At 51.0% G+C, this 267,204-nt stretch overlaps 12 protein-coding genes, 4 long non-coding RNA genes and 1 other non-coding gene across 58 annotated transcripts; 10 read left to right on the top strand and 7 right to left on the bottom strand.

The window, feature by feature from the left end:
- The first annotated feature begins 26,123 nt into the window (after nt 1-26,123).
- LOC131516013 (uncharacterized) lies at nt 26,124-29,902 on the top strand. Its single transcript, XR_009263805.1, has 2 exons — nt 26,124-27,255; nt 29,226-29,902. It is a non-coding gene; the product is annotated as an uncharacterized LOC131516013 (long non-coding RNA).
- A 4,553-nt stretch (nt 29,903-34,455) lies between these two features.
- LOC131516012 (uncharacterized) lies at nt 34,456-45,929 on the top strand. 3 transcript variants are annotated; one of them, XR_009263802.1, is made up of 5 exons: nt 34,456-38,307; nt 38,797-38,953; nt 41,003-41,121; nt 45,118-45,220; nt 45,350-45,929. It is a non-coding gene; the product is annotated as an uncharacterized LOC131516012 (long non-coding RNA). The 3 variants fall into 3 exon arrangements; XR_009263804.1 differs by lacking the exon at nt 45,118-45,220 and having other exon boundaries at nt 34,461-38,307; XR_009263803.1 differs by lacking the exon at nt 45,118-45,220 and having other exon boundaries at nt 34,463-38,307; nt 45,366-45,929.
- Nucleotides 45,930-59,457: 13,528 nt separating this feature from the next.
- Nucleotides 59,458-100,107, top strand: SEMA4B (semaphorin 4B). 2 transcript variants are annotated; one of them, XM_058736536.1, is made up of 15 exons: nt 59,458-59,554; nt 73,497-73,747; nt 88,492-88,655; nt 88,826-88,888; nt 91,434-91,532; nt 92,116-92,227; nt 92,539-92,652; nt 92,788-92,939; nt 94,021-94,202; nt 94,323-94,473; nt 95,384-95,594; nt 95,676-95,791; nt 96,054-96,220; nt 98,109-98,194; nt 98,422-100,107. In XM_058736536.1, the coding sequence occupies exons 2-15, from the start codon at nt 73,612-73,614 to the stop codon at nt 99,162-99,164; spliced, it is 2,496 nt and encodes an 831-aa protein (XP_058592519.1). In that variant the 5' UTR covers nt 59,458-59,554; nt 73,497-73,611; the 3' UTR covers nt 99,165-100,107. The 2 variants fall into 2 exon arrangements, with proteins under 2 accessions (XP_058592519.1, XP_058592518.1); XM_058736535.1 differs by lacking the exon at nt 59,458-59,554 and adding an exon at nt 72,898-72,915.
- On the bottom strand, nt 60,285-60,357 carry TRNAR-CCU (transfer RNA arginine (anticodon CCU)). Its single transcript has one exon. It is a non-coding gene; the product is annotated as a tRNA-Arg (tRNA).
- A 1,475-nt stretch (nt 100,108-101,582) lies between the features above and the next one.
- On the bottom strand, nt 101,583-105,366 carry CIB1 (calcium and integrin binding 1). The gene is made up of 7 exons (XM_058736563.1): nt 105,114-105,366; nt 104,950-104,984; nt 103,815-103,923; nt 102,534-102,684; nt 102,268-102,386; nt 102,103-102,191; nt 101,583-101,836 (listed from the first exon to the last, which is right to left on the bottom strand). Exons 1-7 carry the CDS (start codon nt 105,162-105,164, stop codon nt 101,815-101,817), a joined length of 576 nt encoding a protein of 191 aa, XP_058592546.1. The 5' UTR covers nt 105,165-105,366; the 3' UTR covers nt 101,583-101,814.
- A 110-nt stretch (nt 105,367-105,476) lies between these two features.
- Nucleotides 105,477-115,095, top strand: GDPGP1 (GDP-D-glucose phosphorylase 1). Of its 15 annotated transcripts, XM_058736550.1 has the most exons (8): nt 105,477-105,850; nt 106,089-106,218; nt 108,792-109,007; nt 109,122-109,232; nt 110,582-110,753; nt 112,537-112,593; nt 112,963-113,013; nt 113,742-115,095. In XM_058736550.1, exons 7-8 carry the CDS (start codon nt 112,975-112,977, stop codon nt 114,909-114,911), a joined length of 1,209 nt encoding a protein of 402 aa, XP_058592533.1. In that variant the 5' UTR covers nt 105,477-105,850; nt 106,089-106,218; nt 108,792-109,007; nt 109,122-109,232; nt 110,582-110,753; nt 112,537-112,593; nt 112,963-112,974; the 3' UTR covers nt 114,912-115,095. The 15 variants fall into 15 exon arrangements, with proteins under 15 accessions (XP_058592533.1, XP_058592537.1, XP_058592531.1 ...); XM_058736554.1 differs by lacking the exon at nt 108,792-109,007 and having other exon boundaries at nt 106,089-106,164; XM_058736548.1 differs by having other exon boundaries at nt 106,089-106,164; nt 108,792-109,232.
- Nucleotides 115,096-117,813: 2,718 nt separating this feature from the next.
- TTLL13 (tubulin tyrosine ligase like 13) lies at nt 117,814-130,135 on the top strand. 7 transcript variants are annotated; one of them, XM_058736541.1, is made up of 16 exons: nt 118,157-118,341; nt 118,959-119,229; nt 119,586-119,626; nt 120,338-120,456; nt 122,180-122,310; nt 122,541-122,697; nt 123,538-123,681; nt 124,053-124,138; nt 124,439-124,670; nt 125,155-125,339; nt 126,974-127,159; nt 127,464-127,644; nt 127,919-128,098; nt 128,681-128,725; nt 128,888-128,999; nt 129,360-130,135. In XM_058736541.1, the coding sequence occupies exons 2-16, from the start codon at nt 118,970-118,972 to the stop codon at nt 129,614-129,616; spliced, it is 2,316 nt and encodes a 771-aa protein (XP_058592524.1). In that variant the 5' UTR covers nt 118,157-118,341; nt 118,959-118,969; the 3' UTR covers nt 129,617-130,135. The 7 variants fall into 7 exon arrangements, with proteins under 7 accessions (XP_058592523.1, XP_058592524.1, XP_058592521.1 ...); XM_058736540.1 differs by lacking the exon at nt 118,157-118,341 and adding an exon at nt 117,814-117,834 and having other exon boundaries at nt 128,681-128,999; XM_058736538.1 differs by having other exon boundaries at nt 128,681-128,999.
- A 174-nt stretch (nt 130,136-130,309) lies between these two features.
- NGRN (neugrin, neurite outgrowth associated) lies at nt 130,310-136,140 on the top strand. The gene is made up of 3 exons (XM_058736561.1): nt 130,310-130,530; nt 130,895-131,005; nt 135,066-136,140. The coding sequence occupies exons 1-3, from the start codon at nt 130,367-130,369 to the stop codon at nt 135,667-135,669; spliced, it is 879 nt and encodes a 292-aa protein (XP_058592544.1). The 5' UTR covers nt 130,310-130,366; the 3' UTR covers nt 135,670-136,140.
- Nucleotides 136,141-139,932: 3,792 nt separating this feature from the next.
- Nucleotides 139,933-157,699, top strand: VPS33B (VPS33B late endosome and lysosome associated). 5 transcript variants are annotated; one of them, XM_058736531.1, is made up of 24 exons: nt 139,933-140,450; nt 140,579-140,821; nt 142,131-142,211; nt 142,572-142,633; nt 143,729-143,778; nt 144,209-144,276; nt 148,584-148,629; nt 149,638-149,732; nt 150,012-150,116; nt 150,524-150,620; nt 150,842-150,919; nt 151,122-151,195; nt 151,477-151,563; nt 151,754-151,844; nt 152,479-152,553; nt 152,840-152,904; nt 153,027-153,081; nt 154,313-154,359; nt 154,903-155,035; nt 155,630-155,703; nt 156,467-156,568; nt 156,763-156,838; nt 156,933-157,049; nt 157,324-157,699. In XM_058736531.1, the coding sequence occupies exons 2-24, from the start codon at nt 140,726-140,728 to the stop codon at nt 157,401-157,403; spliced, it is 1,854 nt and encodes a 617-aa protein (XP_058592514.1). In that variant the 5' UTR covers nt 139,933-140,450; nt 140,579-140,725; the 3' UTR covers nt 157,404-157,699. The 5 variants fall into 5 exon arrangements, with proteins under 5 accessions (XP_058592514.1, XP_058592513.1, XP_058592515.1 ...); XM_058736530.1 differs by lacking the exon at nt 139,933-140,450 and having other exon boundaries at nt 140,458-140,821; XM_058736534.1 differs by lacking the exon at nt 139,933-140,450 and having other exon boundaries at nt 140,460-140,821; nt 142,057-142,211.
- Nucleotides 157,700-162,038: 4,339 nt separating this feature from the next.
- On the top strand, nt 162,039-188,777 carry PRC1 (protein regulator of cytokinesis 1). 10 transcript variants are annotated; one of them, XM_058736515.1, is made up of 15 exons: nt 162,039-162,203; nt 171,250-171,382; nt 171,854-171,976; nt 173,735-173,968; nt 174,046-174,216; nt 174,661-174,810; nt 175,617-175,764; nt 176,522-176,658; nt 178,593-178,688; nt 180,873-181,019; nt 181,233-181,343; nt 184,867-184,977; nt 185,556-185,732; nt 186,054-186,092; nt 187,637-188,777. In XM_058736515.1, exons 1-15 carry the CDS (start codon nt 162,193-162,195, stop codon nt 187,706-187,708), a joined length of 1,860 nt encoding a protein of 619 aa, XP_058592498.1. In that variant the 5' UTR covers nt 162,039-162,192; the 3' UTR covers nt 187,709-188,777. The 10 variants fall into 10 exon arrangements, with proteins under 10 accessions (XP_058592498.1, XP_058592500.1, XP_058592499.1 ...); XM_058736517.1 differs by having other exon boundaries at nt 162,040-162,203; nt 188,209-188,777; XM_058736516.1 differs by having other exon boundaries at nt 162,040-162,203; nt 186,051-186,092; nt 188,209-188,777.
- Nucleotides 186,363-216,017, bottom strand: RCCD1 (RCC1 domain containing 1). Of its 3 annotated transcripts, none has more exons than XM_058736526.1 (8): nt 214,808-216,017; nt 213,626-214,320; nt 213,346-213,467; nt 211,078-211,176; nt 210,572-210,739; nt 210,029-210,058; nt 209,352-209,437; nt 186,363-188,714 (listed from the first exon to the last, which is right to left on the bottom strand). In XM_058736526.1, the coding sequence occupies exons 1-8, from the start codon at nt 214,853-214,855 to the stop codon at nt 188,661-188,663; spliced, it is 1,302 nt and encodes a 433-aa protein (XP_058592509.1). In that variant the 5' UTR covers nt 214,856-216,017; the 3' UTR covers nt 186,363-188,660. The 3 variants fall into 3 exon arrangements, with proteins under 3 accessions (XP_058592509.1, XP_058592510.1, XP_058592507.1); XM_058736527.1 differs by lacking the exon at nt 186,363-188,714 and having other exon boundaries at nt 205,711-209,437; nt 213,626-214,022; nt 214,116-214,320; XM_058736524.1 differs by lacking the exon at nt 186,363-188,714 and having other exon boundaries at nt 205,711-209,437.
- On the top strand, nt 197,401-198,799 carry LOC131516003 (uncharacterized). Its single transcript, XR_009263801.1, has 2 exons — nt 197,401-197,686; nt 197,927-198,799. It is a non-coding gene; the product is annotated as an uncharacterized LOC131516003 (long non-coding RNA).
- A 114-nt stretch (nt 216,018-216,131) lies between the features above and the next one.
- On the bottom strand, nt 216,132-230,414 carry UNC45A (unc-45 myosin chaperone A). 2 transcript variants are annotated; one of them, XM_058736512.1, is made up of 20 exons: nt 230,323-230,414; nt 229,935-230,096; nt 229,665-229,701; nt 229,187-229,362; nt 226,282-226,374; nt 225,656-225,823; nt 224,268-224,436; nt 223,807-223,977; nt 222,491-222,662; nt 221,591-221,891; nt 220,693-220,787; nt 220,321-220,462; nt 219,777-219,917; nt 219,447-219,574; nt 219,194-219,260; nt 218,667-218,780; nt 218,334-218,449; nt 217,369-217,486; nt 217,107-217,262; nt 216,132-216,955 (listed from the first exon to the last, which is right to left on the bottom strand). In XM_058736512.1, exons 1-20 carry the CDS (start codon nt 230,326-230,328, stop codon nt 216,698-216,700), a joined length of 2,790 nt encoding a protein of 929 aa, XP_058592495.1. In that variant the 5' UTR covers nt 230,329-230,414; the 3' UTR covers nt 216,132-216,697. The 2 variants fall into 2 exon arrangements, with proteins under 2 accessions (XP_058592495.1, XP_058592494.1); XM_058736511.1 differs by having other exon boundaries at nt 230,278-230,371.
- A 111-nt stretch (nt 230,415-230,525) lies between these two features.
- Nucleotides 230,526-232,461, bottom strand: LOC131516001 (protein shisa-like-1). The gene is made up of 5 exons (XM_058736529.1): nt 232,307-232,461; nt 232,078-232,199; nt 231,617-231,783; nt 231,196-231,406; nt 230,526-230,703 (listed from the first exon to the last, which is right to left on the bottom strand). The coding sequence occupies exons 3-5, from the start codon at nt 231,717-231,719 to the stop codon at nt 230,526-230,528; spliced, it is 492 nt and encodes a 163-aa protein (XP_058592512.1). The 5' UTR covers nt 231,720-231,783; nt 232,078-232,199; nt 232,307-232,461.
- Nucleotides 232,462-233,180: 719 nt separating this feature from the next.
- HDDC3 (HD domain containing 3) lies at nt 233,181-234,825 on the top strand. The gene is made up of 4 exons (XM_058736528.1): nt 233,181-233,335; nt 233,647-233,702; nt 233,813-234,053; nt 234,360-234,825. The coding sequence occupies exons 1-4, from the start codon at nt 233,224-233,226 to the stop codon at nt 234,488-234,490; spliced, it is 540 nt and encodes a 179-aa protein (XP_058592511.1). The 5' UTR covers nt 233,181-233,223; the 3' UTR covers nt 234,491-234,825.
- Nucleotides 234,826-236,159: 1,334 nt separating this feature from the next.
- LOC131516002 (uncharacterized) lies at nt 236,160-236,601 on the bottom strand. The gene is made up of 2 exons (XR_009263800.1): nt 236,237-236,601; nt 236,160-236,192 (listed from the first exon to the last, which is right to left on the bottom strand). It is a non-coding gene; the product is annotated as an uncharacterized LOC131516002 (long non-coding RNA).
- A 4,938-nt stretch (nt 236,602-241,539) lies between these two features.
- Nucleotides 241,540-260,469, bottom strand: MAN2A2 (mannosidase alpha class 2A member 2). Of its 3 annotated transcripts, XM_058736508.1 has the most exons (25): nt 260,328-260,469; nt 259,870-260,071; nt 258,873-259,022; nt 258,067-258,324; nt 257,852-257,996; nt 257,564-257,735; nt 256,992-257,119; nt 256,620-256,793; nt 256,029-256,215; nt 253,592-253,769; nt 253,071-253,273; nt 252,680-252,862; nt 252,410-252,524; nt 252,115-252,182; nt 251,800-251,965; nt 251,043-251,279; nt 250,697-250,819; nt 250,263-250,377; nt 249,885-250,018; nt 249,574-249,715; nt 247,879-248,012; nt 247,510-247,584; nt 245,286-245,480; nt 245,009-245,119; nt 241,540-244,183 (listed from the first exon to the last, which is right to left on the bottom strand). In XM_058736508.1, the coding sequence occupies exons 3-25, from the start codon at nt 259,002-259,004 to the stop codon at nt 244,031-244,033; spliced, it is 3,528 nt and encodes a 1,175-aa protein (XP_058592491.1). In that variant the 5' UTR covers nt 259,005-259,022; nt 259,870-260,071; nt 260,328-260,469; the 3' UTR covers nt 241,540-244,030. The 3 variants fall into 3 exon arrangements, with proteins under 3 accessions (XP_058592491.1, XP_058592493.1, XP_058592492.1); XM_058736510.1 differs by lacking the exon at nt 247,510-247,584 and having other exon boundaries at nt 260,328-260,467; XM_058736509.1 differs by lacking the exon at nt 259,870-260,071 and having other exon boundaries at nt 260,328-260,464.
- Nucleotides 260,470-267,204: the final 6,735 nt, after the last annotated feature.

Below are 267,204 nucleotides of genomic sequence, written 5' to 3'. Positions count from 1 at the left end.
AGGTTGCTTCAATTAATCCCTAAGAAAACTGGAGATCCAAAAGATGGGGCAAGGAGAAATGATTAAAAGGGCATCAAAAAGGAACCGGAGGCATCATTACTGGAGGGTAATCATTCCTGGAGGGTAAAGGTTTCTGCCTGTTTGCGGAAGTCGACTGGCTCATTGCCTGGGCAAGCCACTCAAGTTCCCAGCCTCAGTTTCTTCATCTACCAATGGGGATAATAACAGCACCCACTCCTAGTAGTTATGAGGATTAAAGAAATTTGTGCAGATTGAATGCTTAAAGTGGTGCCTGACGCACAGGCAAGAAACCTGTTGGCGGTCTTGACATTCACCTGAGTAAAATTTAAAGGTTGTATTGGCTTTATTCAGCATTTCATGAACTGGGCAGCATCCTGTCTAGCAGATAGAAAGGAGCTCCAAAGACCTGTACAAAATGAAAGGCTTTTGGAGCGCCCGGATGGCTCAGTCAGTTGGTCATCCAACTCTCAGTTTCAGCTCAGGTCACGATCCCAGGGTCGTGGGATTGAGCCCATTGCCAGGCTCTCTCTCTCCCTCTCTTTCTGCCCCTCTCCCCCACTTCCTCTCTCCAAAATATAGTAATAATATCATATCACATCATATCATATCGTATCATATCATATATCATATCATAATGGCTTTTATAGGGGGCGCCTGGGGGGCTCAGTCATTTAAGCACCGACTTTGGCTCAGGTCATGAACTCACAGTTCATGAGTTTGAACCCCGTGTCAGGCTCTGTGCTGACAGCTCAGAGCCTGGAGCCTGCTTTGGATTCTGTGTTTCCCTCTCTCTCTGTTCCTCCCCTGCTCACACTCTGGCTCGTGCTCGCTCTCTCTCTCCCTCTCTCTCTCTCTCTCTCTCTCTCTCTCTCTCTCAAAAATAAATAAAGATTAAAAAAAAAAAAGTAAAAAGCAAAGAAATAAAATGGCTTTAATAGGCAGAAGGGAGCAGGACAAGGAAGTTGCTAGCAAAGAGTGGATTATTTCCAGACAAGGTTACCTTCCTATGGAGGACACAAGAGGTCTATCAGGTGGATTACCTTACCAGTACTGAACAGGTAATTCCAGATTGACTGGTTAAAGTTCACATCCCTGGGAGACGCTGAAACAGCCATTAGGTTAGGTATTAAGTGTTGGTTTACTGACACCAGATTTAGCACAAGTAACTCCATTTTTGGCATTTGGGGGGCCTGTTGTCTTTTTTCTTTTCTTTCCTTTTTTTTTTTTTTTTTTTTTTTTGAGAGAGAGCACAAGTTGGGGAGAAGGAGAGAGAGAGAGAGAGAGAGGGAGGGAGAGAATCTTAAGCAGGCTGCACACTCAGCATGGAGCCACATACAGCTCCATCCCAGGATCCTGGGATTATGACCTGAACCAAAATCAAGAGTCAGACATTCAACCAACTGAGCCACATGGGTGTCCCTGTTGTCTCTCTCTCTCTCTCTCTCTCTCTCTTTTTTTTTTTTTTAACAGTGGTGTTGTTCATATTGTCCATTCATTCATTCACATCCATTCATTCACATGAATGAGCTCCTGTGACATGACAGTTGTGACCCAGGGATAGAAAAGAGGGCACATTCCAATTCCTGAAGGGACCTCAGCTCACTGGGGGTGTCAGAGAAATGGATGTATAAAGAGGTCATTTCAAAATACAGTGGATGTAGTTGGAGGGAGTGTTAGCTAGTATAATCTCTTTGGAGGGCAGTTGGGTAGCACACATCCTTTTATAAAACGGGCACACCCTTTCATCCAGAAATTTCACGTTGAGTGACTGGATACCATAGAAATACTCACCGTAAGATGCTCAGGGGTATAAGAGGAGGTTTTCACTGCAGCACTGTTTATAGTCTCTTGGGGCACCAAGGTGGCTCGGTTAAGTGTCCAACTCTTGATTTTGGCTCTGGTCATGATCTCACGTGGGATCGAACCCTGCATAGGGCACCTCACTGAGCACAGAACCTGCTTAGGATTCTCTCTCCCTCTCTCTCTGCTCCCCCCACCCCCAAGATTAAGTAAAATAAACTTTAAAAAAATGAAGTAGATCTTTAATTTGCTGATTTTTTATTTATTATTATTTATTTTTTATTGCTGTATTACAATACATTAAGTGAAAATAGAAAGTTGCAGAGAAATATCCCATTGTCATATACATACATATGTATGAAAAATACATATATGTGAAAATTTGAAGGTTCCTAAACCAGAGAGAGCATGGGGGGAGGGGGATTAGGGGAGACTCTCAATTTCTACTGTATACAATTCTGGGTGGTTTGAATATTACGCAACAAGCATCTATTACTTTTATAACCAGAAAAAGAACAATCAAGATATATACTTTTTTCATTTCTAAAAGAAACTGCCACAGTAACGTGGGTGGTCTACAGTGTCCCAAGTCCTGGCACGACTCACTCTGGCTGTGTCCTTGCCACCTGCTGGAGCAGAGCGAGCGAGCAGGGAAGGGAAGGGGGGGGGGGGGGGAGGCAGTGGGAAGGGTGGGGGTGGAGCTGCCCTGTTCCTGGGAGCAAGAAGCACGAAAGATAAGAACTTAATGTAAAGTCCGGTGGAGAGGAGAGGAGGATGTGGTTCGGTTTTCAAAGTGTGGCCCTCAGACCCAGAAGGGGGAAGGATGGGGTTATCCTGGAGGGCAAAACTGTTATCGTAACAATACTGAGAAGTTACTTTCTCAGTGTTAATGTTTGCGCACCTGGGGAAAACGGCTGGCAGTTTACCAGGAATCGCGACACAGGCACCAAACTCTGGTAGCAGTGATTTGACTGCACACCGCATGCATTCTTTGGGTTTAAGAGACAGTATGAAGGTATCCTTAATAAAGCAGTAAAAATTAATACCTATATTAAATATTTACTCATGGGTATACCTCTTTCAAATAGCCTAGATAATAAAAGTGGGAAGTGCGTAGAAAGGGCTGCTGGTGGAGACCCAGGTAAGATGGCTGGCTGTCTTCTGGAAAGGCATTTAAAGGCTTATTTGAGTTGCTTTTTTCGTAGAACACCATTTTTAAAAAATATTTATTTATTTTTGAAAGGAGGAAGGGACAAAGGGAGAGAGGGAGAGAGAGAATGCCAAGCAAGCTCCACAATGTCAGCACAGAGCCCCATATGGGGCTCAATCTCACGAAGCGTGAGATTATGACCTGAGCCAAAATCGAAAGTCGGAAGCTTAACTGACTGAGCCACCCAGGCACCCCCATAGATCACTATTTTATTTTATTTTATTTTATCTTATTTTATTTAAAAAAAATTTTTTTTAATGTTTATTTATTTTTGAAACAGAGAGACAGAACATGAAGAGGGGAGGGTCAGAGAGAGGGAGACACAGAATCCGAAACAGGCTCCAGGCTCTGAGCTGTTAGCACAGAGCCCGACGCGGGGCTCGAACTCACGGACCACGAGATCATGACCTGAGCCTAAGTCGGCCGCCTAACCGACTAAGCCATCCAGGCGCCCCTAGATCACTATTTTAACTGGAAAGAACAACTGATAGAGAAACTATAGTTTTTCAGACTTGAATATCTGGTAGATATTATCTCAAAAATGAATGAAATTAGTCATTTCAAGGAAGTAATGGACAGTATTTGTTGTCAATGATAACATATGAGCTTTTTTTTTTTTTTTTTTTTTTTTGAGAGAGAGACAGAGCGTTAGCAGGGGAGGAGCAGAGAGAGAGACACACAGAATCCGAAGCAGGCTCCAGGCTCCGAGCTGTCAGCACAGAGCCCAATGTGGGGCTCGAACCCACAACCAGCAAGACCATGACCTGAGCTGAAGTGGGGTGCTCAACTAACTGAGCCACCCAGGTGCCCAACATTTAAGCTTTCAAGGGAAACTAAAATTTTGTAAAACTTGTACATATCCCCTGAACTTGAGAGCTTCCCGATTCTTAACGATGTTGCTAATGAGATTGGTGGCATTTCCAAATGTGATTTTTTTCATATTGTGTAGTGAAATGTATCAGTTTTTAGAAGATTTGTATAACTCAGCAATCCAGTATTTTCCAGGTGACCAGTACTGATGTTAAAATGTTATGCACGGGTTAAAAAATCTGTCCAAGAATATATTTGAGGGGCACCTAGGTGGTTCAGTCAGTTAAGCGCCCGACTCTTGGTTTCTGCTCAGGTCATGATCTCACGGTTCGTGAGTTCCAGCCCCACATCGGGCTCCACTCTGATAGCGCAAAGCGTGCTTGGGATTGTCTCTCTCCCTGTCTCTCTGCCCCTCCCCTGCTTGCTCTTTTTCTCTCTCTCAAAATAAATAAATAAGCTTAAAAATCTTTTTTAAATGAATGCATTTGAATGTAACAGATACGAACGTAACAGAGTAGGAGAGGCACATTGACGTTGTTCTGGAGTCCACGTTACAGTTAACCTTTAAGAAACTATCACTTGTACGTTTTGTTACAATAAAAGAATCCCCAGGTGGGGTCTCACCCAGTCTCAGGAACCAGGAAACACAGGAAACCAAGGCTGGGCAGTGGAGCGCCCAGATACGCAAAGCAGAAAGGCCACCTGGGCCTTTCTGGATCAAGGAGCCGGGTTGGCCATGCAAGTTGGGGTGACCCTGATGCTTGCCGTACCCACCCCCGGGGAAGGACTGTGGTGCAGGCCTCGCACAGAGGTGAGTCCCAGGATGACCCAGGGTGGCCTCACCGCCCAAGAGCCCGGCTGCTGGGTCAGTCTGGAGCTGCCACGCCAGCTCCGCGTCCTTTACTGGAAAGCTGCCAAATGTGTGCGTGACCCAGAATGAGAAAGGGTCCAATAAGAGAAACTACTCTTAGATGCACGTGATAACCATACGCAAAGATAAACTGGAAGAAACAAAGAAAAGATGAAGGCCCGTGGTAAGGAGCCGTTGGGCTTGGATGGAAGATTCACCGCCCCTCTGCTGTCAGTGGATACTTTGATGTAAGAGGTAAAGAGGACGAGGGGATCCAGGCTTTCATAGAAAATGACGACACTCCAATAACTCCTCCTGCAGGAATCTATCACCGCTTCACACCGGATGAAAACAGGCATGTGACAGTCACGAGGCTCTTGGTGGGAGGACCAGTGCGGACTCTATACAACCGGCCAGTTGACTGTTTTTCACGCTCAAGGACAGTACATAAAATTTTTGGCACAGACAACATAGCGGTGTTTCTGGGAACACTTCTAAAAAAGATCCTAAACCTGATTAACTGGGCAGAAAATCTATCATCTTCTCTCTGCTTTCACGTCACAGCCTTGAAGCTAGGTTATCTTTCCTCTGCAAGATTATTTGATCAGAATGTGTTCTGGGGCACCTGGATGGCTCAGGCCACTTCGACTGAGGTCATGATCTCACAGTTCATGAGTTCGAGCCCTACATCTGGCTCTGTGCTGACGGCTCAGAGCCTGGAGCCTGCTTCAAATTCTGTGTCTCCCTCTCTCTCTGCCCCTCCCCTGCTTGCGTTTTCTCTCTCTCTCTCTCTCTCTCTCTCTCTCTCTCAAGAATAAATAAACATTTTTTAAAAACATGTTTTAACGAAAGAAGCTATAAAGCTAATTTTTGGCACAGAAGCAATTGGAAATTTGGAAAATCACAATCATTTTTCTCTAACCCAGTCAAGATCAGCTGTTGAGACACGCATTCAACTTTAACTCAAGTGAGTCTTATGTCCTGAAATGTAACTTCTTAGATGTTCTGTTCATGATTCTTCAACTCTAAGCCAGATGTATCCATCAATGCCTTGCCTTATAAGAAAGTTGTGGTATAGAAATATTTTTGGTCTTTGTCCCCAGTCCCTGGCACAGAACTCCTAAACCCCTTGGAATTTGCTGAGTGACAGGAGTGTCCTTCATTATTTATAAACTGGGACAGAATCTCCTTTGCTCAGGACCTTCTAGACCTCACTCTAATGTACCTCTTCATCTGACTGTCCATTGGAATCCTTTAGATATCGCGTATAATAAGTCGATACATGTGAATCGATATTTCCCTGAGATTTGTGGGCTATTCCAGCAGATGATGGGACCCGAGGAGAGGGTCCTGGGAATCCCCAACTTATAGCCGATTGGTCCAAAGTGCAAGTGTCCCAGATCTGCAGCTGGGATCAGTCTGACGGGAAAGAGCCCTTCCCCTGTGGGATCTGATGCTGTCTCCAGGCAGGTGGTGTCAGAATTGAGTTAAATTGTAGGACATTCAGTCCTGCGAGGATTGGAGAATTGCTTGTGTGAAAACCAACTAGAAAGGTGTACTAGTAGATACCATAACTAACTAGGTATAGCACACTTTTTTTTTCTCCCCAAATTGTACCTTCCGGTATGGAGCGGCAAGGGGGGAAGAGCTGTCATATTAGAGGCACGCTCTCGGCTGCTGATGCCTCTTGCTGCTTTCTTGTTCAATATCAAGGACCTGCAACTGACTTAATTTAAAAAAAAAAAAAAAAAGCCACCTGTGTCTGGTCTCCTTCCTGGTGCAGGGAAACCTGGGGAGCCTCAGACGGCATGCTGGCTCCTCTGACCTGTGTGTGCATGGCCCTGCTGTCTCATCTGTTAATTTTTTCAAACTCATGTTTTGCTTTCTTCCACTCCATTGTCTGCTTTTGGTATTGCGGATCCTTAAAAATTGAATAGTTGGGGGGCACCCGGGTGGCTCAGTCGGTTGAGTGTCCGACTTCGGCTCAGGTCATGATCTCTCAGTTCCATGAGTTCGAGCCCTGCATCAGACTCTGTGCTGACAGCTGAGAGCCTGGAGCCTGCTTCAGATCCTGTGTCTCCCTCTCTCTCTGCCCCAACCCACTCACATTCTGTCTCTGCCTCTCTCAAAAATAAATAAACATTAAAAAAAAAAAAAAAATTAAACGGTTGGGGGATAAGTCACTGGACTCTACTCCTGAAATCATTGTTGCACTATATGCTAACTAACTTGGATGTAAATTTAAAAATAAATAAAATTAATTTTTAAAAAATTAAAAATTAAATTAAAAATTAAACATTTGGGGTGCCTGGCTGGCTCAGTCGGAAGAGCATGTGATTCTTGATCTCTCGGTCATGAGTTCAAGACCCGTGTTGGGTGCAGTTTACTTAAAAAAATAAAATGATTTTTTAAAAATAAAGTAAGTTTAAAAAATAAAAATTAAGTGGTCTTTTATAATCGGAGGGGAGAGATTATCTGCAATATTCGAAAGCTGTTAAAATCCTCCTTCGTGACGTGCCTGGGTGGCTCAGTCGGTTAAGCAGGCAACTTCGGCTCAGGATATAATCTCAGGTTCATTATAATCTCAGGGCCCTGCATAGGGCTCTGTGCTGACAGCTCAGAGCCTGGAGCCTCCTTTGGATTCTGTGTCTCCCTCTCTCTCTGCCCCTCCCCTGCTGGTGCTCTTTCTCTCCAAAATAAGTAAACATTAAAAAAAATTTTTTTTAATCCTCCTTCATTTTCCTTTTTCCAAATATAAATCTGTGTGTGGCCGGATCTCCTTCATATTCCTCAGGCAAAACAACATGCACAACAGACTGAATGCAGAAGCAGAGATGAGAATCCAGCTATTTCCATCAACTCAGCCAGGAAGAGATTTGCAAAAATGAAAACAAACAACCCTCCCCACTAAATTTTTTTTGGGGGGGGGGGAGAATGTAGTGTTTTGTTTTTGGTTTTTTGTTTTTTGTTTTTTAGGGAGAGAGCATGAGCAGGGGAGAGGGGGAGAGGAAGAGAGAGAGAGAATCTCAGACAGACTCTATGCCCAGTGTGCAGAGTCTGACACAGGGCTCAATCCCACGACCCTGAGATTATGACCTGAGCTGAAATCCAGAGTCAGACACCCAACCGGCAGCCACCCAGGTGCCCCTGAATAAATAAACCTAAAAAAAAAAAAAATCTGCTTTAACTTTTAACTCAGTAAATGTAGTTTTGTATAACTCCTATAAACAAAGCTTTTTGGAGTCCTCAACAACTCCCAAGAGTGTACAGGGGTCCTAAATCCCAAAAGTTTGAGAATTATGCTAGAGGAAAGCACCAGTGAGGCAACAAAAACGGGCACCACATCATCATACACAAAAAATTTAACATTGATGCAATAATGCTATGTAACAGGTAGTCCATATTCCTTGTTCCAAGTTGTCTCAATTTCGTGAAATTTAGGGAGTAAGTCAGGGATCCAGAATCCAATAAAGATCATGCCTTGCTGTGGTTATCATGCCTCATTAGTTTTCTCTAACCCAAAGCACTACCCTGTCCTTTTGTGTGTGGATGGGTGGGAGGTGTTTATAACCTTGCTATTTTTGAAAAAGCCATGTCAGCTGTTTGGTAGAATATCCTAACAGTTACATTGTTTCTTTTGTCTGATGGTTTCCTTATCGCTGGATTCAAGTTAAACACCTTGAACAGGAATTTTACATAAATTGTGTCACTCCCAATGCACCCCATCAGGAAGCCCGATGTTCATGCGTCCTATTTTAGTTATGACTAACTCTATGTTTGAGAATTTTTTGATTGTGATTTTATATATTTACTTTAACAGTTAATTTTTGTGAGGTTTATTTATTTTGAGAGGAAGATCATTGGGGGAGGGGCAGAGAGAGAGCCCCAAGCAGGTTCCACACTGTCAGCACAGAGCCCAATGTGGGGCTCAAACTCACAAACCATGAGATCATGACCCTAGCTGAAGTTGGGCGCCTAACTAACTGAGCCACCCAGGTGCCCCTTCAGATTTTATTTTTAAGAGAGAGAGTGAGAAGGGGAGAGGCAGAGAGAGAATCCCAAGCAGGCTCCACACTCAGTGCAAAGCCGGACATGGGGCTCGAACTGATGAACCATGAGATCATGACCTAAACTGAAATCAAGAGTTGGACGCTTAACCGATTGAGCCACCCAGGTGCCCCTAAAAATTAAATTCTTTTTTTTTTTAAGTTTATTATTTATTTTTGAGAGAGAGAGCATGAGCATGAGCAGGGGAGGAGCAGAGAGAGAGGGAGACACACAGAATCCGAAGCAGGCTCCAGGCTCTGAGCTGTCAGCACAGAGCCCGATGTGGGGCTTGAACTCATGAACTGTGAGATCATGAACTGAGCCGTAGTCGGACGCTCAACCGACTGAGCCACCCAGACGCCCCTAGAAATTAAATTCTTAACTTGACTTTACAAAGTTTAAAACTGATAATTTTTCTTTCTGGGTCTTACAAATAGGAGAAACGTCTATGATTTCTCTCCAATTTCTTCTCTGCTCTATTCCATGTTGTTATTCCATAGTATTTTAGTTCCAGTGAGTTTTCTAAGTTCCCTCATGTTTTTCCAGTAGATTCGTCAGCATGTTTTGCCAGTTTCTTAGCTCAGGGTAGTGTCTTGTATTCCATCGTTGGACAGGCATCATTGAACGGGTCTTTCAACAAAGGTCTGTGAGTAATTAATATCCTCTGTCCAACTCTCTCTCTATCCTCCCTCCTTTTTTTTTTTTTTTTTTTAACTTTTTACCGGAGCATAATATATGTATTCACATATGCAGAAAAGTACACAAACTACTGATGTATAACTTATGAATGTTCCCCCAGTCACTGCCCAGCTCAGGAAACATAACATCACCAGCACCCCAAAAACCCTCCTCATGCACCTCCTGGCACTGTTTGTCCCAACTTCTCCCAAAGTAACTTCCATCCTCAATCCTACTAAAATGGACTGGTTTTTGCCCATTTTTGTTTTGATGGAAATGGAATCAGATGCATGTATTCTGCTGTGTCTTACTTCTCAACATTGCGTCTGTGAAATTCATCCATGCTTTTGCTTAAAATAGTTATAATTTATTCTGTTGCTGTCTGACACTCCATTTTATGAATCTGCCACAATTTATGGATCTATTCTACTGGATTTTTTAAAAAAATTTTTTAATGTTTATTTATTTTTCACAGAGAGAGAGAGAGAGAGAGAGAGAGAGACAGAGCATGAGTGGGGGAGGGGCAGAGAGCGAGGGAGACACAGAATCCGAAGCAGGCTCCAGGCTCTGAGCTGTCCACACAGAGCCCCACACGGGGCTCGGACTCACGAACCGTGAGATCATGACCTGAGCTGAAGTCGGTTGCTCAACCAACTGAGCCACCCAGGCGCCCTGGATCTGTTCTACTGTTGATGGACATTAGGGGTTTTTCTGGTTTGGGGCTATTGTTAATGAGGCATGGTGAATGTTCTAACCCTTGTCTTTTACTCCATGTATGTATGAAATTCCGTTGGACGACACTTAGGAGTGAATTAATGGCTCACAAGTTACTGTGTAAGTGTTCATCTTTCACGAACACTGCCAAATGGTCTTCTAAGGGATTGGTTAATTTCTTTTCCACCAGCAGCCTATGGGACCTTCAGTCTCTCATGTCAGTCTCGCCACATTTTCGCTAACCCTCAGCACTGTCGTTCTTTTCGATTTTGGTCATTCTTCTGGGTGTGCAGTGGTAACTTATGGAAGTTTTACCTTATTATTTTTTTTAATGTTTATTTATTTATTTTTGAGAGAGAGAGAGAGCATGAGCAGGGGAGGGACACAGAGAGACAGAATCTCGAGCAGGCCCCACACTGTCAGCACAGAGCCCCATGCAGGACTCAAACCCACAAACTGTGAGATCATGACCTGAGTCAAAATCAGGAGTTGACATTTAACAGCCTGAGTCACCCAGGCGCCCCTTGTGGTGGTTGTACATTTCATTTCCCTGGAAACTGAGGGGACTGCGCTCCTTTTCATATGCTTAATATTCATTTGATTATTCTCTTTTATGAAGTGCCTGTCTCAAGTCTTGTGCATTTTTTTTTTCCATTGGATTCTGCCCGTTTGTGACTTGTAGGAGTTTGATATATATTCTGGTATGAGTTCCCTTTTTTGGATACATACACTGTAAAAGTTTTCTCCTATTCAGTGGCTTTACTTTAATATTTATTTATTTATTTACTTACTTACTTACTTACTTATTTATTAATAGGCTTCATGCCCAGTGTGGAGTCCAGTTCGAGGCTTGAACTCTGGAACCTGAGATCAAAACCTGAGCTGAGATCAAGATACGGATGCTTAACTGAGTGAGCCACCCACATGCCCCAGGGGCTTACCTTCTTATTTTCTTAATACGTCTTTTGATGCACAAAAATTCCTTAATTTTAATGTAGTCCAACTTACTGGCCTTTTATGGGTATGCTTTGTTTCCTGTTTCATTAGTCTTACCCCAAGACTATGAAGATATTCTCCTATAGTATCTTCTAGAAGCTTTATTGTTTCACCTTTCACATGAATATCTATAATTCACCTGGAATTGGTTTTTGATGCACCCTGTTTCAGATGTTAAGAGGTGAAAAGCAACACGTATCCAAAACTGATAAAATACAGTAATGTGTTCACCTCCATTTTTTAACCAAATCCTTTATGGGCGTTTTTCTCTGTGATTAAGTATTCTTCTATAAGAATTTCTTTCTTTCTTTCTTTTGAGGAGCAGGGAGAGAAGGAGAGATTGAATCCCAATCAGGCTGTGCACCATCAGCACAGAGACCAATGTGGGGCTCGATCCCATAAACCGTGAGATCATGACCTAAGCCAAAATCAAGAATCAGACACTAAACTGACCAGCCACCCAGGAGCCCCTACAAGAGTTTGCTATGTGTGTGTGTGTGTTGGTTTGTGGGTTTTTTTGCCCTTTATTTATTTCTTTTTAAATTTTTTTTTTATTTATATCCAAGTTAGTTATAGTTGTTGTATATAGTGCAACAGTGATTTCAGGAATAGATTTCTTGATGCCCCTTCCCCATTTAGCCCATCGCCCCTCCCACAACCCCTCCAGCAACCCTCTGTTTGTTCTCCATATTTATGAGTCTATGTTTGTCCCCCTCCCTGTTTTTATATTATTTTTGTTTCCCTTCCCTATGTTCACCTGTTTTGTCTCTTAAAGTCCTCATATGAGCGAAGTCATATGATTTTTGTCTCTCTCTGACTAATTTCACTTAGCACGATACCCTCCAGTTCCATCCACGTAGTTGCAAATGGCAAGATTTCGTTCTTTTCGATTGCCGAGTAATACTCCATTGTATAAATATACCACATCTTCTTTAGCCATTCATCCCTCGATGGGCATTTGGGCTCTTTCCATACTTTGGCTATTGTGGATAGTGCTGCTATAAACATTGGGGTGCGTGTGCTCCTTCGAAAAACATGCCTATATCCCGTGGATAAATGCCTAGTAGTACAATTCCTGGGTCGTAGGGTAGTTCTAGTTTTAGTTTTTTGAGGAACCTCCATCCTGTTTTCCGGAGTGGCTGCGCCAGCTTGCATTCCCACCAGCAATGCAAAAGAGATCTTCTTTCTCCGCATCCTCGCCAACACCTGTTGTTGCCTGAGTTGTTAATGTTGTTATGTGTTTTTTTAATGTTTATTTATTTATTTTTGGGAGAGAGATAGAGCGTGAGTGGAGGAGGGGCAGAGAGAGAGACGGAGAGAATCCCAAGCAGGCCCCGAGCCATCAGCTCAGAGCCCGACGTGGGGCTCCAACTCATGAACCATGAAGTCATGACCTGAGCTGAAATCAAGGCTGCTTAACCCACTGAGCCACCCAGGCGCCCCAAGAGGTGTTTTTAAATAGCTGCTGAATACTCATCACATGGCTCTCCCTGGCACAGGAGCTCTGGAATCAGACAAGTGTGGTGAATATCCTGTCCTAATCTCTTCCAAACTATGTAACTTTCAACAAGCTATTTACACGCTCTGGGCTTTAGCTCTCATGGGAAGCATCCAGATCTTGAACTGAGTTGGGTATGTAGTCAGGTCTAATTAATTAATTCCTAATTAATAATTGATTGACTTAGAAGCACACCATCAACCGAAACAATAGATCATTAACTCTAGAACAGTCTTATTTACTCATTAAAGTCTCCTAAAGACCTGGGATGGGCCGAATTTTGTAAGTCCACTGTTTTATTGGATGTGACTAAGGACAGTACAAGTACATCAGAATCAATGCCCCGTGGTAGCTGGAAACTAAAGCCAGCATTGGCAGCTGAGAAGGAATGGTAACTGAGCCACTTAATTGCATCCCCTTATCGGCTCATCGGATTATTGTTCTTTATCTGTAGAGCTAGTGGTTGTGAGAGGGTTCCAACTTTTCTTGGCTGACGGCCTCAGGAGAGAGTTGCTTAACTTCTCTGTGGCTCACTTTGTCATCTATAAAATGGGTCAAGTCAAAGTTCAATACCAACCCGGCAGTGTTGTCAGAGTCAAGTGAGCACTTAGCTGAGGGAGGACGCAGCGAGGGCCAGGGTCCAGAGTAGCCACCAATGGTCACACCCCTGGTGGGGGATGGGTGAGACGCGGCCCTCTGGGGTGGCTGCCTCCAAACCTGGAGTCCGGAAACCCAAAAGGCTGGACTGTGTTTATCTGGCGCAGATCGAGAATGTTGGAACTGATGAGAAGACAGAATTCCTGACCCCGGTTTGTCCGGCGAGGTGCTGGCACATGTTACTGACGACCAGCGCTATGGCGGGGGCAGTGTGTGTACGTGCCCTGATTTCCTGACGTGAATACTTCAGCCCCGGCCAATTTCAAATTCTAGATATGACAGCACTGATCAGAGTCGAATAGTGTTTCTGTTACATGGTGTTTCTATCATACAGATGCAACAGGTGTGAATGTCCTCAAGGGAATGGATACTAGTAAAATATAGGAAATCAAATAAGAAGCTATGAGTTTTGGTTTTTTTAACATAATTTTTTAAATCTTTTACGTTTATTTTTTGAGAGAGAGAGTGAGAGAGAGAGAGAGAGAGAGAGAGTGCGAGCTAGGGAGGGGCAGAGAGAGGGAGAGAGAAATCCCAAGCAGGCTGTCAGCGCAGAGCCCTGATGCGGGGCTCAAACTCACAAACTGTGAGACCGTGACCGAAGCCCCAAACAAGCGTCGGACGTTTAACTGACTAAGCCACCCAGGCGCTCCCTAAATACAATTTATTTAATTATAAGTTTATATAACTTCTTTTTTTTTAATGAAGTTCTTTTTTTTTTTTTTTTTTTTTTTTGAGAGAGAGAGAAATCACGAGTGAGCACAAGGCAGAGAGAGAGAGAGAATCTCACGAAGGGCAAAGAGAGAGAGAAGGAAAGAGAGAGAATCCCACTCTGAAAGCATGGAGCCTGAATCGGGGCTCGAGCTCACCCGATGTGGGCTCGAACTCATGAACCTTGAAATTGTCACCTGAGCTGAAGTTGGTTGCTTAACTAACTGAACCACCCAGGCACACCTATAACTTAATTTTATTTAAGTTTATTTGAGGAATCTCTACACCCAATATAGGACTCGAACCCATGACCCTGAGATCAAGAGTCTCTCACTCCTCCAACTGAACCAGCCAGGCGCCCCTGTGTAACTTAGTTTTTAACAATGGCTGTGTTTAACAACTGGCTTGCAAAATTCCTGCACATTTAATAATTGACTCTCACGGGTCCGTGTAAACTGGGTCCAGCCACCACTGAGTTAGTCCCCAGGGCTGGAGCCTATAATTATGGACAAAAAACATTCATGTTTAGTTCAGAACCTGGCCCTGGACAAGTGTTAAGAACAGGCTCAGTGTACTTCTTAAATACCAGTGTTCGTTCCCCTGGGAACTGTGTTCCCTCCCCCACGACACAGCCCAGTAGGTGACCTTTTCCTTCCCTGGCTCTAAGCTGTTTATCATCCCAAACCACCAGCAGCCCCCACACACACTTCAGGACAGACCATCTCAGGAATGCCTGGGACGTGCACATAGGGCGCGATGGCCAGCCATTCACCGAACCCAGGTCAGGTGCTCACAAGGTCATCCGGACGGCCGGAAGGAAAACAACAGCCTGCTCCTCGGCTCTCAGCCCATGACGTGGGTTAGGAATGCCCTCGACAAATAGACCTCACCAGTCCACTGCCCTTGTACGTTCCCAAACCTGGATCTAAACTACCATTTCTCATTTGACTCCTCTTCTCTCCATGGTGCCTCTACCCCTGCAAGTCACAGAGACCGTTGCAATGTTGACAAGTATGTGCTCTGGGAGCGTGCTCTTGAATTATCCCACGTAAGCCTCATAGCAACGCTATGAAGTAGGTACTATTCTTGTCCCAAGTCCTGTGGATGAGAAGTCAGAGCTTGGGGTGGTGTGCTAACTTGCCCACGGTAGTCTGGAAAGGACCCGGTATTTTTCCTTTCTCCCTCAAATGTCTTCCTTCACATGGTATCCTCCTCAGTTCATGCACGATTATTTTACATTCTTTCACATATTGCTTACTACCAAGGATTCTCAGGCGTAGAGACAGTAGTAGGCGCCATGGGTCTGAAAAGATTGCTCAGGAGAGTGAGCTGCGGAAGGGGGTGGGGGTGGGACCGTGATGAGACCCTGGGGGCCACCAACACTTACGAGCCTCTGAGGAAGAGAGGACCCAGAAGGGCTGTCACAGATGTCCAGGCGATGGTCCGCGGTGGGGACCTACAAAGTGGAGGAGTAAATAGGCACCAAAATTCTGGATTTAGCGATCCAGAAACCATCGCTGATCTTGGCAGGGGACTTTTCTGTATTTCCATACCAGACGGTGAAGAGGCGGGACCAGGACAAGCAAGAACCCATCACACTGGGTTGAAGAAAGGCTGGGAGGTAGCAGTGAGGTCAGCCAGTATAGGCCTCTCTTCCAGCAAGAACACACGAGAGAGATGCTAGATGGAAGGAGGGCTTTTGGGGTGTGGCTTTTAGTTTGTTGTTTTTTAATGTTTATTTATTTTTGAGAGCAAGAGAGAGCAGGGGAGGGGCAGAGAATCCCAAGCAGGTTCTGCACTGTCAGCGCAGGACCCGACACGGGGCTCAAACCCACAAACTGCGAGATCATGACCTGAGCCCAAGTCAGACGCTTAACCGACTGAGCCACCCAGGCGCCCCTGTTGTTGTTGTTGTTGTTGTTGTTGTTGTTCTAAACTGGGAATATCCTTAGCAAATTTATATGCTGAAGAAAAGGAGCTGGCAGAGGCGAGGCCGAAGTTGCCAGCGAGAGAAGAGGGTGATGGCGGGAGATAGCTGAGACCTCGCACTGCGGGGTCCAGGCTGCAGATGGGGGAACATCCACCCCGGCGCCTGGGGAGGAGCAAGCTGTAGTGGGTGCTGCCTGGTGGCCTCTAGTCCTTCTGATAAGTGAGGGGGATGAATAGTTGGGGGCATCGAGGGGAGTGTTGGGGAGCACGGCGCAGGGAGGCTGCCGGGAGAGGCAGCTGAAGTAGGAAGTAATGCACATATGGTCTCTAAGCTCATCAAACTCATTCTTTGCCTCCTTTCTGACTGTTTTCGCCCCCAGGAGGTGACATTTTCTCCAGGTTCTAAGGACAGCTCACCACAGCCCCTCTGCAAGAATTCTTGGGGCTCCTGGGTGGCCCAGTCATCTGAGCATCCAACTTGCGACTTCTGCTCACGTCACGATCTCCCGGTTCATGAGTTCGAGCCCCGCGTGGGGCTCTGGGCTGTCAGCGCAAAGCCTGCTTCGGATCCTCTGTCTCCCTCTCTCTCTCTCTCTCTCTCTCTCTCTCTGCCTCTCGCCACTCATGCTCTCTCTCTCTCAAAAGTAAATAAACATTACAAAAAGTTAAAGAAGAAGTGAGGATTTCTTTCCACCACGTGAGGTTACAAGAAGTCGGTGGGAGCTACCAGTGTGCAGCCTGGAAAAGGGCCCTCGCTAGACACAGGATCCGTCTGTGGACCTCCCTGCCTTCAGAACTGTGAGAAATCAGTCTGTTGTTGCCGTCACCCAGTCTACGGTAACCCGCTGCAGCAGCCTGACCTGTAGCCCCGTGTGCACAATGAGGAAGTTAGTCGTTTTGCCCAGAACAGGGCAGGACTTCCAGCTCAAGGTCAGTGATTTTTCCACTGTGTCACGGGATGGACCACAAGGTGGTACTTGATCAAACAGAAAATACGTCCTTGGAACTGGCCTCCTGGTCTCAACCTAGATTCGGGACTTCACTTCATGGCAAGCACCGGCCCTTTTCCTCTGGAACAGATTTACCGCTTCGATAATTTAGACCTGACTTTCAGGAAGAGGCCAAATAGGTTTCCCCACTGATCTGTGGGGAGTGGCTACACAGGGGCCCATCTGGAAAGAGTTCTGGGATCAATTAGCCAGGTCTGCCAAGGGCAAGGCAGGGGGAGAGTTAATCCTATATCCTAAATATTTGCCCAAACTAGTAAAGAGGTGGGGTAGGTGACAAACTGTAAAGATTAACTTTGCAGAAAAGCTTGGGAGGGGAAGAGATTCCAGAGAAGTCTGGTTTCTGTCTCCTGGCTGAGCAGTCTGGAGGAGTGTGGCTGCCGATTGAGAATAGTTATGCCTATTCAGGGAGTCAAGGTGGGGGTGGGGGTGGGGGGGTCCAGAAGGGAGAAGGACATTCGGCAGCAGCTCTTGGGGTTTTATATCCCCCACCCTGTTGAGCCCAGGGCCCAGTGAGCAGGGCAGTTACCAAGATTTCTGGGCAAGGCTTACTCTTGGCACCCAGGCCTGAGGAGATGGGGGGGGGGGGGGGGCGGGGGGCAAGGGTTTGTCAAAATAGCTTGGCAGGAGGAATGCTGAGTTTGTCTTCCAGCCAGAGGTAGGCACAGGGCGTCCCCAGTGCAGCCTAGTCCTTCGCTCTGGCTACAAAACGGATTTAGATTCCGTGAGACCTGAAGCTCGCACAGTTGGGTCAGCCAGGCAGAGGGCTCCTTTTAAGAAAAGAATACAAAATTAGGTACTGACCCTTGGAGGGGGCCCTGAAGCTTAAGCTTCAAAAAGGGGTGTGCGTGGAAAAGAGAAAAAAATGGGATGTGGCAGGGCAGCGGGGATGGGGGTGGGATACCTGGACGGCTCAGTCAGTTGAACGTCCAGTTCTTGATTTCAGGCTCAAGTCATGATCTCACGGTTCGTGAGTTCGAGCCCCGCATCTGGCTTTGTGCTGACAGCTGGGAGCCTGGAGCCTGCTTCAGATTCTGTGTCTCCCTCTTTCTCTGCCTCTCCCCCGCTCATGCTCTCTCTCTCTCTCTCTCTCTCTCAAAACTAAATAAATATTTTAAAATTTTAATAAATCAATAAACTTGAAAGAAAAAACTAGGATGAGGGGATAGAGAACAAGGGAAACGAGAGTGCTCTAGACGGGGGTTGTCAGGGAAAGTGGACAAGCGACCAGCCATGGGGAGAGCTGTGTGAAGAGCATGCTGAGCTGAAGGAACAGCAGTGCATAGGCCTCAGAGGCTGAGACAGGCTTGGGATGCGCCCGGCGCGGGAAGATCAGTGCACCTGGAGTGCAGTGAAGCCAGAGGAAAGGGAGACGTGGTGCCTCCAGTGGAATGGGCAGGGTTCACGCTGGGCCTGGAAGACCAGGTAAGGACACCATTACTCCAGGATCTGTAGGAAGTCCTCAAGGGCTTTTCCGTGAGGCTAACTATGAAAAGAGCAGTATGGTGGCATCTGGAGAATGGCTTGCACAAACTTCCAGAAAGAGCGGCAGGCGGAGGTGGGGGTGTGTCGACAGAACCTGGTCCTGAATGAAGGACAGTCATCAGGGAAGGGCGGTGTCCTCCCGTGTCCCACAGAGCCTCCCTCGCATAAGCCTCCCGGTGTCACCCGCGCTCACCCCCTAGAGCACTTTGGGAACTAAAGGGCCAGTCCCTACTTGCGTCGCTGGACCCCACGCGTCTGGGCAGCTTCAGGAGCCCCAGGTCACTGGGGCGCCTGCGTGGCTCAGTTGGTTATCAGCTAAGTGTCCAATTTCGGTTCGGGTCATGATCTCATGGTTCGTGAGTTCGAGCCCCACATCGGGCTCTCTGCTGTCAGCGCAGAGTCCCCTTTGGGTCCTAGGTCCCCCTCTCTCTGCCCCTCCCCCACCCTTGTGCATGCCTGCTCTCTTTCTCTCTCACTCTCAAAAATAAACATTAAAAGAAGGAGGAGGAGGAGTCTTCCCAGATCAAACCAACTAGAGGATGTAGGGAACAAAGGCAGGAGGAAATGTAGATAAAATTAAATTTCTTTACAACCTGCAGCCCATTGACAAATACTTGAGGCAGGCAGAGTAGGATTTTCCTCCAGGAACTGCCAGCTGTCTTAATGTTAATGCTTGGCTGGAGGGAAAAACCACCTCAGCTGGACCAGAGCTAGGCCTCCAGGATCCTCTTTGTCTTGTTAACATGTGGAACCTTTTGTTCTTTGTCTTGCCTCCCCAACTCCAAAGTGGATAACCAGTGTCTCTTCACAGCCCCAGGGCAGCTTGTGTCCAGGATCCTGTCCCTGTGCTACAATAAAAACACCTTGGGGCGTGGGCATCTGGGTGCCTCAGTCCATTACGTATCTGGCTCAGATCATGGTCTCACCTTTCTGTTCCTGAGATTGAGCCCTGCATCTCCTTGGGATTCTCTCTCTCCCTCTCTGTCTGCCTCTCCCCTGCTTGTGCATGTGCTCTCTCTCAAAACAAAACGAAACACCTGCCTTTTTGCCCCGTAAACATCTCAAGAACGTTTTCTTCCTTCCTTCCTTCCTTCCTTCCTTCCTTCCTTCCTTCCTTCCTTCCTTCCTTCCTTCCTTCCTTGAGAGAGAGTGTGTGAAGGTGAGCGGAGCAGGGTCAGAGAGAGAGGGAGAGAGAGAATCCCAAGCAGACTTCACGCCCAGCATGGAACCCAACTTGGGGCTCGATCTCATGACCGTGACAACCATGACCTGAGCCAAAATCAAGAGTCGGATGCTTAACCTGATGTGGGAAACAGAGGCAGAAGGAAGTGGCAGATAAGATTCCATTTCCTTATAACCTGCTGCCAATTAACAACTACTTGAGGCAGGCAGAGTAGAACGTCCCTACTGTCCCTACTGTCCAGGTTAATGCTTCGCTAGAGGGAAAAACAACCTTAGCTTGACAATAGCTGGGCCTCCAGGATCCTGGGAGTCCTCTTCAGTATATGAAAATCTCTTTGGAAACTTCTTGCCTTTACTTCCCCCACCTCCCAAGTGTATAACCAGTCACTCCTCACAGCCCCAGCGCAGCTCTTTCTGCCCACGGGTCCTGTCCCTGTGCTTTCATAAACCCACTTTCCTGCACCAAGAATTCTTTTGTGGCCGTCAGCTCCAAACCCCCATCACCCCCCCCAAAAAAACTCATCATTTGTGGCACCCCAACGTGAGGCGATGAGTCTTTTCATCTGGACTCTGAGCTTCGGCGCAAACTTGGTGAGTACTTTCTCTTTTCTTCCTTAACTCTCATTTCAGGGGCCTTCTGAGAAGTATGGTCTTACAGGAACACTTTCGTGTCTATCGCTCAGGCTGCAATCCTCTAGCCCGTGGCTCCTCTTCTGGGGAGGAGAAAGCCTGCCTTTTGGCTGGAAGGTAGGACCCTGGCCAGACCGGTAATAGGACCCAGAAACTTGATGCCCTCTCTTTGTTCTGTCCTTATACCAAGCTGTCTGTCTTGGGCCTGGTAGCGGCACGGCTGCCAAATCTGACTCCCATGTGAGGGGCGCCCGGGTGGCTCGCTCGGTTAGGGGTCACACTTGGACTCAGGTCATGGCCTCGCGGTTCATGGGTTCAAGCCCCATGTGGCGCCTGCTTGGGGTTCTGTGTCTCCCTCTCTCTCTGTCCCTCCCCTGCTTGTGCTCTGTCTCTCTCTCAAAAATAAATAAACATTTGAAAGAAGGAAAGGAAGGAAGGAAGGAAGGAAGGAAGGAAGGAAGGAAGGAAGGAAGGAAGGAAGGAAAAGAAAAGAAAGGAAGGAAGGAAGGAAGGAAGGAAGGAAGGAAGGAAGGAAGGAAGAAAGAAAGAAAGAAAGAAAGAAAGAAAGAAAGAAAGAAAGACAGACTTGTGAGGTTTCTTCCTGATTCGTCTGCCGCGATCCCCTCCACATCTCTGGTCTAGCCACTTGTGGCCGCTCAGAGCCGCCCAAGACCAGTACCAGATTGAATTAAAACTCAACTGGGGACCGTTTCCTAGGAAGGCAGCTGTAAGGACTACATGTGTTGGAATGTTGCTTAGATCATGATGGATTTCTAGCTTTACTGTTTTCTGTCCTTGTCCTCAACTGCAGAATTGGGTAATTTTGTAAAACGTCTCCAGTGTTTTCCATGGATTAAAAACAATGGATTTTTCGTGGCCTTCTCCGCAAGGCAAGCCACAGTGTGGCACAGCATGGCCGCCAATGGCACAGCACAGCTTCGAACCCCACCATCACCCCAAAACTTCACACCTGCTGAGCCACCCCAGGGCCCCTCAAGAATTCTTTCTTGGCCATTGGCTCCGAACCCCAACACTTCAAACCACATCAAAACCCATGGAATAGAGACAACCTCAAGATGCCCTAGCAACCCATAGGGACCTCAGGAATGAGCACTCTTGTTTCCAGAATAGCTGACAGCCACACCTGGAGTGGAAAGAAAGGTGAGTCCTCTCTGCGCCTTTCTGTGGTGTCCTTCCTCCTCAGGCTGTTAAGTCCTGGGCATCCGGAAGGCCGATCTCCGTGGGAACCTTGGAGGTGCCCAGTGAATAGGTCCGCCCTGTGAGGAAGGGGGGCAGGGCGGAGGGAGGTATGGAATGGTTAAGAGGGTCTTCAAGCCCAGGGAAAGGGGAGGAGGTGGGGGCCTGTGAGGGATGAGCCCCTCCACCACTCCCCACTCCCTATCCCCCCATCTCTTGCTGAATCTGAGGGAACTAAGGGCCTTCCCCGGGACAAGGCCAGGACAATAACTCTGTAGCCCCCTGGGATCCTGTCTAAGGCAAGAAACCAATCAATACGGTGACCCACGTTCACTTCCCTGTCTGGGACCAGGGAATGGGAAGCCGGCAGATCCAGAGCTGGGTCTCCCGACAGTGCCTCCTGGTGGAGAGTTTGAGCTTTAGCACTGAATTTGAGACATCAAAACAAAGGGCTTTGGGCCAAGTCATAGAAATTCTCAGGGAGGGGGAGGGGCAGGAGGAAAGAGCCCACAGTTGAGGTAAGAGAGAGAGAGAGAGGGAGGTAACGAACTGTAGAAGGGGAGGGAGAAAAACACCTTGACAAACTCCAGAGCCTGGTTAACTGGTCACGGGGATCCCAGCAAGCCTGCCTAGGAAGGAACAATAATTGGGAGGTGCTGGGGATTTCTAGCAAAAACAACCCACCATCCAACAGAGAAACAATGGAGAAGGGCCTCAGCAGTGTTGTGACCCGGAGGCCTCCCAGCCCAGCGGTCCCAGCCCCCCCACAGTGAGGCCCTGCCCCTAATCAACTGAAAATTAAGGCAGATAAACCATCTGTGGAGAGGTAGTGAGGATTGTGTTAAGCCACCGATGGGAAGAGACCAAGGGATGACGCTTGAGACCAGCCAGACTCTAACGCAGGTGACCTGGGTGCGGCCCCAGGAGAAAAGGATTGTTAGCACGTGAAGGCAACCTCGGTCCATCTTTTGTTTCTTGTTCAGGAGAAAGCTCTTCTTGGGATGGGGTGGGGCAGTGGGTCAACAAAGAGCCAGAAGGTGGCAGTGTCTGCTCAGGGAGGGGCATGGGGGCGGGTGTACCTCACCCAACTGCAGCCAGACTCACCCGGGTACGCAGCCTCATGTGGCCTCTTGCCAAGATCCACGCTGCCATGCCTTCCTCCCTGGGCCCGGGCCCCTGTGGTAAGGCCAGCTGGGGTGGCCCTGGCCTTTTGAGATCTAAATAGAATCTCCTCCCACTCCTGTCCCACGGGCAGTGGGACTCCCAGCTTCCTCCTTGCTGTTCCCAGGGTTCAGGAGGCCTTGTTTTCCAGTACCTCTGGCCAGAGCCGTGCGCCCCTGACCCCCTAAGACCCTGCCTCTCGCGTCCAGGTCCCTTCTCCTCCTTTCGCTGTGCACCATCCTAGATTCGGCGTGAGTCTCAAGTTTGAGATCCCTCCTCACGCTAGATACAGCTTGGGGCAATAAAGGAGTACACCTAGTGGTACCAGTACAACCCGTTCGAAATGGAACCTTACAGACCCTGGCCTAAAAGTCCTGGAGTGCCTCATGTGGCCTCTTGCCAAGATCCACGCTGCCATGCCTTCCTCCCGGGCCCATGTGGTAAGGCCAGCTGGGCCATGCCTGGTAAGGCCAGCTGGGCCATGCCTGGGCCCCTCAGTTGGTTAAGCATCCAACTCTTGATTTTGGCTCAGGTCATGATCTCACGGTTCATGAGCTTGAGCCTGAGGCCCACATTGGGCTCTGTGCTGACAGCATGGAACCTGCTTGGAATTCTCTCTCTCTCTCTCTCTCTCTCTCTCTCTCTCTCTTTCCCTTTCCCCCGCTGGCGCATGAGCTCACTCTTGCTCTCTCTCTCTCTCTCTCTCAAAATAAATAAACATTAAAAAAAGAAAGAAAAAAAAGCTCATCCTGGGGGGCACCTGGCTGGCTCAGTTAGTAGAGCATGTGACTCTTGATCTCAGGTTTGTAAGCTTGAGCCCTACAATGGGTATAAAGTTTACTTGAAAAAAAAAATATTTAAAAAAAAGTAAATAAAAGGGCTGCCTGGGTGGTTAAGTTGGTTAAGTGTCTGACTTTTTTTTTTTTTAATGTTTATTTATTTTGGGGGCACCTGGGTGGCTCAGTTGGTTAAGTGTACAACTTCGGTCATGGTCTCACAGTTCATGGGTTCGAGCCCCACGTCGAACAGCTGACAGCTGTTCTGTGCTGACAGCTCGGAGCCTGGAGCCTCCTTCGGATTCTGTGCCAACCTCTCTCTCTGCCCCTCCCCTGCTCACGCTCTGTCTCCCTCTCTCTCAAAAATAAGTAAACATTAAAAAATAAATAAATAAATAAATAAATAAATAAATAAATAAATAAACGTTTATTTTTGAGAGAGAGAGAGCACACACATGTGCATGCTCAAGAGCAGGGGAGGGGCAGAGAGAGAGGGGGACGGAGGATCCAAAGTGGGCTCCATCATGGAGGGCTCAAACTCATGAATCAGGAGATCATGACCTGAGCTGATGTTGGTAAGCATCTGACTCTTGATTTTGGCTCAGCGTTCGTGAGAATGGTTCTTTCTCTCCCTCTTTCTGTCCCTTTCCTGCTCATGCTCTCTCTCTCAAAATAAATAAAAACACGTTTAAAAAAGTAAAGAAAAGAAAAATCCATCCTAAAATTCATATGAAGTCTCAAAGGACACTGAATAACCAAAATAATCTCGACAAAGAACAAAGTTGGAGTCTCACACTTCCTGATTTCAAAGTTACTACAAAGCTATAGTAATCAAAACAACGTGTTACTGGCATAAAGACAGACATGTAGGCCGATGGATTAGAATAGAAAGCCTACAAATAACCCCTTGTGTGTGTGGTCAAATTATCTTCAGCAGGGGTGCCAAGACCATGCAATGGGGAAAGGACTGGATTTTCAACAAATGGTGTCAGGAAAACTGGATATCCACATGCAAAAGAATGAAGTTGGACCCTTACCTCACACCATATACATAAATTAACTCAAAATGGATCAAAGACCTAAACATGAGAAGTAAAACTAAAAAACTCTTTTTTTTTTATTTTAATGTGTATTTACTTTTTGAGAGAGAGAGAGACAGAGTGCAAGCAAGAGTGGGGCAGAGAGAGGGAGACACAGAATCCAAAGCAGGCTCCAGGCTCTGAGCTGTCAGCACAGAGCCCGATGGGGGGCTCGAACCCACGAACCCTGAGATCATGACCGGAGCCGAAGTTAGACACTTAACCAACTGAGCCGCCCAGGCACCCAAAACTACTATAAAACTCGTAAAACAAACATAGCAGAGAAGGTTCATGACATTGGATTTGGTAGTGATTTCTTGGACATGACAGGACACAAAAGGAGAAATAGATAAATCAGATTACATCACAATTAAAATCTGTGCACTAAAGGAAACAATTAACAGAATGAAAAGGCACCTCACAGAATGGAATAAAATATTTAGAGATCAGAGATCTGATATGGGGTTAATAACCAGGGAACAGAAATAACTTCTACAATTCAACAGTGGGACAACAAACAACGGGTTAAAAAATGGGCAAAGGACTTGAATAGACAGTTCTCCAAAGACGATTTTTGTTCCTTGTTGAAATTGAAGTATAGACACACAACGTAACAATATTACATTAGTTTCAGGTGTACGACATAGTGATTCAGTGGCTCCATGCATGATGTCGTGCTACCACAAGTGTAGCTGTCACCCGTCCCCACACAGCACTGCTACAATACCACTGACAGTATTCCCTGTGCTGTATCTTCCCTCCCGTGACCAGCTCATCCTGTAAGTGGAAGCCTGTACCTCCCGCTCCCCTTCACCCTTTAAAGATGATCTATAAGTGGCTAATAAGCAAAGAAAAAGTTGATCAACGTAAGTAGTCCCTGGGGAAATGCCACCGTGAGATAGCACTTCAGTCATTAGAGTGGCTACAATTAGAAGAAGAAGACAGGGGTGCCTGGGGGGCTCAGTCGGTTAATCGTCCAGCTCTTGATTTCAGCTCAGGTCATGATCTCAATGTTCATGAGTTCAAGTGCCACGTCGGGCTCTTCCGGCTCTGCACTGACGGTGCCTTCTTGGGATTCCCTCTCATTCTCTCTCTCTCTGCCCCTCCCCTGCCCCTGCTCACACTTGCTCTTTCTCTCTCTCTCTCTCTCTCTCTCTCTCTCTCTCTCTCTCTCTCTCTCAAAATAAGTAAACTTAAAAAAAAAAGAAAATTACCAAAAAAAAAAAAAAAAAAAGGAAGACAAAAACCAGAAAATAACAAATGTTGGCAAGGATGTACAGAAACTAGTCTTCGTGTCCTGTTGGTGGGAATGTAAAACGGTGAATTATCATATGACTGAGCAGTTGCACTTTTGGCTGAATACCTAAAAGAGTTGAAGCAGGGTTTCAAAGAGATGTTCGGACACCGTTCACAGTAGCATTGTTCCCAATAGCCGAAAGGTGGAAGCATCCAGTGTCTACCAACGGATGAACAGATAAACAGAAGGTGGTATAAACATACAATGGAATATCATTCAGCCTTAAAAAGGAAGGCAACGTGGGCATCTGCTACGATACAGATGAACCTTCAGGACATTATGCTAAGTGAAATGAACCAGATACCAAGGGACAAATACCGTATAATTCCACTTACATGACGTGCCCAGCGTTGTCAAATTCATAGAGACAGAAAGTAGACAGAAAGTAGTTGTCAGCAGCTGGGGTTGGGGCGGGGAGAAAATGAGGAGTTAGTGTTTAATGCATACAGAGTTTCAATTTGGGAGATGAAGAAAGTTCTAGAGAAGGATGGTGGTAATGGATACACAATAAGGAGAATGTATCTAATGTCCCTGAAGTACACACCTAGAAATTTTTAAGATGGTAAATTTTGTTATGTGTATTTTACCACAATTTTTTGAGGTTTATTTAGGAGAGGGAGAGAGAGAGAGCCTGAGCAGGGGAGGGATAGAGAGAGAGAAAGAGAGAGAGAGCATCCCCAGCCAACTTGGGGCTCGAACCTATGAACCATGAGATCACGACCTGAGTGGAAACTAAGAGCCGGATGCTTAACCGATTGAGCCACCCAGGTACCCCTACCACAATTAAAAAAAAAAAAAAAATCCTTTGGGGATTCCCAGCTGGCTCGGTCGATAAGCATGTGACTCTTGAGCTCAGCGTCCTGAGCTCAGTCTCCACATTGGGTGTGGAACCTGCTGAAAAATAAACAAATAAGGAAGTCCATCTGTCCTTTGGTGTCCCTGCCACTGGAAATTTCTCACTGGAATTCATGCCAGGCTGTGGCTCCTGCCATCTTGTTTTGTGCCCCCACCCACTTCATTTCATTTCTCTGACCTTCCCTGTCTTCTCTCTTCTTGGGGTCCCTTTTCCCTAAGCTCCCGTTATGACGCTGGTAAAGCCGTTGAGTCCCTCATGTATTTATTTAACCACGTCCCTTCAACCATGTCCCGGGCACCGCCCTCCCCTTCCTCGACCAAAGTGGCTCATCAAGATGTTTTCCTAAACAAAACTGTTCTCACCCTGCTAAATGCATTGAAAACATGCCATCTGCTGTATACGCTGGTCCCCTGAGAAATTGAGGAGTCCAAGCCCGCAGCTGAGACTCAGAGCTCCTCTCCACCAGCTGCCAGGCTGAGGCTAGACCCCGGGGTCCCAGGAGTGAATTTGTCAGAGTAAAGGCCGCTTTGGGCAGCCTCTTGGCAGCCTGCCGACAGCCCCTTCCCGCGCCACTCTGTCTGCCTGAGCACCACGTAGATCAAGCCTCAGATGTGCGGGCCCGAGGAGAAAACGGAGGATGACAGCAAGGACCGCTCGCCAAGCCGAGGTATGGTGACCTCAGTGGAACGGAGGTGCTTGGGGTCCAGAGCCACCGGGAGACAGGAGGGGATGGAGGACTGGATGTTGAGAAACTTTGCCTCTGCACAGAAACCCTGCGTGTGTGTGTGTGCACGCGTGCGTGTATGCGTAGGTATACATGTGTGTGATGCCTCTAGAGAGGTCTCAGAGCTGGGGAAGATGAAAGGCAAGGTCAGGAGCTCTTACTGTGGGTGAATAAGAATGACAAGGCAGGCGGGGAAACAGACGATGCTTTCTAGGCATAGATCTGCGTGCAGAGCCCAGAGAGGGCACAGCCAGGAGCCTTCGGGACAAAAACTGCCACCAGATAAGCACTTCCCGTGTGCCAGGCACTCGATGCTGATAGTAGTTAGTTACTCTTCCTACATGCCAGCACCCTCTAGTAAACACACAGTGCCAGCCACATAAATAATTGTGAATATTCTAGGAACTGCGCTGTATTTTATTTGCTTATTAAAATACAGAATATTTATTAAAATACAGATATTAACAAACAGAATGGTGCCTGGGTGCTCAGTTGGTCGACTGTCCAACTCTTGATTTCGGCTCAGGTCATGATCCCAGAGTGGTGGGATTCAGCCCCACCTCAGGCTCCGTGCTAAGCACTGAGCATGGAACCTGCTTGAGATCCTGTCTCTCTCTCTCTCTCTCTCTTTCTCTCTCTCTCTCTCTGCTCCCAACCCCACACCACACACACTCGTGTATGCTCTCTCCCAAATTAACGATGGAGGGGGAGGAGGAGGAGGAGGAGAAGAAGAGAAAGAAGAAGGAAATAAGATACCAACAAACACAAGTACATTACATGTATACCTAATGTAACATGGGAGATAGTCCAGGGAGAAATGAGTAACTCCTGCATTTTAAAAAGTAAAAAAAATAGGGCCACCTGGGTGGCTCAGTCGGTTGAGCGTCTGACTCTTGACTTCGGTTCAGGTCATGATCTTGGGGTTCGTGAGTTCAAGCCCCGCGTCGGGCTCTGTGCTGACAGTGCAGAGCCTGCTTGGGATTTTCTGTCGCAAAATAAATAAATAAAATAAAAACCTATTAAGTAAAGTAAAAAATATACATATGTAGTGAAATTAATTATAAAATATATTCTATTTAACCTAACAGATGCAAATTTTTATTTCAACATGTAACCCATATAATTATTGGTGAGATACTTTACATTCTCCTTCCATATTAAGACTTCACAATCTGCCGTGAATTTACACTTAATGCACACCTCAGTTTGGATGAGCCACATTTCAGATGCACACTAGGTACATGTGCCTGATGGCAATTCTATTAGAGTAGTTTAGACACATTAATTCTAAATGTAAGCACTTTAGGGGAGCCTGGGTGGTTCAGTCAGTTGAGCGTCTGACTTCAGCTCAGGTCATGATCTCACCGTCTGTGAGTTCCAGCCCCGCATCGGGCTCTCTGCCGTCAGCACAGAACCCGCTTCCGATCTTCTGTCCCCCTCTCTCTGCCCCTCCTCCACTTGTTCTCTCTCTCTCCCTCAAATATAAACATTGAAGAAAAAGGACTGAAAACAATGTTGCACTGTATGTTAACTAGAATTTGAATAAAAATTTAAAAAATAAGGTAAATATAAGCACTTTAGATATGTTAATTCAATATGCTTTTGGGTTTTTTTTTAATGTTTATTTTGAGAGAGAGAGCGAGAGAGAGAGAGAGCTTGTTTGCCCATGCTTCAGCAGGGGAGGGAGGGAGGGAGGGAGGGAGGGAGAGAGAGAGAGAGAGAGAGAGAGAGAGAGAGAGAGAGAGAGAGAGAGAGAGAGAATCCCAAGCAGGGTCAGCACAACACGGGACTCAAACCCACAAACTGTAAGATCATGACCCGAGCTGAAATCAAGAGTCAGACGCCTAACCGACTGAGCCCCGCCCCCCCCCCGGGCGCCCCATAACCATGCTTTTGTTATCCTCATTTTACAGATGAGAAAAATTAAACACGGAAAGAAAATGTCTGAGCTGGGGTCTGAACCACCGAGCGCAGCCAAGCGTGGGTCCGGAATCTGGTCTCCTAACCACCACTCCATGCTGCCACCACTATAGGGCTCCGCTCCCTTGAAAAATTCCACCTGCTATAGCTAACCTCTGTTTGACACCAGAGAAACTCAAGGTAAGAGAAGCTAAAAAGAACTTGCCCGGTAGATGGTCCCGCTGGGATTTGAACCCACGTGGAGTGAAAACTGGGTGGCCATCTCATACTTCAGTGAGTGCCAGGAAGGGCTGGGCACGGCTACCTGCATCCCACACTCAAGGTTAGGTCCCCTTTGAAGAGTTCAAAGGAACAATGACCCCAAAGCTCGAACTGGGAGGGGAAAGAGGTGTTTGCACTATCTTCTACAACCAGCATCTTATTTTATTTTATTTTTTTTTTTTTAAGTAGACTCTATGCCCAACGTGAGGCTTGAACTCACAACCCTGAGATCAAGAGTTGTGTGCTTTACCGGCTGAGCCAGCCCGGAGCCTCTATAGTCTCTGAAACAACACATCGTAATTCATTTCAGCAGTCCCAATGCAAGGACAATGTTTCGCTATTATAAATAGCCCTGCAGTGACCATTCTTGCAAATTATTGTTTCCAGTAATTCAATGTACAGCCAAGAAGTTTTCATTCTCTGCCACTTTATTGTCTGGCGTTCAAAGAGTGTAGGAGAGGGGCGCCTGCGCGGCTCAGTCGGTTGAGCGTCTGACTTCGGCTCAGGTCACGATCTCACGGTTCGTGAGTTCCAGCCCCATGTCGGCTCTGTGCGGACAGCTCGGAGCCTGGAGGCTGCTTCGGATTCTGTGTCTCCCTCTCTGTCTGCCCCTTTCCTGCTCCTTCTCTCTCTCAATAAATAAATAAACATAAAAAAAAACAAAACCCAGAGTGTAGGAGAGAGGAGGCAAATACCCCAAGCCTGACATGTTGCAATTGCAACTGCAGAGAAGGGTCCCTGAACGGGTCCCCCTAAACCCTGGTGCTTTAGGTTCATATGTTCACTTTCTTGTCATACGGGCCAAGTTCATCTGCACCCAACACTCGGGTCCACCTATCTTTCTGCCCTCTGATGAGCCTCTGCTCAGGAAGAAACACTTCTGGGGCCACACCAGTTGGTTGGGGCTGACCCTCCTGGGCACGATTATGCAACAAGATTTTTTTTTTTAAGTTTATTTATCTATTTGGAGAGAGACAAGAGAGCACGGGAGGGATAGAGGGAGAGAGAGAGAGAATCCCAAGCAGCCTCAGCACTGTCAGCACAGAGCCCGATGAGGGGCTTGAACTCAAACCCTGAGGTCATGACCCGAGCCTAAACCAAGAGTCAGGTGCCCAACCGACTGAGCCACCCAGTCGCCCCAACAAGATGCTTCAGCTCCTCCGTCTGGCCTCTGCTCTCAGCAAAGTCCCGTTTATTGCCCCGTGGAGCCTTCACCCTTCTGCTTCGTGAAAATGTTTGTGCAGGTTCCTGGCTTCTTCCCAGGTTATATCTGACTGTCCTTTACCTTCCGTTCGGTCTTCTCTCTTACTGGGGGCGCCGTGTTTGCCCTGCAAGAGTCCTACCGACACAGTCCCGTAAATTAATTTTTTACGTTTTCAACTGGAGCAGAGGTTTTTAATTTAGGGTCCGCAAATGTTGGGAGTGGCGAGGACACAAAGCCCCGAAGGAGCATGCGAAATCTATGCGTGTGCATCTTTGCAGGGAGAGGTTGCTTATTTTCATTCCGTTTGCAAAAGGGCCAGGGACCCACCTAGAGCACGGGCTGGGCCCGCATGGCCACCCGATTGGACACTGCACTGTCTGCTCCCTTGCAGACGTTTCTGGCCAAGAACCACCCCTTGTGACTCCTCCCCTCGTTCTTCCCTCGTGTAAGCGGTGGCTGGTGGCAGCCTAGGGCAGAGAGGCCTGGCCTTGGCTCGTATCCTCTGCTCACCCCCTGCCCCACAGGCTGGCGCTCAAGCTCTAGCTCCAAAGAGCAGAGGAGGGGGGTTACAAATTCCTTCCCGAACCCCTGGGTTTCTCGGGGCCAGCAAAAAGTTTCAGTGTGAAAACTTGAAATACCAAGAGCGTGTATCTGCTTGCCTTGTGTCTTTTTAATTACATGGTGTTTTAGTTTGCCAGGCTGCCTAACAAAGAACCGTAGATTGGGTGGTTTAAACAGCAGGCATTTATTTCCTTACAGTTCTGGGCTCCGGAAGTCCAAGATCAAGGTGTCCACAGGGTCCTTCTTAGCTTGCACATGGTTGTCTTCTTTCTGGGTGTCTGTGTGTCCTAATCTCCTCTTATAAGGACATCAGACATACTGGATTAGCACAGACCCTAATGTCCTCAGGTTAATCGAATCACCTCTTTTTTTTTTTTTTTTTTTTTTTTTTATTAATGTTTTTTATTTATTTTTGGGACAGAGAGAGACAGAGCATGAACGGGGGAGGGGCAGAGAGAGAGGGAGACACAGAATCGGAAACAGGCTCCAGGCTCCGAGCCATCAGCCCAGAGCCCGACGCGGGGCTCGAACTCACGGACCGCGAGATCGTGACCTGGCTGAAGTCGGACGCTTAACCGACTGCGCCACCCAGGCGCCCCGCGAATCACCTCTTTAAAAACCCCGTCTCCAAATACAGTCACATTGAGGTATTGGGGGTCAGAATTTCAACATATGAATTTTGGGGGCACACAGTTTATCCCATAACACATATGTTAACATTTTTGTGATTATAAAAGTAACACACGAGGGGCACCTGGGTGGCTCAGGCTGTTGAGCGACCGACTTGAGCTCAGTTCACGATCTCGCGGTTTGTGGGTTCAAGCCCCGCGTCGGGCTCTGTGCTGATGGCTCAGAGCCTGGAGTCTGCCTCGGATTCTGTGTCTCCCTCTCTCTCTGCCCCTCCGCTGTTCATGCTCTGTCTCCCTCTTTCTCTCAAAAATAAATAAACGTTAAAAAAATTTTAATAACACACGTTTCCTATAGAAAATTTAGAAACTTCAGAAATGGAGAAATTAATGAAAGAATCTCTGTAAAAATCAAAAATCATTCTCTTTCTCTAAGTGTGTACAGTAAAAAAAAAAGTGAAAACTTTCCTCTCTTTCTGCACTTCCACTGCCTCCTCCCCAAAGAACACCTATAATGATGTTTCATAATAATAGGGTCATGTCCATTCAAACATTTTCTGTGCTTGCACAAGCTGCTTCCAGGAACATCCTTGTCCCCACACCCCTCTACATGTTCATGCTGGCTTCCTAGGGAGCACACCTCTTGTGCTGTGAATTAAGTCCTTGTGCACCTTCGCACTGACTCAATTGTTTTCTTGAAGGCTCCACAAAATGTGAACAATTAGAGCTCAGATTTAAGAGGAAATTCTAGGGACGCCTGGTAGGCTTAGTCGGTTAAGCGTCCAACTTCTGCTCAGGTCATGAGCTCGCGGTCCGTGAGTTCAAGCCCCGCGTCGGGCTCTGGGCTGACAGCTCTGTGCTGACTTCCGATTCTGTGTCTTCCCCCCCCCCTCCCCTCTCTCTGTGTCTCCCCCACTTGCACTCTGTCTCTCTCTCAAAAATAAATAGACATTAAAAAAAAATTTCTTTAGGGGTGCCTGGGTGGCTCAGTCGGTTGAGCGTCCGACTTCGGCTCAGGTCATGATCTCACAGTTTGTGGGTTCAAGCCCCACATCAGGCTCTGTGCTGACTGCTTGCTCAGAGCCTGGAGCCTGCTTCAGATTCTGTCTCCTTCTCTCTCAGCCCTTCCCCCGCTCACGCTTTGTCTGACTCTGTTTCTCAAAAATAAATAAAATGTAAAAAAAAAATTTTTTTTAATTTTTTTTAAATAAGAGGAAATTCTATAGTGATGTATTTAATGCCATTTTGTTACTTGTTTTATGGTTGTTTTTGCAGTTCTCCGTTTCTCTCTTCTTTTGCTCTCTTCTCGCACCCTTAGTTGTGTTAGGAAATTCTAAAAAGGAGGCGCTTTTAAGGAAACGAGACCCGTCAGAGTGGCTTCTGACACGTTAACCAGGCTTGAGCATAGGCAATGGGGCAGAAAGTTATTTTTCTCACTTCATCTTCTTACTTAGTTGGATTTTCTACATTTTCTCTAATGAGCTTATATTACTTTTTAGAACGGGGGAAATAAAGAACTGTAATAGAACACTGCCAAAGGGGACGATCAAAAGGAACCTTGAGCTCCTTTCAGAGCCAGAGGAGGAAAGAAAGAGGGAGCCAGCTGCCACAGGGGCTGAGGGAGGGACGCTGGCGGGGGCCACAGGGGAAGACGGAAGCGCTCCGGGTCGCTGGCCCTGTGCCTCTCGGACGTGGCAGAGAAGAGTGCACGCGTGACAGGGAGAAGCCAGCTCTGAGCCCGTGCAAGGTGGCTGGCGAGTGTGCAAATGAGCTCCTGGCTACTTAAAATAAAGTCCTTTGGTCTGGACTAATTATATCCCAGCTGCTGAGAAGTAGATGCTGAGTCACTGCCCGTGGTCTTTGGAAACTTGCGGTGGAAACAAGCTGGAAGGTGGACGAGGGTCAAAAGGCCATTCTCGTTTTTTTGAAGGGGAAGGACGTGGAGACTTCAGACATTGGGCCAGAGAGCTGAACAAGGATGAAGGCGCGGGGGGTGGTGGCGGGGAGGACTGGGGACGCTCTGGAAAGAAAGTGATGACTCCTGGGAATCAGAATGGGTTCACCGGCTCCAGATGAGGGTCGGCTGTGACCCTGGAGTCGAGATGGGGAAATATGGAGCCGCCGTTAGCACAATTAGGTCAGATGGTAGCAGACTGAGTTATCGTGACCACACAACCAGGGGATCAGTGTCAAACGGGAGGCAGGTCCGTAGGTCTGCGTGGAAAGTTTCTGTCCTGCTCAAGGTTCCTTATCAATCGCTAAGGATTAGGGATGAAGTGGAAAGCAAGAAAAATATACGCCTGCCTTCATGGAGTTGATACTCTAGTGTCATCTATTCACTCATTAAAGCAAGTTTATTTCTATCTTAAAGGGAAAAAAACCTATCCCCTGGACCTGATCGAGAGAGGAGTAGCTCTTGTCACCGTCCATTAGTGGTTTTGATGACCTTGTTGGCCCACAGGGTGGGCACTCGGTCACTGCGGGGCTCCCTGCTGGCTGTCTCCCTAGCAGCCATTTCTCACCTCGTCCTTTCTTTATTTTATTTTGTTATTAGTTTATTTTATTGTTTCATTAGTTTTTTAATGTTTATTTATTTGTTTTTGAGACAGAGAGATAGAGTGTGAGCAGGGGAGAGGAAGAGACAGAGGGAGACAGAGACTCCCAAGCAGGATCCGCACTGTTAGCACGGAGCCCTACGCAGGGCTGGGACTCACGATTTGTGAGATCCTGACCTGAGCCAAAACCCAGAGTTGGACGCTCAACCGACTGAGCCACCCAGGCGCCCCCCACCTTTTAAAATGTTATATATAGAGAGAGTGCAAGTGGGGGAGAGGGGCTCTTAAGCAGGTTTCATGCACAGTGTGGAGCCCGATGTGGGGCTCAATCCCTGGGATCATGACCTGAGCCTAATTCAAGAGTCTGATGCTCAACCAATGGAGCCACTCAGGCGCCCCTCACCTCTTCCTTTCTGCAAGTACCACATCTCCCCCCTACACCGAGCACTTTTCTTCCTTGCATCCATTTGTCTCAGGGAGAGTTGACCCCCATACCTCAAGAGTCACCCCATTGGCCTGAGGGGAATTCTGTTCCCCTTGAGGGCAGTTGGTTCAGGCAAAGGCATATGACCCAGTCTGACAAATACCCTGAGAAGTCCAGGGAGGACTGGGGAGTTTTCTCCCTCTTGAGAGAAAGCCATAGTATATCAGTTAGAAATGTTTTTATCAGCAAGTAACGGAACCACCCCCCCATACACACACACACACACACACACACACACACACACACACACTGACAAATAACGGTTTAAGAGTGAAGATATTTAACGAGCTCAGTATAAAAGTCTGGAGGTAGGTGGTTCCTGGCATTGGTGTCTCAAATAATATTAGGATCAACATCTCTGTGATTCTCTTTTTCTTTCATTAATGGTGTTTAAAAGGCTGCCACTCCAGCCGTTATGTCCATGTTGAGGCCTGGGAAGAAAGGAACTTTGTCAGGGACTGAAACCTGTCCCTTTTCTAATCAACGATTTCCCAGAAATGCCCTGGTTTTCTTTCACTTTCATCTCATTGGACAGCACTGTCACCTGGCCACTTCTAGCTGCAAGGCAGACTGGGAAGGTGAGTTTTTGGCTCTTCTTGTCTATAGAAGAAACGGGAAATGAAGAAGACATTGGGTTGAGAAGTGGGACTAGGTTAGCTACACCCAGGAAGCAAGCCTCCGGTGTCTGGGATCACTGCTGCCATCTTGGTTCTGGCCGGAGCAGAGAGATAGAAGGAACCTACCTACAGCCCAGATGAAAAGTGAGCAAAGTAGGTCAAGATACCATTCACGGAGAAAGGAAAAAGTAACCCTCAAGCATGTGAAAAGATGCCCAACTTCACTCATAAGAGCAATTAAAATCGAAATAACACCACGATACTACCTTTTTACCTATCAGATTGGCAAAAATCCAAATGTTTGACAACACATTCTGTTCATAAGGTTGTGGGGAAACAGGCATTCTCCTGCGTGAAGGGCAAAATAGCACGATCTCCTGTGGTGGTGAAAGAGTGGATAAAGGAACGCATGAACTAGGGTCTTGATGTCCTCATCAAGATGCCACATCAACTGACCTGTGGCACAGGGCCCAGCCTCCTGTGGGACTTCTGGTAAATGACACAATCAGTGTCCTCACTGATTAAGCCCGTTTGAGGAGAGTTTTTGTTACCCAGAACCCACGATATCCCAAATGATGCCCCTGCCTCCCACCTGAAGCCCAGGAGCAAAGGTATTCTGGCCAGAAGCCAGATCATGGAATCTCATTGGGTCACCCGGTGACTAGCCAAACCCAAGCAGGTACGGATCCAAAAGCTGAGCTCATTGCTGACAGAAGAATTCCTCCCAGAGAATGGGCCGTGAGCCTATTCCCAAATCAGTGGGTGGGTAACTGCCTAAGGTGATATCTAACCCGTGTGGTCATGAGAGGGGGCTGCGTCTTGAGTGGTTGAAAGGCCTGTTGGAATCCAAATTGTAAGGACTGCCCTAAGGACTTAGACCTTGAGGTGGTGAGAGGGCTGCCTCGGTCTTGCTTGACCGGATGTCCTAGCTTGCTATTTGGTTTCTTGGATTGCCTTTATTTGCATTTCTTATTCACGGGGCAACCTCCTGGTTCCTGAGTATTCCCAAATTGTGTGGCAAGTGAAGAAATTAGGCTTCTGTTTGTCTTTTGAAAAATTGCTCGTGAAGAATGGACAGGCCCAGTGGAATCCCTTCATCCTCCCATCCAACATTCCTCACTAATGACCTTCCTAGTCTGAGATGCGGTTAAAGACGGATGGCTCGTGCCCTCGGGCTACACCGCTTCATATGCTGCATTTCAAAATCCATGCCCTCTGTACTGAACACCAATGACTGGGACAAACTTCCAGGATATTCAGAGTAGCTGGTAGCCACTCGTGAAACCCTATCCATGTGTAGGCCTGCACCAATTCTGCCCAGGTGTCAGGCAGGCGAGAGCCAGGATACCTGGCTTCTGAGGATGGGAGCCTTCATGGCCCTGGGGATCCAAAGGACTTGGTTTGTTCCCTTCTAAGGCGGAGTCGAGGCCAGAACAAAGGCATAAGCAAGAAAAACCTCATTGAGGTCATACTGCCAACGGACATTCTGATGCCCACAGCCAGGGGCAGTAAGAGGTGTGTAAGTGGGCCAGTGTGATCCCTGGTGGGGTTCCTGTGTGATCACGTGGCAGCCCGACAGGAGCAGGAAGGTGGGTGGGAATGCAGGGTCTTCCGCAAGGACAGAACAGAAAGCAGGTGCCAAGAGCGCCACCGTACCTTGGGGGCGTGATGGCTGTATCTCCAAAGTGGGTAGATGCTGGCCTCTTCCTTGGCATCCTTCTAGCCCCCAGAAGGGCTCAGTCTGTGGGCGTGGCAATCGTCCAGACTCCCCTCCAGCCGTATTTCCGGCAACCGTCCCGCCACCAGCGTCATACGCACTCTGATCACTGCTCTGAGCACATGTATATTTAGTTTGTCCCCTGCTGTTCATTTGTGATTGTTTGCAGGTTGTGTCATGTGTGTATGTTATGTCTACGCTGGATACAGGCCCCTGAGACCAAGGTCTGTCTTCTAGTTTTTGTGAATCACCATCCCCCTCCTCCACAAACCACACCCCCACCCCCCCCACCAGGAAGAACTAGCACCTACTACGGGGCATTGCATAACACAGACAAAAATGCTTGTAAATAAGTTACCATTACTGACAGTCCGAGGTTCACCCCCACTGTGAACCAACACTGTGGAGGGAAAAGCTGAGGTTCAGAGCCGAGGAACACGTAGAGAGGGGCTCTTTGTTAAGAACAGACCAGGCATCTATTTGCCCGAGAGGGCTGTCAGAATTACCAAAAAAAATTGGGAGGCGTGTCCCATAGCCTCATGGGACACATGCACCTGGGAAGATTCTTCACAGACCTGGCAGATAGCGGGAACGACAATTGCCAGCCATCACATCACCCTGCCATAGCAGATCAGTGCACAAGAAATTAGAATCCGAACATTTTGCTATGGCTTGGCGAAATCTAAGACAGCTTTTTTCCAGAAGTCTTTTACTATGAGATTCCTTGACATGGCGACCCGTCCAACTTAAAGGATTTATTCGTGTTGTCAGCTTTTCAGAAAGGTATTTCTTGAAACAAAACAACGAAAAACACCGACTTCGAAGGGAGGGCGCACATTGTAGAGGTCGCGGGAAGACCAAGGTGCGGGGTGGCTCCTGGCCACCAGGGGGCGTGGTCTCCCCGGTCCTCGGCTGCAAAGCCAACCGTGGCGACCGCAGCCCGCCCCGCACTACCTGTCACAAGGCCCGCAGCCCCCTCCGCGAAGCCCGGGCCCGGGGATCCAGGTGGGCACCAGGCCTCTTCTCCCACTTGGGCATTTCCTGCAGCGGGTATGTCTGGGGTGCAGAAGGCCGGGAGCGGCCAGGCCGGGAGGAGGTCAGGTTAAATTACAGGCTGGGCGGGAGTGCTGTGCTGGCGGCTTCGCCCAGGAGCCAGGAAGGCGGTGGTGTCTGGGGCATGACCTCGGGTGGCTGTGGTGCTGGATGGGCCGCTGGGCAGAGTCCCACCGGCGAGGCCACGGAGAGCGTGGGTGTGGCAACCACAACAGAGACGCGGGGGTGGGGGTGGGGGGCATCGTGTGGTGCGACCCGGGCGAAGTCCATGCTTTGCGGCGAGGTCCGCCCTGGTCTGGTCTGGTCTCCCTTCCTCAGCATTACCTTCTCTGGGAGGAGCTCTTCTCCCGCCCGGTGACCCGCTCCTCCCTCGGGGGACTTCCTTCCCTCTCCCATCCACGCACCCAACACTGGTGAGCGCCCGCTGTAGCCGCTAGTCTTGCGCCTCCGTGGCTTTACTCGTGCTTTTCTCCCCGCCCTTCTCAGCCCGTCCAGGTTTCACCATGTCAGTGAGGCCCTGGAGCCTCACCAGCTCCAGGAAGCCCCCTCTGATTACTCCAGAGTGAGGAAAAGGGTCTAGTCGGCCCCATATACAGTTATATCCCCAGCGCCTAAAACTATGCCTGGCACAAGTGGGGGCTCGGTAAGTATGTATTCGCTTGAAGGAATGAGGTGATCTTGTGTGACTTCACAGCTTTTTTTTAAAGATTTTATTTTTTTAAGTTTACTTATTTATTTTGAGAGAGAGAGAGAGAGAGAATGCATGTGCACAAGCAGGGGAGGGGCAGAGAGAGAGGAGGACACAGAAACCGAAACAGGCTCCAGGCTCTGAGCCGTCAGCACAGAGCCTGATGAGGGGCTCCAATCCATGAACCACGAGATCATGACCTGAGCCAAAGTCAGACACTTAACCGACTGAGCCACCCAGGCGCCCCATTTTATTGTTTTTTTACGTTTATTTATTTTGAGAGAGAGAGAAAGAGAGCACAAGCAGGGGAGGGGCAGAGAGAGAGGGAGAGAGAAGATCCCAAGCAGGCTCCACGACGAGAAGACTCAGGGCTCCGTCCCACAAACTGCAAAACTGTGACCTGAGCCAAAATCAAGAGTCCCACACTCCACCAACTGAGCTAGCCAGGCACCCCTGATTTGACAGCTACGATTGCCCAAAACTTTCACTTGGCACATCGTCAAGTCCCGCCTGTGACATCTGTCCTACTGAACTGTTGTGTTTATTACCACTGGATGCTTGCTGGTTGGATTAGGCAGGGCTCTCGAGCTGGAAGGGCCAGAAAGGAATTTATTGGCTCATTGAACCACACCATCAGGGGATAGGCAGGAAGGGTTGATCCTGCTTCAGGGACTACAGGAACCTGGGATTATGTCAGGACGCCCTGCCGCTCATCATGGCTTCTCTCTTTGATGTCTTTATCCCTGCTTCTGCAAACTGGCTTTCTCCACCCAAAAAATGACTGTCAGCTAGCCCAGATTCACATCCTTTGCGCTCGCCAGTCCAAGAGGAATAGGATTTTCCTCCCTGGCTCCAATTTTATTTTATTTTATTTTATTTTATTTTATTTTATTTTATTTTATTTTATTTCTTTTGTTAATGTTCTTTTTTTTTAATTTTTTTTTAACGTTTATTTATTTTTGAGACAGAGAGAGACAGAGCATGAACGGGGGAGGGTCAGAGAGAGGGAGACACAGAATCCGAAACAGGCTCCAGGCTCTGAGCTGTTAGCACAGAGCCTGACGCGGGGCTCGAACTCACGGACTGTGAGATCATGACCTGAGCCGAAGTCGGCTGCTTAACCGACTGAGCCATCCAGGCGCCCCTAATGTTTGTTCATTTTTGAGACAGAGTGTGAGCGGGGGAGGGGCAGAGAGAGGGAGACACAGAATCCAAAGCAGGCTCCGGGCTCCGCGCTGTCAGCGCAGAGCCTGACCCAGGGCTTGAACTCACGAACCGTGAGATCATGACCAGAGCCGAAGTCGGACGCTCAACTCACTGAGCCACCCAGGCACCCCTCCAGCTCCGATTTTAAAATCCTGACAAAAACTTCAATAGGGCTTGGTTTTTCTGGATCTCATGCCTTTTTCTTGCACCAACCACCGTGGCCAGAGGCAGACACGGAGAATAATAGGCAGCTCGTACCTGAATGGCAGAGTTGGACGAGAGAAGGAGCAGTTGAGCCCCAAAATGTGGATGAGAGAAACAGACGTGGCCACTCAGAAGAGCTGGGGCCACCACCCTGATGTGTGTTGATGACAGTGGCTGCACATACATTTTGTGATTATTCCCTGTTATTGAGGAAAAGGACGGTACATGCCCATGGTGCCCTTGCTGAAGACAAGAACTTGATGAATACAGGCTGATTTATAGGAGAGGAAGGTGTGTGTGTGTGTGTGTGTGTGTGTGTGTGTGTGTGTGTGTGTCTGGGTGGTGGAATCTCGGGTGGATCTCCCCTGCACTTTGCATGGACCTGCAACTGTCCTTCTTGTCCCGGCTGCTGTGGGTGAGGCCGTCTGTTCAGGGTGTGGATCTAGAGAGAATTATGGCTTAAGCTGTCGCTTCTGGATTTCCTCCTGAGAAAATCTTCTGAGCCCAGCAGCGTAATACTGGCTTTTTGTTTCACAGGGGGAATGGCTCTAAGGCTGGTTTTTCTATTTGCGTTGTTGTTGTTTATTTCGGTAGAGAGCAAGAGGGAAGTTTTGGACGATGGCGTCTTCCTCGGACGGTCTCAGGAGTGTGGCTGTTTTGAAAAATCAGGCGTTGCTGCCCGAGGCGCTTCAGGCTTTCAACAGCCCTCTTAGGTAACACTATTCACCTAGTTTCTCTGATGAGGAAACTGAGGCTCAGCAGTACACGCCCAGGTCACGTAGCTATAGGAAGTAGGGAGGACAGAAAGACGCGTCTAGATTAGGAAGCGTGCACCAGCGGCTTTGCCTGCCTCCGATCATTTCATCTACACAGCAGGTGATAGGCTTGCTGAAGTGTAAATGCCTTGCCCAAGGTCATAGAGGCCAGTGAGCCCTGGGATTTGTTGATTCCAAGTCCCTACTATTTTTTTTTTTTTTTTTTTTTAGTGTTTATTTATATTTGAGAGAGAGAGGGAGACAGAGTGTGAGCGGGGGAGGGGCAGAGAGAGACAGAGACACGGAATCCGAAACGGGCTCCCGGCTCCAAGCTGTCAGCGCAGAGCCCGACTCGGGGCTCGAACTCACAAGCCGTGAGATCATGACCTGAGCTGAAGCCAGACGCTCAAGTGACTGGGCCACCCCAGCGTCCCTCTACTATTGTCACTTCCTTACACTTGTGGCTTTGGTCTGTGTTGTGCCTCCATTGGCGAATCTGTAAAATGGGGGTGATGACAGTACGTACCTCATGGTGTTGGGGGGGGTGGGTAAGTAAAATGACACCCGGCCTGCAGTAAGAGCTCTGTACGTGGACGCTACTGTCACTGTTTTTGTTATCGCACTGCAAGACCTCCCTCAGGATCACGAGTCGGACCACTCCCTGTGGCGGGAGAACCAGATCCCGTGGGAGCCCCCTCCGGGCCCAGGTGCTCCTGAGGCCCAGCCGCAGGTGCCTGGGAAAGTCTGCGACAGGAATAAAGGGAACAAAGGCTCCAGGTGCTCGGCTGAAGCTTTGTCTGGCTCAAGGCCTGTTTCCTGCTCGATCAGGTTGCTCTTGGCTGGCTGGGCTCCGGGAGCTGACCCCTCCCCCCTGCCCCTGCCCCTGCCGCTGCCCCTGCCAGCCGAGGGCTGAGGGCCGGGCCTGGTGATGCGGGACGGGGCCCAGCTGGGCAAAGCACTTCCTTTTTAGAGCCCAGCCTTGGAGTTTGGCTGGCTGAAGCAGGAAGCCTTGAGACACCAGGCCCTCCCTCCAGCTCTGTGGTTTCAGTGAGCCCCCCTCCCATCCTCCTTAGGTGGGGTGGCCTTGGGGGGTAGAGCCCGGGGCTTGAATGCCAGCCCAAGAATGGAGCCGCAACCCGAGGCAAACTGTCTTTCTCTCTGCCTCTCGGTTTTCCTGGCAAGGATGTTCAGAAGGTTGTGCTGGTTCATGGAGAAAGCCCTTGCAAGCCCTAACAATCCCCTGGGGCCCCCAACACTGCCTGCAGGAGACGGAGCTTCAGACCCGGTGGAGGGTGATCCTAGTATAACACAAACTGGGGCCTGTCTCCCTCTGCTTCACCCCTACAGCAACCCCGGGCTGCCCACCCCCCTCCCTGCGCGGCAGCTCTCGGTCAGGACCTTAAAGAAAGGTCCTTGACCGGGAGTTTATTCCTGCCTCAGGGCTTTTGCACTTGCTGTCCTGTTGCCCCGGAACACAGTGTGCTCCCGGTGTCCATGTGGCTGTCCTTGTCGCTCAGGTTTGAGCCCTTAGATGTTGCCTCCTTAGAGAGGCCTTCCTTGTCACCCTCTGAACTAGCCCCTGCCTTGTCCCTCACTTTCAACCTCATCCTGTTTTCTAACCCTCAGAGGACTCACCTCCGTCCCTCAGAGTTTCTTTTTTTCTTTTTTTTAATGTTTATTTATTTGAGAGAGAGAGAGCACACGATGAGAGAGGGGCAGAGAGAGAGAGGGAGACACAGAATCGGAAGCAGGCTCCGGGCTCTGAGCTGTCAGCTCAGAGCCCGACACGAGGCTCGAGCCCATGAACCGTGAGATCGTGACCTGAGCCAAAGTGAGACGCTCAACTGACTGAGCCACCCAAGCGCCCTTCTCAAAGTTTCTTGTTCTGATTTATCTCCCTTTTTTTTTTTGTATTTTCTTTAACTTATTTTTTTAATTTACATCCAAGTTAGTTAGCATATAGTGCAACAATGATTTCAGGAGTAGATTCCTTGGTGCCCCTTTACCCATTTAGCCCATCCCCCCTCCCACAACCCCTCCAGTAACCCTCTGTTTGTTCTCTGTATTTAAAAATCCCTTATGTTTTGTCCCACTCCCTGTTTTTATATAATTTTTGCTTCCCTTCCCTTATGTTCATCTGTTTTGTCTCTTAAAGTCCTCATATGAGTGAAGTCATATGACACTTGTCTTTCTCTGACTAATGTCACTTAGCATAATACCCTCCAGTTCCATCCACGTAGTTGCAAATGGCCTCTTTTTTTTTTTTTAATTTTTTAATGTTTGTTTTATTTTTGAGAGAGAGAACGTGTGTGCACAAGCAGGGGAGGGGCAGAGAAAGGGAGACAGAGGATCCGAAGCAGGCTCCGTGCTGACAGCAGAGGAGCCCAATGCAGGGCTCGAACTCATGGACCGCGAGATCATGACCTGAGCCCAAGCTGGGTGCCTAACCCTGACTGAGACACCCGGGCGCCCCAATCTCCCTTTTTCTCGTCTGCCTCTCCGCTGGAATCTACGCCCCCTGAGGGGAGGGCCTCCCTGTCTTTCCTTCCACCGTCTCCCCAGCCCCAGAGCTGGGCCTAGCACTGGACAGTCGGGTACTCCCTGTAGCTGTCACCAACCGTGAGGCCCGCCTTGGGATGAAGGTCTTGGTGTCTGTTCCCGTCTGCACTTCTGTGGAGGCAGCTTTGCGGGTATGAACGCACTTCAGATTCCCAAAGCACTTTCAAATAAATGCACTGCCTCGTTGGTACCTCATCTCACAACTCAAACCCATTGTTCCACTGGGTCATGTTACAGATGTGCGTATATTCAGACTCACTGCATTGGGGTGTGGGGCGGTAGCACTCTAATCTCCGAGATTCTCGTAGGCTCTGGGTTGTTCTAGGACTCTGTTGATGCAGGTGTTACCTTTAGGTCTCAGCCAGGGAAACTCTAAAACGCTTGCTCTCTTCCATGGCTGGGACATCCCACTTTCTCTTCTGCTCTCGGGCCTTGGAATTAGAGCAGGACCTCTAAATAGCACAGAGTACTTAGTACTTAGCATTCTGCCCTCTCAGGTGCACAGAGTACTTAGTACTTAGCATTCTGCCCTCTCAGGTTCACGGATATTCGGCGGCAAGTGAGGCTTGGAGGCGAAGGGACCCAGCCTCCAGGAAAGTGGCGAAGGCGGGTCTAGAACTCCGCTGCAGAACCCTCCGCTCGGACTCCAAGCCGAGGGCCGGCTCACCACGCGCATCTGTATGTGGATTCACTTCCAGCTGCCTGGGGGGTGGAGCTCTTCATGGTCTAAATTGTTAAAATCGTAATGGCATCTTCAGGTGCCTTTATTAAGCTCATTAAGGGCTTATGAGGTCTTGCCCTGGCTTTCCGCTGGATCCTGCAGCCGGAGAGGGAGGCGAGGCTCCCAGCTGTGCCCATGTGATGGCGTGCATGGAAACTCCTCAAAGGACAGCAGAGATCCATACTGACTGGGAACTTGGCAAAGATAAGCCTGCGTGGGTGTGCAGGGACACATAGGCACCGTCTGGAAGGATGCGCTTCAGAATGCCAGCAGGGACATGGGGCGCCTGGGTGGCTCAGGAGGTTAAGCATCTGACCCTTGGTTTCGGCTGGGGTCATGATCTCACGGCTTCGTGGTTTCGAGCCCCACATCGGGTTCCTCCGCGCTGAGGGTGCAGAGCCTGCCCGGGAGTCTCTGCCTCCTTCTCTCTCTGCCCCTCCCCCATTCACATTGTCTCTGTCTCTCTCAAAATAAATAAATAAACTTAAAAAAAAAAAACAAAAAGAAGAAGAATGCCAATAGTGGCGTCCCTGGGGATGGCCTTCTGAGTGATCTTTCAGTCTCTTCTTTATGTTTTTTGGAACTGTCTGAATTTTTTTTTTTTTTTATAATGAGCAAGCATTTCCTTTATAATCAGCAAAAGAAATAAATAGAGTCATTTTCATCTTGAAAAGGAATTGAAGACAGCCCCTGAATAGAAATAAAGGAAGGGGAAGAGTGCTTATGAAGTGCGTGATCGGTGTTTTCAGTCGGATCACTCAGGGGGACGTCCCGCAGGTACAATCGGAGTCAGCAGCTGGGGGGGGGGGGGGGCGTTCAAAATATTAACGTAACAAGGGCTGATTGGACTTCTTCTATGAATGAGGCCCATCGTTATCATCCCCTCGGCCCCCTCTCTCTGGGCAGCGCTCCTCTTTCTCAGGATCCCGGTGATTGACGTCACAAGCCCTTCCCGGAGACTGTGCAGCGAGACGCTGGAGGAGAACCGAGAAGTGAGACGTCAGTGAGTCAGAACTCATTCAAAGCCCCGGAGTTTCCCGGCCGTTACCTTCCACGCCTGGGCCTATGAGTCAGGGTCATCTCGCCCCCGTTGTGTGTGGTGCCTACATGCTTCCCTGCCCTGCTCTTCCGGGGGCCCCATCCCAGCCTTCACGCGTGCACACACACCGGCCCCGGCCGGCCGCGCGTCCCCTGCCGCGTGTCCCGGCGAGGGTGCGGGTGCAGGCGCGCCCGGCTTATTCACTCACCCCCCGGGGGGTGTGCACGGGCCCCTTGGGTGCTGAGCTCAGGCTCCGCACGGCCAGAGACGAACCGAAAAAAGAAAAATAAATATTAGTACTTCCTTTCCCATAAATGTTGCAACAGTCTAGCTGTAGCTTAGAGCGTCTATTTTTTTAAGTCCATTTATTTATTTGGGGGGTGGGAGGGGCAGAGCAGGAGAGAGAAAGAATCCTAAGCAGGCTCCATGCTCAGTGTGGAGCCCGGGGGGGGGGGGGGGGGGGGGGGGGCTCCTATCCCACCACCCTGGGATCGTGACCTGGGCCGAAAGCAAGAGTTGGACACTCAACTGACTGAGCCACCCAAGTGCCCCTTATGGCAGGTATTTTGTGAATAATCAGAATTAACCCACATGTCTGGCGTTAGTGGTCTGTATCCAGAGAACAGAATACTATGGAGGTACTAAAAAGAGTGAAGTAGATTATGTAAAGTGACATAGAAAATGGTCATTTTGGGGGTGTCTGGCTGGCTCAGTCAGGAGAGCATGCGACTCTTGATCTCGGGGTTGTGAGTTTGAGCCTCATGTTGGGTGGAGAGATTAGAGATTACTTAAAAGTAAAATTAGACATTTTTTTTTTTAATGTTTTTATTTATCTTTTCTTTTAGTTCTTTTTTTTTTTTTCAACGTTTTATTTATTTTTGGGACAGAGAGAGACAGAGCATGAACGGGGGAGGGACAGAGAGAGAGGGAGACACAGAATCGGAAACAGGCTCCAGGCTCCGAGCCATCAGCCCAGAGCCCGACGCGGGGCTCGAACTCACGGACCGTGAGATCGTGACCTGGCTGAAGTCGGATGCTCAACCGACTGAGCCACCCAGGCGCCCCTCACAAGTGTCTTTAAAGAAATACATAGTCATTTCACAAAAATGAAATGTCATATATGGTAGGACAAAATTAACTATTATAAACCAGAAAAATTGTTTATGGTTCTGCATAGATATAAAAATATTATCAAAACATTCATATTATCCCTTCAAATAAAAAAATAAAATTAAACATTCTTTAAAAAATAATTTAAGAAAAAGAAAATGGTCAGTTTTAAGGCACAGCCATGTGTACGTGATGTTCTTGGTTGTGTGAATCTGTATTATGACTTTTTTTAAAAAAAATTTTAATGTTTTTATTTATTTTTGAGACAGAGAGAGAGAAAGAGCATGAGCGGGGGAGGGGCAGAGAGAGAGGGGGACACGGAATCCAAAGCAGGCTCCAGGCTCCGAACTGTCAGTGCAGAGCCTGACGCGGGGCTCGAACTCACAGACCATGAGATCATGACCTGAACTGAAGTCAGACGCTTCACCGACTGAGCCACCCAGGCGCCCTGTATTATGACTCATTTTAAAAAGTGGATATCTTCCCATTGTAAAAAGATAAAACCTCCAGAAAAATTTAGACAAAGACCCGAAAAGCCCCCATCAGGACCCGCATCCCTCAGGACAGGCCAGGTTATGCTCTAGTAACAAATACCTCTGAGCATCTCAGTGACTTAAAGTAACAAAGATTTATTTCTTGCCCACGCTTCATTCCCAGCAAGGCTCTCAAAGGCTCGTCTCTTTGTAGTCATCAGAGCCCCACTGTCATTGTATGATGTCACTGTCCCCATGTGAGACTTCAGGGTTCACCACTGCAGGGGAAGAAAGCCTAAGAACCACACACGGGTTCTCCAATGCCTCCCCCAGAAGGGGCACATGTCACCCTTCCTCACATTTCATTGGCCAAAGCAACTCACATGGCCACCTAACTTCCGGAGGAAGTATGATCCTCGGAAGTATACTCGGAAGGGAAGAGAGCTGGAGGAGTCCATGAGCCCTGGTGACGTCTACCGCCCATGCCTAACCAACTGCACCCTTCCAGGCCTTGTTCACACTGATACACAGAGTAGTTGTGCAGTAATTTCAAAATATAACCCAGATTCTGTAGTCAGACAGACCTAGGTTTGAATCCTAAGTAAGCTATCTACCTGCTGTGTTCCCTGAGATAAGATGCTTGATCCACCCAAAACTCAGGTTTCTCATTGGCACCTGCTTCCTGGATGAATGTAGCAATGAAATGCCCTAGTGTGAATCAAACCCTTAATCAGCGGTGGCTTACAGAAGTAGTCATGTCTAACGAAGCACTAAGGAGTGCTGCAGGGTGGTTGTTTAGAAGACTGGAGATATCAATATGCACAAATCAATATGGAAAAAAAAAAAAAAAAGCCCTTATCCCTCCATCAGAGTTTTCTAGGGCGGTATCTGGAGGTTCTCTTGTATCCACAGCCCCAGCTGTGGATATGAGTAGTAGTTATTAACTCTAGGGAATGCAGACTGAGGGGGGGGGGGGGCATCTTTATAGCCGGGCAGAGGCTGCCAGTGAGAGAGCCGTGGGTCAGGTGCAAAACAGCCGCCCTGCGTCAACTGATCTGGGCTCTGCTCCTTTCTACTCTGTCTTTCCGAGCTGAGTGTCCTGTTAAAGAGAACGGTTTTCTTTTCTTTTCTTTTTTAAAATTTTTTAAATTTATGTTTATTTATTTTTGAGAGAGAGAGAGAGACAGAGCGTGAGCGAGGGAGGTGCAGAGAGAAAAGGAGACACAGAATCCGAAGCAGGCTCCAGGCTCTGAGCTGTCAGCACAGAGCCTGACGTGGGGCTCGAACCCATGAACCGTGAGATCATGACCTGAGCTGAAGTCGAATGCTTAACTGACTGAGCCGCCCAGGCCCCCTAAAGAGAACAGTTTTCTAGTGAAAAGAGCAGTCTTCATATATAAATATGTTGTTTTAAGATACAACAATCGTGACATTTCTAGAGGACAATCTGGCAGCATGCGTCTGAAGCCTTAAAAATAGGGGCGCCTGGTGGCTCAGTGGGTTAAGCGTCCGACTTTGGCTCAGATCACAATCTCGTGGTCTGTGAGTCTGAGCCCCGCGTCAGGTTCTGTGCTGACAGCTCGGAGCCTGGAGCCTGCTTCCGATTCTGTGTCTCCCTCTCTCTCTGCCCCTCCCCTGTTTGCACTCTGTCTCTCTCTCTAAAAATAAAAGCATAAAAAAAAATCTTTTTAAAGAAAGAAAAAAGAAAATCTTGGGGCACCTGGGTGGCTCAGTCAGTTAAGCATCCGATTTCAGCACAGTCATGATCTCACGGTTCGTGGGTTCGAGCCCCATCAGGCTCTGTGCTGACAGCTCAGAGCCTGGAGCCTGCTTTGGATTCTGTGCCTCCCTCTATCTCTGCTCCTCCCCTGCTCATGCTCTGTCGCTCTTTCAAAAATAAATAAACGTTAAAAAAATAAAAATATATAGATCTTTCAGGGGCACCTGGCCAGCTCAGTTGGAGGTGCATGGGGCTCATGATGTTGGGGTCTTGAGTTCAAGCCCCACACTGGGGGTAGAGATTACTTTTTTTTTTTTTTTTTTAATTTTTTTTTTTTAACGTTTATTTATTTTTGAGACAGAGAGAGACCGAGCATGAATGGGGGAGGGTCAGAGAGAGGGAAACACAGAATCTGAAACAGGCTCCAGGCTCCGAGCTATCAGCACAGAGCCCGACGCGGGGCTTGAACTCACCAACCGCGAGATCATGACCTGAGCCGAAGTCGGCCGCCCAACCGACTGAGCCACCCAGGTGCCCCTACTTTTTTTTTTAAGTTTATTTATTTATTGGGGGGAGGGGCAGAGAGAGAGAGAGGGAGGGAGAGAGAATTTCCAGCAGGCTTTGCACTGTCAGCAGAGCCTGACTCAGGGCTCAAATCCACAAACCGTGAGATCATGACCTGAGCCCAAATCAAGAGTCAGACACTTAACCAACTGAGCCACCCAGGTGTCCCAGGGGTGGAGATGACTTAAAGAAAAAAAAAAAAAAAATAGACCTTTTGATTCCACTGTCCACTGAGACGAATTTATCTTGAGAAAATAAAACAAGTGAATAAAGGTAGAATTTTGTTGCTCATGACGAAAAATTTAAAACAGCCTACATGTCTAGCTAGAGGGGATTAAACAAATCATAGAATTCTTTGTTTATCTCACTATGTCTAGACAAAAAATGGTATAAATTGTCCAATGAAATGTTGTATAGAAAAGAGCGGTGCGTATATAAAAATCTTTATATTCTATGATCTTGTTGTTGGAAAAAGCCTGAAAGTATATACTCTATACATTGAAAATATGAACAAACAAATGTCAGAATATGAGTAGTAGTCATTAACTCTAGGGAATGGAGATAATGAATTTTTTGTATGCTAATTTTTCTACAAAGGAATATGATTAAGTAACAAAAGCCAAAGGTTATTTAGATGTGTCTTTAGCTACTTTTTATGTTCTATCAATGCTCAAAGTAATCTGCTCAACTCTAGAGGGACCTGGGACCGGTGGCCAGGAGTCAGGGAACCTTTGTTGTATTGTGTGTGACCTTTAGCAAGCTGTCAGGAGTGAGAGGGTATTTGTACCCACTTTTTACTAATGGACACAGACACATAGAAAGGACCCCCTCTGTGTCCAAGAGCCCACAGCTCATGGTCCCGGAACTGGATTGGGATTTTGAACACAGATTTCATTCCTTCCTTCTTTCCCTCCTCCCTCCCTCCCTCCCTCTTCCTTCCTTCCTTCCTTCCTTCCTTCCTTCCTTCCTTCCTTCATCCCTCCCCTTCCCCTCTCTCTTTCTTTTTAAGTAGGCTTCATGCCCTACTTGGAGACAATTACAGGGCTTGAACCCACAAACCGTGAGGTTATGACCTGAGCCAAAACTGAGTTGGGTGCTTAACCAACTGAGCCATCCAGGCGCCCATAAAGTATTTTTAAGCAATCTCTACACCCATTGTGGGGGCTTGAACTCCTGACCCCGAGATCAAGAGTCGCATGCTCCACGGACTGAGCCAGCCAGGCTCCCCTGAACACAGGTTTTCTGATTCCCGGTCCAGGATCTTCTATACTACGTGACAGCCACCACTGCCCGAGCCTTGTCGCTAAATGACAGGGTCAGAATACAGTCCTTCCCACCGAAAATATTCAATGTCCACAAGAAATTGCCTCCCTGCCCCCATCATGCCCGATGCATCACAGGCCCAAGCAGTTGGTGTGTGTGCCCTGTTGGTCGGATGCCAGCCTTCGGCAGGCTGGCGGGACTCCAGGCCGGGGTTTGGAGAACTCTGGTCTGCCCATGGCCATCTCGAGGGGGAGGAAGGGCTTTCTGGCTGGCTGCCTTGCAGAACCGGGCAAGAACTGCCCGCGAAGGCTGGCGGAGGGCCGGGAACTCGTTGTCTTCCCTTTAAACAGACACAGGCTGTCTGTTGAGATGCTGGAAACATCTGACCTTTTGCAGAGCATCTCAAGAGTTGTCAGGGAGGGCCAGAGGGAGGTCCCTCCCTTTCTGTAAATGCTTTAACCCTTTGAACACGGCACTGAACAACAACAGAGAAACAGAGGAACTAGAAGGATTTGTTGCACCTGTTTTCCTTTTGGGGGGTCAGTAATGGGCAGATCACCCCTGGAGACGTAGACATGTAGCCCATTTTCTCAGTTCCTGGTCTCGGGGACAAGAGGCCCAGAGGGAGGAGAGGTGTTGAAAGGGGGAACAGGCAGCCCCACAAGCTCAGGGCAAAAGGCCCCCTGGAGGCTCCCACGCCCCACGTGAGAACAGGAGCAGTTCTGCACTTTTTTTTTAATTAAAAAAAATTTTTTTAACGTTTATTTATTTTTGAGGGCGGGGGGGGGGGGGAAGGGCAGAGAGAGAGGGCTGAGCCGTTTGCACAGAGCCCGACATGGAGCTTGAATGCACGAACCGTGAGATCATGACCTGAGCCAAAGTCGGATGCTTAACCAACTGAGACACCCAGGCACCCCAGTTCTGTCCCCCCTTTGACTGACTGGTTAATGTATTCCTTCACTCATCCTACAGAGGTTTGTAGGGGGCCCGCCATGTGCCAGGCACTGTATGAGGCTCTGGTGACACCAGCATACCCAGATCGGTATGTCCCATGCTCGTTTCATGGGGGAGTAGACTGTGAACAAACAATGCCAAGCACAATTACCAAACGCAGTAGGTAAGTGCTGGGAGAAACAGATCAGCAGAGCGGGACGGGGGGGGGAGCGGATTTAATCCCATCTGATGGGCAGATTTAATTTAGGGAGGTCTGGGGAGCTTTTCCGGAGGAGAGGATGTGAGCAGGGATCGAAGCTTTGCCACTTGAAGTTGAGCACAATGAAGAGCCTTCCCACCCCAGACCTGCAGTACCTAAACCCGCGTTTTAACACGAATTCTCCCACATGATCTGTGCACACACTAAAGCAGTGCTAAGGGCTGAACGAGGAGTTACCAGTCTAGGTCCAGCTGGAGACCAGAAGAGAACCTTCTAGGTAAGAGCCCTGGGGTGGGAAGGGGCTCACAGTGCAATGTGGAAGTCAAGGAGTATTTGTGTGTGTGTGTGTGTGTGTGTAATTTATTTTTTTTAATGGGAGAGATTTGAGCATATTGAAAAGCTTTTAGGAACAAACCAGTGGAGAGAGTGGGCGTGGGACACAAAGAACAGGGGAGGGGATGCCGGGAGGAGGAGCATTTCCTATAGGGCAGCTTGTCAATCTCAGCTGTCAGCTGGGGTCACCCAGGAGCTTGAGACAAGACTGATGTGGGCCTGCCCCCAAGGAGTCATATTTAAATGGTCTGTAGGTGGGGTGCCTGGCTGGCTCAGTGGGTAAAGCATATGACTCTTGATCTTGGGGTCTTGAGTTTAAGCTCTTATGTTGGCCGTAAGGCTTACTTCAGATAGATAGATAGATAATAGAAATATAGATAGATGATAGACAAACACATAGATAGATAGAAGGATAGATGAAAGAAAGAAAGAAAGAAAGAAAGAAAGAAAGAAAGAAAGAAAGAAAGAAAGAGAAAGAAAGAAAGAAAGAAAGAAAGAAAGAAAGAAAGAAAGAAAGAAAGAAAGAAAGAAAAAGAAAGAAAGAAAGAAAGAAAGGTGATAGATAGATAGATAGATAGATAGATAGCAGATAGATAGGCAGACTGCAGGTGTAGCCAGCTTTCCAATGATGGCAAAGTGCAGCCAAGGCAGAGCTCCTCCGCAGTGGTGGGGTAAAGGCCAGGAGAGAAAGTCCTGAAGAAGGTTGGAGGAAGAGGGAGCCTACCCAGCATCCAGGAGGGCCCTTCAGCTGGTTCTCCCATTCAGGAAGGGCCTCAGCTTTAGACTTTGGATATTACGGTCGAGTGTATCTGTACCTATAGCCATTGGATTTGCGTGGTCGTGTTGAAAAGCACTGACTGTTGTGCCTGAACATTTAAAATAGCTGCAGTTTTCGTAACCTGGCTTTGGCATGCTCTCTGTCCCAAGACCATCACCCTCTTCGTGAAAGTGGTCTGGGTCTCGCTCTCTGCAAATAGGAAAGAGATAAGGGAGACCCCCCTCTTCTGACTTCTGTTTTGCACGTTGGAAGCAGGGGGAGGAGGGAGAGGTGTTGTTGTAGACGGCGGCACAGAGAAGTGAGCAGAGAACCCAGTAGGACAGCGGGCAGCGTGCACTTGCCCCTGGACTGGCAGCGGAGCCTCCCCTGTGAATGAAGCTCCTGGCTACCGCTCAGGAAGAGGTAGCAGGAAGGTAGGGTCCACAGCCGATGCAGGGCTTTGGCCCAGCAGTGAAAATACGGCAGCAAGGGAGCTTGGGGAAGGTTGTTACAATGGTGAATCTAAGTTGGGTAGGGAGGGAATGGAAAAAGGGAAAGGCTAATGGGTCGGGAGAAGGCAGAGATGCTGGTGAGGTCCCAAAAAGGTGAGAGGGAGCGTGTTGAAGCAGAAAGTTGGAAGGAACAGAGATTGTGGCCAGGGAGAGAGATGCCTGACTTTGGGATCTTGGTGATGGAGCTGTTATTAATGTAAAAGGGAGGTGGTGTTGGGGTGAGGTGGGGGAGGTCCCTGGAGACCTGAGAAACCAGACGTAGGACGTATCTTCCATGTGGACGCCGAAGTCACCCAAGACAGAGACAGGGCTCTAGTTGGAAACAAGGATGGGGAGCCATGTGCCGAAGTGTCCAGCAACTACAAGGGAGCGGCCAACCTTAAGGCTTTTGCCAGAGGTTGGAAGAGTGTGGTTCAGGAGGAGCACGGGGATGTGGTCGTAACATGTGTGGATGGAGTCCCACGTCCGGGGAGACCTGGGGAAGGTAGGGGAGGAGTGCAGGACGGAATGTAGTCAAGATGTAGGCCACTATGGGGATGCCAGTGAGCTGGAGAACAAAATCCATGAGGTTCAAGGTTTTTTGTCGAGGGCAGTTGTTCTCCAAGTGTGTTTCCTCTGCCTCCACCGGTGGCGTCACCTCATTACCTGGGAACTTATTAGATATGCAGATTTTCAGGTCCCACCCAGGTCTACTGAATCAGCTGGGTGGGGCCCAGCAATCTGTGCTTCAACGAGCTTTCTCCTGATTTTGATAGAGGCTCAAGTTTGAGGCCCACGGGACTCTAGCTTTGGGAAAAGTGGTTCCCTTGGCAGAAAAAAATAAAACTGAATTCCAAACCTAGCATCACATGAAAAAAGCGGACCTCATATGGATTAAAAACCTAAATGTGTCCAGGAAATTCTGAAGTTAACAATGTAAAATGTTGAAGAATATGTTGGTGACCTTGGGGCAGGAATGAACTTCTTGAAATTTCAAAAGCACAAACTGCAAAGCGAAAAGATGGATCAGTTCGATTAATCCCAATTAAAGATTTCTGCCCAATGATGGATACACTGACAAGGTTAACAGGTGGCAAGTTTGGGAGAATATATTTGTGACATCTAAAGCTGACCAGAGGGGGCGCCTGGCTGGCTCAGTCAGTAGAGGTGCAACTCTTAAACTTGGGGTTGTGGGTTCGAGCCCCATGTGGGGGTTAGAGATTACTTAAAAATAAAATCTGTAAAGCTGACAAGGGACTAATGTCTAGATTCAGAATATGCCACAAACTTCTGCAAGTCAATAAGAAAAAGATGGGACTCAAATGGGGGAAAACAAAGATGTAAATAGGTGATTTACACAAGGAGAAATATAAAAGGCAATACACATAGGAGATGTTAAGATGTATTAGAAATCCAAGAAACACAGGGCCGCCTGGGTGGCTCAGTCGGTTAAGCGTCTGACTTTGGCTCAGGCTGTGATCTAAAGGTTTGTGAGTTCAACTCCTGTGTTAGGCTTTCCTGCTGTCAGTACAGAGCCTGCTTCAGATCCTCTGTCCCCCTCTCTCTGTCCTCCCTTGCTTGTGCTCTCTATCTCTCTCTCAAAAAACAAATAAATGTTAAAAATAAATAAGCAAGTAAATACACATTAAAAAAAAGAAATCCAAGAAATACAAATTAAAACAGTTGTTAGCAATGTTAGTCATAGGAGCCCATACCTCCTAAACTAAGAAACAACCCAAATACTCATCAATAGATGAAACAAATTAGTATTCATACAATAAATACTACTTCATGATATAAAAGAATGAATTACTGATACAACCCTGGACCTCTCGAAAATATTATGCTGAGTAGAAGCAGTCCCACACAAATGAGGACATACTCTATGGTCTCAGGGGTCCTCAGCTGGTGAGCTTGTGGAGAGGGTGGCCTGTGGCCCCAGAGCAAGTCATACCCTATGAATGATGTCAAAGAGATTCTTGTCAGGTAGAGAAGCAAGAAGACATTCACTGTAGAGTTATTTTCAGGGTTGGGGAGTTGTAGACAATTTGGGTGTCCGTTCCTGGGGACCTATACAGATAAAAGGTGGATGGATACTTTGGGGTACCCTGCAGCAGCCAGGAGCAGTCGATTAGATGTACCCACAGCAGCATGGATGGGTCTGAGAAATAAAAAAACTAAGAAACTGAATGAGGTATATAACAAAATGTCATTTATGTAAATTAAAAATGCAAAACAATCCAAGTGGGAAGGAGCCAAAGACATGAATAGACATTTCGCCAAAGACATGAATAGACATTTCACCAAAGAAGAGATATGGATAGCAAATTAGTAATGAAAAGACATTCAACATCATCAGCCATCGGGGAAATGTAAATTAAAACCACAACGAGCTGTCACTATACAGCCATTAAAATGGCTGAAAAATAAAACAGTGATAACACCAAATGCTGGCAAGGATGTAGAAAAACTGGAACCTCTATACATTCCTGATGGGAATGTAACATGGTACAGCCACTCTGGAAAATAACGTGGTAATTTTTTATAAAACTAAACATGCACTTACCACAAGACAGTGGCAGCCTTGGAGCATAATAGCCCAAAGAAATGAAGTGTTCATACAAAACCTGTACGTGAACGTTCAAATCAGCCTTATTTGTAATAGCCCCAAACTGGAAGCAACCCAACTAGCCTTCGGGGGGGTGGATAGTTGCACCCTGGTATACCCATGCCATGGACCACTACTCAGCAAGAAAAAGGAAAGAACTATCAATATATAAAACAACCTGAATGTATTGTGAGGGCATTATGGTTGGTAAGAAAAGCCATTCTTAAAAGGTTTCATTTATCTAACATTCTTGAAATGACAAAACTATACAGGTGGTGAAGAGATTAGTGGTTGCCAGGGCTCAGGGACCAAGTGGGGGAGGGCATGTGACCGTGAAGGGTGCTACGAAAGGAGATCCTCTGTGGTGCTGGAACAGTTCTGTATCTTGACTGTGGCGGTGACTACACAAAGGCATTCATGGGGTCGAATAGTGTAAAACTATGCACACGTACGCACACACACACAAATAAGATCATTATAATAATTGGTGAGAACTGAATGGTAAGGTCTGTCCTCTATTTAACAGTATTATAAGGATGTCAGTTTCTTTGGTTTGGATGTTGTACTACAGCTGTGTAACACCACCGTCGGGGGAAGTTGGGGGAAGTGTTCACAGGACACTGTGTACTATTTTTGTCACTTTCTGTGAGTCTATGATTATTTCAAAATACGAAAGTTTCTTAAAAAGCATATGCATACCATTCTACAATACATTTTGCAAGAATGCATAGGAACAAAGGCATGTATATTAAACACCTTAGTAGCCTGCGGGGTGGGGAGGGGAGGGAGGGGGAGGAGGAGTGCAGCGGATAAAAGGAAATGAACAGCTACATTAATCAAGGGACCATGTGCTGACCAATGGGGACCTTGTGCTGGGAACCGAGGTGATTAACTCAGGGCTTTCTGCACCTGAGGTCCCACAGCCAGGAAAGGGAGTGGGAGCGGGGCAGGCGGATCACTAACATTAAAGATAAGGTCTTTTCTCAATGCATTAAAGATGTTTCCCTTTTTTTCATTAGAAGGCTGGAAGAAGGTTGGAGATGAGGAGGCGGGGAAGGGGGATGGGGAGAAGGGGCAGAAAAAGGAGGAGGGAGAGGAAGTTAGAAGGGATGGTAGAGACAGAAAAGGAAGGGAGGGGAGGTGGTGGGGAGCATCCCTTCCCCGAGGGCTCAGGGCTGGTCTGGGGACCAAATGGGTCACCGTTGCCTAAGCCCTCTGGAGCTCTGAGGCCCCATGGGGGAGGCCTGGACTCCAGGAACTCCTCCGCTCGGCCCTGGCTCAGCAGGATGCAAAGTGCTCTTGGTGCCGGTGGTGGGATTTTAGCACCTCCTCCTGCCCCGCCCCCCACCTTGTTGGGAAGGCAGCGCTCCTAAGACTAATGAACACGGTTTAAGGTCTTGCACAAATGAACTGCGCTACCTTCGCTGTCAATGCAGCACGTTTTACTACTAAGTGGAGACTATGAGGAGGAAGGAAGAATACAAGACAAAAGGAAATTATTGAGGAAGTATATAGAGGTTTATTGATAAGGATGCTCATAGCACATTACTTACCAAAATGAACAAATTGGAAAGGAGATAGATACCCAGTAGTAGACCTGGTTAAAAATTGCATGCTACATTCACATGATAGAATACATTAAAAATAAAGCTATGTCGGGGCGCCTGGGTGGCTCAGTCGGTTAAGCGTCCCACTTCGGCTCAGGTCATGATTTCACGGTTCGAGGGTTCGAGTCCCGCATCGGGCTCTGTGCTCAGCCAGCTCGGAGCCTGGAGCCTGCTTCAGATTCTGTGTCTCCCTCTCTCTCTGCCCCTCCCCCACTCACACTCTGTCTCTCTCTCTCCTTCAAAAATAGATAAACATTTAAAAAATAAATAAAAATATGCAAGGATTTTTTTTTTTTTAACGTTAGAGAAAAGTGTCTGTGATATACTGTCATCCTAGGAGAAATCACAAAAGAGTATGCACGGAATAATCCTTTTACTAAAAGTTTTAAATGTAAACTATGCATAGAAAAGAGCTAGGACAGTCACCAAAACAGGAACACCAGTAGACTTAAGATTTGTGCACTTTATTACATACAAATTAAATCTTTATTACATAGAAATTAAATCTGAGCCTGGGTGGCTCAGTCGATTGAGCGACCAACTCTTGATTCCGGTTCAGGTCATGATCCCAAGGTCATGGGATTGAACCCCAGGTCTGGCTCCCACAGAGCTGAGCGGCAAGCCTGCTTGGTATTCCCTCTCTGTCTCCCTCTGTCCCTCTCCCCCACTTACATACACTCTCACTCTAAAACTTAAAAAAAACTTTAGAAAATATTAACCCTGGTGGTCTCCAGGCAGGTGAAATTATGGGTATTTTTCATTGTGTTTCTGTTTTCCATCATTTTTGCAGTAAGTATGTGTTCACTTTTGTAGACAGACAACAAAATAACCACTCTATCTTTTTATGGGGGGGCACTGTCGGCGGGAGTCCGGCCGTCCCTTTGAGGGAAGACAAGGGAAGAGGTCAGAGGAGCAGTGCGCAGGCACTTAGGCCTGGCCTGGCCTCACCTGAAGGGGGAAAGGCTGGCACTTGTCTTCCTGTTTCCCCATCCCCTTGACCAGCCAGCTCTGGCCGGCTCAGCCACTTACACTCCCAGAACTGGTTATTTCAGGAACCGCCCTGAGAACTGCTGTTACTTTCCTGGAAGACAGGACAGCCAGGATGCAAGGGCTGGAGAGGGACGAGCCAAGGTCACTTGATAAATGCTGGGTATTTATAACCGTGTCTCTCACCCCTCCTGCAGATCTCGTTTCTTTTCGTTTCCCTTTCACAGCGTGGCCCAAGGCAGGTCAAGGGACGCTGCGAGCAGTATTTACCGCGGGCAGAGGCGTGGGTGGTTTCGTGGAGGGTGGCTCTGCGCTGGGCTCTCACTTGCCTCTCGTTGGAAACAATACTGCCATTATTGAGAGCTGACCATGCGCCAGGTGTGTGCCTACATAAATGCACTTCTCACCACAACCCTGTGAGGTCTCCACGGTACTGATGCCCACTCAGAGAGGTTAAGGATCCCGTCCTAGGTAACACAGCCAGTTAGCTGGTCGTAGATCTGGGACCCCAACTCCCGCCTGTCGGTTTAGCTAGTGAGCCCGTCCCAGGCGGGGCCCAGGACAAGCGAGGCCTGGCTTCCCAAGGTCAGGGAGGGCGCAATTCCGCGGCCCCCGAAGCCCCCGCGGCCTCCTTGGGCTGACGAGCTGTAAGTGGAGGCATCCCGACCGGGGGAGACGGGTACAGCGGCGAGTCTAGAGTGACCGTCCCCGCCCGGGGGCGCGTGGCAGTGGCAGGGCCCCGCTGGGCAGCGGGCGATCCCCGAGGGCGCCTCCCGACAGTTCCCATAAACAGGGGCGGGGCGGGGCGGGGCTTGGCCGCGGCCCCGCATTTCCGGGGACGCCGCGCGGGACGGAGGTGTTCGGGGGGTCACTCCGCGTCCGCGGGCAGTGCGTCGGCCCGGCCGGGCAGGCGGGGCGAGCCTGAGGGCGACTGGGGAAGAGGAGCCGCGGCCCAGAGGTGGCCCTGCCGTGGGCGGTGGTCGCGCGGGGGCCGTGACCCTCGCAGGTAGGCGCAGGGGGCGGGGCGGCGGGGAGCCGCGGGCCCGGGAGGGGGCGGGCCCGGGCGAGACCGAGAGGCCGCCGCCGCCCCCGCTTCCCGCCGGGCCCCTCTCCCGAGAGGGCGCCACCTGCACGCTCTGATGGGCACTGGCGCCGGCCACTGGGGGAGCGCGTTGCCATGGCAGCGCCGGAGGCTGGGCCCTCGTTCCCATGGCCACCCGGGGCCTTTGCGCGGAGGCCTTTTAATCGGTGTCTTACTCCTGCTCCCCTGCTCCCTGCTCCCAAATCTGGAGTGGAAAGAGAGGCAGGAGCGCTGGCGGGAGGGAAGTCGTTTGGGATTTGGAAAAAGCCCGGGTCCCTCCTCAGAATGGAAGTCGTTGGGGCCTTTGAGTTAGGGTTTTTGTCATGGCTGTTTCTGAGTGACACGTGGATGTGGGGGTTAGGAAGGAAAGACGGTTGGTTGGGATCCTGGAAATGAGGCGGCTCTGGTGGCCACTGTGCCGTCATTCCGGTCTGGCAAAAAGACCCGGGAGCTCTGGATCACCTGGGGAAGGTCGTGAGCCCACTGCTCACGTTTCCTAACACGAATGTGAGTAGGTAATTTGATTTATGAGTCACAGGATTCTTGTAAGCGTCCAATGCCACAAGAGCGGCGAAGCTCGTGATTCAAAAGAAGTTGTTTCCGATTGATGCTTTATTTTTATGTTTTTACGTTTCATTTATTTAAGTAATGTCTATACCCAACATGGGGCTCGAACTCATGACCCTGAGATCAGGAGTCACATGCTCCACCGACTGAGCCAGCCAGGCGCCCCGCCCCCCCCTCCCCGTTGATGCTTTAGAACTGGAAGAGGTTTAGGAATCCATCTGATTCCATCTTCTCATTTTCGTAAAAGAAACTGGACCCAGAGAAGTTAAACTACTTCCCAGGATGACAGTGGGTTGGGAAGGTCACCGTTTGAACCCTGTATCCTGACTTGCAGGCCCGTGGTTGTCGCCTTTGGTGGTTATTTTACTGAAGCTCGGGGAAATCTGGGATACGTGTCTTTGCAAGCCAGGGCTCAAGCTTTTGTTGACAGGTGGTCCAAAGATGGACCACGGAGGCTGGAGCCTTGGGGAGACTGGAAAGAGCTGCTCTCTACCTCGTGCATGTAGGTCCTGTGCCTTGGGCTCATGTTTTAAAGCGATATCTGACATGATTGCCTGAAATAAACCTCCAGGAGCCAAGCGTTCAGCAGCTCTCCAAAATACCATGTCTTTTGAAGCCAACAAATCTGTTCAGACAGATGAGGAAGAAACCCTTTGGCTGCCCTAAAGCAGGGAAGTAAGACTTCCCACATCAGTGAAGTGCTTTTTCCTTTGAAAAGCCTGAGAGGAGGGTGGGAAAAGAGATCCAGGAAGGAACACTTGAATGAATCATTTGGAAGTGATTCGAGGCAGTCAGCTAGAGCAGAAAACTCATTTGTTCATTTATTAAACATTTACTGGGTACCCGCTGCTTCTCAGCTCTGCGCTGGGGCTCGAGATTAAAAACCTGAGTTAGGCAGGCCTGGCCCCTACATTCAAAAAGCTTGTAGAAGAGATGGCGAGAGAGGGATGCAATGTGTCGGTGAGCGTTTCACTACAGCACAGCGAGTGCCTTTTTGGAAAAGTGAGCACAGTGCAGCAGGAGCCCAGAGGGGCAGCTCCGGAAATCAGCTGAAAATATCCAGGAGTCTAGCCTGCGCCTCCTGGGAGCACTTCTGGGGTTCTGCCAAGGGGGCCCTGGCTGATACCTTTGTTGGGAGACAAAGGAAGGAGTGAGTGAAAGTGTCTGGACAAATGTGGACCAGGATGGGTATTCCCTGGAAAGAACAGTTTAAGGGATCCTGGTAAACTGTAAGCAATATGAAGGCAGCAACCATGTCAGTTTCCTTCAGTGTCATCAGCGCTGACAAGTAGCACGTGTGCAAGAAATACTTTGTTGAGTGAATGAAAGGAGGGAAGGGAAGAGGGAAGGAAAAGGGGAGAGAGGAGGAAGGGAAAAGGACAGTGGCTTATATTATCAAGAGGAGGATAGCTGTACCTTGAGACAAAACCCTGGTTGCAATTCTAACTATAGGTGGAACTTGGCTTCACGTGGGAATAGTTTGCCAGACAGTTCGTGTCAAGGTTATAAAACTACTTCAGAATGGGATATAATTTCTTCTTACCTGATAAAGGCTGATTTTAGAAGGTCCCTGTGTCTGCAGATTAGCACATCTCGTGGAAATGGTTCTTTTTTGTGTGCGGGGAGGAGGGTTTTTTATTATTATATTTTGTTTTATTTTAGAGAGAGAGAGTATAAGCAGGGGATAGGGACAGAGAGAGAGAGAGAGAGAGAGAGAGAGAGAACCTCAAGCAGGCTCCATGCTCTGGGCAGAGCCCAGCACTGAGCTCGATCCCACGACCCTGGGATCATGACCTGAGTCAAAATCAAAAGTCGGAGGCTCAACCAGCTGAGCCACACAGGTGCCCCAAGGGAATAGCGATCTTTTTAAAATCAGAGGAAAGCTCTGATCCCTCTCACCAGAAACGACGTTTCATTGTTGGGGTTCTCAGCTCCCTGAAGCCCACCCTTGGGGTTAAGGGGCCCCCCCGCTCTGCTTTGCTGCTCATAGGCTGTAATGAAAGAACTAAGGCAACACTTATAGAACAAGCTCCTGGGAAGATCAAGGTGGGTCTGCTCTCATTCAGGGGGTTTATGGGGTCCCTGTGGAAAGCGCAGCTGGGGGAGCTGGGGCAATGCCTACGCAGCTGGGTGGTCCAGGCCCCAGGCCCAGGGCCCTCAGAATCCCTCCTCTGCTTGGGACAAGCTGGGCCCCCTGGGAGCCTCATAGCGTACTCTAGCCCAGGGCTTACTCACAATGCATCAGTGGTTTTGCCGGGGTCATGGGCTGGGTGACTGGTATGCCAGATAACTGTCCAAGCACGGATCTTTGCTTTCTGTGATGTTGTCTCCTGACACCACTGCTTTAGGGTGTGGTGGGTGGGTCCACCTCCCTCCCCCCCGGGCAAAGCAGGGCAATGGTGCGGCCTTTGGAACTGCAGGTAATCAGTGGAAGCCACCGGTCCCTCCCGCATCACCCTGGTGGGCTTGCCTGCCTCGGTCCACCCTGCAGGAAGCACGGGAACCAAGAGCAAGGTCGTCTCTCTGGGGGATAACTGGGTGACCTGAGGCGACCGGGAGACCACAGGGGTCAAAGAGCCCCTCATCTTTGGGAAGGGAGAGCCTTAGGCTTCTGGAAAGGAGGTTAGTTCCCTGGGGTGGAGGAAGGGCGCTGGCCCGGGCCTTCTCTCCCTTCGTGGGCCGGTGGCCAGGAGTCTGGAGCCCAGAGTGGGATTCAAGGAGGAAGAACTTGGTTGCAAATGGGGAAATGGATTCCTGACTTCTTGGGATCTGGGGAAGGGAGGGGCCCCAGGCCTGACAAGTCAAACTGGAAACCAGACTTCCCTAGATCTTTAGAACATCTACCTCCCACCTATGAGTGGCCACAGTGGTTTCGGAGAAGGAGGGTCCCTGTGCCCCTTCCGGGTGGCAGGTACCAAGCGTCCCCCAGGCCCTCCGGGCCCCCTGTGTGAGCAGGCCCGCAGGCACAGGCACACAGCCCCTCCTGAACTTGTCGGGGGCAGGGCAGCGACAGTGGTAACTTCATGTTCTCCCGTGTCAGGACTGGGACAGGTTGAGCCCTGCTGGTTGCACCACAGCCCCGTGGGGCAGGGGATCCCCTCCCAGGGAGTGGCCGACTCAGGCCCCAACAGGCCCCAGCGGGGCTGGCACCGGAGCAGGTGGCAGGCTTTTTGCCACAGCCGGCGCGGCCGGGGCCTGGGCTGGGCGGGCCAGCTCCTTCCCCCTCCGAGAGGTGCAGCCTCGGCTCTGGGCTTGCAGGAGGCAGCTGAGCCCCATGGGAGAGGCCAGAAAGGGGGTCCTCGGGCCTGCGCACATAAGGTGGTTAAAAGTAACCGAGGTCGTGCCAACTTTCAGGTAGACCGAGGCGAGCTGCCCCCATAAGAGGCCTGGCTGTGTTCACAGACTATTCACCGAGTGCCGCGCTGCCGGTCACTTCGTGTGCTCGCTCTCCCGCCGAGCCCCGTGAGGTTCTGCTAGTGCTCCCGTCTCACAGCGGAGGAAGCCGAGGTGCAGAGACGTCGGCGTGGGGTGTGGCCGTGCCCACGGCCCACAGGGTAACGGGTGGGGCCGAGATTCTCCTTGGGACAGAAGAGCTGGCGTGCTTGGCCACTGGGTTCTAGCACTTAACCGGAGCCGGAGAGACCCAGGCACCGGTGGAGGGGTCCGACTAGAGCAGGGAACGGCCACGGGCCCACCGGCATTTTTTGCCAGACTCTGGTTAAAGGCTGCCTAGGGGATCCGAAGGCAGTGTTGGCGCCCACCCTGTGAGTGGCCTCAGCCACAGAGGCTGCGGCCCCCGGAGGATGCTCCCAGCCCCCAGGAGCTGGAGTCGTTGGCAGATTTGAAAGCACACGCAGGGTGTGCCGGCTGGTGTCGCTTCCTCATCCAAACGTATTGATGCCGCAGCTGAACCGCTGCCCAGCCCCCGGGGAGGTGCCCAGCCCCGGCAGGGGTGGGGGGTGGGGAAGCTGCAGCTGCAGGTTGGCACGAGAGGAGGGCCCAGGGCTACGAGGGGCTGGTGGCGGGGGGCCAAGGCCCCGGGGAGCTGGGCCGCAGCCAGTGCGTGTCTGTGAGGCCTGGCCGGGCAGCCTGCCAGCGGAACCCAGGATGGGGCGGAGCGCGGTGCCGCTCCGGGAGGGGCGGACGGGACCTCTGGGTTCAGGCTCCACTGGGCTTGGCGGGAGGCCCCTCCCCGTGGCCAGCAAACAAAGCAGTGACTCCCGGGGTGGAATTGTGGGAGCTGGAAAGCAAGGTTGCCCTGGGTGGGAATGAGAGCAGGAGGGCCTGGCCGCGGTGGGGGCGGGGGTGGGGGGGGCCCCCGGCGGGAGCCGTCGGTGCCCGAGGTCGTGGACCGCCTGCACCTGCGCAGGGGCCGTACCGATAGATGATTAATGAACAGTGATTGCTGGGGAAGCCGGCTGTGCCCTGGGCTGACCACCCCACTGCCAGCGCTTGCCCTGTGCCTGCGTCCCCTGCCGTTTCCCTCTGTGCTGAGTGGGTTAGAGAGGCGGTGGGCACGTGGGTTCGTTCGCTTTGTGTTTTTACCCGGGCTTCCCTTTATTTCCTCCTTCTCTTGTAGCCTTTCTTATTTCTCTTCATTTTCTCCCTCTTCTGTCGCTCTTCTCACTTTGTTCTTCCCCCACTTGATCCTACAGGTGACTTGGGGTTTTTCTGAGAGAGAGGGAGAGAGAGAGAGAGAGAGAGAGAAGGAGAGAGAGAGGCTCTTAAGCAGGCTCTATGCCCAGTGTGGAGCCCAGCTCGGGGCTTGATCTCATGACTGTGAGATGATGACCTAAGCCAGAATCAAGAGTTGGACGCTTAACCCGACTGAGCCACCCAGGTGCCCCCCCCCCCCAGGTTGTTTTGTTTAACCTTTTGGCCTCTTTGTGATTTTTTTCCCCCATGAGAACAGGTGTAAGATATGAACTTACCTACAGGAAAACACACATCTTTTTTTTTTTTTTTTTTTTTCGACAGAGAGAGACAGAGCATGAGCAGGGGAGGGGCAGAGAGAGAGGGAGATACAGAATCAGAAGCAGGCTCCAGGCTCTGAGCTGTCAGCACAGAGCCCGATGCGGGGCACGAACCCACAGACTGCGAGATCATGACCTGAGTTGAAGTCGGACGCTTAACCGACTGAGCCACCCAGGCGCCCCGAAAACACACACCTTAAGTGTACAACTCAAAACATTTTAACATTCGTATACACTTGGGATACCGGCACCCAGCTTGAGACAGAGAATATTTGGGTCATCCCTAAAGTTTCCTCGTCTGCCTATACTAGGCACGTGCCCCCTTGTCCGAACATCTCTCACCATAGAGGAGTTTTGTTTGGCCCCTTGATGTGTATTCCCACGCACCGTTTACCTTTCATTTGTGCGTTTTTGTCCTTCTCGTGTATGTGTGTGTGTGTCTGTGTGCTAGAGAGTGGGCGAGAAAGGGAGAGATTGAGAGGGAGGGAGAAACACAGAAGCAGAGAGAAGGGACCAGGGTCAGGATGGGAAGAGGAAGGGCCAGGGCTATGTGAGTGCGGATGGGGAAAGAGAGGTCCAGGCTTGACGACTTCATCTTGCTGGCAGTGGGCGGGGGTGGGGGGGGCCTACACAGAAGCATTGCTTTTCTCTTCTCTCTTTTTATGCTGTCTTTCCAAGCCGCCCCTGAGCTCTTTATAAACACCGATGTACTGGCCGAGAAAGACTTGCCTACGTCCAAGAGTGGCATAGGGGAGCAGGAGACACAGCGTTGGCTTGGGAACCACTCTTGAGCCCACAGGAAGTCAGCTCAAATGAGGTTTTTCTCAGTCCATCGTCCTCCTGTTTTTTCCAGCCTGGGGAGAACAAATTAGCATGCTGACGGAAGACAGGGAAGCCCACGAGGGCCGAGGGTGGGGTGTGGATTGGAGGGCACTTCTCCGGGCCAGAGTTGGGCCCCTCATTTTGTCAGCCCTACCAGAGCGCCGTGCTAGGCGGTGGGGGTTCCAAAGACAAGACTGGTCACTCTCCCCAAGAGGCTTGCCACCCAGTTGGCATAAGACGTACTTGAAGCATTTCGGCAGCCGTGAGCAGGGCATAATTAACCACCCGGCGAGGCCTCGTTAGCCCCTGCCTCCTCTCCTTGGGGATGAGCAGAACAGGCAGACAACCCTTGTGTTGCCAAGACACTAGGGCAAACCAGCCTTGCTGCCATTTGGGGAGCTAGGTGACACGGGGATTTGGGCACTCAACAAATACCAACTGAGCGCGTGCCGCTGCCCAGGCCCTGTTCTGGGTTAGAATGGTAGGCAGACGGTACAAGGAAATGCTGCACCGAGGTAGTTGGTACCTTGATGTCAAGATTTCTTGCAATTTTTTTTCATAATACTCTTGTGGATACTACGGAGAAGTGTGGGCTAAGGAGGGCACTTAGGACACAGCTCTTTGTTCAGCCCTCAAAGGATGTTGATCAGTTTCACCCTGATAGAGGTCTCTAGTGGCGCCGGGCTCTGCTTTTGGCCCCATCTTACCCAGTCCCCCCCCCCCCAAACTTCCAAAACACTAATACAAAAACACCTGTAACCTTTCTTTTCTTTTTAATTTATTTATTTTGAGAGAGAGAGTGAGAGAGCGAGCATGGGTGGGAGCACTCCGGGGGGAAGGACAGAGAGAGAGGGAGAGAGAGAATCCCAAACAAGCTCCGCACTGTCAGCACAGAGTCTGACATGGGGCTCGACCTCCCGAACTGTGAGATCATGACCTGAGCTGAAATCAAGAGTCAGATGCTTGACTGACTGAGCCGCCCAGGCGCCCCACACCTGTGACTTTTCTATGTTAATTAATGGTTAAAACTTTGTGACAGTTGCATTCACACCGTTTCTAACACCCACCCATACGCAGACAGCACACTTATTTTTGCTGAATCATGTGGAAGTAGGTTGCAGACATCATGACACTTTACCTCTACAAAACCTCAACAGGCATTTCTGGAGGATGATGATATTCTCCTGAACCCACAATGCCTTTATCAATCCCTAAGAAAGTGACCACTAGTGCCATAATATCTGACACACGGTGCTTCGTAACATTTTCCCAATTCTGTTTGGCGTTCTGTTTTTCTCTTTCAAGATCCCATCAGTTTCACATATTTCATGTGATTATCATGCCTTGTTAGTTTCTTTTTTTTTATTATTATTTCATTTTTTATTTGTCTTAATGTACATCCAAATTAGTGAGCCTATAGTACAACAGTGATTCCAGGAGTAGATTCCTTAGTGCCCCTTCCTCATTTAGCCCATCCCCCCCCTCCCAGGACCCCTCCAGTAACCCTCAGTTTGTTCTTCATATTGATGAGTCTCTTCTGTTTTGTCCCCCTCCCTGTTTGTGTATTATTTTTGCTGCCCATCCCTTATGTTCATCTGTTTTGTCTCTTAAAGTCCTCATATGAGTGATTTTTGTCTTTCTCTGACTGACTAATTTCACTTAGCATTATAGCCTCCAGTTCCATCCATGTTGTCGCAAATGGCAGGATCTCATTCTTTTTCATCGCCGAGTAGTGTTCCATTGTATATATACCACGTCTTTATCCGTCCATCAGTTGTTGGACATTTGGGCTCTTTCCATACTTTGGCTATTGTTGATAGCACTGCTATAAACATTGGGGTGCATGTGCCCCTTTGAATCGGCATTTTTTTATCCTTTGGATAAATTCCTAGTAGTGCAATTGCTGGGTCATAGAGTAGTTCTATTTTTAATTTTTTGAGGAACCTCCATACTGTTTTCCAGAGGGGCTGCACCAGTTTGCATTCCCATGTCTTGTTAGTTTCTTAATCTAAAATAGTCCCCTTGTCTTTTTTGTCTTTCACCAGATTGACGTTATTTTTAAAAACTTTTTAAGTTTAGGGGCGCCTGGGTGGCGCAGTCGGTTAAGCGTCCGACTTTAGCCAGGTCACGATCTCGCGGTCCGTGAGTTCGAGCCCCGCGTCAGGCTCTGGGCTGATGGCTCAGAGCCTGGAGCCTGTTTCCGATTCTGTGTCTCCCTCTCTCTCTGGCCCTCCCCCGTTCATGCTCTGTCTCTCTCTGTCCCAAAAATAAAAATAAAAAACGTTGAGAAAAAAAAATTAAAAAAAAAAAAAAAAAACTTTTTAAGTTTATTTTGAGAGAGACAGAGCACAAGCAAGGGAGGGGCAGAGAGAGCGGGGAAAGAGGATCTGAAGCAGGCTTCAGGCTCTGAGCTGTCAGCACAGAGTCCGACGCGGGGCTCGAACCCACGAACCGTGAGATCATGACCTGAGCCGAAGTTGGACGCTTAACCGACTGAGCCACCTAGGTGCCCCTAAAAATTTTTTTAAGGTTTATTTTTTTTTTTTTTTTTTTTTAAATTTTTTTTTTTTTCAACGTTTTTTATTTATTTTTGGGACAGAGAGAGACAGAGCATGAACGGGGGAGGGGCAGAGAGAGAGGGAGACACAGAATCGGAAACAGGCTCCAGGCTCCGAGCCATCAGCCCAGAGCCTGACGCGGGGCTCGAACTCACGGACCGCGAGATCGTGACCTGGCTGAAGTCGGACGCTTAACCGACTGCGCCACCCAGGCGCCCCTTAAGGTTTATTTTTGAGAGAGAGAGTGTGCGGGTGTGTGAGCGAGCATGAGCGGGGGAGGGGCAGAGAGAGAAGGGGACAGGGGATCTGAAGCAGGCCCTGAACTAACTGACAGCCGCAGGGCTGGAACTCATGAACCATGGGATCATGACCTGAGCCAAAGTCGGAAGCTCAACCAACTGAGCCCCCCAGGTGTCCCCAGACTGACCTTTTGGAAGAGTCCAACCTAGAATGTAGATGCTGAATGTATCAGCAATGTATCAGCATTGACAGATGTGCTCCGAGGACTGCTAATGTTTTGCATGTCTTACCGCATCGTGCTGGGGGGGGAACTGTGTCAGCTAGTCGCCTTACTGGTGATGCTACTTTAGACCTCTTGGTTAGGATGGTGGCAGCCAGTGCTGTCCCTCAGAGTTCCGATTTCCCTTCCGTAATTAGTAAAGTCGCTGTTACGACAGACTTTGAGACCTTGTTAACCCACGGTTTCCTAACAGTCTTCCACCCGATGGCTTAGCATCCATTGATTACCTTTGCTTGAATCAAGATTTTTCTGAAGTCTATTCTTCTTCATCAGCTAACATTCCTTTGTAAAGAAAAGCTTCCTTTCTTTTTCTCTCTGTGTGTTTTCCTCAGTTTCACTGTGGACTAATGGATTGGGGTTTTTTGATGCATTAGAACCCATTACTTCAGTATGCTTTTTGATTTTCAAATTATCTCAAGTTTAGTCATCAAGCGGGGTCAGAGTTTTTTTGACCCCATCCCATTAATCTTTAATAACTTCCTTGCTTTCTAGCCCAACGAAATGTCCCAGGCTCGCCTTGTGCTTTCCCATTCATTTCCCCAAGGAGTCCCGGTACCTTTTATAAATGAGTGTTATTTAGGAACCAGGAGCTGGGTGCTAGGATTGCTCACCCAATAGATTTTTTTAAGATTTTATTTTTAAGTAATGTCTACACCCAGCATGGGGGTTGAACTTACAACCCCAAGATCAAGAACCTCATGTTCCACCAAATGAGCCAGCCAGGCATCACGACACCCAATATTTTTTATCAATGACTTGAATAAAGGCTAAGAAGTTATTATCAAATTTACAGATGATTCCGAACTGAAAAGAGAAGCCAAATGTGTGATAACAGGATTAATGCTCAAGATGACCTCAATAGGATGAAATCTGGACCAGAACCAGTAGATTCAAAGAGATCAATGTGGGTCGCCTGGGTGGCTCGGTCATCTGGCTCAGCGTCTGGCTCAGGTCGTGATCTTGCACTTCCTGAGTTCCAGCCCTCCATCAGGCTCTGCCCTAACAGTGTAGAGACTGCCTGGGATTCTCTTTCTCTCTCCTTCTCTCTCGGTCCCTCCCCTGCTCGTGCTCTCTCTCTAAATAAATAAATAAATAAACAAACTTAAAAAAAAAATTAAAGGGGGGCGCCTGGGTGACTCAGTCGGTTAAGCATCCAACTTCAGCTCAGGTCATGATCTCCCAGTTCATGAGTTTGAGCCCCATGTCGGGCTCTGTGCTGACAGCTCGGAGCCTGGAGCCCGCTTCAGATTCTGTGTCTCCCCCTTTCTCTCTGCCCCTGCCCTGTTCACACTCTTGTCTGTCTGTCTCTCTCTCTCTCTCTCTCTCTCTCTCAAAAATAAATAAACCTTAAAAAAATTTTTTTAAACAATTAAAGGAGATCCATATGAAGTCCTGTGCTTAGGTTGAAAATGTTAAATTGCGTAATTTGAGGTTTTGGGGGAACTCTTTACTAGAGCAAAGTTGATATCAAAAAAGTAGCTCTGGTGGTTTGTTGACATGAGCCAGCAGTATTCCGTGACTCTTAGGTCATATTCATTCATTCATTCATGTAGCCACGACTTACTGAGGGTCTCCCATATGCCCGGCACTGCTTGGGCCGTGTGAGTTAATAACTAGCTCAATAAGCAACATTGTTCCTCAATGTCCCTCAGGCAATATTCTTGGTGCTGGGGAGTGGGGGCAGCTGAGGATTCCAGACAATGAGGAAACACTAAACAAGAGTGATGAGCGCTTTGGAAAAAAAAAAATCTCAGGGTCAGGGGAATTTGGGGAGAAGTTCACATTCTTCCAAGAAGGTGATCTTTGAACAAAGATGTGAAGGAAGCAAGGGACTCAGTCACTGGCTATCTGGGGGAAGAGTGTTCCTGGTAGAGGGAGTAGCCAGGGCCAAGGTCCTACCCCGAGTGCTTGGCCTGGGGGCGGGCCTGGCGTAGATGGTGGAGAGGTGGGGGTGAGGGTGACACACGGCCTTGGAGACCACTGTTAAGTCTTGGGCTTTTAGTCTGAGCGAGACGGGGACTCACTGGAGGGTGTCGAGCAGAGGAGTGCCATGACCTGACTGTGGTTTCGAAAGACTCACTCTCGTTGCTGAGTTGAGAACAGGTTGCAGGGGAACCAGGGTGGAAGCAGAGGCAGCCATTAGGAGGACCTCAGAGTAACCAAGAGAAAGAGGGTGCTGACTGCAACCCCCCCACCCCCTGGGGAGGTGGTAAATGGTCAGATTATGGACTTGCTAGGGGGTCAGGTGTGAGGAACCAGAGGAAAGAAAGTAGTTTAAGGTTTTTAACCTGAGCAGCTTGAAGATGGAGTTCCTTTAAATGAGATGGAGAGGGGTGCCTGGATGGCTCAGTCGGCTGAGCGTCCGACTTCAGCTCAGGTCATGATTTTATGGTTCGTGAGTTCGAGCCCTGCTTTGGGCTCTTTGCTGATGGCTCAGAGCGTGGAGCCTGCTTGGGATTCTATGTCTCCCTCTCTCTCTACCCCTTCCCCACTTGTGCTCTGTCTCTGTCTCTCAAAAATAAGTAAATATAAAAAAATTTTAAATGAGATGGAGAAAGCTCATACAGGAGGGGCCCGTTTGGGAAGGGGGAGGGGAGAGGTCAGGAGCTTAGTGTAGGACATGCTGGATATGAGATGCCTGTCAGACAAGACAGCCCCGTAGAAATGTTGAGGCCATCTGGAGTTCGGGACAGAGGTCGTGGCTGCAGATAGAAGCTTGGACATAACATAACTGGCTACAGACAGACTGACACCATTAATAGAGGTGAAGTGTCCAAGGCTTGGGCAATGCTAGAGCCCCGAGTGGTAGGTGCTGTCCACGCCCCGTGTGGAATTCTGTGTCCAGTGCTGGAAGCCCCTTCATAAAGGGGTGCTGTTAGCCTGGACCATGTCCACAGAAGGGTGTCGGGATGATGGGAGGTACAGAAATCACGGAGCGTGAGGAAGGCTGCCTTTGAGAGGAGACCTGGTGCTGTGTGAGTACTGTGCCCATCTCCTGACAGCCACCCTGTGGGAGAGGGTGCGGTGAGCCCTGGGGGTGGGCTGAGAGCAAAAGCTGGTGGCTCTGAGGAAGCTAGTTTTGGCAGGGGGTGAAGAGGAACTTTCCAGCTAATTCCTGGAGAAACCTGCACCACTGCCCTGGAAATGACCAGCCTAGTGGAGGTTTTCAAACTCCCTTTGACCTGAAGTACAGGAAGAATTCCATTTTACTGTGATCCTGTGCACATTTAGGAAAAGGTGAAACACGTTTCCCCACACCTTCTTATCCCTTCCGTCATCATTGCACTTCCATATTTGCTTTTCTTCTCTCCCCTCCCCCCCCCCCCCCCCCCAGCCCAAAAGAGGGCTGGAACTCAGGACCCTGAGATCAAAACCTGAGCTGAGATCAAGAGTCAGAAGTTAAAGCTGAGCCACCTAGGTGCCCCATCCGCTTCTTTTTTAATGCTAATAGGGACCCCTTAAATTGATTCCAGGACCCACTGGGAGGTCCAGTCTGCAGCTTGACAGCCCTGGTCCCGGCAGAACTAAGCTCCATCCCTGAGGATGTTAGGAGCCAGGAGGATTGCGGGTGGGTGGAACTTGCCTCTTCCAAGTGGGTGCCTGTAGGATTCCACTCCAATCTGAGGGAGTCTTTTCCCCTCCCAGGCAACGTGCAGGCTGTGGAGGAGCTCAGACGCCCCTGGCACTACCTTATACCCCGTTACCCCACTTAGGCTAATCTTGCCTCACCCCCCCCCCCCCATCCGAGATGCGGCTTCATGTGGGCAGAATCCTAGGCGTGGATGGCCGCGCAGGGTGCCTAGAGCGGGCGCTGAGCCTGTAGTGACCGCCCTGCCAAGACCCCAAGTGGGTTGACCGGTGCAGAAATTAGACTCGGAAGCAACCAGCCCGGTCGTCAGCACGAGCTCGGCCGATTCCTTTGGTCACGGGCAAGTGGGTGCTAGGAGCACTAGCGCGGGGGGGGGGGGGTGAGGAGAGACCAAGGCTCGACCCTCGGGAGGCGCCCAGGGAGAGACCCACGCGTTTTCCCAACCCCACGCGCTCAGGGGGTCCTGGAAAAGCCGGAAGGGGGTGGGGCGGCGGCGGCGGCAGGGCCCGCGGGGCGGGGGCCGGGTGGGACCGCGGGGGCCGCTCTACTCCGCGCGCGCGCGGAGCACGCTCCCGGGGCGCACAGAGCAGGGCGCAGCGCGCGGCCGCCGCTCGGGCCTCCCGCGCCGGGAGGGAGGAGGGAACGGGGAGGGGGGAGGTGAGAGGTGGGAGGAGGGAGGCGGGGCGGGTTGGGCCGGGAGCGGAGCGGGAGAGGCCGGGCTGGGCGCCCGACTTCCTCCTTCGGCCCCTCCCTCCGCTCGTGGGCCGGCTCCGTCCGGGAGGGGCCGGGTGGGGGGGGAGGGGGCTGGCGGCCCACGTGACCGCAGCTCCCCGCCCAGGTCCAGAGACCCGGGCAGTCTACGGCGGGGCGGGGCCGCCACCCGCGAGTCGAGTCGAGCCACCTGAGCCGGAGCCCCGAGGACGCCGTTGCTCCCCGCTGTCCGGAGCGCCGCGATGGGCCGGGGGAGCCGCCCGCCCGCCCAGCGGAGAGCGCTGCCGCCCTGGCCGCCGCTGCTGCTTCTGCTGCTGCTGCTGCTGCCGCCGCCGCCGCCGACTCGGGCGCTCGCCCCTCGGATCAGCCTGCCGCTGGGTGAGCGCTGGGGCGACCCCACGGGGGCGCCGGCTGGGGTCGGAGGGAGGGGAGGCGGCCGGGAGGTGCCCGTGCGGAGGCTGCCGTGACAAAGGAGGGAGGGAGGAGGGGGCCTGTCGGAGGCTTGGGGTCCATTACGACCCCTCCTCCTTTCGGAGCGCTGCGGGGAGGGAGAGAGCAGAGAGGGCAGCTGTGGGGCCGCGGGCCCCTTTCTTCCCTTTTGGTGGGCGGGGAGGGGGTCTTTCTCCAGCTCTGTTGTCCCAGCTCGCCCCTTGGTAGGGCGCCCTTTTCGGCGGTGGCGCCCCCCGCCCCCCACCCCCCGCCAACCCTTTCGCTCCCCGCCCCCCCTCGCCCGGTGCTGGCTACCCGCTGGTCCGCCTGCCCATCTGCTTGTCTTTGATGCTGACCAGAGCCAGCCGCTGGGCCGCCCCCGAGGGTGTCGCGGGGTGGAGGGGGCCGTACTTGCCGCCCCATAAACACTGGGGTTCTGGTATTCCCAGCAAGTCGCAGCAGGACTCCCGAGCTGCGGCGGGACGGGAGTCCCGTCCCCACTCCCAGCCTTTCACCCTGGCCTACCCGCGCAGTGCCGGTTCCCAACAGGAACCCTTCCGGGGGCCTGGGAGCGACCCCAGGGATGGGGTCAGCTCTGAGATACCCAAACCCAGGGAGAGACTCCTCCTTGGAGTGCTCAGGGAGTACCATCCTCGTTGGTGGGGTCCCACACCTGGTGCTCACGCCTGCTTCAGTGGCCCCCTCCCTTTCCAGCCATGGCTGTTCCCTCTTCTTGCCCCCTTGGATCTGCTTCTCCAACTCCTCTTTGAAATCAGAGGGACCTGGATTCTAAGTTCATTTCTACTCTTGGCCAAATAATTCCCTTATTCCTGTGCTCGGGTTATGTCATCTGCAAAATGGGCACAGTCGTAGGTACCTTGCAAGGTTATCTTGGAGATTTCATAATACTAGGTGAGTTCTGTGGGCACGAGGTTTATAGGGGCTCAGTAAATGTTGTTTCTCTAAGCCCTTTAACTTGTTGTCACATTGGAAGAATTTGAATAAAAGGCATATAAATTAGAGGTTACAGATTGGAAGCGTACCAGACTTTCTTCTCTTTATGGCATCCCCACCCCTGAAAACATTCTGTGTACAAAAGGGAAGAGTAGCAGAGTCAGCACTTAGGTTAAGTCAGGGTCTCCTGGCCTTCAGTAACCCTGTCTGAAACATTGCAAGACGGTATCCAGGAGATAGCTTGGGTTCAAATTCTTCTCGGCCATTTAGTAACCATATGACCTTGAGCAAGCTACTGAACCTTTCTGGGCCTTGATTTCCTCATCTTTAAAATGGGATAATAATAAAGCACGTACCTCACAGTCGTGAGGTTTAAATACGTTTATGTTTGAAAAGTCCTCAGGACAGGGCTTGGTACATAGAAACCGCTCAGTAAGTGTTAGTCGTTGTTATTGTCAAGTGTTAAGCACAGGTTTCATTCTTGTACACGCTGCACAGAGGCAGGTGACTGCCTGCGGTGGGGGCGGCGCTGGTTTGTTAGTTTGACCACAGTCCCTTGGGTGCTCTGTCTCGTTAAGTGAGGATAAACAGGTGTATCCGGACCCCGGCCTACGGCCTTGCCACTTTGGGTTATGGCCACAATTGCCTTTGCCCTTAGAACAAATACTCTGATGGACTCCGCTTATGGCCCTGAGCTGGCTCACAGAGTCATATCAACTGCAGCAGGTCTGGTGTCCAGCTCTGGAACTGGACGGGGACCGCTCAGAGGATAACTGAGAGGCAGAATCGGTGAGCTCTGAGTGGGAACCGAGAGAATCTGCGTCTTAAGAGCAGCTAGAACACTTGGTGGTTATTACCCACGTAGCTCCCAGCCCTGAGCCACTTCCACAAATCTGACTGTTGCCAGGCTCCTGTCCCACACCAGCACCCCCTACACAGGTCACTCGGTGCTCCGGTCTGGAATGTCTGTGTCAACCCCCCCCCCCCCCCCCCCGTATGTTAAAGTCCGAACTCCCAGGGGACTGAGACGCAGGTTCACCTGTTAGGACTGGCACAGACGCACCGCACAAAGGTGCCCCCGTGAGAAGTTCCGAGGGCCTAGATATGCAGTCGATACTCTGCTCTCCAAGCTGCGGATCCTAGAGAAAAAGACGTCCTGCTGTGTTCTTGAGGCTGGGTCTGCCCGAGGGGACCTCTTTTTCTAGCCCCCCTCCAAAGCCCTGGAATAGGTTAGCAGCGCCTCTACACCTGAATTTGTGAGCACACATCCACACTTCACCGATGTGCACCACAGCTCGGAGCGCTGGCCTCCCTAGACGTCCTCCTGGCCCCTGATACCCCACCCGGGATGGAAGCCCCAGAGAGGAATGCCCCCGTGACTGAACGGACTCCCCCTCTGAGCATGGCCGTAGGCAGTTTCCTGCCTCATCCCCGGGGGCTTGTTAGATGTTCCTGGCGATGTGCCTATCCTGGGTAGGCCCATGGTGACCATGGGGACTCCTTCACGGAACCGGGAGACAGGCATGGAAGTAGAGACCGCACCCCCCTCCCCGGCTACCTGCCCTCTCCTGCTGAATTCCCACCCAAGCTCCCGAGGGCCCAGATGCCTAGAGACAGTGGGCTATGTCTGTGGTTCAGAACAAAATCTCTAGAAGTGGAGCATCCAGTTGATGACGGAACCCTCGTTACTGTTGATCTACAGCGGATTCCTGGGACTGTCAAGGAGGGGATCCCCCATTTGTGGTCTCATCCAGTGGTCGGGAGGGGGAGGAGGACCGGGGGCTCCAGGGCCAGCTGGACGAGCAGAGAGGCCTTAAGAGGAAGTTACTTGTCTCTGTGGAAGGAATGCTTCAGAGGAGGGTGTGGAATTTTGGTTCTCTTGCGCTGGAAACTGCGGTTTGGAGTTCCAAGACCGAAGGCTCGGAAGAGGAGAGATGCTGAGTGGAAATGATGGCCCCGGTGTGTGAGCTGCAAGGCCAGTGCAGCCTGGCCAAGTGGAAAGGAACAAAGCAAACCTTCTCCTTTGGCTCACACGAGTCTTATTGAGTTCCCTTCTTTGGGCAATTAAAAGGAGTTATTAATTTCCTCCTGCCCCAGAAGTGCCTGTCTGGAAAGCTCTGGACACAGTGTTTCCAAACCAGATTGGAAATAAATAAAGCCACAGGCCTGCAGACGGCGCTCAACAAAACGCCATTGAGCTGAGGAACCGGGCATTGGCACAGATCAGTCGTTTGCCCTCTGACCCTGGAGCGGACCCCCAGGGGCATGGCCGCCCCGAGAAGCCCCCGGTGCGGGCTGCTATCAGAGTCCTGCCAGCCGGTTACCGGCCTCCCTCCTCGATGTGGCCTCAGCTCCACATGAGCGTTTGTCTTCAGCTGTGGCCTGTGGCCTGGCCTGTTCATAGCCCTTCAGAGCCAAGTGGAAAGAGCTGCAACTATGGGCGCTTATGGCCCGGCCTTGAAGCCTGGCCTGCCTCCTCGCTGCACCACCTGGGGCAGGCTGGGAGTAATGGCAGGACCCTCCTCACGGGGCTCTGGGAGGATTCCGTGAAATAACGTGTGGAAAGCGCTTGGCGCCGTGCCTGGCCCGTGCTGTGTCCCCTGTAAGAAGGTAGCGGCCTCTCTTCTCTGGTGGAAATTCCCTGCCTGCCTTGCTTGGTGAGGTTATTTGCATCAATTTGGTTGACCCCGAGCTCGGCCTACACGCAGATCCTCGCCAGGGGATGGGATCGTGCAGATCCTGCCCTCCGGTGTGGGGCTCGGGGGGGGGGGGGGGGGTTCCTGCTGAATTGGGTGCACTTTTCAAGTGTCTTGGTTCAGCTTTTTGAAATTCTTCTTTGCCCCAAGCACCTCCCCTGCCTGGGGCCGGACCGCACCTTTCCCTGCCCCCTGCCCGTCACCGCTTCCACGCTGCCCTGTGCATAACCCACATTCAGCAGAGTGTTGCAATGCCTGTATGCCAGCCCAGCAAAACTCTAAGCTTGCACAACTTTGGGGGCACATCTGGAGATACCTGCACGTTCATCCTCCACACAAGGGAGGCAGGATGACGCGGAGCCTGGAGAAAAGGCTGGACTCGGGTTAGGTAGTCCATCACTCTTTTCCTTTGTCCCCTTCTTAGAGGCCGTGGCCCGACCCCCACACCGCCGTGGGTGCCCAGGATCTCAGGATTGGCCGAGAGGCCTCTGCTGGGGCCCTCCCTGGGGTTGGTGGGTAGAGGAGCTTCTTCCGGACCCTCCCCAGCCCTCCCCACCCCTCCTCCTTGCATTCTGTCCTCCCGGCCGGGCCCCCCTCTGTCCAGGATGGAGCGTGGCTTACACTGTGGTAGCTGTCTTGGGACAGACGCCCGAGGTCCCGTAAAGGCTCCGCTCCATCTCCAGCCATTCTCAAAGCCACAGGCAAGCGTTTTCTCTGCCTAGCCCTGTGCAGTCTCCCTGGTCATTTTCTAGCTGCCACTCCTATGTGACCATCTCCACAGGATGGGGCAGGACCACCCCCCACCCTCAGGTGGCACAGCTGGCGTCCTCGTGTGTATGCTGCAGAGTTTAGTGCCTAGAAGAAGGTGGAAGGTAAGGTAATAAGTATAGAGCTACTGTGGGCACCGGGCTTTTAGTTTTCTTGTGTCACCTACACAATAGGTGATGTTATCCCTGTTTATAACATAAGACAGCTGAGGTTCCGAGAGGTGAAGTATTTTGTCCAAGGCATGTGGCTCTGCCCCCCTGGAATCTGACCTGTTCTCCATGGGATCTCTCTGGTCTGACTCATGGGTCCTCTGAAAAGACCATTTTGACATTGAGTAGGGTCCGGAGAGGTTGGCGGCCCGTGGTGAGGGCTTTTCAGTGGGGGTGGTAGACAGAAACCCCTCATGTTATCATAACTCTTGAGCAGGGGCCAGATGAGCCCCCCTCTTTCTTGGCCTGCCTTGTTCATCCTCTGATGAACGCTCCCAGGACGGAGCACCCGCTGTGTGCCGGGCTCTGGGGTGGTAGTGTTCCATCTCGCACGTATGAGGGGATTGAGGCCTGGAGAAGCCAACTCACGTCGTCAGGGTCACGCATCTAGAAAGGTTTGGGGTCAAGCCTTGGGCCACAGCTCTCTGACCCGAGAACCACATTCTCTCCATTAGAACAGCGCCTCGTACTTCAGTTGTGAAGTGTACAAAAGCAGCAAAATGGCCCAGGCTCAGCCCTGGAATAATTGATAGGTTATGTATTTCCATCTGGTAAAGAGATATATTGAGGTCACTCCCTGGATGGGAGCAAGGGGCCGGGCTGAGCCCGTGACGGCGTGGCCACAGTTGCAAGTACAGCCTGCGTAGCACACCTGGCCAGGAATGTTGTGTGCAGGCGACGGTGGGGGGCAAACATCTGAGACACAGGTTTGCAAACTGGTGGGGGGGCAGGGGGCAGCAGGCCAGAGCCAGCCTGGAGATAGATTTTCTTTGGCCTCCAAGTGTTGTAGGAAATTTTAATTAGTTGCTGATCTTTAAAGCTCAGGACGTTTTAAGTAAAAATCCAATTTTCCAGCTCTTCTGAAGATCTGGCAAGGCTGGGCCCGCATTCCAGTTAGCAAAATGCACCCGGGGCTGAGCTGGAGCCACCTGGTCAGAGGGACTCCTGGCTCCAGGCGGCTGCAGCCCCACCTGCCCTCGTCCCCTCTTTCCTGCATCAGTGGGCGTCTGAGGTGGCCAGAGTGCTGGGTGTTTAGTCAGAGCAGGGGTGGGGAGGAAGGAAGACAGTAGGAAGAGCTGGGGGCACGGGTAGGGTCAGTCCCGACTGTGACCCCCTAACCTGGGAGCAGGGCTTGGCACTTCTTCGTGCTGCATTTATGCGGTCTTTGCAGCAGCCGCGGTGAGGGCTCCCTGTCAGAGACGGCGGGTCCCTGTTCGGATGGCACAGCTGGTCAGTGATGAAAGTCAGAGCTCCCACGTGGGCATCGAGGCTCCCTATGCAGCCCTTGTGACCTCTCTCTTGTCTCCCTGTGGCACTTTTCAGCCGCCACACTTCTGTCTGGGCCCTGAGCTTGCAGGACTGAGTGGTCAGTGCTTTGGGGAGGGGGCAGAGCAGGGGCAAGTGCTTCACAGGCAGCACTCCTGTGAGCGAGAGGCTTCAGGACCTCTAGGCTGCCCTCTTTGAATCTAGGGCCTTTCCCTGGACCAGAGTACCCTGAATCAGATCTTAGCATTCTGTCAGTCATTCGTTCAGTCGCATGTTCATTGAACAGCTTGGGCCTTACCTGCCTGGACAGATGATACAAATATGACTAAGACCGTCCTGAGCCTCGGGAAGCTCTCAACTTGGTGGAGGAGACCGGCACAGAAAGCCCATCAGCAAACGATGTGACCGGTGGAGCCTTGAGAGGTGGGAAGAGGAAATGATGGGCACAGAGAAGGGGCTCTCACCCAGCGGGGGATTCAGGAAGGCCTCCCGGAGGAGGTGAAACCCGGCTGAGTCTCACAGGAAGAGGAGTTGGTGAGAAGGAAGGGCATTCCAGGCGGTGGGGCTGGCTGAGAGAGGAGACACAGGACCTTGAGTTGCAGCAGGGGAAGGAGACGTGGTAAGGGCTGGTGATTAGGGGCTTGGACAGTGGGGCACAGCTGAGGGTTTTATACAGGACAGTGACAGTTCCCAGAGAGACCTCTGGCTGCAGCGTGGAGGCTGGGCTGCTGTGTCCTGGGTGGGAAAGGGTGGTGGCCTGGTCCAGGACCATGGGAGCAAGGATCATAAGGGGGATAGATTTGGAAAATATTGAGGAGTCAAAATGGGTAGGATTTGATTATGGATCAGATGTCCATGGGAGAGGGAGGAAGGAACCTGCCCGGGTTTCCCCTGGATGAGTGATGCCCACAGAGATACAAGACGCCAGGCCCAAGTGTGCGTCTGGAAGGGGGCAGTGGTGGACGGTGCCCACGGCGGGGCTCCCACACAGCGGGCTCCGGCGTGTTGGAGGAAGATCTGCCCTGGGTGGAGAGATTTGGGGGTTGCCAGCGTCCGGGTTGTTGAAGCGATGGGTGTGGGTGTGTGACCTAGAGGCCAAGGGCAGACCCCAGGGAACAGGAACATTCAAGAGGAAACCCTAGAGGGGCTGAGGGAGGTTAAGAACACAAACGCTAAAGCTGCTAGCCCAGGTTCAAATCCCAGCTCCACACTCTTTGTGACCGGCCGACCGCGGGCCAGTCACCTCACTTGTAACCCTCATCTGAAAGCCACAGGTGGTGAGACCGACGTCACAACAGCCTTGCCAGGATCTCATGCACTGATCCATCTGAAATGCTTAGTAGGTGCTCCAGGAAATTAGCTCTTAGACGCCCAGAAGGAGTGTGAGGGAGACAGGAAGTGACCCTTGAGGCCGGTGTGGCTGACACCAGGGGAACAGGGGACCTCCGTGAGGCCGGGGGGCTGCGGAGGCCGTGCCCCCTCAGTGTCTGAGGTTTGGCAGTGAGGTGATGACTGGGCCCTGGCAAGCGTGGAGCTGGTTGAGGCCTGGCTCCCAGTCAAGGGGTGAGTGGGAGGTGAGCACTGGGTGGCTCTTCCCTTCAGGAGTTTGGCCGCGACAGGGAGGAGGGAGGCACAAAGATTTTTAGAAGGGATATTGAAGGAAAAAAATCTGCTTTCTGAGAGGCAGAGAGGTTGATGACACAGGACTTGGCCTCTGAGGAGATGGGGTGGCAGTGGGAGATTGAGGCTGTCTATACCTGGTGGTCCCAGCTTCTTCAGAAGGAGGAAGGCGGACCCTGGAGCAGTCAGGAGAGAGGGGTGTTCCAGAAGAGCCAGTCCCTGAGCCCAGGCCTGGAGGAGCTGACCTTGGTCCTGGCGGAGGTCAGGCTCCCCAGGTGATGGCAGCTCAGACAGGTCCTGGGTGAGGGCTCTGGTGGCTAGATGGGTCCAAGGCGGGTGCGGGGGGGAGGGGGGGGTCGACTGTGAGGGGCTAGGGGCCACCTGGTGATTCTGGCAGGAGCTCTTGGCTTACTCGCTTGAAGCCACAGCAGTGGCCATCTGGGAAGTGGGCTTCCCTAAGTGCCTGCCCCAGGGACATGGGATGCTTCTAGGCTGGGTTCCCTTGACTTCTTACCTCTTTCTTAGTTCCTCAGCATGGGGAGAACTTTTGGCACACAACGCCTCTTCCCCTGCTGAGAGGAATCCTTCCCTGGTTGGGGACTCTGCCCTGGCACTGGCCTGGTGACAGTGGTTGGGCCCTCCATTTCCAGTCCATCAGGCAGCCCTGGCACAGCACCGGGCGGTGTGGAGGGAGGGAGGGAGGATGTGCATCCAGGGCGTTGGACGTGCCCCAGTTTGCTGCAGAGTCAGCGCTCCCGCCCTAGGGGTGGTGCCCCCGCGGGTACAACTGGAACCGGGTCCAAGGGTCCAGTGTGACGTCTTGGGGAGGAGATGCTCCAGCAGAGCCTCTTAGGAGGCTCTCGGAGACTTGCCCGGGGCCCGGGCCCCTTTCTGGGGACTTTGTGACTCGAGCTGAGGGGCAGCCAGCCACCTCCCTGCACTGGGGGGGGGTGGGGGTGGGGGGCGCCTTCCCGGCTCTTGACTCCGCAGAGAAGCTGGTGTCCCCTGGCCTGATCCTGCCGGGGCCTGTGGAGGGCAGGATGTTAGGGCCAGGTCAGCGTCAGCTGTGGTGCCAGGAGCCACCGTGGAGAGAAAGACAGGGTGGTGCTCTGAGTCATGGCCTTGCTGCAGCTCGCTGCCTGGACTGGGTGGGGAGGTGGGGACGGGGCCGAACCCTGTTCCCGTCTCACCTCAGAGAGCTCCAGGCTTCCGGCTGAGTCACAGGGAAGGGAAGAAACTCTAGCTGAGGCTGGGGGCTGAGTCGTTCCAGCATCACTTCCTGCTGAGGGCCCCAGGGGTAGGGGAGCGGGGCCCTGCAGGTAGTTCCCTCAGGCCCCGTCCAGCGTGCCCTCTCCAGCATCCTACCTTCCCGGAGTCCTGGAGAAGCCACCAGCTCGGGCCTGCCCGGGGTGGATGGAGAGGTTTCACCCCGGCCAGGGAGACCGGCCGCAGCCTCAGGCAGCCCAGCTTTCTCCGTCCTGTGCTAACCCGCTGGGTAGAGGACGCAGAGGATGTCTGAGCAGCACAGGCGGCCGAGGAGAGCACACGGGACGCTCTCTTTGCCACACAGAGAGCAGCCTGGAAGCTAAGGCTGACCCTGAGGTATGGTTAAGGCTTCCAGGGAAAGGAGAACACAAACACCCTGCCAGTCACCTCTACACCAAAAGCAGCCCGGAGCGAACACACAAGCACGGACAAGCCTTGTGGTCGGGTGCGCAGACACACGCACACACACATGCACACAGGCAAGCCCAGGCAGGGCCCACACAGACAGACGTCTGTGCGGTGACTCTGGAGGTGACCCCAGGCACCTGGGCGGGAACCAGCTCATGCATGCAACACGTACACCGGTCCGGTTACAGAGCCCTTGGTCCCTGGTGAGACCCCCAAGTGACCGCGACAGACCTAGGTTAGAAACCACCCCGTGTGAGTTGTTTTTACCCTCGAGGACGAGGGAGGCCCAACTCTTCCAAACAGCCCTGCTCCTCTGGCAGCTCTTGCTGGGCTGGATTTTCCTGCAGGGCTTTTGGATTCTGGTTTTGACCCACTCAGGTGTTGATCGCGTGCCAGACGCCGTGCCAACACTCAGCTAACGTGTGCAGGGCTGTTCTGAGTACAGCTCTCGGTAGACGTGGGTTATTATGTCTGTTATTTACACACACGGTCTCATTTCTTTTCGTAACAACCCTATGAGGAAAGGGGTTATTATCCCCATTTTCCAGATAAGGAAAGTGAGGCTCCAAGATGTTAAGTGGCTTGTCCTGGTGGCAGGTGGCTCCTATGTGACAGGGGCAGTATTGGCACCCAGGTCTCTGAGTCCTGAGTCTGTACTCTTTTTTTTTTTTTTTTCTTTTTTCAATTAAAAAAATTTTTTTTTCCTTATTTTTGAGAGCGACAGAGTGTGAGCGGGGGAGGGGCAGAGAGAGAGGGAGACACAGAATCCGAAGGAGGCTCCAGGCTCTGAGCTGTCAGCACAGAGCCCGACGTGGGGCTCAAACCCACGAACCGTGAGATCGTGACCTGAGCCGAAGTCGGACGCTCAGCTGACTGAGCCGCCCAGGCGCCCCAGAAATGTTTTATTTATTTATTTTTCTCTTTTTAATTTTTTTTCCTAAATTAAAATAATATCCCTTACTAATACTAGAGCAGACTTTAGTCTGTAGCTAAAACTACACTATTTGTGGCGAGAATCTGGCCTTAATAATATAACCGGCCCCCCAGCGTTTTATTTATTTTCAAGAGAGAGAGAAAGAGCACAAGCAGGGGAGGGGCAGAGAGAGGGAGACCCAGAATCGGAAGCAGACTCCAGGGTCCGAGCTGTAAGTACAGGGCCTGACGTGGGGCTTAAAACCACAAACCGTGAGATCATGACCTGAGCCGAAGTTGGGCGCTTAACTGACTGAGACACCCAGGCGCCCCTGAGTCTGTCTGTCCTCTTCATCTCTGTCTCGTCGAGGCTCCCAGTTGGGGAGGCAGCCCCACTGACTAGCCCTGGCGAAGTCCACAGGGCAAGTGGGAGGTCGTCAGAAAGCAAGGCCTTCAGGACGCCATGGCTTTGAGTGTGAGAGGCTCAGGGTGGGGGACGAAGGAGGAGAATGCCCAGAAGGGGAATGGATAGTATAGGGGGCCCCTCACCCACACATCAAGGCATTTTCTGTCTGCCATTTCCATGACCGTGTTCCCCACATGACTGGAGGTGCAGCCCGGCGGGTCCTTTAGCAGCTGGCGCCCTGGCTGTCCTTCCAACCTGGCTGCGCTCTGTCTACGTGACCCTTGGCAGATTTCCTCTCCCTTCCAGGCCGGAGCGGGGCCGAGCTGCCACCTGGACGGCAACCTTATCTCTGACCTTTGGTGTTTCTGTTTCTGGACGGATTCCGAGCACAGCCTCCTGCCTAGACTTCCAGGCCCCGCCCGCGGGAAACGGGCCTCCTGGGAGGGCAGATAAGTGTTGGCAAATTTGAGCCAGCCCTTGCTTTCAGAAAACCATGAAGGGGATGTGGAAGATGTTTGCCCTCGACTCTCTGACTCCTCGTGAGACCGCTGGGGGCTGTATTTTCTTTGTTATCCCCATGAAATGTAGGGGACCGCGAAAGGTCAGGCTGCCTGTGCCTCCTGACAGGGGACTTATGTGGTATCCTTCGTGGTCTTTGGGAGTCAATTCGTAAATGCACGTTCTCAGGCCATCCCAGGTCAGCAGTGGCAGCACCTCTGGGGCAGGCCTGGACCTGGAGGTCAGACCTGGGCGACTTTGCACCCTCCCGGGAGTGGGAGCAGGCCTCTGCTGGCCAGTGGGAGGGGTCCCTTTACCGGCGTGACTTCCTAGGAGCAGAGCGTGGAAATGTCAGGCTCCTAAAGGCTCATCACCGCACAGTACAAGCCACATGATTGGACCCTGTTGCGTTTGGAAATTTCATGGTTGGGAGAACTGGGGGATTAGGACTAGAAACTTTCTTTGGGTCTCCCAGTGTGTAGAGTGCTGGTAAGTGATGAGGAGTTGGGCGTTTGAGGCAAAAAACCTAGAGTCTCAGGCGATTCTGGACTTAAGAGTTCAAAGAGAGGCCCTGACCTCTCTGGACCATAGCTGTCCTCCGGTCTCAGTGCCAGTTTGGACACCAGACGTGAGGCAGGACTTACCCCATGAATTCCCAGTGCCGCCCCAGTTTAGACTCTGCTGTATGACAAGACTCCTAGCTGCAGAGCCACACACGTTCCTGCACTGGCCACCTTGTGTCATCACCTTCCCTCACCAGGAGCCATTGTGAGGAGCAGCCTTGGGAACTCCGTCATCCTGTTTGCTGGCAGGCTGCTGTCCATCCCATGTCCCATGAGCTTTGCTGGAACGTCCCACCTGAGGGTTTCCTTTAGCGTTAGTGGTGAGGCAAAAAGCTTAGTTTCTCCAGAAAGGCTGCTATGTGTACCTCCTCTTGGATAGTGAGAACAAGGTAACTTCATTTCCCTTTTCTTCCTGGCCACCAGGAGGCTCAGCCTTAAATGGGCACCCCATCCCTAGTAGCTGTTGTGAAGATCTCTCAGGACCTGCTTATGTGACTGTGCCCTTACTTTCTGGCTTAGATGTTTTCTTCAGATGTGTGTGTTCTCCCTACTCCTGATTTCAGTGTTTCTGTTTCACTGTGTCCTTTTCTTTATTTTCTTGCCCTTTGTGGAGCCAGGCCGGGGGTATGTAAAAACACTCACCACGTGAAAGCACGTGAAGCCATCTTCACAACTGCTTTGTTGGCATGTTGCATTTTTTGCTTCCTCAGCTTCACGAGACGATATTTGCGTGCGTGGTCATAACCGACTGGTCAGTTAGGAGATACCTGAGCTTGGGCAGGGTGGCTGAGTTCTGCCTGTTTTTCTTTTCTTATCAGCTGCTTAGAATTTTTAGAATAATTTCTCTTCAAATCCATGAGTCACTCAAAGCACAAATGGTACCCTGGTTGGATAGGTATGTGTGTTTCTTTCTTCTTCTTCTTCTTCTTCTTCTTCTTCTTCTTCTTCTTCTTCTTCTTCTTCTTCTTCTTCTTCTTCTTCTCCTTCTCCTTCTCCTTCTCCTTCTCCTTCTCCTCCTCCTCCTCCTCCTCCTCCTCCTCCTCCTCCTCCTCCTCCTCCTTCTCCTTCTTCTCCTTCTTCTCCTTCTTCTTCATTTCTTTCCCATTACACAAGAGGAACCAGCTTGTTGTAGAATCCAAAAAAATGAGAAGGAAAAAGGAGAAGAAGATTACCTATACTCCCACCAGGGATACCAGTTTTCAGCACCCTGTGTGGTTCATCCTTCTGGATTTTTTTTTTTTTCGGGTTTATATTTTTCCCACAAAAATAGGATCTAACTAGGCATACTGTTCTATAACCTTCATCTTCACTTGGTGGGAGATCATTAGAATCTTTCCTTGTGTTGCATACTTTATAACAATGAAAAAGAGTTAAAGTTTATATCCAGGACATGTGCACATAATTTGTTTTTAAGTATGGGAAGAACTTACCGTGAAAAGCAGCAGATGCCTCTGTCCTCCCCAGCCCCAGGCCTGGAGAAAGGGACACCTTTTCGTCATTTAGACCTTTTGTTAATGCAGTGGTTTCCTCCACGTGGTGAAGTGCCTTACACCACTATTTCTTGGCTCGTCTAATTTACTGATTGGCTGCTGAGAAAAATAAGGCCTTCTCTATCCCATTACCCTTCTCCACCTCCTCTGTGTTTCTACCCCCGTATCGGGTTACTTCTGTAATTTAAAATATCGGGGCGCCTGGGTGGCTCAGTTGGTTAAGCGGCCGACTTCGGCTCAGGTCATGATCTTGCGGTCCGTGAGTTCAAGCCCCGCGTCGGGCTCTGTGCTGACAGCTCAGAGCCTGGAGCCTGTTTCAGATTCTGTGTGTCTCTCTCTCTCTGACCCTCCCCCGTTCATGCTTTGTCTCTCTCTGTCTCAAAAATAAATAAACGTTAAAAAAAAAAAAATTAAAAAAATAAAATAAATAAAATAAAATAAAATAAAATATCATATCTCAGGGTGTCCGGCTGGCTCAGTCGGCTCTTGATCTCAGGGCCGTGAGTTTGAGCCCCACATTGGGGGTAGAGGTTACTAAAAAAGTAATAAAATAAACTTAAAGAAAAAGTTTATATTAAAAAATTGTTTAATGTTTTTTATATTTGAGAGACGGACAGACAGTGCATGAGTGGGGGAGGGGCAGAGAGAGACAGAGACAGAATCCGAAGCAGGCTCCAGGCTCTGGAGCTGTCTGCACAGAGCCCCCACGTGGGGGCTTGAACTCATGAGCCACGAGATCATGACCTGAGCCAAAGTCGGACACTCAACCGACTGAGCCACCCAGGCGCCCCGAAAAATTTTATACTTGAGCCTCAGTTTCTTGTTGCATTAACCACTGGCATTATCTTGCGGCCCTCTTAGCTCTCAGAAGATAGAGACTCCACTTTTCCCTTAACTCCCCTGGCAGCCAGCATCACCGTGTGTCTGTTGTTCATTCAAGTTCCCGAGGTCAGGGTCAGTGACAATTTACATTCTATTTAAAATCCCGAATCTTCCATGAGTGACTGAGTGGGAGCAAAGAGGTCAAGACCGGTGCCCCGTGTTTGCCTCCCTCTGCCGTTTTAAATGAGGCTCGCTGCAGGGGCAGGGGGCAGGTTCGCCGCAGGGGTAGGGGTGGGCTGTGCCCTGTAGATCCTTCTCCTTGGGTCTGATGCCACTCAAAGGCGGGTGTTCAACCTCCTTCCCTCTCTTTTGTTCTGTTACGTGCTCTATCTTCGTTTGCTTCATATCTGACCACGACTTTCTTGTATGCTTCTGTTTGCTTGTTTTCCTGGTGTTTCTAACACGACATCATTTTTTTCCCAGCTGCATAATACTCCATTGAGTGGAGTATTAATCGTGATGTGTTTTCATCTAGTCCCCTGTGGTTGGACACTTAGGTTGTTTCCAATTTTTCATTCATAGGGATGGTGCCATGATAAATGTTCTTTTACATTCATCTCCGTGCCTTTGTTTCTTACATGATGTTGGAGAGTCCAGGAATGCTGTTCCCCCTTAAGCCTGACCCCCCGTCCCCAGCCCCTTGCCGCGCGCTGCCTTGCTCACTCACCGCCAGATCGGCCCGTCCTAGAGGTTGGCAGAAGAGGTTTCTCGTGGGAGGTGTGGCCCCCAGGTTTATGTCTGTCTTCCTCTCCCAGGCTCTGAAAAGCGGCCATTCCTCAGATTTGAAGCTGAAAACATTTCCAACTACACAGCCCTTCTGCTGAGCAGGGATGGCAGGACTCTGTACGTGGGTGCCCGAGAGGCTCTCTTTGCTCTCAACAGTAGTTCCAGCTTCCTGCCAGGCGGGGAGTACCGGGAGGTGAGGTGATGCCGGGGGCTGGCCAGGCTGGGCAGAGGATGGCAGACCGGAAAACAGAAAAACTGACCCTCTGGGTGTGAAGACGATGCAGACGGGTGGGGGGGGGTGGTGGTGCTGGGCACGTACATCCTCCGCTCCCCCTCCCACACTCCCCTTCTTTCTTCCCGCAGCTGCTGTGGAGCGCAGATGCAGACAGGAAACAGCAGTGCAGCTTCAAGGGCAAGGACCCACAGGTGAGCTTGTACCTGGAGGCCACCTGGGCTGAGGGAAGGCTGGAGAGGCGCCCTGGACCCGGCACGGAGGGAGGATGTGGGAGCCGCTGCGATAGAAAGAGCGTAGGCTTCCGAGGTGGCCGCACCTGGGTTTGGCCCTGTCCTTGTTATCTCTGTGACCTTGAATGAGGAGATTTGCCTCTCTGAGCCTTAGTGTCTCCACCTGTAAAGTGGGGCTAGCGATGCCTACCTATCTCAGGTCTTGCCGTGAGGATTCAGCGAGCTGATACATACGAGGCACCTGGCACCTAATCAGTGCCAAATAAATGTCAGCTTCCAGCAAGAGCAACGATTGGGTGGGGTGGGAGTCCTGTCCCCCCACAGGTGGTGTGATAGAGCAGAGCTGACAGATCCTGGTGGGGTTTTGGCCAGACCACTGCGTATGGGGTGTGCTCCAGCCTGGGAGTTCTCCTGGAGGGTTCCCCACTATTCCCAGAGACCTCCCTACCCTGCGTGCAGCAGAGGGTGGCTAAGGTGAAGGGGAGAGAGCACCAGAGTGGAGTTCAGACACAAGTTCAAGTCCTGACTGCCCGTGACTTCTTTTATTTGGCAAACGTTTACTTATTAAGTAAGCACTTGGTCCATGCCCGAGTACTTTTTTTTGTTCAAAAAAAAGTTTTTTTAATGTTTATTTTTATTTTTGAGGGAGAGAGAGAGAGAGAGAGGGAGACACAGAATCCGAAGCAGGCTCCAGGCTCTGAGCTGTCAGCACAGAGCCCCACACGGGGCTCAAACTGGAGAATGGCAAGATCGTGACCTGGGCCCAAGTCGGATGCTCAGCCGACTGAGCCACCCCGGTGGCCCCCCCCTTTTTTTCTTGTTTAAATTTATTTATTTATTTCGAGAAAGAGTGAGCATGAGCGGGGGAGTGGCAGAGAGAGAGAGAGGGAGAGAGAGAGAATCAGAACCAGGTCCCGTGCTGTCAGCACAGAGCCCGATGTGGGACTCGAACTCACGAACTGATCACAACCTGAGCCGAAATCAAGAGTCGGACGTTTTTTTTTTGTTTTTTTTTTAATTTTTTTTTTTAACGTTTTTATTTATTTTTGAGACAGAGAGAGACAGAGCATGAACGGGGGAGGGGCAGAGAGAGAGGGAGACACAGAATCGGAAGCAGGCTCTAGGCTCTGAGCCATCTGCCCAGAGCCTGACGCGGGGCTCGAACTCACGGACTGTGAGACCGTGACCTGGGCTGAAGTTGGACGCTTAACCGACTGAGCCACCCAGGCGCCCCAAGAGTCGGACGTTTAACCGACTGAGCCACTCAGGCGCCCCAAGAGTCGGACGTTTAACAGACTGAACCACCCAGGTGCCCCTGTGCCCAAGTACTTTTAGACACTGGCAATGTAACAGTGAAAAAGAAGAAAGAACAACAGGCAAAACTGAGCCGCTTGAACAGGTAGTCAGGCCACAGCTCATTAAGAAAGGGACATTTGCATCAGGACTGGACAGTGCTGAGGGAGTTAGCTGTGGGATTCCTGGAGAAGGGGCAGGACTGGACTTACTCTGAGCGAGGTGTTTGGGGAACCACCAAAGGGCTGGGCAGGGGAGTGACATGGTGGCATCTGTTTTGAAAGGGTTGCTCTGGGGGCACCTGAGCGGCTCAGTTGGTTAAGCATCCGACTCTTGGTTTCGGCTCAGGTCATGATCTCACGGTTCATGGGACCGAACCCCGTGTCACGCTCCGCATGGTCAGTGCAGAGCCTGCTTGGGACTCTCTCTCCCTTCCTGTGCCCCTCCCCTGCTCTCTCTCCCTCTCTCTCAAAGTAAATAAACTTTAAAAAAAAAAAAAAAAAAGGAAGAGTCCCTCTGGCTGCCATGGTGGAGAGTGGTCTCCTCGGGGCAGGGGCAGAGGGAGGGAGACCAGACCGGGGTGGTACCAGTAAAGGGAGTGAAAAATGGTCAAATTTTGGATGTATTTTGAAGATGGACCCACCAGGATTTCCTGGTGGGGAAATGGGAGGTATGAGGGATGAGTTGGGGCTGACGGGCCGTGAGCTTTGGAGCCTGAACAGCTGAGGGGGAGAGGTCTGAGAGGAGGAAGTTTTGGGGGAACGACAGGATGCTTGGTCGGAGACACCCGGCAGATACCCTTAAAGAGGCAATCCATGAGTCTGGGGTCCAGGATCCTGCTCTGGGCTGTGGCTTCCTCACGAGGTGGTGGGGAGGATCAGAGATTTTCCCCGAGGTTCCAAAGAAGACCCTCAGGGAACAAGACAGCGCAAGAGGGAGGGATCCTGTGCCTTCACTCTCAGGCTGGAGAGAAGTTTCCGGAACACAGATCTAGTGGAGCCCCTGGGTTCCCCTCCAGTGCACACTGTCCGTGGTCCTCAGTCTACCCTGCCCTGGGAGGCTGCTGGGTTCTCTTTTGCTCTGGGATTTGAGGCGCACCAGAGAGCAGAGGCTTTACCTACCACGCCCCCGCCCCCACCAACTGGTGGTGAGGGCCTGGCGGTGCCCCCTGGTGGCATGCTTGGGCCTGACAACCTCCTCCCTCCTCCCCCAGCGCGACTGTCAAAACTACGTCAAGATCCTCCTTCCGCTCAACAGTAGCCACCTGTTCACCTGCGGCACAGCAGCCTTCAGCCCCGTGTGCACCTACATCGTGAGTGTCCCCCTCCGCGCCAGGAGCTGTTCTCCAGCACCGATCCGTGGTCAAGGGCAGGACCCAGGGCCGAGCTTCTAGGGAACAGTGGGCTCTGAGAGCCCTGAGGCCCTGCCCCACATCTGGTGGCCGGGTTGGCCTGCAGGGGGAAGGAGGGGTGCCTGTGAACACCCTGGCTGACCCAGGACACCACCCCTTGCTTCCTCTAGCTGTCCCCTGCCCTCACTCAGCTCCGGAGCCCACCTCGCGCACCCCTCCTCGCACACACTCTTGCGTTTCTGCTTTTCACCCGCCTGTGGCAGAGGGCGGCACTTTGAGGCAGCGGGTTGCAGCACGGGAGTCAGACATGCCTGGGTGTGAATCGCATTGCTGCCCCTTCGAGTCCCGTCTAGTCTCCTCTGTGGCCCCCGGGGCCGGTAGGGCCCACCACACAGGGCCACTGCCAGGCGGTGCCAGCACTGTGCCCCCTGCCTCCCACCTCTCCCCCCACAGAGCTGCCTTCTGGGGCACACCTCCCTCCTTTCCCTCCAGGCCCGCGGGCTCCTTGGTGAGCCCCTGAGCTCTCCTGTCTGCTTCCCCGCAGAGTGTGGAGAACTTCACTCTGGCACAGGACGAGGCGGGGAACATCCTCCTGGAAGATGGCAAGGGCCGATGTCCCTTTGACCCCAATTTCAAGTCTACGGCCCTGGTGGTTGGTGAGTGTTGGGAGCAGAGTGGCAGGATGGGCTCACTGAGGCTCCATGTGCGGGGCAGGGCGGGGAGGTGGGGGGGGTGAGGGGGGTGGGCGGGGGCGGGACCCCAGGCCTGAGCTGGTGGGTTCACGCCATGCTGATTCCCAGGGGGCACGGGGCGACCCTTGGCTGCCCTTGCTTTGGCTGTTCCCAGTTGCCGCTCTCTTCCCTGTCCACCTCAGGCGTGGTGGGCAGTGCTGGGGTCACTCCGGGCCCTGAGCAGGCAGAAGGGGCCGTGCCGAGGGGCCATTCCCATGGGAACGTTCTCTTGGCAGACGGTGAGCTGTACACTGGAACAGTCAGCAGCTTCCAAGGCAATGACCCGGCCATCTCCCGGAGCCAGAGCCTCCGCCCGACCAAGACCGAGAGCTCCCTCAACTGGCTCCAAGGTGAAGTCCTCCCCACGCACCCGGTGGGCAGTCCCCGGAGCCCAGGGAGGGGCGCGCTCTCCCTGCAGGGCCGAGAACACTCTCCCGCCTGTCCGGGATGCTCGGGCTGACTCCGTGCTCCCCGTCGGCCCCCAGACCCAGCGTTTGTGGCCTCAGCCTACGTTCCCGAGAGCCTGGGCAGTTTGCAAGGGGACGATGACAAGATCTACTTCTTCTTCAGCGAGACTGGCCAGGAGTTTGAGTTTTTTGAGAACACCATCGTGTCCCGCATCGCCCGCATCTGCAAGGTGAGGGACGGGCCGCCCCGGAGACCCCAAAGGCTCCTCGGGTACAGGATCAGGAAACGCCAGGAGATGGCATCTCCTGTCCTCCAGGAGGAACAGCTTGGCTAACTGCTTTCCTCTCTCTCCTTTTAAATGAGAATAGCTCTTAATGTTTTTTTTCCTACTTAAGAAAACGTGGAAATACAGAAAAGTGTGCACAACAGTCACTTACAAGGTGAAGAGGCAGTGGACCATCGCGATCCAGAGCATAGTCTCAAACCAGGCTGCCTCGGTTCAAACCCCACTGGGTCCTGTGACCTTGGGCAAGTCCCGTGCCCTCTCAGTCAGCGTCCCCGTCTGTTCAGTGATGTTGCGTGGGTAAAATCCATCCACAGAAAGCTCTCAGGAGCGTGGTACGCAACAACTAGACGTGGACTGGGTTAGTGTTAGAACCCTGCTGCCTCACCACAAGTGACCACGCTGTTAACGTTTTAGAACGCCCCTTGGGAATCTTTTTTTGTATATGCGTAAATATATACGTATTTGCATTATTAAAACACCGCTTACAGAGCAAGAGTTCTGTAATGCGGGTATTTAGGTGTTTGCTGGGAATCGTGACCTCTTTCCCTGCGTGTAGGCAGACCCCTCTCTGTTTCTGGCTGTTCCACAGTGAGGGAACTGTCCTTTACTCGGCCGGCCTCCTGGACATTGCCGTCAAGTCCTCTTGATTTGATTTATTTATTTTGTATATTTAAAGTTTCTTTATTTGAGACAGAGAGACAGCACGAGTGGGGGACGGAGAGAGGGAGAGAGGGAGAATCCCAAGCAGGCTCCGCACTTGTCAGCGCAGAGCCCCTGTGCGTTGCTCCAACTCACGAACCTCAGGATCACGCCCTGAGCCGAAGTCGGACGCCCAACCCACTGAGTCCCCCGGGCGCCCCGCTTCTTGCTTTTAAATGGAACTCGGCCCCAGCCGTCGCTTGCCCTGCCCAGGGTCTGGGTCAGCCACCACCACCACTGGGGAGGGGCCGCAAGGGGCACCAGCCTCCCCCCTGCCTCCCAGCCCCCGCCCAGGCTGAGCCCAGTGTCTCTCCCCCTCCCCCAGGGTGACGAGGGCGGCGAGCGGGTCCTGCAGCAACGCTGGACGTCCTTCCTCAAGGCCCAGCTCCTCTGCTCGCGGCCCGACGACGGCTTCCCGTTCAACGTGCTGCAGGACGTCTTCACGCTGAGCCCCAGCCCCCAGGACTGGCGGGACACCCTCTTCTATGGGGTCTTCACATCCCAGTGGTACGGCCCCCGGGGACCTAACCAGAGATGGGACGCCTGGGGGTGACGGGACTGGGGCCCCAAGCCGGCCTCGTGCGGAGCCCCGGGGCTCCCGGGTTAATCCAGCCGTTGCCACGGCAGGCACAGGGGGACCACGGAGGGCTCCGCCATCTGTGTCTTCGCCATGAGAGACGTGCAGAAGGCCTTCAACGGCCTGTACAAGGAGGTGAACCGGGAGACACAGCAGTGGTACACTGTGACCCACCCAGTGCCCGCACCCCGTCCCGGAGCGGTAAGTGCTGCTCTCTGCACCCGGGTGGGGTGCGGATGACAAAGGTCCCCACACCGTGCCGGGCTCCTTGGGCTTCCCCGAGCCTGTTTTCTCTTCTTGAACGCGGGGACAAAAGCCAGGCCTGCTTGTCTTACCGGGTTACACGTGGCTACGAATGCTGGAATGCCGTAGCCCTCTCTAGGGTGAGCAGGCGTGTGCCCATCGGGACACTGAGTGCACGCTTCTGCCATTGTCCCTGCACCCGCGTCTCTCCCCTGCCCAGCTGTGAGCTCCTCCTCTAGCTGTTGAGTGACGAGCGGCCCGGCCGTGGGGATACCGTCCTTCTTTGCATCCAGCTTAATAGGCTGCCCATAATGGCAGCCTATTGCCATTGGACCTTGAAACGGGGATTTGAGTGCCGGGGGTTCATAAGGGAGGTGATTCAGGAAGCACCGTGAGGGAATAGGAAAGCTAGAGGAGGAAGCAGAGCCAAGGGAGGGCGTCCCCGAGCTGTCACCGTCGTGGGCACCTGGGGCCCTGGGAGGGCACCTTCATGCCCCCCCGCACTAGGAGACCCTGGTTAGCCTAGGCTTCCTTCCGGCACTGGTGAAAGGTTGCTGAAGCAGCAGAAGCGTGGCATGCTTCCTGAGGCCTGGGGGAGGGCGAGGGGCCTGGGCAGGGAGGGGAACCCTGCCGGCCAGGGCCCCTGGGTGCCCCACACCCAGGCTTCGCCCCGGGGCCTCCCGATCGGTGTGCTGGCTCCCTGCAGCACCGCGGGTGACGTGCAGTGGCGTCTGCGGGGCGGGCGGGCGGGTGGCCCTGCCGTCCACCGCGGGGGCAGGGCCCGGCAATCCTGGCGGCGGCCACGCGGTTCCCGCCCTGCTGGCCGCTCTAAGCGGCCCCGGCCTCACGCCGCCGCCTTCTCCTTCAGTGCATCACCGACAGTGCCCGGGAGAGGAAGATCAGCTCGTCCCTGCAACTCCCAGACCGTGTGCTGAACTTCCTCAAGGACCACTTCCTGATGGACGGGCAGGTCCGCAGCCGCCTGCTGCTGCTGCAACCCCGCGCCCGCTACCAGCGCGTGGCCGTGCACCGCGTGGCCGGCCTGCACCGCACCTACGACGTGCTCTTCCTGGGCACCGGTAAGTGCCCGCCGCGGGGTGGGCTCGGGCTCGGGGGACGCGGCTGTGGGGCTGTGGGCCTGAGCGCTGTCCGTGTTCCAGGCGATGGCCGGCTGCACAAAGCGGTGGGTGTGGGCCCCAGGGTGCACATCGTCGAGGAGCTCCAGATCTTCTCGCCAGGACAGCCCGTGCAGAACCTGCTGCTGGACGCCAGCAGGGTGAGCTGGAGGAGGAGCCCGGGGAGCACGCCCGGGTGCCCCTCGTTACCGATAAGCGGGCCCCAGCCAGCTTCTCCCGGGCGCCCGCAGGATGGAAAGTTCCAGTCTCGTGGCATGAGCCAACGGAAAGTGGGGTGCCCGGGGGCGTAAGAGGAGGCCCCCTGGGGAGTGGCTCTGGTGGGCACGCGAGCCAGGTGCAGCTGTGCGAGGCGGCCCCTGCCGCCCGTGCCCGCCTCTCACCCCCCGCCCCGTGTCTGTGCAGGGACTGCTCTACGCTGCCTCCCACTCAGGCGTTGTCCAGGTGCCTGTGGCCAACTGCAGCCTGTACCAGAGCTGTGGGGACTGTGTCCTCGCCCGGGACCCCTACTGTGCTTGGAGCGGTTCCAGCTGCAGACACGTCAGCCTCTACCACCCTGAGGCGGCCTCCAGGTGACAGCGTCTGCAGGCCCTTCCCATTGTCCCACTTGTCCATCCTGTGCCCTTGGCCTCAGAGCACCTTCCACAGGCCCTCCTTTTTTTTTTTCTTTTTTTTTTCTTAACATTTCCCTTCTGACTCTCAAAAGGGTTCTGGCTTAGGCAAGAAATTATGTTTGCCTTACCCATTCGGTAGTGTGAAGTGTCGCAGCAATGAAAAATTAGCGTGCGAATTTTTCTTTAACAAAAAATAAGGGCTAGGCAACGATCCGTTAACAAAACCCATTAAAAATGGCTTTCAAGAGAACTAAGTCAGGTTGTGAAATGTTCATACAGAAAACCTAAAAAGTGGAGAGAAGCGTAAACAAAATAAAAACTGTCGCTAATCCCACCACCTAGAAAGAATCCCAGTGAGATTTTGATGGAAATCTAGCCTCCCAGACTTTTCTATATATATGTAAAATACAAATACATGTGTTTTATTTATTTTAATTTTTTTAATGTTTTTTTAAGAGCAAGGGGGTGGGAGAGAGCAAGGGCGAGAGAGAGCGCTAGTGGGGGAGGGGCAGAGAGAGAGAGGAAGATAGAATCCGAAGCAGGCCCCAGACTCCGAGCTGTCAGCACAGAGCCCCCAACGTGGGCCTCAACCTCAACAAACTGTGAGATCATGACCTGAGCCTCAGTCGGACACCCAACCAACCGAGTCACCCAGGCGCTCCAAAATACATGTATTTTATTTTATTTTATTTTATTTTATTTTATTTTATTTTATTTTATTTTATTTTATTTTATTTTATTTTATTATTATTATTTTTTAATGTTTTGATGTTTATCTTTGAGAGAGACAGAGACAGAGCATGAGTGAGGGAGGGGCAGAGAGAGAGGGAGACACAGAATCCGAAGCAGGCTCCGGACTCCGAGCTGTCAGCACAGACCCCAACATGGGACTCGAACCCACGAACCCGCGATCATGACCTGAGCCAAAGTCTGGCTCTTAACCGACTGAGCCACCCAGGTGCCCCTACATGTATTTTAAATAAAGATGGAATCTGTCCCCCTTGTAGTGACCTTGCTTCACACACATGGAGACCCGGTGCCGGTTTTATATTTCAGAGAATCACGTACAAGTACACATACGTCCACCTGGAAGGATGCACCACAAATACTCCCCATCACGGTTACCAGATGGTGGATTGTGTGTGACTTCCGTAGTGTTTTCAGCCTTTGTACTTGGTTGAGTTTTAGGTTTTCTGAGTGTATCAAGAATGACTTTTAAGGGGCTTCTGGGTGGCTCAGTCGGTTAAGCGTCCAACTTCGGCTCAGGTCATGATTTCAAGGTTTGCGAGTTCAAGCCCCGTGTCGGGCTCTGTGCTGACGGCTCAGAGCCTGGAGCCTGTTTCAGATTCTGTGTCTCCCTCTCCCTCTGCCCCTCCCCCACTCATGCTCTGTCTCTGTCTCTCAAAAATAAATAAAACCATTAAAAATTTTTGTAACAGGTTAGAAAAAAGGACTTTTATTTTTTATTACGTTTTATTAAACAAGTCAGTGCATGTGCATTAAGACAGATCCATGCATATAGATCCGGCTGTCCTCCCAGATGTTTTCTAAAAGCTCATATTGCTTTTGTAATTCAGGGGAGTGTGACAGTAACTTGTATTTAGAATAAATAATGTATAAACAGAGGAGGTGCTGGCTCAGAACCTGCAGGTGGGGAATCAGCATGGGGAAGCTGCCTTTTTACTCCTGCTTTGGTCCTGGTGGTCCCTGAGCCCCCCTAGGCCCTTGGCCAGGCCTGGGTCTGCAGGGCCACGTGACGGCCTGGCTGCACTGAGGGGGGAGGGGGGAGGCGATGCAGGCTCACAGTGGTTTCCTGGCTTATCCCAGACTGTCTCTTGGTCCCCAGGCCGTGGATCCAGGACATTGAGGGGGCAAACGCCAGGGGCCTCTGCAACACATCCTCAGCCCGGTTTCCGGCTCCTGTACCAACAGGTAAACTGCCCTGTCTGAGCTGGAGAGGTGGGGGCCAAGTCCGCGGAGAAGCCTTTTGCAGGCAACGGTGGGTATAAATGCCCTTCCTTCTGTCCACGTCCCAGACTCAGAGTCCCCTGAGTTTTCCATCATGGTACAAGGATCACAGTCCAGGGAGAGGCGGGTGAGCTTGGGGCCACCGTGGATGCCGGGCCCCCCCCCTCACGCCGTGCGTCTTCTGTCTGTAGGTGAGAAGCCGTGTGAGCGGGTCCAGTTTCAGCCCAACACGGTGAACACGTTGGCCTGCCCCCTCCTCTCCAACCTGGCCACCCGGCTCTGGCTCCACGACGGGGCCCCTGTCAATGCCTCGGCCTCCTGCCGCGTGTTGCCTACTGGGGACCTGCTGCTGGTGGGCAGCCAGCAGGAACTGGGGGTGTTCCAGTGCTGGTCGCTGGAGGAGGGCTTCTGGCAGCTGGTGGCCAATTACTGCCCAAAGGTAGTAGAGGACCCGATCGCGGACCGAGCAGACCGGAGCGGCGGCGTGCCTGTCGTCATCAGCACGTCGAGGGTGAGCGCGCCGGCCGGTGGCAAGGCCAGCTGGGGTGCGGACAAGTCCTACTGGACCGAGTTCCTGGTGATGTGCGCGCTCTTCGTGTTCGCTGTGGTGCTCCTGATTTTATTCTTCCTCTACCGGCACCGGGGTGGCATGAAAGTCTTCCTGAAGCAGGGGGAGTGTGCCAGTGTGCACCCCAAGACCCGCCCTACGGCGCTGCCACCTGAGACCCGGCCGCTTAACGGCGTAGGCCCCCCTAGCACCCCTCTCGACCACCGAGGCTACCAGGCCCTGTCAGACAGCCCCCCGGGGTCCCGCGTCTTCACGGAGTCCGAGAAGAGGCCGCTCAGCATCCAGGACAGCTTTGTGGAGGTGTCCCCGGTGTGCCCCCGGCCCCGGGTCCGCCTGGGCTCTGAGATCCGGGACTCCGTGGTGTGAGAGCTGACTTCTAGAGGAGTCCACCTTGGCTTCAGAGGCCGTGAGTGCTCAGAGGGGGTCAGCCGGGCCTCTGCTTCTCGCGGAACACAACTGTGGCGCCCGACCCTCAGGAGCGATGGAGCGGGCCACGTAGCGAGGCCCCCTCCGACCCACAGCCGCGGCCCTGGAGGTCCCAGCTGAAGATGGGGGCCTGCCTCGATGGACAGAAGAGCGCTCCCTGTGTAAACTGAGCCCTTTGTTTAAACAACGGAAAATGTGAAACAGGAGTGAGGAGGAGACAGCCCGGAGCCCCAGGCGCGCACGCAGCCCCTCCCTGCAGCCTCAGCCTCGGAGGCGTGGGAATTCGCCCAAAGTGGTTGTCTGAGACAGAGCTGGGCACCCCCACCGGCTGCCTCTTCCACCTTCTGCCTTAGCCTGCCGCCACCGGCTGCCCCTGGTCTCTGCCGAGGCAAGGGCCGGCTCGGGCTCCGTGCGTCCTGCCTCGACGGCTGGCCGGCCCATTACAGCCATCATCCCATCACCTCAGGGACCGGGGGGAAGGGGGGTGCCACACCGCCCCCGCAGCCCTCCCAAGGCCCTGGGCTCCGGCTCACCTGCTGGACCTTTCCAGCCTGTATCAGGCTGTGGCCACGTGTGAGAGGGGGCAGCGCGAGCCCGGGAGAGAGTTTGTGACGATGGACGCCTTTCTCTCGGAAGCCTGCCTTCCTCCACCCCAGCCTGCAAACCTGTGTCCCTTTTCCCCACATCCACCCCAGACTCCCCCCTAAACCTAGTCCTCCCCAGAGTCCATCCCCTGTACCTTGCCTGCCCCCATTCTAAGGTATATGGACACTGCCCAACACAGGGGCCCTGAGTTTATGTGGGTTTTATATTTTTTTTTAATGAGATGCACTTTACTTTTTTTTTTTTCTTTTTTTAAATAAAATCTAAAGAATAGAAACAATCATGACCTTTCCTCTTAAAGGACTGTGACTTAAAAAACATTTTTTTTAATGTTTATTATTTATTTTTTGAGAGAGACAAGAGTGTGAGGGGGGAGGGGCAGAGAGAGAGGGAGACACAGAATCCAAAACAGGCTCCAGGCTCTGAGCTGTCAGCACAGAGCACGACTCGGGCTCAAACTCATGAACGGTGAGATCATGACCTGGCTCATGACCTGAGCCACCCAGGGGATCCTACTTTTTTTTTTTTTTTAAATGTTTGTTTATTTTGAGAGAGAGAGAGAGAGCATGCACACATGCACACAAGAAGGAGAGGGACAGAGAGAGAATCCTAAGCAGGTTCTGCCCTGTCAGTGCAGAGCCTGATGCAGGGCTCGAACTCACGAACTGCAAGATCATAACCTGAGCCAAAATGGAGAGTCGGGACACTCCACCCAGGCACCCCAAAGGACTGTTATTTTTTGAGGTTGGTCTAGTTCTCTGAGTTCTGAGAGGTTCTGAACCTCCTCGTTCCAGGAGCTAGTGGGCCAGAACCAGCCTGGCCTGGCTAACTCCATCTCTCAGTGGAGTGTGGTCCTTAAGGTGGGAAGTGTAATGCCCTGATGGGTTGGGGGCAAGGAACTCATTTGCTTTCCCTCAGCCCCTTTACTCTGCACCTTCCCCAGTCCATTCAGGGTGACAGCACAGGGGATCAGGGGTTTTGTCATTTTCTTAGTTTTCAAAATTTTTTTATGATTTTTTTTGTGTGTAAAAAAAATTTTTTTAACATTTTATTTTTGAGAGAGAAAGAGTGCGAGTGGGGGAAGGGCAGAGAGAGAGAGAATCGCAGAATCCGAAGCAGGCTGCAGGCTCCAGGCTCCGAGCTGCCAGCACAGAGCCCGATGCGGGGCTGGAACTCATGAACCGTGAGATCATGACCTGAGCTGAAGTCGGACGCTTAACCGATGGAGCCACCCAGGCGCCCCAAAATTTTATTTTTTGAACGATCATACAGTAAAACTGATGTTTTTTTTCTTTTGGCACACAGTTGTGTAAATTCTGACACGTGTAGAAATTCATGTAACCACCACCACCATGAGGATATAGAGGGGTTCCATCTGTCCTGCTACCCTTTATACTCACACCCTCAGTGGGGGGTGGCCCAGGCGAGCTACAGTCTCACTTCCTCCTGCCCCTTTAAAAAACTTTTTTTTCATGTCTGTTTATTTTTGAGAGAGAGAGCAGAGGAGGGGCAGAGAGAGAGGGAGACAAAATCGGAAGCAGGCTCCAGGCTCTGCACAGAGCCCGATGTGGGGCTTGAACCCATGAAATGCGAGATCATGACCTGAGCTGAAGTCGAAAGCTCAACCGACTGAGCCACCCAGCCCCGCCCCCCCCCCCCCACTGGCCCTTTAAATCCTGTTGTTCCCAGTATGACCAAAGGTTCCTGGAAGTCCAGTTCTGTCCCATACCCGTGTTTCTAGTATCACGCAAAGGGTCAAAACATCTACACCTTTATTATAGATTAGTAGAACACAGAGCGATGACAGTGACAGGAGAGGCCCCGCCATGGAGGGCCTTCCCCTGCCTGGAGCAGGACTGCATAGTGCCAGCTCTGGGCTAGGCCAGCTCGACCGGCCCTGGCAACACAGACATGACCTCGGCCACAGCTCAGCAGTGGAAAGGCTCTTGGGCAGGGTGCTTGCTGGGACACATGGCTGTGGCTCGTGTCACAGGACAATCTTAAAGGAGCTGAACAAGAGAAGAGTGGCTTGGGTTTTCTGCTGGAAGAGGAGGGGAGACACTAACCCCAAACTTACCCACATCTTCCCTAAGACCCTTTGGAACGGGCTGACCCACGTCTGTCCGTCCCCTTTGGAAGAGCTGCCCTGAGACGCTGAGAGGAACTGGGGCCTTCTCAGCCTGGCTGCCACCTCCCATCCCAACATCCCAGGCCCAGCTGCAGCAGGCGGGGACCCAGGGGTAACCAGAACGCAGGGGGACCGTGACCCTCATACCTGGCGAAGTCTGGTGAGCGGGAGATGACGTGCTGGAACTCTGAGAGGTTGATGGTGCCATCCCGATCGATGTCGGACTCTTCCAGGATCTGGGAAAGGACAGCTTCAGGCCAAGTCCTAGCCCTCCCCTCCCGCTCCCTGGCCCGGCCCGGCCTGGCTACTCACGTTGTCAATGAGTTGTTTCATCTCTGAAGCACTAAGCCGCGTGTCGTCGCCCGGGCCCGTGAGGCAGTTCACGAGCTGGCTCAGGTCTTCTCGGTTCAGGGTTCCATCATCATCGAAGTCTATGGACAGACGCAGGAAGCCAGAAAGAATGTGGTCAGCGTGAGCTCCAAGGCTCCACAGAGACCCCCGGCTCCCGAGCAGGAACACCAACCACCAGGACCATGTGGGAGCAGGCCGTGTCCCGCCAGGCTGCTCCTGGCCCTCACCGAAGATGCGGAAGGCATAGTGGGACTTGAGGTCTGGAGTCGCTGTGTCACTGAACACACTGAGGAGGTCCAGGAAGTCCTCGAAGCTCAGGCTGTCCCTCGCTGGCGATGTGGAGAAGACTCTGCAGATTCGCTCCTTGAAGGGGTTGGCCTAGGCAAGAGAGCCTTCTGTGAACGCCATGGGATGTAGCCCAGGTCACACACTCCTCAAACCCTGCCAGGAACTGGAGGGAGCAGGTCACGGTACCATGAGCTTGGGCTCACGGGAGAGCATGCTCAGTGTTTTGGGGCCAGCATGGAGGGTGGGAGAGCCAAGTGACTGAGGAAGGGACAGGGACGGCTCTGTAACCGAGTCAGTTTGACCCAACAGCAGGCCTACGGGCAGAGAAGGAAGATGAAAGCATCCTAAGCAAAGAACAAGATGGGCGGGTTACTATAAAACACGTTTACTTGAACACTCACTGTGTTACAGGCACCGGGCCAGGCCCTTTGCCTAAAAATTTTCACAGCAACCCTGTGGAGAGGCATTTGGCCTCTGGAATAGAGCTTCTCAAACTTTAATACAGTAACTTAACTCCTTTTATTTATTTATTATTATTTTTAGGCTTATTTATTTTGAGAGAGAGAGACAGACAAAGCTAGAACAGGGGAGGGACAGAGAGAGAGAGGGAGAGAGAGAGAATCCCAAGCAGGCTCTGCACTGTCAGGACAGAGCCCGATGCAGGGCTTGAACCCACAAATTGTGAGATGACCTGAGCCAAAATCAAGAGTGGACACTAAACCAACTGAGCCACCCAGGCGCCTCTCAACTCCTTTTAAAGGACAAAACTTAGGGGTGCCTGGGTGGCTGAGTTGGTTAAGCGGCCAACTTCGGCCCAGGTCATGATCTCACAGTCCATGGGTTCGAGCCCCGCATCAGGTTCTGTGCTGACAGCTCAGAGCCTGGAGCCTGCTTTGGATTCTGTGACTTGCTCTCCCTCTGCCCCCCCCCCCTGCCCCCCTGCCCCGCTCATACTCTATCTGTCTCTCTCTCAAAAATGAATAAACATTAAAAAATAATAAAATTAAAAAATATAATAAAGGACAAAACTTACTTGACTCTCCAATAATATGTCCAAGAATCCCAGTTTGAAAAACACCATTCTAGTTAATTCCACTGGGTGATTTTGATAAAGCCCTTGTCCCCAGGAAATTGGGACTAAATGGAGGAAAGACCAGAATGGGGACTAGTGACCACATGATCTCAAGATGAATAGCAGAGGCAGGGTGGGGGACTGGCACCTTGAGCTCTGGAAGGCTGAGGATCTGCTCCAAGGACACTCGTGTCTGCAGGGACTCCTCCGTGCTCCGGTGCTCCGGGGGAAGCAGCTCACAAAACCGCCTGTGGGCTCTGGCAGAAGGAGAGGAACCTGTTGGCAAACCTTCCTGTGTATCACATCCCCGCTCCTTGCCTTGCTACCCATTATAAACCAGGTGACAAGCTAAGCCACATACACAGAGCTTCTCAGCCATCAGGCATAAACCAAAGGGAGATATGTCACAAGACTACAGGCTGGGAGTCCATTCATGCAATGGGTATTTACTGAGGGCCTACTGTGTGCCAGGCACTGTACTGGGACTGGCTCTAGAGCTCCCAGAGGGATGGAGAGGGTGCAGAAGGAGCCAGCAGTTAGTTGGCCCTGAAAAACAGTGAGAAAAGAGTAAAGTCGAAACCTCACTTTCATTTCACTCCAGGGATCTCCAGCTCCTCAAAGCCTTCCACTTTAGCAGCTACCTAAACGATCTCTTCCTCCGCCCCCAGCTCCTTCCCACTGGGATTATTTTTGCCAAGAGAAGCCAAGGAATCGCCTCACTCAAGCGCCTTCACCACAAAAAGCTGGCACACGGCTAGGAAGGGGTTTCCAGCCCGAATTCAAATCCTCTCACTTGGAGCGTACTCTTAGGCAAGTAAACAAACTTTTCGGAAACCCGATTCATTGTCCCCGCACCTCCCTCCTAAGGATTGAATTAGGTAATATAGGCAAGCACTTCGCACAGTTGCTGGCGCACGACGAGTGCTCAGTAAGCGTTAACGGTTACTGTGTATATTCAGGTCGAGTTACGAGGGGCCGGGCTCCCGGTAGGCGAAGTCCGCCGAGCCCCCGCCTGGCTGGGGCAGGAAGTTCGATAACACAGGAGCCAGCGGAGCGCAGGCCCCGGAGCGCCCAGCCCGGGCGGAGGCTTCGAGGTGGCTCTGCGGTGCGCATCGGGGGCCCCCGAGCCGGCGGGGACGGCTCGCGGCCGGGGCGCGGGCACCTGCTCGGCCGCGGGCCCCGTCCCTCCCCCTGGGGGACCCTTGGTTAAACTCGTCTGTGGACAGAGCCCCCCGAAGTCGCCTCTAGAAGATCAGGGAGCTGAGGTTCGAGACGGCACTTACAGGAGGATCTCCTGCTTGGTCAGGAACGTCAAGTCCTGGAAAGCAAAACGGGAGGGGTTCAGCGGGCCTCCCGGAGGCCGCGCCCGCCCTACCGCCCGCCCCGGGACCCCGCTCCGCAGCGCAGGCCCGCGCGCAAACTCCCCGGGGACCGGCGTCCCGCGCACCTGGTACTCAGCCAGCAGCTCCTTGGACAGGCGACTGCCCGAGCCCCCCATCGCCGTGCCGCACGCAGAACTCCGCCAACTCGTCTCGGGACGCCGGCAACTTTTTCACTTCCGCCCTCGGGCCGCGTCACCGCCCCGTTCCCGCGGCAACCGCTCCTGGGGCCACCGCCCCCGGGTCCGCCCCCTCCTTAAAGCGCCCAGGCGCTCCCGGCCGGGCTCAGCGGGCCCGGTTCAGGAGGTCCGCGGCTAGGTGGAGGCGGGGCCCGGAGCGGGGCCGGACGCTCCGGGGGTGGAGCCCAGCCCGCACGGCCCCGCCTCCGAAGCGGACGGGGCGGGGCCCGCCGCGCGCGGGCGTGCGGACTGCGCATGCGTTCGGCACGCCACGGCTTCGCCGTGGCTAGGATAGGAGTTTGCGGCGAGTGTCGCGTTGCGTCCGGTTCGACTGCAGTCGGTGATGGCGGAGGCTTTGGGCGCGGTCCGGTAGGGGCATCAGGGAAGTACCTGGTGCCTGGATATCCGGGAAACCTCGAGAATCGCTACGTGGCCGAAGGCTGCCGGCCAAGCATCCGCTCGGCGAGGGCTTTTTCATTCAGCTCGTACCACTGTGCCCTCGCCGCACGTGTTGCAGCCCGCATGCCACCTCCAGAAATCACAGAACCTTGCGGCCCACTGAGGCTGTACGCAGAGTGCCGGGAGCCGTGCTTAGTGATCTTCGATTTTCACAAGGGCCCTGCAGGGTAGGTTCCCATTTTACAAATGGGGAGAACAGGTCCGGTGCGGGGGAGGGGGGGGGGGTTCCGTGACTTGTCTAAGCTCCATTTTGAAAGAGGTCACCCCAGTCTAAGTCTCTTTTCACGGCTCTCCATGGCCATACTGCTTACTCCAGCCGACGTGCTCTCTTCTGACCCACGTCGCTTCCAGAGGCGGTAAGGACCGAGGGTGACCTGTTTGCTCTTGTCCCCTCTCAATCTCTAGGAAAACGCTTGGCACGTAGAAGGCTTCAACGAATTGGATGCATGCATGCATGAACGAACCTACACTAGTCCAGAAGGTGAGGATTACAGGTTCCCGAGAGGAGGAGGTGGGAGTTTTCAGCTTTATTGAGGTATAATTGACACACTTGTTGGAATTCGTTCTTGCCTCTCCTGATTTATTCTGCTTGCTGATCTTTGTGAAGTCTAAGCCTGATCATGTTGATTTCAGCTTAAAACTAATGATTAAAAACCAGTCTAGGACCCTCTGAAATCTGACTTCAGCCTCTGTCCCTTTCTCTTGGCTTTCTGGGCTCTCAGTTCCTCTTCCATCTTAGCCTCAGGGAAGCCTTTCCTGCTTCCCTAGACTAGGTTAGGAATCTTATACTTACAGAATCCCCAGTGCAGTTTATGTTGACTTGGCTTACTTGTCTGTAAGGCCCGTGAAGAGCTAGGAGAATTGCGATCTACAGGATCTGAGAGGTGGCAGTTGTTGAGTAAATGTTGCTGAGTGACTTCCCCAGCACTGAATAAGGCCTTCATCTATCTGAGAGTGACTTTAGTAAGACTCACTATATCAGCATGTGAGTCCCACCGTTGTGGAAATGTTCTCTTCCAAGAAGCGGGGGCTGCAGAGCAGTGAGAACACCAAAACCAGTCGAGGTGAGTGGAGTGTAGCCCAGTCCCAACCTGATCATCCTGACAGTAGGCTGGCTCTTCCTGTGCAAGAAAGGATTTTTCGGGCACCTAGGTGGCTCAGTCCATTAAGCGTCCCGACTTCAGTTCAGGTCATGGTCTCGCAGTCTGTGAGTTCGAGCCCTGCATTGGGCTCTGTGCTGACAGCTCAGAACCTGGAGTGCTCTTCGGATTCTGTGTCTCCCTCCATCTCTGCCCCTCTCCCACTCATGCTCTCTCTCTCTTTCTCTCTCTCTCTCTCTCTCTCTCTCTCTGTATCTCAAAAATGAATAAACGTTGAAAAAAATTAAAAAAAAAAAAAAAGGATTCATCTTTGGGTAGTAAAAGGATAGACAGGAAACAGGAAGCTGTCATAGTGTCTCCTGTACTAGACTGAGGGGAGGGAGCACTGGCCAGCCAAGGCCAGTCCCTGGACTTCATGGTGAGACTATCTCTTCACAGTGAAGATGTGGAAATAGTCCCTGTGCTGTGGTGACCATCAGTGACATAGATCTCCCAGCCACCTCACTTGGTGCTAAGCCCTTCCTTGAACAGCCTTCTGATTATAATGTTGCTTCCTGGTACATTTTTATATAGAGGAGGGACTATACTGATTAGCCAATATGAACATTTTGTGCCGTTTGGCACGTTTCTCATTGTAAGTTATTTTTTTTTTTTAATTTTTTTTTTTTTCAACTTTTTTTAAATTTATTTTTGGGACAGAGAGAGAGAGAGAGACAGAGCATGAACGGGGGAGGGGCAGAGAGAGAGGGAGACACAAAACCGGAAACAGGCTCCAGGCTCCGAGCCATCAGCCCAGAGCCTGACGCGGGGCTCGAACTCACGGACCGCGAGATCGTGACCTGGCTGAGGTCGGCCGCTTAACCGACTGCGCCACCCAGGCGCCCCTCATTGTAAGTTATTAAATAGGCATTCTGAGCCTGGTTAGCATACCGTCCTGCCTTGCCTGATCAACTCTTGAAACAGTGTAAAACCTGAGTTGCTGATATGCTTTTAACAATAGCTTCTAGGGGCGCCTGGGTGGCTCGGTTGAAAGTCCGACTTCTTGGCTCAGCTCATGATCTCGTGGTTCGTGAGTTCAAGCCCCACATTGGGCTTGCTACCATCAGCCTGTCAGTGAGGAACCCAGTTTGGATCCTCGTCCCCCCGTCTCTCTGCCCTTCCCCTGCTTGCACGCGCGTACGTGCTCTCTCTCTCTCTCTCTCTCTCTCTCAAAATATAAATTTTTTAAAAAGTAGCTTCTAGTGTTTCCTGTGAAATTATTTTATTTATTTACTTATTTATGAGAGAGAAAGAATCTTTTTTTAAACAATTTTTTATATGCTTTATTTATTTTTGAGAGAAAGAGAGACAGAGCACAAGTGGGGGAGGGGCAGAGGGAGAGGGAGACCCAGACTCCGAAGCAGGCTCCAGGCTCTGAGCTGTCAGCACAGAGCCGGACATGGGGCTCGAACTCCCAAACCGTGAGATCATGACCTGAGCCCAAGTCAGATGCTTAACTGACTGAGCCACCCAGGCGCCCCAAGAAAGAGACAATCTTAAGCTCCACACCCAGCACAGAGCCCGATGCAGGGCTGGATCTCATGACCTTGGGATCATGACCTGAGCTGAACCACCAGGCTCCCCTTAGTTGAATCTTTTTTTTTTTTTTTTAAAGTTATGGTCAGGGGCGCCTGGGTGGCTCAGTCGGTTGGGCATCCGACTTCAGCTCAGGTCATGATCTCACAGTCCGTGCGTTCCGGCCCCACATCGGACTCCGTGCTGACAGCTCGGAGCCTGGAGCCTGCTTCAGATTCTGTGTCTCCCTCTGTCTCTGTCCCTACCCTGCTCATGCTCTGTCTCTAAATTTTAAAAAAATTAAAAAAAAATTTTAAAGTTATGTTCATAACTACTAACTCATGGATTTGAATTCCATTTTGTTGTTGTTGTTGTTGTTGTGGTTGTTTTCCAGGACATTTATTTCCCTGCTTATAATACTATTTCTTTCTTCCTATTTCCCTTGGGACATTAGATAGGATGGCCACACAAGCTTTCTCTGAGGCAGTGACATTTGATCTGAGACCTGAAAAAGCCAGCCATGTGAAGAAAATCTGGGAAAAGGATGTTGTAGGCAGGAAGCATAGAAGACACCAAGGCCCTGAGCAGGAACAAGTCCAGTAAGAGTGAGGAGCAGAGAGAGGTGTGAGCGAGAGAGGCACAGCTAAGGCTTGAGAGCCCAGAGCCCGCGGTGAGGAAATGGACTTCATTCTCGGGGCTCAAGGTCACATTCCTAGTGAATGCTAGGGCTGGAATTCAAGCACCTCGTCAGCCTGTAAAACCTAATCTCTCACCTTTGTCCCAGGATGATACCCACCTCACAGACTCGTCCAGGTCACTAGAGAAAACTTAGAACGTGCCTGGCGCAAGATAGACGTGCACCCGGTGTCCCCTTTCTCCTGGTTTTCCTATAAAGGTGTGATCCTGTCACACGTTCACTACTGATTGATCACTCTAAATTATTCTTCTTTATTCATCCATAATGCTTTTTGCCTACTGGTTCACTTTAGTATAAATATGACCAAATGCATTTTCTATTGATTCAACTGATCAGTATATCTTTACTTGTATTTTTAGCCCTCTGGTGTCATCTTAGCCCTGGGTCCTTTGTCCTAGCCCCTGGCTTTCCATGTTATTCCAAATTTGTATCTCGTCCACACCTTACCCTTGACCTCCAGGTTTGACTGTCAGCTGTCTACACCATGTCTCGGATGCCCAGGTTCCTCCTGGGCTCCTCCTCTTCAGTCCTCCCGTTTGCTAATCAGCCTGTGCCCACCGCCCACCCCACCATCAGCTCCACCAGCTCTGTAAATGCCACTGCAGTGTACCCTGTCCTTCTAGGTCCCTCCTACGTCTTCCCCGTGCCTCAGTGCCCCTAGCCAGCCTGTCCTTGGGCCCTGCAGGCAGGGCCCATATCTCCTGCTCCTCTCCATCTGTTGCCACCTGTGCCAGCCAGTCTGCCTCTTTGCCCACCTGGCCATCAGAGTCGCCTCCCGAATGGTCCCCTTCCGCTTTGCTCCCCTGCATCCACTTCCCCCACAGCATTTGGGAAAAAGGTTTATAAAGTATCAGATGGTCCTTCTGCCTCGAACCTCCCAGGGATTTCTTTTTCCATTTAGAATAAAACCCAAGCTCCTGACCATGATGCATAAGGCCCTACAGCTAATCTGGCCCCTGCCTTCCTCTCCAGCCTCATTCCACCACCACCACCACCACCACCTGTTGGCCATGTTCTAGTTAATAGTGGCTTCCTTTCTGCTCTTGAATAGACCAAGTACCTGCCTGACTCAGGACCTTGGACTTGCTATTGTTCTTTCCTAGAATACACTTTCCTCCTGTCGGCCATGTTCTAGTTAACCTGTTAGCCATGTTCTAGCTAATAGTGGCTTCCTTTCTGCTCTTGAATAGACCAAGCACCTGCCTGACTCAGGACCTTGGACTTGCTATTTCCTTTCCTAGAATACACTTTCCTCGACTCTTCATTGCAGGGTTTTTCTCATTCTGCGTGTCTTCACTCTACTGTCACCTCCAAGAGCTGAGCCCTGCCCTATTATTGAAGTCCGATGCCCTGATCCCACCTTTTGGTTACTGTCTCTTGGTATCATGTTTATTTCCCACAGAATACTATCACCGTGTTCATTGTGCTTGTTGTCTGACTCTACCACAGGATATAAATTCTATGACAATAGGGACCCTTTTTACCTTATTTGCTCCTATGTCCTCATTGCCTCATATGTAGCAGTTACTTTTTTTTTTTTTTTTTAGGTAGGCTTCATGCCCAGCGTGCAGCCCAACACTGGGCTTGAACTCAGGACCCTAAGATCAAGACCTGAGCTGAGATCAAGAGTTGGACACTTAACCAGCTGAGCCGCTCAGGTGCCCCTGTAGTGGTTACTTTAAATAGTTGGATTTTGTGGCTCAGCTGAACATGGAGCAGGTGCGTGGAAGAGGTGCCCCCAGAATATTGGGAGTGGGTGTGAGGTGGCCGTTGACCCTGAATAAATGAATGAAGGAGAGAGTAAGCGAATAGTCTTAAGTATAGCTCAAACAAATAGCAAAGTATTGGATTTCTTAAATCTTTTCTGAGATTCACTTAAAATTATTTTTAATTGTGGCAAAATATGCATAAAATTTCACATCTTGACTATTTTTTTAATGTTGTTTTTTTTTTTTTTTTATTTCTATTTTTGAGAGAGAGAGACAGAGTGCAAGCAAGGGAGGGGCAGAGAGAGAGGGAGACAGGATCCGAAGCAGACTCTAGGCTCTGAGCTGTCAGCACAGAGCCTGATGCGGGGCTCTAACCCATGAACCCTGAGATCATGACCTGAGCCAAAGTCAGACACTCAACCGACTGAGCCCCACAGGTGCCCCGATGTCTTAACTGTTTCTAAGTGTATCGTACGGTAGTGTTAAATATACCACATTGTTGACTCTTTTCATCTTGCAACAGTGAAACTCTGTACCATTAAACAACAAAAAACCTCCCTCTTCCCTCTCCCGGCCCCTGACAGCCACCATTCTACTTTCTGTCTCTATGAATTTGACTGCTCTCAGTACTTAATATACATGGGATCATATGATAGTGTTCATCCTTTTATTCCTGGCTTATTTCACTGACCATGACGTCCTCCAGGTTCATCCATGTTGTGACGTGTGCCAGCATCTCCTTCCTTTGTAAGACTCAATAATCCTCCACTGTGTGAATGTACCACATTTTGTTTAGCCTTTCATCTGTCAGCGGACCCTTGGGTGGTTTGTGCCTTTGGCTGCTGTGAAAAATGCTGCTATGACCACAGGTGTACAAATACCTGTTTGAGCCTCTACTTTGAGTTGTAATCTCTACACTCCACGTGGGGCTCAAACTTACAACCCCAGGATCAAGAATCACATGCTCCAGGGGCACCTGGGTGGCGTTTGACTTGGGCTCAGGTCGTGATCTCATGGTTCGTGAATTGGAGGCCCACTTAGGGTCCTTTGTCCCCCCCTCTCTCTGCCCCTCCCCTGCTCATGCGCTCTCTCTCTCTCTCTCTCTTGCTCTCTCTCTCTCTCTCTCTCTCCTTCTCTCAAATAAATAAACATTAAAGAAAAAAATTGTAATGGAAATTACTTTTTAAAATTAAAAAAAAAAAGATTTGTTATTGTGGTGGGAGGCCTGGGGGGCTCAGTTGGTTAACCTTCTGCCTCTTAATTTCACCTCAGGTCATGATGTCACAGTTCATGGGTTCTAGCCTCATTTCAGGCTCTGCTATGTTTCTCTCTCTCAAAGTAAAGAAATCAACTTTAAAAAAAAAGACTTGTTATTGTGGTAACAGCATAAGATTTACCATCTTAGCCATTTCTTTTTTTTAATTGTCAAATTGCCTGTATGTCAAACATACAGTGTGTGAAGTGTGCTCTTGGTTTCTGGGGTAGATTTCAACTTTCTCATCTACAAAATTGAAATTCTAGACCTATTAAGCTTGACTTTTTTTTTAAGTTTATTTATTTATTTTGAGAGAGAGAGAGAGTGCACGTGTGCATCTGTGAGCGGGAGAAGGGCAGAGAGAATCCCAAGCAGGTTCTCTGGATCAGCTCAGAGCCCTTGAACTGTGAGATCATGACCTGAGCCGCAATCAGGAGTCAGACACCTGACTGAGCCACCCTGGCGCCCCTGAACTAGACCTTTGGTATGTGATTTTGTATGTTTTTTAATGTTTCCTTTCTGTTTCATTAGTATGAAGTTTCTGGACCGGAAGAGCTGAGGAAGCCCAAACTTGAGCTGAAGCAACTCTGCTGAGGTAAGCCTCCTTGTGAGGTCCTGTCTGAGCCAACAGCAGGCCCTTCTCCCGGACACCTGGGTCCACAGGGCTCCAAGGGCCGCGTGGGAGATGGGAGACAACCATGCATTCCCCCCTTGAAGGATGGACCCTGGTGCTTACGCACGTCCACACCCAATGGCTCTCTGCGTGGCCATTTGGAATCACTACTGAACGGTGGAAAGGCTGTTCTCGTCAAAGGAGTGGTCAGCTTTGAAACCTTGGCCATTCTTATACAAAAGAACGCTGTTTCAGTTTTCTGTTGGGCCCTTTGATAGAGTATGTGTCAAAAGCCTGAGCCATGCACGGGCCTACTCTGACCCGGTAGTTTATTGTGATTTTATCTTAAAGGAAAAGAAAAACATGTCTGGGAACAGATACACAGGATGTTCATTGCAACAGGTATGAAATTAGCAACAACCTATATGTATAATTAAGATTGGTTAAAAATCGAAGTTCATCTATATATGAAAACAGGGCTGAATGTAAATGGTGATTTTTTCCCCCCAGGTGTTGGAATCAAGTGTTGTATTTTAGCTCTGTTTGCTTCTCTACTCAAGAAAGTTGACAAGACGCTTGGGTGGCTGAGTCAGTTAACATCTGACTCTTGATCTCAGGGTCGTGAGTCCAACCCCCACACTGGGACTTGAAAGAGAGAAAGAGAGGGGCACCTGGGTGGCTCGGTTGGTTAAGCCTCCTACATGGGGTCAGGTCATGATCTCGCAGTTTGTGAGTTAGAGCCCCACGTCAGGCTCTGTGCTCAGAGCCTGGAGCCTGCTTCAGGTTCTGTGTCTCCCTCTCTCTCTTGGCCCGTCCCTTGCTCACACTCTGTCTCTCTCTCTCTCAAAAATAAAAAACAAAAGAAACATAAAAAAGGCGGGGGGGGAGGGAGAAAGGTTATTCAATATACGTAACTTTTAGAAAGAACATGTATATTTTAATGCAGCAAAAATGAATGCTAACGTGTAGGCGATGGAATCGTGAGTGATTTCGTGTTTTCAACATCTTTTCCCAAAGGCATCTATTAGTTTTGTATTCAGAACAAAAAGTGAAATTTCTTTGAAAATAAAAATACAATCTCTGGAGATGGGTTAGCATCATGTATCTTTCACCTCTTATGACTGTTACAGGTCAGCCCCATGGCTGTTCCACACGATTCACACGAGACTTCCTATTTGCTGCCTCCAAACAGTAAGGACTGGGAAGGGCATGGCATTCCTGACTTTGTCTACGGGCAGGAGGAGCTGGTGCTGGAAGGGATTCAGTGGCCGAGGGACGCGCCCGGCCTCCCGGAGGACTCCGTACCACCTTCTCGCTTCGATTCTGTGCTCTGCTCCGCCTGGAGGCAGCGGGTGGAGCTGGGGCTGTTCCGCTACCGCCTGGGGGAGCTGCAGACCCAAACCCTCCCCGGTGCCGTGGGTTTTGTGGCTCAGCTGAACGTGGAGCGAGGTGCCCAGAGGAGGCGCCCCCAGAGCATCAGTAGTGTGAAGCAGGCGTTTGACCCTGCACTGTTTAACTTCACCAAGATCCGGCCAGGAGAAGTCCTCTTCCGTCTGCTCCGGGAGCCCGATCTGCCAGGCGCTCTCCAGCAAGAGGACATCCTCGTAATGATCAATGTCAGCCCCTTGGAGTGGGGCCACGTGCTGCTGGTGCCCGAGCCCCGCCGTGGGCTCCCCCAGCGCCTGCTGCCCGGTGCGCTGCGGGCCGGGGTCGAGGCTGTGCTGCTGAGCTCACACCCAGGCTTCCGCGTCGGCTTCAACAGCCTGGGTGGCTTGGCCTCAGTGAACCACCTCCACCTGCACGGGTATTACCTGGCCCACAGACTGCCTGTGGAGGGAGCACCGAGCGAGCCCCTGGACCCCGGGGGGTATCTGCACCTCCTCCAGGCCGTCCCAGCGCCCGGCTTCCTCTTTTACACTAGCGGGCCGGGGCCTGACTTGGAAGCCTTGATAGGCAGGGTATGTCGGGCCACCGACTATCTGACTGACCGCGAGATCGCCCATAATTTGTTTGTGACCCGGGGGGCCCCACCCGGAAAGACATCACCCTCCTCGGCTCTCACGGGGGTCCGAGTGATTCTGTGGGCCCGGAAGTCCAGTTTTGGGGTAAAGGAAGGCGAGGCGTTCAATGTTGCCCTCTGTGAGCTGGCCGGGCACCTCCCTGTCAAGACGTCCCAGGATTTCAGCAGTCTGACAGAGGCGGCTGCTCTGGCCCTCATTCAAGACTGTCTGCTGCCCCCTGCCCAGGCAGAAGAGGTCCAGGCAGCGCTAGTGGCCTTGATAGCCCAGGACGAGCAGTAATCCTTCCGGAAGTATTTATTTTCTACCCGGTCTAAGTCCCTTTCCAGAAAGCCGTCCACAGGGGTCGTCGTTTGGGCATTTCTGTGACTGCCTTCTTACCTGTCTCAGCCTAAGGGGACGGGTAAAGAATTGACAAGTGGCCTCTTTAAAGAGAAGAAACGTTAGAATAGATCGAACAAATGAGCCTTCGTGCATGTATCTGCTTCTCACCTTCCGTCTTGGACAAGCCTCAGGGATGTCAAACCTGTCACTGAGAAGGGAGTATGCGCAAGAGTTCCGTACTCCTGACTTTGTATCTGGACTTTTCCCTTCCGGTCACGTCTTGGCAGAGTGATAGTTCATGTGCCTCTGGCATTGTGCCCCCGTTTCCTCTGCTCTCGCCTCTCTGCTTATTCTCCCGTCGCCCGCCCCCCACTGGTTATCATTTCTTCATCCCTCCCGTGTGTTCGGCCCTGCTTACAGCACCTTCCCCTCCCAGGCCACCCTTGAATTTTCCTCCAGCCCTCAGCCCTGAGTTGAATATTCCTCATCTACATCACAAATTGTCCTCACAACTTGAGTACGGCCATTTAACACTTAACAGATGAGCTGGAGGCTGACAGGTTTTGCAACTTGCCCAAGGCCAGATAGCTCTCAAGTACTAGAGTGGGGACTGTAGCACGGGGCGGTCAGGTGCCAGAAGCCCAGGTTGTGCCCTTGTGACTGCCTCTCTAGGCAACTGCTCCCTTAATGGTGTCATCCTTAACAGTTGACAGGCGCTGAGCTGAGGTTCACGTCCCTGGATAGTTGGCTTCCTCTGTTCAGGCCTGTATGAAATTTTTACGTAGAACTTTAGGTGCTTTATATCCCGAAAGATGTTATAAAGTCTCATCGAGATAAGGCAGAATATGTACAAGTAAAAGTTCGTAAGAAGAACAGTTTAGGGGCGCCTAGGGGGCTCAGTTAAGCGTCTGACTTCAGCTCAAGTCATGATCTTGCAGTTCGTGAGTTCGAGCCCCGTGTAGAGCTATGTGCTGACAGCTGGGAGCCTAGACCCTGCTTCAGATTTTGTGTCTCCCACTCTCCCTCCCCTGCTCATTCTCTCTCTCTCAAAAATAAATAAACATTAAAAAAAATTTTTTTAAGGGCGCCTGGGTGGCCCAGTTGGTTAAGCATCTGACTTCAGCTCGGGTCATGATCTCACAGTTCGTGAGTTTGAGCCACACATCGGGCTGTCTGTTGTCAGCACAGAGCACCTTTCGGGTCCTCTGTCCCCCCTCTCTCTCTGCCTCTCCCCTGCTCACTCACTGTCTCTAAATAAATAAATATATATATTTTTAATTTTGTGAAAGAACCGTTTAACATTTAAATTTAAATATTACATGTTTAACATTTAAATTCCTATAGAATTTGGGTCGGCTTCCTCTTTTTAGCGCCTTGCCGTAATTTTAGCTTCTGCTTCTTTCTGCAAGCCTTTGCCTGTGCAAACTCCAAGAGCGCCACCTTGCTTTGCTTGCCCAGTCTGAAGGAAGTACAGATGACCGTTAGCGCAGAGTGGATTTTGTGTCCCAGGTGATGCGCCCAAATACCAGGGTTTTCCCCCAGGACTGCTGTTGGAGGAATGCCTCCTCAGGCCAAACCAAGTTTTTCCTTGAGAAGGGGGGAGAAAGTCAAACAGGTTTCTTTATGGCGGTACTTCTCAGCTGTTTTATGGAGTTCATGAATTGTCAGGGAAGGGACTTAGAAGCTTTTTCTCAGCTTAAGTGTGGAACACTTAGGGGCCACTTTGTACTCGGCCCTGGGCTTTGTGCGCACCATAGATAGGAAGGGATGGTCCAGCCCAGGACTTCCACCTCTGCTTGTTTTTTCATGACCTGTGTAATGAAGGGGTTGGGGATTTGATCTAATGGGAAACCTTGAAGAGTTTTAAACTGGGGAGTAACAAATTTGCATTTTAGCAAGAACACTTAAGCTGGAACGGATGGATGCGGGGTGGCGGGGGGTGGGGGGGGTGGAGAACAATTGGGAATCTGATTAAGAGGTTGCTGCGTGGGGCGCCTGGGTGGCGCAGTCGGTTAAGCGTCCGACTTCAGCCAGGTCACGATCTCACGGTCCGTGAGTTCGAGCCCCGCGTCAGGCTCTGGGCTGATGGCTCGGAGCCTGGAGCCTGTTTCCGATTCTGTGTCTCCCTCTCTCTCTGCCCCTCCCCCGTTCATGCTCTGTCTCTCTCTGTCCCAAAAATAAATAAAAAAATGTTGAAAAAAAAATTAAAAAAAAAAAAAAAAAAGAGGTTGCTGCGTGGTTGGTCAGTCCCTTGAGCATGGATTCTTGATCTCCCCCTCAGGTCGTGATCTCAGTTCATGAGTTTGAGCCCCGCGTGGGGTTCTGCACTGGCAGTGAGAAGCCGTTTGGGATTTGTGTCTCCCTCTCTCTGTCCCTTCTCTGATACTTTCTCAAAAAAAAGAAAAAGAAAAGGTGCTGCCTGGTGGCAATTCAGGCAAGACACGTTCAAGTCCTAGAATAGTGCCTGGAACGCTAAATATTTGGAAAGAATGAGAAAAAATGATAGTCCTGGAAGCCAAGAGCCTCCAAATCATTTCAAGAAGGGAGTAATAGAATATTCTGTGCTGAAGGAACAGCAAGAAATGTGTCATTCAGAAAATGTCCACGTCTCTCTAAGGGAAGGAGACTGAAGTGTCCCCCAGATTTAGGCACACGGGACAGCCTTACAGTGACAAGTTGGACTGGGTTCGGTGGGGGTGGCGAGCAGAAGTCAGCGTGAGGACGCCAGGAAGAGCAGTGAAGGAGCGCTACGAGGAGGAGGCCGTTCTGTCACTCGGCGGGGCTGGCTCAGCCCGCCAGGGTGGGCACTGAGCACGGCCGCCCCTCCGGTGGGCGGGGACGGCGCGACACACGCTTACTAAAGCTCAGGGAAGGCCAGCAGGTACTTTTCCCGAGCACAGAGTTAAACCAAGCTCCGGGCTCGGCCCGCGGGCTCGAGATAGCCTGGGGTGAGGCGCGCGTCAATCGGCGCGAAAGCGGAAGGACTCCACGTCCCAGCCGATGCGCCCCGTCGGCGGCCGCGGAGGCCGGGCCCCCCCCACCCGAGGCCGCAGGCGGCCCGCACCTCGCCCGCCAGGGCCGGCGACAGGCCTTCAGCGCGCGGGAGCAAGATGGCCTCGGCGGGCGCCCAAGTGGGTGTGGTTCCCGGGAAGGCCCCGCCCCCAGAACGCCGCTCCAATGGGGACCGCCCCCGTGTCCATGGCGACGGCGGCGGCGGCCGCCGGCTAGCTCCAGGAGGCGCCGCTGCCGCCGCCGCCGGGATCTCCCAGCTAGGAGCGAACCCCGGGGTGGGAGGGGAGCGGGCTCCCCCTCGCGATCGGCGGAGGCTGCCAGTCCCGTGGAGCAAGGAGGCGGTCCCGGAGGCCCAGCGACGCCCGGGAAGGAGCAGGTGTCGCGCGAAGGGCTGACACGAGCGACCAGCTGAGTCCAGCCTCTTGCAGCTAGGGGTGGACCCGGCAGCCCCTCCGCTGTCCTCGAAACCCCGGGTGGGCGGTGTCCGCCAGGGGCTCCCGCTCCGCCGTCAGAGCCCAAGGGAGGGGACTTAGCCATCGAGGGCCTGGCCCCAGTGTGTACACATGGAGAAACCGAGTCAAGGAACATGGAAAGGGCCGGCTTAGGGGACCTTTGGTTTTTAGCTCTATTTTAAAATTGAAGGTCCGCTCCAGGGCCCAGCCATCCCCCTTCCCAGAAATAAAAAAGCCATGGTCATGATCCCTGCCAGCTCTGTCCAGCTTCTACTTGCAACCCAACGTGTTGTATGGAGTAGTGATCTTGGATGATCAGGGCTTGTCGGGGAATCCAACATCTCACAGGCATTCCCCCATCCCCACCCCCACCCCAAGCCTCCATTACCTACTAGGAACACATCGCATTCTGCACTGGGATTGTCCTGTTCTGAAGGGGCAGCGATGTTCCCTTATAACACGAAGGGGCTTTTTGTGACTCCTGCACGGCCTGGAGGAAGGAAGTTCTGACATATATTTCACTCTCACCCCCTCCCCTCAGAATCTAAGAGGATGGAGCCAGATACCTGTAAGACCAGTGAATCAGAGGAAGACTACGTTGAAGAAGAGGACTCTGGGGAGGAATGTGTTAAAGAGGAAGCTACCATCCCCTCGAACTCTTCTCAGCAGGAACTTCCAAAGGCTGACTATAAGGAATTTGGGGATGGAGTTCCCTTATCTGTTGTAGCCAAGAAGATTCCAAAGAAAATCATAGCCCCAACTGACTCAGATGACTTAGAAGTTAGGAGGAGAAAGAGAAGGCGGAAACACAGGTAACGGGTCCCTGGACGACACCCCCCTCCACCCCCCGCCACCTGCCTGGCTCCAGAAGAGAGTCACCCCCAGCCTCCCTTCAGCAGTTGGGGTCTTCCCTTTAATCTGCGAAAGAGGATAGGGAATACAGGAAAATCATTAACCTTCTGGAACGAGAAAAACACAAAATCCAGAACCATTTGAGCTGGCTGGGTTTGCAGACTTAACATGTCTCTATCATCCTGGTCTTCTGTGGCTTTTAGAGAAAACGAACTGCATTGTAGATGTGCTGGGTGTCTCTTCCTCCGGGTGCCTGGCAGCCCAGGGTCTGTCCTTCATCCCACTCTGCCTGATTTCTACTGTTCCTTCATTCCAGACCCCTGGCCATCAACCTGACCAACTGCAAGTACGAGAGCGGTAAGCACCCGGTTCACTCACTCACAACACTGCGCATAAGAGGGCACCTGCAGCTTCGACTCTGGGAACGGTCCCCCAGTCGGGCTCCCAGCCCCTGGATCTCGTTAGGCTGGCCTACAGCCTGGGCTGAGCTACTAGCAGCTGAGACATCTCTGTTCCAGTTCGTCTTGGGGTTAGGGTGGGAATCTCCAGTTAGCTAACAAGAAAAAAAAAGTGACCGGAAGTCACCATTGCCCCCACCCTTCCCAGATTTTACCAGAGTTGAGAAGAGAACAGGCTAATAGAGTTTTTTTCCAAGGAAGATTTGGGGGGGGGGGGGGGGCGGAATTAAAAGAAAAAAATCACCAGCTGGGTCAGCCATCTCTCTATCTCCTCTTATCTCCACCGTCATCTATGCAAGGGGCCACCCACAGTGTGAGATGTGACCCCTACGGAGAGAGGGTCAGCTCTGCAGGTCAGAAACCATCTTAATTGAGAGAGAGGGTTGATGGGAGTAGAGAGCCAGGCTCTAGTTTTCTCCATCACAGATTTTGGAAGGGCCTTGACAGCTTCATGAACTTGGAATTGTCACATGGTAATTAAACTGCGGAGCGGAGGTAAGAACCACCTCATCTCCCGTCCACCCTCTGGTCAAGTTACCCGAGCCAGCTGCCCTCCCGAGGCTCACTGCCAGTGGCCAGGCTGGCCCCGCTGACCTCCGTCTCTCCACAGTGCGTCGGGCAGCTCAAATGTGTGGCCTAAAGGAGGTGGGGGAGGATGAAGAGTGGACTGTGTACTGGACGGACTGCTCTGTCTCACTTGAACGAGTCATGGACATGAAGAGGTTTCAGGTACCATCTCCTGACCCAAGAGCCCCAAGGGGCTGCGGCCCTGAATGGTTACTCCCGCCCTTCTGCTCAGACGCCCAACCCCACACCCTTTGTAGTTGTCCCTCTGGGCAGAGCAGGAAAGGCCGCGGCTAGGGGCTTCTGCTCCACTGGAAAAACTCTCCTCTTGGGTTCCTGGAACTTCTATCATAGGAAGGAGGTATATGCTGGGCACTGCTCGCCTGGAAGCATCTGTGCCCAGCTGACCCCCTCCAGGGCCAGTGAGCCCACCTGAGGGGAAGGCTGGAAGGCAGCTTCAGCACTAACCCCAGGGGCAGCTGAGTGAGCCGGCTTCTAAACAGCTTAGTCCCGCATCCGCATCCATTGAGAGTCGGCGTGGGGCGTCTGGGTGGCTCAGTCACTTGAGCATCCAACTCTTGATTTTGGCCCAGGTTGTGATCTCCTCGTTCGTGGGGTTGAGCCCCGTGTTGGGCTCTGTGCTTGGGATTCTCTCTCTTCCTCTCTCTCTCTCTCTCTGCCCCTCCCCATTCTCACTCTCGTTCTCTCTCAAAATAAATAAATAAACATTAAAAAAAAAGAGGGGTGCCTGGGTGACTCAGTCGGTGAAGCGTCCGACTTCGGCTCAGGTCATGATCTCGTGGTCCCTGAGTTCAAACCCCGCGTCGGGCTCTGTGCCGACAGCTCAGAGCCTGGAGCCTACTTCAGACTCTATGTTCTCCCCCTCTCTCTTTGCACCCCCACCCCACTCATCTCTGTCTCTCTCTTAAAAATAAATATTTAAAAAAAAAAAGGGACATGCAGGTGGCGGCTGTAAAACAGGCACAGTTGGGGCGCCTGGGTGGCGCAGTCGGTTAAGCGTCCGACTTCAGCCAGGTCACGATCTCGCGGTCCGTGAGTTTGAGCCCCGCGTCAGGCTCTGGGCTGATGGCTCGGAGCCTGGAGCCTGTTTCCGATTCTGTGTCTCCCTCTCTCTGCACCTCCCCTGTTCATGCTCTGTCTCTCTCTGTCCCAAAAATAAATAAAAAACGTTGAAAAAAAAAAAAAAAAAAAACAGGCACAGTTAACAGCGTTCATTGAGGGCTTACTGTACGTCAGACCCTGTGTTATCTGCTTTTATGTTCTTACCGCAATTAAATCCTCAAAAAGAACGCCGAGTGGCAGATACTCTCTTGTTAAGAGGACACCAAGGCTCAGAAGTACTAGGTTCATGCAGCTAGGGTGTGGTAAAGCCAGTGAGAGAGCCCAGAACCTATGGGAGATTCTGCCTCCCAGCACCGGAGTTCCCGCAGGTCACCCCGGAGACGTCCTACCCTGGGGGCGCCATGACCCAGCGCTCCCTGGGACTCATTCTCGATTTCCTTTTCTCTCTTGGAAAATGGTTTCTCGTTGGCTTATGCTCCCATGCCCCAGTTATCCTTACAGGACTAGTTGCTGGTGGCCTGGGGCATGTTAGAAGGTGGCTAGAAGACCCGAAGTCCTGGCGAGTCCTTCTCACTGCCCCTCGTCTCCCGACCTCAGTGTGGACATGTGTTTTGGGAGAGGCCAAGGAGGAGGTTCTCACCTGCCTTAGGGAACCTTCCTTTTCTCCCTTAGCGTATTAGGTATAGTGTTTTCCTCCTCTGTGACTTCTGCCTTGACCTTCCCGGTCCTCCTGGTGTGCCCCAGACCCCAGGGGCTGCCACTCACTCTGCTCGTGGGGGTAGGTCACCACCTGGCTCTGTTACAGAAAATCAACCACTTCCCTGGCATGACGGAAATCTGCCGCAAAGATCTGCTGGCTCGGAACCTCAACCGCATGCAGAAACTCTATCCCACGGAGTACAACATCTTCCCCCGCACCTGGTGCCTCCCTGCAGAGTGAGTGAGCCTGGCCCCCGGGGCTGATGTGCTGGGGGAGGAAAGGTTTCGCCATCTCACTTCCCTCCAGGCTCTGGCCTTGTCACCTAGAAGGTTTCAGCTGGTCACAGAAAAGCAGGTGGGAGACTGACGCTCCGGGAAGAGCACGGACAGGAGAGCAGAACCCCACTGGGGCCCTGGGACAGCTGCCACGCGCAGAAACCTTCTGACCGGCCCCCCTCTGCACACAGCTACGGGGACTTCCAGTCCTACGGTCGTCAGCGAAAAACCCGCACTTATATCTGCAAGCCGGACAGCGGCTGTCAGGGACGCGGGATCGTCATCACCCGAAGTCCCCGGGAGATCAAGCCAGGAGAGCACATGATCTGCCAGCAGTACATCTCCAAGGTGAAGGGCGCCTCCGGACCGCCAGGGCCCTGCCCCGGCCTCATCTCTCCCACAGCCAGAGGGGGAAGCCAGGCTTTGGCTCCTCCTTCCTATTTCCTCTTATCAGAGCCGTGGTTCAGAGCCAGCCTGCCTCGGTCTGAATCTGAGTTTTTCCACTTCTTACATATGTGATCTTGGACAATTTTTTTTTTTTTTAAATTTCTTTAATGTTTATTTTTGAGAGAGAGACAGAGAGAGACAGAGCGCGAGGGGCGGGGGCAGAGAGGGAGACACAGAATCTGAAGCAGGCTCCAGGCTCCGAGCCAACTGCACAGAGCTAGATGCGGGGCTCGAACCCATGAACCATGAAATCACGACCTGAGCTGAAGTTGGATGCTCAATGGACTGAGCCATCCAGGCGCCCCTCTTTTTTTTTTTTTTTTTTTTTAAGTTTACTTATTTTGAGGGAGAGGGAGGGAGAGAGTGAGCATGAGTGGGGGAGGAGCAGAGAGAGAGACAGAGACAGAGACAGAGGTCCCAAGCAGGCTCTCTGCCCCCGGTGCAGAGCCGATTTGGGGCTCGAACTCACAAACCGCGAGATCATGACCTGAGCCCAAACCAGGAGTCAGTCGCTTAAAGGACTGAGCCACCCAGGTGCCCCAAATCTTGGGCAATTTCTTACCCTTTCCGTGACTCAATGTCATCATTTGTTGAATGGGAAAAATAACAGTGACTACTTTATGCTGTATATGGTTATTACGACAATCAAACCGGTTGTGCATCCGAAACACTTCAAACAACGTGTGGTATAGAATGAGCGCTTCAGAAGTATTCTTCCCCAGCGGGTTTGCGTGCTTTCAGCCCTTCCTCATTGACGGCTTCAAGTTCGATATGCGAATCTATGTCCTCATCACCTCCTGCGACCCTCTTCGGATTTTCATGTACGAGGAGGGCCTGGCCCGCTTTGCCACGATGCCCTACGCGGAGCCCAACAACAGCAACCTGGTAAGGGGCCAGACGGTGGCCCTGGGAGGGGACAGGGCGGCGCCCTCTTCTCCTGAGTGCTGAGGTTCTGTGGCGGACCAGGTAGAAAGGCTTGTTGTCGTCACCCATGAACAAGCAATGGAACCAGCGAGCACCCTAACCCCGTGGCTGGGAGGAGAGCATTCGGTGGGTGGTGACCGCTGAAAGGTCCTCCCTGGAGGACGCCAGCCCACCCCCTTCCCCAGGAGCTCACAGGACAGTTCTTAGGTGAAGAGGGCCCGCCGAGGAGCCCTTGTCCCGGGGAGGGGAAGGTCGTAGAAAAGGCAAGGAAGGGCTGGAGAGGAGTGCTTCGGGGAAGCAGTCTGAGCGCCACGGGGCCACTCTCTTCCCAGGATGATGTCTGCATGCATCTGACCAACTATGCCATCAACAAACACAACGAGAACTTTGTCCGAGACGACGCTGCGGGCAGTAAAAGGTACTCCCGGCTCTGGTTGTGCCTTAGCCTTATAGTCTCAGTAGCCCCTGAAACTGAGGTGGCTCTTGGGAGGCCGATCGCTCGGGACAACCACCTTCACAGACCCCTGTCCTGTGCTTGACCTCTAAATGCAGCCCTGCCCCCACCCTGAGGACCAAGCCGGGCTCCAAGCTGCCAGAAGCCCTTTGAAGTGTAAGAAATCTAGGCACAGAATTAGGGTTAGCCATAGGGAGCCTCTTGCCCTCGGCCTGGCCCCAGTGGTGTAGAAACTGGTCCTCCTCTGAGCACTGGGCCTCACAGGAAGCTGTCGACGCTCAACGCCTGGCTGCAAGAACACGGCTACGACCCCCGAGAGCTGTGGGGGCACATCGAGGACATCATCGTCAAAACCATCATCTCAGCCCATTCTGTTCTTCGCCACAACTACCGAACCTGTTTCCCCCACTATCTGAACGGAGGTACATGTGCCTGTTTTGAGATCCTTGGTTTTGACATCTTGCTGGACCACAAGCTGAAACCCTGGCTGCTGGAGGTGAGGATGATCTTCTGGGCTTTGCAAAACCCGGGGCCTGAGGCCTCCCTGAGCAGGACGCCTGGGCTAGGAGTGCAGTCAGGTGGTGGAACAGAGAATGGGGGACGTGGCGGCCCTGGGGTGGGTAGGAATGGCAGAAGGCAGTAGGTGTCTACACTCTTGACCTGCTGAGTCCAAGCCTAGTGATCTCTGGCCTCCACCATAGGGATCCAGGATTTGGATCCCAAGTGTTCCCCCATGGAATCTTTTTGTCTTTAGGGACACTGTATCTGTAGAGTCAGGCTGTCTGGTTTGCTCTCAGCAGCCTGTGTACTGGAGGGATCTCTGTGGCGGGGTCCCGTGGCCTTGGAAGTCAGAACATCCAGCCTCCGCGGCCGAGGCCTCTGGAGGGGGATGTCTTGCCTGGACTGTCCAGTCCGGCCTGCCCGAGGCCACACGTGCTCAGGCAGTGTAGGAAGGGTGGGATGATGACTCCTCCTGGCAGGTAAACCACTCCCCAAGCTTCACCACTGACTCCCACCTTGATCGCGAAGTGAAGGACGCACTTCTGTGTGATGCCATGACCCTTGTCAACCTCCGGGGCTGTGACAAAAGGAAGGTGATAGAGGAGGATAAGCGGCGAGTCAAGGAGCGGCTTTTCCAGTGCCACCAGCAGCCACGAGAAGCCAGGTGGGCCACGTGTCTGTCTTCTTTGTCATTACTTTCCTGACGGGAAAAGTGCTCCTGTAGGTGGCAAAGAGAGTCTGGGCGTAATGATTAGCTGTGAAGCACAATTGTGGGTTTTTTGGCGTAGATGACGCATTACGTATCACAGATACCATGTTGGAAATTCAAAAGATCCTGTGAAGAATCCCTTCCTGTTCTCCGGCTACTCAGTTTCCCCCGGAGGAGCCAACCTATGCCATGTGTATGCTTTAGCAGTTAATGCACACATACATACATAGGTGTGCGTATAATATATACCTGTAGAAATAACTTATACAGATGTTTTTCTCCCTTTACCTACCTAGACAGTAGTGTAACTTTCACACTCTCTCTACCACGTGTAGCAACACGGCTTAGAGCTATTTTCTATTAGCTCATAAGAAGCTCTTTGCGGTTTGATTGGCTGTTTGTTTTTGGTTTTGTTTTTTAATGTTTATTTCTGAGAGCGAGAGAGACAGAGTGTGAGCGGGGGAGGGGCAGACGGGGCAGCGCGGGGGGGGGGTGGGGGGGAGACAGAGGATCCAAAGTGGGCTCGCTGCTGTCAGCAAGGATGTGAGGCTCTAACCCACGAACCACGAGATCACGACCTGCGTGGAAGTCGGGCGCTCGACCAGCTGAACCACCCAGAGGCCCCTTGTTTTTGTTTTTAACAAAGGTCCTCTAGACAGGTTATAATAATGAAACAGAAAACAGTCTAGTCAGTCTAGTCATGCAACAACAAGAGGTTATTTAAATCAGCATCTTTCACCCACTGTTGTTTTAATTATAAGATGGGTTACCAACACGGTGATTTGCTGCCGATACTAAATTAATGTTAATAACACATACAAATGGAGTGGAATTGGAAGCATTCCTATTACAGTGCTCTTCCCCACCTGGGTTGTGATATGCAGGCCCGTGTGTATTTGGTTTGCTAGGATATCCTGAGGGCCTGGCACATAGTAGGCGCTCTCATGTGTGAATGGAGGGGAAGCAGGACTGTTACTGGAAATACGCTGGCTCTTCCCACAGTGGGGCTGCACATGTGCCTATTATATGATGAGTGATGTCTTTCAGTGGGGAAAAGGGTTCACAACTACTGGACTTAATAAATGAAAGTACAATCACAGAACCACGTGACTACTAGGAAGCCATTTAGCAAGGTTGTATGATCCCATTTTTGTCAGAAACAAGAAAGGAAGGTAGTCGGTGGCAAAGCCAGGATTCAGACTCGGGGGTCCCGCCCCTGAGTTCATGCTCAAGACCAATATGCTAATTGCACAGTAAGGTTATGGGAGGTTTTATCTTCTTTTTGCTCTTCTACATTTTTCTGTAATTAACATAGATTACTCTATGATCAGAAACCTAAAAGACTGTGAGAACTTGGAGTGCTAGCTTGCACTTAAGATGAAAACCAGATTTCTGGACGTCAAGCCCAGATTTCCGTGGCTACACACAAGCAGGATTGGCCAGAGGGCCTTCGCAGCCCTCACTACATGGGCAGAGGCCAGAAAGGCCGTGAAGCTAGCAGAAGGTTCTCAAAGCCTTGGCCGGCCTTCTTTTCCCCACTGAACATTCTCAGAGCCCTCCCGACTCACTCTGGAGCTTGGTTTCCCTAGGCGAGAACAAACTGAACTGTCGCACGCAGCGATACTGGACCAGGAGCGCCATGAGGACTCCCACCTCGGGGGGTACCGGCGGATCTATCCCGGGCCTAACATGGACAAGTACGCACCCTTCTTCAAGCACAACGGCTCCCTCTTCCAGGAGACTGCTGCTTCCAAGGCTAGAGAGGAGTGTGCCAGGTACTTTGCCTTGCCTTGTCCTCTGTCCACTTGGGGGGGGGTGGGGAAGGGGCGCATATCCTGAAGCTGAACTGCTCACCAGCAGGGTAGAGAGGAAGCCAGACACTTGAGCCAAGAGGAATGGAGTCATAAATTCTTTCGGACTCAGTAACTCCATATAGGAGGTTTCCCATTTCCCCCCTCATTCTTCTCTTGTCTGCCTCCCAGACAGATCTGATTTCCCACTCCCCCATCCCCACTTCCCCTCACCCTGCTTCCCCCCAACATAATCTCTCCAGTGTCTGAAGCTGCTGTGTCTTGTCAGACAGCAACTGGAAGAGATCCGCCTTAAGCAGGAACAGCAGGAGACCTCAGGAAGTAAGAGGCGGAAGGAGAGCCGGGACCAGAACCAGGGTGAATCAGCGGGAGAGAAGAGCCGATGCAGGGCCGGGCTCCGGGGACTTCCCGCCCACTTGGCTTACAGGAACCGGAACCGGGAGAAAGAGGTGTCCGGGGTTTGGTAGCTCTTGCCTTTCAACAGGAAATAGGTTGGGTCTAGAGAAGGGAGGGAGAGGGAGAGGAGTTCCTAATGAATACGTTGGATCTGACCTCGCAGAACGGGGGCTGGGGGTGGGGAAGAGAATGGACAGCAAAGGGGACCTTCCACTAGGGTCAGGGAATGCACAGAGGCAGAGCAGGCAGGAGTCCCGCAGCCATCGTCGTCGATGGTTTGGGACTCGCTCTCGGAGATCTTGCGTTCAGCCCTCACGTACCTCACAGCTGCTCCCCGTACACGTGGATACCATGCATCCTCAAGAAATCGTGGAAGAGGAGGAGCTGGAGCGGATGAAGGCCCTGCTACAAAGGGAGAATCTCATCCGAAGCCTCGGTATCATAGAGCAACTCAGCCACATGCTGCACCCCAGCCACCGGGGCCACAGAAGGCTTCACGAGTATCGGGTGAGGGTCCCTGCGCAGCATCTCGCAGAACCAGGGAACAAGGGCTGCACCGGCACACAGGGGTGGCCGCGGCCCAGAAGGCTAACGTGATGGTGTCTGGCAGGCACGGAGCCTGGGAGAGCAGCTCCTGCTGGGCGCTGGGAAGGGGTCTCTTGGTTGCTTTTGCATTTGCTCCCACGCTCCCTGGTGTTTAGTAATGACATCCGGCAAAGTGCAGCTCCTGACCTACTCGCAAGAGATGTGTTCTCTTTATTCCAGCCTTGCAATAACCCCAAACTCATGCCTGACGAATAAGAAGGCCACCACCCTCAGTGGCTTCTGTGTAATCTCTCTCTAGCCCTGCCAGTGCCGTGGCTCTAACGGGAGATAAGCAAACAGACTTGGGCCAAGAGAACAGCTGCCGCATTCACTGTTCCCTGGGCAGGTGTCAAGCCTGTTGGGTCTTGTTTTTGCTGAGCCCCCAAGGAGTAACTGGTTAAATAGGGGCCACGGCCTAGAAGAGACGTTTCGGTTACCTATTTTCTTCCTCCAGTCCATCCAGCCTCACAAGAAGTGTGGTAAGGGGCTGCTCTTCTCCTCTAGCCTAGATTTCACCAGGACGGGCTGGGCAGTCAAGAACTGCAATCTGTGAGTCTGGTCCCACTGGTCCTCCTGAGAGGGGCCACCAAAGAGCAGGGCCCTCCTCACTTCCTGCATCCAGTTCCGCCCCACGAATTGATCCCCAGGATCTTAGGGCCACAGCCAAGCATGAATGCTGCAATTCCACATCATTCCTGGTGCCATCTACAGCCCAAGAACTTCAGCTGGATAGGAGATCGAGCAGCCAATGGCCCCTCTTCGTTGTCAATGAAAGCATCGGGAAGGCACTGTTTTCCCAGTGCCAGAGTCAGGCTCAGTAGCCGTAAGTACGCAAAACTAGCTCTGGTCACTCTGACTTGTGTAAATTCCCACTGGCAAACATTACAGCTGGGACAGTCCCAAAACACCACAGGGCACTTCCACCAGTGTGGGAATGGGATGGGTAGTGGACCCATTACCTCCTCTACATACTGGACCCTGGGAGAAATGGCAGTACAGTCCTAGCACTCAACAAACACAACAGGGAAACAGACAAGTAAACAATTACGATACAGTGTGGCAAAGATGCTGGAGGGAAGCAAGGGATGCCATTCTTCTGTGTTGGTAATTGGGTGACAGTTGGTAAAGAGGGAGTGAATCTCCTGTGAATACCAACTCAGGGGGACCCATGTTTCCACTGCAGAAGGCCAAGCCAGCAGAAGGCTAGAAGCCATAAACACAGCCCTGGCAGGATCAGTGCCATCTTCTTTAACCCCAAAGCAGGGCTATCTTCTGCAACCAGAAAGAGTGGCAAGTAGCTCATGGACTCACTGCACCTTGCCCTCGGTGGTAGACACCCAACACAGTGCACCCAAGGCCCAGGATCTCACTCTCTGCCCTGCCTCTACGCCCCTGATGCAGCATACCACTCCACTCCTTGACATCAGCCACCACCGGTAAATGCAGGACGGAAGCCCAGCACTCCACCTCTCCTGGAGAACCCCCTCAAGTTTCCGAAGGCGCAGAGGGCCTTCAATCTTCGCTAAATGAAAGACTGCCACCAGGCTTCAGTTTGAAAAGTCCTGGCCAGGAACCCTGCTTGAACAAGGCAAAACACAAAGACATCAAGAACTCCTCAATACCCTAAGACTATTTCCAGATCCGTAAAGACTAAAAGATGAAGAGGAGCCAGGGCCGGCATCTCCGCCCTTCAAACCTTAGCCTGGATTTATCGCTAGGAGATGGGTCTGAACGCTGGGTGCAGCCCGGGGCTGGAGGTCATGCTGGCGACAAGGGGCCCCCTTCCCAGAGGAGCCGAGTGCCCAAGGCACGGGGCAGTCGCCATCGGACGACCGCCAAGGAGACGCCCTTCCCCCTGCCGTGGCGGAGACAGGCCGGCCTGGGCAGCCATGGGGGCGGAGGGGTGGCTCTTGGCAGATGACTCCGACTTTTTATTAAAGTTTATGGCGTTTTCCAGGAGCGTTCTCTAGCTCATTCCGGCCCTTGCGTTCCAGGGTAAACGCTCGCCACTATTCCTCTCCGGAAGGGTGAACCGCAAGCAGGTTCAATCCCAGCTAACGCACCCTCAGCCGGAAGCGGAAACCACGCACGACCATCCCGGCTTTCGCCGCGTCCTTCCACTTCCGGCCCCGCCCCCAAATTTCCGGTCTCTCTGCCCCTCTCGGACTGTTCCGTGCTGTTTTTGTCGACATGGCGGTCGCTGTGAACCTTTTGCTGGGCTTGCGTGCTCGTGCTGCCGTGGCTCGCTGTGGTTTCGCGACCCGGGGGATGGTAGACCCGGGCACGCTCGGCCGGGAGCCAGACCCCGATTCCGACTGGGAGCCGGAGGAGCGGGAGCTGCAGGAGGTGGAGAGGTACCGGCTGCTTCCCGGGCCCTCAGCCTGAAGCAGGGCTTCGCGCCCCCTTGGAGCCGGGCGTTGTAGCGCCGCATCCGCCGCAGCCCTTGTTTCTTACCCGTTGTCAGGGGGCGCAGGGGCAGGTGTGCGGCTCCTTTGGGACGGCAGGTTTCTTCACCAATGACGTGTTTCATCACCCGTTTAGAAAGTTCGGCATGCTTACGGGCTGTTTTAGGGATTAGATTTCTGGGGAGGTTACAGACGTGGCCTGGTTTCCCTTGCAAACAAAGAGAAGAGGGCTGGGCCTGTGATTTAGCGCGAGGCTCTTCAGCTACCCGTTTTGCTCCCACGCTTGGTTTCTGCCATTGGTTCTCTCCCCCAGCACCCTGAAACAACAGAAAAAAGCCGCCCGATTCCAGACAATTCGGAGGCAAATGGAGGCGCCGGGTGCCCCGCCCAGGACCCTGACGAGGGAAGCGATGGAGCAGATCCGGTGAGAATCATTGTCATAGTTTACTTTTTATCATTTTAAGTTTTCTAAATGAAAAGGAGAATAGATGAATTTCCATAAGCCCGTCATCTAAATTTAGTAGTTTTTAACATGAGGACACGGTTCGTTTTTGCTGAAATTTTAGAATAGTAAGCTGTAGACCTCACAGCCTTTAACTTCAAAATAGTTGTCATGACGTTCTTAAGCTAATGTCAGGGATGGGGACTTACAAGGTTATGTACGTTTTTCGGAAGAGTAAACCCATATCATTAAAATCTTAGATCCCTTTTTAAGTTTTAAGTTTGTTTTGAATAACAATGCGTGGCATATAGTTCAAAATTAGAACATTATTTGTACACATTGAGAAGTTTTAATCCCTGCCAGTCTTCAGTGAGACTATTTTTAATGAATTTTTGTGCCTTTTTCCAGGTTTCCTTAAGCAAATCCAAGCGACTATGAATGTAGATTGTTAACTTTTCTTTTCTTTTTTTTTTTTTTGCATGTTTTAAAAAAAAATTTTTTTTTTAACGTTTATTTATTATTGAGAGACAGAGAGGCACAGAGTGTGAGCAGGGGAGGGGACAGAGAGAGGGGGAGACACAGAATCCGAAGCAGGCTCCAGGCTCTGAGCTGTCAGCACAGAGCCCAACATGGGGCTCGAACTCACAAACCATGAGATCACGACCTGAGCCAAAGTCGGTCGCCTAACCAACTGAGCCACCCAGGCGCCCCTACTTTTATTTTCTTAAGCACAAACAGTATAATACTGTAAATACTCTTCTACACATTTCTTTTTTCATATAGTTTTTGGTTTTGTTTTTTTTTTAAGATCTTATTTTCACATAATTTTTACACTCAACACGGCACTTTAACTCACAACCCAGAGCTTAAGAGTCTCATGATCCATTGGCCCAGCCAGCCAGGTGCCCCTTTTCACATATTTCATAGATCTTTCCTCTTCAGAAGACAAAGCTCTTTTTTGAAGAAGTAATAGTAAATCGTAATTTTTGTTTTTAATTTTAAGTAATCTTTGTGCCCAACGTAGGGCTCACACTCGGGACCCTGAGACCAAGAGTTGCATGCCCTACTGGCTGAGGCATCCAGGCGCCCCAGGAGATCATAATTCAGTTAACCATTCTTTTATGAAGTGTGCTTCGGTTGTTTGCATTCACTTGCTATCACAGATAGTACTCTGATGAGTAACTTCGTGTACACCTCGTTCCACATACCTTCCACGTGTATTCGTTGTGTACGTTCCCAGAAGTAGAGTTGCTGCGTGGAAGGACACATGGATTTGCCTTTTGATGAATATTGCTAAGTTGCCTTCTGTAAGCTGTGTGTCATTTCCCATTCCCATCAGAGTGACTCTGAAACAGACACTTAGAATGAAGGGGATTCTATAGAGCAAGGAGATTTTGTGGGCCTGTAGCACTTCTCTCATGTCCACTTCCTTTCCTTTCTGGAACAACTGCTCTTCCAAATCTTCCTGTCACCTCCCCTTCTGTGGCTAATAAACGTCCTTTTACTTCAGAGAAAAAATTGGCCATTAATTAAGAGCTCTTTAAATGTTTCTTTATTTTTGAGAGAGAGAGAGAGAGAGAGCTTGAAGGGGGAGGTGGCGGGCAACAGAGGATCTGTGCTGACAGCAGAGAGCCAGCCCGATGTGGGGCTCGAACTCAGGTCATACCTGAGGTGAAGTCGGGTGCCTACTCGAGTGAGCCACCCGGGCACCCCTAGAGCCCTTTAAAGCTTCTTAGTCTTCCTCCTTATTTTCTTTGCTCAATGTTAATACCCTTATTTACATCCCAGGGGAAGTGGTAGCCCTTCATTTGTCTAGGACCCATCCTCTGTGTGCACTAAGTCTTAGCTGTATCTAATTCCCCAGAGACCTACCGTCAACTTCAGGTTCTCCCTCACCGTTTGTTCCTTGGCTGCCTACCCTTTCTTGTTTTGTTACAACAATGAAACTATTGTCCACAAATCTTATCAGTGACTTCCTTAATGCTAGGCATTCCTGCCATTCCAGTCTCTAGCCTCCCTAACGTTTTTTGCAGCGTGTGACCCTGTAGTCTGCTTTCTTGAGATTCTTTCTTCCCTTGACCCATGGTACTACTCACTTCTCTTTCTAGGACTCCTTTTCTCAATTTCCTTCCTGGGGTACCCTTAGAGTTGTGTCCTTGGTCATTTTATCTCCACACATTTCCCTGCCTAAAGCCAGCCACTCGCGTGGCTTCAGCCACCATTGGTCTTGGCTTGTGACTTCCAAGTCTGTCGTCTCCCATCTGTGTTTATCTTTTGACTTGTATATATTCAACTGTGCGTTAGCCCATCTCTGTTTGAGTGTCACGTAGGTTCTTCAAACTGAACATAATCACAAACTCAACAAGAGAGAATTTATTGTTGTTCCCTGGCAATTTCACTTTGTTCCTGTTTTCCCCGTACCCCTGAATGTTCCCACCAAACACTCGAACTGAAATCTGGAATCTCTGCCTACTTTTACCTCCAGTTATTTAGTCCTTACCAAGTTCTTCCGTTTGGCCTTCCTAAAATATTCCTCAACTCTCTTCCTTCTCTGCTTTCATTGCGCCTGCCTCAGTTCAGACTGCCTAGATTACCATGAAAGCCTCTGGGCTGATCCTTCCATTTCTAGTGTTGCCACTGAAAACTACCCCCTAGATTGAGCTGAAAAAGGAAAAGCTGCTCATGGCATTCCACTGCTTAAACTCCTTCCTGGATCTGCTTGTGGTTTGCCATAGCTTGGATGTCCTGAATGGCAATTCTTTTGCTGTTTTTTTTCATTCTTTTTTTTTTTAATGTTCATTTATTTATTTTTGAGAGAACATGTGCGTAAACGGGGGAGGGGCAGAGACGGGGACAGAGAGAATTCCAAGTAGGCTCCGCACTGTCAGCACAGAGCCTGCCATGGGGTTCGAACCCATGAACCACAAGATCATGACCTGAACTGAATCAGGAGTCGGACGCTTAACCGACTGAGCCACCCGGGTGCCCCCGCCTTCTTGCTATTTTTGAATATACCCACTTAAAAAAAAAAAATCCCTTGATTCACTGTTGATTTGGGGATAAACTTCAGAGTTGGAAGCATGACATCATCTTGCTTCTGGCCTCACTGTTAGACAAGTTGAGCTGTTGCCAACAATGGTGATGTGCTGTTTTGCATTTTACGTGCTGCTCTTGAGACCTACCATCAATACCTTTGAGGGGCGCCTGGCTGGCTTGGTCAGAAAAGAGTACGACTCTTGATTTCAGGGTTTGTGAGTTCAAGCGGCACATTGGGTGTAGAGGTTACTTAAATAAATAAGACTTAAAAAAAAAATACTTTTGAGGGGGCACCTGGGTGGCTCAGTCGGTTAAGCGTCTGATTTCAGCTCAGGTCATGATTTCATGGTTCATGAGTTCAAGCGCTGTGCTAGGCTCTGTGCTGACAGCTCAGAGCATGGAGCCTGCTTTGGATTCTGTGTCTCTCTCTCTGCCCCTTCCCCACTCGTTCCCTGCTCGTGCTCTGTCTGTCTTTCTCTCTCAAAAAGAAACGTTTAAAAAAAAAAAAAAATACCTTTGATGTTTTCTTTCTGCCAGCTTATTACTCCTCTTCATCCTTTTAGGCCTCATAGAGGGACTTCTGAAGCAATTCCTGAGCCACCCGGCAAATGTTGTGATAGCCTGTTCCTGGGTCCTCTGGGTGCTCTCACAGCATTCTCTGCTATGCCTTACCACAGTAGTGTTGTATGTTAATATATCTGTCTCCACCACTAGATTGTATGTACTCTGAAAGGAAGGACAGTATTCATGCATCCCCAGGATCTAGCTGGGGCCTGGTACACACTGGGAGTTTAGTTCTTGTGAAATAAAAGTGACCTAAGAGTGGTTGGGTGTTGCTGTCGGTGTATGGGAACGGAACATAGCCATTTGGTGGCACAAGATAGAGACTGTGTTTGTGCTTTTTTCAAGCCCTCTTCTTTTCACACAAATATAACTAGTATTATCAGTTAGGTACTCTGATAGCAGACTTTTTCACAACTTGAAAACCTGCTTCTTTTTCCCATAGATATTTGCGTAAAGAATTTGCAGAGTCCTGGTCAGTTCCCAGATTAGCTGAAGGCTTTGGTGTCAGCACTCATGTGATCCGGAGGGTTTTAAAGAGCAAGTTCGTACCCACATTGGAGCAGAAACTGAAGCAGGATCAAAAAGTCCTTAAGAAACCTGGGCTCGCCCTCTCGTTCAGGCAGCTCCCAGGTTCTCAGGATTCCTTGAAGCCGCTCTCCACGAGCCACTCTGGGTCAGGCTCTTCGTTGATGCCAGCAGATGAAACCTCATTCAAAGGCTGGGGTCACAGCACAGCTTTGAAAGTGATAGAATCGAACACTCACAGTACACCAAGGAGACAGAAGGGAGGGGATAAAGGAATCCAGGATCCGCAGCGGGAGCACTCTGTGCCTCTTGCAGATCTAGGTCACGGGCAAGAGCTGCAGAAATGCCCCACCAGCGATCGTGCGGGTTCTAGACGAGCTGACGGTGATGGATTGCCAACTGCCAGGAAGCTGGAAGAGTTGAAGGCGCAGGACCCAGGTGACCAGAACTTCAGCAGCAAAGTCGTCCAGAGGGGGCGAGAGTTCTTTGACAGTAACGGGAACTTCTTGTACAGAATTTGAGCTGGAGCCTGGGTTGTGGAGATGCCACCTGAAACGCAGCTGGGAGAGTAGGTTTGGAGCTGCCTGGACTTTTGTGTGTGGATCATCCACCTTGGGATGGGAGGAAATGATGAGCCTGGACCATGGGAGGAAACAGCTGCTCAGATATGAATCTGACAAGAGGGCAGTGAACTTCACAGGGCCAATGTGTATGGCAGGGCAGGGTTAATGACTGGCTGGGTAGACTCCAGTGTCCTGGAGCTCTGCTCCTGATCTGACCCATGTGGATCTTCAGTACTCCCCATTTTTGCCCGTGTTGCATGCGTTGTTAGAACTTTTCTGTGAAATTTGCAGTATATGTTTGGGAAAAAATGAAAAGTTTGCCTTCTGATCTTATTTACTTCTTGATTAATGAACACTAATAGTTCTGGAACTGCTTTATCAGTAGAATGTTTTCCTTATGTGCAAAAGAAAATAAAATGTAGCAGTTTGTGTTGATTGGTGCTCTCTGGGGTGGGAAAAGTGAGGGTTCGAAGAGACCAGAGGTCCTTTGTCATTAAACATTAGAAGAGAGATGGGGCCAGAGGAGTTCCCAACAAAGGACACTTTGCAGATCACCCTGCTTAGTAATTGATGTTGACAGCTAAAAATTAGGACATCATACCTTTGCTGGATCACCTGGTCTAAAGGAGCTCCTCTTTCCTTCTGTTGGTGGGGCTCTGAAAGAGATTAGGGTATGGGGGGTTTGATCCATGGGAAAAAAAAAAAAAAGGCGAAGGCTTTCGGGCCTCCGGCATCATCTCTAGCTACTTTCACAAGCTTCAATAGCATCTTCACTGTTGTCATCAGATTTTTGCGATGGAGCTGTGATGGGGGCAAGAGCAGATTATCGGCCCCTTTCAAAGATTAGAGGACAGTCTCATTTTCAGATATGCTCGAGGCCACATGGCTGCTGCTGAGCAGTAGCACAGGGACTTGAACCCAGGTCTGACCTTTAGTTCAGGGCTTCTAAAATTCCAGGAATCCATTCCTGCCTGGCATAATTTCTGTTAATTTACCGAATCTTTTAGAGACCTTTCATTATAACCAGAGTGATTATCAGTAGAAAATTGAGTGAGACATGTGCACGCAACAGAAGAGCCCTATGACGGTTTTCAGCCATGCCTCATTTTAACAACTTCCTGTCAAAAACTGGTTATTCAGAATTTAAGTGCAGGGTGTTTAATGAAAATAATTGATTTTCCAAACCTGTCATTGAGTGTGTTCGTGAATCTCCTTGCTATTTCAAATGTCATTAATAGCCATTACAGTATCATTGATTACTGTTAACTTGGGCATTTGTTCAGTATAAATAGCAAGGCCCTATCACCTGCCAATCAAAGAGAATCCAGTTTCTGGTAATACAGCAGTGGGCAAATAAGGTCCTATTCTCACTGCTCTGTCACTAGCCTATTAATACACTAAAAAAATCTTTTTAATGTTTATTTTTGAGAGAGAAAGTGCGGGGGGGGGGGAGGGGCAGAGAAAGGGAGTCACAGAATTCAAAGCAGGCTCCAGGCTCTGAGCTGTCAGTACAGCCCCGTGGGGCTCGAACTCACCAACCATGAGATCGTGACACCCAGGCGCCCCTCAGTATTTTTATAATTAAAACAGACGGTAATTTGCTCTTAGAACTTTTTAGTTTCAAGAGAAGATGCTACTTAAAAAAAATTTTTTTTTATAATGTTCATTTATTTCTGAAACAGAGACAGAGCATGAGTTGGGGAGGGGCAGAGAGAGAGGGAGACACAGAATCTGAAGAGGCTCCAGGCTCTGAGCGGTCAGCACAGAGCCCAACATGGGGCTCGAACTCACAAACCGTGAGATCATGACCTGAGCCAAAGTCAGACGCTCAACCGACTGAGCCACCCAGGCACCCCGAGAAGATGCTAGTTTTTAAATATATTTTTTATTTTAGAGAGCGAGCAAGGGAGAGAGGTAGAATCCCAAGCAAGCTCCAAACTCAAGCACTGTGCTCAATGCAGGGCTTTATCCCATGACACTGGGATCATGACCTGAGCCAAAATCAAGAGTTGGGTGTTCAACTGACTAAGACACCCAAGTGCCTTGGAAGATGCTATTTGATTAAATTGGCATTTAAAGAAATACTTATTTGAGGGAGACAGAGCGTGGGGGGGGGGGGGGGGGCAAAGAAAGAGGGAGACAGAATCTGAAGCAGGTTCCAGGTCCAAGCTGTTAGCACAGAGCCCGATGCATGAGGTCATGACCCTAGCCGAAGTTGGACGCATAGCTGACTGAGCCATCCAGGCCCCCCTCGAATGTTACTTTCTTAGGCTTTCCCTGATTACCCAGTCTAAAGCAACTCCCTTCACATTCTATCCCCACGTTCACATTCTATCACCATGTTTAATATTCCCTGCCGTTTGAAATGGATTGCTACTGTACTGTCTGTCATCACATACTTTGCCTCCATTAGAATGTAGACCCCATGGGAGCACGAGACCGGTCTGTGTTCACTGCTGTAGTTTCAGCTCCTAACATAGATTTCAACATGGGTTGAGTGAATGAAGAAATGGTTGGAGAACCTCACTGATCAGCCAGTCCACCATGGCAGAAAGCCCTGCCTTTTACCTCTGCCAGCCTTTTACCTCTGTCATCCAGACCTCAGCCAACAACAAGACCCAAGCTTTCTCCAAGTTGATCGGTTCCTGCTTTATTCTGTCAGCATGTCTCACATCCTAACTCACCAGCACTGCAGTGTTTTGGGAAACTGCGCACCCTTCCCCCAACCCAAGCTGGAAAGGGGGAGGTGGGATTCACCCAGTCTGTTCCACTGGGCTGGGGTCATAGGACTCTATAGTGCCCTCTCCCCAGGGAGTCCCATTTCATGACACGATGAAAGCCACTGACATCACAACGTACGAGGTGGAGTTGCACTTTGGGGGCATAGGTGCAGGGTCAGGTGGAGGAAGCAACAGTTGACAAGGCTCTGCCCAAGTTGGAGAGGAGGCGGCTGTGGCTGGAATGGAAACTCTCTGCAACCTTGGGGCCAAGCTCAAGAGGCTAGCAAACTACAAACAGAAGGGACTTAAGTCCCCGCACCCCGGAGGGTATTTGTGTCACTAATCTGCTCAGGGCAGTTTCCACCTCTCTGCAGCTGAGATCCAATCTCCTGAGGGGTGGGGGAGTAGGAAAAACTCAGTACAAAATACTAGATGAGCTCTTGAAGCCCAGTGTGAGCAGAAAAGCTTCTTGTTTGTTTTTTGTTTAATCTTGTATTAGAGGATTTTTCAAGCATATGAAAGTAGGGATAATATTGTAATGCAGTGAACCCCTGTGTACCCATTGCTCAGTTTCACATTTAACATCTGGCCAATCTTTTTTCATTATTTGCCCCACAGGTCCCCCTGGCTTATTTTAAAGCAAATCCTAGACTTCATATTATTTCATCTGTAAGTACTTTAATATGTATTTCAAAGAGATTAGGACTCCTTTTTAACATAGACACATAAGCCATTACTATACCTTAAAAGTTTTAGTATTCAATATCAGCTAACATCCCGATAATATTCTCTTACTGTTTCATAAATGACTTCCACGTTTGATTTCTGGGGATTAGGATCCAGACAAGGTGCACATTTTGCAACATTGCATGATGTGGTTATGTACCGGGAGTATCATACTCTAAAGTGGTTTCTTCCACTATTCCCTTCACTGTTTTATGGGTTATTTACCTTATGTATTTCCTGTGTTTTGGATATAGTTCATTTTATTCCTATGATGTCTATTATCATGTCCCTACTACTCTCTATATTTCCTATCAACTGGTAGTTGGATCTTGAGACTTGATCAGATTCAATTTTTGGTATTGAGTGATGCTTTGTACTTCTATGTATCTCACCACGAGATGAGGATGTGATGTTATGATTGATTAGTGAGTGCAGGTATTCTCAGCGGATCCGTCCATTACAATGGCTTAAAAACAAAACAAAACAAAACAAAACAAAAAAACAAGGCGGATATGGATGATTACTATCACCCCTGAAAATTCCCTAATTTCTCTTCCCAGGCAATTCTTACCCCAAAGCCAATCACTTTTCTGAAAAATTTTCCACCACTGATTATGTTATCCTGTTCTAGAACTGTATATTAATGGCATCATACAGATGCCACCCTGTATCTGGGTTCTTTCATTTATTCCGTTATTTTTATTGTATGAATATGCCACAGCTTATTTATCCGTTTTCCCAAGAAGGATACTTATCCATATTCCGGTAGCCAAAGGTCACAGGGGGCGGGACTTAGCTTCCATTGGATCCTAACGCGTTCCCCTTCTTTTCTCCGCCGCATCCCATCTCTCCGCGTCTTGCCTCCTGCAGCTGGGAGGCCAGAGCGCTCCCAGTTGGCAGCCAGGTTTGTGGAATAGATTTGACTGACAGCCAAGATCCCCAGAGATCAGTGCCCTCCGGACTCCGAGTCGGCCTCGCCCATTTTACGAAGTTCTCAAAATCTAGCAAGTGTCCAACCCTCGCTTGCGCGAACTGGGAGAATTGGGTGTACCCTTAAAAATTGGTTTAAGATGTCATCCTTTTATGATAGGAACCCTCCCCTCTGGCCAGATATGAGACTGGAACGTTGGCCCGTTGCTCCCGCGTTTTCAACTGTCCCTTCCAGGACGCCGTCCCCTTCCCGATACGCTAAGCGCTGCTCGAGCGCACGGGACTTCCGGGAGGTCTAGGAAGTCGCTTCGCTCTCTGGCAGGAGGCGGGGTTCTTCCCGCACGCCGCGAAAGAAACCTGCGGGTGTAGACCCGCATCCTGGGACTGGGGGAGTGGACCGGGGAGGGGCGGGTCGGTCCCGGGGCTGCTGATCTGGACGAGTGTCCTCCGACGCTGCGGCTGTCTGACCGACAGGTGGCCATTCATTCCAGTGCAGGAGCGAGAGCCCCTTCGGGGGGCTCTTTCGAACGGTGCCCAAGCCCGAAGGAGCGCCGCCCTGCGCTTAGCCTGGGCTGCTGCCGACTTTCTCCGAGCGGAGGGCGTCCCCCTTCCACCCTGCGGCTCCGGTTTTCGCTGCCATGGCTTTTCCCCATCGGCTGGACGCCCCAGAGCTACCTGACTTCTCCATGCTCAAGAGACTGGCCCGAGACCAGCTCATCTATCTGCTGGAGCAGGTCAGTGCCCGCCGCGCCTGGGGGTCTTTTCCGCATCAACAGTTTAGCGCTCGCTGGGCGCGTTGTTCTTTCTTGCGGAGTCCCCTTGGTCTGGGTCCAGGCCCTTGGTATTGTCCTTGGAGTTTCTATAGCAGGTCCAAAAATGAAGCATTTAGGGAGGAAAACCAGAGGGCAGTAAGAGCTGCTTGGGACCTGACGGACAGTTCATGAAAGTCGCTCGTTTTTCCTAGAGGCAAGGGAGACCAGTCGTGCCCCGCATCACCGGGGATGGAGAGATGGTTAAGACATCTTCGTCGTTAGGGATTTACTCTAGTAGGAGCCCTGTGAAGCGCAAATTAACCACATAGGTGATATCACGTGGTAAACGGGTGACAGCTAGAGTGTCAGAAGCATTCAGAACAAGCAGCCATTTCTAGTTGGAGTGGTCAGGAGATTCAAGGATTCTAGCATTGTGAGGAATAAGCCTATTCTCCTTGGAAATGGAGGAGCGTGTTCCAGGCAGATAGACTGGTTGGTAGGAGCAAAGTTGAGGAATCAGGGAAGGACAAGGCATTTACAGGGAAGAGAGCAATCAGAAATTATGCAGTAGGCTTTAGGACCCACTGAAGATTTTCTTTCCCCCCTTAACTGCGTGAAGCAATGCCTGAAGATGGCTCATAGCCATGTGTGGAGTGGGGTAACATGGGCAACAAGAGAAACGCTAGCTGGGAGACCATTGATGAGGCAAAATTGGTGACAGTGGGAATGAAGGGAAGTGATGGATTTTCAGTCGGGGCGGAAGAAGACTCAAAGATCTACTGATTGTTCATGAAGGTGGAGAGAGAAGCAAAGCTGAGTTTGAGATTTTTATCTTGTCTTACTTGGAAAATAAGGTTGTTGCTATAGTGGTAATGGGTTACATGCTTATTTATTTGTTTAATGTCCATGTTCCCCACTAGATTAGAAGGTCCTTGAGGACATCTGTTTTGCTCAACACTGTCTCCAATGAGTCCGTAGTGAAGAATCAAGCAATGGCATGTGCTTAATAAATGTATATATTTATATATATGTGTTGAGTGACAGGCCTTAACCTTGGAAAGAAGGTGAAATAATTTTCCACTGGTACAGGAAATGAGAAGACAGACGGGGTGAATATATAAGGAAATGTCCAGTGTGGATATAGACAATGAATAAGGTGCTGGAGTAGATGATATGATGCCCCCCACACTCCCAACTCGGTCTGTGCTTTTATTAAGTGGATGGCTGGACAGGCTCTCAGCTGAGGGAGCGTGTGGGACCTGTGAGTGACCCAAGATACTGTGTCCTTCAGCTCCCGGGGAAAAAAGACTTGTTCATTGAGGCAGATCTCATGAGCCCTTTGGATCGTATCGCCAATGTCTCCATCTTGAAGGTACCTGCCCCTCTTCCCAGTGGACTCTGGCCCCTCTTTCCTCATTGAGCAGTTTTGCTTTTGATGAGCAGTACAAATTACCAAAGAGTGACTACCCTACTAGTAAATACAGGGTAGCTGAATCGGGTGGATGAAGGGGGATCGATGCTATTGTTTGGATTGTTTTTGAATTGTTTGATCTCGGTTTTTTGTTATTTTTTTCTGTTGCCAGCGTGAGGAAAGTTCGGTGGGATGGTTGTCAGGGAGGCAGTTTGATTCCTAGAAAGTACCACGAACAGGCGCCCTTACTGCAGTCCCCTTTGTGTCATGCTTTGGGTTTCAAGCACTTACATCCTTGGCCTTGTTGACTTCTCTCTGTAGCAACATGAAGTAGACAAGCTGTACAAGGTGGAGAACAAGCCAGCCATCAGCTCCAGTGAACAGTGAGTGTCTGGGAGAGTCCGTCCGGGCCCCAGGCTGGAGGAGGGCCCCGCACGTCTGCCCCCGGTCCGGCCTTGGCTGGAGCCTGGCGCCATGTTTGCGCTCTGGTTCATCTCCCTTCACTTCTACCAACTCACGCCTAGGTCATGCCGTGGCCTCGTAACTGGTCTCCCTTTCGGCACTTTCTCCCTCCCTTGTTCTCGTCTGTCTCTAATCCAGTCTGCCGTCGCTAAGCCAGACTGATTAATCGTCCAAAAATATTTCCACTACGCTCCTCACAGGAACCTCCAAGGCTCCCCTTCCTTACCGAGTGAAGTCCAGATTGACCATCACAGATTCCAAGGCTGTCTGCAGCGCAGCTCATGCTGCCTTTCCAGCCTCGTCTGTCACTTGTCCCCTCAAGCCTCTACTTGACACACACACACGCACACGCACACATGCCACCCAGCTATGCCTTTGCCCCCTGCCCCGGGCCACTCCATTCACTGCGTGCAGTTCTCTCCTGCCCTCACTGCTCCTGCGAAAACCACCCAGCCTTCAGAGCCCGGTGCCACCTGCTCCATGAAGCTCTAGGTCGCCCTTCCACTCCTGGGAGCTTTTCTCCTCCTCCGCATTTCCCTGGTGTTTAGTATCTGTCCTGTTCACCTGGCACTCGGTCGCATGCAGCCTGTTGTCTGGCCTATGTTTTTATTTTGTTTGTTTTTCTACCGTAAGTAACATTTATCCTCCTTTAGAGGAAAATACCCCAATTTGAAAAACACTATACTTTCTTGTGTTATTTTTTAACACTTGATTATTAATATACTCCATACATACGTGCATCTCATTTTGCCCAGTAGATTGTAAATTATGGGAGAGCAGGAGCCCCTGGCGCCCCCACCCCCACCCCAAGTGCCGGTGTAGCTGTTGTACGGAAGGGAGTCTTCTGTAGGCCAGGGGAGCCTGGCCGAGCTTTGGCTCGGCTGAGAACGGTAGGCCCGGCAAGACGAGCAGATGGTGAGAGAGTTCACGTTTCAGTTTCTCCCAAGCTGCCATCACCGCCTCCATGACTTTCCTTCACTGCGGCTTTCTGGTTCTTTTCCCTTTCTGTCCCGCAGGTTGTGCTTCTTGGTCAGACCGCGCATCAAGAACATGCGATACGTTGCTAGTGAGTGTGCCATGGTGCTGCGTGTAACTAAGACCTGGGAAGGAGTGGCCAAGATTAAGGGCTTGGGCCGTGAGGACCCTTTAAAAGAAAAGATGGTTCGAGGGGCGCCTGGGTGGTGCATTCGGTTAAGCGTCTGACTTTAGCTTAGGTGGTGATCATGTGTTCCATGGGTTCGAGCCCCATGTCGGGCTTTGGGCTGACAGTGCGGAGCCTGCTTGGGATTCTCTCTCCCTCTCTCTCTCTTTGCCCCTCCCCCACTTGCCCTGTCTCTCTCTGTCTCTGTCTAAATAAATAAGCTTAAAAAAAAACCCACTTTAAAAAGAAAAGATGTTTCGAGTTGGCCGTACCACTTGTAGAGGCTTTCTGCTTCCTTGCTTCTAGTCTAACAAATGGCCCGTGGCTTTCTGGATTGCGTTCCTTGTGTCTGTAGGTCTCGTCAATGCTGACAAGTTGGCTGGCCGAGCTCGGAAATACAAAGTGATCTTCAGCCCTCAGAAGGTCAGTCTGGGTGCTGGTGGGAATAGGAGAAGGTAGATCAAGATGGAAGGCTGGGAAGGGGCCGGGGCCCAATAGCCGTATCTCCTGCGAAGCAAACTATGTGACTGAACAAAATACCCGTCCTGGTCTTGTCATTGACATGGTCCTTACCGTTTAGCGGAGGGTCTGTCATCAAACTGCCCCAGTTAAGGACTGTGGAATTGTGAGAGGTGGCCTCTACGTAGACTTCTTGTGAAGTAGAACCTGCTGTGTATCCCTTCTCACACAAATTTCTGTACAGTAAGGTGCACTGTATTATGGTTTCAGTGACTTTCTTCTTCTATCCCTTCAATAATAAATACAATAAATCATTACCCTCCCCCCGCCCCCCCCCCCCGTGCCCCCCGTCATGCTCATCCAAGGCATGTGGCCAGCTGCCTCTGGGTTACTAGAACTATACCGATATACTTTGGAAAAGCCTTTTCTTACACGAGAAAGGAACCTTAGAGACCATTGAACTCCACCCCAGCTTTGAGCAGCAGAGGGAAGTAAGGCCCACGGTCCCACAGGAGTTAGCACGACCAGGCTAGGTCCCTTCCATCCTTTTTAGCTCAGTACTTGTAGTGTTTGGTGACCTGCCGTGGCTCCTCCGTTCCCTGAGTCCATCCAACTCCGCTCTCACCGCCACGTCAGCAAGGTGCATCATGGGTACATCCTCCGTCTTACTGATGAGAAGGAATGATGTACCAGGTCTTTGCACTGCCTGCCCTAGGCCTATAAAGCTGAACCAAATAGTGCATGTCGCATGTAGAGCAGATGGAAATTAAGGTTGAAAGGACAGGGGTTTATTCTTTTTCAATTTTCCCCAAAAAACTAGAGAAAATGGAAGCGGTAGCTAAGACTAATAAAGCCAGAGTGGCTGTGAATCCTTGCTTAGCTCTGATTAACTGTGTGATCTTGGATGGGGTTCCTCAGTGCTCTGTGTCCCAGTTTTCTCATCTATGAGATGGAGTTGATAGTAGTACTTACCTCTCTTTTTTATAACAGGGCTGAGCATTTTCACTTTTTGTTATTTTAATTTCAGTATAGTTAACATACAGCATAATTAGTTTTAGGTGTGTAAGGCAGTGAGTCACCAGTTCCATACATCACCCTGTGCTCATCGCAAGCGCCCTCCTTACTCCCCATCACCCGTTCCCCCCATCCCCCCACGCACCTCCCATCTGATGACCATCAGCGTGTTGTCTGTAGTTAAGAGTGTTTCTCGGTTCATGTCTCTCTCTCTTTTGTCTTCCCTTTGCTCATTCGTTTGTTAAATTCCAGAAGTGAGGGGCGCCTGGGTGGCTCAGTCGGGTAAGCGTCCAACTCTTGATTTCAGCTCAGGTCTTGATCCCCTGGTTGTGAGATTGTGCCCCACATCGGGCTCTGCACTGACAGTGTGGAGCATGCTTGGGATTCTCTCTCTCTGTCTCTGTCTGCCCCATCCTGCGTGCTCTCTCTCTCTCTCTCTCTTTCTCTCAAAAATAAATAAATAAACATAAAAAAATTCCATATATGATTGAAATCATATGGTATTTTTCTTTCTTTGACCGACTTATTTCTCTTAGCGTTACACTTTTTAGATCCATCCGTGTCGTTGCAAATCGCAAGTAGTTACCTCACTTGATTTAAATGGCTTTCAACTTTTATTGTGAAATCACAGGCTTATATTGTTTTCTTATCATGTGAAAGGAATAAGAAGAAAGAGTCAGTGATCTTCCATTGAAGATCATTTGAAAATTTGTCGAAGAGTCTTACAGCTGTTTATTCTGTTTAGAAATACAGATACTTCAAGTATAACATCATTACCAGGGCAAGAAATTATTGACTGTGATAACTGTTCGGAGTTACAGGTTACTTTTTAATGTTACTAAAGGAGCTGTGGCAGTAAATTCCAGTTTTTGGAGTCTTACAAAACCCCTTTTTTCAAAGTGTACTTCCAAGGACAGATTTGTTTAAATGGGATAGAACAAGTTGGTAATAGTTTCAAATAATCCTACAAGCCTCCCTCTTACACAGGAAAACAAAATCTGTATTTCAGTGAATCTTCTCCATCTCACATCCTAACTAATCAGGTTCTTTGACCGAATTTTCTGTCACTGAACCACCTCTTTCAAAAGCTATGGCTTTGCTTAGCCATAGCAAAGAGGTTATCTCTCTCTCTTCCTGAGACTCCTCTTCTTAATTATGAAGATTGGCAGTTGTCAATCTGGGCTCTGGAACTCTCAGCCCTAAAAGTAGGCCTACAGTTTCAGTTTTACTGACAGAAATGAGTGAGGGATGGGGCACCTGGCTGTCTCAGTCCATAGAGCACATGACTCTTGATCTCGGGGTTGTGAGTTCAAGCCCCACATTGGGTGTAGAGCCTCCTTTATTTTTTATTTTTCTTAAAAATTTTTTCTAATGTTTATTTTTGAGAGAGAGAGAGGGCGAGAATGGGGGAGGGGCAGAGAGAAAAGGAGACACAGAATCCAAAGTAGGCTCCAAGCTCTGAGCTATCAGCACAGGGCCCCACGCGGGGCTCAAACTCAGTAACTGCTTCAAGATCATGACTTGAGCCGAAGTCAGTCGTTTAACCAACTGGGCCACCCAGGTGCCCCAGAGCCTACTTAAAAAAAAAAAAAGAAAAGAAAAGAAAGAAAGGGACACCTGGGTGGCTCCGTCTGTTAGGCCTCCAATTCTTGGTTTCGGCTCAGGTCACGGTCTTGCAGTAAGTGAGTTCGAGCCCCACGTCGGGCTCTGCACTGACATTGTACAGCCTGCTTGGGACTCTCTCTCTGTCCCTCCCCTGCTCGCTCTCAAAATAAGCATTTTTTAAAAAAAAGAAAAAGAAATAAGTGAGGGGTGAATAGGATTTTTCTGTGTAAAGTAAAATAAGGGACACGTAGCATTAATCTTCCACATCTTGTAGAGTCAGTCTAGGATTGTGAGAGGTAATCTTTATAAAACGCTAAGGACAATGCCTAGCACGTGTAAAATGCTTAATGTACATTGGTACCATCATCGTCAGTATCAGATGATATGCTTCACTGTTCTCCTCATTGCCTCTAATTATTTTGCATTCTTCCCACTGGTCTCAAAGGAGGAAGTGACTCTGGCCTCTTCCCCTCCCTGATCAGCTAGTTCACCTGTGTTCTTAGCCCTACATCCATGCTCCTTCTCTACCCTCTTGCTTTGTTAGGTAGACCTTTCTCTGTCTTCAACCATGTCTGCCACTTTTTCTTTTTTTTTTTCTCTACTTTTTTTTAGTGTTTATTTTTGAGAGAGAGACAAAGTGCAAGCAGGGGAGGGGCAGAGAGAGAGGGAGACACAGAATCCGAAGCAGGCTCCAGGCTCCGAGCTGTCAGCACAGGGCCCGACATGGGGCTCGAACCCACGGACCGCCAGATCACAGCCTTAGCCGAAGTCGGACGCTTCACCGACTGAGCCCCCCAGGCGCCCCCGTGTCTGTGTCTTCTACATGATCCTCCCTGCTTCGTGTCTTCTTCCTGTCAGGGGCTCTGCCTCCTGTTGCGTCCATACTTCTGTGAAGAGGTCTTGCCGCCGCTGCTCCCGCACCCTCACGCCCACCTCGGTCTTTAAGCCGAGTCCTCCCAGGGCTCTGTTGTCAAATCCAGTGATGCCTGGTTCATGCGCGTCCTAATGTCTCCAGCACTGACACTGTTGCCCATTCATCCTGAGACTCTGACCGTCCTGCCTTTAGAGGTGCTGCGTCCCCTGCTCCCCCCTCCATGCCATACTTGTCTTCTCTCCAGGTCTCGCACGGTGTGCCCTTTTAATTTCAGTGTTCCCTACAATCCTCCCCGTAGCTCTCGTGCCCCTCCCTGTTCTCTTCTCTCGCACACACCACTTACTTTAAACACCCTGTGCTGTTGACTCCCGGGCTGGATCCCCAGACCCCTCTCAGTGACTCCAGGGGTCCCCTGGACATGCGCTGACCAGCCTCTCCATGCCACCACCCCTTTCCTCCGAGGCGCGGTCGTGCCCTCCCTCGCACGTCTGTCTTCGGGACTCACCCTTCGGTGACAGCTGAAATACCTTCTCCTTGGTGCAGTTTTCCAGTTTCTCGGGGAGAGAGGAGCACTGGACTGAATACATAAATAAAGGGGATGAGAGGGAAACAAAGCCCTGGGCCAGACGGTCCCAGTGGTCCTCCCTGGCCGTCCGAGTCCACGTTCCCTTGTGGGTGCTGGGTTCAGTAGGTATTGTCCTCAGCAGCGACGGTGGAGCTCCAGAGACGGAAGCGCAGAGAAGGCGGCGGTCACCAGCCACTGCCTCTTGTCTTTCAGTTTCACGCGTGTGAGATGGTGCTGGAGGAAGAGGGAGTCTATGGAGGTGAGAGAAGGCCACTGTGAGTGGAAACGGGGAGCACGAAGAAGGGAATGATCGCTGGCTCCCTGCGTCTGCCTGTGGGCCTGGGAGGAGGGGAGGCTCCCGACGAGGGGGGGGCCGGAGAGGGCCCTAAAGGGAGGGCCGAAGGGGATGCCAGGTGCCGCCGTTCCTACCTTCCGAGACTCCTTCCCACAGGGAGAGCGCGCCCTCCATTCCGCTTGCCTCTGCATCCGGCACAGTGCTCCCCGTGCTCCTGGCTGGAACTCCGAACTCCGCCTGTGCCGGGACCCTGGGGCCTCCTCGGCCTCCTGTGGTTGCTCCCTCCCTCCCCCCTCCCCCTCACCGTGTGCTGCTCCCTCCTTTCCTCCTGCCTTGGGCACTTCACACATGCTGTTCCCGTTGCCTAGAATATTCTCCACCCTCAGCTTTTTTTTTTCCATACCCAAATTTTACTCAAATTCTAAGCTTAAATGTCGCTTGTCTTTCCTCTGCCCCGGCACCCCTATACTCTTCCATGCCCCCTATAGTTGAGGTTCGATCCCTGAACGTTTGTGCTCCTGGATTCCTCTTCTAGCTCCGTGGGGCACAGCCGTGATGAGATGTGTCTGGTGTGTTTCCGCTAGATTGAGGTTCTCTCGCGGAAGATGGGGAGCTTGTCCGTTCCGTTCACCACAGCACCCCCAGTGCCCCAGTGCCTGTGCCCGCGTGGCTTCCTGTCAGTGTTTGTCCACTAGAGAGTGAGGTTTCCTCAGCACTTTTGTTGGTGCCCTAACGCACACACACCCCTTACCACGTGGCGTGGCCGTGGCCTACGGGTCTCCTTTTGTTATCGGACCGTGAACTCCTTCAGGGCACAGACTCTGTCTTAAACTTATCTTTGGGTGTCCCGTGCTTCGTGTCATGCTGGGCATGTGGCAGGTGCTCCGATATTTCGGCGCGACTGGGGACCGACCTTCTGAGCGCGGAGCCCCGTGCCTTCGGCAGGGAGACTCACGCCGTCTGTACCCGCAGATGTGAGCTGTGACGAATGGGCCTTTTCTCTGCTACCTCTTGATGTGGATCTGTTGAGCATGGAGCTCCCAGAATTTTTCAGGGACTACTTCCTGGTAAGTGCAGGGTCCTTGGGTCTTGGCATTGACAGGTGGGGACAAACATGGAGTCCAGTGGGCTACAGTGGGCCGGAAATACTGATGGAACCTTCCTCCAACTTGAGATACTGGTTTCTAGATCAAATGCTACTGGTTGATGTCCGCAGGACTTGCTCTGGGGCCAATCAGAATGAAAGCTTTCAAGCAGTCCCCACACCCTGCCTTCCTGCCCTAGCCCCTCTCCAGATGGGTCTGCTGGCTTGGCCCATATCTTTGTGGCCCATATGGCCCCTGCAGGAGGGAGATCAGCGTTGGATCAACACCGTGGCGCAGGCCTTACACCTCCTCAGCACTCTGTACGGACCCTTCCCTAACTGCTACGGAATTGGCAGATGTGCCAAGGTGGGCACTGGCAGCAATCTTGTCCCGATAGCCCCCATTCCACCCGTTCTCTACCCACCAAGGACTGCCCATGGGCATGTGTGATAAGAGGTATATTCTTTAGCTTGCTTTTCTCGTTCTGGAATAGGTCCTCAGAGAGGAGGACTTGTGTGGCTAACAGCAAGGCCAGGGCCAGGGCCTCAGGGGTAACACTCCTACATGTCTTCTTTGGGGCCAAGGACACGCCTCTATGGGCATGGGGAGGGGTAAGGGGTGGGAACAGGTGCGGGTGCAGGAGTTCGTATTGTTGACAACCAGTTTCCCTCCTGGGGTCAGATAGAGGTGTCATGTGGAAAAGAGGGCTTCAGTAGGTGCGGGCTGTCACGGGGACCTGGACACAAGACTGGGAATTTCCTGGTCCCTGGCAGATGTCGTATGAATTGTGGAGGACACTGGAAGAGGAGGAGGATGGCGAAACCAAGGGCCGAAGGCCAGAAATTGGACACATCTTCCTACTGGACAGAGGTACGTTATACTCAGCACTCCCGTTGTCTTTGGACCCTCGGAGACGTGAGGATATGGCGAACGTGGCGGCCCAGATGGGATCCTCAGGTTGGGGCTGTGAATGCCATCGTTGATGGGGAGCGTGGCACTTGGGCCCTCTGGAGGCACGGGAGCTGACGCGGAGTGAACTGGGTAGACCTATAGGTCCGGGAGGACCCTCATGGGTGGGGATCTCATTTCAGACGTGGACTTTGTGACGGCACTTTGCTCCCAGGTGGTTTACGAGGGCCTGGTGGATGACACGTTCCGCATCAAGTGTGGTGAGCGGCGTCCCGGCAAGGTGGAGGTGGTGCTCGGCGGCCGGGGCCTCTTGCATGGGGCAGGGCTGGTGGGAGAGCCCCAGACTCAGAGCCGACTGCTAGCTTCCAGATAGTTCGGGGACTTTTAATGGCAGTTCAGGGAAGGGTAGGAGAAAGAAGGCCTCAACGGAGGTCCTCATAGCTGCTCCCTCTGCTCTCAAAGGGAGTGTCGATTTTGGCCCAGAAGTCACATCCTCTGACAGGAGCTTAAAGGTGCTACTCAATGCCGAGGACAAGGTGAGGGGATGGGTGCTGGCTGTGGGCTTGCCCGGGGCGTGGGCCCCGGCTCTGGGCGGGGAAGCTGAGCCTGTGGGAGAGGGATTCCCCACCGGGAGCGAGCACACCCCGAGCACGGAGCTGGTATTTGACACACACTTAGGAGATCAGCTCAGCTTTCTCTGTGATTTTGCTAGAACAGCTGGGCGCTGCTCTCGTGCGCTCATCACACTGCTCAGGGAGGAGGAGGCGCTGGTTAGGTGTCTCTCTGGTAAGTCGTTGCCGTCTTGTTCCCCTTGCAGGTGTTTAATGAGATTCGTAATGAACACTTCTCCAACGTCTTTGGCTTTTTGAGCCAGAAGGCCCGGAACTTACAGGCTCAGTATGACGTGAGGCTCTAGGCCGGGGGTCCTCTGTTCTGTTTCCCCAGTGGCTTTCCAAGGCTGCTGCCCTTTGGCTCCCTTCTGATACGACGACAGCCCCCTGTCTTTCCTCTTGCATCGGGGGGATCCGGGGGAGGGGGGTGGCTGCTCACGTCTGAGGGCCGGGAGAGGCTGACGTCAGGGGATCTTCCGCCAGCGCCGGAGAGGCATGGACATCAAGCAGATGAAGAACTTCGTGTCCCAGGAGCTCAAGGGACTGAAACAGGAGCACCGCCTGCTGAGCGTCCGTAGGTTTCATGAGGGGAGGGCGAAGGGATGCCTCAGAGATCTCTCCCAAGAGAGGAGCTCTCTGTTCACCCAGCACACAGTGATCTTGCTTGGTCTGACATGGGAAGAGGGGCTTCTGCATTTTGCCTTAAGAAGTTTTGTTTGTTTGTTCGTTTGTTTTGTATACTTCTATAGGTTTAACGGCAGTAACGATTACAACGTTAGATAATTTTATTACATAGTTGAAGCGCCAGGTATCATTCTAACTAATTTATACGCACTCTCTCACATAATCACATAACTGTCTCCAGCATGGCCAGTAAGAAGTTTTTATTCTTCTGGACATAAAGGCACATCCTTTTATTTTTTTTTTTAATTTATTATTATTATTTTTTTTAAGTTTATTTATTTTTGAGACAGAGAGAGACAGAGCATGAACGGGGGAGGGGCAGAGAGAGAGGGAGACACAGAATCGGAAGCAGGCTCCAGGCTCCGAGCCATCAGCCCAGAGCCCGACGCGGGGCTCGAACTCACGGACCGCGAGATCGTGACCTGAGCCGAAGTCGGACGCCCAACCGACTGAGCCACCCAGGCGCCCCGGCACATCCTTTTAGAACCAGGAGTACGTCAGCTCGCTTTTTGTCCTATCTGTAGATATCGGGGCCTGTGAATCCATCATGAAGAAGAAGACCAAACAGGACTTCCAGGAGCTCATCAAGACCGAGCACGGTAGCGGCGGCGGTCCTGCTGGGCTCCTGCCCCTGCTGAGGCTTCCCTTGCTCCCAGCCCCGTCCCACCCAGCAGAGATGCCTTCTGGCTCCTTTCGGCCGATGCTGGCTGTGGGGAGTGCTGCTCCCTGCTAGAAGTCCCCGGGGGTCCTTAACCCACCCCAAGGATGGAGAAAGATGGGGAGATAGACACCTGTTAGCACAGGTGGCAACCTCCCCCCCCCCCCCCCCCGCTACCTTCCCCCCCACCCCAGCCCCGTAACAGGCTCCCCTGTGTTTACTCACAGCGCTGCTGGAGGGCTTCAACATCCGGGAGAGCACCAGCTACATTGAAGAACACATAGACCGGCAGGTGAGCAGGTGGCCGGGGTTCCGGGAACGGTGTTTCGCGGTGGGGTTGGCCTCCAGCGGGCGGAAGGGAGAGAACGTATGTCCTGAAACTTGAACTGTCTTTGACTCTTTCTTCCCGTGTAGGTGTCGCCTATAGAGAGCCTTCGCCTCATGTGCCTTTTGTCCATCACTGAGAATGGTGAGCCCCTGGAACCGAAGACGCCAGATTGCAAAACTGTACCTTAGGGATGACAGAAATCGTTTTGAAGGACAGAGACGAATGTCCTAGCAGACAGAACGTTTCCCAGTAATTTGGATTCTTTCCCCCGTAAAATAAAGCAGTTTTTGTTCTGAGTGAGACACCCCAGGTCCTAATTTATCATCCCGACCCTAAGCAGGACCACAGCCAAGCCCCCAGCACAGGCCCCATCACATCGTAGGACCGCAGAGGCTTAGCGCAGAGTGGCATTTATTCCGTCTGGCCTCCTGCCTTCAACGAGGTTTCCTAATGAAGATACAGTCCAGGAAAAGGGGACAGCCTTTTGGAATTGCACAAACATTTCCAAAAGCTCAGATCCTGCGACCTTTTGTGGCAGACCTTTTAACCTGCTTATGCAGCCTCTTCGCCTGCTTTTTTTTCAGCGGGAAGTATAGTTGGCACACGATGTCCCGTTAGTTTCAGGTGTGCGGCACCGTGCGCGTGACGCTGGGCTCCCCGCAAGGGCAGCTACTGCCTGTCACCACACAGCGCTGTTACAGTGCCAGTGACTATTCCCCGTGCTGTGCCATTCTTCCCCGTGACTTACTCATCCGCGGCCGGAGGCACCTTCCACTCCCTTCACCCTTTACGGCAACTCGTGTGTACGGCGGAAGCCGTCCAGGTGGGGACTAGTCTTCAAGGCTGCTTTCCGCCCCGAGGAGTGGTCGGCTTATTCTACATCTCCTTTGACTATCAGAGTCGCAAGCCCATTCTCCCTACCTCCCTGGAGGAAAGCATGGCAGGCTGTACTTTTGGACTTCATTTGAACATCTGTCCTATTCCTCGGTAGCGGTAAAGTGATTCGCAGTAGCGCTGGCCCAACGGCAGGAAGAAACGCGCACGAGCCCCTCCCCCTCCTGCTGCATCCCTCCGACACCCCCTCTGCGTCCCCGTGTCCCTCCCTCGGCGGCGCCCTGGTGGCTCAGGCAGGACTCTGCCTTGGAACTCTCAGATCCAGGCTCTGTCTCTCACTGAGCAAACTTAAATTTAAGAGTCAGTTTAGAATCGGCTGGATAGGATGCAAGGTTAACATTTACCGATTCCTTTCCTCCTGATTAAGGGTTTTTTTGGCAGCAAGAGGATGGGTGGGTGGGTGGGTGGGTGGTCTGACTGTAGATTTCCGGACACTTCAGCTGGTGTTTGCAGGAGCCTGTCTCCTCTTCCTTACCAGGTTTGATTCCCAAGGATTACCGATCTCTGAAAACACAGTATCTGCAGGTAAGGCCAGGAGAATGCCCTCGGGGGAACTTGGTGGAGGGAGGTCATGGGACGTTCCTAAAAGACACAGAAGAAATGGCCCCTTTCCTGTCTGTGTCCCCATTTTGTTCCCCATCTGCCTCCCTCTTAGAGCGTCTTAGGACGGTCACCTTTCAGCACGTGGAGACCCTCCCACGCCCTTGTCTCTCCCACTCTCGGTTCTCTTGGTGGATGGCCAGTGCTGGGAGAACCAGAGCCATAGAGCTGAGTTCTCACCCCTGGGACTCTCCCTCACTTCAGCGCCTTGGAAGGCATTGATACGGCTTTCCTTCTAGGCCTTTCTCCAGTCTTACCTCATCTGTGAAGCCCTTCCCACCACCCTTACATCAGTGGCCTTCTCTGTTCTCTCTCAGTTCCGTGCTTTTTTTTTTTCTTTTTTGTTTGCTGTTTGGTTATTTCTTCAGGGCACAGAATACATGACCCTTCTGTCCCTCACCTCCATATCACCCGATGTGATACGGTGTGGCGGGTGCTCAGTAAGTGGCCGAATTGCATTTTCTTCAGAGCTATGGCCCCGAGCACCTGCTAACCTTCTCCAATCTGCGGCGAGCGGGGCTCCTGACGGAGCAGGCCCCCGGGGACACCCTCACGGCCGTGGAGAGTAAAGTGAGCAAGCTGGTGACGGACAAGGCTGCAGGTGAGCACAGGGCATGGGCAGCCCCTTCCTTGGCCCAAGTCCCCTCTTCTCACAACAGGCAGAGCACCCCGGGAGGGAGAGAATGAGCTGGGGAAGGAGAACGGGATTCTTCACTCTCACGGTCATTACCACTGCTTCCGCCGCGAGCAGGCTCCACGTATTGTCCACTTACTGAGTACTAAGACCTTTAGGTAACAGTTTGTCAATCCTCACAAAGTAAGTTCATAATCTCCATTTTATAGATAAGGCAACAGGCTTAGAGAGGTTATGGGACTTGTTCAACGTCCCTCAATAAGTCAGATTTGAGCCCAGGTCAGTTTGACTCCAAGGCCCACACACTTAGCCAGCAAGCGAGTTTCACCCTGCGGATTGTGCTTAGTAGATAGTTGGCACCCTGTAGGAGGAGGGAGACCGTGCTGGGGAGAAGGGTGGTGATGTCTTGATCGGGTCTAGGGAATTCCAGGTGAATGGCTTTGAGGAGAGTCTTGAGACGTGAGCAGTCCCGCCGTTTGCCATTTCCTGAGTGCTTTCACCTGTGGCAATGTCATGACCCTGTAGACCTTAAATGAAATCCAGCACAGATTTCCTTCCCAGGGAAGATTACTGATGCCTTCAGTTCTCTGGCCAAGAGGAGCAATTTTCGTGCCATCAGTAAGAAGCTGAATTTGGTACGTAGGATCAGGACAGACGGGGCAGCCGTGGGTCCGGTCCTTTGTGGAGTGCTTTGAATTCACACAAACCTCTCTGTTGTTTTGTTCTTACAAAGATCCTTCTGTTCAGTAGCGTTACAGCATGAGCTTAATTTAATAATGAGACAAGCAAGGCACAGGGCACTGGGGGTGGCTCAGTCGGTTAAGCGTCTGACTTCAGCTCAGGTCATGATCTCACAGTTCGTGAGTTCGAGCCCCGTGTCGGGCTGTGTACTGACAGCTCAGAGCCTGGAGCCTGCTTCAGATTCCGTGTCTCCCTCTCTCGCTCTCTCTCTCTGCCCTTCGCCCGCTCCCACTCTGTGTGTGTTTCTCTATCTCAAAAATAAACATTGAAAAAATTAAAAAGTAACGAGACGAGACACAAAGATTCATTTACTTAATAAACATGTAACAAACACCCGCCAATGCCAGAGGATAGGCTGAGTGCCACGTCAGTGACAGACCTGTCCCATGTCACCAAGAAATCAGCAAAGGGGCATCTTTCTTTTCAGCCCTTCACAGGGAACGTGGAGAGCTCATTCAAGGGAATCAGTGGATACTGAACAAAAGCTTTAATCTGTGGTTATGGAGTCTTTTTTCTTTTTTTTAATAGGGATTTTGCCAGTTTTCCCTTTAGTTGAAATAAGAACTGTTTTGGGGGATATGCTACTTTTCCCTGACTGCATAAAGGGCTGGAGGGATGAGTTGTCACACGCCTCACACAGTCCCCTTTACCCCTTAGATCCCACGTGTGGATGGCGAGTATGACCTGAAGGTGCCGCGGGACATGGCGTATGTCTTCAGTGGCGCTTACGTGCCCCTCAGCTGCCGAGTCATTGAGCAGGTGAGGACAGGCGACCCGCTCCCGTTCATACTCCGCGCTCTGCTTTCTCTGGCCGCCTGGCCCGTCCCGGCTGTTTGCCGCCCCCGTAACTAACAAGAGAGGCGACGGTCGCCTGCCGCCTCCCTCCTTTCCCAGGCCTGACACTGTCTCGGGCTTGAAAGCGGCGCCTGTGCCCCCTCCCCCTCCCCCCCCAGGTGCTGGAGCGGCGGAGCTGGCAGGGTCTGGACGAGGTGCTGAGACTGCTCAACTGCAGCGAGCTGGCGTTCACAGGTGCGTGGCGTTGACCGTGCGGGCGGGGCGGGCGCCGGCAGCGGGTGGGGGCGGGCACCGTGCCACACGCGAGTGTCTGCTCTGATCTTCGCAGACATGACCAAGGAAGACAAGGCTTCCAGCGAGTCCTTGCGCCTCATCTTGGTGGTGTTCCTGGGTGGCTGCACGTTCTCTGAGATCTCAGCCCTCCGCTTCCTGGGCAGAGAGAAAGGTAAGAGGGAGCAGAAGGTGGGATGTGGGGGACAAGGGGCAGTGCTCAGGAAGGCTCCTCGACTGGCCCCGGCACCGCTCGCCGGTCTGGCTGTGGGCCGGATAGCAGGGCGCCCTTTCCACCGAGTGCTGCAAGTCGTCGTGTGCGGGACCGGGGCGCGGATGCGTCTGTGTCTGATCCAGCCGGGACCGTGGACCCGAGGGCTTGACGTGACTGGTGCTGGGGGCCCGCGACCTGCTGTTAGTCACGGACGCCGGTGCTTTTGACTCCATAGGGTACAGGTTCATTTTTCTGACCACGGCAGTCACAAACAGTGCTCGCCTCATGGAAGCCATGAGTGAGGTGAAAGCCTGACGTTCTCCCTGCCGCTGTCGACGTCTTCCCTGGACACGTTCCCGAGGGGATGCAGGAATTGGTCCCAGCTGCTAATGTAGTGCCCACCAACCACCCTACTCAGAGCTGGGGAGCGCGGAACTTGTGTGGGCTTTAGCAGAAAGTTACTTGAGCAGAGCGTTCACTTCATGCCCCCAGGAAATTTCTCTTTTGTTGATGAAGTGCAGCTTGTGCTGAAAAGAGGGGGAGGAAGAGGTACCTTTTGCTAAATCCTGTTTGAGTATCATTGTAAATAAAACCTCTGCTCTCAGATGGCATGTTTAGTCCTTGCCATGCACTTCTGTCTGCTCCGTGGAGTACAGGGGCGCCTTCCACTGGGGGTTCGTGTGTTCTGCGGCCTGGACTGTGCAGGAGCTCTGGGGCCGGTCTAGTGCTCCCCGAAACTCACCCTGTATCAGAGTTTCCCCGACCCTAAAATGAGGGGGATGGATTAGATAGGTGATCAGTAAGCACCCTTCCAATTCTAAAAATCTGTAATTCATTATTCTTTCTTCCTTTTTCCTCCTTCCCTCCTCTCTCCATCTTCCTTCCTTCCTTCCTTCCTTCCTTCCTTCCTTCCTTCCTTCCTTCCTTCTTTCTTTCTTTCCTTCCTTCCTTTTCCTTCCTTCCTTTTCCTTCTTTCTTTCTTTCTTTCTTTCTTTCTTTCTTTCTTTCTTTCTTTCTTTCTTTCTTTCTTTCTCTTTCCCTTCCTTCCTTCCTTCCTTCCTTCCTTCCTTCCTTCCTTCCTTCCTTCTGTAAAACTTCATCCAACGCAGGGCTCAGACTCATGACCCCAAGATCAAGAGTTGCGTGCTCCACCAATTGAGCCAGCCAGGCACTTCTTGTGATTCATTATCCTTTTAGAAAAAATGTGTCCATTACTGTTTTAACCTAAGAAGGCACTTCACTTTTAAGCATTTGTCTTTTATTACAGAATGAAAGCTCATGTCCTGTTAGAGCAGTATCAGGCATTGGCAAATGGTGCTCCTAAAAAGGTCAGCAGTGCTCCCCAATTGATGATTTTAGTGGCCTTTCTCTCCCTTGACCTTTTTTTTTTTTTTAAAGGTTTATTTATTTACTTTGAGAGAGAGAGAGAGAGAGCACACACTTGTGAGCAGGGGAGAGAGAAGGGGAGAGAGAGAATCTCAAGCAGGCTCCCTGCTGTTAGTGCAGAGCCCGATGCGGGGCTTGATCTCGTGTTGAGATCATGACCTGAACCGAAATCAAGAGTCAGACACTTAACCGACTGAGCCAGCCAGGCTCAGCATTTAAAAATTGTGAACTGTAACCACATCTGTGAGCCTCTTTTCGGTCCTCCTCTAACTTAACCTCACTGATAACTGCCTTTCCTTTCTCCCCTTCAGCTTCCATGATGCTCTTTTGTTGTCCTCCTGTGGTCTCCTAGATTGTCCTTCTGTCTTCTTGGATTACATCTCTCTGCCTATCCCCTCTCCATCCTTTGTTGTCATCCACTTCCAGATCTCAAGCTTTCATCTTGCCGCTGAACTTGACATTAGTATTTCCAACTCACTGCTTCCATAGGCACTTTCAACTCAACATGTTCACTATGAGTGTGAACCTGTCCTCACTTTGAATCCCTACATCTGCTCCTTTTCCTGTAATCCTGTAATTGACATCCTCGTTGTCTACCCAAGTTTTGTTCGAGCAACAAATTTTATCCTAGACCCCAGATGCTTTCTTTTATCCCCCACATTCAGCTGGCCCCACTACCCATTATTTCTTGAAAACAAAAAATTGTTCTAACATTTATTTTTGAGAGAGTGTGTGAGCAGGGGAGGGACACAGAGAGAGGGAGACCTAGAATCAGAAGCAGGTGCTGAGCTGTCAGCATAGAGCCTGACGTGAGGCTGGAATCCACAAACCATGAGATGACCTGAGCCGAAGTCAGACACTTAATGGATTGAGCCACCAGGTGCCCCTCCATTATTTCTAAACGCTTGTGACTCATCTTTTCCTCACTGTCCCCATGGCAGAGATACTTAATGGTCCATTCCAGTTGCTCTGCTTCCCATTTGTCCCCCAATTCACAGTGCTGCCACCGTGGAAGAAAGATCTTGGAAGAAAGGTCCAAATCTGTGTCGTTGGATCATCAAGACTATTCAAAGCACAGAATGCTGTGTCAGCGCATATTCCAAGGAAAATGCACGCCTCAGGTATCCAGCTAGAATTCTTACAGGGCCATGTCAAGCTAGTGTACAAGATCAAAGACACCGCTGACAGGGCTGTTTGTATAAAGAATATGTGGTGGTAGGACAATGATTGTATGGCCGAGGGAAAAGACAGCGGCACCACACTTACGTTCTGGAACATAATCGTTCTAGAACAGTGCTGTCCAACAGAAATACATGATCCTGTAAAAGGGTCCTATTTAAACACAAATTACATGGTGTTTTACATGTGGGTATATACTCTGGTTATCTTCCAACGGTCCTATGACTTTGTTGGCTTCAGAATTACAGAGTAAAGGACATGACAGCAACATTTCCTTATCTCTGGGTACTTACAGTGCTGGCCCCGGGAACGTGTCTGAAGATGACAAATTTTTGAAGCTTTCTGAATAAGCTTCAAGTTAATCAACAGAGAGTGCAAGTAAATTTAAAAAGTGGTATCTAGGGACACCTGGGTTTGCTCAGTGGGTTAAGCATCCGACCCTTGATTTTGGCTCAGGCCATGATCTCACTGTTGGTGAAATCAAGCCCAGCATTGGGCTCGGTGCTGGCAGCCAGGAGCCTACTTGGGGTTCTCTGTCTCCTGTTGCCCTCTCTCTGCCTCTCCCCCACTCATGCACACTCTCTCAAAAATAAATAAATACGCTTTTTTAAAAATGTGGTGTCAGGGTGCCTGGCTGGCTCAGTCAGTTAAGCGGCTGATTTCAGCTCAGGTCATGATCTCACAGTTCATGGGTTTGAGCCCCACATCAGGCTCTTTGCCGACAGCTCAGAGCCTGGAGCCTGCTTCGGATTCTGTGTTTCCCTCTCTCTCTGCCCCTTTCCCGCTCACGCTTTGTCGCTCTCTCTCAAAAATAAACATTAAAAAAAATTTTAAATGTGTCTGCGGTTCGCTCCATGAACCATGTGAATGTCTGGTGTGCTGCTGACAAGTTAAAGGATGTTGAAAGCACCAATTAAATTCTGAAAGTGAGAGATACATGACCCTGCACACGAAGCAAACAAGCATCCATTACTTTTTTCTTAATGGAAAAGCAAATGAAAAGGAGTCATCAAAGTTATGGATGGCCAATAGACACAGGCACAATGTGCACTTTCATCTGTAATCCAGCAAGTGCGGATCAAACGAGGAAATGACACTCTCTGCCCGTGAAATTAGCAGAGATTTAAAAGGACAGTAGGAGCTGTGGAGGGTGAGAGGAAGGTATGCTTCTGGGGAGGCTGCCATCATGGGAAGGGGAGTATTCAGTAGCTCCTCTGCTATGAATCAACTGTAAGAAAATAAAGCAAGATGCAAAGATTTATGTGTGAAGACATTTGTTTGTAAAAATTACAATCTAAATAACCGTTGTTAGCAAAACAGTTGAATTATGAGAGCTTTCCAGCCATAATATCACACAACTGTGAGTCACTGAAAACCAAGCTATGTATTAGCATTTACAGATGTATCATATGTTCAGCGAAAAAAGGGTTACAAGAGTGCTTTACTGTCCATTTTCAGGGTTTTTTGTTTGTTTGTTTATTTATTTTGAGAGAGAGAGACACACACACAGAGCAAGGGAGGCTGAGAGAGAGGGAGAGAGAATCCCAAGCAGGCCCTGCCCTGCCAGCACAGAGCCCAAGGTGGGGCTCGAACTCTCAACGGAGATCACAACCTGAGCCAAAATCAAGAGTCCAATGCTTAACCCATTGAACCACCCAGGCACCCCCGACTTTTGAGTTTAAAAATTTTTATACAGCCATATAACCCCTGTTATTTGAAAGAACCACGCCCAGGCGATCTCCATTTGTGTGCCAATTACGTGACCTGGACAAGCCCCTCAAGCTTTCAGAGACCGTTCTCTCCTGCGTGAAATGGTGATGCGATAATACCAAACGGGGCGGTCGTGGAGATTAAATGGGACCACCGTCTAGAAAGGTGCCGGCCTGTGAGACGGGTGCAGCGTTCCTCCCCTTCCGCTGCAGGGCACGGCTCCCAGACGTGGGGAAGGCCGCCACCAAAGATCACCTCCAGGCTCGCCTTCTGGACGCGCTGGGAAACGAGTTAAAACGCGGAACGCGCTCCCGGCCCCCGGCGGTTCTCGCCCCTTCCCGGCGGCCTCCGGGCGGCGGCGCGCACTTCGAATCCAAACTGCGCCCGGACGGGGTGGGGCCGGGACTCGGCGGCTGGCCGGGGCGGGGCTGCGTGGGGGGGACCGGACTCCCGGCCACCGCGAAGCTGAGAGAGGGAGCCGCGCACCTGCGAGACCCGGCGCACGCGCAGACACAGACCCCAACCCAAGCCGGCGGGCGAGCGCCTCCCCCGCCCAGCCCTGGAACCCCCGCCGTCAGCCCCGGGGCGCGGGGGACCCAGTGCGCCGTCGCGGCGCGCCGCCAGGGGCGGGGCTTCGCGAGGAGCGTCAGGTCAGGGCGCCAATCGTAGAGCCGCTCCGCCTCCGGGCTCGGTTTGAAATTCCGCGGGGGCCTAACGGCTCGCAGAGCCGCGACCCGGAGCAAGCCCGCCGGTGCTTGCGGGAGGTTGCCGCGCTCGGCCCTGCGTGGAGGTCTGGGGCCTCGACGCCCGGCTGCTTGGAGCGTCCGCCATGAGGAGAAGGTGCGGGCTGCGGGGGAGTCCGGGAGACGCGGGAGGGAGCGACACCCGTCCCGGGTGCGGGCCGGTGCGGGGTCCCCGAGACGACCCTCGGCCCGGGCGCGGGTGTCATGTTAGCCCGCGCCGGGGCAGGCCCCGGCGCGGCCGGCAGGGCCGCGGAGCGGAGAGCCGGCGCCCGGCCCGAGGGCGCCGGCGGGGCGGAGGCCGGGCCCGGAGCTCACCGGCCGGGGCCGCGCGCTCCCGAGGCCCCGACGCGCCGGGTGTCCGCGAGCCCCGCCCGTCGCGTCTCAGGTGCTGCCGCTCGGCCCGGCGGCTCGTTCCAAGTCCCGGCTCTTCTGTGCGCCGGTTTCTCGGTTCTCTTTAAATAAGGCCGGCCCGTTCTCATTTCTCCTCGGCTTCCGCGGCGTCGGGGCTCTAGTGCTAACATTTTACTTGAATAGGAAAGTAGCCGGGTCTCCTTGCAACTTAAACTCCTTTAAGGGGGCGCCTGGGTGGCTCAGTCGGTTAAGCGTTGGACTTGGGCTCAGGTCATCCACGGTTCACGGTTTCGAACCCCGCGTCCGGCCCTGTGTTGACAGCTTGGAACCTGGATCCTGCCTCGGATTCTGTGTCTCCCCCTCTCTGCCCCTCCCCTGCTCGTGCTCTCTCTCCCCCCAAAATAAATAAACGCTAAGGAAAGAAAGAAAGAGAGAGAGAAAAAGGAAGGAAGGAAGGAAGGAAGGAACGAACGAACGAACTCCATTAAGGAATTCTTTTCCGGTGGTTTTAACAACTCCTCATGCAGTGCTGGGACCAGACTCACCACACTGCTACTCACCAGCCTTGTGACTTGCGACAGGACGGTGAATGTCCGTGTTCTCTTATTCTCTTATCCCCTTTTCTCCGTCTGATTTCTCTCCATAGCACTTACTGCCACTTAATGTGTGCTGTGCTGGTTTATCACCTTTCTTTTGCTATTAGACTGTAACCTCCAAAAGGGCAGAGATGCCAAATTTGTTCTAAAATAAGAATAAAACCAGGGCACAGGTTTTGTGTTAAGAGTAATAAAAACGTTGACCTTACTTTCTGTAAGCAGTGGGTGAGGCAGTGATGATTCATGGCTAGACTGCAGTTATTGGTCAGACTGGCTGCTTTGTGGCTGTAGGAGGCCTTTCCTTCCATAATTACTAATCCCATCGTTCTTTTTCAAATGCTTGCCTTCCACAGAATGGGAATTTAGTACAAAGAATGGTACCACTGGAAAAACAGGCGGGGCTTTAAAAGTAACCTCAATAGGGGCATCTTTGTGGCTCTGTTCAATGTGAGACTCTTGATTTACACTCAGGTCATGATCTCACTGTTAGTGACATGGATCCCCGCGTCCGGCTCTGTGCTGTCAGCGCTGAGCCTGTTTGGGATTCTTTCTCTCTCAAATAAATAAATAAATAATAAACTTAAAAAGAATAAAAATAATCTCAATAAAGCTGGTATTTTAAAAATTTTGGCAATCATCTGAAGGCTTTTTTGGGGGGTGGGAGGGGTTGTGACTTAATTGAAAAACTGAGCTGTTTACTAATTAATTTAGCCACCTTACTTTCACAAAATTAAGTGACATGAGCTTTGTAGATCGCAAATCCAATTTAAACCAAAACCAATACCTACACTACATGGACTGCTAACCTCTGGCGAGGTCAGGGCCGCCAACTAAAAGCAGTATGGACACGATTGTAATTGTTAACCATCCCTCGGGGTTGATTACTTTAACAATATTGGGCCTGTTGGAAAATGCGTGTTTGGAATTACAAATCTTCTACTTGGAGAACTGTTCTCACACGAGTGTAAGTTTCAAGGAATTAAAAAGTGTTCCACTCTTGGGGAGCCTGGGTGGCTCAGATAGTTAAGTGTTCCACTCTTGGTTTTGGCTCCGGTCATGATCTCATGGTTTCGTGGGTTCGAGCCCACGTTCGAGCACTGACAGTGCAGAGCCTGCTTGGGATTCTCTGTCTCCCTCTCTCTCTGCCCCTGTCTCACGCTGTCTCTGTCTCTCTCAAACTAAATAAACCTTAAAAAAAAAAAAAAAAAAAAGTGTTCCACTCTTCAGAGCACTCATGCTGATTGTTCTGTCACTCTGACAACCCTTTCTTTCATTCCTAAGATTAGCTTTACTTTCAAAAACCAGCCATAATCTCACTCCTCCCCACCTCGGCTGTCACTACCCGGGTCCAAGTCACCACCATTATCTTTTGCCTGGTCTCCCGGCTTCTGCCTTGGCCTCCTGAAGCTTATTGTCAACACAAGACAAGGAGCCACAAGGCTGGATGCCCTATCTTCTATTCAGAATCCTCCAATATTCTGTATTTTAGAGTAAAAGCCTCTGGAGTCCTGTTGTACTCTACTCCAGTCACACCAGAGTCCTTGATTGTTTTGGAACCCCAGGCACTGTCCTACCTCAGACATGGGCATCTGTTGTTCCCCCACCCAGGTCTCTGTTCCCCCACATGTCCTGTGGCTTGACTCCTTACCACCTTTAGGTCTTTGCTGAGATCACCTTCTCAGGGAGGTCTTTCCCGGCCAATCTCTTTAAAACCGCACTTCCCCTTTCCTACACCTTCAGTACTCCTTGTGCCCTTTCTCTGCTTGATTTCTCTCCACACCACTTACTACCATTTAATGTGAGATTCACTTATCACTTTTTGTTGTTGTTGTTGTTGTTGTTGTTGTTGTTGTTAGAATGTAAACTTCAAAATGGCAGGGATGTCAGTTTTGTTCAGTGCTGAATCCTCAATACTTAGGATGCACCATGTATATAATAAACATTCAAGTAGTATATTTGAATGAATAACTGGACGGTTCAAAAAAGTATGATCATAAGATGCCTTAGCACATTCACTGTGAATATAATTCTCTTGGTGCAATTATATACTGCCTGTAAATAGATTCAGGTAACTTCCTAAAAGGTGGAAATTTGAGATTTTTTTCTTCTAGCACATCACTGAAAAGCTGAGGACACGTACAAGAATACATCCCAAGGACGCAAAAGGTTGTAAAAAGGTCTGGTTTTTCCAGTCTCTTGAACCTAAGTCACTGGCCTGGAAAAGATCTCAAATGGTCTTTTAAACGATTTCTTACCTTTGTGTAGCATACAGTTTGACAGGTGTTAGTATATTCAGAGTGCTGTGCTTACCACTACAGTCAGTTTTAGAACATATTCAGCCTCCTTTCGGAAAACCCATACCCATTAGCAGCCACTCCCTTTTCCCACCCTCCCTGCCTACTCCCCAGCCCCACAGAACTACCAATCTACTTCTATCTCTGTAGACTGGCCTATTTGGAATCATGTGATACTTTGTCATTTGTGACTGGCTTCTTTCCTTGGCATAATGTTTTCAAGGTTTATTGTCAAATAATATTCCACTGGATGGGTAAATCACATTTACCTATTCAATAGTTGATGGCCATTTTGAGTTGTCTGTACTTTTTGGCTATTATAAAAATGCTGCCGTAAACACTTGCATACGAGTTTTGTGTGGACATGTTTTCATTTCTCTTGGGTAAATACCCAGGAATGGAATTGCTGCGTTACATGGTAACTGTGTTTAACTGAGAAACTGTGAGACTGTTTTCCAAGGAGGCGGCACCATTTTACATTCCCACCAGCAGCGTATGAGGCTTCTGATTTCTCCACTTGCCTGTCAACACTTACTATTGTCTTTTACTACAGACATCTTGGTGCCTGTGAAGGTATCTCTTTGTGGTTTTGGTTTGCATTGCACTAGTGGCTGGTGCTGTCGAGTCTGCTTTCACGTGCTCATTGGCCTGTGCATCTTTCTTTGGAGAAATGTCTATTCAGATTCCTTTCCTGTTGTGCTAGATTTTTATTGTTCAGAAAAATGATCGCTTTACCTTCTGGATGTTTTACGGAGCTAGGCAGCCCTGCTTATAAATCTCCTCTGAATTGTAACTAGACGTTAGAGGCGTAATGAACCTTTGGCAGGAACTGAAGGCCATTCATATTACATTTATTGAATAATTGCTGTGCATTCGGGCCTGGTAAAATGAAGATGATAAGATGTGGCAGTCCTTGTCCTTGAGTCTATGGTCTACAGGGTGGGGTGGGGTGGGGGTGGGGGGGTTGTAGAAATGATCGTGAGGAATCCACAGCTGTCCGAAGAAGGTGATGGCAGGTGGAAGGTAATGGGCAGAAGCATGGCAGCATCAACAACTGAAAGCTACACATGGTTGAGTGAGGAGCAACACATCTATGGAATGTTCCGGAAGTCCCCTTGGCTGGAGTCTTAGGGAATGAGGGGTAGGAGAGATTAAGAGACAAACCTGGAGAAAGGTTTTAGAAAGCCTTTCCTTTGAAAGTGGTTGAACTGTTTCCTGAGGGCAATGGGAAAATTTGAAGGGAGCAGTTAAGCAGAGGCCTGACTGGATTTTGTTTTCACAAGAACCTAGCTGTCCTGTGGAGATTGGCTAAAGTGGAGTGGGCCAGGCAGCCTGGAAGAGACTGGAGAGCGTTCTCTGAAGTAGTAACCCTCACTCAGAGCAGTGCCCCATGCTGGTCTGGCTCAACACCAGGGTTTTACGTTCAAATTGAATATCGACCACAGATTGGATCTTGTAGATCATTTTTTTTTTTTTTTTAAATTTGAGAGCGCGAGTGTGAGTGAGGGAGAGGGACAGAGAGAGAATCTTTTTCTTTTTTTAAATGCTTTGTTTTTGAGAGAGAGAGATCAGGGGAGGGACAGAGAGAGAGGGAGACACAGAATCCGAAACTGGCGCCAGGCTCTGAGCTGTCAGCGCAGAGCCCCACGCGGGGCTCAAGCCCACAAACCGGAAGATCATGACCTGAGCCGAAGTCGGACGTCCAACCGACTGAGCCACCCAGGCGCCCCAGAGAGAGAATCTTAAGCAAGCTTCACGCTCAGTGTGGAGCCCGACATGGGGCTTGATCCCACAACCCTGGGATCATGACCTGAGCTGAAATCAAGAGTCAGCGCTCAACTGACTGAGCCACCCAGGTACCCCAGATCTTGTAGGTTATTATTATTTTTTTTAATATTTTACACTTCTATTTATTTATTTAGTTTAATTTTACTTTTTATTTTTTAAAATTTACATCCAAATTAGTTAGCATATAGTGCAACAATGATTTCAGGAGTAGATTCCTTAGTGCCCCTTCCCCATTTAGCCCATGCCCCTTCCCACCACCCCTCCAGTAACCCTCAGTTTGTTCCCCATATTTATGAGTCTCTTCTGTTTTGTTCCTCTCCCTGTTTTTATATTTTTTTTGTTTCCCTTCCTTATGTTCATCTGTTTTGTCTCAAAGTCATCATATGAGTGAAGTCGTATGATTTTTGTCTTTGACTAATTTCACTTAGCATAATACCCTCCAGTTCCATCCACGTAGTTGAAAAATGGCAAGATTTCCTTTTTGATTGCCGAGTAATACTCCATTGTATATATATGCCACATCTTCTTTATCCATTCAGCCATCGATGGACATTTGGGCTCTTTCCATACTTTGGCTATTGTCGATAGTGCTGCTAAAAACATGGGGATGTGTCTGTCCCTTCGAAACAGCACACCTGTATCCCGTGGATAAATGCCTAGTAGTGCAATTGCTGGGTCGTAGGGTAGTTCCATTTTTAGTTTTTTGAGGAACCTCCATACTGTTTTCCAGAGTGGCTGCACCAGCTTGCATTCCCATGTAGGTTATTTTTAATAAAATGTGAAAATTAGGTTTTTGGTTTATGCATTCTTTTATCTTAAGATTGGAGTGCAAAGGGATTATTTGGGAAAACTCTGTAGTTGAACTTTAGTTACTTGAGATTAAAATAATTAACTTTAGTTAATTGAGATGAAATAAATGCCTTAATTACATATTAACCTTTCTTTCTTTTTTCTTTCTTCCCCTTCCTTCCTTCCTTCCTTCCTTCCTTCCTTCCTTCCTTCCCTCCTTCCTTCCAGACTCCATGCCCAGCATGGGCTTGAACTCACAACCCTGAGATCAAGACCTGAACTGAAATCAAGAGTCAGAAACTTAACTGACTCAATCACCCAGGGGTCCCTACATGTTAGCGTTTCTAAAATGAATGGATATGAATAATATTTTTTAATCTTTATTTATTTTGAGAGAGAGAGAGAGAGCATGTGCAGGGGAGGGGCAGAGAGAGGGAGAGAGAAATCCCAAGCAGACTCTGTGCTGTCAGAGCAGAGCCCAGTGCATGTCTCAGTCTCACAAACTGAGATCATGACCTGAGCCGAAATCAGGAGTTGGACATTAACCTACTAAGCCACCCGGGCGCCCCACAATACATTCTCGGAAATGCTATTCATTATCTGGGTATTGATACTGGCCATCTGGTATAGGCAACCGGTGTTTGTGCCAAAACTTCTCTTCACCTAGGACAGGCAGCCTTTATTTTATTTATGTATTAAAAAAAATCTTTTTTAATGTTTATTTATATTAGAGAGAGAGAGAGAGAGAGAGAGAGAAGCAGACAGAGCATGAGCCAGGGAGGGCCAGAGAGAAGGGGAGACGGGCTCTCTCTGCTGGAAGCAGGCTCCAGGCTCTGAACTGTCCGAGTAGAACCCTAGAAAATGCTGAAGCCTATGGAGAAACTGCTATTCTTGGAGATCTAGCCTGGTGATTCATAAGAGCCACTGAATACCCTGAGGCACAAAGGGGGCCAGTGAGAGCCCCTGGCCCCATCATTTGTAGATGGCACACCCTCAGTTTAAGTGACTTGTTCTGGGCCTCACTGCTGACTGGTGGCAAAGCACATCCAGATTCTAGTTTGCCTGGTGCCAGAGCAATGTCTTTGTTATCCATTTGTATCTAAGAAAGGAGAGAAAATTTCTCTGTTCTTTGAATGTTATTTTTGAGAGAGGGTGCATGCACTGGAGGGGCAGAGAGAGAGGGGGAGAGAGAATCCCAAGCAGGCTCTGTGGTGTCAGCACAGGGCCCAGTGTGGGGCTCCAACCCATAAGCCACGAGATCATGACCTGAACCAAAGTCCGGATGCCCAACCGACTGAGCCACTCAAGCACCCCTGGTTATCATTTTTAAAGTAAACTTTTTTTTTTAAAGATAAAATGCAGGGTACCCAGTTACATTCGTATTTCAGATAAACAATGAAATTTTTAAATGAGCTTTGTGTAATTGAAGAATAACATACAGAAATCAAATGCAGACTCAATGGATTTTCACAAAGTCAGCACACATGTAGGTAACCAGTGTTCCTTGTACCCCGTCCCAGTCACCACCTCCCAGGATAATGGACCACCGTCCTGCCTTCTGAAAGTACACCTTAGTGTTGCCTGTTTTTTGAAGTTTATATAAATGGAATCACATAGTGATATATGCTTTCTTGTCTGGCTTTTTTCACTCAAGACTGTTTTTCCTTTTCTTCTCCAACTTTTGTTTGTTTTTCCACAGTAGTTTGTTTTACTTCCTTTTTTTTCTTTTAGGTTTGAGGTATAATTTACATACAGTAAAACTGACTCATTTTACATGTACGGTTCGAATTTTGGTCATTGTATACAGTTAGGTCATCACCGTTGAGATCTAGGACCACTCCATCACCCTGAAAAAATTTCCTCGTGCTCTTTTGCAATTGATCCCTTGCCCTGATCCCAGGCAATTAATGTGCTTTCTTTCACCGTAGTTTTGCTTTTCTAGAACTTCATAAAATGGAATCACATAGTACGTAGTCTTTTTGCATCTGGCCTCTTTCGTTTAGCATAGTTTCTCATAATGTTTCTGAGATTTATCCATGTTGTGTATTCATTGTTGTAATATTCCATGATAGGAATGTACTGTTTATTATGTCGATGGACGTCTGGGGTGTTTCTACTCTCAGGCTATTATGAGGAGTGCTGCTCTGATCATTCCTGTTCTTGCCTTTAGTGCACATGTGTGCGTTTCTGCTGGACCTGCATGCAAAAGCGGAACTGCTATGTTCAGGTTTAATAGGTGCTGCCCACAGTTTTAAAGTGGTTGTACCGGTTTATGCTCCAACTTTATGAAAGTTCTGGCTTTTCTATATCCTCACCATCACTTTCATGTTTGATGTTTGTTTATTTTGAGAGAGAGCGTGTGTGCACGCATGAGCTGGAGAGGGGCAGAGAGAGAGGGAGAGAGAATCCCACACAGGCTCCACACTGTCAGTGCAGAGCCCGACCCTGGGCTCGATCCCAGGAACCACGAGATCATGACCTGAGCTGAAATCAAGAGTCAGGCGCTTAACCAGCTGAGCCACCCAGGTGCCTCCTCTCCAAAACATGATGTTTATCTTTTGTAATTTTAGCCATTCTATAAGTCAGTAGTTGTAATTTAAGAACAAGAAATGAGTGTGATAAATTGCCACCTGTTTTATAGGATCCTCTCACCAAGCAAGCTCTTGTGTTGGTGGGATTTTATTTTGTCTGGTTTATCTTTACTTTTTTTTTTTTTTTTTTTAATGTTTATTTAGTTTTGAGAGAGAGAGAGAGAGAGAGACAGAGTGTGAGTTGGGGAGGGGCAGAGAGAGAGGGAGACACAGAATCTGGAACAGGCTCCGGGCTCTGAGCTGTCAGCACAGAGCCCGACACGGGGCTCGAACTCATGGGCTGTGAGATCATGACCTGAGCTGGTCGGTCACCCAACCGACTGAGCCACGAGGCACCCCTACTTTTTTTTTTTTTTTTTAAGTAATCTCTACACCCAACGTGGGGCTCGAAGTCACAATCCTGGTATCGAGAATCACATGCTCTACTAAGCCAGCCAGGCGCTCCTGTCTGGTTTTTCTTTTATAATTCTGTATTGTACTGCCTTGGGTAGAATTGTTGATGAAAGTCCACGTTCTGAGTATTATTCAGAAGATTGAACTTCCAGGGTAAGGCAATACTGAATTTTGCTTTGCCAGTGTTGTGTTTTGGAGAGAAGAGTGGTTAAGCTGAATGCTTGTTTTCAATTTGTTTTAGCCTTCAGGCCACTGAGAAACTAGTATATTTAGTTTCAGTAAATTTTTATTTTAGTCTGGAGGCAGTGGCTCATGTTACTGGCTTCTCTTTTGCTTTTCAGTGAGGTGCTGGCGGAGGAGTCAATAGTATGTCTCCAGAAAGCTCTGAATCACCTTCGGGAAATATGGGAATTAATTGGGATTCCAGAGGACCAGCGGTTACAAAGAACGGAGGTTGTAAAGAAGCATATCAAGGTGAGTGGGGTAGTGCTGGTCTCTTTACGGCGGTTCAGGGGTAAGGATACTGGTGTCTCATCTGACACAGCTACAGAAGTGACACGAAGATGTCACAGGCTCTTCCTGGTTTTCTTTGTATTTAAGTCCTTTCTTTTTTTTTTTTTTTTTTTTTTTTTTTTATTTATTTTTGGACAGAGAGAGACAGAGCATGAACGGGGGAGGGGCAGAGAGAGAGGGAGACACAGAATCGGAAACAGGCTCCAGGCTCCGAGCCATCAGCCCAGAGCCTGACGCGGGGCTCGAACTCACGGACCGCGAGATCGTGACCTGGCTGAAGTCGGACGCTTAACCGACTGCGCCACCCAGGCGCCCCTATTTAAGTCCTTTCTTAAGAATTTGAAATTATGAAGGTTTGGGTGTCGTTTGTTGGTTTGGGGTTTTTTCCCCCATTGGCCTCAGACTTTGATGGGACTGTATTCTCTTTTGTAGGACCTCCTGGATATGATGATTGCTGAAGAGGAGAGCCTGAAGGAAAGGCTCATCAAAAGCATATCCGTCTGTCAAAAAGAGCTGAATACCCTGTGCAGCGAGTTACATGTCGAGCCATTTCAGGTACATTTCAGGTACAGGGGATCCTGCTGGGGTCTGAGATTAGGAAGGAACTCTGACTTGGGGCTACAGGTGGAAGGTGTCCTTGTGAAATCCTGGCCATGAAAGCAGGGAGAATTTGTCACCTAGTTATTTAGTTTCACCAAAGTACCTTTCACTTATGTGAAGAGTTGCCCTGTTGAGAGATGCTAGCTAATAAGTGGTGCAATGCTTTGATCAAAAACAAGCCCTATATTTGCGGGGTGTGTGTATAATATATATACATATTATGTATATTATTATACTATTAATATATAATATTGATATTAATATATATAAATAATATATAATGTACTTTTTCTTTTTTAATTCTAAGGAAGAGCTAAGTACGGATGGTACCATGCTATTCTTTCTTTGAAAAAAAATTCAAAGCACTACCTAGGAAGCAAAAGGGACTAGTGATACAAGGGAAAGTTACCAAAAGACCTGCCTTTGTGGTTTTTTATACCCAGTAGCTGCACACCAGTGAACCAGCCAAAATGGCTACTTGGGAAGAAATGTCTCAAAAGCTGGAGTGTCAGGAGAGCATAGTCAAATTCAGAGCATGATTATCTCTGTACCGCGCTGACAGGTTGCTGTTTTGTGGTCCAGCACAAGGGAGAGCTTGAAGGAGGACACCAGCAAGGATGGAATGAATAACAGGACTCCAAAACATGTCCCTGGTTAGATCCCGTATAAGTAGTGTTGGGATCATAGAAGTGAAAACCACTGTGGAGCTTGGCAAGGTAGTTAGAATAGATGTGAGTGCAGGGCCAGCACAGGATGGCTATAATGTGGTGCCAGTAAGATTCTTGGGTCCCTCTCTGCTACAGGAAGAACTACGTGGGTATCTAGATGGAATCAGGCTAGGGGGGAGACCGCCTTTAAGGGGTTAATGATAATTCATACCTGGCAGCCAAGAGCAATCAGATCATGACATCAGTGTAGTTTTGTGGAATCTACAGAAATGGCATATATATCATTGATTTTGAACAAATAGTTTCTTTAGTCTTTTTTTTTTTAACTTTCGATGTGAAATCGGGTGAGAAGTTAGATATACGGTGATAAATATATATCTCCCTTAAATTACATGACAGTTTTTATTAGTTCACCAGTGTGGAATAAAATTCTATAAATTTTTAAGACCTGTAACTGCCACTCTCCCCTACCCCCCGCCACCTGTTTATCTGTTGGAGTAAAGCAAGGACCGTTGATTTGTATTGGTTAGGTGATGTTTGTAGGCTTTTTAGGATGAGCATCAAGTTATGAGCTAAATAGACTACCCCATAGCTAACTCAAAACAAGCTTTCCAACCACTTTTCACCTCTTGCCAAAGTGCCCTGGTACGTTTCCTTTACCAGAGACCTTCCTTAGGGGACCCTCCTTGTGCCACATTTTGTTGGCCGTGAGTTGATGTACTGTTAAGTTTAACTAAAAGTCTGTCACCCTAGGGGTGCCTGGAAGGCTTAGTAGGTTAAGCATCCGGCTTCAGCTCAGGTCATGATCTCACAGTTCATGAGTTTAAGCCCTGACATCAGGGCTTGCTGACATCAGTGTGGAGCCTGCTTCGGATCCTCTGTCTCCCTCTCTCTGTGCCCCTCCCCTGCTCACGCGCTCTCTCTCTCGAAAATAAATAAACATTAAAAAAAAAAGTTTGTCACTCTAGCCTTCTTCCATTGTCCTTCTCTTCATGTGAATAAATCCGCTTGAAGCCTTGTAACAATGGCACATTGTCTCTTGCAGGAGGAAGGAGAGACGACCATCTTGCAACTAGAAAAGGATTTGCGCACTCAAGTAGAACTGATGCGAAAGCAGAAAAAGGAGAGAAAACAGGAACTGAAACTACTTCAGGAACAAGATCAAGAGCTGTGTGAAATTCTTTGCCTGCCCCACTATGACGTGGACAGCTCGTCCGTTCCCAGCCTAGAGGAGCTGAGCCAGTTCAGACAGCACGTGGCCACTTTGAGGGAGACAAAGGTATACTGTTTGCACTCATACTTCCTAAAGGTCGGTTGGACTTTCCTGGAGGGGCTCGTAATCATTTTATTTTATAGGCCTCTAGACGTGACGAGTTTGTCAACATAAAGAGACAGATCATACTGTGTATGGAAGAATTAGATCACACCCCAGACACAAGCTTTGAAAGAGATGTGGTGTGTGAAGATGAAGACGCCTTTTGTTTGTCTCTGGAGAATATCGCGACACTACAAAAGTTGCTACGGCAGGTAATGGCCACTCACTACTCCATCGTGTCCAGCAGTTTGAAAAAGCCGACAGTTTCTTCCTTCAGTCTTAAATAAGAAGCCCATATGAGTAAAAAGGGGAAGGATAAGGATAGCAAATGATATGGACATCCTTGATTTGCATTTTTTAAGCAAAAAATTTATAGCTCAAAGAATGTGAAATTGAAATTTTGAATGAGACGCTATCCGTCTGTGAATTAGCTTAGTGTTTAATTTTTTAAGTTAAAAATTTGATTCTTGGGTCTTGGTGTTTGAGATCCTAGCATAATGACAGCCATACAGTTTGTGTTCAGAATCACAAAAATACACTTCTTCTCAATCTAGTCAGAGTACTTCTTGTGAGTCCAGACATTTCTTTGTGGGAAGGCAGCGGGCTGGGCTTCTTTGTTCTGTCTTTGCCCTAACTGTCAGCTCTCCTCCCCACAGCTGGAAATGCGAAAGTCACAAAATGAAGCAGTGTGTGAGGGTCTGCGGGCTCAAATCCGAGAGCTCTGGGACAGGTTACAAATACCTGCAGAAGAGAGAGAAGCTGTGGCCACGGTTATGACTGGGTCAAAGGCCAAGGTCAGGAAAGCGGTAAGACATCCAGTGGGTGCTAGGTCAGCGGTCTGTACAAGTGTCAAGTCTGTCGTCCTTACCAGCTTCCTGCCTCAAGCGAGCCTGTTTTTAAAGACCAGCATCAGGGGTGGCTGGGTGGCTGGGTGGCTCAGCTGATTAAGCGTCCAGCTTCAGCCCAGGTCACAATCTCACGGTTCGTGGGCTCGAGCCCCTCGTCGGGCTCTGTGCGGACAGCTCAGAGCCTGGAGCCTGCTTCGGATTCTGTGTCTCCCTCACTCTTTGCCCCTCCACCATTTGCGTGCGCGTGCTCTCTCTCTCTCAAAACTAAATAAACATTAAAAAAATTTTTTTTTTTAAAAAGACAAGGGACGCCTGGGTGGTTCAGTCGGTTAAGCGTCCGACTTCGGCTCGGGTCACGATCTCATGGTCTGTGAGTTCGAGCCCCACGTCGGGCTCTGTGCGGACAGCTCAGAGCCTAGAGCCTGCCTCGGATTCTGTGTCTCCCTCTCTCTCTGCCCCTCCCCCGCTCACGCTCTGTCGCTCTCTCTCTTTGTCAAAAATAAATAAGCATTAAAAAAAAAATGACTTAAAAAAAAAAAAGACAAGCATCAGACGAGGGTGGCGATAGCTGCTCATCTTCTGTCCTTTTGTGTGCCTTTCTTAGGTTTCTGGCTCCCATGAGCTCATTGTTGTAAAGAGGATTGATTTACCTCTGTTGCTTTGTGTTATAATTTTATTTAAAAGGGGGAGGGGCATGGGAGCTTTTGCATCCTGGGGGAAGATGAACGTGTGGCGAGCGCCTTTACCAAAGCTCCTCGTTTCAGCTGCAGTTGGAAGTGGATCGGTTGGAGGAACTGAAGATGCAGAACATGAAGAGAGTGATTGAGGCGATTCGAGTGGAGCTGGCTCAGTACTGGGACCAGTGTTTCTACAGCCAGGAGCAGAGACAGGCTTTCGCCCCTTACTATGCCGGTCCGTACAAAAGTGGTGGTCTTCGTGCGGCCTGCTCACTTGTCTTTATGAGGGCAGGCGTTTGCTGGGAAGTGTTTCCTCTACCCAACAGATAGGGCTCCCCTTTCAAGCCATCTAGCATCAGCTGCCGTTCCTGAATAAACAGACATTTGCAAATGCTCCTAGGAAGTGAGGGGTCTCTCGCTTTCTGAAGCAGTAAATCACTGTAGCCTGTGGTTCTGAGGCTCAAGTCTGTCAGGTGCTTACTCTGGGCCAGGTGCAGTGTCAAACCCTTAATGATATCATCTCACTTAGTCCTCCTGTCAAGAGATGAGCACGCAGAAGCACGTAAATGCTCAGCAGCTTAACCCAGAGGCAGCACATAGGCAGCAGAGCCCACATTTGAGCCCACAGAGCCTGTCCCCAGGAGCTCAGCAGAATTCTAGTCGGACAGACGAGCCTGTACTAAATTCAGCAGTGGTTTTAGAAATTGTGGGCAGGATGAAAAGGAAGAATATGAAGGAAACCAAGGACAAGGCAAGAGATGACCTAGAGCTTTGAGAATCTTCATCGCTGTGGCCTGCATCCTAATCCCTTAGCCCCGCCTCTCCTCCCAGACTGATCATGTGACAAAGCTGGCTTTTATTATCCACGATATATGCTTATTCACGTATCACTTTTACTCTACGGAAGAAAAATTGATTTCCATTCTAGGAGGAGGAGGAGGAGGGTTACTAAACACTAGAGGTTTTTCATCTCCTGGGCTTGTATCTTGCAGAGGACTACACAGAAAATCTGCTTCAGCTCCATGATGCCGAGATCGTGCGGTTAAGAAACTACTATGAGGTTCACAAAGAACTCTTCGAAGGTGTCCAGAAGTGGGAAGAAAGCTGGAGGCTTTTTTTGGAGTTTGAGGTACCGCCCTAGCTTGTTTCCCTAGAGTGCGATCAAGTGTTAAGAAGGCCTGCCCTGGACAGTCAGAGTCCACTCTCCTCTGCCCTTTACCAGGCTTCTAAAACCCTGTCTTTATCAGGAAGTCTGAGTTACTGCTAACCTATCTGTACTCGGGAAGCTTATATGCAGGAACGTGGAAGAACAAAATTAAGGCCTTAAGTAAGGTAGGAATTTCTTACCTGAAGGAAGTCTAGAGGTAGAGCATCCAGAGCAGGTATGGCTGTTCCACACTCAGTGGTGTCCCAGGCTTCTCCAGCCCACGGCTCCCCCGACCACTAAGGGGTGGTCCGAAGTGGCTCTAGAGCCCCTACCGTTGCACTTCAAGCATTGCCCCATCAGCCCCTCTAAGGGCTCTTTCCAGTATTAAGCTCCCCACACCAGCACTGGCGTGCCTGGGGCACCTGCTGCCACAGATACATTCAGGTTCTCAGTACTAGTAGGAGGGAGAGAGTGGATGTTGGGGCAGGCAGTTAATATTCACTACCACTCCAACGTTTGCTGTCTTCTTAGAAAGTTTGCCTGGGTATCAGGGCACATTTGTTTAGTCTGAATTCCTTTTCTTCCAGTAGACTGGGCACTCAAAGCATTTCAGAGCTCGGGACTGGGACTGGGTGAGCCACACAAGACATGTAGGGCACAAGGAGAGTCCTTCTCAGAGCTCAAAGGGGTCCTAAGAGAATCCCGAGTTCAACTCCTTCAGGTTTATAGGTGGGAAAGTAGGACTCACACGTGGAGAGAGAGATACGTGAGATCTTACAGCTGTTTCAGAACAGACGTCCTAGTTCTCAGTTACTCCTTAACTTCTGGTTGAAAGCAAGAAAGAAGAGTATTAAGCAAGTCTTGTTGATATGCTGGTATTTAAGGAGATGAGAAACTGATTACTGTCCCTTTAGTTAGTGTTTAATAGACCGTCATCAATCAAGGGGTCTGGAAGCGAGATAGGATTTCTTTACAAGCTCAGCCCCCAGATTGTCAAGACTTTTTCTAAACTTTTCTGATGATCTGCTCCTACTGTTGAGCGTATAAACCTAATTTACACTTACAAATTACACATTTAGATTACTGTTCTGATATAATATATGCATGATAGAGGAACAAAAACCAGAAATGGGGGCGCCTGGGTGGGTGGCTTAGTTAAGTGTCTGACTCTTGGTTTCAGCTCAGGTCATGATGTCATACTTGGTGAGCTCGAGCCCTGCATCTGGCTCTGTGCTGACAGTGCAGAGCCAGCTTGGGATTCTGTGTCTCCCTCTCTCTCTCTCTCTCTCTCTCTCTCTCTGCCCCTCCCCTGTTCACAATCTCTCTCCTCTCTCTCTTTCTCAAGAATAAACTTTAAAAAAAAACTGTTAAAAAGAGTAAGAAGCCTAACACTTTACATTTTAACTTGCCCATTTTGTGAGTGTTAATTTCATAAAAACCAGATTATGAACCTCTTAACTGGGCACATTTAACCTGCATCATTAGTATGCCAGAGCTGAGTGGGTACACAGGGTTGTCACCACCAAGCCCTCCGAGTGTAGATCTCTCCCTTGTCCCTCCAAATACCTCATTCCCTGTAGGTGACAAGTCATGTCTGACATCTGGACCAAGTAAGGGAGCCAGTGACATTGTGCACTCCATATTAAAGCTTACCTCACTCTTAGATTAGAAAGGAACCGAACCATAGTCTTCCTGCACCCCAGTGGATGACCTCGCATATGCCCACGGAGCTCACCCCCCACTCCCCTTGCCTTGGAACACCATCATTTCTCTCTGCTGCAGTGGATGGAATGCAGAACTCTCCTTAGTATGTAGTCTCCTTAGTATGGATCAGTTTACGAAAGCAAGGAATCTCAGCAGAAGTAGCTGGTCTGACCATCTCGGGGCTTACTCTAATTAAAGTCTATTTTTCACAGAGAAAAGCTTCAGATCCAAGTCGATTTACAAACCGCGGAGGAAATCTTCTAAAAGAAGAAAAGCAACGAGCCAAACTTCAAAAAATACTCCCTAAGGTAATATTGCCACTGAGAGTTTTTGTTGCTTGGCTACAAAACACCTTACTTTTTGTATATCCTTGGCTTTGAAACATCTTGCCCCAGAACCGTCTTCTCTTCTAAAGCTTGGGCCAGGATAAGTACATACTGAGCCTTCCTCCTGACTGAATATCAAGGCTTAATAGCTTTCTAGGGCCGGTGTAGCAAAGTACCACAGACTGGCTGGCTTAAACAACACATTCATTTTTTCACAATTCTGGAGGCTGTAAGTGTGAGATCAAAGTATCAGCAGGGTAGGTTTCTTCAGAGGCCTCTATCCTTGACTTGAGGATGACTTTCTTCCTCCCTACATCTTTCCATGGTCTTCCTTCTGTATGTATCTATGTCCCGATTTTTCTCTTACAAAGCTACCAGTCACGTTGACTCTAATGACCTCATTTGTCATTTAACTTCATTACCTGTTTGTGGGGGAAAAAAAAAAGTCACATTCTGAGGTATTGGGGGGTGGGGGTTAGGACTAAATATGAATTTTGGGAGGATACAATTCAGCCTATAACAAAAGACAAACTTTTGAGAAAGTGCTGTGGGCTTTGTTACTGTTCTCTATTTTAATAGTAATAGTGTTTATTGAATTAAGTGCCAGATACTATTCCAAAGTATTTTCCATTTAGTCATTTCCATTAAAAATTTTTTAAAATTTTTATTAATTTATTAAAAATATTTTTTTTATCATTTATTTAGTTTTGAGAGAGAGAGAGAGAGAGAGAGAGAGAGAGAGACAGAGACAGAGCAGGGGAGGGGCAGGGAGAGAGGGAGACACAGAATCTGAAACAGGCTACAGGCTCTGAGCTGTCAGCACAGAGCCCAATGTGGGGCTTGAACTCACAAACCATGAGATCATGACCTGAGCTGAAGTGGGACACTTAACGGACTGAGCCACCCAGGTGCCCCTTAATTAATTCATTTTAAATTTACATCTAAGTTAGCATGTAGTGCAGTAATGATTTCAGGAGTTGATTCCAGTGATCCATCCTCTATGTGTATAACACCCAGTGCTCATCCCAACAAGTGTCTTCCTTAATGCCCCTTCCCCATTTAGCCCATCCTCTCACCCACGGCCCCTCCAGCAACCCTCAGTTCTCTGTATTTAAGAGTGTCTTATGTTTTGCCCCCCTCCCTGTTTTTATATTATTTTTGCTTCATCTGTTCATCTGTTTTGTATCTTAAATTCCACATGCGTGAAGTCATTTATTTGTCTTTCTCTAAGTTCACTTAGCATAATACTTTCTAGTTCCATCCACATTGTTGCATATGGCAAGATTTCCTTCTTTTTGATTGCCGAGTAATACTCTGTTGTATATATATACCACATCTTCTTTATCCATTCATCCATTGATAGACATTTGGGCTCTTTCCATACTTTGGCTATTGTTGATAGTGCTGCTATAAACATGGGGGTGCACATGCCCCTTTGAAACAGCACACCTGTATCCCTTGGATATATACCTAGTAGTGTAATTGCTGGGTCGTAGGGTAGTTCTATTTTATTCATTTCCATTTTTATACATCAGGAGACTGAGGTCCTGAGAACTTAGGTAACTTTTCATAGCCTATAAGAGGTAGATTCTAGATCAGGACCCAGATTGGGGTGCTCTTAATATACATCGTGGTTTTTTTTTTTTTTTTTAATATATATATATTTTTAACATTTATTCATTTTTGAGAGAGAGAGAGAGACAGAGCATGAGCAGGGAAGGGGCAGAGAGAGGAAGAGAGACAGAATCTGAAGCAGGCTCTAGGCTCCGAGCTGTCAGCACAGAGCCAGACACGGGGCTTGAACTCATAAACTGCGAGATCATGACCTGAGCCTAAGTCAGATGCTCAACCGACTGAGCCACTCAGGCGCCCCATAATGTACATTGTTCATTTAATGTTGCTCGTCCTCCCCAGTGCCTCCAGCTTTAGGCACCAAAACCCAGTTAGACTCTGGGTTCTTGCTGTTTCCCACCTTCATGTGTGTTACGAATAAATCGTCCCTAGGATTTGCTTCCTGGTCACTCTGACCTGGGCCCACGTGAGTCCAGCTCCCTGAAATTAGGCTTACGTGCTCTGGGGCGGGAGTCTTCCTTTGGGAGGATACTTTCATTTGGGCTTCATACCAAGGATTTGAAGTCATTAACATTTCTTTCTTTATGGTCTCAGCTGGAAGAGGAGCTGAAGGCACGGATTGAAATGTGGGAACAGGAGCATTCGCAGGCATTTGTGGTGAATGGGCAGAAATTCATGGAGTATGTGACAGAACAATGGGAGATGCATCGAATGGAGAAGGAGCGAGCCAAGCAAGAGAGAGTAAGTGAGCACAGTGTGGGCAAGAGGACGATGGTAATGTGAGCAGCCCAGGGTCTCTTCCAGGGATCTGGGTTGGCTGAAGGGCTAGCCCACCGCACCTCTTTTAGCTCTGGGTTCAGGCACTTGGCTCTAGATATCTGGCCCAGCTTCTGCCCCATCCCAGACCTGTTCCTTTCCTGGGAGTTTTCACTGTTCCTTCTGACTTTCATACAGCAACTAAAGAACAAGAAGCAGACAGAGACAGAGATGCTCTATGGCAGTGCTCCCCGAACCCCCAGCAAGCGGCGAGGACTGGTACCCAACACACCGGGCAAAGTGCGCAAGGTGAACGTGAGGCTTTGTGAACCACCGTTTGTGAGGGGTTGTTGAGGCTGGGGCTCTTGGCCACCTTTTGCCTTCTGCCCTGCAGATGGGAAAGGGTTTTGGGGACCTTCCAGGTTGAGTCCATCTGAAAGTGTGACCAGAAGGCAGTACTTAATCCCAAGTAATAACTTGATAATGACAGTCAAGGACCTGGCTTTGATGTGTGCCTGTGGTTGAGGTCTTGGATTAATCTTGGGAGACCATAGCTGTCACCATTCCGTAATGATGAAGACCTTCAGAGGTTCATCCTAGAATTCCAACAAGTGATAATGATATTCTGTGAGAGCCTTTCATGTTTAGTAAATGGGATAGTTTAACTTTTCCTTTGATAAATGAAATAGAGCAGTATTTCCTTTCTCTTTCCTCAGCTCATATTTATAACCAATAGATCTTTTAAAAAGCACCTGCAGGGGCACCTGGCTGGCTCAGTTAGAATGTGCAACTCTTGATCTCAGGGCTGTGAATGTGAGCCCTGCGTTGCAGGGAGTTTAAAAAAAAAAAAAAAAAAAAAAAAAAAATCACCTGTAGTGTAACTCCAAGAGAACTATTGAGAGTATTTGTTTTTCCTGCTTTTTAATTTTTTTAAATGTTTACTTATTTTTAAGAGAGAGCACGAGCAGGGGAGGGGCAGAGAGAGAGGGAGACACAGAATCTGAAACAGGCTCCAGGCTCTGAGCGGTAAGATCAGAGCCCGACTCAGAGCTCCAACTCACATACCATGATATCATGACCTGAGCTGAAGTCAGACGCTTAACTGAGCCACCCAGGTGCCCCTGTTTTTCCTCGTTTTTAAATAATGTATTTTTACAAAACAGAGGTCACATATGATTTGGATTTCTGCCTTTCCCCTAGTTGGTATTGGTTGTGGTTCTTTTTTCATAGTATCAAACTTTCTTCAAATACATGCTCGTTATTAGTTGTATATTCTATTCTCTTGACATACCATCACTTATTAAACTAGTTCCCTATTGTTGATAGATTTTACTTTATTTTTGATTAAAAAAATTTTTTTTAATGTTTATTTTTGAGAGAGAGACAGCATGAGTGGGGGAGGGGCAGAGAGAGAGAGAAGGAGACACAGAATCCAAAATATGCTCCAGGCTCTGAGCTGTCAGCACAGAGCCTGATGCAGTGCTCAAACTCAGTAACCGTGAGATCATGACCCAAGCCAAATTCCAATGCTTGACCGACTGAGCCACCCAGACGCCCCACTTTATGTTTTTAGAGAGACGGAGGGAGACAGTGCAAGTGGCACGGGGTTGGGGGAGCAGAGAGAGGAGACAGAAAATCCCAAGTCTGACGAGCTCTGACTCACAGAAGCATGAGACCATAACCTGAGCTGAAACCAAGAGTGGGATGCTTAACTGACTGAGCCACTACCTAGGTGCCCCAATATTAGATATTATGAAGATTTTATTTTTAAGTAATCTCTACATCCAACGTGGGGCTCAAACTCCTAACCCTGAGATAAGTCACACACTCTACTAAGCCAGTCAGGCACCCCATAATAGGTATAGATTTTTTTATTATGAAAATAGATTTTTTTATTATGAAAATCATGTGATGGGGCACCTGGGTGGCTCAGTTGGTTAAGCATTCGACTCACTTTCGGCTCAGGTCATGATCTCATAGTTCAGGAGTCTAAGCCCCGCATGGGGCTCCACGCTGACAGGGCAGAGCCTGCTTAGGATTGTCTCTCTCTACTCCTCCCTGGCATGCATGTGCACGAGAGCGCTCTCTCTCAAAATTAACTTAAAAAAAATGTGATAAGCTTTTATTTTTTTTATTTTTTTATTTTTTTTTAAATTTTTTTTTAACGTTTATTTATTTTTGAGACAGAGAGAGACAGAGCATGAATGGGGGAGGGTCAGAGAGAGGGAGACACAGAATCCGAAACAGGCTCCGGGCTCTGAGCTGTCAGCACAGGGGCCCGATGCGGGGCTCGAACTCACGGACCGCGAGATCGTGACCTGAGCCGAAGTCGGCGCTCAACCGACTGAGCCACCCAGGCGCCCCAAGCTTTTAAAAACCTAGAACACTAAAAATCAATTATGGAAAGATCTGTTTTAATTAAAAGTTTGCAGACCTCTGTGCTACACGCTGAGCATAAAAGAGAAGCGAGAGGCCCTTGCTCTCGAGAGTGAAGTCAGGGGCGCCCGGCTGGTAGAGCAGCTCTGGATCTCCAGGTTGTGAGTTTCAGGCCCATACTGGGCATAAAGATTGCTTAAAAATAAAATCGGAAAGTTTCCTCTGATCAGACATTTCTGAAGCCCTGGTTGCACTGATTAATGATCTGTGCTGCCAGTGCCGAAGTGTCAGACTCTGATCCTTGTTAACAGGTGATACTTTCATACTTTAAGTCTTTGTCCATCTGAGGGTATGAAGTTATGTCTCATGATTTTAGTTTGTATCTCCCTCCTTACTAATGGAAATTGAACCTCTTGCCATGTCTACTGGCAGCATTTGTGTCTTGTGTAGTTTGTGTTTTTACTCTTTATGGTGTTTTTGTTGATGAACGAAAAGGGTCTTATGGTTTTGTTTGTTCACTTTTTTATTTAAAAAAAATTTTAAGAGAGAAAGCACAAGTGGGGTAGGGGCAGAGAGAGAGGGAGAGAGAATTCCAAGCAGGCTCCACGCTGTCAGTGCAGAGCTGGACATGGGGCCCGAACCCACAAACCATGAGATCATGACCTGAGCTGAAATCAAGAGTCAGATGTTCAACCAAGTGAGCCACCCAGGCGCCCCCAGTTTGCATTTCTAACATTTAAAAAATTTTTTCTTTACATTTATTTATTTTTGAGAGACAAAGAGAGACACATTACAAGTGGGGGAGGGGCAGAGACAGAATGAGACACAGAATCTGAAGCAGGTTCCAGGCTCTGAGTCATCAGCACAGAGCCCGATGCGGGGCTTAAACTCACAAACTGTGGGATCATGACCTGAGCTGAAGTCGGACGCTTAACTAAATGAGCCACCCAGGTGCCCCTCTTAACATTTTATACAAATACAGTTATACAGTATGTATTCTTCTTTTGGTTTGGCTTCTCTCGTTTAGCATAGGTTTTTTGAGATTCATCTATGTTGTTACACGTATAATAGGCCACTCCTTTTTACTACTGAGCAGAATTCCATTGCACAGTTTGCTTATCCATTTGCCTGTGGATGGACACTTGGCTTGTAGGCAGTGTTTTGGCTATTACAGATAAAGCTGCTCTCTCTATATGTATAGGTCTTTGTAGGGATATCTGCTTTCATTTCTCTTGGGTAAATACCTAAATATGATAGAATTACAAACAAAATGGCTACCATTTTATAGTGCAGTCCGGATAGAAATACTTTCAACACTTGTCACAGTTTTCCTCAAAGCTCTTAACCATGTCAACCCATCTTTCTTAGACTATTTCCCATACTCCTTTCTCTATAGTGTAGGGATGGGCTGCCAGGCATGTTACCCCATCTCCATAATCTCTGTTCTTCCCCTTAGCTGAACACTACCATCATGTCCAACGCTACGGCCAACAGCAGCATTCGGCCTGTCTTTGGGGGGACAATCTACCGCTCCCCTGTGTCTCGACTTCCACCTTCTGGCAGCAAGGTTAGTATGTATGCTCCGTGTACAAGGGACATCCCCAGCACACCTCCAGCCCATTTACCCAGGGGCCCCACCTCGTCGTTTGAGTTTCTGAGAGCCCTGGATTCGGTTTTCAGTGAGATGCTGCGAGTAAGCCAGCTTATCTGCCAAAAAAAGAAACCAACAACAACCAAATACACCCAGTGGTCATTCTGAACCCCGGTAGTATCATGGGAATCACTGGGATGTAACTAGGTTCAGTGCAGAGCCTGGTCTTCAGCTGCTGCTGAGTGAGGTCCCTGTGTGTGGGTTCAAGCCCAGCGACACTGGATCACTAGACAGAATCGGTACTCTCACACCAGGAGAGGTGGGGAATCTGTGCTAAGTGTGTCTTTCAAGTATTTTACAGACTATGCTCAAGGTAGGTATTTTGCAAGCCATCAAGAATTCATGTATTTTTTGAACCCACAAGTAGAGGGTTACAGGCCCATGAATAACAAAGACGGTATCAGCCTTTAGCCATTTGCGTGTGTGTGTGTGTGTGTGTGTGTGTGGTCACTATGAGGATGGTGTGCGGATCGCTCTCTTTCCCTTCTCTGCAGCCGGTCGTCACTTCCACTTGTTCGGGGAAAAAAACGCCCCGTGCTGGCAGGCATGGAGCCAACAAGGAGAACCTGGAGCTCAACGGCAGCATCCTGAGTGGTGGGTACCCTGCCTCGGCCCCCCTCCAGCGCAACTTCAGCATTAATTCTGTTGCCAGCACCTATTCTGAGTTTGCGGTAATTCACCTTTTCTAATACCTGCCAGTCTCTGGGGAGCACACAGTTGGGGCAGAGTGGGTATCTTCCCAAGGGCACCCAGGCCGTGAGGACAGTTCTTTGGAGGCTGAGAATCCCTTTCCTGCCTTGACCATGGCATGGGGCGGGCTGGTTTAAGGAGCATACAAGAAGGAAGTTGGCAGCAGCAACTAGACGTTTAGCCTGGATCCTTCTGCTTCAGAAATACCATTCCCTGGCTGCAGGAGGTGACCCTCTGATCACGGCCCTGGTGCTCTCTTGGTGGAGTTCTTGGTAATTGTCTTAATTCTTTGTTCTTAGAAGGATCCGTCCCTCTCTGACAGCTCCACTGTCGGGCTTCAGGTCTGTATGGCAACCCCTGCATGTCCCATGTCCGCTTTCCAAACTCACCTGTCACATCTGCTGGCTTAATTCCCGTCTGGGCACGGGGCTACACTAACCAATAATCTCAGCTGTACTACCACAGAACCTTTTTTTTGACAAAGGAGCAGAAGTCGTAATGCGGACCTCAAGGATATCTGACTTCAGTCCCAACAGACTAATCTGCTGATTAACAAGAAAACTTGTTCAGACTTGAATTGGATTCTCAGCCCTACCTAAAGTCAGGCAAAGTTGTTTGTTTTTTTTTTTAATCCTGTCTTTCACAACAGAAGACCTTCACCCTCCCCAGTTGTGACATCAGAGGCCTCCAATGTGCCGGAAAGAATAGAGGCCCCATCACGTGGGGAGGGGAGCCCCAGCTGTGTGCTGCCCATCATGAGGTTCTTGGCCTGTGTGCTGATTGTTTCCTGGAGTATATGACTTACTAACCCCTGAGGGCTGAATTGCCAACTTTCTGTCTTCTGTGAGCTAGCCAGTGTCCATTTCCTTGCCTCTGCCTGTTTCTACTTCATTAAGCTGCTTTAGCGCGTATATGTGGCATTGGGAGATTTTTCCAGATGCTCTTTAGTTCCTAGTAACCTACTCCGTGTTTACTAACACTCAACTGCAGTGCCCTTTACTTACCAGTGTGCGTTCTCTCTGCCCTCCGTATCTTCCTGCTGGGAAGCGAGGCTGTTCCTCACCGTGGGTGAGGGGATACTGCGTTAAAGCCATGGTGCCCGCTCTTACTACTGCAGTGACAGAACGGGGCAGTTGCCCAAGGCAAGAGTTTGTTTTGAGCATTGAAACAGTTTCATATTATGGCACTTGTTTCAAATTAAATGATTGGTATGGTTTTATATATAGAAGTGTACGTTGCTCTGGCTAGCTGATTGCTGGACAGAGGGTCCAACTTTCTCTTCCTTGCTTGTTTAGCCAAGCCCCGTATCATCCCCGTGGGGCTTAAATGTACCCTGCTTATCTCTAATCTGGTTTTGGCTGCTTTGGCTGGTAATAGACTCCACCAGGCGGCACCAAAGCCGGTAGACTAACCTTTACTAACCTCTTTCTCAGTGGTATTCGTGCTTTATCTTCTTTTCCATGTGCTCCAGCATGAGATCATATCACCAGCAGGTTACAAGGCCCTCAGCCCCAGGGATTGGTAGATAAAGGTCTGGCCCCTTGCTTTATTAAGGGCTCAAAAGACCAAAGGTTGTTGCCTGCCTAGCTTGACAACTCAATAGAGTACTTTGTGAAACTTGAGGGACTGCTATTCTGTGAGGTTGTAACAGAACGAACTAAGGACGAGGTCCCGGGCATACGTGTGCACATGCTTCATCTCTGACTAATAGAACGGGGCTCAGAGCCTCTCATCTTGTGTTCCTAACAACCTGTGCTGGAGAGGGACCTCTGTCTCAGAGAAACAGCCCTCAGGGGACCTTGTGCTGACATTTACCCATGCTTACAAGGGCGGGGCATGCAGAGGAGGGACAGTACTGCCACTGACATTATTTATTTTTCAACAGCGAGAACTTTCAAAGGCTTCCAAATCTGACGCTACTTCTCGAATCCTCAATTCGACCAACATCCAGTCCTGAGAGGCCCTGAGCGGTCAGCCAGCTGTGGCTTCCTGTGCCTAGACTAGATCTAATTATCTATGTGGCTTTCATTTTTCTTGAGTTTAGGTGTGCTTGAGAATCTGGACAGGTTCCACTACCACGGGCCTAACTTACAGAAGTGAATGAGTGTCACAGAGCAAAGTCCATCATAGGCTTAGTGGGTCTTCAAAGACTTGATTTTGTTTTGACCCAAGAAATACATTAAAACTTAGTTCATAGCAGTAAGTGCAAATTTTAGCATATGGAACCTAATTTTTCTCTACCCCGTAATTCTGCTTGCTGAAGCACGAGCAAGGGCGTGTCGTATTTCACCATGGTGTGGGAAAAGGAGTGTGCCGGTCCTTGGGGTAGGGACCTGAAGCAATATTGGCTCGTAGGCTGTCACTAGTAATTAACATCTTTTTTGTTGAGGGACGCGGAGTTAACGCTCTGGCTACAGTAGCTTTGCTCTCACCTAAAGATCTGTCTCCACCACACAGGACAGCCTTCCTCCTGCTGAGGATGTGTGTGTGTCAGAAGTGGAGATGGCCTGACCTACTGCCAAAGAGGTGACAGGGAGGCTGGGAGCTCCTTTGTTAAACTGTGTACAGTTCTGTTATTGTGCAATGCCCTTTGTGGGGACGTGTGTGTGAACACATGCCTGTCTGAACTCTGTTTCTGCAGTTTTCCTCTGGGTTGAGTCCCCCCATCCCTCTGCCCGCTAGGTCCGAGTTCATCTACCCCGGCAGTTGCCGAGCTGGGAGGCTGTTTGGATGGGTTGGGCCATTTCTGTTGTGGAGATCTGGAACTTTGCACAAATCAGTATTGGGGAGTTGTTTCTGCTCCAGCGTCCACGTCTTTACCTACCCTACTGATCACTACTGCTCTCCCCAAAGCACTATTTATTCTTACCTTGTCTGCCTCTGTCAGCACGTTCAATGGTTCTCAAAACTCACCAGCGTGGATTTGGTCTGTGTCCGCCATGCTGCTTAGACGTATACATGTCCTGTTTTTAAAATATAAATATATTCTTAAAAATAAATTAAAATGTGTATACTTACCTTTCAAATAGATATATTGTTTTTTTTTCTCCCCGGCCAAATCACTTTTTGGTTGCTTTGGTCTGTGGAAAACAGAAAAGACTAAAAAGAAAATATAAGATTTTTTTGTTGGGAGTATGGTTTTATGTTCTTCTGTGCATTTATTTCTAAATATTTATGTAAATTTCCATTTGCACTGCTCTCTGTCCCTAACAGGACATCTTTTATAGGCCTGGCTTTTTGGTTTTTTAACAGCCTTTATTTTTATTAGAAAATAAATGCCCATTTACAGTATACACTTGGATCAATTTTGACACAGTTTCACACACTTGTGAAACCATCACCACAATCCACTTTCTGAACCTAACCATTACCCCCAAAATTTCCTCCTGCCCCTTTACAGTTTTCCCCTCCCCACTCCTACCAACCATTTATCTGCTTTGTGTCACTGTGGAGGAGTTTGCATTTTCTAGAGCTTTAGCTAAGTAGAATCCTGCAGTATATATTCTTTTTGGGGGCTGGCTCTTTTTTGTGTGTGTGTGGTTTTTTTTTTTTAGTTCAATATATGAAGTTTATTGGCAAATTGGTTTCCATACAACACCCAGTGCTCATCCCAAAAGGTGCCCACCTCAATACCCATCACCCACCCTCCCCTCCCTCCCACCCAATCAACCCTCAGTTCTCAGTTTTTAAGAGTCTCTTATGCTTTGGCTCTCTTCCACTCTAACCTTTTTTTTTTTTCCTTCCCCTCCCCCATGGGTTCCTGTTAAGTTTCTCAGGATCCACATAAGCGTGAAACCATATGGTGTCTGTCTTTCCCTGTATGGCTTATTTCACTTAGCATCACACTCTCCAGTTCCATCCACGTTGCTACAAAGGGCCATATTTCATTCTTTCTCATTGCCACGTAGTACTCCATTGTGTATATAAACCACAATTTCTTTATCCATTCGTCAGTCGATGGACATTTAGGCTCTTTCCATAATTTGGCTATTGTTGAGAGTGCTGCTAGAAACGTTGGGGTACAAGTGCCCCTATGCATGGGGCTGGCTCTTTTGACTTTGATTTTGAATTTCATCTGTATTGTTGTGTCCATATTTCTTTCCTTTTTATGGTTGAGTCCTATTCCGTGGTATGGGGAGACCACAGTTTATTCACTTTTTATGTTGATTCACACTTGGCTTGTTTCCGGTTTAGGGCTATTAAAAATAAAGCTGCTATGAACGTCGACGTACAAGTCTTTGTATGGAGCTGTACTTTTTGGGGGGTAAATACCAAGGAGTGGAACAGCTAGGTCAGATGAATGGTAGCTCTACGTTTGTTTTCCAAAGTGGTTGAACTATTCTATGTTCTCACCAGTAACAGATGAAGGTTTCGGTTCCTCTACCTCTTCTCTACTACTTGGTATTGTTTTTATAATTTTAGCCATTTTAGGAGGTAGGAGGCAGTATCTCATCGTAGTTTTAATTTGCGCTACCCTAATAATGTCGAGCATCTTTTCACGTGCTTATTTTGCCATCCTTACCTTGTTTGGGCAAGTACTTATTCGCGGTTTTTGCCCATTTTAAAAACTGGGTTGAGTTTGGAGAGTTCTCTATCCAAGCATGCCTCAGACAATGCAGGTTTGGTTCTAGACCACCACAGTAAACCAAGTCAAATGAATTTTTTCGTTTCCCAGAGCATGCAGAAGTTAATAAACTACTACAGGATAGTGAAACCTTACGTGTGCGATAGCATTAGTTCTAAGGAAAAAAAAAAGTACTTAATTAAAAAATACTTTATTGCTAAAATAGCTAATAGCCATCATGAGCTGTAAGTCCTAATAACTCATCACAGATCACCAAGTATGAAATATTGAGGGGATTACCAAAATAGGACACAGAGACCAGAAGTGAGCAGACTGTGTTGGAAAATGGCGCTGAGAGACTTGATGGATGCAGGTTGCCACAAACCTCCAAGCTGTAAAAAACACAGTATCTGCGAAGTGTGATAAAATGAGGCATGCGTGTATGCTTTGGATACAAGTCTGTTGGTCCCGTTTTGCAAAGATTCTCTCTCAGTCTGTGGCTTCTCTTTCCAGTCTTTTAACAGTGTCTTTGAAGAGCAGAGGCTTAAGTTTGATGAATTCCATTTTTCTTTGGATTGTGTTTTTGTTGTTCTAAGAAACCATTACCTAACCCAAAAGGTAAAGGTTTTCTAGGAGTTTAAAATTTCAGGTTTTGTGTTTATGTCTGTGATCCATTTTGGCTCTGTATCCATGTATATGGCTCCAGCTAGGACTTTCAGTTCCTTTTCTTCGCATATAAATATCCAGTTTCTAGCAACATTAGTTGAAAAGGCTGTCCCTTTCTCCACCGTATTGCTTTTGTACCTTTGTCAAAAATCAGTTGCCTTGAGTTTCTGTTCCATTGATCCATTTGTCTTAATGGCCATACGACATGGTCTCGATTACTGTAGATTCATACTAATTCTTGAAATTAGGTAGTGTTAGCTTTCCAGTTTTATACCTGTAAAAGTTACTTTGGCTGCTCCAGGTCCTTTGCTTTTTCAGATGAATTTCAGAATTAGCTTGTCAGGGGCGCCTGGGTGGAGCAGTCGGTTAAGCGTCTGACTTCAGCCAGGTCACGATCTCACGGTCCGTGAGTTCGAGCCCCGCGTCAGGCTCTGGGCTGATGGCTCGGAGCCTGGAGCCTGTTTCCGATTCTGTGTCTCCCTCTCTCTCTGTCCCTCCCCCGTTCATGCTCTGTCTCTCTCTGTCCCAAAAATAAATAAAAAACGTTGAAAAAAAAAAAAAAATTAACCAGAATTAGCTTGTCAGTTCCTACAAAAGAAATCTAGCGTTATTGAATCTATTGATCAATTTAGGGAGAAGTGACCTATCCATTTATTTAGGTCTTCTCTCAGCAGTATTTTATAGGTCATATATCCAGATCTTTCACATCTTTGTCAGATTTATCCCTAAGTAGTTCATATTTCCTGATGCCACTGTGAGATTTTTAACTTACAATTTCTGGTTATTGCCTGCCTGTAGGAACACAGTTGATTTCTGTATATTGCTCTTATATTCTGAAACCTTGCTAAACTCACTTATTAAAAGAAAAATAAGGGGCACCTGGCTGGCTCAGTTGACATATGCAACACTTGATCTTGGGGTCCTGAGTTCAAGCCCCTTGTTGGGTGTAGAGATTACTAGAAATAAACTTAATTTAAAAGAAAAAAAAAAAAAGAGGAAAAAAATACCCTCTTAATCAATTGGCTCTGCTTTGTGGACCATTGCTTCATGGCTCAGCCAGGCTATTCACACTCTGTTTCAGCCTTTTTTTTTTTTTTTTTTTTTTTTTAGAGAGAGTGAAAGAAAGGGGCAGAGTTTGGGGAAGGAGAATCCTAAGCAGGCTCCACTCTCAGCATAGAGCCCAACACGGGGCCCCATCCCACAATCCTGGGTTCATGACCTGAACCAAATCAACAGTCGGACGCTCAACCGACTGAAGCACCCAGGGCGCCCCTCAGCCTCCACTTGTGCTTGTGTGGAGCCTGAAGACGAGCCAGAGTGAGAGCTGAGTGATTTGTCAGGCCTTTCCTGGAATACACCAGCACTGGGCATGGGCTACGTTTCCCCAGTTCGTCATTATGCCTGTGGGAGCTCGGAAAGGCCTTTCCCTAAGTATCTCCTTTCCCAACTTGTTTCTTTCCAGTCTTCTTATAGGTCTGTTGCTTGTCCCAACGATCGTCCCTTGTCCAAGTTGCTGCAGCCAATTCCAGGGCCATGGAACGCTTTTGGCCAGAGCCACCCAGCCTTGGGAACACAGAGTCTGGCGAAACAAAGGCCAGCTCTTAGGTTGGTCTTTCAGGCAAGTGCCAGATGTGTTGAAGCCCACAGTCCCGAAGCTTTGAGAAGGACTATATTCCTCCCGCTGGTGCTAACAGCACGCACCAAAACCGTGAGCTCTTGTCCTCCTTACGGCCCCCCACGTGCGGTGTAGCAGGCAGGCAACTGGAAATGTCCTAGCACACTCACCGCAAAGCATCCGCTTCTTTCTTCCCTGGGTCGTGGGAAGTTTTCGACTAGCTTTCTAGAGTTCTGCAAAAGTAGATTCTGACAGTTTCCACCACCAGTTCATTAGCTGCTTTTGTGGAAAGGCAGAGCCTTGGAGTTCCCTACACCATTTTCAGTGACATCCCAATTCTAAATGTTTATGCACCTAAAATGGCTTTGAAATATAACAAAGCAAAACTGACAGAACTGAAAGGAAAAAATGGACAAATCTGCCATTAGACTTCACTTTTCTCAGTAATGATAGAACTAGATAAAAAATAAGGCTAGGGGCGCCTGGGTGGCTCAGTCGGTTGGCGGCCGACTTCAGCTCAGGTCATGATCTTGCGGTCTGTGAGTTCGAGCCCCGCGTCGGGCTCTGTGCTGACAGCTCGGAGCCTGGAGCCTGTTTCAGATTCTGTGTCTCCCTCTCTCTGGCCCTCCCCCGTTCATGCTCTGTCTCTCTCTCTCTGTCTCAAAAATAAATAAATGTTAAAAAAAAAAAAAAGTCAAGGCTATAGAGAAAACGATTCCCACCAATAACCGGTTGGACCCAGTTGTAGAACAACATCCAGCAACAGCAGAAACATTTGCAAAGTGCATATGGAACAGTCATGAAAATAGACCACAGTCTGGGGCATAAACCGTAAGTTTTTAAAAACTTTAAATGATGGGGGCACCTGAGTGGCTCAGTTGGTTAAGCATCCAACTATTGGTTTTGGCTCAGGTCATGATCTCACTGTTCGACAGTGTGGAACCTGTTTGGGATTCTCTCTCTCCCTCTTGCCCCCCCGCCCCCCCGCACGCTCCCTCTTTCAAAATGAATTAAAAAAATCTTAAGAAAAATTTAATTCCATTAAACTTAACTATAACAAACTCTCAGAAAATGCCCCAATGCTTGGCAATTAGATAACACATCTAAATGATACAGAAAGGAAAGGAATTTTCAAAGGAAATTTGCAGACATTGTAAACTGAAAAAAAATACTACATATCAACGTTTGAGATGCAGCTAAAGCACTAGAGGAAATGTTACAGTACTAAATGCTTATCTTAGAAGAAAAGTCTCAGTGCAATGAGTTTCTATGTTAAGAAACTAAAAACAACAAAATAGCCTGAAAAGGAGAAAGGAAGTAAATAAACGTAAGAGCAGGAAGCAATGAAATTGAAAAGACCAAAGCAATATAGAGGAAACAAATAAAAAATCGGATTCTTAAAAAAAAAAAAAAAAAAGTAAACTTTTAGTGATAAGGAAAGAAAGGAAATAACAGATTAATATCAGGAATGAAAGTAGAGCTATCACTGTAAATTTTTAAATGTTTATTTTTGAGCGAAAGACAGAACATGAGCAGAGAGAGAGGGAGACACAGAATCCAAAGCAGGCTCCAGGCTCTGACCTGTCAGCACAGAGCCTGATGTGGGGCTTGAACTCACGAACCATGAGATCATGACCCGAGCTGAGGTCAGATGCTTGACCGACTGAGCCACCCAGGCACCCCAAGGGCTATCACCATAGTCTCCACAGACCTGAAAGGGATCATGAGTGACAGTTACAAACTCTCTGCATAGAAATTTTGACAACTTAAGCAGATAAATTCCTTGAAAGACACAAATTACCAAACTCACCCCAAAAGGAAGAATCGGAATAGTCCTATAGCAATCAAAGAAATTTAACCCATCATTAAAAACCTGAAAATGAAACCTCTAGGCCTAGACAGCATTATTGGTGGATTCTACTAAACATTTAAATTAGATGGAACACCACAATTCTATGCAATTTCTTCCAGAAAACAGTAGACCTACCACTTTTCACTCCTTTTATGAGAATGACTCTGGTACCAAAACCACAGAAACACGAAACAAACCACAGACTAATATCCTTTGTGAACAGATACAAAAATCCTTAGTATTAGCAAATTGAATCCCCAAACATAAAAGAATACATCATGACAAAGTAGGGTTTACCCCAGCAAGACAAGGCCGGCTTGGGAATGTAAGATAGGACCCAGAAGTTTCACTCCTAGGTATTAATACCCAATTGAAAACATGTTTGGGGCGTCTGGGTGGCTCAGTCAGTTGAACATCCGACTCAGCCTCAGGTCACCATCTCACAGTTTGTGGGGTGGAGCCTTGCATTGGGCTCTGCACGGACAGCCTGATTGGAATTCTCTCTCTCCCTCTGCCCCTCCCCACTCCTGCTCTCTCAAAATAAATAAACTTTACAAAAAGGTGGCAGGATATATTTTTTTTAAATGTTCCTACAAAAACACGTACACAAATGTTTACATTATTCCTCATAGCAAAAAAGTGGAAACCACTCAACTGTTCATCAGTTGACAGAAAGATGAACAAAATGAAGTCTCTCCACCCAGAATATTATGCAGCATAAAAAGGGATCCATGTGGGGCACGTGGCTGGCTCAGTCGGTTAAGTGTCTCTTGGTTTCAGCTCAGGTCATGATCTCAGGTCTCAGTCCAAGCCCCACGTTGGGCTCTGCACTGACACTGTGGAGCCTGCTTGGGATTCTCTCTCTCCCGCTCCCACACATTCAAATTAAAAAAAAAAAAAAAAAAAGGAATACATGCTACAACATGGATGAACCTTGAAAACACTGCTAAGTCAAAGAAGCCTGACAAAAGGCCATACGTTGTAGGATTCCATTTATATGAAACCCCTAGAGGAGGCAAATCCTTATGAAAAGAAAGTCGATTAGTGGTGCCAGGGACAAGAGGTAAATGGGCAGTGACTACTAATTGGTAAGAGGTTTCTTTTGGGGGTGATGAAAATGTTCTGAAATTCAATTGTGGTGATGGTTGTTGCACAACATTGTGAATGGACTAAAAGCCACTGAACCGTGTCGTGGCTCTGTCGGTTAAGCGTCCAACTCTTGACTCGTGGTTCAGGAGATCGAGCCCCGTGTTGGGCTCGGGGCTGACAGCGCGGAGCCTACTTGAGGTTCTCTCTGTCTCTGCCCCTCCCTCTTGCACGTGCGTGCTCTCTCTCAAAATAAACTTTTTAAAATAAGTAAAAGGGTGAATTCTACAGTATGTGAATTATGTATCATTTTTAAAAACCAGCATAACCTACCATATTAACCAAAAAAAACCCACGTGGTCCTATCAATTGATGTAGGAAAAGCATTTGACAAAATTTATAAAATTTTCCAGAAAATGAGGAATAATAGGAGAGTTCCTTAACCTGATAAATTGCATCTGCCAGAGTCAACTAACAGGTAACATATAAAACTAACCACTGGATGTTTTCCTCGTAAGATTACAAGTAAGGCAAAGCTGTCTACTTGTACTCCTCCTATTGAACAGTATACTGGAATTCCTAACCAGTGCGATAAGGCAAGAAGAAATAAGTGGCACACAGATTGGAAACAAGAAACGAAACCATCTTCGTTCACAGGGATCATGGTTGTGTAGCTCCCGAGGAACCCACCTACACAAAGCTCCAATTAGTTCCACAAGGCCATAGGATACAAGGTTTACCTACAGAATCAACCTCATTTCTACATACTATGTAATCAACCATTAAAACTAAAATTTGCAAAAGAGCCTTTAAAAGAACTCCAAAACAAATACCTAGGTACAAATCAAAACATGTTATCTGTATGCTGAAAACTGCAAACTACTGATGAAAGAGACGAGACCTGTTTCAATAGACATACTGTGTTCTTGGGTCGGAATCCTCAGCAAAGTGAGACAGCAGTCCTCCCCAATGGTCTGTAGAGCTCATGTAATTCCAGCAGATAAGCTAACACTAAACTTTAGATGGAAACACCAACGAGAACAGCCAAAGGATTTTTAAAAGAACCAACTTGGAGGCTGGTTCTATCACCCTATCTCATCTGAGACTAGCCTGTGCTACTGATGAGTGAAAAGACAGAAACATAGGTCAGTGAACAGAACAGCGAGTCTAAAATGACCCACACAGATATGGTCAAATGGTTTTTGAAAAAGGCGTAAAGACAAAATAGGATAGCGTTTTTAACAGAGGGTGTTGAATAATTGGATATTCTTAGGCAATAAAAGAGAGCTATAGCTATGCCTCATTCCTCTTGAGGCAAAAATTAACCCTCAAAGATCAAAACACAAAATCTACTTTTAGAAGAAGAAAAAACACTCATGGTATTTGCCAGGCAAAGTTCTTAGTTATGACATCAAAAACATGATCCATAAAAGAAACAAAATTGGTAAGTTGGACTTGAACTTTTAGACTTGCTTTGCATGAGATACTTACAGACCAAAGAGACAAACCGCCAACTAGGAGCAAGTATTTGCAAATCACGTATCTGATAAAGGACGTGTATCCAGAATATATAAAGAACTTCCAAAACTTAAGAAACAGCTGGACTACAGGAGGGGGAAGGGCACAAGCCCTATCAGAACAAAATATCCTCCACAAAGCTTCTGTGGTGCAATGGGGTACAGATCAGAAGGTCTAGAAATAGACCCAAACACATACAGAACTTAGGTAGAGGACAATGCTGGCATCACACGCCCCTGGATGTGGGGATAAGGGCCAGCCATCGGAAAGAGGATACAAAGGAGGCAGAAGGTAGAATGATGGTTGCGGGGGGGTGGGGGTGGGGGGCAAGTACCAGGAGTTGTGTTTAATGGGGATAGAATTTGTGTAGAGAGTTTAAAAAAGCCCTGGAGGTGGACGGTGCACGCTGGACAACAATGTGAACGTATTTAATACCACTGAATTATACACTTAATATAAAATTTACCACTTAACCATTTGTGAGTATATTTTACCACAAGAAGAAAAAAAGTATCTTAAAGTCCTCCCCCACAGTCAGAAAATTTTCTTAAATCACCTACATACACACAAATTAACAACAAAGGAAATGCTGATGAAGTTGAGCACATTAAGAACTCCTGTTCATCAAAATAAGGTATTTGTTTTTTTTAATTTTTGTTTTTTAAACATTTATTCATTTTTGAGACAGAGAGAGACAGAGCATGACCGGGGGAGGGGCAGAGAGAGAGGGAGACACAGAGTCCGAAACAGGCTCCAGGCTCTGAGCTATCAGCACAGAGCCCGACGCGGGGCTCGAGCTCACGGACCGTGAGATCATGACCTGAGCCGAGTCGGACGTCCAACCGACTGAGCCACCCAGGCGCCCCAAAATAAGGTATTTGTAAAGCACTCTGAGCATTGCCTGGCACAGAGTAGCACCACATAAATGTTTAAAACAAAAGGCTAACATCAAAAGATACCGGAGGCTGAGAAAACGGCGGCGGAAGACATTTTGAACCCGTAACTATTAAGGGACTTGCGGCTAACATTTACGAGGAAAACAAGTCACTACGAAAAATACAGAAAACTTCAGAAGGTTAGGAAAACTTCAACAGCCACTCGAAGACAGAACAACTCCAAACGGCGGATGAAACGGACGCTGCCCGACGTCGCCAGCACGTGGGGAAACGCGGCCTCGGCCACGTGTCCACCTGGTGTCTGGGCCGCGACGAACCGGACCCGCTGGCAGAGACGCCTCGGCCGCCCAGGGCTCCCGAGTATTGCGCAGATGAACTTGAGCCCGCGCACGCGAGGTTTCTGACCCCAAATCAGAAACGTACATGACCCATCAGGGAGGATTCCGGAAGAGGCAGGAAAGCGCCCGGCTCCGCACCGAGGCGCCAGTTTCGGAAGGCGGGTTTGCCGGAGGCTTGCAACTTCCAGGGGAAGGCTTGGAGGGTCAAAACTGACCGGTTCTGGGCGGTTTCGGCGCTTTGCACAGTAGCGGCTCCCTACCCCCCCACCCCCTGATGCGGCCGCACGCGACGTACAGCGGTCCGGGTGGGCGAGAGGCACCCGTCCTCGGAACACCAGGGGTTCGTGTTCTGGTCGTCGCTTCTGATCGCAGAGAGGCAGGCGGCTGTTATTGTGGTACCTCCCCTCAGAGTCGCAAGCCTGTCCCCACTCCGGTTCAAGTGACTTCCAGGTGATTCAAAGGGCCGGTGCCCTTTTGTTCCCTCTTCGTTTTTCACTTTTCCCCTTTCAGGAGCCACACATTAAAAGACTAGCACATTCACAAATATCCGCATATATGGGAAAAACTAGCAAGTCGCTGCGCATGCTCAAGGAAAGGCTTAGAAAAGACATAAGAAGACAAAGTCTACACCTCACGCTGACCCTCACTACGGAGACAGCTTACAGTAAAGCAAAAGCAGTAACAAAAAACAGCAAACCCTGGGGAAGTGGGAGAATCCAATTCCCAAAGTTACCACACGACTGGATTCACATGTCCAGTGTTCAACAAAAAGTCACAAGGTATACCAAGAAATAGGTAAATACGGCCCATCATTCAAAGGAAAAAGGGACACCTGGGTGGCTCAGTCGGTTGAGTGTCCGACTTCCGCTCACCATGTCATGTCATGACATGACTCATGTCACCATCTCATGGTTCGTGAGTTTGAGCCCTGCATCGAGCTCTCTGCTGTCAGCACACAGCCCGCTTCAGATCCTCTCTCTCTCGCTCTGCCCCTCCTCAGCTTGGGCTGTGGCTCTCAAAAATAAACATTTAAAAACAAATAGATAAATTAAACAATGATCTAAATGTGCTTAAAGAGCTAAAGGAAGATGTGGAGAAAGTCAAAGTGTGAAGAGAAATGGAAGTATTAAGGAAAACAGAAAACCTAAAAAGAAACCAAGAAGAATCTCTGGAGCTGAGAAGCACAGTAACTCGAATGAAAACTTCACTGGAGGGATTCAAAGGCAGACCTGAGCAGGCAGGGCCAAGAGTCAGGTATTGAAGACACGACAATGGAAATGACCGAGGCTGAGGAGGGGGAGAAAACAAAATGACTAGGCAACGGTGACCAGAGCCTCAGAGACCTACGGGACGTCAACACAGGGACCAAGGCACAGGTCACAGGCGTCCCGGAAAGAGAAGAGAGGAAGGGGCAAAAAGAACATTTGAAGAAATAATGCCCGAAAACTTCCCAAATTTGAAGAAAAACCTCAACATCCAGAAAGCTCAATGAACTCCAAGTAAGATGAATTCAAAGACCCACGCTAAGACACATCACAGTCACATTTTCAAAAGACAAAGAGCAAAACTTAAAAGCAGCAAGAGAGAAAGAAGTGAATCATCACCTACAAGGCATCGTCTTTAAGATTAGGTAACTTGAAGCCATATAAAGAAACGAAGATCTCAGTAAAGGTAAACATAGGCAATGACAAAAATTCGTATTACTGTAGCGTCTGGCTTGCAATTGTACTTTTTGTTGTCTGTGTAATTTAAGAGACTAATTCATTTAAAGAAAATTAGGGGCACCTGGGTGGCTCAGTCGGTTAAGCGTCCGACTTCAGCTCAGGTCATGATCTCACAGTCTGTGAGTTCGAGCCCCATGTCTGGCTCTGTGCTGACAGCTTAGAGCCTGGAGCCTGTTTCAGATTCTGTGTCTCCCTCTCTCTCTGTCCCTCCCCTGCTTGTGCTCTGTCTCTGTCTCAAAAAATAAACATTGAAAAAATTGAAAAAAGAAAACTAACATAAAAGCTAGTATTCCTGTACCTTTGGTTTATAACTCCCAATCTTGTTTTCTACACGATCTGGGAGACTAATGCACTTATTTTACTTTTTAAAAAATGTGTAATTATTTTTGAGAGAGTGAGAGACAGAACGTGAGCGGGGGAGGGGCAGAGAGAAAGGGAGACACAGAATCGGAAGCAGGCTCCAGGCTCCGAGCTGCCAGCACAGAGCCCGACGCAGGATCAAACTCACAAACCATGAGATTGTGACCTGAGCCGAAGCTGGACGCTTAACCAACTGAGCCACCAGGGGACCCGACAAAATACACTTTAAATAAAAAAGGGGAAGGGGCGCCTGGGTGGCTCAGTCGGTGGGGCGTCCGACTTCAGCTCAGGTCATGATCTCACTGCTCGCGAGTTCGAGCCCCGCGTCGGGCTCTGGGCTGACGGCTCAGAGCCTGGAGCCTGCTTCAGATTCTGTCTCCCTCTCTCTCTGCCCCTCCCCTGCTCGTGCTCTGTCTCTCTCACAAATATGAAAAATAAAACTTAAAAAAAAAAAAAATTTTAAAAAAGGGGAAGCCTGGGTGACTCAGTCTGTTAAGCATCCGACTTTAGATCAGGTCATGAGCTCACGGTTTGTGAGTTCGATCCCTGCGTCCGCTGTCTGCTGGCAGTGCAGAGCCTGCTTTGGATCCTCTGTCTCCTTTTCTCTCTGCCCCTCCCCCGCTCACGGTCTTTCCAGACTAAACATTAAAAAAACGTTACAGGAGTCAACAAAGGACATTATTAATAAAAGGCTCCATACAACAAGAAAATATGTAAAAAATGCACTTAATGACAGACCATCAAAATATAGGAGGCAAAAACTGACAGAACTGAAGGGAGAAATAGTTGTACAGTAACAGGTGGAAACTTCAGTACCCCACTCACAATAATGGACAGACCAGACCAAAGGAAGGAAACAGGATTCACACAACATAGTAAACCAATAGACCTAACAGACACGTGCAGAACACTCTGCCCGAAAGCAACATGCACATTCTTCTCAGGTACACATGGGACATTTTCCACAACAGACCATACATTAGGCCACAAATTAAGTCTCAAAGACCTCATATGGAGCAATCCCTATCAAAATACCAACAGCATTTTTCACAGAACCGGAACATAAACAATCCTAAAATTGGCATGGAACCATGGAAGACCCAGAATAGCCAAAGCCATAATAACAGGAGGCATCACAATTACAGACTTCAAGTTATATTACAAATCTGTAGTAATCAAAGCAGTATGGTACTGGCACAAAAAAATAGACACATAGATCAGTGGAACGGAATAGAAAACCCAGAAATAAACCTATAATTACATGCTCTGTTAAGCAGGAAAGAATGCGCAACAAGAAAAAGTCTCGTCAACAAATGGTGTTGGGAAAACTGGAAACCACATGCAAAAGAATGAAACTGGACCACTTTCTTACACCATTCACAAAAATAAACTCAGGACACCTGGGTGGCTCAGTCGGTTAAGCATCCGACTTTGGCACAGGTCGTGATCTTGTGGTTTGTGGGTTCGAGCCCCGCGTCAGGCTCTGTGATGACAGCTCAGCCTGGAGCCTGTTTCAGATTCTGTGTCTCCCTCTCTCTGCCCCTCCCCTGCTCGTGCTGTGTCTCTCCCTCTCAAAAATAGACATTAAAAAAAAAGAATTCTTAGTAAATAAATAAAAACTTAAAAAATGGATTAAAGATTGGATTAATGGATTAAATGTGAGACCTAAACCCTTAAAAAACCGGAGAAGAGCGCACAGGCAATAACTTCTCTGACATCAGCTGTAGCAGCATTTTTCTAGATAGGTCTCCTGAGGCAAGGGAAATAAAAGCAGAAGTAAAAATAAGCTACCGGGACTACATCAAAATAAAAAACCTTCTGCGCAGTGAAGGAAACAATCAACAAAACTAGAAGGCAGCCTACCTCCAAAGAAGACATGCATGTGGCCAGCAGACACATGAAAAGACGCTCAACACGATTCATCGTCAGGGAAATGCAAATCAAAACCACAAGGGAGAGGTCACCTCACACCTGTTCAGAACGGCTAAAATCAACAACACAAGAAACAACAGGTGTTGGCGAGGATGTGGAGAAAAAGGAACCAACCCTTGTGCACGGTGGGTGGGAACGCAAACTGGGGCAGCCACTCTGGAAAACAGTATGGGGGTCCCCAAAAAGTTAAAAAAAATCATTACCCTACAATCCAGAAATCACACTACTGGGTATTTACCCCCCAAATACAAAAACACTAATTGATTCAAAGGGATACATGCACCCCTAAGTTGACTGCAGCATTATGTACAATAGCCAAATTATGGAAACAGCCCACATGTCCATCAACAAGCAGATGGGATGCCCGGGTGGCTCAGTCTGTTGAGCGTCCGACTTCAGCCCAGGTCATGACCTCACGGTTTGTGGGTTCGAGCCCGGCGTCAGGCTCTGTGCTGACAGCTCGGAGCCTGGAGCCTGCTTCCGATTCTGTGTCTGTCTCCCTCTCTCCCCGCTCCCCCACTTGCCCTCTATCTCTGTCTCTCTCTCAGAAATAAGCATTAAAATTTTTTTTTAATTAAAAAAAACCCAGATGAATGGATACAGAAGATGTGGTGTACATACACAATGGAATATTATTCTGCCATGAAAAAGAATGAGCTCTTGCCATTTGCAACAACATGGATGGAGCTAGAGGATATGATGGGACGTGAAGTCAGGCAGAGAAAGACAAATACCATATGATTTCACTCACGTGGAATTTAAGAAACAAAACAAGCTAAGGAAGAAAAAAAAAAAGAAACCAAAACCAGACTTTTTTTTTTAATTTTTTTTTTTCAACGTTTTTTATTTATTTTTGCGACAGAGAGAGACAGAGCATGAACGGGGGAGGGGCAGAGAGAGAGGGAGACACAGAATCGGAAACAGGCTCCAGGCTCCGAGCCATCAGCCCAGAGCCCGACGCGGGGCTCGAACTCACGGACCGCGAGATCGTGACCTGGCTGAAGTCGGACGCTTAACCGACTGCGCCACCCAGGTGCCCCCCAAAAACAGACTTTAAACTATAGAGAACTGATGGTTAACAGAGGCGACGTGGATTGGGGGAAGGGGCGAAATAGGTAGCAGGCATTAAGGAGTGAGCTTATCACGAGGGGCACCAGGTGCCGTATGGAAGTGCCCAATCACTACATTGTACACCTGCAACTAATATACCGCTGTATGCTAACTATCCTCGAATTAAATTAAAAACTTAAAAATAGGGGCACCTGGGTGGCTTGGTCAGTTAAGCGTCCGACTTCAGCTCAGGTCATGATCTCGCGGTCCGTGAGTTCGAGCCCCGCGTCGGGCTCTGTGCTGACAGCTCGGAGCCTGGAGCCTGTTTCGGATTCTGTGTCTCCCTCTCTCTCTGCCCCTCCCCTGTTCATGTTCTGTCTCTCTCTGTCTCAAAAATAAATAAACGTTAAAAAAAAATAAAAAATAAAAACATAAGAAAAATAAAGATACCATATACAGTATCTTCTCTGACCACAACAGGGTGAAGTTAGAAATCAATAACAAAACTGAAAATTCACAATACTGTGGAAATTAACCATACATTTTAAGCAACCAGTGGATCAAAGAGGCAATCACAGGGCAAACTAGAAAACAGAAACAAATGAAAATGAAAGCACAACAGTCGAAACTCACGGGATGCAGCAAGAGTGGTGTCAAGGTGGAAATTTCTAGCTATAAATGCTCACATTTAAAAACAAGAAAGATCTGGGGCGCCTGCGTGGCTCAGTCAGTTAAGCGGCCGACTTTGGCTCAGGTCATGATCTCGCAGTCTATGAGTTCAAGCCCCCGCGTCGGGCTCTGTGCTGACAGCTCAGAGCCTGGAGCCTGTTTCGGATTCTGTGTCTCCTTCTCTCTGACCCTCCCCCGTTCATGCTCTGTCTTTCTCTGTCTCAAAAATAAATAAACGTTAAAAATAAATACATAAATAAATAAAATAAAAAATAAAAAAAATAAAAACAAGAAAGATCTGAAGTCAACAACCTAACTTTAAACTAGGATAAAAAAAAATAACTAAAGCAAAAGCTCACAGAGGGAAGAAAACAGTAAAGACTACAGCACACATAAAGGAAACCAATAGGGAAAAACAAAACCAAAAGTTGGCTCTCTGAAAACATAAATAATATTGACAAACTTTGAGCTAGATGGACTAAGGAAAAAAAGAGAGAAGACTCAAATTATTAAAATCAGAAATGAAAGTGGGGACATTACTACTGATTCTACAGAAATGAACAAGATTTGAAGAGTATACTATGAAAAATTGTATGCTAACGAGTTGGATAACCTCCATGAAATGGACAAATTCCTACAAACACAAAATGTACTGAGACTAAATTACAAAGCAATAGACAATCTGAATAGACATATAACTAGTAAGGACATTAAATCAGTAATCAAATCTCACCCAACAAAGAGAAGCCCAGGACCTGAAGGCTTCACTCGTAAATTCCACCAAACATTTGATGAACTAATACCAATGCTTCTCAAACTTTTTCAAAAAAAAAATAAAGTGGGGGCGGGGAGAACACTGCCCAACTCATTCTATGAAGCCAGCATAACTGTGACACCAAAGCGAAAGGCATTACAAGAAAACTACACACCAATATCCCTTTTAAACATTGACACAAAAATCCTCAGCAAAACACAAGCAAACAGAATTCAGAAGCATTTAAAAAGGATTACACACCAAGACCAAGTAGGATTTATTCCTGGAATGCAAGGACGATGGATGATTACACCACATGAACAAAATGAAGAAAAAAAACACATGATCATCTCAATCAATGAAGAGCATTTGACAAAATCCGACACCCTTTCATGATAAAAGCACTCAATAAAATAGGGAAAAGAAGGAAACTATCTCCACGTAATAAAAGCTGCATATGAGAAACCCACAGCAAACAGAATAAATGGTCAAGGACAAAGTTTTTCCTTTAAGATCAGGAATAAGGCAAGGATGCCCACTCTCACCACTTCTATTTAACACAGTACTGGAGGTTCTAGTCAGAGTCATTAGGCAATAAAAGAAATAAAAGGCATCCAAATTGGAAAAAAAGAAGCAAAACTATCTGTTTGCAGATAATATGATCTTATATAGAAAACCCTAGAATCCACAAGGAAACTATCAGAGTAAATGAATTTAGCAGAGTAACAGGATACCAAAGCTGTACACAAAAATCAAGTGCATTTCTATACCCAAACAATGAACAATCTTAAAAGGAAATTATAAAAACAATTCTGTTTACAATAAAATCAGAAAGAATAAAATACGTAGGAGGTGAAAGACCTGTACGACGAAAACTACAAAACACTGCTGAAAATAATTTAAAAAGACATATATACACGGAGATACAGCCCATGTTCATGGAAAGATTTAATATCGCAAACATGTCAACACTACCAAAAGTGATCTACAGATTCAATACAATCCCTATCAAAATCCCAGTGACATTTTTGCAGAAATAGGAAAACCCAAGGTGCCTGGGTGGCTCAGTTGAGCAACCGACTCTGCATTGCAGCTCAGATCATGATCTGACAGTTCATGAGTTCAAGTCCTGCATCTGGCTCTGTGCTGACAGTGTGGAGCCCGCTTGGGATTCTCTTTCTCTCAGTCCCTCCCCTGCTTGTGCATACGCATGCACTCTGTCTCTCAAAATAAATACATAAGCTTTATTTTATTTTTTAACATTTATTTACTTTTGAGACAGAGACAGAGCATGAACAGGGGAGGGGTAGAGAGAGAGGGAGACACAGAATCCGAAGCAGGCTCCAGGCTCTGAGCTGTCAGCACAGAGCCTGACACGGGGCTCAAACTCATGGACCATGAGATCATGACCTGGGCCGAAGTCAGATGCTTAACTGACTGAGCCACCCAGGGGCCCCAATAAACTTTAAAAGACAAAAAAAAAACAAAAAAACAAAAAAACCCATCCTAATATTCACATGCATTCCTGAAGGGACCCTGAATAGTCAAAAAATTCTTTTTTCCTCCTCCTTTTTTAAGAGCCTGACCCAGAGCTCCATCCCATGACCCTGGGACCATAACCTGAGCCAAAATCAAGAGTTGGATGCTCAACCAACTGAGCCACCCAGGTGCTCCCCAAACATTTCAAAGTTTATTTTGGGAGAGGGGGGCACAAGCAAGGGAGGGACAGAGAGAGAGGAGAGACAAAATCCCACACAGGCTCCGCACTGTCAGCAAATAGCCCATGAGATCACGATCTGAGCTGAAACCAAGTGTCAGACGTTTCACTGACTGAGCCACCCAGGCACTCTCCCCGCCTTTTTAAAAATTTATTTTGAGAGCGAGCGAGAGAGAAAATATGAATCCCAAATAGGCTCCATGCTGTCAGTGCAGAGCCCAAAGCAGGACTCAAACCCACAAACCACGAGGTCATGACCTGAGCTGAAATCAAGAATCCTCAGATGCTTACCCGACTGAGCCACCCCGGCACCCCACCCCCAAAACATTCTTGAAATAGAAAAACAAAAGTGGAGGACATACTTCCTGATTTCAAAAGCTACTACACAAAGCTACAGCCATCACAACGGTGTGGCCCTGGCATAAAGACAGATACAGAGATCGATGGAACAGAACAGAGAGCCCAGAAGTGAACCCTTGCAAGTGATTTTTGACAAGGGTGCCAAGACCAGCCCATAGGAAAAGAACAGTCTTTTCAACAAATGGTGCCGGGAAAACTGGACAATCACATGCAAAAGAACGAAGTTGGATCCTTACCTAATACCAGGCCTGTAAATTAACTCAACATGAAGAAAGGACCTAAATGCAGCTCCTAAAACAATAAAACTCTTGGAAGAAAACACAGGAAAAAAGCTTCAGGACATTGGATTTGGCGATGATTTCTTTAATAGGACACCAAAGGCACAGGCAACAAAAGGAAAACAAGTCGGACTTCATGAAAATTAAAACTTTTTTTTTTTTTTTTTCCATCACCAGACCCTATGCACAAGAGTAAAACAACAACCCTCAGGAGAAAATATTTCCAAATCACATATCTGATGGGGAATTAATATCCACAATACATAGGGAACTCCTAAAACTCAACAAAAATCAAATAGTGCAATTCAAAATGTCCAAAGGACTTGAATAGACCTTTTTCCAAAGATACATGAATGGCCAATAAGCACATGAGATGCTCCGCATCGCTAATCATTAGGGAAATGCAAATCAGTATCACAAGGAGATCGCACCTTACACCATTATTAGGATGGTGATCATCAAGGACAACAGAAAACAAGTGTCGGGCAAGGAGGTGGAAAAATGGAAGCTCGTGCACTGCTGCAGGAACTAAAAATGATACGGGCTCCTGGCTCACTCACTCAGCAGAGGGCGCGACACTTGATCTCAAGATTGTGAGCTCAAGCCCCACGTTGGGAGTGGAGATTACCCTAAAAAATATATAAAATCTTGGGGCACTTGGGCGGCTCAGTCAGTTGAGGGTCTGACTTCGGCTCAGGTCATGATCTCATGGTTCATGAGTTCAAGTCCCACTTGGGGCTTGCTACTGTCAGCACAGAGCCTGCTTCAATCCTCTGTCCCCCTATCCTTGCCCCTCCCCCATTCATGCTCTCTCTCAAAAATAAACATTAAAAATTTTTTTTAATATATAAAATCTTAAGGGCACCTGGGTGGCTAAGCATCCGACTCTTGGTTTCAGCTCAAGTCATGATCTCACAGTTCCTGCGTTCAAGCCCCGGGTCTGGCTCTGCACTGACAGCATGGAGCCTACTTGGGATTCTCTCTCTCCCTCTCTCTCTCTCTCTGCCCCTCTCCAGCTTGTTCTCTTTCAAAATAATAAATATTAAAATATATAAAATCTTAAAAAAAAGTTAAAGAAATGGTATAGCCTCTGTGGGAAGCAGTATGTAGGCTCATCAAAAAATTAAAAAGAATTACCATATGACCCAGAAATTCCACTTCTGAGTATTCACCCAAAAGAATCGGAAACAGAGCCCCAAAGAACTATTTGTACACCTATGTTCATAGCAGCATTATCCAGAACAGCTGAAACACAGAAGCAACCCTGCGACCATCAACTGAGGAGTGGATAAACAAAATGTGGTATGTACGTGAGATAGAATACTCTTCTGGCCTAAAAAGGAGATCCTGCAATATGCTATAACATGGATGAACCTTGAGACATTATACTAAGTAATAGAAGCTAGTGACAAAAAAAATATAGAAGATCCCATTTATATGAGGTACTTAGACTAGTCGGAATCAGAAAGACAGAAGGTATAATGGTAGTTTCCAGGGGAGAGGAGGGACTCATTGTTCAATAGGTAAAAAGTTTTGGGGCACCTGGGTGGCTCAGTTAAGTGTCTGACTCTTGATTTTGGCTCAGGTCACGATCTCAAGGTTTGTTCAAGCCCTGTGTTGGCTTCACATGATGAAACCCGCATAACAAAAATGAACGAACCGCACACAGGACACCACATGGATGGATCATACCGCGTTCAATGAAAAAACAAAACACAAAGGAACATACGCAGAATGGTTCCATTTACATAAAGTTCAAAAGCAGACAAACTATAAGGACACGCGCAAGGGTGACACAATTCTAAGAGAGAATAGGGGAGGGAGTAACAAAAGATGACCCCCAGTGGTACCCAATCTCCACCCTAACTTCAGTCACCTTGGGCCAGGTGGGGGAGCTTTAAAATCTACCCCAGCCTAGGCTCCCCACGTGGAGGGTCTGATCCCACAGCGTCTGCAGTGCTGGCCTTGGGCTTCGCTTCCAAAGCTCCCAGGTGTTTCTAACATGAGGACAAAGTGGAAGGCGCGGCCCTAAGGTGAGGCGGGAGGGGCGGGTGCGGGCATCTGGGCTGCTGACTTCCTTGCCGGGGGTGGGAGTCTCACAGATGTTAACTGTAGAATTTACTGTACGTTTCTCTTATGCCCTTATCTGGAGCCGTCAGCCCTCCGCTTTCTCCACAGCATACACGTAGGTGTTCCAGGGCCCACAGCTCACAGCCCTTACCTGGAGCTGCTTGTCTACAAAATACTCCACTCGGCGGGGCCGATCCAAGCTGCTCGTGTCCTTGTGACCAAGCTGTCCGTATTTACCTAAAGTGAAACGAGCCCCTTGGCCATCCTCGCCGCTCGACCTTGGGGCTGCCCCCCTCCAGGAAGGAAATTCAGTCCATGCACCACAGTGCTGGGTCTAATCCTCCACTCCGCTGGGGTCTGCTCTGGGAGATCAGGAGACCAGGCCACAGAGTCCTCAGGGCCAGGCGAACCCCCAGGCCCCCAAGGGGGCAGCTGCCACCAGCCATTCCGGGCAAGATGCTCTTCCGGGCGGCCTGCTCCTCGCCCCAGATACTCGGAGCAGAGATTTCTGTTGGAACCTTTTTTTCTGCCCGGTGCAGACCAACAGACAGGTCATCAACGCTGCGGAACTATTCCTTAAGACAACTTTTCAGAAAGATAAATGGGAAGTACTAACAGCATCTCTTTTTTTCCTGTCTGGTCTCTGAGCTTTGGTGTGCTTGGACCGGTTCTGGACAAGGGGATACACAGTTCAGACCCTGTGGCCCCAGTGGTCAGGCCGAGGCCCCTGCTTCCTCACGGCTGCATGGCTGTCATCTCCTGCCCTCTCCTTCCCAGTCCCTTCTCCTTCCACTGGCTCAAGCGTCACCCGAGCAAGCCCTTACTTACCCCAGCCCCAGGTGTAGAGCTCCCCCGTTCCTACAACCAGAAAGACAGGAAGGGGCTGTCACAAGGCACTTGTCTACACGGCCCGCCACAACCCCCAGCCAGCACCTTGTACGTGTCACGAGCTCTGCTGGGCACAGCAAAACATACTCTCTAACGACTGTGTGATGGCACTCAGGGTGGTAAAGGACGCAGGCTGAACCAGTCTACCCTCCTTTCTGCCAGCTGAGGGGCTACATCTCACAGCCACCGAGTTCAGGAGTCTTCGAGGCTGGACTGGGCAGGCCCTGCTCTCAGACAAAGGAGGCCAACACTAGCCTCCCTCCAGGAGGGGGGACCTTCGGGGCCTGCCAGCTGGGGACCTACTGCTGACACCCCGCGGGGGCTGGGGCCGCAGTCACTGAAGTGAGGCAGCTACTCAGCACTCGTCGAAGACCCTGAAAATAGCAGTGTTTAAGGTGATCACACTCTTTCCCGGAGCGGGTGTGGGACCGGGAAGAGGGACTTCCTGCTCCATTGTGACCCAGCCCGCCCAGCCCCACTCACTGGTCACCACTGCTGTGTGCCGGGATCCACAGCTGGCCTTGACTGCATCTGTGCCCGGGGGGAGATCCAGTAAAGCGGGGAAGGGCTGGATGGCTATGAAGGGGGCCAGGCCTCCACTCTCACCCTCGGCTGTCCTCACGTCAGAACCGTCTTCCTTCGGTCCACTGGCTTCAGGGAAGCAGGGAGCGTGATGAGGATAATGGCGGTTCACAGGGAGCACGGACCTACCCCTTACCCACACATTAGCTCCTCTGGCACAAAAGCGCCACGGAGCACCTTCTGTCCACCCCCCGCACCCCCAGGGCGTGCTGGGCTCGACAGGTCCGCAGGGAGTGTGGTGTTGACGCACCAGCCTCACCGCTCTCCCATCCCTAGGGGCCAAGGGTCCTGCAGCGGGGCCTGGGGTCCCACGTTGTCATGTGTCCCTTCTGAACACCGTGGGGTCTCAGGCCAGCACGTGGCCAGGAGTCCGGACTGACAGAAACACGCATAGACCTGACTCTCACCTTCCCCTGCAGCGGTCTTGCCAACCTCTGCCAGGCTCCTGCTGGGCAGGGCCAGCTGCCCGGATTCGTTCCAGCCCCAGATATAAATATCGCCAGTCTCTGAAAAAGAGATAAAGGGGACCCATCGAATAGACTGTAAACCCCCCACAACCTCCAAGGACCCCTGAATCCATCCAAACTCCTTCATACCCTCTAGCTCCCTGGGGACAACAAATGCCTGCCCTGCCCAAGTTAGCAAGGGGCGGAGCCTCCCTCAGCCCCCAGCAGTTTCCTGGTCTTTTATTTCTTTTTATCTATTTAGAGTGAGACGAGTGGGGGAGGGGCAAGGAGAGGGGGAGAGAGAATCCCAAACAGGCTCTGCATTGTCAGTGCAGAGCCCAACGCGGGGCTCCCTCTCACGAACCATAAGATCATGACCTGAGCCAAACGCTTGACTGACTGAGCCCCCTAGGCGCCCCTGAACTAACACCATCTTGGACAAACCTACCATGACAACAGCCCTGTGGCCTGAAGCCTTCTTGAGCACAGCCCCCTGAGACACATTCTTTTTTAGATCGGGCGCACAAGAGCCCTTAAGAACAGCCTTGGGGTGCAAGGTCTTTGGATCTGCTCTGGAAAGGAGTCTGACACTTAACTATTCTCAGTCTCCTCCAGGTGGTCCCCCAGCGTGGACTCCCCAGCCTCGAGGGCTGGGGTGGGAGGTGGGGTCGCAGCCTACTTGCAGCTGCTCACCACACACGTCCGGAAGCAAACTGTTTCTCGTCAAGCTGGACTAGGCCTTTTCTTTGGTCCACAACTTCTTTGGAGGTCATTTTGCACAAACTTCCCTTTCACGGAACGTCCCACAACACACACTTCAGAAATGTGCCCTTGGAAGTTCCCAACGTTTCCCTTTCAAACCCACTGAGCCCACATCCCTTTGTTAATCCGCCCTCCCCCCACCCAGGTACCGTTGAAGGCATTTTCTGGAAGCTCTCACCTCCCCGTCTCCCACAACACTACAGTTTGTTGGCTGGAGCAATGGCCCTCCTGTAAAAACCCACTAACGACTGTAGCTCGCTTTTATCAAGCGTTCGATCTATGCCAGTGTTTCAAGCACTTTTCAAATATAATCACCCACTCCTCGTGACAGCCCTACAGAGGGTCACATGACCACATCCCGTTTTATTTACGAGAAGACACGCGGCATGGACGGGTTAAGTGCCCTGCCCAAGGTCACAGGGGGCAAAAGGATGTCTGCTCCGAAGCACCTGTGCTCCAAACACTCTAGGAAACAAGGCTCCCAGCTCCTTCCGACCCATAAGTGTCAGACTTCCCATCCAGCTCCTCTCTTCTCTTCCCTCTGGCCCAGCAGTTTTCAGGTCTGGCTGCCAACCCAGGGCCATTACATGAGACTACGGGGGCGGAGGTGCAGGCATAAGTTGTTGTTACAGCTGCCCCCCACCCCCGGAGATGTAAGTGGCAGCCAGAGCCCCAGATGCAGACCCTTGACTAGATCTGCTCCCAGCCCCACCCAACACCCCAGGAATCAGCTGCAGCCGGGGCCCTGCCAGGGCGGCGAACTTACAATCCGAAGCGAGGGTCCTCACTCTAGGCTCACCCTCCCCACCCTCATCCTCCCTGTGGGCATCTGAGCGTCCCCTGTGGGCCACGCGTCACGGCCACCTGACTCACTGCAGCCTTTCTTCTCCATTCTCCTTGGCTCAGCTGACCCCTCACCCCTTCACGCACCCTTGCAGTGTTTTAGGAAGGCAGCCCTGCCTGGAGGCGGAGGGATGGGAGAGGTGGGAGGCCAACAACAGAAGGTAGAAAACAACTGCAACAGTACCGGTGTGAGTGGGTAATGGCTGTGGCCATTAAATTCAGAGGGGCTGAATTTTTTTTTTAGTGTTTTATTTATTTCTGGGAGAGAGTGCTTGAGCATGCACTCCTGGGGGGGGGGGGGCAGAGGGGGAGAGAGTGAGAGAGAGAATCCCAAGCAGGTTCCACGCCGTCAGTACAGAGCCAGACGCCGGGCACCATCTCACAAACCCTGAGATCATGACGTGAGCCGATATCAAGAGTCAGATGCTTAACGGACCGAGCCACCCAGGTGCCCGAGAGGGGCTGAACTTGAAAGGCATGTAGGAGTCCCGAATGACTGAGCTGATTAACGCAGGATGAACTTGGAAGGAGGCCCGGCTAGGCTACCCACCCACACCGGAAAAGAAGAAAGGTTTGGAGCCTTGGAGCCCCCAAGTTTGTCTGCAGAGGCGCTAGGTCACTTACCACTCACACACACGGAGTGCCAGCCCCCTGCAGCCACCTCAGCCATGGGTACGCCCTGCAGCGCCTCCAGCGGCCTCGGCTCCAGCTCGGCCTCCAGAGTCCCGTGGCCCAGCTGTCCATGCCTGAGCAAGGGAGACCACGGTCAGGTCTCCCCTTCCTTACCGCAATCACACTCGGCTTGCCCCCACACGGTCACCTCCCACGCGGAGCCACGTTCATCTGCCCCCGCCCGCCCCCGCAAGAGGCCCACGGGCCACACCCGGCCACGCCCCCCACTCACCGGCCCTGGCCCCAGGAGAACACCTGGCCCGCCTCGTCCAGCAGCAACGCGTGCTCGGCGCCCAGCTCCAGCCGGCGCGCCCGCAGCTCGGGGGCCAGAGGGCTGTAGAAGGGCGGCCGCGGACTCACGTAGGCCCGCGCGCCGGGCAACAGGGGCAGGGCCCCGGCCTGGGGCTCACCGCCCGGTGCGTCTTCCCCCTCGGCCTCCGGCCCCACGGTGTGGGCCCACAGGGGCTCTCCGCTCAGCGCCGAACCCGGCGCCCAGGCCTGCAGCTCCGTCCCGGACCCGCGTCCCGGCCCGGCGCGCAGCACCACGAGGAGCGCCTCCGAGGCCCACGCGTCCCTGCAGCCGCCCGCCGCGCAGCCCGCGGAGCCCGACAGCTCCAGCCGGCCTCCACCTGTGGGGACGGAAGAGGGGGCTGGGGAGCGGGTAGGCCACTCACCCGGGGTCGTGACCGGATGGGGGGGCGCTGGGGGGGGGGGACGCTCACGGGTCACGAAGGCGGTGTAGCTCCAGCTCGCGCTCACGCGGCAGACGTCCGCGCCCTCGCCCGGGGTCCGCAGCGGCTCGGGGCCGTGCACCTGGCGCCCGCGCCCCGAGCCCAGCGCCTGCCCGAAGCCGCAGAAACCGAAGCCGAACCAGGATCCTCGGCGCTCCTCGGCCATGCTCGGGCGGCGCCCTCTGCCGGCCGCCACCTGAATGGGGTGGGCGGCGGGACAGGGTTAGGAATCCTACCAGATTCAGGGGCTGCCTAGAATGGAGGCACTTTCCCTGTCCTCCCTTGGACTCAAGCAAGCTCGGCGTCGCCCAGAGTGGGCACCAGGTATTTAAGTGGCCTCTCCCTTAGACGTTGGCCTAGGATCTGAGCCCCTCCAGCTCCAAATTCCCAGTGTCAGGCACGTTATCCCGTGTAACCTTGGGAACCAGAATTCCCCCCCATTTGACAGAGGAGACTCCCAGAGAAAGTAGCCTTTACAACCACACTGTGCTCCTCCCACCAGCGCAAAGCGGAGCGCTTGGGAGACAGTGCCCTGTGCAGGTTACAACCAGCTCCAGGGTTCCCACGTTTGCCTCGGCAGGTGGCCGTGTCTGTGTCCTTGGCCAGTTAAGCTCTCTGAGTCCGATTCCGTTTCTTCAGTTTTACAAAAGCAGGGGGTAGGAAAGGGCGCTGTCTGTACCTACCCCGTCTGCGTGGAACAGATGGAAAAACGGGTTTAAGTACTGGCACATATCACGATAGGCACAAGGGAAGTATTGGTTTATTAAATCCAGTACTTAGAGTGGATTTAAAAAAGACCAGTGGTACTGGTTTTCCAGGGACCTATATAACAATAATTTCAACTGGACCTCACCTAGTCATTTATTCGTTCTACAGGCATTTATTGATTCCTTGCTCGGGGCCGATGAGAAAGACAGCTGCCTGTCCCCGAGGAGCTCACACATAAAGGGGAGACAAATCCACAGTTCAGTGGTTACAAAAGCAACGCCGCTTCTTCCGTACAGCATGCTCGGCCTGATCAGAATTTCACATTTTCAAGCGTTGTACGTCAGCTACTGGGTCCCCCCTGCGACCAAACCTCCTTGACCCGGACCCGGGCTCCTAATCCCTTCCGTGTAGTCCCAACCCAAGGGAGTCTCTGACCTCGTTCCTGACCCTGTGCCCTCCATTCTCTCGGGCAGCTCCTTCCGACCAGCACTCTAGAGGGAGGAAAAGCTGGGGAGCAGGGCAGCCGTCCAGGAACGGCGTGCCAGGCCCCGGAAGGACCCGGCTGACAGCCGCCGCGGAGGAAAGCTTTGAAGAGCCGCGCCCCGAGCGAGGCGCCCGTTGGCTGCCGCAGCCTCCCCCGGCCAATCGCCGGAGATGAAGGTGACGTCGCGTTCGGGGCGGCGCTCACCTCGCCGGCCGCGGTCAGCGCTGCGGTCTGTCCAGCTCGAGTTCCGTCAAGCCGGCCCCGGGGCTTGCGCTGGGCCGCTGCGCCCTCGGTGTGAACGAGGTAACCTCCGGTGGGCGCGGGCCCGAGGCAGAGGTCGGGTCGGACGGCCCCGCCCTACGCAGCCACGCGCGGGGCCGCGGAACTCGGGTCAGAATCCAAGTCGAAGGGCTGGCGAGGAGCCACTGCGGAGACACGTGCTCCCCGTCCTTCCCCTCACTCCGGGACGGCGGCAGCTCACCCACACGCGCGGGACCGATGCCCGACAGGAAGCAGCCTACTAGACGGGAGCCTCGGCGAGCTTAACCTTCCATTGGCTCGGGGCCTGTCACTCATCTACGTGAACCAATGAGCCTCAATCTGGGCTCCCAGAACGGAAGCAGGCTTCTCGCAGACTCCCCGCCCCGGCGGCAGGTCGGGGAGCTCTTGCCCTCACCTGTTTCAGCTGAGGGTTTTTTCCAGGAGGGAAGAGCATGCCCCGAGGACACACCCACCCCAAATCCAGAGCAAGGCCCGAGTGGAGGCCACTGGGAAGTCTCAATACAAAGACAAAAATATTGAAGGGGCAGCATCTGGGAGTCCAAACCCATTTATTCCCAAGCGACGGAACAGATTTTTATTAGCTTCCTAGGTTTACCCCTTGACCCTCGAGCAGAATTAAAAAGCAACTCAGCAGGCTCCAGGGTGGAGAAGCCATTGGATTCCCTCCGTCCCGGGGGCTGTGCTGTGTAGCTCTGCTGTAGACTCAACCAGGCCTGGCTCACAGCCAGCCCTCCCTGCCTCGGGACAGGGCACACATTTCACTTCCTATACTTAGAGGGTCGAGGCAGTCCCGCTAGCAGGCTCAGGAGTTGCTCCCAGCTGGTGAGGCTGCTTGATGCGCCCTTTCCCAATGCCGGGAACCCACAGGCTGGGTTAGGATGTACCTTCCCCATTCCCAGCTCTCTACAGTAGTACAGGAAAAGGGCTCTGCTGCGTGAGGCCGGAGGCAGTGTGACTGAAGGTGGTCCCTGACTTAGCAGAGGACGTCAAAGGGCAGCTACAGAGAAGCCAGTGTGCAGCATCCCAGCCCCCACCAGCCCAAGCTGCATATGTCCTCACTCCTCTGCTGCAACAGGTGATGTGTGCGTGAGGCAGCCCCTCATTCTCCGTCCTGGTTGGGTTTGATAAGCCCGTATTCCACCGCTTTTGCCAGGCAAGCTGCGGCAGCCCTTGTGACAGGGCTTTCCTTGGCCTTAGCCAGCACCGACAGGATCTCCAGCACTTCGCTCTCCATCAGGCTGCTGGCTATGTCTTTCGAGGCCTCCACCATGTTCAGTGCCACCACGGCACCCCGGTGCTGCAGCTCCTGGTTGGAGCTTAGAAGCAAGGCCTGCAGGATCTCCAGCCAGTGCGTGGTCTGCGGGAAACAGGACAGTGCCACCACCGAGCAACGGGCTCAACCCTGGCAGAAGCACATCTGCGTGCCCTGGGATCCCCCCCGCACCCCACCAACCGCCAGCATGCAGGGAGTTCCTGGCCCACCTTCCCTCCCGCACCGAGGCACTGACCACTTGGGGGATGCGGCTGCAGAGGGAGGGCCGCATGGAGGTGAGCATGGCCAGGCCCCCAGCAGCTGCCCGTCGCAGCAGCTCGTCGTCCTCCCCGCTATACAGCACCAGCAGCTTCAGCCGGTCGTTGCCCTTGGCTTCAAACAGGTCCTGCACCTGCAGCCAGAAGAGGGGAGGGGACGGAGTCGGCTGGGGCAAAGCCTGGCGGGACACAGGTACTTCTGCATGCCTGCCCGTCTGGACTACCCGGACCAGCCCTCACCTCCTTGCTCATAGCCAGATTACACATGCACTCTGTGGCTGCCCGGCGGATCATCTCGTGCTCCTCGAACATATAGCCCTCGATCATGGGCACGGCCTTCTCCTTCAGGATCTTCTGCCTGTAGGGCCGAGGGTGAAAAGGTGAGCCTCCGCATCCACCTCCCCCACCCCAGCGTCCCCACACAATCGAGCCCCAGGCCAAGGATTTCCCAGGGGGTATCCAAAGACCCTCCTGCACCAGGTATGAATGGCACTGCTTTCCAGCTTCTTAAGCAGGCCTGGGGGACAGCATGGGACCGTGGAAAATGCTCTACAGTGGGAGTTAAGAGACCAGGGGGCTGGTGATGGTGATGCTAACAGCTAACATTTAAGCACCTACCCTGACCCCGAACTTGGACTATCTTTCTTAGTCCTCACCACGGCCCTATGGTGTAGGTGCAGGTATGATTACAACTGTTTTGCACAAGAAGAGACCAAGGCTGAGTAGTGGATAACGGGGCCAATATCACAATTAGTAGTAACAGCTGACACATGTTGACTGGGCACGTTGCTGGGAGCCACGTTCTGTGTACTAAGTGCTTTTGCCTGCGTTTTCTCATTTACCTCTCCTTGCTACTACCCCTGTAGTACCTATGGGTACTATAACCATCCCATTTCCCAGAAGGAAAATGGAGGCGCAGAGCAGCACTTCTTTGAGGTTAAGGTTGCACACCGGTAACCAGTGAAGTCAGGATTTAATAAACCCGGGCAGTCTGACTCTAGAGCTCGCACTGTCGCTGCCCAATGCCTTGCCCACTCGTGGAACGCTGGCCTAGTCAAAACTGGCCTGTCTCCCCAGCTACATAATACACAGAGGTCACCGCGAGGCTCAAATAAAGCAATGACCCAAGAGTGCTCTTCACGCTGTCAAGTGCAGTCCTGGGGTAAATGCCCTCCCTGCCCAGACCCCGTCCCGAGGGACCTTACCGGAGCCTCTCACTGATCCCCGCCAGGTTGGTCAGAGCCATGAGTGCCTCGAAGTTCTGCAAGCCTGAGCAGTTGAGGTGCAACAGGGAGACGAGGGGCCGGACCACCTCGTAGATCTGTGATACATCCACCTGTCAGGGCCACTCGCCCCGCCCCCACCGCCCTGAGGGGCAGAGCCTGCCCTCAGAGAGAAGGCCACCCTCCCCACACCAGGGCTCAGCAAAGCTGCCACGTCCTGTCAGTCCCAAGGAGGAGCCATAGCCCAGGTCAGAGGCCACCAGGACCCAGTGAGAGGTGGAGGAGAGGCCAGGGCTGGGGCAGCAGGACACATACCCGCTCTCCAGGAAAAGTCATCTCTGGGTTGGAGGTGATGGTGAGCTTGGCAAGAGCCTGGGCAGCCTTTGTCTGCCCCACATCAGTGCCTTCCAGGGCCAGTGGGAGCAGAGCCTGTGGGGACAAGCCCATGAGTGTCCGAGATGTGTCCTAGCAGATCAGGCCCAAACCACCAGGCCCTGAGCCCTGACCGGGTGCTCGCCTCTCTCCTCCCCCAGGCTTGACCACATTGCTCGGATCTCTTCATGTCTCCCAGGCATCCCCTTAAGCTGTCCAAACACTTCGGGAAACACCTATTAAGGGCCAGCCACGGCTTGTGCTGGGCCCCAGACCATGCAGGTCAGTGACACGAGGGAGAGGAGGAGAACTTGGGACCTGAATGGGCACAAACCTGCCCTCGTCGGCATCACTCACTCGGCAGGAAGATGTTCCTGCCGGTCATTCGTAATGCCTTCCGGCCTCGTCTCCAGTGTGGCGGCCGCTGAGTCACGTTTTACAGACCACCAGGAAGGAGCGTGCAAGCTTACCTTGCCCCCTCCCTGAGCAACCACAGTGCCGCGGTCTTCTACATCGTCCACCAAAGCCAGGAAGACCCTGCGGGGAGAGGGTGAAGGTGGGCGGGGGCCGGGGCTCTGGCTCACACCGCACCGTCTGGGCTCAGCGAAGGCAGGAAGCTACACGGTGGCCCCTCACTCCCAGAGGCCCGCAGCCCCGGGGACCTGCTCCTCTGCAGTTACACGGACCGTCTCGAGGCTCCTGGCTGCGCCGAGGCGGCCTCACCTGGAGAGCAGCTCTCGGCAGGAATCGGTCAGCACGGGGCTCTCGGTCTTCACCATGCATGTCATGGCCGACACCACGCCCGCCGCCAGCAGCTTCTTCACCCGAGCCCGCACGAAACCTGCTTTGTCCTGGGTGGGGAGGCAGCTTATTAGCAGAAGAGCCTTGGCTGACTGGACAGGAAAAGGGGGACCCTCCGTACAGCACAAACCGATGAACAGGAGTACAAAGGGAAAGAAACTTGCTCACACGGACGTTTAAGCTGCTGTGGATGCCCCAGGTCAACTGGTCCCAAAGGCACAGAGGCCCCCAAAGCCTCTCAGGCTCCCTCACCTTGGGGTGCTGCTCCGGAACATGCTGCTTGGCGTACTTGGCCAGCTCCACCATCTTGGGGTCCGGCTCCTCATAGTCGTAGCTATTGGTGCAGTTCACCAGTGCCGAGGCCACCGCGAAGAGCACCGACCTCTCCTCGGACTGCCGGCAGCAGAGGGGCGGTCAGCCGGCAGCAGAGGGGCGGTCAGCCGGCCATCCCGGGGCAAAGGAGCATGGGACAAATGCTGCCCAGGCCACCGACTCTACCCCCAGCAGGACCGCTCGGGCTCCTGGATGAACGTGGGAACCTCCCAGGCCCAAGCTGGCCCCAGACTCCGGGAGCTCACACACCCGACCCCCCGAACTCCTCCAAACAGACCATCCATCCTGTCTGATGCCGCGGGTGCAGCCCAGCAGGTCTACGCCACGGAGCACCCACGCGGGCTGCCAGCCCTCCCCACCCATCCGAGGCCACAAGAGCCTCTGGCCGAGACCTGCCAAAAGAGCTCGGTAAGTTCTAATCCTAGACGCTGTTCCCAGAGGACTACGGGAAGCCACGAGCTACCCTGCTGAGCTGGAACAGAGCCTTCAGGGCGGCCTCATCTTCCACAAACTCTTCCTTCACATCGGCGTCGAAGGTGAGGTAGGCCAGGCCCTCCACTGCCCAGCGCCGGGTGCCTGCATCGATCTGGTCATTGCACAGCCACCTGGGGACACGTGGGGCGGCGGATGACCATCAGAAGGGCTGGGGGAAGGGGCCGCCAAGACCGAGCGGACAAAGCCACAGGCTTGTGCACCCCCTCCGCGCACGAAGCAGTTCACGTGGCAGGATCCAGGAGGGTCTGCCTGGAGGAGAGCAGGGTCATGAGGAGGTCCCACCCTCCACCCAGACCTTTCTCTCGAAGGTGGGAAGCCACGGCAACACCAAATAACTCACTTTCGACACTGCTTGGCGAGTTTGAGAGTAGAGCCTTCGGCAAACTGCTTCATGCTGAAGTCCGTCCCTCCAGCCGAGCCGAGCTTGCACAGCCCCTGGAGGAGGCGGTGAGAACCAGCTGTCGGTCTCCGCGGATGGAGGCAGAGCTGGGCTCCTCTGAGCCCAGCTCTCTCCCGGACATTCGGCCCGGCCCTCTGGAGGCCACGCACATCCACCCCAGACTACCACCTGCAGCACCGGCAGCAAATCAGCTACTGGGGTGGCCACGTGACACACATCTGGAGAGACTGGCGTATCATCCCCTGCGCAGGCCTGGATCCCAGCCCCTCCAGATCTACACCTGGACTTGCTCTGTTCATTTCCACGTCAGACAAAGAGCTCTTTACAGGTGGAGCTATGACACGTGTGGCGAGAAGACAGGTGCCTCGGCCAAGGCAACATCCTCCCGGGATGGAGAAGTCCGAGACTAATCTCATTTTCTCTCTCTGGGTTTTCAGGCCTCCCCAAGGAGGAGGACTGGCTTTCCCAAACTGCATGGAGGCCATCCAATGCTCAAGCCACCAGCACCTGGGGCCGCCTGCAGGCCCCGCCTTTCCGCATGGCCCCTTTGACTAGCCTGGCCCGGCGGTCCTCTTCCTCCTCCACCATCTCCTCCTGGAGCTTCTCCTACCACCTCCAGGGGGCGGCATGAGTCCTCTCAGGACGAGGCTCATCTCCCTGACTGGACCATGAGCCGCGTGGTAGAAGGAGCCAGGGCTCATGCCTCCGGCCTCGACGAGGCCCCGCACATCCCATATTTTCACCAGCATGTGCCGGAGCCGCACCCTGAGATACGGGCCACCCGATACCCCCGCCTGCCCACCCACCCGTGTGCCCAGCCCCGGCCGGCACGTCTCACCACCAGCGCCCGGATCCGGATGCTGTCCTTCTCGCTGCGCTTATACAGGTCCTTCAGCAGCGAGACGCCGTTGGCAGTGATGAACGAGGCCCGCTTGGCCTTGCCGGCCGCGTGGATGAGGGCCTCCACGGCTACCAGCTGCTCTTCCTCCTGCTCAGAGGCACACAGGGCGATCACGCTCTCCATGACGCCACTCAGCTCCAGGGCCCGGTTGCCGGCTTCGCATGGGCCCTGCAGGAGGCAGGACACCGTCTGGATGGCCCGCAGCTTCCCGGCCAGCCCTTGGCCCTCAAACCAGCTCCTGAGGGGCACAGGGTGACAGCTGTCACACCAAAGCTGACATAACGGGACCCTCCTTCCCCCCCTTCCCGTCCACCGGCCAGGCATCTGCACTACTTGGGCGGGAACAGCAAGAAAAGCCACCAATGGGCAGACTAGGACGTTCCCCAGGAGGCAAGCTGCCCATTTCCTCTCTCTGGGCTTCCAGGCCTCCCCTGATTATATGCCTGACATAGGTTACTCTCGCTCACACCACCGCCCATTGCCTTTCCTGTACTCATCAAGACCTGAAATTGTTCTACGTAGCTTACGATGTGTCTTCAGCCCCACCTGTCGCCTCCTTAAGGGTAGGAGGACTATCACACTGCACCGCCGTGTGGGAACAGATACACAGCAAGTGCTCAGGAAGCACAGGGAGTGCTCGAGGACATTGCTGCATCGTAGAACGGATCACAGAACGTCCCCGGGGAGGCCACTTTGGGAAAAGAAGTGTCCCTGTCCCCGGCTAGGCCTCCCCCAGGCTGCTCTCCCTGCCGAAAACCTTTCCCTGCCACCCTTCCCTGAGGGGTCAGGACTCCTGTCGGAGCCCCCGGCAATGAGACAAGGGGCCAATTCCCTTACTTGATGTAGTTTTCGCAGAGTCGGTGGAAATTCTCCCTCTCGGCATCACACTTCAGGTCATCGAAAAGCTTGCTGAGGAGGACGGAGGCGCTCATGCGGCTGTTCGCCGTCACCATGAGTTCCCCAGGAGGGTCCTGTACAGAGCCCCCCACCTCCAGAATCTTTTTCAGGCCTGAAAAGACACACTATTTAGGCAGCAGAATGCTGGTTCCAACCCCTAGCGGCAAAGGGAGGATGCTCCCCGGGAGAGGCACGGAGAAGAGGGACCTCTCAGGGACAAGGGCATAGGGCGTGGACAGCCACACGCAAATCAGGCTCAGAGAGCATGGCCAGCTAACCACCACTGCCTGTGGAGGTGGCTCTGGGGTCGGGGAAGGAACTCAGAAGTGAGGACTGCATGGGGGCACCTGGGTGGCTCAGTCAGTTACACATCTGACTTCAGCTCAGGTCATGATCTCTCAGGTTCGTGACTTCGAGTCCCGCGTCAGGCTCTGTGCTGACAGCTCAGAACCTGGAGCCTGCTTTGGATTCCGTGTCTCCCTTTCTCTCTGCCCTCCCCCACTCATGCTCTGTCTCTCCTTTCCCTCTCTCAAAAAGAAACATTAAAAAATAAATAAATAAAACTAAAGAAGTGAGGACTGCATGGTGGCCCTACCCATGGGGCCAAATGTTCTAGGGACTCTGAGGCTCCTGGTCTGTAAAACTGAAGGGGAAAATAACACCCATGGGTCACACCATGACTGGGACACTGAAGGATGAGCCCCCAATAAATGTATTCATGCAGGGATTTTGCCAAACCTTCCTCACTTACGTTTTAAGGGAACAGAGAAGTACGAATTAGTTAATGAATATATGCGTGTATGTACGTACGTATGTAATACTCTTTTAAAGTACTCTCTCTGCCCAATGCAAGGCTCGAACTCATGACCCCAAGATCAAGAGTTGGTGTGTTCCACCAACTGAGACAGCCAGGCGCCCTAAGAAGTATGAATTTATATAGTAAACTTCTAAGCATTTTTTCTCTGAGTATAGAAGTAATTTACACTCACTGAAAAAACTTCAAACACAGAAAGCTGGTCCAGCCTCCCCCTTAACCTGTGTGCAACGTCTGCTCGATGTACAAGCATGTGCACATGATCACGGCTGAAGAGTCTAACTCTGAGTTCTCTAAGGATACGACGCAGCCACAGGGTACACTTCAGTGCAGACATATGGCAGGGAACAGTCCCCACTGGGGATAACTCGGCCCAGTCACCCAAGCAAGATGTAACACATACGCTCAGTGTCCTTGTCCTTCTTTAAAACTGATCACCAACCTTGGTCAATGACCCAGAGGGTGAGGTTGTTGTTGGGGTCCTTAAGAGACTTCCGGGGCACTGTTTTAATCAGGAGGGTCAGAGCGTTGTCCCGACCTTGACCAGAGACCCCCACCTCAGTCAGTAGTTCCAAGAGGTTACTGATAAGGATCTTCAGCTCCCGGGCAGGATCTGGCAATGAAAAGACATTAGTGGGCTCCACAGTGGCCCAGCCCTGTCCGGCCCCTGAACTTCCCCAGTAGGCCAGCAGGGAGACACAGAAAAGGGAGACCTGCATCCTGGGCTCTGGCCTGGGCTCCAGCCTTCTCTGTAGGTACCCTGGCTTAGAACCTAGAGTCAAATACTGTCCCCAAGCCACATTCCTCAACAACCGGCAGCTGCAAAGAGCTGGCTTGTTTGGCTGAGCCCCTTCCCCTCCACGATCGCAACACCCAAAGGACCGTGGACCTGATTCTACTCACCCACAATGATGGCGCCTTCTTTGCCTCTGAAGCCTTTCTTGACACCTTCCTTGAGGGCATCAAATATAACCTGCAGCAGGTGGCAGGCAGCCAGGGACACGGCCTGGTTTTCCACGCCCAGGATGGAGACTACCCGCCGAGTTCCCAGCACGCTCAGGGTTGCCACTGTCTGTGTGGGACAGAGAGGGACAGAGCCTCCAGTTGGTGAAGGGCAGCTACAGAGACCCCTAAGTGTGAGTTGTGAGTGTGGCCAGAGGGGGAGAAAACATCTGGGTGGAAGGACCAGCTCCAAGTGGAATCAAAGTGGGCCTGAGGGTGTGACCAGGGGTAATGCCAGGATTATTCTGCTGGAAAGGCTTCCTAAAGAAAGCATTCCAGAGGCATCCACCACTACCTCTCCTCTCCTCGGCTCCAGTGAGAGGAGACAAGGAACACTGTGGCCCCAAGAACAGCTGCTTTGGTTCGTGTTTCCCTAGCAAGGAGTCACATAAGTCCGGACAAGCTCTGGGACTCAGCTCCAGGGACACCTAATTCCTTTCCAATGCCAAGTGTGAGGCTCCGTCTACAGTCTGGGCATGTGGACATGCATGGAACAGACTGCAAGGTCTCTCTACCCCATTTCTAAGCTGGATCTTCACACTGGCACACGCAGGAAGGCAGAAGGAGGTAGATGCAATTCGCATGGTTTCACCACTCTTAGTCTTGGGAGACCCAGAAATACAACCTGAGCTTGGCCCAAACATCTTTCACAGAATGTCCCACAGCTCTATCCCTGGTCTAGGAATCACGGGTGCCTCTGGAAGGAACCAAGGCTCGAGTCCCTGTCCCCTGGGTCCAGCCTGCTCAGGCAAGAGCGAGGGCGCAGACTTCATCGGGGTAGGACTGTTCTTGTGGAACTGTCTGTACTGGATGTGCCCCGTCTATGCTGAGAATCCGTTCAGGGTCAAGCCCCACATATGTGGTCACTGTCTCGATGGTCCAGATGCTGTGGGTAACATCACTGACCACATCATTCGCTGGAGGATGCCCCGCAGGGGAAATGCCAGTTTGATGGTTAGGGAAGGACAGGGACCCTTCTCCTGGTACCAAGCTTCTCTCACTGTGTGGACGGTGCGTGAGTCTGGGGCCAGGCATCTCTGAGCCCGCCCCGCCGCACACTTTAAGCCCACCAAAAGCAAGGGCTTGGGGTAGCAGTGGGCTGCTTTTGCTCTTTTCAGGCCCCAGCTCATCCCAAATCACATTGGGCTTTTTCGAGCTATTTTAATTTTTCCTCTCTTGTTACAGGTCTCCTTGAACTCTGCCTTCAGTTCTTCTGGGAATAAGATGAGGGGTGGGTGGGTGGATGGAGATTGACTGAGGTAGCAACCCCACCCCTCCGCCCCACCTACCCGAGACTGGTGCTCGGAGCAAATGCCGACCAGCGTGCGCAGAGCCGCCAGCATGAGGTCGGCCTCACCCGTGTCCAGCAGGCGTTGTAAGAGCTGAACCCCATTGCTCCGGAAGATCTTCTCAGCCCCGGCATCCTCCCGGGCCAGCACCACCAGGTTCTGGGAAGCCTGTGTCAAAGGAAGTGCGCCACAATGCGGACACTACATGCAGCACAGGCCAGGGCAAGCAGAGACCCTGAGCTCCGGGCCTCACTGCTTCCACTCAGCACCTGAGTGACCTTGGCCATAAACTGAACCTCTCTGAACTGCAGTTTCCTCCTCTGTAAGTAGAAGGAAGAGCTTGCTCCCGGGATTGATGGTTAGAGTAAGTGGAATCCCGAGTCCCTGGCAGAGCCCGCCTCAGTCACCTCCATGGCCCTAGCCCCTGGCAACAAGGCGCTCAATGAACACAGGTTCCCTCTCCGTGCCTCACACTCAGGCCCCAGGCCCTGTAAGCTGTCGCTCAGGCTCTGGGAGCTCGGCTGCCAGAGGCACAGCAGCAGCTTCTCGGCCAACATCAGCACACAGGGAGGGGCAGCTCCAGTGGGAGTTCAGCCCCCACTCACTCAGTCTAGACATGGATATACCTTCTGCTTTTTCTCGGTGCCTTTCTCTTGGGGGTCCAAGAGTATCTGAAACATCTGTTCCACTTTGGCGTCCGTCGAGGACATGTACCGCACCTACGACAAACCAACGAGGCATGGAAGAAATCACTCTTTTAGCCAGAGACATCACATTCCCTATTTGTTCTCCTCGGCTCCTCCCACGGCCTGGCTCCGGTCTCCGGGAGGCACAGCTAGGACATTTGGGTTTAGGGCGGGCACCAAGCTACCTTGGGCAGGAAGAGACTCGCCTGGCAGCTTCACCCAAACTTCCCGCGGCTGTTTTCCTTTCTGAGCGGCTTCCCGCTTGGGCAGGACAGGTGGCGCCAATGCTGAAGGCAGTGCCATTCAGAAGGGCGGGCATCCTGTTGGCCATGAGGCAACCCATTCCCACTGCTACCCTCTATGCTGTGGCAGCATGGGTACTCTGCCCACGACACAGAACTCGGCACTGACGCCTGCTGCAAGGGAGCCAGGAGATCAGGAGGTAGTTGCTAATGCTCCAGAACTCTCCTCTGACAACTTCTTTCTTTTTTTTTTTTAACGTTTATCTATTTTTGAGAGAAAGAGGGTGCAGGTGAGGGACAGAAAGAGAGGGAGACAGAGGATCTGAAGCGGGCTCTGCGCTGACAGCAGAGAGCCCGACGCGGGGCTCAAACTCACCAACCGTGAGATCATGACCTGGGCTGAAGCACGACGTTTAATCGACTGAGCCACCCAGGTGCCCCTCAATCAGATTATTTAAAAAAACTTGTCAGAAATCGGGGCACCTGAATGGCTCAGGCAGTTAAGCATCGGGCTTCAGCCCAGGTCATGATCTCAAGGTTCGTGAGTTCGAGCCCCGCATCGGGCTCTCTGCTGTCAGTGCAGAGCCCGCTTCAGATCCTCTGTCTCCCTCTCTCTTTCTGCTCCTTCCCTGCTGTCTCAAAAATAATAAATGAAATAATAAAATAATCTGATTAAGACCATCCTAGGCTCTCCCCCCACCCAGGGTTACGGACAGGGGCACATACCTAGCCCGCGCACCACTCCCGGCTTCCCCCTTTGCATTCAGGACAGATGGACAAATCTGTCATGGCACATTCTGCTAGCCCCGGGCCATCTGCCTCCTAATCCTTCTCAACACAGGGCCCTAGGCAGCTCCTGCTGACCACACAGAGCTGGCATGGAGACGAAACGATGTGCCTTCCCAGGTCTCAAGCTTTCAGTAAGGTGTCTGCCATCCATGGTATTTCCTGCTTTCACTGTGCCAGCGTTGTAACATCACGTTATCTGATTAATTCGAGCTTGGACATTGTTCAAGATGGTCTTCAGATATTTTTTCTCCTAAGGTAACTTTTAAACATATGTACTATACAAACAATGTCTGTTCCTAGATCATAAAGGTAATGGATGAAGCAAAATCTCCTTTGAAAAACCCCATCGGGAGGGAGGGGGGAACTGACTGGCTCAGTCGCTTAAGGGTCCGACTCTTGATTTCGACCCAGATCATGATCTCACAGTTGTGAGATCGAGCCCCACCTTGGGCTCCACACTCAGCGTGGACAGAGCCTGCTTAAGATTCTCACTCCGACTCCCTCTGCCCCTCCCCCGCTCGCATGAGCGCACTCTCTCAAACAAAACATCAATCTACTCCTTTACCAAGGAGTCATGCTGTTATCATTCTGACGTATATTTTTAAACAGATTTTTCTTCATATTTACACACCCAAACGGACCCACAGAAAAAACATGGTATCATTTTGAGGGTGTATGTGGGGTAGTGTTTTGACATAAACGGTATCATACAGTGTGTGTTACAGCCCACTTTGCTTTTTCATTTAACAAGTAGCCTCTTTTCACCTCTACACACGTGGATCTGCCTATCCTTGGTGACGACGGCATAGGAGTCTATAGTAAGGGCAGCACCCAGTTTATTTAGCCATTCCCCTATTGCCGGCGGTAAGACAAAGCTCCAATTTAATTTTTCATTACTACAAACAAGTCTGAAATAAACATACACACGCCTGCTTGTGTACATGGGCAAGGCTTCTCTAGGGAAGGCAACAAGAAGTAAACACACTGGATCACAGATAACGCTCATTTAAAATTTTAAGACAGGGGCGCCTGGGTGGCTCGGTCGGTTAAGCGTCCGACTTCGGCTCAGGTCACGATCTCACGGTCCGTGAGTTCGAGCCCCGCGTCGGGCTCTGTGCTGATGGCTCAGAGCCTGGAGCCTCTTTCAGATTCTGTGTCTCCCTCTCTCTCTGCCCCTCCCCTGTTCATGCTCTGTCTCTCTCTGTCTCAAAAACAAATAAATGTTTAAAAAAAATTTTTAAAAATAAATAAATAAATAAAAATAAAATAAAATTTTAAGACATATGCTAAGGAGATGTACCAATTTATACCAACTCCAGCAGTGGGTGAGCAAGCCCACCACTTAAGTGTCTGCCTCCTTAATTCTAGCAGAGTGTAAAAGCTTAAAAAGTTTGCCAAACGAGTGCCTGGGTGGTTCAGTTGGTTAAGCGTCTGACTCCAGCTCAGGTCATAATCTCGAGGTTCATGAGTTCGAGCCCTGCCTCGGGCTCTGTGCTGACAGCTCAGAGCCTAGAGCCTGCTTCAGATTCTGGGTCTCGCTCGCTCTCTGCCCCTCCTCCGCTCGCTCGCTCTCTCTCTCTCTCTCAAAAATATATAAACATTAGGAAGAAAAAGCTTGCCAAAGAGACAACCAAAAAACGGCACGTTGCTGTTATTTCTGTTTGCTTTTCCCTAAATACTAGCAAGACTGAGCCTCATTCCCTAAGCTCATTTGCCATCAGTATCTCCTCTCTGTGTTTACACCCTTTGCCCAGATCCATTGCCCAATGTCCCTCTACCACCTCTCTCTCCTCCACCCCATGTCAGTTACATACCTTCTCCTGAATCTGGCCCCCGATGTTTCTCAGGGCCTCCTGGAAAACTTTGTTCTTGGGCTCCAGGCTCACACATCTCTGCAGGTCAAGGACAGCCTGGTCAAGACGGCCCAACTTCTCTAGGGCTTGGCTGCGCCGGTAAAGTGCTTTGACATCCCCTCCGTCCTTTTCAATGGCTGAGTACAAACGGGAGCTCCGTCAGCACCCATGAGGCCACCAATCTCCAGGCAAGAGCAGTAGGGGAAAGATCTCGAGGGCCAGAGGAAGGTGGGGGGACAGATGTGGGACTCAGTAATCCAGCCTCAGAAAAGGTGAGGGTAGCTGCAGAAAAGGAAATGCCCAAGGAAGTGGGAAAGAAAGAAAGCAGAGGTGTTTCAGGGGCCAAAGGAAAAGGAGAATGTGAACATGCGGTGGTCCCAGAATCCCTGCCCCCCAGGAGAAGCCCCACAGCTCCACACCACCGCCCACAGTCCCCTACCTTTGGATGCTTCGGTTTCGGCTTTGTCGTAATCTTCCTGCAAGAAGAGGTTCAGGGGCTTGAGAGGCTGGTCATCTCCCTTTCCCAGCACTAGCGGGGCAGCAGGGTAGTTCCCTAGAGCCACTCGATTCACCACCACCCGGAGGCCCAAGAGACATCAGACCAGTGTAGGTGGCCTGGGACGGTGAATGCCCAACCGGGACCCAAGCAGCAGCGAGACGGGGAAACCGGGCCGTGGCAGGGCAGAGGAAGGGCAGTGGGCTCCCTCACCAGCTTCAGGTGGCAGGCGGCCCGGTTTCGATGCAGGATCGCCTGGTCCTGAGGCGTCGCACCCAGACCCAGGGCCTGAGTGTAGGCCGTCAGGGCGCCCTCGTAGTCCCCGCATTTGAACAACTCGTTGCCCTCCTTCCGCAGCTGCTCCACTGAGCTGGCCTGTGGAGGGAATGGGTGGAAACACTGGGGGTGGGCTCCAGCCAGGGCCGGGGAGCTGGGAGAGAGGAGACTGGGGGTCAGGGGCAAATCCCATGGAGGGCCAAGACTTGGGGAGAAGGAGGGTCGGGAACGGTCAGAACAGGTGGGAAGTAGCCATGGCGCGGGCGGGACGGGTACGCACCCCGGGGGCAGCCGGCCGGGGCTCGGGGGTGCCTGGACCACTCACAGTCATCGCGGAGCCAGAGTCCAAGGCGCGCGCAAGCGCAGTCTCTGGGGCGGGGTGGGATCAGGCTCAGGAATCTGGCGTCGGCGGCCCCGCCCCGGTCCTGCGTCAGAGCGCGTGTCAGGGAAGGGGCGGGGCCAACGCGAGAGCGCGCCGGGCGAGGGGGCGGGGCTCGGGTCCGCGGCGCAGAGTAGCCGTGGGCGCGCCTAGTGTGTTCCAGCAGAGATCAGCAGGGGGCGCGCGGCAGAGGACCCAGAGGGAGGCCCGAGGCTGCCTGGGCGCCGACCCCCTGCCCGACTGCGGCAGAAGTGCACGAGGTCGGCGGTCATCAGGGCCACGAGCAGCAGGGTATAGAGGCCCAGCGCTAGGAGCGGACCCCGGCCCCTGTGGGAGAGGCGAGAGTATCAAGGTGCTGGTCCCAGCTCCGCGCTCACTGCTGCAGCCTTTGGGTTACTGAGCCCCTTAGAGTCCGGAGAAAGCTCGGGACACCCCTCTCCCCAGATAAATGTAGAATTCCTAACTAGAAATTCAGGGGGCTCGCAGGTGCGGTGAAACCATTCATGGACGGATTCAGGATTGGAAACCCCACCCATAACGGGTGTAATCCGCGGACTACAAAATCCTCTTAGTCTAGACACCCGTCCCACCCCGCCCCAGCCCCACGATGCATGCAGTGGCTCCTTGTTACCCGCTTACACAGCCTCCTGAACTTCCTCCACAAAACTGTTTGTAATCATGCATTCACGCGATTTCCTGTTCGAAGTCGGCCCCTCCACTAGTCTGTACTAAGCCTTTCGCCCCAGAATTTAAAAACAGAGCCCCGGATGCTGGAACACCCCGTCAGGATCCCAGTGGCTCTGGGGCTGGTGTTCTCACCTGAGGAGGGGTGGGGGCGGAAGGGCGGACAGGTTGACCTGGTACAAGGCCTCAAATTCAGCCCGGGTGCAGCAGGAGCCCCCTGCAGCCTGCAGGTGACAGCAGTAAGCTTCCTCCGGGGTATCCGACAGCCGAGGACAGAAAAAACCGGGGTAGTGGCGGCCATCAGCATCCCAGCTAGTCTGGCACAAGTGGGGGTGGTGGGCCAGTGCTGAAGGGAGGAGGAGCAAGGGGGATGGAGACGGGCAAGCATGGTCTGCCCACACCCCACTTCGACCGCTCTGGAGAGTGAAAAGGACCGTTCTCAAAAGGGCAGACTCCTTTCTCCCCACAAGCTCCCCAGAGCAGCCCATCATCCCCTGCTGAAATGACAGGGGATCCGAAGAGGGGACGGCGCAGAGTGGAGAGGAGAGCGCTGTACCTGAAAGAGAGATGGGCTGAGCAAGCGTCACCCAGCTGAAAAGCAGCAGTAGCCCCGCGCTGAGGGCTGTGAGCAAAAGGCCCAGCCTCCTCTGAAAGTCCATGCGCGGTCACCTCCACCTCGGTCCTAGCCGTGGGAACCCCGACATCTCTCTTTCTAAGCCATGGCTGCAGACAGTAAGGAAATAAAAATCAAAACCACAAGGCCCCTGGGCACCATTAATACAAACCTGAAGCTTCTCTGTCACCAACCTCTAGAGAGAGATGAAAGGGGCTGAGTTTCTATCTTCTGATGGAAAACATGGGGACTCCCATGCTGCCTTAGGTGTCTCCAAGCTGCCTAAGGTTTTCTGAGCTGAAGGGGGAAAGCCTCAGAAGACCAGAGGGCAGAAGCAAGTATGAGAGAGAAGCTGAGCCATGAGCCTGACGAACAGACAAGCGTTTCTGTCTACGCACTCTCACCTTCCAGGCTTTTGTGGAAGCCTTGGGAATTCTGATCGTTCCATTTCAGGCCCCAGGGACCTCAGTGACAGCTCTGGAGCTTTCCTCCCTAACTTCTGCATCATGACAACCACCAAGACTAGCTGAAAAACAAGGGCAAGTCCTTCCATTAACTTTTCCCTTGAGCCCTCATCTGCCCCAGCTACCAGCCAAAAGCACAAAAGCTACCAGTCTGATTGGAGAACTGTACCTCACAACTAGCCAGTCCCAGTGCACAGGAGAAGCTCTTCCAGGGTCTCCGGGTCTCTCTTGCCCCTTAAACCTCGTAGATACCATCTGCTGTGTCAGGGGATTTCTCTAGGAGGCTGATGGCCACCAGCCAGCAGTGTTAAGTGTTATCCTAGGGCCTACTGAGGCCTGACAATGCCGCGCTCCCAGAACAGCAAGACAACAGTTAGCACCCGAGGGGCCCACAGAGGTGCCTGGGGACTGAAGCAGGAACACTTATGGCACAAGAAAGAAATGCAAACATTTTGTCCAGGCACCTGAGAACAAAGAAGACAGTTCTTGCAGAAACATCACTGCCGCCTGTGAGTCTATTAGGCAGGCTTCTAGTGTAGGCTCCAATTTCCAGAAGATCAGGCCCAAAGGTGAGGCTCCCATGCCCATAGCAACCAGTCCCATCCCTGCAGGGAAAACCACTTTTGGACCACTTTGAGAATTTTCAGAGCATTGACAGATTGAAGGTTGTCTTTTCATGGGAGGAGAGGATCCTCCTGGGAGAGGCTGTCTTTGACCCCAGAGGCTAGGTGAACCGCCCTTCCTCCAAGGTACCATAGCCCCCTATGTCTTCCAGCCCTGGATGTGGCACACTGTGAGGACACTGTCTTATTTCTTGTTTGTCTTCCTCCTTCCCCGAGACTGTGGCCTCCCAGGGAGCCCCGCCATGTTCTTCCTGCACCTTCCGGACAGCGCCTGCGTCAGGGGCTGCGATGCTGAGGGCAGCTCCCAAACTCCCTTACTCTCTCCGCCAGGATATCAGCTGCAGAGAACCAGTCTGAGCCAGAATCCCCCCCCCCGGCCTCCGAGGCGCCAGGGGGCGCTGTGAACGCTCCGTCCCGGGCTCCAGGGGCTCTGGGGACCTCAGTCGCCTGCCCTACCCCGGCGATGGGCTCCGAGGCCACGCAGCTAGTGGAGGCTGCCGACTTCGCAGCTCGCAAGCACCGACTGCAGCGGCGGAAGGACCCCGAAGGGACACCCTACATCAACCACCCTATCGGTGGGCGCACCGCCTCGGGAGCAGCCGCAGCGGCGTCTAGGGGGTGGGGACCGGGACGGGAACGCGGAAGGCCTACACCTCATTGAGCACCTGCTCTGTACCAGCCTTTGTGCCAGGCACCTTTCGTGTTTAAGCCTCACAACAACCCGGGGCGGTAGGCATCACTGTTCCTCTGCACAGTTGACACCCAAAGAGAGTAAAGGACTTGCCCAAGGTCATCTGGCTAGTGAGAAGCCACATCTGGCTCTACAGAATCCACAACACGCAGCCTGGGACTCCCTCAGTTCTGACTTCCTGCTTTGCCCCGTCAGGTGTGGCTCGGATCCTGACCCATGAGGCGGGAGTCACTGACATTGTGGTGTTACAGGTAACTCTCGTCGTTCCTCCACTAGGAGCTAGGGTGGGGATCAGGGGCCCCATTCAGCCCTGAGCACCCCTTGGCTGGAGCCGCAGGGCTAAGTGGAAGCCTGTCCCCAGGCAGCGCTGCTCCATGACACAGTGGAGGACACAGACACCACCCTGGATGAGGTGGAGCTGCACTTCGGGGCACAAGTGCGACGCCTGGTGGAGGAGGTAACAGATGACAAGACTCTGCCCAAGCTGGAGAGAAAGCGGCTGCAGGTGGAGCAGGCTCCCCACAGCAGTCCCGGGGCTAAACTGGTGAAGCTGGCAGACAAGCTGTACAATCTGAGGGACCTGAATCGCTGCACCCCAGAGGGTACGCTCCCCCCACCTGCCCTGAGGGGAAGGGGAGGGACGCCCACCTTCCCCAGGCACAGGTTGGTCAGTTCCCCTGGAAAGAAAAGAGCCTGGGCTTTCTTGTTGACTCCCCAAGCTAATACTAGACCACTCTGGTCTCCTCTCACACCGTAGAAATAACAGTAACTGGGCCCAGGGCAAGTGTTCTGGACAGATCCCATCAGGCACTCATCTCATGGCCGTGCACCACGCCCTCCAGGAAGTGGGCAAAATCCAATACTGTCCTGGATGTCCTATGAGCAGTTTTCTGTCCGTTCTCATGCAGGATGGTCTGAACATCGAGTCCAGGAATACTTCGAGTGGGCAGCGCAAGTGGTGAAGGGGCTTCAGGGAACAAACCGACAGCTGGAAGAGGCTCTAAAGCAGCTGTTTAAGGAGCGGGGGCTGACACTCTGAGCAGTGCTTGCAGCCACCAGGTGGCCCAGACTTCAGCCTCCTCCGGCCAGAAAGGAATCATATTCCAACCTTTTGGTGCCTCTGGATCTCACTCCCTGATTTATTCAGCCCAGGTATCTCTCAATGTTTCCTGCCAACTAAGCTGAGCCCTGGATTGAGGAAATCAGATGCAGCTCATCCATTTCTAACGCATTTACTGCCCCTTCTCCTTGGGTCCCTGCTATTTTGCATGGGCCAAAACCCTGCCCCCCTCCCCCCCCCCCCCCCCCAGGGACTTGGGCTTATATAAACACTCGTTCATAAGTCATTATGGAAAATAAAACATTTTGGGTAAAGGTTTAAGTTCTTGCTGCTCCTTCCCCAACCTCCTGAATGGGGAACTGGGATGCGGGATTCAGCATGGCAGGGTTCCAATTGTGTTTCCCCTGGGGAAAGGTTCCTCAGGTTGAGCGCCTCAACCCCTCTGAGCCTGGTTTCCTTAACAGTGAGACAGGCTGTGTAATTATTAGGCTTAGATTATGTGACGTCTCAGATGGAGCCTGACACATAGGCGCTGAAAAAATGGTAGTCGTCGTCCTCCTTAAGAAAACGGGACGGGATGACTGACGTTTTGGAAAGGAATGCCACCTGCTTACTGGCTGCTCTTGCTGAGCCCTGGAGAGACCCGAGGAGCAATATGACAGGGCCGGTGGGGGACTGCGGGTCCCAGACCGCAGCCCATCCCAGGTCTCAGCGCGAGCCTTCTGCCAGTGCCTTGGGTTGCTAAGTGACATGGACTTCCGGGCACCTCCGGAAGTGGTCGGGGCGGCCCAGCCCGCGAGCCCTGGGGTGGGCGGAGTTTAGGATAGGGGGCGGGCCGCTTCGTGGCGCCGCGGGCAGAGGTCTTCCGGTGAAGGGTGTTTAGTCACTGCTGAGCAGCTGGGGCTTATTGGCCCCTCGGAAAGTTGAGGAAATCGTTGTTAGGTCAAAGGCCATTTCGTGCTAGACCACGATGGTTACGTACCCAACGAACGCCCATCGCGGTGTCTGTCGGGGGGACATTGGTGAAGGGCAACAAGGTGGCCTTTAAAAGGAAAGGAGTGGGGCACCTGGGTGGCTCAGTCGGTTGAGTGTCGGGCTCAGGTCATGATCTCACAGTTCGTGGGTTCGAGCCCCGCATCAGGCTCTGTGCTGACCGCTTGCTCAGAGCCTGGAGCCTGCTTCAGATTCTGTGTCTCCTACTCTCTGTGCCCCTCCCCCATTCACACTTTGTCTGACTCTGTTTCTCGAAAATAAATGTTAAAAAAAAAAAATTATAAAAGGAAAGGAGTTTATTGGGGCGCCTGGTGGTGCAGTCAGTTGAGCTTCCCACTTCTGCTCAGGTCATGATCTGAGGGTTTTTGAGTTCGAGCCCCGAGTTCGACAGCTCAGAGCCTGGAGCCTGACTCGGATTCTGTGTCTCCCTCTCTCTGCCCCTCCCCTACTCGCACTCTGTCTCTCTCAAAAATAAATAAAAAAAAATTTTTAATAAACATTTTTTTAAAAAGTATAAAGGATTCGAGTTTCAGGACCATCCCAAGTAAACAGATCAGCAGAGTTCAATGTAATCCTCTTAAGGCAGACTGGGGTGTGGTATGTTTTGGAGAATTTTGGTTTTAGTTTTTTAATAAATTAGTTTGGGGGGGTAGGATTACAGGATTTTTAAAAATGTTATTCCCTTAAACTTTATATATATATATATATATATATATATATATATATATACACACACACACACCCACACACATACACATATATACACACACATATGTAATAAATCTACAGTTTTTAAGTGACCTAAAATTAAGCCTTCAGGACAATAAAAATCACCCTACTGAATGCAGGGGTAAATTGTCACAAGGTGCTTGCTGTTTTACAAAAACACCTTTTAACTTGTGTTACTTCATCTGTTCTTTATAATAACCACATGAGACAGTGAAGGGTAGGGATACTGTTCTCCTTTCACAGAGACAAAATGCAAGGCTCAGAGAGGTGAGAAGACTTGTTAACGATCAAATAGAGAGACAGTAACAGAAGACCACAATCCCCTCTCTTTTTGCCACACTACTGGGCCTTTAAAAATTTTTTTTTTTTTTATTTTTTTTTCAACGTTTTTTATTTATTTTTGGGACAGAGAGAGACAGAGCATGAACGGGGGAGGGGCAGAGAGAGAGGGAGACACAGAATCGGAAACAGGCTCCAGGCTCCGAGCCATCAGCCCAGAGCCTGACGCGGGGCTCGAACTCACGGACCGCGAGATCGTGACCTGGCTGAAGTCGGACGCTTAACCGACTGCGCCACCCAGGCGCCCCTTAAAATTTTTTTTTTAATTTATTTATTTTTAAGTAATCCCTACACCCAACATGGGGCTGGAACTCACCATGCCAAAATCAAGAGTCTTGCTCTGCTGAGTGAGCCAGCCAGATGCCCCCTACTGGGCCCTCGGCCCGCCCCCCCATCTCTGCCCCTGGCCTTTTTAACCAGACAAAAGTGACCACACTGAGATCAGCTCCAACTACTGGACATGGTAAAGATCAGGTCTGAAGTGGCTAGTGGGGCTGGATGGATGATGAGTCCAAGGCCTCCCTAGATGTTTGATTTGAGCCGATGTAGTAGGTATCTGTTTTTTTAATCTGTTAAATATGTATTTTTAAACAACCAGAAACTTCAAAGTTCGAAGTACAGAATAAGGAACTTTTTCCCCTGAGCCATTTGAGATTACGGGCATACCTTGAAGACATCGTGGGTTCTGTTGCAGACCACGACAATAAAGAGAATATCACAATAAAGCGAGTCAATGTACTTTCTGGTTTCCCAGTGCCTATAAAAGTTAGGTTTACATTATACTGCAGCATATTAAGTGTGCAACAGCATCAGGTCTCTAAGAAAATAGTATATGTACCTTAATTTTAAAATACTTTATTGCCAAAAAAAATGCTAACCATCATCTGAGCCCTCAGTGAGTCATAATCTTTTTGCTGGTGAAGTATCTGTCTTGATGGCTGCTGACCAGGGTGTTGGTTGCTGAAGGTGGGGTGGCTGCGGCAGTTTCTTAAAATAAGACAGTGAAGTTTGCCGCACTGACTGACCCTGCTAATGATTTCTCTGTAGTGGACAATGCTGTGTGATAGCATTTTACCCACAGTAGTACTTTTAAAATGGGAGTCAACCCAGATTTAAGTAATATTGCAAATCCTTTGTTGTCATTTCAACAGTCGTCACGGCATCGCACTAGTAAATTCCATCTCAAGAAACCACTTTCTTTGCTTATCCACAGGAAACAACTCCTCCTCGCCCAGTCACGTTTGATCCTGAGATTGCAGTGACGACTCAGGCCCATCTTCAGGCTCCACTTCTGATCCTGGTTCTTTTGCCGTTGTTTCCACCGCGTCTGCAGTGACTTCCTCCACGGAAGTCTTGACCCTCTCAAAGTCATCCGGGAGTTTGGCATCAGTATTTCCCAATTGGAATCCTGTTAATGTTGATATTTTGGTTTCTTCCCATGAACCTTGCATGTTCTTAATGGCATCTAGAGTGGTGTGAATCTTTTCCAGAAGGATTATTGCCTGTGCTTTTGGTGTCCTAAGAAATCACTGCCAGATTCCTCATTAAGATTTCCTCCTATTTTCTTCTAAGAGTTTTATAGTTTTAGCTGTTACATTTGGGCCTTTGATCCATTTTAGTTTTTGTATATGGTGTAAGATAAGCTTCCAACTTCATTCTTTGGTATGTGGCTATCCAATTTTTCCAACACCATTTGTTGAAAAGACTGTCCTTAGAGTACTTGGAGTATTTTAATTTTTTTTTTTTTCAATGTTTTTTATTTATTTTTGGGACAGAGAGAGACAGAGCATGAACGGGGGAGGGGCAGAGAGAGGGAGACACAGAGTCGGAAACAGGCTCCAGGCTCCGAGCCATCAGCCCAGAGCCTGACGCGGGGCTCGAACTCACGGACCGCGAGATCGTGACCTGGCTGAAGTCGGACGCTTAACCGACTGCGCCACCCAGGCGCCCCAAGTACTTGGAGTATTTTATCTTAAGTATATATCACTCTGTAAACCTTTTTTTTTTTTTTTTTTTTTTTTTTCTTAAAGCAATCTCTGTACCCAGCGCTGGGCTCGAACTCACAACCCCGAGACCCAGAGTCACATGCTCTACCAACTAAGCCAGCCAGGCACCCCTGTAACTTTCTTTTCCTTTAGCAATGCTCATGAGATGTATCATGTTGATGCTCATAAGTGTTTAGCTCACTACTTTGAACTACTTTATAGTATTTCGCCATGTGAATGGACAGTATTTTATTTTTATGCATTCCCCTTTCTGATAGACAATTAAGTTGTTTTCAGCTTTTCACTACACCATGTAATGCTCCAGTGAACATCCTCATCCTCAAAAATTCCTTTGTGCGTGTGAATCTTGAGGTGTGCTTATATTTCTTCCGAACAAGGACCCCTGGAATAACACTTAACATTACTGCTACCTAGAATTCTCATTCTGGTTCTTTTTAAGCTATATTATAATTTATAGCCAGTGCTTATTAGGTATACCCCCCCCCCCCTTGGTTGATGCACCCTGGATTTTTTTCCCAAGTACACCTTTTTTCTTCCACTGAAGTTTTGCACACTGCAAACTCTCAGCCTTTGGATGTTTGAAATGTCATTTCCCCCTCACTCTGAATGACAGTGTAGCTAATACCAAATCCAGAGTTAGTGGTTATGTTCTCTAAGTGTGAATGTACTATTTCCTGGTCTTCAGGTACCCTGTTCACTGTTGCTAACTGTCTGCTGTCATCTGATAAGTCTTTCCTTATGGAGTTTCTTTCCTAAAAATCTGGTTGATTTTTAGGGATTTATTTGCAATATACGTAGGTGAGGATTGTTTTTTTTAATGTACCTTTCTTGGAACTTGGGTGAGTACTTTCACCACAAGGACGCACACCTGTCTGTCTTCGTGTCTGAAGAGTGCCTCCACTTTCCTTTTGAAGGCTTCCTCTTCCCTATTCACTAGTCTCTCCTAAAAGAGCTAAAACATTATGGTAATGCTTCTAAATCTATCTGCCATATTTCTTTTTTTTTAATTTGTTTTTGAGAGAGAGAGAGAATGGGGGAGGCACAGAGAGAGGGAGACAGAGGATCTGAAGCAGGCTCCAGGCTCTGAGCTGACAGCCCAGAGCCTGATGCGGGGCTCAAATTCACGAACCGTGAGATCATGACCTGAGCTGAAGTCAGACGCTTAAGCAACTGAGCCACCCAGGCGCCCCTATCTGCCATCTTTCTTAACCTCTCTTTTAGGTTTTCCTTTTATCTCTGTGGTGTGGTCAAGTAGATTCCTTAGTTCTGTTTTCCAAATCCACAAAAGTCTCCATACCATTTGCACAGAATCCAGTGTTTATCCCATACGTAGACTGTATTTCAATAAAGCATTGTTTGGGGTCGCTTCTATTTTGTCATGTTTTGCTGGCAGCCTCTGCTTTGCTTTCCTCTGCTCTTTGCTCAGCCTGGATCTGGCCTTCCTGGGTCAGTCTTGGTGCCCTGTCTGTGCCAGTGCTGCTGCCCTTTGCTGGGCTTTGTCTCAAGCTGCGAGCTTCCCGTCTGCTCAGGCCGGTAGCTGTTCTCTCCATTCTTGGTCAAAGGAGAGTTCCTCTTGTTTTACTCTATGCTTTGGCATTGTAAATATCTCACTTGCCATTCGTAGGCATTAGGAGTTGAGGAGGCAGATGTAGGTCACTCACTCCTCTGGTTTGAGTGCAAGTCCCCAGGCAGGCTGACAGGGAGACCCATCTTTCCTCCTCCACTGAGAGAGCTTCTCAAGGCTTCCATACTCGGTGCTGTGTTTTCAATCTTCAACTCTGTCACATTCCAAACGCTGGGAAGCCTTCATCTCCAACCCCTAGGGTTTCCTGTGCCCAGAGTGGACTTTCAGATCACGTTTACTCTCGGTTAGGAAGGTGCAAGGTCAGGCCCCATAATGGACAGAGACTCTTTGCAGAGCCACTTGGGTCGGGTAACTGTTAAGATCTGAATTCTTTCCCGCGGACTTTATGTAAAATTGGTTTGCTCTGAAGGATCTGGTCTCCTCCTCCATTGCCTGTTCTCACCCTTGAGGTATTTGTTATTTGTACGTATTTTTGTCAGTGAAAAACAAACATGTTTTTCAGGGTGCTCCATTTTGGATGGTAAGCTTCAGTCCTGCTACCCAGACTGGGAATTCCCCCCTCTGTGAGCACATGAGTGCAGTTAGCTGACCTCGGTGACCGTGGGGTAGGCAGGTGGGGTCGGAGGTTAGAGAGGTCACTCTTTCTACAGGTTTCTCTCTCTGTGCCCACCTCCTAGGCAAGCTGAATCAGAGCACCACCTGCGCCTGCCCCAACCTGCATGGGAGGACTGGGTTCTTAGTTTCAGTCTCCCTTCCATGGTTCCAACTGGCCATACAGTCCTCTCTTCGTGGAAATGGGCTAGAACTTTGTATTTTAAGTTCTAAGTGCATGGAGGGTTCCCGGGAGGAACAGAATGCTATTTCCGGTGGTTGAGTTGCTTCTGTGTCACATCCGGATTCTAACGATGATTACAACCCTCAGAACTGAGGCCTCAGTGCCAGCACGTGGTGGTAAAGGATGGCTGCGTGCCTTAAAATCGCAGGCCCATTTCTAAATTATGTGTGCAAAAGAATCACCTGGAAGCTTGTTAAAAAAGATCCTTTGACTGCCATCCCAGAAATTGGTTCAGTAGATTGTGCCCAGGAATCGGCTTTTTCCTTCTATGTTCTTCGACGTTCTACAGGAACGTTTGTTTCGTGTTCCTGTTACAGATCTGTCTTAGCGAGTCTTAGTCTCTGCTCCACAGGCCCTCAGTCCTACGTCCAGGCTGAAGGAGCAGCCCTAGTGAGGACAGGCCAAAAAGCCGGACTTGAAACAAGTATTTCTGGTGATCCCGGACCACACCTTGAACAACGCTAGGTCGTTTTAAAAGGCCAGTGTGTAGCATTAAACGTTGTTCCTGGCAGATAAATGATTTCATGGTACATCTAAGATATCCAAAGATAAACAGCCTTTATTTTGCTCATTTCCTAGGAGGCACAGTCTCCCTTATCATGTGATTATAAGCCATCTTATACGAGTAATTGACACCTGCTATAATATAACTGTTTAGCATCCTTTACTAGTAAGATCATAGCTCCTATTTATTGAGCTCCTCTATGCATCAGACACTCTGCTGAGCACCTCACATCAATAATCTTATTTCTTCCACAGTGATACAGAAAGGATTCTGTGTGCCCTGGCCTGAAGCTGCCAACAGCCCTGGATGATCTGGAAGGACTCTTGATATTCAGGTAGGGGCCCAGCAGGCCCAGGGGACCTTCTCTGAGGACCCCAAAGCAAGCTTTCACCCAAAATGATTAAATCACCGGTTTTTGAGGTGTTGCAAACATCTTCTCCCAGGTTGTCATTTGTATTTTAACCTTGATGTTTTCCACCATACGTAAAACTTTCAATATTTTTTGGTAATAAAATCTGTTTAATCTTTTCCTTATTACATCTTTCAGGTTTTGTGTTATGTTTAGAACAGCTCTCCACACCAGAGGTATAATAATACCCTGTATTTTCTTCAGTAATTTTGTAGTTTAGTTTTTTTGTTCCTTTCTCTGGGACTAATTTTTGTGGAAACTGTGAGCTACAGATCTCTTACTTTGATAGCCAGTGACTTAAAGTACTATTTAAAGCAATCCATCTTTTTCCCACTTCAAATAATCCTTTTATCCCACTAAATTCCCTTCTACCTGGGTCTGCTTCTGGACTCTGACTTTCGTTCCATCAGTCTGTCTTTCCGATGCCACACCAGGTCACACGGACCATGTGTGGTTGCCTGAGAGTCCCTGGGGCAATGCCACGGGACATGTGCCCTTTCCTCCCCTCGGCGCCCCCCCACCCCCAACTCACCACCATTCAGAATTTGTTAGTACTCTCATGTATTTACTCTTCCAAATGAACTTTAGAACTCATCAAAATTCCAAAAGTATTCAATCACACTGGAACACACTGAATTTATGGGCTGATTTGGAGAGAACCGAAATCCTTACAGGAGCATGATGTCTATCATTTATGTCCACTTACAGAATGGTCTTAGGTCTCCAGCTGATTCTCGTAGATTTTATAGGTTGCCATTCTGTTGTCTCCAAATAATGACAGTAGTAACTTCCTCTCCTTCACCTGCTCTACTGTGGGGATTGTGGGGATTATGGTGCCAGGACCCTGCTAAATAATAGTATGTCCTTGGCTAATTTCTTTTATAGGAATGCCTGTGGTGTCTGACTCTTTCGAATGTCATTAACTGCTGGTTTCTGATAGAGATTTTTAATCTAGATTAGGAGTTTCTTTGTAGTCTTAACTTACTAAGATTTTTAACAAGGGATAGATTTTAAACTTTACCAAATATTGCTTCGGCAGCTATAGAGACCGTCAAAACCTTTGCTCTATTAATCGAAGCGGAATGAAGGCTGCTGAACAGACATACTGCCTCCTAATTCACTCTACATAACCCTAGTCCCTGTGCCAGGATCCAAATCCCTCTGTAGAAGCATGTACCACAGCTGAAGCTCCATGGCCTGACCGTAGCGACGGAGCAGAAAGCCTTCTCAAATTGCTCACGCTCATGGGGAGGGGAGGTGGATTGGAGGCTTCATTTTCCTTCCAGGGAAAGGAAGTATGCCAGACCAGATGCCCCCAGGGTGGGAAGGAGCTCGAGGACAGTGGTGTACAGAGTACAGGAACAGAAGAGGCGTCAGCGAGGACGGAAGACGCCCCCACGTCCCTGCCACCATCTCATACATCAACACACGGGCCAGGCGCCCGGGGCCACATGGGGGTTTTGGTACCTGAAGTGTGCTATGACCTCTAGCCATGACATGGTCTCTAGGGACGCATGGTCTCTTCCTGCCGCACCACAGCCGCTAGCCGAGGCGTGGAGTCCTCCCAGTGGAGTCATCCCAGAAAGTGGAGATTCCTCTTCCTCCACTCTGCTAACTCTGGGTCCCCACCCCCTCCTCCCAGCCATCACTCAGTTCCCGCTCACATCAGGACATCCAGTCCCTACGTAACCAGAGGACGCCCCCCACCCAGAACCAGCTCCCACCTCCAGTGACCCTGGCGCTGGGCTCCTACCCACTCAGCCTCCCCTATCTTTCCTGACCCTGCTTCTCCTCCATCCCATTTTGGGAGAAAGGTGGGTGCTTGAGCCTGTGCCCAATGGGTGCCGCTCACAACCCAAAGCAGAGGCTGGCACCGCCCACTCTGACCAAGGACCCTCTGGCCAAGATCTCACTAGCATCTGCCCTGTCTACCCGACACCGGGTTTGGGGTTGCCACCGAACACAGAAGCAACGAGAAACAGAAAATGAGGGCAGAGCCCAGTCTGTCACAGTTCTGAGAGGTAGATCGGGACAGGATACCCATCTGGTTTGTCCAACCCGACCTTATGTAACAGGCAGTCTCTGTGGATGAACTTTCTCTTCAGGCCACAGGAAGTGCTAGCCCAAGCGGAGGCGGAAGGTGGCAATCTCCATGGGCTCCAAATAGATGTCAGTGCTGTTGGAGGGGGAGGCCAGAGGGTACAGTAATGTCAAGGAGGTTGGCTGCAGGAAACCCACATCCAGGCCGTGGAAAAGGCTCCCCAGGGCCACCTGTGGAGAGAAAACATGGCACAGGGCTGTGCTGGGTGTTCACACGTTATGTGACACAGCTCTTTTCTCTGTATGACTTGCTGCCTCTTTAAGAACCTCACAGAGGCTCTGGCCCCTCTGGGCAACATGGTGCCCAGCTGTGCACGAGAGCTTGTGTTCGGGCCAGGGGCTCCCTCTGCTCAACCCCAAAGCCCATCCACAGACCTCAGGGTAGGAACCACTGTACTGAGCAGCGAACTCCTTGAAGACAGGGACTGTGTTCGGTCCACTCCGGAATCGCCAGTGCCCAGCATGGGCTGTGGCACGTGGGGGCACCTGTCAGCGCCTGCCTGAACCATGACCAGAGCTTTCAGAGTCGCAGCATGACGGCTTTGTTTTTTTTTTTTTTTTTTTACTTTTTTAACCTTTATTGATTTTTGAGACAGAGAGAGAGAGCATGAATGGGGGAGGTTCAGAGAGAAAGGGAGACACAGAATCCGAAACAGGCTCCAAGCTCTGAGCTGTCAGCAGAGCCTGACGCGGGGCTCGAACTCACGGACCGCGAGATCATGACCTGAGCCGAAGACGGTCGCTCAACCGACTGAGCCACCCAGGCGCCCCTGGATTTTTATATCTGATGTTTTCCACTGCATCTGGCCGTGGCCCCTACTCACGGAGCACATGCCTTGTACCGAATGTGCCCTAGCCAGGCCTCGGTTGCTTTGAAATCACTCATCAACGGCTTCTCCCTTTTCTCTCCGCTGCTCACCTCACCGCAGTCTCCCAAGCCCCATGCCTGCTGTGCCCCGGTGCACCGTGTTCCTGCTTGTACCAGGCCCCTCTCACCTTGCCTTGGCTCGTGGTGCAGTTGAAGCCCAAGTTCTTGGCCTCAAGGCCGCAGTCAAAACCCTTGCGGTGTAAGATGAGTGCGGTTTCTGCCGAGGGCAGGGCATCGTCCTGGGTGACAGACACATAAGGGGTGGTGGGGGGCGGGTGCTGCTCAGCGCTCGTGGGTGCGACAGCACTGCCCTCGAGGCAGCACCGGGACCAGGACCAGGAGGAGTGTGGGTGAGGAAAGGCCAGAATCCGGTGCTGGAGGTACAGAGCGGGGCGGGGTACTCACCTCGGCCTGCAGCGTCCGCAGGTTAAGCAGGTGGAAATCGCAGGGCAGGGAGGAGGCCAGGGGATGAAATGAGCGCAGACCGGGGCCCGGGAGCTGCCTCTTGGCTACAGGCAGGGCAAGCACTGGGGTATTCAGGTACGTGGAGGTCAGGTGGCTGAGGAGGGATGGGTAGCTGGTAGTGTGGCCATCCTGGACCTGCAAGGTCGGCCGACAGGTGGGCGAAGGGGAAGAGAGCTTTCCCCAAAGCGTCTGGAAGGCTCCAGCACCCTCCATGTGTGGTCACTCCCCATCTCCCACAACCTATAAGGGACACGTCTCCTCTACCTTGGGGGTTTCTGCTTTCACACTAATGTGAGCACACGCCCTGTGAGCGCCATCCATCTCCCATCACAGATCCTCAGTGCGGGAGAACGGGTGACAGACAGATGTGTGCCCGTAACGGACGGAGCAAGTACCCTGAGTGATCCTACGGTTCCGGGTCCAGCCCCACACCCATAGCGCCAGCCCCGATCCTCGGGCCCAGTGCTCCCCAAGCTGTTCCGACCGGGGGCGGCCGCTTGGGTGACTGCCCTGTATGCCACACTCACAGGCCTAAGCTGCACTTCCCCCAAGGCGGCCACTTTTCTGTACTCTGGACTTCTGTCCCTAGTGCCACCTTCCTTCCAATCACCCAGAATCTCTCCCCATCTCGGCAGTATCCTCACACCCACCCCCAACCTTTCCCTCCCGCGGCTCAGTTCAAGCCACCAACACTTCCCGCTTGAACAGCCTGCAAAGGATCACCTGCCTCCAGGCTCCCTGGAGATCCGCCCTATTCCTACTGTTAGATGGACAAGCTCAGGGCAGAGTCCGACAGCATCCCTCCGTGCTCAGATCCTGCACTGGCCTCCAACATAAAGTCCAGGCCCCACAGCCAGCCGTTCTGGGCCCACTAGTCTGCCCCAACCGAACCCTGACCCCATGCTAGCCCAGCAACGGCCACTAGAACTTTCTGCAAAGATAGAAATAAGCTATACCTGCACTAATAGAGTAGCTGCTAGCCACTTGTGGCCACTGGGCACTTAAATGTGGCCAGTATGACTGAAGAACTGAACTTATTTAGTTCTTTTAAGTCTATTTATTTTGAGAAGGAGACAGAATGTGAGCGGTGAAGGAGCAGAGAGGTGGGGAGAGAGAATCCCAAGCAGGCTCCATGCTGTCACAGGGGGGCCCAACACAGGGCTCAGACTCAACAATTTTGAGATCATGACCTGAGGGGCGCCTGGGTGGCGCAGTCGGTTAAGCGTCCGACTTCAGCCAGGTCACGATCTCGCGGTCCGTGAGTTCGAGCCCCGCGTCAGGCTCTGGGCTGATGGCTCGGAGCCTGGAGCCTGTTTCGGATTCTGTGTCTCCCTCTCTCTCTGCCCCTCCCCCGTTCATGCTCTGTCTCTCTCTGTCCCAAAAATAAATTAAAAACGTTGAGATCATGACCTGAGCTGAAATCAAGTAGGATCCTTCACCCACTGAGCTACCCAGGTGCCCCTATATTTAATTTTAATTAACTTAAATAACCACATGTGTCTAGAAGCTACCACGCTGGACTAGCAGCTGTGGCCTAGCTGAGTGAACTCACTGCTCTTCCCTGTTTACGTGGTCTCCCTCTGCCTTAGTTTGTGCTTTTAAAAAAAAAATTTCTAAAGGTTTCTTCATTTTTTAAAGACAAACAGAGCATGAGTGGGGGAGGGACAAAGAGAAAGGGAGACACAGAACCGAAGCAGGCTCCGGGCTCCGAGCCGTCAGCACAGAGCCCGACGCGGGGCTCGAACTCACGGACCGTGAGATCGTGACCTGAGCCGAAGTCGGACGCTTAACCGACTGAGCCACCCAGGCGCCCCGGTCCTTGTGTTTACATCAGACCCCATCCATCACAGCTGTGCCTGGTCAACATGTCCCCCAGAAACTGTCCTCGATCCCCTTGGCTCACAACGTCCTCCCACTACTACCAGCCAAGCTACTTCTGCCTACCCCCCACCCCTACTCCCGAGGGAAGTCCTGGAGAGCAGGGTCAGTGTCAGAGTCTGTGTCCCTCTCAGGCCCTAAAGCACAGCGGGTGATCAGTAGTTCCTTGGTGGGTGAGGACTGAGCCACAGACAGGGAGGCTGGGTGGCAGGCTCCATCCTCCGCAGGCTCCGAGTCCAGCTACCGGTGGCTAGTACTAATTCGACCCCCCGTGGCTGGCCCTTACCTCTCGGTTATCGCTCCTGCTGCTGTGAAAGATCAAGCCCCTAAACATGGCTGCCAGTTTGGAGAAAAAGCCAGGCTGGTGGGGGCAAAGAAAGCCATGAGATGAACGGGGCTGGAGCAGAGAGGGTTAGAGAACATGGCGGCGGGGAGGGGGCACAGAGGAAGGCGGGAGATGGCTCGGGGGCATGGGCGACAGGACGCTGTGGGAGAAGGGAGGCGCCAGGCTGCCGGAGATGGAGAAGCAGAGCGTCAGACTGACCCCCCGCACCCCAGGAGAAGCACTACTCTCGCTACCCCTCGCCCGCCTCTAGCTCTGCCGCCCAAGGGACCAGCCTGACCTGGCTCCCCGGGAGGGAGGTCCAGAATTTACCTCACTGCCCAGGGTTCGCCGTTCCAACAGCAGGCGGAAATGGTTGCAGGTTCTTTTGTTGTCCTTGAGCCCTTGGCCCAGACCCCGGTTGTCGTCCTGCATCAGCCGACGGTCCAGGATCACCTCCAGCTGGCCTGGGGAAGTTCACCGTGAGCCCCAAGCAGATACTGGGCTTTGGAAGAATCCCAACCACAGGCCCCGAGGGAAAAGCCCGGGGAGCTACAGCCTCACGCGGAGTCACTCAGGAGAGGAAGAGCGGGGGCCTGGAGCTGGAAGGGGACCGAGCGAAGGGCCGGTATCACAGAAGAGGAAACAAAAGAGGCCGGAGGGAGCAAGCAGGCCCTGGCAGTTGACCGCCCACGCTCCGTGCCTGAGGAGGGGGTACAGACCTGGGAGCTCGGGCGGCGATCGCTAGCTGCACTGGCCACTTGAACAGAGTAAACCAGCGAACACAAAACTGCCATTGCCAGCCAGCAGCGCTTGCTGCAGCGGCCCCGGTCCAGGCAGCTGGGGCAGAGCTTGCTGGGACTAGAACCCGCGCCCTCCCACCCTCCTCCTAGGCTGGGAAAGACTCCAGCTCTGCCGCCTCATCCGTCACGAGGAGAGTGCGGAGAGAACAGGCAGATGGCAAATCAGACAGAAGCTCCAATCAGGTGTCGTTTGTGGTCACCCTGGGGAAAAGGGATGGCGGATGACCGCTTGTGCTTTCTTCGTAAAATAAGCTTGGGGAAGGGCTGGCCGCAAAGCAGACATATGTTGGGGTGAGGATTTTTCCCAGCACCTGTTTTTCTAAGAATCTCTTGAGAGCGTCCACTCAGATGGCCCTAACCATCTCCCCAGCCTGACATTCTGACTTCTGCAGTTCCTACGTATTTGTATGTTGAGCAATCTTTTTTTGGAAAGATATCCGAAAGTCCTAAAACGGACCCGTGCGTATATAACAATAATCTCTCAGCATGCTATTTTCCAGAAAGGCAGAGAGAATCCCGTGGGGTTCAGCTAGCAGTCGACAGCGTAGACAGAACCGTGGCAGAGCCTGACAGCGGGGCGATCAGAGCCACACTCCTGCAGCAGGGGGTCAGGCCTCCACTGCCCCAGCCACCAACCCCCGGGCGAAGCCTCTCGGCTCAGCCCTGCATAAAGGCTCTGTCCCTAACACGAACCATCTGAAGGCCTCAGAGGCCACAAAGAGCAAAGTGTTCATTTTACTCTGAGGACGCAGGAGCCACCTCAGCTGGCCCGGCGTGCCCAGCCCCAGGCCAGCACTCCTCATGCCCTTGTTTGAATTCTTAAAAATGCCATTCTCTCTTTTAAAAACAGCATATGTTTTTCTTCTTTGCTGTTATAACATCATATGCACTTTTTCAACTGTCCCTACTCCCATCCCTGACCAGGAGAGTAACTGTTCAATACCATGATGCTTCTTAAAGGGTTCCAATGGGGCACCCCTCCCCCCCCCCCCCCACGTCACCTCCAAGGCTGCCTCCGCTAGGGGCGAGGGTGACGGCAGTGGCCTGCCCTCCTGCCATGCGCGTGTGTGACTGGCGGGAGTTAACGGCTTGCTGTTAATGGTTCTACAGGCATGGAGGTGATGTGGACTGGGGAGGGGTGGGGACCGCTGAGGGGAGAGGCCGGGGGCACAGATGGGCTTCCACCCCGCCCATCACTCTGTGCACCAGCTCCTGCCCCGCTCACCATCGTGCAGGCTGGAGACACCCAGGGCCTGCGCAGTGTGCAGGGTGAGGCGGTTCTGGGCGTCCTGGATGTAGGCCATGACCGGCATGGGGTAGAAGTTGGCCTGCAGGGGTAGCTTCTTCAGATAGCGCCGGGGCTGCACCTGGGAGGGGAAGGCCAGCAGGTCACGGACATCCGGGCACCATGTGGGACCAAAGGGTCCCCAGTCTGAAGGAGTCCCTGATCACTCTCGTCTCTGATTCCTCCTCCCCCCTCAGGGCAGACCGCTCCCAGTGCCTGCTGCGTGCGCTCTCCGGGGCCCCGAAAATCACCTGAAAGCCATTGAGGTCCGTGAAGAAGGCACCCTGGCTGTCAATGTCTGTGTGGATGCGCAGGGCCAGCTCCTTGTTGACGTAGTCCCGGATGTCCACCAGGGACGACATGTCCAGAGACAGCCCCTCCACCCCTGGGCACAAAGACAAAGGGCGAGCATGGAGAGGCCAGAGAGACTGGGCAGGGAGAGGCTGTGCCCAGACCCCCGGCGACGCCCCGCATTTCTGGAGGACCTTCTCTCTCAGAGAATTACCGTGACCCCATTGCAAACGATACCTCTGTTGGCAACAGACGCATGAGCCGTGAGCAAAAGGAAGAGCAGCGCACACCCCTGCAGCCCCCGCCTCCCCTCGGACCTTCCTGGCGGCAGGGCTCACCTGGCAGGTTATAGAGCCGGACCACCTGGCGAACGTGCTCGTAGTACGCAACCACCTCTGAGAAGAAAGGGCCTTCGGTGACACGCAGCACGGGGGGGTCCCTGGGGACGTAGGGCTGGGGAAAGAGCAGGCGGCAGCTGAAGCCGCAGCACGGAAGGCAAAGCCTGGGGGCACCGGCCCGGCCTCGGCGGAAGTACTTCTGCCGGCAGGCCTCCGCCCGAGACCCCTGGCTGGGCCGGCCCAAGCCCCCGCGGCCGTTCCTCGGCCACCCCGCCTCCCGGAGGCGGCCCCCGCGAGGGCCCTGGCAGCAGGCACCGTCCTGGAGGAAGGCCCGTGCCCCTCCGCCTCACCGCCTCGGGTCACGTGGCTCCTCGTGCCCTCCGCTGGCGGGGCCTCCCGAGGCCTGCGGGGGTTTTGAGGAGTCTTTAGGGTACCTGGGCCTCCCCGTCAGGCAGGAAGAGGTAGGCTCCGCTCTTGTCTTTGGACGTGCGGGTGCCATAGACGAGGAACTCCACGTCCACCCGCCGCTCCTGCTCCTCGTCCACCCTTCGGATGCTCTGCCAAGAAACACAGCCCTGACCCCTGGCCCCACACCAGCATGTCAGGCCTGCCCCCTGGGAGGGCACGGACGAACTTCCCCAAGGAGCCAGCCCAGCTTCCCCGTGCCGTCAGCCCAGAGCCAAGACGGCCCGCTCCGAGGCCCGCCGTCAGTCGGGTGTTGGCTCAGCACCGCCCCACCGCCACGCACACCCTCCTCGGCTCCCCACCCTGGCCCTTTACCTTGAGGAGCCCGGTAAGGCCTGAGAACCAGACCTGCATGTAGCGGTTGCTGAGGGCGAAGTCACCGGTGCCAGAGTCAATGACACGTAGAGGGAAGGCGTCCTGTCTGCTGACGGACAGCTGCCGGCCGTGCAGGTAGATGCGCACAGAGGAGGGCAGGGTGCGGTGCCCGTCCAGGCCCAGCTGCAGCTGCAGCACGCCGAGGCCAAGGGCCGGCAGGCGGATGGGCACAGACACCTGCTGGCACAGGAAGGGTGAGGAAGCGCGGCCCACAGCACGGGCCCCGGTTCTGGATGCAGGCCCGGGATTCTAGTCCTGGGGCTTTCTTACTAACTGATAAAGTCTGAGCAGATCCCTGTACCTGCTGGGGCCTCTGTCCCCTCCTCTGAAGGTGGAAGTGACATTACTTGCTTCGGGTCAGACTTTTAGGAGTCTCAAATGCTATTTGAGAAACTAGGAAATGGCAATCGCACATTAACTCTCCACAAACACTTGATGAACGAAGGAATAGCACGACACCCTGGCCCCCATTCTCACTATTATCATAGTTTATCAAACTTCACCTGCCTTTCGAGGACAGACCCAAATGCAACAGTGCTTGTCCTCTGGGCAACCCCTCTCCCCAAGACGGCTGTCCCCAACCTGGGGCGTAAGCAGGAGGGCGGGAGGCGGGTGTCACAAGGCAGAGGGAGGCCCCGGGGAGAGGCCGAGGATGAGCACGGAGGGCTGGGGCCCACCTCCCGGGCCCCCACCTTACCTGGTAGACATCAGGGACCACGTCAGTGGCAGAGCTCCAGTGTGCGCTGATCTGCACGGCCAGGGGCTGACCCTCCTCAGAAAGGACACGCACCCGGGGCGAGCTGACCAGCAGGGACACCACACTGAACCGCTCCTGTTCCAGCGGGTTGAACAGCACCACGTACCTGCAGGCAGAGGCAGGCTCACCCAGGCAGGCTTTTCCTGGGCAACGGAGGCAGAAACAGAGGCCAAGAGTATCTGGGCAGGTGAGGGGGCGAGACGGTGTCGGGAGCCAGAGTGGCTTCGCCTCTGTGCCTGGCCCGGTCTGGCTCACCTGGGCGAGGAATCCAGTTGGATTACTGTGCGCTCCGGCAGGGCATCGTGATTTAAGCGGGTGTCATCCTGGAGTTAAGGGGGTGGGAAGGGAAGAACCGTCACGGGCCTTGGCCTGGCTCGGAGTCTTGCCTCCTCCCCTACCTGTCCCGGATGTGGACCACCAGCTTCCCTGGGCACAGATCCTTCACCCCAGGGCAGGGAAGGAAAAGAAGAGCGACACCCTCACACCACTGCTCTTGGATGGGACCACAAACGCCCGAGGGCGCTCAGAGCAGATGGAGGAGGGGGCTCACCATTTGGAGGAAGGGAGCCTCAGGGTCAAAGCGGTAAGCCTCCTTGTCCCCCAGCACCAGATAGTGTGCCGCGTTGATGATAACCTGCTTCAGGCTGACGAGGGAGCGCAGGAGCCTGCGGGGGACAGGGGGTGGGAGAGGGACCATGGAGAAGATGGCCACAGACTGTGCACCTCACCGGCAGGCCTGGCCCCTGACCGCCAGCATGGCCTTTCTTTGGGACAGCGGGCAAGGGTGTGGAGCCGACGGGGAGCAGGAGAGGGCCCCCACCTGACGCCATAGTCTGCCACGACCGCCTCCTTCGCAGTGCCGGTGATGGCATCGTGGTGCTGGAAGAGCCCCAGGGTGCGCCGAGCTTCGGTCAGAAGGGCGAAGTTGGAGAGCGGGTACTGGCTAGCCAGTCCAGAGCGGCGCGCGTGAGCTACAGCCAGGCTGTACAGGATCTCCGCGCCCCTGCCCAGAGACAGAGGTCAGCCTCCTGCCCACACAACTCCCAGGCCCGCCCTCGCTCAGCAAGTCCCATTCCCTCCTTTCCACCACATCTCTGCCTGCCTTGGTCTCCAAGCCTTTCTAGGGCCTTCTGAGCCAATCCAGCCCTTCCTTAAATCCCACAGCCGATTCTACTCCTTCCAGCCAGGAAGGCGGAAGGTGGGAGTCTCACCGCAGGTGGGCTTCCAGGACCCGGTCCAAGCTCTTGTAGAAGGGCCGGGAAGTGTAATAGCCTGTCCAGTAATGGTCCTCTCGGTCGGCATAGGAGAAGAAATCCCCGCTCAGCACGGGAAACCCTGGGGGCCGTGCTCCCGGCTCTACCCCTGTCCTCTTGTACAGAGCGTCAAAATAGTCAGAGAGGGTGCCAAACTGGGCCTGTAGGGACCCCAAAAACCCGCTTCCATCAGTTCCGGAGTCTTCTGGGACCTGTCAACCCCCCCTCCCCCGCCACCGTGCTGCAGCCCAGTGCCAGGGGCAAGGATTCTGCTTACGCGCCCCACCTGCGATCACTACATCCCACTCTTTCCCACCGCACGCCGAGCCCAGGGGGCCGGCAAGGAATTCTCACACCAAAGGGAGACCCTGCCCAAGAGTCGGGAACGGGAAGCACGGCGCCTTCGGGAAGGGCCAGGCTGCAGCACCGTGGGCCTCCCCCCTCCCCAGCTCAGCGTCCCCCCTCCCGCTCCCCCACACCTGCACGTGGAGGTCAGGTTTGCTGTTGAGAAAGTCAAAGAGCCGCTGGTAGTTGAAGAACTGGGCGTCCCACTCCTGGGGCTTGTCGTATCGGAAGTCATCCCCCAGCGGCACCAGGAGGACGTTGCTTCGGAACAGGCGGGACTTCTTCCGGTACTGGTCCAGGAGCAGCGCTGCCCTGCAGGCGGAAGGGCGCGGGCCCGACACAGAGGCTCGGCGCAGAGGAAGGGAGCGGGGCGGGCCCGGCTCTTCCTATGCTCGGCTGCAGTTCCCGGACTCCAGGCCGACACCATGCACGACAGCACACCCCTGCCCCGGGGTCCTTCACACACACCACAGACGTGCCGCATTCCCCTGTGCCTCCCTTCAGGCTCTATAGGCCCGGCACCCCCTCCCCCCCCACCCCGCATCACCAGCGGTTCTCCAGCCGCCCTTCTGCCCACGTCCCTCAGGGTGAGGGGCCTGGCGCTGATGCGGGACTCCGGGGTGGGCCGACCGGCAAACAGAAGGCAGGACACACACCTCGGCCAGGCCGGTGTGCCACGTGCGTGTACGGGGGCGTCTCCGGCAGCCCCACGGTCACACCAGTGCCGACCTCGGCCACCACGTGGGTTTCCCACACAAGAGGTTCGGCAAGGGCCTTTCTCCCCATCCCGACCCTTTCCTGTTCTCTTTCCTGAGACTAAGGATGGAACTTTACATTTACATCCGATAAATCCTATCTGGTTGGATTCGACCCACGTCGCACACAACCTACTGAGATCTTTTGGGATCCTGATCCTTTTGGGGGGGGGGGGGAAGTCCTCATTCTGACACCCCAGCTTCACTTTGCCCACAAGTTAGCACAGCTCTGAAGACCTAAAAGCAGAACCATACTATACCAGCTCTACGTGTACTGGCTGAGTGACCCTGGTTAAGCTACTTAACCTTGCTAGGCCTCGGTTTTTTATCAGAATAGCATCGATACCTACCATCATAATGTTGTGAAAGCTAAAATGAACTAAATAAATTACTATTTGCTACATACTTAGAACAGCACCTGGTAGGGGTACCTGAGTGGCTCAGTGGGGTAAGCGTCCAACTTTGGCTCAGGTCATGATCTCACGGTCTGTGAGTTTGAGCCCTAAGTCGGGTTCTGTGCTGACAGCTCAGAGCCTGAAGTCTGTTTTGGATTCTGTGTCTCCCTCTCTCTATGCACCACCCCCACTTGTGCTCTCTCTTGCTCTCAAAAAAAAAAAAAAAAATAAATAAATAAATAAATAAATAAATAAATAAATAAAATTCAGACTAGCGCCTGGTACACAGTAGGAACTATATACACACGTTTATCACTTTCTTTTTCATCGAAGTTACTGGTAAAATCAATAGGAAACCAAAACCTTGTAGCATATCGTTAAAGCTTTTTCTCCATTTAGACCAACCCAGTCGTCGGTGTGTTATAGGTATTGTAGGTCAGCCTGCCACTAAGCTACTTAACTGTGCTGATCCAGCTTGTACTTTCCTACTTTGTTCTCAAGAGAGGACTCCTAGAATACCACTTCCCTCTAATTTATCAGCCTTGTAAGCCTTTCAAAGGAGAAAACGAAGTTACTCTCATGATTTGCTCTCTGCAAAGCTGGGCTGGCATCTGATCACAGCTGCTGCTTTAAGAAAAATCACCCCTTAATAGTCCTGGATTCTTGCTTGGAATCTGCATTTAGATTTCTGGCTTTCAGAAACAAAAGACCACTTTCTTTCCCTTTTGGTCACATGCTTCACCTCGTGGACATCATGGAAATCAGAGTATTGCCTCATGAAAACCAGCTCAACTTGTTATATTCTCAAGGCTAGTGGGTTCCAGCTAACCCACGGTTCAGGTCACTGGTAATCTGTTCTTTCCAGAGTGGGCGGAGGCGGGGGCAGACTTCAGCCACAGGGACATCTTTAGGGGTCCCTAACAACCCCCCAGGGGGACAGGTGTGCTTTCTCTGATGCTGGGGGCTGTTGGGCAGGACTGAACGTGCTTGTGAATGGTCCACAAGCACTGGGGGGTCCTGGCCTGCATCAAGCTAAGGCAAGACGCCTGCAGTAAACAAAGGCATATTAGGCCACATGGTACAAGAAACTACCTTTTTTGAGAATTATTCACTTCTGAGTCGGTCAACCGGCTCTGGCAGTTTGTTAGGACGCTGGGAAACACACTCATTTGGGGAAATAAAACCATTCTGGAAAAGGTGGTTCCTTAGAGCTGCTCCAGCTTTCCAGGGAGGCTCGGTGAAGGAGCCGCCACCTTAGCGGCTGTGGACCTGAACTCACCACCTGAGCCCCACCGCCCCCGCCTGCCATTTTACAGACGAACAACCAGAAGCACCCCCGTGCAGCAGAGCCCACACCAAGGCCAGGTCTCCTGGCTCCCCTGTGGAGTGAAAATGGCCCAGCCTAGGCCGGGAGTAAATACCTCTCAGCCACGTTTGCCTCTGTGATCGCCCGGGGCGGCACCTTCCAGGGGCAGTTTATGCGCCCGCCAGGCAAGCGTTTGAAATCAAACTGGCAGCAGATCTTGGGATCCGGGCCACAGGTATGGGGCACATCGTAGCTGTAGAAGGGCATCATGTGGCAGAAGAGGTCTGTGCTGGAGTCCGAGTCTGTAGAAGACACACCGGGCAGTCGGCCACCAGCAGGCAGCCTCTGGAGCGGGTCACGGAGATGCCAGGAGACTGGGGATCTGCTCCAGCCACGTGCAGCTCTGACAGAAGGTGAGGCCTGGACCAGACTTAAGGCTGCAGAAGACGGGCAGGCCAAGGGGCACAGGGAGGGATCTGGAGCCCACAGTTCCTGGGACAGACCCTCAGTATAGACGGGGGCTCTGTAGAGGCCAGAGGTCAATGTGATCGGTCCCCAGTGTAACCGGAAGGAGGACAGTACTTCTGGCGGTCTGCGTAAGTGCCTGCTGGTCTGCTCTGAAGGACGTGGGTCTTACCCTCATACCCTGCCCTTCCCTTCCGCAGCGAGCACTACTCCTGTGACCCTCCACCCTACCTGGTCTTACCCCAGTTCTGTCTCCACATGAACTCCAGACTGTGGGTGGAAGCAAAGTGCTTCTTGATGGCATAGTGCACTCTCTGAATCAGCATGCTGGTCAGGTTGGCACGGCGCAGCAGGTAAGGAATGGTGGGGCTGTGTCCAAAGGGGTCCACGGCCCAGCCAGAGCGTGGGGTTGCTCCTGAGAGGGCACGGAAGCCAGAGGTCCTGAGGGGTTCAGGTCCTGGGGACCCAGCTCCTTTCCTGCCATCATACTGAGCCCATGCCTGGTGGAATCGGCCTGGAGAGGAACCACCCCCCTGCCAATCCCTGTGCCCAGCCCCTGCTGTTCCCTGGTCCAGCTACAGGGGCAGACTCTCCTTCCTGAGCCCAGACTCACCGAGGTTTTTCTCCAGCCATTGGTGTCCTTCAATGAGCTGGTCAATCAGGGCAAAGTAATGGGAGTTGGCCTCGTCCGGCATCACCCAGCCTCCTGTCACAATCTCCAGCTGCCCGTTTCCCACCAGCCTGGAGTGAAGGACTCACACTCAGCGTGGGGCAGGGATGCTCTGCCCAGTCCCGCCAACCAGAAGATGCGGGGACCTGTGCGCACGGGCCTTACTGAGCCCGCTCACCCACACCCGGGACCAACAGAACAAACAGGCACTCTCCTTTCCCTCCATACAGCCTCCATGCTGTCCCGGCCCTGCCTCTCTCCGGACCAGGCCCCACGCTCCCTCTTGGCTTGTGCATACGACTGCACCTAACTCTGATTTCTCCCGACACCGGTGACCCAGTGGCCATCACACCAGTCCCTGCCTTCTCATTCTCGGCCCCTCCACCATGCCCTTTCCCCTCGGCCCTGCTTCCCCTTGCCTCCCCCTGCCACCCACAGTGTGGCACCCAGCTGCTCTGGCACCCAGTCCAGGGCCCAGAGGCCAGCCTTCCCATGCCTCCCCGGCGGGCACTGGCCTTCGCACGGCTGCTTTCTTTTGCGCGTTGATGTTGTCCCACCACTTGGCAAAGAAGGAGACTTCCGCCCAGAGGAAGCGCCGCCGGGGGTCCTCCTGCAGCTTGGACACCATGCTGTTGAGGATGTGCTGGGTCTGCTCAGTGTAGTACTTGTCAAAGGTCTTGATCCAGCCTGGGGCACCAGCACAGGATACCCTGAGGATGCCAGCATCTTCTGCCCCTCCCTCACCTCTGCCATCACAAAGCTCTCCGCACAGCCCGGCCCCCGGGGCCCTGCTGGGTCCTCACCTGGGTCATTGTGAGAGTGTGGCACCACGAACACCTGCAAGTCTTCGGCGTCCCAGTCGTGGGGGCTGTAGGAGATGTCGAAGCCTTGCTTCCACACGCCGCCATCCACGTTGTCAAACGGCAACTCCTCCGATATAGTCAGCATCTGCCGGGCCAGAGAGCAGCTCAGTGCCCATCCACAGCCACCAGAGGTCCCTGCCGGCTCTGACCCCTACCTGCAGCTCTGGCTTCTGGCCCCGGCCCCCCAGAGCAAACTGGCAGTCTTGGGGGGAGACAGAGAAGAAGCTGGGCCGGGGCTCTGGCGGCACCACCCAGGAGCCGTTGGCCGTGTAGTAGGGCACCATGGCGGGCGGGCCCTCCGCATTGGCCGTCAGCTCCAGCACAGAGTCCTTGATGTGGCTGATGATCTCATGGTTCTCCTCCAACAGCTGTTCCAGCTGCTCAATGCGGTTCTGCAGCACAGAAATTTGGCTCTGCCGAAAGACCAGAAAGCAATCACCCACGGCTCCTTGTGCCACAGGAAGGATCTCTGCGTGGGGCCCACCACCCAGGGCCTGTGGTCCTTCCCTCCCCAACTGAAGGCGGAACCACGAGCCTATGGGGCTGGATGGCTCTGGTCCGGTGAGGAAAGATGTGCAAATCACTACAGAGAACTGCCATCCGCTTGGGTTGGGAGTGCCCCCACTCCCTGGCTCGTGGATGGCAAAGATTTCATCTTGCGTGCCTCTTCTCGACAACCAGTGTGGCCTGTCAGGAGCGCTGTGCTGACAAGGATTGCATCCGGGCTTAGTGGGAACGAATGCTGCAATCCATTAGCAATGTCTGCCAAGAATTCAGGAGGACAAGCCGGCAGTTCATCTTTTCCCTTCCTTCTTTCTTTTTGCCATCACTGTTTTTGATCTCTGGGCTTCTGGAAAATCTGCCTTTTGGGAAGAAACCCTCCTGTCCTGGGCTGACCCGGACTCTCAGCCTGAGCTCAGAGACTGGTACACGAAGAGATTAGCAACCAGGCACGACTCACCCGGGGGAAGTTCCCACCATTCTGGTGACGGGTGGGATCATGCTGCACTCGGTCCAACATGAGGTAGAGCGAGAAGACGGCCACACAGAAGATAGCAGCCCCACACACTGTCACCTGCTTCTTCAGCTTCATACTGGCCTCCACACACACCTGGCAGGAGGAACACCATATGCAGCTCCAGCAGACAAAATCCCTCTGTTGGTCTTTCCACCAAATGCCCCAGTGAGTGCCTGAGTGTTACTCTCAAGGAACACCTACTTGCCTGACTCCAAAGAAAAGCAAGTTTCTAAGCCCCAAATCCCAACACCGGCTGCGGATCCTGACCCAACCGGGATCCTACTCTCTTAGCTGAGACACAGAAAGCACAAGTATGTAAAGCTGGTCCTGCCTGGTCCTGGTGGGAGCTCTGCCCCTAGGGTACAGAGGATGCTGTCTCCCAGGCTAATGCCATAAAAAACACGACCGGATGACAAACTTCCCAGCTCTGCCTCCAGAGTTCACCTCACAACCTCCTGATTCTAACCGGCTTTCTGCATCGCTTGCCTACAAGAAAGATACAGCCAATCAAAGGAGGTGAGTGTCCAGGTTCCTTGGCCACGTGCTTCTAGTTTCCGAGGAAGAAACTGGCATCCAGTTAAAGAAACGGACAGGGAAGCCTTTCTCCCTGCCCTCTTGGATCAGACTGATACTCACCAGAAAGAGGGCCTGGCACAGCACCTCTCTCATTAAGAAAAACATAATGAGCTTAAAAGGCAGCAGCAGTGGCTTGTATTTCTAACATAAAGAGGGCCCTGCATCTTCTCCCGGCCAGTTCGGATTCCTGCAGTGGGTAACTTTCGGCCTTTGCTTATAGAGCACTCGGGGCACCCCCTGGGAAGCCAGCAGTGATTGGTGCCGAATGTCCCCTGGCTATGGGGAGGCTGGGCACAGCTGCCCCGCTGTGGGTCAACTTCGGGAGACCAGTGCCCGCTACCAACGCCCGCGGAAGCCTACTTGCCTGCTGGGTGGAGGGAGGCCGCTAGCTGCTGGGCCGAGCGTGGGCGGAACCGCCGCCCCGGAGACTTGCTCCGGCCCCGGGGCCGAGGAGCTCTGTCGCCTCTGCGCCGTCTGCCCTACTTAGCGCGATCTGATTCCGCACAGGAGCCTCCGGGCAATATTTTTAGCCCTTGGAGGCTGGGTCTAGGCCAGAGTGGGTGGAGCTGCGGGGAGGGAGTTGGGTCACAGGGTGGGTAGGCACCTGCCGCCGGGTCCCGCCGGCCCAGCCCCCTCCCGGCCCTCCCGGCCGAGGCCCTCTCCGACCCTCCCAGCCCCGGGACCGCAACGACAACGGCCGGGTGCGGGACCCCGGGCCGCCTCCGAGCCCAAGCGCCGCTCGCGCTCCTGCCTCCCGCCCCGGCCGCGGCCCGGGGTCAGACGGAAACCCCTCCTCCACCACGGGTCCGCCCGGCGCGTTACCGTCCGCAGCCGGCCTCCGAGCCCCGCCGGCCGAGCTGCGCCCCTCACATCCCCGGGGGCGGCGGCCCGCGCGGAGGCAGCGACGCAGGCGAAGGCGGGCGTCCGCCCAGCCGTCGCCGCCGGCTCCGCGCGCCGTAGCCGCGCTCCCGCGGGGCCGGGGCCGCCCGCGCGCTCTGCTGCGCCCGCCCCGCGCCGGCCCCCCTCGCCTCCCGCAGACTAGCGCGCGGGGCGGGGACAGCTGCGCCGACCCCGCCCCGCCTCCTCCGCGCCGGCCCCGCCCGCCGGCCGGCCCCTCCAGCGCGGTCCCCGCCTCCGGCCCCGGGCGCCGGCAGCGGAGCCTCAGTGCGCAGCCGCAGCCCGGGCCGGGCCTCGACTCGCTGCGACAGCTTCGCGAGGGGCGAGTAACTTCATTTTTCCGGATCTCACTAGCGTAAGCGCATTGCCAAGCAGCAGTAGAAACATTCTTCCTCCATTTCATCCGCCGAGCAGTGAAGCCCGGTCTCCGGACTCGTCTGTTCTGCTCCACGTCCCCTTAATCCGATGCAGTTACGCTTCTCAGGCCAAGGGGTGCTGCCGCCCGTGGGTGCGATCACGATGCCTATGCGTACTTGCCACCCCTTGAGAAAGACATGATTTTCGTGGTGTTTCTCCTTTTACCTGGCATCTGGGTGGTTCATACTTTTGCAGCATCAAAACCCCTACCGCAGTGAATATCTCCATTAATTCCACATTTGCTCTCTTTTTATGTTAACTGTCTTAGGACAGAGTCCCAGCAGTGAGGTTTCCTGGGCAAAAGGTAAAGACCCATGTGACTGATGATACTTGGCATTCTATTGCTCCCCCAAAGGATTGTGCTGTCAATTACAAACTGGTGAATATTGCTTACACAATTTTTTGTTTGATTAGCCAGATTTACACTGTCATCTCGTTGTTTTCACTCCTGTCTCTTTTATTACCACAGACATTTTTCTAGATTTATTTAGGAACCGGAATCCCTGGTTCTCAGGTGTTAGACTTAGGCTAGGTTCATCATTCCCTGTGTTTCTGTGATTTGCCCTGTGTTCTGGGAAATTTCTCTCCCAACCTTACTACTGAAGTTTTCATTTTGGCAATCATAACTTTCAAGAGTTCGTTTGTTCTCTAATGATTTTTTTTTGAGTTTTTTAAAAAATTGATGTATAATTTATAGTTTCTGGCACAAGTCTTCAGTCTACAGCTGGATAAGTTTTGATAATTGTATACACTAGTATAATCACTACCCAGATCAAGACAAAACATTCCCCAGGGTGCCTAGGTGGCTCAGCAGGTTAAGCATCCGATTTTGGCCTAGGTCATGATCTTGCCGTTCTGGGTCTGAACCCCAGGTCGGGCTCTGTACTGACAGCTCAGAGCCTGGAGCCTGTTTCAGATTCTGGGTCTCCTTCTCTCTCTCTCTCTCTCTCTCTCTCTCTCTCTCTCTCTGCCCTTCACCCACTCGTCCTCTGTCTCTGTCTCTCTCTCAAAAATAAATAAACATTAGAGAAAAAAAATTCCCATCATCCCCAAAATGTTCCCCTCTGTCAAGAGGTCAAGCAGTCCCTAAGCACAGCATGGTGGCGTTATAACAGGGGCACAAGAGTTACTACTGAAGCCTCTAGGTTGGCCTGCCACATTTCCGTAGACTCAGCCAGTAAGGAGACCACAAGCTCCAATGGATGCAAACCCAGCTTTTTACTCATACAGGCAGCAAAAGCAAGACCAACATGGTGTCACTTTCCCAGGTCAGAGGACAAAGGGAACTGGAGGGACCAGATGATAGGCGATGTGGTGGTAGGACTCTCTGTGGCTAAGGAGCCAAGCAGACACTTTCGTGGCCTGCACCTGCCCCCTAATGGAGGGAGGGACCAATTGAAGGATGCACCTAGGAGGAGGGACGAAAGATGGCCTTGTGGCAGTGTCCCCATAAGGCAGGGTGGCTCCTCACCAGGCTGCTTATGTCCTCGTGCTGCAGGGGGAATCGAAGGCTGCATGTTGCAGGAGGACTCCTAATGCATTCTGCCACCCCTTGGGTGGGACTGTGGTCAAACCGGACTTTCGTGGCCTATAGGGAGCTATGCAAGTCATTGGGACACTGTGTCAGAGCTGTTCCCTACAACAAGGCTTCCTGCCACCCCAGCCTTTCATGTGTCCAGTTAAGAATTATTTTCAGGAGCATAGCCACTCCATCAGAGAGCTAACTGTACCGACGGGAGTTTGGACCAAGTCCTTTCTATTTGATAACATTCGATGAGCACGACCCAGCTTTGCCTCCCAGTAGGATGGTCAGGCTCACTTGGGGGATAGACCACAGCCAGGCTCCCTACTCGGAGCCAAACCACCATGTCCCAGATGCCTCTGGGGATCAACCTTAGAACCACTCTGTTTATAAGTTGAGAAGTAGATCAGTCCACTTTTTAAAAAATTAATTTATTTAATTTTTGAGGGGTGGAGGGGCAGAGAGAGAGGGAGAGAATCCCAAGCAGACTCCACACCATCGATCCAGAGCCTAACGCAGGGCTTGAATCCATGAACCATGAGATCACGACCTGGGCCGAAATCAAGAGCCGAACTGTTAAACCAACTGAGCCACCCACGGGCCCCCACGTCACCTTCCCTTATTCCTTAATCCAAGTGCAGCAAGAGGTGTTGGCAACCATGAATATGCTGCCTTGACTGGCCAGCACAAAGCCAAGGGTAATAGAATTGTCCATCACCACTTAGACTACTGGTTAGTGTTTGGTAGGTAAGTATAGGCCTAATGTCCACAGGCATAACCACAGCAGTAGGAGAAGCATCATCAGGTTACAATCTCCCACCCCCAGCTCTTTTTGCAGGTGTAGATTCCAGTAGTCTGGTTTCCTGGAGGTAGGCATGAGAGGGAAAAAGAAAGAATACGGCGGAACTAAATATGGTCTCTTATAACCAGTTGAGACCTCCTCTTCTCCCTCTCAAGCTTATAAACACGATTTGAATGAGAACAACCCTTTCCTGGAATTGTCACATTTAGATTCCACACTGCCTTGTCTCAAGGGTGTGCTCCAGAGGGAGCTGAGCTTTGGTTGTCCACTTATCTTTTTTAGTTTCTCCTTGAAGGGTACATTCCATCTTTCATTGGCACCTGCCACCTGTTGGTGATACAGGGCATGAAATGTTGTCAAATGCCTCAGGCAGTTACCCGCCGCTGAGTGCTCTTGGCTATAAAGGCAGCACCATTGTCTAATTGGATGTGTTTGGAGAACCCAAATATACAACACAGTCCATTTAGGAGTCCTTAAACAGTATGGCCCACACCTAGCGGGCAGACGGGAATTGCTGTGCCCAACCGGGGAAAAGCTGCCTATGGCAGTCAATGCCCAACAATACCACTGAGCAGAAAGTAGGAGACCCATCTAGTCTATCTGTCATGACCAGGCAGGTTTGGTGCCCCAGAATACATGCTCCAGAGTTCTTTCACTCTCCTGGGTAGCTAGCAGTCCAGGCATATTAGTCCAGGCATATAAGCCAGGCCGTGGGTCACAGATGGCCTGCCATGTCCTGTGTGATAATGGATCCAGTTGACTATAGTTCTTACCTGGGTGGTACAGTTCTAAACAGCTTGTTGGTTCCACTGCTGTTCATGATCAAAGGGTCCTTTCCCATAGATAGCCTGAGTTAGTCAAGATTCTCCAAAGAAGAAGCAACAGGATGTATGGATGTGTGTGTGCATGTGTGTGTATTTGTTTGTTTATTTATTTATTTATTTAAAGAAATGAGCTCCTGTGATAATGGAAGCTGGCAGGTCCAAAAAAAAAAAAAAAAAAAAAATCTCGAAGGTAGACAAGCAGGCTGGAGACCCAGGGAAGAGCCAAAGTTGCGGTTCAAGTCCAAAGGCCATGTGCTACAGAATTCTCTCTTGCATGGGGGAGGTCAGTCTTTTGTTCTCTTTCGGCTGATTGGATGACGTCTACCCACATTATGGAGGGAAATGGGAAATTTGCTTTTACTCAGAGTCCATCCATTTAAATGTTAACCGCAAACAAAAAAGCCTTCATAGAAACAGCCAGAATAATGTTTGACCATGTATTTGGGCACCATGGCTGGGCCAAGTTGACACATAAGATAACCATTATGCTTTCCACGGGTTGTGAACAGGGGACACATGTTCCACGCAACCTGTGGCCATAACGCTCTCCCGACGGGAGTTGGGACTGGTGGTGAATCACAGGGCCACTCAGGTAGTCCTGTGGCATCGCTGTTAGGGCGTATTGTAACCCCAGCCAATGAAGGCAAGATGATTTTCATCCTCCGGAGGTAATGGAATGCTAAAAAGGCATTAGCAAGCAACGTCCACCACCCCATGACAGGGGTCTTCAATCTGTGCAGTGAGCTCCATGACATGTAATAATCTGTGAGTCACCACAGCAAGTGGCCCTTTTTAGTGGCCACGTAGGGCTGTTAGAAGGAGATATCATTTCCTTGAGCATCCTTAAATCTACTAGTGCCCCTCCTCATCCCCCTACTCTGCTCTGCTTCATGGTAACCACTTGGCCACATTAGAAGAGGTGACCACTTGTCCCTGCCCTATTACCACCATCCTAAGTGTGACATTTCCCACCTGGACCATATCTTACGATCAAGAGAAGTAACACACATACCCGAAACCTCTACCCCCACAATACATTCAACAGGGTTAGTTACAACCACTTGGGTGTGTGTTGGCTCAAAAGGGCCGACTCCAAAACGATGTCAACCCACTGTCCAACTGGAGAGCTGTTTCCAAACCTAGTAAGGGTAAGCTTTTCAGCCATGCCTGCAGGAATGTCCTGATATCACAATGGCCGGGCCACAGTGTCCAGGAGGGCCGGGCAGCTTTGGGGATTTTAGTTGCTGTCAGTTCTCCAACTCACCTTGACCTGCATAGGGCCTCTGGTCTCCCCTGCGGATGAAAGGACCTTGGCCCCCCCAACCTAGTCCAGTTTGTCTATGATGGGGGTCAGGGATAGTGCTGAAAGTGTTGGGTCAAACTGTAGTCCAAATAGCCAAAACCTCAGTGGGGAGGTTGAGGCTTTCTTGGTATTCCTCCTGTCTGCCTACAGGAAACACCAAAGCTGGCTCAGTGAAGAAAGCTGGCCCAAATCTTTAAGTCCCATGACCATCCCAGAGCCTAATCATGAGAGAGAATTTTTTGTCACAGGAAGATTATCACCTTCCTCTTCAGGGACCTCCTGGCACAATAACCAGGTCCAAATGGCCTGGTCTTTCCTTCTCCTACCTTGGCCTAAGGTGCATCCTCTTGGCTTTTGCCAAGGCTTCCATTCTAGAAAAATGGTTGCACAGTAGCCAACTAGTTTCCTGGAGACATCTCCAGAGAGAGAAGACCCCATTTCTCCTGTAGCCTGGTGGGAGTCACGCAAGTGTTCAGTCTGACTTTGGGTGACTTTTTTGGTATCTGACCATTCACAATCTCCATTATGAATCCAGGCCAAGGGTACAGTGGACTAAAAGGAAGGGACAGCCTCTCCCGACACTGTCTGAGGGTGCTTATCCGGTGACAGGAATTCATTTTGGATAGGCCACCATTTTGTCGTAGCTGTAAAGGCCCATTGCAGCAAGCCCTGACTTATCTTTATGTTTTCCTTCTCCACATCCATAGCTTTGGCCTCAACGGTTGTGGCCAGGGTGGCTTGGAGCGTGGGGTCAGTTGTTAAGCACCCAAATGACTTCCGTTCCTTATAAGCCTGTGGAACTTACAGCACCCTCATTTGCTAGTCAGATGAGTCATGCTACTATGGTTTCCCTGGACTTCGCCCAAATCTCTGATTTCCCTCCTTTCTCACTCATTGTCAGAGTGGATCTCGGCGCATTTCTGAGTGACCGCCCTTGATTCCCGGTAGTGTTCCATCTGTAGTCACAGTAAGAGGGGGAGCCAGACCCACCGTGTGCTTCCTTCAGCTCTGCAAAGAACTTTCTCTTTGGTTTCAAACTCTAAACACCAATGGAGCTTATCTGGGATCGGGGATGATGGTCAAAGACCACTTGTCTCTGGTGTCACCAAACACCTCAGCACGAAGTGGACCCTAGGTCCACCATAATTCTTCTCCCATACTTGACCTGACAGTCCACGGAGGCCTGTCTCTTCTCTAAAGAGAGACTGTGACCTTATCAGCCCCACATTAAGTGCCAAATTGGCCAAGTGGTCATGCAGTCCCTAAGTGCAGGGCCACAAGGGCCACTACTGCAGCCACATGGCTCAAAGACCACCACACTTCCATAGACTCACACAGTAAGGAAATGACAAGCTCCAAGGGATCCAGACAGCTTTTTACTCACACAATAAAAGAAAGACCAGCATGGTGCCAGCTTCTCACATCCCTAGTTCCACAGAACGGCACTGGGACACGCAGTATGGTGGTAGGTCACTCTGGGCTAAGGAGCCAACTCTAAACTACAGCCAAACAGTTGCTTTTAAATACTTCTTAAAAATGTTCATTTATTTTTGAGAAAGAGAGAGAGAGAAAGACAGGGCGTGAGTGGGGGAGGGATGGGGGGGGCGGTGGGAGACAGAATCCAAAGCAGGCTCCGGCCTCCGAGCTGTCAGCACAGAGCCCGACATGGGGCTCGAACTCACGAGCTGTGAGATCACGACCTGAGCCGAAGTCGGACGCTTAACTGCTTAACCGACGGAGCCACCCAGGTGCTTCTCCAGCCAAGCAGTTGTGCGGCCTACACTCTACGGGAGGAGGGGGCCCGGTGGCAAGCCCTGTACTCGACTGAAACTAGAAAGATGGGAAGGGGAATAGCCTCATGGTAGCCCCCCACACGGGACCTGGGGAGGTTCCTCGCCCGGCTGCTTCTGTCCCCCTGCTCCAGGAGGAATCGG

Source organism: Neofelis nebulosa, chromosome 7 (genome assembly GCF_028018385.1).
Source record: "Neofelis nebulosa isolate mNeoNeb1 chromosome 7, mNeoNeb1.pri, whole genome shotgun sequence".
In the NCBI taxonomy this organism is placed as follows: Eukaryota; Metazoa; Chordata; class Mammalia; order Carnivora; family Felidae; genus Neofelis; species Neofelis nebulosa.
The sequence above is the reverse complement of the archived record's forward strand: the minus strand, read 5'-3'. Positions and strand labels throughout refer to the sequence as shown.

Excerpts from the sequence above, each read along its gene's own strand:
- UNC45A (XM_058736511.1), bottom strand. The coding sequence starts at position 230,328 with ATGACTGTGAGTGGTCCAGGCACCCCCGAGCCCCGGCCGGCTGCCCCC. Across the intron at positions 229,363-229,664 it reads CGAAACCGAAGCATCCAAAG|CCATTGAAAAGGACGGAGGG; the intron begins GTAGGGGACTGT and ends GTTTGTACTCAG. Across the intron at positions 221,892-222,490 it reads CTCTGCGAAAACTACATCAA|GAGCTGGTTTGAGGGCCAAG; the intron begins GTAAGGGAATTG and ends TGTGCCCCTCAG.
- TTLL13 (XM_058736540.1), top strand. The coding sequence starts at position 118,970 with ATGGAGCCAGATACCTGTAAGACCAGTGAATCAGAGGAAGACTACGTT. Across the intron at positions 127,645-127,918 it reads ACCGGAACCGGGAGAAAGAG|CTGCTCCCCGTACACGTGGA; the intron begins GTGTCCGGGGTT and ends CGTACCTCACAG. Across the intron at positions 128,099-128,680 it reads GAAGGCTTCACGAGTATCGG|CCTAGATTTCACCAGGACGG; the intron begins GTGAGGGTCCCT and ends CTTCTCCTCTAG.
- PRC1 (XM_058736513.1), top strand. Across the intron at positions 174,811-175,616 it reads AGGCCAAGGTCAGGAAAGCG|CTGCAGTTGGAAGTGGATCG; the intron begins GTAAGACATCCA and ends TCCTCGTTTCAG. Across the intron at positions 184,978-185,555 it reads TTCCACCTTCTGGCAGCAAG|CCGGTCGTCACTTCCACTTG; the intron begins GTTAGTATGTAT and ends CCTTCTCTGCAG.
- RCCD1 (XM_058736524.1), bottom strand. The coding sequence starts at position 214,855 with ATGTGCCAGTACTTAAACCCGTTTTTCCATCTGTTCCACGCAGACGGG. Across the intron at positions 213,468-213,625 it reads TTCTCCTGGGGCCAGGGCCG|GCATGGACAGCTGGGCCACG; the intron begins GTGAGTGGGGGG and ends TCCCTTGCTCAG. Across the intron at positions 209,438-210,028 it reads GCTCTACACCTGGGGCTGGG|GTAAATACGGACAGCTTGGT; the intron begins GTAAGTAAGGGC and ends GTTTCACTTTAG.
- LOC131516001 (XM_058736529.1), bottom strand. The coding sequence starts at position 231,719 with ATGGACTTTCAGAGGAGGCTGGGCCTTTTGCTCACAGCCCTCAGCGCG. Across the intron at positions 231,407-231,616 it reads TCAGCCCATCTCTCTTTCAG|CACTGGCCCACCACCCCCAC; the intron begins GTACAGCGCTCT and ends TCCTCCCTTCAG. Across the intron at positions 230,704-231,195 it reads CCGCCCCCACCCCTCCTCAG|GGGCCGGGGTCCGCTCCTAG; the intron begins GTGAGAACACCA and ends CCTCTCCCACAG.
- CIB1 (XM_058736563.1), bottom strand. The coding sequence starts at position 105,164 with ATGGGGGGCTCGGGCAGTCGCCTGTCCAAGGAGCTGCTGGCTGAGTAC. Across the intron at positions 104,985-105,113 it reads AGCTGCTGGCTGAGTACCAG|GACTTGACGTTCCTGACCAA; the intron begins GTGCGCGGGACG and ends TTTGCTTTCCAG. Across the intron at positions 102,192-102,267 it reads TGAAACAACTCATTGACAAC|ATCCTGGAAGAGTCCGACAT; the intron begins GTGAGTAGCCAG and ends GTCCTTTCCCAG.
- MAN2A2 (XM_058736508.1), bottom strand. The coding sequence starts at position 259,004 with ATGAAGCTGAAGAAGCAGGTGACAGTGTGTGGGGCTGCTATCTTCTGT. Across the intron at positions 256,794-256,991 it reads ATGGCTGGAGAAAAACCTCG|GAGCAACCCCACGCTCTGGC; the intron begins GTGAGTCTGGGC and ends GTGCCCTCTCAG. Across the intron at positions 252,863-253,070 it reads GTCCTGGAAGCCCACCTGCG|GGGCGCGGAGATCCTGTACA; the intron begins GTGAGACTCCCA and ends GTCTCTGGGCAG.
- HDDC3 (XM_058736528.1), top strand. The coding sequence starts at position 233,224 with ATGGGCTCCGAGGCCACGCAGCTAGTGGAGGCTGCCGACTTCGCAGCT. Across the intron at positions 233,336-233,646 it reads CTACATCAACCACCCTATCG|GTGTGGCTCGGATCCTGACC; the intron begins GTGGGCGCACCG and ends TTGCCCCGTCAG. Across the intron at positions 234,054-234,359 it reads GAATCGCTGCACCCCAGAGG|GATGGTCTGAACATCGAGTC; the intron begins GTACGCTCCCCC and ends GTTCTCATGCAG.
- NGRN (XM_058736561.1), top strand. The coding sequence starts at position 130,367 with ATGGCGGTCGCTGTGAACCTTTTGCTGGGCTTGCGTGCTCGTGCTGCC. Across the intron at positions 130,531-130,894 it reads GAGCTGCAGGAGGTGGAGAG|CACCCTGAAACAACAGAAAA; the intron begins GTACCGGCTGCT and ends TCTCTCCCCCAG. Across the intron at positions 131,006-135,065 it reads GAAGCGATGGAGCAGATCCG|ATATTTGCGTAAAGAATTTG; the intron begins GTGAGAATCATT and ends TTTTTCCCATAG.
- SEMA4B (XM_058736536.1), top strand. The coding sequence starts at position 73,612 with ATGGGCCGGGGGAGCCGCCCGCCCGCCCAGCGGAGAGCGCTGCCGCCC. Across the intron at positions 88,656-88,825 it reads CAGGCGGGGAGTACCGGGAG|CTGCTGTGGAGCGCAGATGC; the intron begins GTGAGGTGATGC and ends TTCTTCCCGCAG. Across the intron at positions 92,653-92,787 it reads CTCCCTCAACTGGCTCCAAG|ACCCAGCGTTTGTGGCCTCA; the intron begins GTGAAGTCCTCC and ends GTCGGCCCCCAG.
- GDPGP1 (XM_058736551.1), top strand. The coding sequence starts at position 112,975 with ATGTCTGGGAACAGATACACAGGATGTTCATTGCAACAG. Across the intron at positions 113,014-113,741 it reads CAGGATGTTCATTGCAACAG|GTCAGCCCCATGGCTGTTCC; the intron begins GTATGAAATTAG and ends TGACTGTTACAG.
- VPS33B (XM_058736531.1), top strand. The coding sequence starts at position 140,726 with ATGGCTTTTCCCCATCGGCTGGACGCCCCAGAGCTACCTGACTTCTCC. Across the intron at positions 151,196-151,476 it reads TACTCAATGCCGAGGACAAG|GTGTTTAATGAGATTCGTAA; the intron begins GTGAGGGGATGG and ends TTCCCCTTGCAG. Across the intron at positions 156,839-156,932 it reads CAGCGAGCTGGCGTTCACAG|ACATGACCAAGGAAGACAAG; the intron begins GTGCGTGGCGTT and ends TGATCTTCGCAG.